The sequence below is a fragment of the Acomys minous genome (genome assembly GCF_964271855.1).
Source record: "Acomys minous genome assembly, chromosome: 19".
In the NCBI taxonomy this organism is placed as follows: domain Eukaryota; kingdom Metazoa; phylum Chordata; class Mammalia; order Rodentia; family Muridae; genus Acomys; species Acomys minous.
Genome location: NC_140499.1, coordinates 52,371,734 through 52,590,422, shown reverse-complemented (window position 1 = coordinate 52,590,422; position 218,689 = coordinate 52,371,734). Strand labels below are relative to the sequence as shown.

Below are 218,689 nucleotides of genomic sequence, written 5' to 3'. Positions count from 1 at the left end.
ACTCACTCTGTAGACCAGGCTGGCCTTGAACTCACATTGATCCATCTACCTCTGCCTCTCTGAGTGCTGGGATTACAGGCCTGTGCCACCACGCCTAGCAAAGAAAAAAAATTTTTTTTCACTTTTGATAACAGGGATAATCTGGAGAATTTTATGCCAAGCCAATAAGTCTGGCACAGATAGACATGTACTCCACGGCCCCACTCATATACAGTCGTAAACATGTCAGACTCATAGAAGCTGAGAGTAAAATGTGGCCACTGGAGGCTGGGGGTTGGGGAATCAAGGGATGGGGAGACTGACCACAGGTCAATTCTCATGTGTCAAAAGTAAATTTTCTGAATGCCATATATTGTTACCATGGTGACATAGCTAATAATAGCGTATATATTTCCAAATTTTGAAAAGAATGGATTTTCAAATGTTCTCTCTACAAAGAGTATATTAACTAATTAAAAAGCTGGGTATAATCATTAAATATTCAGTATACACATCTGTTGGAAGGACCCTGCTATTTGAAGTTGCAGTGCTCCTGGTCCACAGAAGCCACTTCTAGCTTTTGCATTAGGTGCAGTGTGTCTCCCCAGCAGGGCCTCCAGCTCTCTGCCTGACTCCATCTGGAGAGTGTCCTTAGACACAGACGTCCCTAACTACATTTGATATATGGCCCTTGACACAGCTCCCTGCCAGCTCTCCCCTCCCTGCGCCTATAGGATAATTACGTACTGTGTTCCCATTCATATGATAGGAGCATGCTGCCCAATACAAAACAAGCATCCTAAAAGCGCCTGATTCCAACCGATTATGAATGCCTATCCTGGAAGCGCCTCACCCACTCCCCAGGGGGCATATAATGTTTGTTCTCCCTGATTAAAGTTGAACTATCACCTGAAGTGCTTCCTGGAGTGTTCGATCTTTGCCGTGCTTATGGCCTGTCAGGCTCCACGTCTTGTCTTCTGTTCTTCTTGCCTTGGTGGATCAGTGGCCAGCATCCCCCCTCCGCCAGGGAACAGGAGAGCCGCATGTATCAAAAATATTAAACTGTGCTTTGGAAACATTTAAAATGGTTGTTGATTAAAACCACAAATATGAAGGGTGGGTGATGGCTTAGTTAGTAAAGGACCTGAGTTTGGGTTCCGGGCACCTAATCAAAAACTGAGCATGGATGTCTATGTGTATAATCCAAGTGCAAACGGGGCAGAACCAGGAGGGTCTCTGAGGCTTGCTGGCCACCCGGGATGGCAGAGTTGGTAAACCATAGGTACAGTGAGAGAGCTTGTCTCAAAAACTAAGGTGGAGAGGCTCACTAGACAACAGTACTGCTTAAACATGAAGACCATTATCCAAATCCCTGTTGGGGATGGGCCACATGGCCAATGTCCAGCCATCTTGTCAGAGCCTAGGTTCCTATTTCTCCAGCAGTCTGCCATTCACCAGAAACCAGCTGCCCTTTTCGTAGATCGGCAGTTAGACACCTGTTGTGGTTTGTTGTGGGGGCTGGTCGTTCTAGACCCCCGAGCTACTCCTTTTCCGGTGAGACTACTGATAAGATCAGATTAAAGGCCAGCTGCCTTCGAGCAACAGTTCTGGGCACTTTTTCCTGACTAACCAGATCCTGCACAGCTTCTCTAGAATTTCTCTCTTCTGCAATTATAGCAGCTGTAAAGGTGGAGCATTCCAGAGTTAGGTATCCATAGCAACCCTTGCTTACACAAATATCCATGCCTCTGTGCCTATATAAACTCTGTGAAAATTTTCAATAAGCGGGGTTTGATCAGAATGCAGACTTGCCCCCTTCTTCGTGTCTTGTGTTCTGTCCCTATACAGGAAAATTCTCCGACCGAGCGTTAGTTGAACCCAGGCGGGCCGGGGCAAATCCCCAACATTCATGTGAAAATCTGAGTATGGATATCCATACGTCTAAGCCTAGCATTGTGGGAGCACAGGCAGGATGACCAGTGACACAGTAGGCTACATGATGCCTTTTTCTGGTCTGTGTGCATGCCATATACCCATGTACATGCAACACAGACATTCAGACACATACACACACAGACACATACAAAGGTCAGGAGCAACAGAAGAAAAAAAATGGATGTTTTTGGACTCCATATTATACACAACACCCCTCCCTAAGTACACACACAAACGTGCACACACAAAATAAGGAAAACTATGCAGTGTAACATGCTGGTATACAGCTGTAATCCCAGCACTTGGGAGGGGAAGTCGGGAGGATCTTGAATTTTAGACCAGCCTGAGATGCACAGAAGAGCCTGCTTCAAAACAGAAATGAACGCAAGGCAGCGAATAACTCAGTAAGCAAAAGCATTGCTTCATGTACCAGCTCACCCTGACACCCCCTCAGAAAAAAAAAAAGAAACAAAAATGTATTTGTGCTGTGTGTGTGTGTGTGTGTGTGTGTGTGTGTGTGTGCGTGTGTGCGTGTGTGCATAGGTTGGAGGAGAACTTTGTAGAGTTGCTTCTCTCTTCCTCTTTTCTTTTCTTTTTTTGGTTTTTTTGTTTATTGAGACAGGGTTTCTCTGTGTAGCCTTGGCTGTCCTAGACTTACTTTGTAGACCAGGCTGGCCTTGAACTCACAGTGATCTACCTGCCTTTGTCTCCCAAGTGCTGGGATTAAAGGCGTTGCCACCACTGCCCGGGATAGACTGGCCTGGGTAAGCAGCTCAGCTTGTCTAGTTTGCACAAAGCCTAGCATTGGGTAAACCAAGTAAATAGCACATGTCTGTAACCTTAGTACTTTGTTTTGTTTTGTTTTTTGAAACAGGGTTTCTCTGTGTAGCCTTGGCTATCCTAGACTCACTTTGTAGACCAGGCTGGCCTCAAACTCACAGCGGTCTGCCTGCCTCTGCCTCCAGAGTGCTGGGATTAAAGGAGTGCACCACCACGCCTGGCATCCCTGCTCCTCTTGACAGCCACATACAGAGTCACATGCTAGAGTGCTAGAGACTCTAGCAGTGCTAGAGACTGAGACCTTGAGTGTGGCGCCCGAGCCACCTCGGTACCTAGTCGAGGGCAAGGGGCTGCGGATTTAACTCACTCACACACACACTAATACAGCCGGTCCTTTGTGCTAAGAGAGCAGCAACCGCAGCAGCAGCCAGGGCAGTGGTTTACTATTCTCGTTCCCTTCAGAGTTCCAAAGAGCCTTCTTATAGGCAGCAAAACAGGAATCCTCCTCCCAGGTGAAATCCCTCAAGAGGTGATTGCACACAGGAGGAAAAGTCTCAAGGAAGGGAGGGGTGCGTTCTCAGAGCAGTAAACATGACTAGCTAACCAAGATAAGCACAGACATGGAAGCTGCTAGAAACAGGACATGAAATAGCAAGATAGGCAGGCAGCCTAGTCGGGCCTGGTTCCTACACTTGAGCAGGTCAGAGCTATACCTCGTCCCCCTACTTCACGTACTTATATTTGTGAAAGATGGCTGCTTTTTAAAGTCTAAATGTCCTCTCTTTGTTTGTTTGTTTGTTTACTACCTATATTTGTGCATTCGGTGTGTATACGTTTGTGCATCTGAGTGCAGTGCCCTAGGAGGCCAGTAGAGGGAGTAGGATCTTCTTAAGTGGAGTTCCAATTGGTTGTAAACCTTCTGAAGCACTTGTTGGGGCAAGAACTCCAGTCCTTTGCTAGAGCAGCTTGCGTTTGTAAGCCCTGAGTCATGTTTCCAGCCTTAACTTTGCTCTTTTCATCAAGCTTAAGAGAACTTGCTGGGTCATTTGATCACCGTTAACAAATTTGGGGAGCCAGTTGAACTCGCAATAACTCAAGCTCTCCTACACACCACCTGAATCACTTTAGACCTCAACGCTGCAAAAACAGATTAATAAACTGTTTTGAATGTGGTCAGACTCTTCATAACCACAGGTTCTTAAGAGTCTTGCACCACAGCACATTAAATTCTCAAGGGGTCTGAGGTGTGATAGCACAGGCAAATGAATCTAAAAACACACCCTTCTTCCCCAAACAAAAGCATCTTGCTGCCGATTTCTGTCTATGTGCCTTGATGATGTGAACACAAACTTGGACAGCAATCATTTAATAAAAACAAAACAAACAAACAAAAAACCCCTCCAATTTCTAAACCTAGTGAATTCCGTGTGTTTTAAAAAAGGGCTTAGCAACTCCACGTGCAGCTTTTGGTATGACCCAGGTACCAGTGGGGCCCAAGACACCAAACAAAAGTGACCTGACTAAATTGTTTGTAAATTCCATTTTTAGCCTGGAGATTTACTCTGGTCATAGCAGCAGCTTGCAGAGCCCACGAACACAGCGTGATTCCGGGCTAGAATTCCAAGCAGCAACCCCAGGCGCCAACTTGCTCCTCCAGCACACTCTTCCTGCTAAGGAGTCCTGGACCAGACAAGATGAGGACCAAGTTCAAGGGCTTTTTCTCCAAAGAACAAAGACCTCCAGACTCGTGCCCTCGCACTCAGTAGGTCAAGTGTGCGAAGATCCATGCACCCCGCCCCATTCTCCAGCCAGTTACCGCCCCGCGAGTGGTAACTGCGGCCGCGCCCCTAGCGACGTCGGCGAAGGGCGGGCAAAGCAGACCAATGGCGATGCTGGGTCGCCACGCTCCGCCCCCCCCCCTTCGCCCGAGCTCCTCCCCATCCCCATCCCCCCTGGGGTCGTAACTCCCTCCCCCTACAAGCCCGCTAAATGCCCCCCCCCCGCCTCCTTGGCGCTCCTCCCACATCGCCCCTCTTTCCTACTCCCTTGCACTCCTCCCATCACTCCTCCCAACAGGCTCCTCTCCTCATCTCCCAAGCTCCTCCCCTTCCCTCTTGCTCCTCCCCCTCCCTCGTGCTCTCCCCAGCGCTCCTCCCCCTCCCTCGTGCTCTCCCTCCTCTTCTCTCCGTGCTCCTCCCTCTCCCTCGTGCAGCTCTCTCTCCGCGCTCCTCCTCCCGCAGGAGCGAGCTGTCAGCCGGGCGGGCCGGCTCCGTCATATGACCGGCCGGTGGCCCGGGCGCCGCACCTTCCGTCCGCTGCAGCAGTCCCGCGCTCTCGCCTCTCCGGGCGGCCGCGCCCCCGTCGCCATGGCCAAGCCGCGGCCGCCGTGGGCTGCTTGCTGAGCGTCGGGTCCCGTCGGGTCCCGGAGCGTGGCCGCACGGGCCGCCGCGTGCACGCCATGGCTCCGACCCTGCTCCAGAAGCTCTTCAACAAAAGGGGCGGCGTCGCGGCGTCCGCTCAGGCCCGGCAACCCAAGGAGGATCCGGCCTTCAGGTGAGCTCGTGCAAGCCGGAGGGAGGCCGCAGGCGGGCTGCGGGGAGACCGGACCCCCGCGCCGCCAGGTCCCCTCCTCCCGGGTGGGACCCCGCGCCACCCGTCCCTTCTTCCCAGCTCCTCCTTTTCCCCTGTCCCCTCTGCCCAGGTCCTTCTGGGTAGAACCCCACGCCTTTCCGTCACCTCGCTACAGGTTTCTCCAGGTGGGACTCCAGCACCATTCTCCTCCCTCCCTCCTTTCCCGGCCCTTCCAGCTGGCACTCCTGTCTCCACTTCTTTCAAGATCCCACAGCTGCGAACCGCCCTGTGCCCCTCTTTACTGCAACCCTCTGCGTGGAACCCCAGCGCCGTCCTCCTTTCCTGCTTTCCAGGTCTCTCCGGGTGGGAGCCCCATGCCGTCCTCTGTCCTTTTTCCGTAGATGCTTCACAAAATTTCTCCGTATGCTCCCGTGTGTGTCTTTCAGGGTCTCTGGAGGGAAAGTCACTGGCGTTTCTTCCCTTGCTCCAGAGCCTATAAGCTGTCATTTTTGCAGGCAGCTCCAACCTACTGAGTATGTGACAGTATTTTGAAGTTGGAAAGGGTGAAGCCACAGAAAAAGCTTTTTTTTTCTTGCAGTATATGACAAGCTCGCCAGCGGATGAATAAAAGTGTGTAATTTCCTCATCAGTTAGAAGGCTGATGCCGCGTGATGAGTGGAAAGGGAGGGAAATGCTTTTACGAAACGTCTTAGGTTTTAATAAAAAAAAAAAAAAAGCCTAGGCAGATATTTAATAGTTCATCTTCAGAACTCATACCTTTGAATTAGCACGTGTTAAGAAGGCCGGGCGTGGTGGTGCACGCCTTTAATCCCAGCACTGGGGAGGCAGAGGCAGGCGGATCGCTGTGAGTTCGAGGCCAGCCTGGTCTACAAAGTGAATCCAGGACAGCCAAGGCTAACACAGAGAGACCCTGTCTCGAAAAAACAAAAAACAAAGAAAAAGAAGCTTGCTTAAGATCCACAGTTATAAGTGGCTGGTCTTACATTTTGATATAAGCAATTGACTCCCAACTGATCTTTAACATCCTTATACTATTATGCCTTTTAGTGATGTTTCCAAAGATGCTTTCCTGGGTCCTTTGCTTTCTTTGAACAGTTATGTTGAGAAAGTCACTTATTTGCCATTTAAGTTTTCAACATTTAAAAATATTGAACACCCCATACCAATTCCAAAATTTTGGTGCTATTTGTCCAGAATGTCTAAAAGCAGTTTATTGTTAAAGAAGTCTAAAGTCAGTACAGTAAGTATTTAAAAGTTAAAGTAAAACTTTGAGATGATTTTCTTTCTTTTTTAAAGACAAAGGTCTCACCAGTCCAGGCTAGCCTCAAACTCTTGGCAATCTTCCCACGTTTGCTTCCCAAGTGCCGAGATCACTAACAGGAGGCATCACATTTGAAATAAAATTTGGCTGAATTTCACCTTCTATATTGCATAAAAATGCAGTCAAAACACTTACAAATCTTTACTATAGCTATACAAGATAATTTATCTTGTATTTCGAAACAGTCTTATGTAGTCCAGGCTGGCCTTGGTCTCCTAATCCTCCTCATTACTGCCTTTCAACTGTACAATTACAATAACATGTGCTGCCATGCCTAGCTCCAACTGTGTGAGAATGCGACATTAAATAGAGCAGCCCTTGTGTGTGTGAGATGTTTTCAGGTAAAGTGTGAGGATTCCATGTATCCTGGTCAGTGTCCTCACCGTTGGGCAAACTGAAATGATGGTTTAGGTAGGGAATTCTGGCTGCCTGGGACTGCTGTGTAACTTCTCAGACTCGTAGAATTACTCTGGAGTCAGGATGTGTAATCTCTTCTTAGAATCCCAGACTACATCAAGATGCAAGGTCTGGAGAGAAAAGGGCATGTGCGATACAGGTATCTTCGGCGACCCTTACCCAGGACTTTAAAACCAATTTAATGATGGTGGAGACAGTATGGACCTTCTTGAGTTCTCTGCCTACTTGTCTACCACCACTCCCTCCATGGGTAAGGTTAAATTTGGTGTATTTTGAGCCACAATAACAACAGCAACAAATGGGGCTATATTTAGGGCTTGACCATATTAGGAAATTAATTCCCACTTCACACATTAGTACCTTGTTGTGACTTCTCACTGGTGTATGAGGGAGAAAATGCCATGCAATCTTGAAAATTTGTATTGCAGTATTCTTTCATGTGCATGTATGTGCATGTGGGTGTAACATGCATGTGGAGGTTCCGAGACAACTTTCAAAACTCCATTGTCTCCTATCGTGTGTGTCAGAACACACATGGGTCTCTAACTCAGGTGTAAGACCACGAATGCCCTTAGCTGCTGAGCCACCTTGACCGTCTCCATGTAGTATTTCTTGTCGGTTTATTCACCTCAGGGTTTTTTGTTTGTTTGGTTTTGTTTTTCAATAAGCCTTTTGAGGTAGATGTTTTTGAGGAATTTTGAGATTGCCTCTCACCCCTCTTGGAGACGGGCTTATGCAACCCAGGCTGGCCTAGAAGTCAAGATCTCTCTCAGTCCTCATGTGACCAAATGCTGGAGTCATAGACTCACTAACATGCTGGGCACTTGGATGGCCTCTATTCTTTTTTGTTTTGTTTTGAGACAGGGTTTCGCTGAGTAACAGTCTTAGCTGTTCTGGAACTTGCCTTGTAGACCAGGCTGGCCTTAAACTTACAGAGATCCACCTATCTCTGCCTCCCAAGTCCCTGGCTTGACGACTTCTTTTCTTATCTGGGTTTTCCAGTCCTCGCCTCATCCTGTAGTTTCCTTCTTGTGTGTCAGAGACAGTTTGTTGTCTAGGCTCCAGATCGTCACCTGTCAGTCATCCCCTATAGAGCATCATCATAGCCAAGATTCCTTCTTATACACTGTGCTTATGACCTGGAGAAAATGTCCCCTTCCCCGTCCCCCTTTTTATGGCATTGGTAGAAACAGAAAGAAATCAAAAGTGGCTGCATTTACAGTCTTAACCCAAAGCAGTCAGGAACAGGATATAATTGTAATGCTTCTGAAATGTCGACCCCGCTTAAAATTGAGAAAGTTCTGTTTACTGGTCTTCCAAATGTTTTTCACTTTTAACTTAATTGATAAGTACTAATTTGAATAACCCTCAGGCCAAAACTGAATATAATTCAGAAATAGAATTATGGACTTAAGGTCAGCATGCCTACATAGGACTTATTTACTTGTATGTGTGTATGTGTGTATGTATGTATGTATGTATGTGCATGTGTGCCTGGGTCTATGTATGTGCATCAGATGCAAGCAGCAGCTCTCAGAGGTTAGATTTCCTGGAGCTGGAGTTACAGGTGTTTGGGAACCATCGTGTGAATGCTAGGAACCAAACGTGCGTCCTCTGCAAGAGTAGTAGGTGCTCTTAACCACTGAGCCCTCTCTCTAGCACCTACTTAAAACTTTTTAATGGTCAAGGTATATCCAGTGTCTTCTGTGTCTGGCTTGTATTTGAATTATATTATCTTTCCCCCCTTTTTACTGAGGACCAAATCCAAGGTCTCATGCAGGCTAGTTCAAATGTTATTTTATGTTACTGTTGTTGTTCGTTTTGAGACAAAGCCTGATGTAGCCAAGGCTCCTTCTGTCTCCACTTCCCTAATGCAGATGTTACCATGGTGCGACAGTATGCATGGCTCATGGCTTGTGTGTTGTTGTTGTTGTTGTTGGGCTTCAGACTGAATCTAGAGCCTTGCATGTGCTAGAAGTTTTCAGATTTGATCCTTTGGGATTTTTGAGACAGGGTCTCATGTAGCCCAGGCTGGTCTGGAATTTCTGATCCTCATGCTGTACAGTTGAAGGTATTTCAGTTGCAGGCATGCACTATCATGCTTGGTTCTTGGTTGGGTGGTTTCTCTGTGTGTGCGTGTAGGGGGCTGGAGAGGAGGGGGGGGGAGACTGTGAGAGAGAGAGAGAGAGAGAGAGAGAGAGAGAGAGAGAGAGAGAGAGAGAGAGAGTGTGTGTGTGTGTGTGTGTCCCTGTCCCTGCTGCCCTGAAACTCAACTGTACACCAGGCTGGGCTCAAATTCAAAGAGATCCACCTGCCTCTGCCTCCCAAGTGCTGGGACTAAAGGTGTGTGCCACCACTGCCTGGCTTCTTTCTTTGTTTTTAAAAAATATCTCTTATTACATATTGTGCCAGTTTCCACTAATGGGTGGTGAAAAAGATGTGCTGCTAGATGTTTTCTTTCATTCTGTATTGCTTAGATGAAGTGAACATCATGTGGGATACAGGGAGTAGATGAAAGCTTTGCAGCTGCTTGGTAGTTAGCAGAGTAAATGCCACCAAGAGGGAGATCTGTGGTAATTAGCTATGTAAATGCTAACAAGAGGGAGCTCACTTCTTTCCTCCGGTCCCTAATACCTAAGGCCAAATGGCCTAGTTAGTGGTAATCCTCATTTGTTCTGTTAGGACAATTCAAATAATCTGTTACAGGGCTAGGATAAATTTAATTAAATCCACTTATTGCCAAAGAGCAGCTAATGCCCGTTTACAGCTTGGCCTTCCACCTGTACAAAGCCTGTTGGGGCACCCGTGGCTATGTGCCCTAGACTTCAGGTTGTAAAGGACAACATTATATACTAAGATGAGTAAACAGACATACTCTAGAAATGACAAATATATACATAAGCCCAAATCTGATACAGTTTAATACTCAGTTCAGAATTAAGAGCTTGTTCACTGTTCTTGTGGTAGGTGTGACTTGGGCACGACTGTGCTTTCCTCTTAATGCCCCCAGCTCCCAGGGTGTGGCTGTTTCTAATGGGATTGTTCTATTTAGGGTAGAGAATATTCCATGGTTTTGATCCCAGCACTACTCCCCCCCCCCTGTGCGCGTGTGTGTGTGTGTGTTGGGGGCGGGTTATGGGGTATGTAGGTGGGCATGAACGTGCCACAGCATGTTTGTGGTCAGATGACAGCCTCGGGTACAAGTCCTGACTTTTCACCTGGCTTAAGACAGGGTCTCTTTGTTGTCTTTCTTCTGCATTTTCCACTAGTTGACTGCAAGCTTCCGGGGATTCTTTTGGTTCTGCTAGTGGGATTATAGACCTTTGTGCTATGTGCTGGCTTTTACATAGGTTATAGGGATTCAAAGTCTTGCTGTTATGTTTTCATGGTGAGAAGGTTTACTCAGTCCGATACAGTCACATCTTTATGCCCCATAAAATAAGACTATGTAGAGATGCCCCTTCCTGCAAACTTGTGTCTGCTGGCTTACTCTTGATGTGGCTCCTTGGTGTGTGTGACATATCGTCCCATACGGAGATGTTGTTAGTGATGTTAGTTAGCAGAGGAGAATTGGGGAGCTGTGCTACCTAATGCCCTTAGAAGACCCATGCACAGTGGTGCATGCCTTGGATCCTACATAGCTTTGAGAGGCTGAGGCAATAGGGTTAGTGATAATCAAAGGCTAGCCTCAGCTTTGTAAGGAGTCCGAGGCCAGCCTGGGCTACATGAGACCTTGCCGTAACACAACACAACAGAACAAACAGACAAACAACAAAGTGTACCTTGGAAGACAAGATAGGGTAGTCTCACTTCCTGTAACATGTTGACATGAAGCTGGATACCGAGACTTCCCTGCCTGTCTAGTGTTAAGTCATCTGTAAAACAATACAGACCTATGTAAAAGATTTTATTTAGGTGAGGAGGTAAATAAAGTGAGTCAGAAAGAAGAAAATGAAATCCAAAATGATTTTAAATAGTAGCGACTTAAGTGATAAAGTTTAGTATTATTCTAGTGAAACTTTACTAAAAATAGAACTATTTTCAAAGTCCGCTTTCTTCCTGTGCAGACTTCAGGCAATTGAAGTAAGTGGTTCTTCATTTCTTTGGTTTGTTGTTGTTGTTGTAGTTTTGTTTCCACGTTGTTGAATTTTAGCCTTGATGGAGTCAGTGGTGGAACACAGATCTTGTGATTTCAGAGAAGTATTAAAGACAGGATTTCAGATCTGGACACGTGTGACTGCACGTTCAGAAATTCTTTTAGGAACACAATACTTTTTTTCTGAATTATTTTCAAGGTTTTTTTTTCCCCCTACCAAAAACATTTATTTAATGGAACAGATGAAATAAATGCTTTTGCAGAATTTAATCTAAAGCTAAATTGTTCCATTTCCAGTCCTGAATTTGATGGATGTGTCAGAGACAATGCATTCTGAAGCTACAGGGTCTGGCATATTATGTATTTCTTTTTCTTTCTTTTTTGGTTTTTCCAGACAGGGTTTCTTTGTATAGCCTTGGCTGTCCTGGACTCGCTCTGTAGACCTGGCCTTGAACTCACAGCGACCCACCTGGGTCCGCCTCCCTGAGTGTTGGGATTAAAGGCGTGCCACACCACAAGCCTATCTTCAATGGCTTTTAATCACATTTTAAAAAATTTCACTGGCATATGTTACTTATATGAAACAATGGGTTTCATTCTGGTGTTTTCATACATGTATGTAATGTGCTTTGCTTAAAATCATGGGTTTATGGCATTTTCATACATGTATGTAATGTGCAGTTATATTCAGTTCCCTATTGCTGTTCTCTTTATCTCCCTCCCTTCTTCATGGCCCCCTTCTCTTACTTTGAAGTTTTTACTATGAAGAGTGACCTTTTAGTGGTGCTGGAGATACGGCCTGGTTAGTAGACTACTTACCTAGCATTCAGGGAAGTCTGGGTTCGAACCTCAGCACCGCCAGTGGGTGCGGTGATATGTATAATGCTCTGATCCCAGTGCTCAGGAGGTGGAGGCAGAAGGATCTGAAGGTTAAGGCAGTTCTTGGCTACAAAGAAAGTTAAGAGGCCAGCCTGGGGTATGCTGGCCCCTACGTTCTTTAAGATAACTTAAAGTTCCTGTTATTAAAATGATGTGCTTGCTGTGACTTTTATTTTGTTAAATAAAACCCAAATTCAACACAGGTCTTAGGAGGGTGAATTTTGATGCATCACCTGGGTCTGTAAGCCTGGAAATGTCCTTGCTCTAGAATTGGAGCATAATTTTATTGCTGAACGTAAGTTTTCAGTTTCATTAGAGAGGTCTTTAGAGGAGTGAGACAGAATCTTTTGTTTTTCAGAACTTATAGGATTAGTGGGTTTTTTTTGTTTGTTTATCTTTTTCTTTTTTCTGTGAGATAGGATCTATGCAGCCCAGCCTTGTACCTGTTGTCTTTCTGCCCAAGCCTCCTAAGTGCTGGGCTAATAGGCATGGCTACTACACCAGGCTGGGCTAGGTTAGTTGTTTATAAAGCAGAGCTATGTAATTATGTTTCTTTGTTATTGTTTTTCAAGGCAGGGTGTCAGTGTGTAACCTGGGCTGGGCTGGAATTTGATGTGTAAACCAGACAGGCTTCACACTTGTACTGTATCCTGGTGCCATGTGCTGTACTGTGCATAGCTGCTGTAAATAAGTTCTGACAACGTGAGTTTGCCATGTTACACATTACTGTTTGATGAAGTTTGTAGAATTGAAATTTGTATCTGTGCATGTGCAGAACCCATAGCTCCGAGGAGAACATTGTTTTGTTGTTGTAGGTTTTTGTTTCTTATTGTTGCTAGTTTAGGTTGTGTTTCTCATGGTTTGCTTCTAAAGGTCAGTTTAAGGAAGCTACTTTGTTTCTTGGCAAAGGAAGTTGTTAAGGAAAAAAAAAAAGTATCCCTCTTGCCTCCTTGCTTTCTTTCACTGCTTTGGCTGTCAGCCTGGGCTGCAGGGAGGTGAATAGGAGGAAGGAATGGTAATATGTGCTGCTTCTCTAGCTACTGTTTTTCTTGTTGTCTGTGCAAAAAGGGACACATGATTTACAGTGATTACACAGGAGCTTTGCCTAATTTGAATCTTCGGGCTTGGCCTGTGAGGTCATGTTCTTGGCTATAAAAGTAAGTTGGTGAGTTCCTCTCTCCCAAGCACTCTTTATCTCAGGTTTGTAAAAATGATTATTATATAAAAGAGGAAAAACAGGATGGACTTTTCCAGCTCACTGGGCATGTAATAGTGGTTTCCCTCCTCCACCCCACCCCGTCTGCAAATGGAACATCCATGACTCACCATGGCCACACAGGCACTTTTTTGTAACTCTGCTGGAATGGGAGGGTGGGATGGGGATGGAAGGAGATGGGCTGGCATCCCACTTTGTTCGGGCAGAATCTGCCCAGCTGCCATTGTATGGACTTGTGAGGAGGACAGTGTGCCTTCTCATACGTCATACTACAGACCCTTTAAACAGTGCTTTCTGTTTCTACCAAAAGAATGCAGTACACCAGTGCAATAAAAATGCAGCCAGTGAGAATGTAATGTTGTGCGTTTGGGTTGCTCTTCTCCTATATAAGATTCTAGTATTAGGTGCCTGGGAGCTGGTTCAGTGGGTGATGGTACTTGTCATCAGGCCTTGAGGACCTGGTTCCAGCCTCTGAGACCTGCATGGTACAAGGAGAGAACTGACTCATGCAGGTTGTTCTTTGAACTCCACATGTGTTCCATGGCTGGTGTGTCTACATGCATACACATACAAATAAATAAAATATAAAATTTAAAAATGGACAACATCTAAAAAATATTTTAGCACTAGTATCAGTCTGAGTCCCTCACATTTTTCTCTAGGCTATATTCCTTTCATTTTGATTATATTTAGTTATTTTTAAAGGGTGGCTGTGGCTGTGGCTGTGGATTGAACCTAGGGCTCGTTTTTCTTTGCACTTAACTCCGTCCCTAGCTTTTCAATTAAAAGCAATTTTTAAAAAGTTGCCCAGATGGAGCTGGGTGTGGTGGCACAGGCCTTTAATCCCAGCACTGGGAGTGGGGGGCAGAGTCAGGTGGATCGCTGTGAGTTCGAGGCCAGCCTAGTCTACAAAGTGCGTTTGAGACAGCCAGAGCTGTTACACAGAGAAGCCCTGCCTTGAAAAACAAAACAAACCAACCAACCAAAAAGTTGCCCAGATGGGTCTTAAATTCTCTCTGTATAGCATGGGCCTCCTAGAAGCTTTTCTTGTACATTCTCCCTGCCCCCTTCCTTGGAGTGAGAAGTCAGAGGACAACCTGTGGGTGTTGGTTCTCTCCTTCCACCCTGCAGGCCCTGGTGGTGGAACTTGGGTGTCTGTAGGTTGGTGACAAGCACCTTTGCCCCTGAGCCTTCTTACTGGCCCTCTGCCTTAAGCTCTTGATCCTCCTCTTTCAGCCCCACTTACTGGCTGGGATTAGAGATGTGTGCCATCACGCTATACCCATGATTTGCTTAATTTGTAGGTTAAGCTCTGAATTTGTGCCTAGCATACAGCTGTAGAGAGGTGTGTGTGTGTGTATATGTGTATGTGTGAATATATATATATCATACCTAGAATTAAAAAAAATACTATTTTATTCTATTTTTACTTACATGTATGAGAGTTTTGCCTGCATGTATCTATATATTCTATGTGCATGCCTGGTGCTCACAGAGGCCAGAAGAGGGTGTCCCAGTCTTTTGGAACAGGAGGTACAGAATATTTCGAGCCATCATGTGGATTGGTTGAACTGAACCTAGGTCTTTTTGCAAGAACAGCAAGTGCTCTTAACCACTGAGCCATCTTTCCAGCTCTGAATTTTTAAAAATCATAAATAAGAGCATATCTTTACTTGATAAATCTTTAAATTAGTGGTCATTGCTGCTTTGTTCGTTTGTTTGTTTTTGAAAATAGTTTCTCTGTTTAGCCTTAGCTGTCCTGGACTTGCTTTGTAGACTAGGCTGGCCTCAAACTCACAGAGGTCCGCCTGCCTCTGCCTCTCTGAGTGCTGGGATTACAGGCATGGTGGCCAAGTTCATTGCTGCTTTTTAATCTACTGATACCTAATAGAAAATAAAATCCCTTTACTAGGTATCATAGAGGCTGCAGCCATTAGAGCTGTAGAAACATCCTCCCAAGTCCAGGGGGAGCCCGTACACCTGCTGGGACATTGGCCTGATTTTGGTAGACTTAGTTGCCTGTTGTCATGACAACTATTACTTTTTCACAGGTTGGAGATAGGTTAGATGTTAACCTATACATTCCTCAAGAAATGGAACAGTGTTGATTTAGGATGTGTGAAGAAAACACAACAAAATCACTAGTCACTTTAGTCTTTAACACTTAGATGCCAGCTGTCTCCCTGATGTGCCCAGAAAGTTGGGTATTTTCTTTTTCTATTGTGCAATAAAATATTTGGGGATATAAGGCAAAACAAGCATATTTGTTATCATTTAGGCCTGAATTAACTATATATGCTCATTATTTTATATGATTGAGTAGTAACAAGGGTCTCTTTTAAATTTGATATATCAGCTAATTTATGCTTCATTTGAAAGTAATTGCATGAAACAGGAGAATGGGGTTGTGCAGATAAGGCCAAAGCAACAGATTTCTACATCCTTGCCCTGCTACTCTATTGAGGCCTTAATACAGTGGGTGGCAGGAAGTTCTCAGAAAATAAACACTTGGTCAGGGAGTGAACAAATGCTCTGATGGGTTCTGAAAATGGACACTCCCGAGTCAAAAGCTCAGCCGCATACCAGAACTGGACTTTGTTTCTTGTTTTGGTGGCACAAGGGATGTGCCAGGGCCCAGGGCCTCAGAAATGCTAGGCTTATACTCTACCACTGTGTCACATTCCCACCCTAGAATCTTATTTCTTGACATGTTAATTTGGGGGTGGGGCTTACCTTTCTTAGTTCTACTGGCATGTATCATAACATTAGTAAAAGACATCTCCAGCCGGCAGGATTGCCAAGGAGACCAAGGCATTTACCACCAAGCCTGTCTGAGTTCTGTCCTTGGAAGGAGAAAACCGACTCTCAGAAGTTGTTCTCTGACCTACACACTCACACACACACACACATTCACGCACACACACACACACACACAGATATACACAAATAAAAATTTAAAAATGTTAAAAAACAGATGTTTGTCATGGTACTCACCTGAACTGTGATAGGGTGATGCCAAGATGCATTACATAGCAAGTTCCAGGCCAACCGGGTCTACATAAGGAGCCAAAAAAGAAAAAAAAAAAAAAAGAAAAGAAAAGAAAAAAAGAAAAAAAAGGTAGTCTTATTATGGGAAAAATATGCTTTCTTTTTTTTCATTAATACTAGTGATTTATTTTTCTGGCTACAAAAATGATAAGAGTAAGTGTTCAAAAGGACGGATTGTCTACCCCCAAAAACAAAAGCAAAAGTTTTGTTTGAATAATAAATATATCAGACCCGGTCAGAAAATTCCAGCTATGTCATGTCATAAGCGGCCTACTACTAATGTATTTAACTTAAATAGTATGTACGAAACTCTGGCATTCCTACATTTTGATAATAACAAAAATGTAGTCAATTGAATTAATTTGTAGTAAGAGAAATTAGATCTCTCACTTAAGATATAGCCCACCTAGTTATGAAATCTGTATTGGTATTCCAGAGCTTGCAGGCAAGCATTTTATTTGTATGTAGAACGTAATAAGGGCTTTAGAAAAAGATAGAACCATCAATACTTTCCGTGTAGGATTTTCCAGTTGAAGACTATTTTGAAAATGTATTAACAGGAGGAGTACATTGCAGGCTAGCGTGTCATTTATGGTGGCCAGTAGTGATCATGGAAATGAACTACGAGCACACATTTTCCCTAAGCTTATCAGGCAATGGCTGTTTGCTTTAGAATGGTCCATTGAGTAAGTTAGTTGCTAGGGTAGAAGGAGATGGCAGGAGCTACTGGCATCAGCATGCAAAGACGGACCGCTGGTAGCCAGCCTCTTCTACGTGTTCGGGATTTTGTGGAGCATTGACATCTGACTCTTTTTACAGAATGTGCTCTCTCCGCCCCCCATGTTGCTTATCGTGTGTGTTGCTGAACAAGTGTTTATATGGATTTTTTTTTTTTGGTTTAAGATTATTAACTTTCTTTTTGCAGAGTTGGGTCAAATGCTAGTCAAGTGTTATACAACTAAGTTACATCCTGAGCCACAGATTATTAATATCTTAAAAACACTTTTATGTATGTATGTATGTATGTATGTATGTATGTATGTATGTATGTTCCAGAGTATGTGTGTGGAGGTCAGAGGACAACTTTGTGGAGTTGGTTCCCTGTATATGGGTTCAAGGGCTTGAATTTAGGGCATCATGCCCAAGGTAATTAATTTTTAAATGTACCCAGTAAAAACCAAACAAACTTATCCAAGACAGATTGATGTGCAAGTCTTACTTCACATTTATAAATTTCTTTCTTCAGTGGCTGCTATTATTCTATTTCTTCTGTACCCTTCCAGAAATATTCTATGTAAATACGAGAAAAATAGCCTTATTTCATGGCAGGCAGTGAGAGTTGCAGATTTTCTAACTGTCTTTCATATGTGTATGTGTTCGTCCATATGCGTATCGATGCTTACACATGGACAGAGGAGCCTAGCCAGTGCTCTGCCCTATTGCTTTCCTAATTCCTTTCAGCCAGGATCTCGCGTTGAACCTGGAACTTGCCATTTTGGCTAGACTGACAGCCAGCAAGCCCCAGCTTCCTCCTGTCTCTCCAACCCACAACACTGGGGTCAAAAGCACATTCAGCCATGCCTGGCTCTTGTATGTATGTGCTTGGCACCAAATTCATGTCCTGATACTTGAGAGCAAATTCTCTTACCCACTGAGCCACCAATAAATATCTTGATTTCCTCTGAATAAATGTGTGTATACCCTTAACTTAGTTGTTCTCTGGGCTGCTGGACATTGAAGTCAGCTGGCAATCCCAGATTACTCTCTCAGAGACCCTGACTTCGGGTCTGGGATGAGGCTCTCATCCCCAAATCATTTGAGTGCACAGCCAACCATTTTAACCATGAGGGGTTTCTTTAGATTGGAATGATGGAACTCATTCTTTGTTTTTTTCGAGACAGAGCTTCTCTGTGTAGCCTTGACTGTCCTAGACTTGCTTTGTAGACCAGGTTGGCCTTGAACTTACAGTGACCCACCCGCCTCTGCCTCCCGAGTGCTAGTGCTGGGATTAAAGGCGTGCACCACCACGCCCGGCTTCATTCTTTTTTTTTTTTTAAATAAAAAAAATTGTATTTACTTAGCATTCAGAATGTCAACAAAACAGCTGCATTTTTTTTCAATTACAGAGTGGTATTCAGCTAATCGAACAACAATTATCTTCGTATAAGCTGCATCACAGACAACTGAAGATGGAAAAAAAACAAAAACAAACAAACAGGAAAAAAACAAAAAAAGAAAAACAAAACCAAACCTACTGTCCCCATATATAGCTAATTTGTGCTGTGAACCAACAAGAACCTGCTTTAAATTTCCATGCCAATTTACAGCCCCCCATACTGTACCAGGCAAGGTCAGTGGCCATTGAAAATACCACCAGGACAGGGCTACCTAAAGACACATTCGGTAGTGTGTTAACTATACAAAAAAAGACACTGTACAGTTTAAAAACAAATCTTACACAGCCTTACATTTCATTTTTTTTCTTTAAAAGGAGTGAGTTGTGTACAGGGGGATTAAATGGTTTATAGACAAGGAAAAAAAAGTGCGCTAGAACCAACGTATTAATCATCGTCATCTTCTTCTTCCTCCTCCTCCTCATCTTCCTCTTCCTTCTTTTCAGCCTTGACCACGCCCTTTTCCGCTGCATCAGGCTTTCCTTCAGCTCTGTAGGCAGCAGTATCTTTTCGCACTTCTCCTTCAGCGTAGCAGCCTTCTTCTCACAGGGCCGCTTGTCATCCTCAGTGCTGTTGTTCCACATCTCTCCTAGTGTCTTTGTAATGCCACCAATGGATAAGCTAGGGTGCTCTCCCTTGATTCTGAGGCAGTACTCAGAACAGAACAAGAAGAAGGCCGAAGGAGGCCTCTTGGGTGTATTGGGGTCCTTGAACTTCTTTTTGGTCTCCCCTTTGGGGGGATGTAGGTTTTCATTTCTCTTTCATAACGAGCCTTGTCAGCCTTTGCTGTGTCTTCAAGTTTCCTTTTTTCTTTAGCAGACATGGTCTTCCACCTCTCTGAGCACTTCTTGGAGAACTCTTGAGAAGTTGACAGAAGCATCCGGGTGCTTCTTCTTGTCCTCTTCCCAGCAGACTTGCACAAAGAATGCATATGAAGATGGTTTGCCTCTTGGCTTCTTAGGAGCTCCTTCGCCCGTGTTTAGTTGATTTTTGTCCTCGAGGCTCGGAGTTGCCCAGCTCGCGCTTGCCCCGGCGCTGTCTCTGTGGAGCTCTGTACTGCAGTGGCTGTGAGAGCGGGAGCCAGACGCCAATGAAACTCATTCTTAAAGAGTCCTTGTGCATACGGTCAAGTGAAATTTTAGGATAGTTTATGCCAACCTAAGAGTTTCCACCTGTTGATGCTCTTACCAGTGGACATGCTAGAGGCTGCCTTGTGGAGATCACAGTAAAGAAACTCTGGGTGGCTGGACAGTGGTGGCCCACGCCTTTAATCCCAGCACTCGGGAGGCAGAGGCAGGCGGGTGGCTGTGAGTTTGAGGCCAGCCTGGTCTACAAAGTGAGTCCAGGACAGCCAAGACTGACTACACAGAGAAACCCTGTCTCAAAAACAAACAAACTAACTAACTAACCAAAAAACAAACAAACAAAAAAGAAACTCTGGGTGGGGTGATGGTGAATTTGGATACTAGCTCACTCGGTAGTTGCTGATTACTTGTGCAGCTCAATGTTACATCTTTATAAGACTTGCTGTTCACTTTGACAGTGCTGTCTAAATGTAATGTGTGTGTGTACAATGTGTGTGTATGTGTATATGTGTGCATGCAACATTGAGGTAGAGGATGGGTGTTTTCCTCGGTTGCTCTCTCACTGAGTCTGGAGCTCAGTCTGCTTCTGGAGTCACAGACCCACATGCTGTAGCTCCCGGCTTTCATATGGGTATTGGGGAATCTGGGCTCAGGTCCTCATGTTTTGCTGACCTAGCCATCTTTCCAGATCCCATGTTGTTCTTTGACTTGAATAACTTAAGCAGTAATAACTGAAAATAACAAGGAGGAAGCAGTTGGATGTGAAGCTATAAAGAGATATTTCCCGAAGCCTTATACAGCAGTGTGAGACGTCCCGTTCTCACTGCGTGGCTGGTTTGGAGAGTGCGTCATGAAGGGATGTATCTGGCCGGTGCTTACTCCGCTGTTACAGTGCTCTCTAGCTCCAGTTGGTGCACGTTCATGTTCCGTGTTTGTTCATTGTGTCTTCCTTTGCAAAGCCCTCTTCCCTTCAAGTGCGGCTGGCTTGGCTGCTTGTGCTCCTGCCCCACACGTCCTGAGTGCTGGGATTATAGGCAGGCATGGCCGCACTAAGCTTTGTGCTGTATTTTAAATATATTTAGTCATGACTGGGGCCTGCATGTGTGTTGGTGCATGCACGCCATGGTGCAAATACAGAGACTAATGGGCCAACTTTTAGGAGGCCTTCCACCACGTGACTTCTGGGAATCCAACTCAGATCATCAGTTTGATCTCAGTGCCTTTACTCACTGAGACACTTTACTGGACCCCAGGTTTGCAGCCGGGACCCTTAAGTTAATACTGTATTTAGTATATACTAGCAATGTGAAGTAGAGCGAGATTGACTTGACTGACCTTGTATGCTAAACTAGCATGTTGCCGGCCTTTCCTGAGGAGCTGTGAGTAAATAGCTGTCCAGTCCAGATAAGGTGTCAAGGACAGACCAAAGAAATGATTTCACCCTAGCTCCGCGAGGTCAACCAGTGAGTTTCCTGGTGTTACTCACAGAAGCATGAATCATTCAGGGCAGCTGCATCACCAGATGCCAGAAAACTGTCTCCAACTCACAGGCTGCTCCACAGGAGCCCTTTCCCCAGCACTTGCTAGCTGCTTACATGACCTTAGGCAGTGGCCTCGGGGGCCTTCTAAGATTTCTGACCTTCTAGAGCCCTCCAGACCCTTCTGGAGGTATTCCTGAGGGGTAAGCTTCCCTAGTCTCCAGGAGGACATGTTTGAACTCACAGGAAGGAGCTACAGACCATAATGAATGCTGATTGGAGACTTCTGGACAAATAGTGTGAAGGTTAGCACTCATCAAACTCACTGGACTATAGTAGGTGATTTCACTGTGGGTGACATACTGTCCTGATGTATCCTTAAGCTTTAATTGGGGTGCCAGGGGCAGCTTGACCCCTGGGCCTCACACATAAACACCACCTAGCTATATCCTAGCCTCTGATTATTTTAGAAACTTTTATGTGCAGGGTGCTGAGTTTCCAAGCTCACCATTTTCTTTCCTTGTATGTGTATAAGTGTTTCAATGTTTGTGCATGCCGTGTCCATGGAGGGCAGAAGAGGGCATTGGATCTCCTGGGACTGAAGTAACAGATGGTTGTGAGCTGCTGTGTGGGTACTGGGAATCAAACCTGGGTGCTCTGGGAGAGCATCCAGTGTTCTTAGCCACTGAACCACATCTCCAGCCCCCTTACTATTTGCCTTCAGAGCTTTGTCCCAGAGATAATATTAGTGAGGAGTGTACAGCTATCTATGAAGAAAAAAAATTGGTTTTGCCTATTTAAAAAATACCTGGATCTAGGCTGGGTAGATGACTCAGAGGTTAAGAGCATTGGCTGCTCTGCCAGAGGTCCTGAGTTCAATTCCCTGCAACCACATGGGGGCTCATAACCATCTATAGTGAGATCTGATGTCTTCTTCTGGCCTTCAGGCATACGTGTAGGCAGATCATTGTATACATAATAAATAAATAAATAAATAAATAAATAAATCTTTAAAAATATACCTGGAGCAGGTAATCGCAACATTTGGAAAGCTAAGGCAGAAAGGAAGGAGAGTTCAAGGCCAGCCTAGGACACATGAGTTCTAGGACAGCCTAGCTACACTGAATCCCTAAAATAAACAAAACAATCTTGGATGTGGGGCCTTGGTTAACTATGAGCTAAACATTTGGGAAAGTAGATTTGCATATGCGCGCTCTCTCTCTCTCTCTCTCTCTCTCTCTCTCTCTCACACACACACACACACACACACACACACACCCCTCCTCTGCCCTCAGGAATGGGAGGCTGTTCACTTACTGCTTTTGGCTCTGAGTGGCATAAATTCTCATGGCTCATGGCTGGGATTCTTCTGGTCCTGTGTGGTTTGAAAGCTTGGTCCATTTTAAGGCTGAGCTTTGCCTCAGAGTTTAGCATTATTTACAGCTATTGCTGCCTCTTTGGGACAGATGGATGGATGTGTGGGTGCCTCTTCAGGGAAAACTGGACAGAATGGAAATGAGGAAGAGTGAGTTATAAAAATGAGAGATAATAAAACCAAGTAGTAATATTTAAAGTAGCAGCAGATTTTTGAGCCCGAGTAGCATGGGAGAATAATATCATAATAGAAATAGGAACTTAGGAGGTGAAACGGTTTTTAAAATAGAACAAATATATTTGGTTTCACTCGAATTGTTCTGGGGTGATGATGAATACTCCCAAGTAATAATGAGTGAAGTTTGTAAAAGTAACTTTTATTCTCTTGTGTCAATTGTTGTCTGGGAGGCTCACTGCCTCCTTCTGCTAATGTGGACCTAGTCCTGGAAGCTTCTAGCATCCATACAATCTAACCTAGGCCTCTGAGACTTACTGCTTAATAAGCTTGGCCTGGCCTCTTCTTTTTGAGCTCTGGGCTGGCAAGTTCAACTCAGCTGTTCTAGCTCAAACTCTTCTCCCAGTTGACTTACTTATTCTGGCTTCTCTCTTGGCCTGGAATTGCTCTGCTTGGCCTCAAACTAACTCAGCAATCTGCTCAAATCTTCTGGTTTCTTCTCATTTTCTGGCTCATTCTGTCTTCACCTGAATTCTCTGTCTGCAACCCATCTATTACTGTCCTGATAAAACCTGCCTCCTCTCTCTGTAAAACTGCCTCTTAAGTAGCTTCCCTTTCCTCTCCTTTCTCACGAGAGTTGGCCATATCTTATTCTGTCAAATCTCTGATTCGTCACCTTTTCTGGCACTCAAATTAAACACCACTTTCGAACAGGGGTGCTTCCTTCTACTAACTTCACCTTCGTGTGAGATTAAAGGCAATGTACCACCACACCTGGATCTAAGCTTTTCCTTTTCCTTTTTAAAAATATATTTATATATTACATACACAGTGTTCTGCCTCCATATACACCTGCACATCAGAAGAAGGCACCAGATCTCATTATAGATGGTTGTGAGCCACCATGTGGTTGCTGGGAATTGAACTCAGGACCCCTGGAAGATCAGACAGTGCTCTTAACTGCTGAGTCATCTCTCCAGCCCCCTAAGCTTTTCTTTACCTGATTTTTGCTCTATACCAGGCTGCCCTTGAACTCAGATCCCCTTGCCTCTGTCTTCTGGATTAAAGGCATGCTTTTATCCCAACCAGATCACACAGACCTAGGTCTTTGGATGTGATCTCTTGCCTGAACAGCCATGTTCTGAGTTAACATTCTTCTACAGAAATTAGAGTAATCAGAGAGATATTAGCTAACATTTGCCAGAATACCAGAATTCATCTTTAACTCCTTGAAACCTTTCTTTTTCTGTCCCACCCCATCCCCAATAATTTTGTTAAAAATTGTTTTTCCAAACCCAGGTCAACTGCCACCTATGATTGTCTTTGCTGATTACTTCAGAGGGGTACCTGACCCCTCTCAATATGAACATAGTGTTTTACTTCTTTCTATGTGCCTATTAATATGCTCTAAGCCTGTTTTTTTTTTAAAAAAAATTTATATGTATGTACATACTTGGATTTTGAAACATTTGTGAGGATATGAGGAAGACTACAGAAAAAAGTGGAAGCGGGGGGTCTGTGAGTGAGAGGCACAACAGGGAAAGGGGAAGGAAGAGTGGGGAAACCTCCCAAATGCAGTATTATGGACATTGTGGAAACCTGTTACTTTTATAAGCTAATTTTAAAAAACAAAAATATCTTTAAAAGTTGTAAAATTAAAGTTAGCACAAGGACTTCAGATAGCAAAACTCATGGAAGTGTCACTTGTATTCTTTATCAAACTGTTCAGCTCAGTTGCATTTATTGACTAGTGCTTCTGTTTTTTGGGGATTAATTTTTAGAAGTTAATTATATAGTCTAAATATTAACACCACCCCCCATGTAAAGTGTAGCTGATGAAGATTTTCTCCCATTCTGTGGGCTGTCTTGGCTGTTCATGCCATTGGTTACTTCCTTTGCCTGCTGAAGCTTTTTAATTTAGTGTAATTCTGTTGGTCACTCTGGGGGGTTCTTTCCTGTGCTGTTGAGGTCCCATTCACAAATTTCTAGCCTGTACCTATGTCCTCAAATGTTTTCCTTTAGCAGTTTTCCATTTCTGGTTTCTGTGTGGTCCTTTGGTTCGGTGGTTAAGCGTGTTGGGTGCTCTTACAGAGGACCTGGGTTCAATTCCTGACACCTACGTGGTGCCTCAAAACTACCTGTTAACTCCAGGCTTTGGGGATCCAATGCCCTCTTCTGGTCTCTGAGGGCACTGTGTGTGTATGATGCACCAGATATACATGCAAATATTAAAAAACATACAAACAAAGGCTTTTTTTAAAAAAATGACAGAATCAAAAATCGATTCATTGATCCAGTTTGACTCCATGTTTGACAGAGCAGCATCTATATTCATCGTGTGGGACAGGAACCAGGTGGCTATAGCGCCAGCTGGTTCTGTCCTGCATAAGGCAAGATCTGGTACATCTTTTGATTTCTCTATCGTGCCTCTGCTAGTTTGTAGCCTTGTGGGTATGGAAGATGTTCCCTCTGCCTATTCCCTAGCCCCCATTCTGTACATGTTGAAGACTGTGACTTTTGTTCTGTGACGGGATCTTTGTAGCCCAGGCTGGCCTTGAACCCACTAGGTAGCTAAGAATGGTGTTCAACTCCTGATCCTCCTGCTTCCCTGGCTCAAATGCTAGACTACAGGCTGTTAGTCTATGTACGTGTAAGTTGTTCTCGCTTCTTTGGGGGCACTGACGGACTCAGAACAATCAGGTGACTCTTAGAGTCAAGCCCAGCCTCCTTCACTCGCATAGCTGTCTCACTTCCCTCATTCTGTTACAGAGAGCGTATCTCAGTCCTTCGCACAGTGTTGTCCTCTCTTCGAGAAGGTTCTTCGCTTGGGGCTTACCTTCTCCCTCCCTTCCCTACCTTTGTTTCTATAGCTGCAGTGTTCTACGTAGCCTAGGTTGGTCTTGAACTCATGTTCCTCCAGCCTCAGCCTCTAGGGTGCCTGGATTACAAGACAACTCCACCATGCCTACTACCTGTCATTGCTGATCCTACCTTTACCTACTGTGGTGGTTAGGAGTCAGGATCTTTCCCTGAACGTGGATGTCACACTGATTGGCTAGACTGCTGGTTGGCAAGCTGGGGGGAAGCTGCCAGCCCCTTCTTCCAACAGGTCTAGGGTTACAGATGCACAGCACTGTGCCAGGCTTTCCAGCAGGTGCTGGCATCTAAATTCAGGCCCCCATGTTTGCACAACAGGCAGGTTGCCAACTGAGCTCCCCCTGCCCCCCCACCTCAAGCCCATTTGATCTTTTGCTTGGGGCTTTTGGTGGATAACTTTAGTAGAAGATCATCTGTCCTCTAGTTTGGCCTAGGTTTCTTCATAGAAGCTTCTAGAATTGTAACATGATTGTGTAGTACATTTTATCCTTCTCTGGAAGAAGCTGCTGCTTATTTATGGACAGGCCTCTTGAAGAGTTGCTGTATTTATTTATTTTTTTTAAAACTCCAAAGCCAAAATACTATATTTGGGCCAGGTATGGTGGCACATGCACGTAATCCCACTGTGTAAGAGGCAGATGCAGAAGGATTGCTGCAAGTCTGAGGCTCTACATAGTCATTTCTAGGTTAGCCAGGGCTAAGGAACAAGACCTTGTCTCAAAAAGCTAAAATCAAAACCAAACAAGGAGGTGGGGGGGAACCAAACCAACAAACAGGCTGGAAGGATAGCTCAGCTATCTCTTTTGGGTCCAGTTCTAGCACCCACGTGGTCGTGCACAACCACCTGTAATCCCAGTTCCTGGGGAACTGACATCCTATTCTGGCCTCTGAAGGCACCAGGCATGCACACAGTGCACATTTGTGTATGCAAGCAAAACACTCATATATAAACAAATAAAATCTTTTTCAAAAGCCAGAATCCAAAGAACTTATTTAAAATTATAGCATTTATTTATCCTGGTATATGTGCATGTGCACAGACGCACACATACTGAGGTGCACATTGAGGCCAGAGGACAACTTTGATAATTGTTTTTGAACTCATCTGCAACGATGTGGGTTCCCAGGATCAAACTTAGGTCCTCAGGTTTGGCCAAAGGTGGCTTTGTCAGATAAGCCATCCCACTGACACCCCACTGATGCCTCACTCCCAAAGGATAGTTGTTGTTGTTGTTGTTGTTGTTTTTAAGAAGTTGCCACATTAGGTTCTTTTGTGCTACTGTGGCCACTTTCACTCTAGAAACAACTTGAGGTAGGAAAGATTTATTTTGAGAGGATCAGTCCATGGTGATTTGGCCCAAGTACTTGGTAAACATGGTGGTGATGGGAGCATGTGGAGGAGCTTCTTCCGTGGTGAGCAGGAGCAGCCAGAGAGCCATTGCGGCGTTCCTTAAGCCAACACAGTTCCACTGGTGACAGGCAGCACTCGGGAGAACAGTATGCTGGTGCCCACTGTAGTCTGCCACTGATGTGCCCTCCCCGACTCCCACGCCCTGGACCACACTCAGGATTTCCTGGCATTCAGTTTTTGTTAGTAATCAGGTGTGGTGTGGCCACCGTGTAGTGGCCCAAGCCTCTTGGCCTCTTCACCTTAGATACTCATCTTTAGAGTATCTTCACTTCAAGAGTGAAACAATGTGACAGGAAAACCTGCCACAGGTGAATGGCTTTTGACAGGAAGTGGGAAAGTCTGTTTTCCAGCTCCAGGGATGGTGGCAAGCAGATGAAGGTAAGTGCCTTACCTTGGGGGTAGGGGACCTGGTAGAGCTTGCTGTGGACCTGCTGTTGTTCAGTCCGAAGCCATTAAAGGAAGAATGAAAGCAGCCATCAAGTGCTGAAGCGTCAAGCAGACTTTCCCTGGTACAGCAGCCTGATGGCTGATCTTGGTTGTCAGTTTGACACACCTGGGAAGAGGGAGCCTCAACCAACAAATTGCCACACTGGATTGTCCTGCAGGCATGTCTGTGGGGCGTTTCCTTGATCGATAATTGATGTGGGAGGTACCATCCCTAGGCAAGTGCAAGCCTAGGCTGGATAAAAAAGGTTAGCCTAACAAGCCACAGAGCAAGCCAGTAAGGAACACTCCTCTTTGGTCTCTGCTCTGGTTTCTGCTTAGGCATTCCTCAGTGGCTTACTGTAATATGTAAGCCGAACTACCCTTTCTTCCTCCAAGTTGTTTTTTTTGTTGTTGTTGTTGTTGTTGTTCAGTGTTTTATCACAGTAACTGCTATGAAAAGTAGAAACCAACAGATCTGATAGTCACCTTCCCTACCCTCCACCTCCAAGTCCGCACTCTCTAAAAGGAGCAGTGTGTGTGTGCACACGGCAGCTCTGACTTCCTGAGGAATGTCTCCTCGCTTATGAGAATGGTGTTTGTGGTATTAGCTGCGTACTATCACTACCTCTTATTATGGGGCTTCTGATGTGTGCTTTGAGCTAGAAGGCTAAACATAAAAATGAGCTCACCCCACTCCTTTGTTGGGAAAAAAACCATTCATTTTCAAACTCAGTTTCTCCTCTGTTCTCACAACGTAGACATTTTTTCCAGTGTGAGGTTCTTTACCACAAACCAAGCAGGTAAGCAATCAGTTCTGCAGCAGCGGACCTCTCTGAAGTGTTTGGATCCAGTTCAGTTTTGACACTGTCTAGCTGGATATCCATGGGGAGGTAGCAGCATGTCCCTAGGCTGAGGGCTTATCCACAAGACTCCTCCCTGCAGACACCAGTGCGTCTGCCTCTTGACAGCAGCTGTAAACCAGGGTTCCCACAATCCTCTCTGCAGGTTTGATTAATGGGCTTGAGTCATTCCCGAAACTCAGAGAAACAGGCGGTAGCTATGGCGTCCTTTTGGGAAGTGCCATCCTCCAAGAAACTCCAGGAGTTGATCTTCCTGGAAGCTCATTCAGACTGTTCCTCCTGGAAATTTTACTGCATGGGCTTGAAGGAAGCGTAGGCACAGTGTTGCAGTGTGATTGAAAAGGTATGGTCTAAGGCTAGTAGACTGGGTAGGACCCCCAGTGAGGCCTGTCTGTCCAGATTCTTTAGCCGACCTTTCTCCCCAGTGCGGGCCAAGAAAGGCCCAGTCTGCAACGAGGGTTTTACCTCCTCATGGCAGACAGGGCAGGGAACATGGCTTTGGGGAAGAAGTATTCTGGCGCCTGTGACCTGTTGCTCCAGTTCTCTACAGTCATCCCTCATCCAACAGCAGGGGCTGAGGATTCCAGGGCTGGAAGTCAGAGAGCACTGCCCTGCAGGAGTTCAGTCTGAGAAGGCTTACTTCCCATTACTCTGTAACGGGAGCAGAGAGCACACCAAGATGAAAGCACAGGAGCCTTGTGGAAGTGCCCAGCAAAGGACTGCTAAACAGTTTGGGGTCTCTTTGTTCAGCAGAGTCCTTCATTTTACATTTTAAAAAATATAGTTTATTAATTTATTCATATTACATCTAAATTGTTATCCCATCCCTTGTATCCTCCCACTCCTCCCTCCCTCCCATTTTCCCCTTACTCCCCTCCCCTATGACTGTGACTGAGGGGGAACTCTTCCTCCTGTATACGCTCATAGGGTATCAAGTCTCTTCTTGGTAGCCTGCTATCCTTCGAGACTATCTGGAGCACTTGTCCTTGAACTTGCTGTGTACTCAAGAACGGCCTTGAACTCCTCACTCTCCTGCCTCTGAATGCTGAGGTGTCATCATGAGACTTTGTTGCCACTTTCCTGAAAGCTCAAGGGAATGGCGGTTGGGGTGTGGCGAGGAAGGTGGAGGAGAGCTGGGGTTTTGTTTTCTTTTAAAGAGGAGTGGTGCTTTCTCCTAAGCACCAACAGTGTCGTTTCTGTTTTCCTCTGTAATCTTTTTTTTTTTTTTTAATTTTAGTCTCTACAAGCATTCCAAACTGAGAATGTTTTTGTTTTTTTGTTATTTCTACTTAAATTTTGCTTTGTGTGGTGTGTGTGTGTGAATCACAAGATCACTTGTAGAAATTGGTTCTCTGCTTATACCATGCAGGTCCTGGGGAATTCAGGGTACCAGGTGTATAATCATGCCCGATCTCAATCCCCTCCCCCTTTCCGAGACAGGGTCTCTTTGTGTTGGCCTTGGCTGTCCTGTCAATATCAGCCTCTCTCTCTCAGCAGTTTACATGTTGGCATATTTGGAATGCAGAGACTACTTACATTCAACCGCTGTTGAAATACTAGAAATTTTCTCTCTGTTGTTTTTTTGCTCCCCGTATGCTTTCGGATTGTCATGCCTCCTACTTCCGGCTGTCAGTGTGGATTGTCCATGGTTACCAGAACACACGGAAGACTTGAAAATAGGTAAAAGGTGGCAGTGCGGGGCACTGATAGAGCACTGCCTTTGGAGATGGAAACAGTCCAGACCCAGAGATAAGGATGTATCTGGTCGTTTCCTGGAGAGGAGGCAGAGTGACCTGTGGCTATGTTGTTGTTGCTAAGAAGTTTTTATGAGCCCCTCCTGTCCTCCAGGAACTATGCTAGACACTGTCAGCAAGGGGCCGTGGAGTGAAACAAGAGGTGTACTTTCAGGGAGCTACAGTTAGCTCACGCTCCTATCAAGTCCTCACAGCGTAGTCTTGGTCGGTTCACCTGCTCACCACAGTGTGCGTGGAACCCTCAAATCAGCGTTCTGCAGTGTGGCTGTGGAGAGATTCCCCCGCCCTTGCACAGACTGAGATTGATGTTCACTTTATAGGTTCGTCAGCTCGTGCGTGGCTCAATATCACAGTTCCCCTGTCATAGGATTTCATTATTATGGCGTTTAAGTCTGGTGAATGGGAAGATGGCCCCACAAATAGGTAACAGTTCCTCTCGGTTCTGTTTATGTAGGGGTGGGGGGAGGTGGGCAGCTTCCTCCCAGCCGCCACTGGTAACTTTGGATCCTGCATTTGAGCCGTTGAAAGCTTTGCTACTCACCAAGGATTGGACCTTCTGGTTTGTGGGCCCCCCTGCCCCCAATCTCGATGATATAAGCTGGAAGTGGAACAGAGGCAAACCACTTGCCATCCCTGTGGGTTTGAATCTGCACTGCCCAGCTCCGTACAAAGGCCACATGCGGCTGGTGGTGCTCCTAGTGTGTCTAATCTGAGTAGAGATGGCCTCTAATCCATCCAGGAATGGCAACACGCTGTAATCCCTGCACTCAGAGGCTGAGGTGGGAGGATTGTTGAGGACTATCTGCTCTAAGAGCTAATTAATCAATTGCAGATGTAGTCCATGTTCTCTGAAGGTCCTTACCTGGCTCTGGAATTCAGAAGGGCCATCCTAACACTGTGTCACATGGTGAGATGAAAGAGAAATCCATGCTTTATAATGCCAGCCTGGTCAGTCAGTAATGCTGATGGGAAAGCAGAAATCCAAGATTTTCTTTCAGTAGACTCCATTTTCACACACTCTTTTATGGCAGGGGTGCACAGGCCAGATGTTCTTGCCTAAATCATGACCCAGGGCAAGAGAAAACTGAGGCTGTCTTCTAAGGTAGGCCATGGGGGAAGAGCTGAGGCCTGGTGGTAGCCGGGCAGTTGTGAACTCTAAGACGCACCTCCAAGTCTGTTCTGTCTTCCTGTGGAGGATATTGGAGCATTTTTCAGAACAGGGTTTGTTCATGAGTGAGCTTTACAAGGTCTAGCTCGCAAAGTTACATGGAAGGTGTTTTAGAAAGAGAACTTGGTGTGGTTACAGCTGGTGTGGTGGGGTGTAGGAGGTTGGAAGGGGGCTTAGTGGGAGGGACAATTGACTTGGAAGCTAATTATTTCGTAATTATAACTTTCTGGCTCATGTGGACATCTGGTGCAGTTTACTGCCCCTTGCGGACTCTGACGAGTCTATTCTAGATCGTGTAATGTCTTGGAGATTCCAGAGAGCTGGCTGCATGTTGAGATGTTGGGATTGAAGTGAGGAGGTGACTGATTTTTAGTAAGTCATTTGCCTGCCAGATGGTGCTGTAGCCAGCTGTTTCCCTTGGCTTTGTGTTGTGTGAATCCCATGCTGTCATGTCTGAGCTGTCATCACGTGAGGTGGTGAGTACTCTGGGCCTTGTACCCCGAGAATAGGCAGAGCTTCCCATCTGCCTGGAGCTGCACAGTTTGCAGAGGGGCTCTCAGCTGCTCACGTGTAACCTTTTAAACCCTTAGAGATGGGCAGAGTCACAGCCATGGAGACCAAGACTCACTGTCTGGGTAGTTTACCCGAGTCACATGGACAGTGAGTAACTTGCCTTCTAGCCCAGTGCTCTGTTCCTGGTGTGACTAGCAGGGCCCCAGCTGACCGTGACCCGCCTTTCCTGCTCTGATGTCTCCTGGGTTCCTGGTACTCAGGCTTACCATGAGGTACTTACTCAGAGAGATGTGCCTGCTGATTCACAGCTGAACATCCTTTCCCTTCTCATAAAATGATTTCTACATTTTCTTATGCGGCAGATGTAGCCTTTTTTTTTTTTCTATTAGAACTTAGAGAATGTTAACAGTCTTAATTAGTGATGCATTTCTTACACAGGAAGCTTTTAATTTTAGTTGTATTATAATATAAATCATGATTGTTGCCCATCAATCTAAATTGGAAAGAAGACAGGAGTTATCTTTTCACAAGTATTTAGTTAGTTGTTAGTTGGTTTTGAGATAGGGTCTTACGTAGCCAATCTGGACTGGATAGTGAGTCCCTATGTCAAAACTTAATGTGTATTAGTTAGGCATTGTGGCAAACGGCCGCTTAGCACCTGGGAGGTGGATGGTAGGAGGAACAGGAATTCAGGTCAGCCTTGGCTGTATAGCAAGCTCAAGGCCAGCCTGGGATATGTGAGACTTTATCTCCAAAAGCCAGAAGGAAAACAAGCACTAAACAAAACACCCAAACACCCTCAGCATCCCACGGTGGAGCTCTGACCTAGCATTGGCAAGGCCCTGGGTGCCATCCCATGTCCCAAGTTAAAAATGTCAGAGGCCTTTCTTAGGGAGACTCAGAACCAGTCTAATGTGGGACAGGTGTGTGTAGCACGAGGCATATGAGGAAGTGCAGGGGGTTGTGACAAAATAAGGCTTACCGCAGAGGTCCCCCTGCTGACCCAACGTGGCCAGAACTCAGCTGTGGTTGGAGCATGTCAACTGGTGCTTCTCGGCACTGGTGTCATATGACCCTGACCACATATAGAGCTCTGCAGTACATGCTCAGTAATAACGTGCATGTTGCAAAGTATCCATGGAGAAGTTAATTGTGTCATAGCTTTACATCCAAATAAAAGGGAAGTGGGGGTCCTGTAGCATTCTCCTTTGGGTGCGTTTCTTAACATATTTTCCCCAAATGGTAAAATTCTGGTAGGAACTGTCATAGTGTTGACCATGGGGCACATACATGTATTCCCAGTACTTGGGAGGCGGAGGCATAAAAATCAGAAATCCAGAGTCATCCTTGGCTACATAGAACATATAAGGCTAGCCTGGGCTATAGGAGACCCTATCTCACCACCACCACCACTAGCACCAAAAAAAAATTTTTTTTCTACAAATGCTTTCCGCAACACCTCTGCTTGTAACTGTGTGCCCTGCTCACATGGTTTTCAGGAAATGAGAACCCTGTGAATGATTCCAGACATGATGGCATCAACCCAACAATAGCTCAGCCTCCAGCTCTCTAAACAGGACTGGGCTCTGAATGCCTTTGCTAAGGTCCAAATCTCGAGACAACCTGAAGACACCAGAGTTAAACTTTAAAGAGTTAGGTAATATTTGTTGCTAATGTTTTCCAATGGTTGATAATCTTTTTTAATATATTTATTTTACGTGTACGAGCGTTTTGCTCAAATACATGTCTGTATACATACCCACCATGTGTGGGCCTGGTGCCCTCAGGGGTCAGAAGAGGGCACTGAATCCCCTGAAACTGAGTATGGATGGTTGTGAGCCTCAGTGTGGGTCCTTTGCAAGAACCAGTGCTCCTAAACCCTGAGCTGCCGCTTTAGTCACCTGTCGATAATCTTTAAATTCCGTATGGCTGTCATTAATTTTATTCAAACAGGAGGTTGGAAAATTATACAGAAGAAGACTGTAGTTTCCTTCTACAGTTTGAGGTCTCTGATAGGACCTTACAGGAAAACAAAAACAAATTAAAAGTCTATGCTAATGCTTGCAGAGAGGGCTAGTTATTTCTCTCAGTGCCTCTTGAGTTCAGTGATACTGCAGGTTTGGGACAACCTCTTCACAGCCTTCACTTGGTGCCCTTTTTATGTGATAAGGTATGAGAACAAAGTAGTTATGGCCACAGCTTTATCACAGCTCTTATCAGGGTCACTGTTTCACGTGTCAGGCAGGGGACTCTTGCAGCCTTCTCCTCTCCCCTAATCTCAGTGTTGTCAGCCGGCAGGTAATTCCTCATAACCTTTGAGTAGCATTAAAAAATAATAATAATGTGAGTAGTTTAAAAACTTCCCAAGATAGTCAGATGGCGCAGAGGCTGCTTGCCAGTAAGCGTCAGGTCCTGAGTCTGATGCCTGGAAGCCACGTGGTGGAAGGAGAGGACCAGTTCTTGTAAGTTGTTCTCGGACCTCCACACATACTACTCCCCCACACTATAAATAATTACAAATCAACAGTTTTTTCCTTATGCATGTTGCATTGCTGCTTAGTATTAAAGTCTCCAAATGAGAAGAATTCTGGAGTTTTATTTTTAGCTGCGTCTCTACACTGTTTATTGACTTAAATTAATATTAATAGTAATAATTATGATGAAGGGAAAAAATAAAACCCAGCGTGAGCACAATTGTGCCCTTGACAGGGCAAGTGCTTTTTAAACGTTTACTTATTGGTTTTTCTTCTCATCTGTCTGTGCAATTGTATTGTCTCTGGTTACATCCTGTGTAGTACAGAATCAAGAGGTCATTTCTGGGGGGAAATTTTTTTTCAAAATTGTTTTATCCATTTGTAAATAATAAATGCGTGTTACTTGAGAAATAGAGAGTAAGTAAAAAGCAGCCCCAGTCTGGCTCCTGCAAGGCATGCTGACATTTACTACTTTAGTTCTCTGTCTAACAATGCACGCAGTACCAAAGTGTGAACACAACTTTGTGAGTCTTGCTCTTTTTATTTAATGTTGTAGTAGGAAAGCTTTTCTGTGTCCTCGGTTTCTATGAAGACACACTGGTCCTTTAGCTATTGAGTGCCTTTGATGGCTGCTCTTCAGAGTAGGGAGATGAGGACAGAAAATAACTCAGGTCCTAGAGAGGAACAATAGAGCATCTTTCCTGTTTGCTTTAGGAGACAGGGGCTCTCTAGGTAACTGTGTAGCCCAGGCTGGCCCTAAATTCACTGTGTAGCCCAAACTGGCTTTGAGCTCATTATGTAACTCAGGCTGGGCTTGAACTTACAATCTTCTTCCTTAACTCTCAGAACGCTAGAGTTGCAGGAACATACCACCAAGTATAGCTTCAGGAACCATAGACCATCATGAATTTTCATGTAACTTAAAAAAATATTACGATGGAGAATGACCCCAGAGCTTCATAGTGCTAAGCAGGAAGTGTGCTTAAAACTTGAAAAAAAAAAGTCATAAGTGTGCTTCTTTGAAGTTAAAATGACAAAGCCAACTGACTAACTTTGTTTGCAGTGGGGTGGAGAGAGAAAGGGTGGGATGGAGGAAAAGAAGAGAGAATGTGACCAAGAGTGTCCTTGCTGAAGTGCAGGAAAGAGCCTGCACCCTAGCCGCCTAGGCGAATGCCAGGCTGGGCATGTCAAGTGGCGGCAGAGCAGGCATTCCACGGTGTGCTTGGCTTCTGCACAGGGAATGCTTGCAGGTGAGCAGGGCAGGGTTCATGGCAAGTGCCTGCTGAGAGGCTTACTCACCCACAGAGCACATGACTGGGGCCTTGTCCTCAGCTAACTTAGAGCCCAAATGGTCTAAGTGGCAAGGGGTTCAATATGGTAGGAAAAAAGTTATAGCCAGTGGTCACACCCATCTGGGTAGCTCTTGACACAACAGTGTGAGGGTGCTGAGTGAGCCTAATGCTCACCCAGGAGCAAAGGTGCCAGTATTTAAGTCATGGTGGGGCCACTGACAGACCACAAGCTATGGCTCCCTCCTCTTCTCATTCATTTCTTCTCCCTCCCCTTCTTTCCCTTCCACACCTTTCTCTGCTCTTCCTTGTCCCCTGCCAGTTTCTGATCCCCTCGTCCCCTTTCCTCTTGCCACCCTCCATCCTCTGGGCTTCTCATGGTACTGGAAATTGCACATTCCAGGCCAGTTCTCCGCTACATATTTCATACTCATCACATTTTTAATGTTTGAAGAGAGATCTCACTAAGTTGCCTAGGTTGGCTTTGAACTCGGCTATATAGAGCAGGCAGGCATTACGCTTGTCATCCTGCCTTGGTGTCTTGGGTAGCACTGCAGGTGTGCATAACCATGCCCAACTATTCTTTCCTTTTTCTGTGTGTGGTTCTCCCTGTCTGCTAAAAGAGGACATCACTACCACCCACTTCCTGTGATTGAGAGAAACCCAGAGAACAATTCCCGGCGTGCAAAATAAGCAGTCGGTGAGTCTGGCTATTATCTGTATCGTACAACTGCGTGTGTATATGTTGCCAAATTTCCTGACTGCCATGCTTGTCTGGCGAGCTGAGATAGTGTCACGTGTGTTGTGGCACAGCTAGTGGGTGGTGTTATTTATTACACACTGAACTGGCGTTGTGAGGATGGGCTGCTGCTGTTGAGTTGCTAGGTTCTGTGTGCTACCTCCTGTCACATTTCAGACCAACTACGTCACATTCCTGAATCTAACTCCGAAGTCCTTTTCCTAAAGCACACTGTAGCAAAGAGCTACTTCCTTACCTTAGTCCACTTGCTATAGCCTAATGAGAGGTAGGTTTCTTTCTTTCTTTCTTTCTTTCTTTCTTTCTTTCTTTCTTTCTTTCTTTCTTTCTTTCTTTCTTTCTTCAGGGTCTCTTGTAGCCCACACTGGCCTCAAACTCCCTATGTAACTGAGGGTGACCTTGAACTTTTGATCTTCATGCCTCTACGACCTCTGGAGTGCTGGGATTACAGGCCTGGGCCATGAGTGTTGGGTTTTGTTTTTTTCTTGAGAACAGGGTCTTATGTAACTCAGATGCTTGCTGACATCGTACATACTTACTTTGTAGCCAAGGATGACCTTGAGCTGCTGTGTGTGTCTCTACACGTGTGTGTACACATTTTTAGAGGCCAGAAGTCAGCATTAGATGTCTTTCTCAGTCACTTTCTACCTTATTTTTGGGGTGTCTGCCACTGAACACAGAGTTTGTTTATTCAGCTGGACTGTCTGTCAGTCCAGCAAGGCCCAGGCATCTTCCTGTCTCTGCTTCCTCAGTCCTGAGATGACAGACAAGCACTGCAAAGCCTGGCTTTTGTAAGGGGGCTAAGGATGGAGCTTAGGTGCACATGCTTGCCCAGCTAGTACCCTACTGACTGAGCCATCTCTACAGCCTTTGACTTTCTAACTCTCCTGCCTCTCACTTCTCAAGTGCTGGTTTGCAGGTGCTACCACACCTGGCATTCCTTTTTACAATTTCAATACACTTCATTCTGAATTATAATAGATAGAAAGTTACATATTTTATGCATTCAGTGCTTAATCTCCAATATTGAGATCAAGAAACAGCACGTTTTAGTACTCTCATGTCCGCTCTTGAATACCAAATTTCGAAAAATTACAGCTGTTGCCATCAGTTGTCAGGAGATGGGAGGGATGGGATGACACAATGAAAGATTGAATGTGATACTGTGTTTGTTTCTCATAAAGATAATGTGAGTTGGCAGAGAAGGATCATTTAAATAGGTTTACTAGATGTGGGCACTTGGCAGGGCCTGTGCCAGGTTTTAGTTTTTTTCTTCTCTTCTCTAAGGAATTTCTTAGTTGCAGCTTTTGAGTCAGGTTTTAATTATGCATTGTCAGCACTTCTTCGCCTTACAAAGTATGAGGTTAAAGAGATGAAAAAAAAAAAGCACCAGCACTTAACTTGAAACTTCCTGCTTAAAGCTCCTCACTCTACAGCAGGTGTGGAAGCTCACCTTCCCCTGGTGTCCAGTCTTACATGGAGGTGGTCCTGTAGCGATGTACTGAGTGGTCTGTGCACAATGGGAAACAGTGCTGTGGGTGGTCAGAGAGTCTTGTTACAGGCAGCAGGCACGTGAAATACTTTTGCTATCTACGTGATATGCTGCTAACTGATAGAAACTTGCTGTCCTGCAGGACCACTTCAGGGCCCGGGACTTGTAAAGTGGAAATAGTACTACAGCAGCTTAAGCAACCAAGAGGCTGGGACCGTACTCTGGGGTACAATGCATATCTAGCATCTGTGAGGTCCTGGTTTCAGTCCCACTTTTCAGATGCTGCAGGGCTTCATCGGCCCTCCATCCATACTCTCTGGCCCTGCCTCCTAACATCTCCTGAAGTTGGCTGTGCTATGACCCAGCCAGTGGCAGCAGCAGAGCTCCAGGCAGTGTACTGACTGCAGCTGGGCCGTGGGGTCTAACCAGTGACTGGGGACGGTTTCTAAAATAGAGCTTTAGGTGATTCTTTGTTTTCTGTAATGTGTGGATGAACTTTGTAAGGAAAATAGCGAGGTCCACCGTGACGAGGGAAGGCTACAGTGATAATTGAAATATGTGTTCAGTATTTCAGGGTAGGGTACCCAACATGGTTATGTGCCACAGTGTGAGTACCTCTGTATGGGGATGATTCCATTCCAGGAGAAAGATGATTTAAAATAAACAGCAGAGTAGGTCTTAATATACCTGGGTGTTCCCCCCCTCAACCGTGCCACCCCACCCACCCCCCGTCTGTCTACCCTGTATTCGCTCTCATGTCTCAGATACAGTTGCTTTTCATTTATTGCACAAATTTGAAAACTTATTTAAATGTAAAGCAATTGAGAGTAGAAAAGAGGCTTCAAAGTTAAGTATGCGAGCGTGGTTTTGTATTTTATTTTACCAGGCTTTGAACTATAGAATTAAGGCTTAAGGAACACAGTAACAGAAAAAATGTCACTTTCACATTTTTGTAAGTTTCGATGTCCTTTCTCATACAATATGATGTGAGTCACACTGATTGGAGTGACCACAGTATCGCTTAGTCTCTGTGGGAGCTTTGTAACAGGGGGAAGGTGTACAGCTTAACACGCAAGACCCATCTCCTGGGAACGGACATCAGACTGTCACAGAGGCGCACTGCTTGTTGCAGGTAGATTTGTGTCAGAGCTTTAATGCAAACATGGAGCGCTTATTAAGCCAATCAGAAGTGTCAACTGGACACCTACCAGATGTACAATCTGTCTGTGCTACCAAGGAGAATAGCAGTTTTTATATGCTAAGAGTTTATAATCTATTAAATACTGTAAAACACACGTATAGCAGGAAAATAAGCATGTAGTAGGTATTAAAAGTGTGCTTAAAGTTATCATATAGACAGATTCAGAGAACAAAGGCCTGAGTCACCCGGAAGATTCTCATGGCAAAGATGCAGTTTCTGTTTAAGGAAGTGATTCTTAGGTGTGCCGTTCCTTTAGTTTCTGTTTAGGAGGGTCCCACACAGATGCAATCAGTTCCTTATTTCATCCAAATGCCATTTGTAAGCATGTCTTGTTCTTTTTGTCCATTATTCCTGTTTTACAGGCTAAGGGATAAAATGTGTGTATTTATGGCATCTGGAATTACTTTGAAAATACCAATATTGTAGCTACTACTAATTATGTGTATAAGAAGTTTTGAAAAAGAATTTAACGATGTGTGAGGGGTATAGCTCAGTGGTGGAATACTTGACTAGTATGTGTCAAGCCTTGGGCTCTATCTTAGTACCTTTTCATACACACTTTTTAAAAAAAGTGTTTTGTGATCTTTCCCTAGATCCTAGTTAAGAATCTGATACAGATTGAAATTTAATGCCAAAATATCACTTACTTTATTATTTTTAAGACAGAGTCTCCCGTGGTAAGACTGGATGTGCTTACCACTCCCAGTGTATGAGGTGCTGGGGTCTGAATGTCAGGCCTCAGGCATGCTGGACAAACACTCTACCAAATCAGCCCCCAAATTAGTTCTTTATACAAAAAGTGAGGTTCATTCTCCCAGTACTTCTGTGTAGAGTTCAGAATTTGTGCCATTTTTAAAGTACTGTCCCTTCAGTCTTGAACCTGTCCTTCTATTTCAACAATAAGTTTAGTCTGAACATCAAATGACTGGGAGATACTGATTTAGTCCTTAGTAGGCCATTTGTGCCTCCAAGTTGCTTTGTCCCTTAAACTAGAACTATGTTTTTAATAATATTTGAATGTTCTCTGTTTTTAAAAAAAGAAAATAAAGTTATTTTAGACAGCTCAAAGGAAAAAGAACCCATGACCAGATTGTGATGTGTAGTCAAGCTTTAAGTCCCTTCTTGGAAAATGGAATTTCATTCTCTCCTAATCTGGGCCTATCTTGATACCATCAATTTAGCGATTGCCGCAGAGGAGACAAATTGTTGTCATAGGTGTATTGCAATCTTGATTACTTGGGGAAATCTTTCTTTTTTCTTTTTCTTTTTTCCCATTTTAGGGGGCTTCCTGTCTCTTGTACAGTGTGTAAAGCGTCTTAAGGCAACTGAGGTCCATGCCTGGCATCCTTAGTTTTTCTTACATTAGTGGAATGAAATGTAACTGCTTGTATAAAGATACATTGAAGACTAACTAAGGCTAGAGAGCTAGCCAAGGGCTCATCAGGCCTCAGGGGTAGACCCTGTGCTATTTCCTTCAGTCTAATTCTGGGGAAAAGGACTTGGTGCCACCCTGTTGTTTGTTTTTAGACTTGACCTGTGTATCGGGGACCCATAGCTTTTATTCTAAAAGGAAAACATTTTCTCCATGGACCCCAGGCTCAAATTTATGTCATAACATTCTCAAGTCCAGGTGAGCTATGTTGCTGTCCAAAGCCAGGATTGTTCTAGGGTTCCTGTAATTAATGGCTTGAATATGCCCAGGAATTCAGCGCAAGGGTTAGGAGGCCTTTAAATATCATTGGTCTCTCGCCATCACTCCCCGACCCCGACTCACAGGACGGCAAGAATGTGCCCTACCCTGCTTCCCATCCCCCTCATGTCTCCTTCCGTATATTAAGATCTACAGTTGACTATTGCTGGTAGCCACCCTTCACTTGCTATGGATAGAGTTTTGCAAGGTTGTGGAGTAGGAACTGTCAGCTGACACTTACTCACATGAGAACCATTAAGAGAGTGGTGTGGCCAATGTCAGAGCAACCTTGCAGCTGAAGGTTTACCCAGAGCCACATGAGCTGGGCTCGTGACTAGTGAAGGGAGGGCTGCATAAACTCAGCTTGGGATGCAGATGGTGTGAGTCAGTGCAAGCTGCCGGACCTGTTGCGCGCACTAGAGTACAGGCTAGGGAGGGGCTTGTGCTTGTCTGCTTTATTATGGGTTTACTGAGAGTACATCCGCTTCCAGAAACCATCCTGGGTTTCATTTACATGATGAATGAATGCCCCTTTCTTTAAGCTCCTAAAAGAGGAAGTTAGTAGTAGCTTGTCTCACGTGCTGTTCAGGGAGGGAAATGATCTTCAGACTGGAACTGCTGCTTCTGGTCACTGCCGTGGAGTATCTCTCGGATAAGGAAGGAGCTTCCAGAGTGATCTACGCCACACTGGTGGTCAGGATCAACTGAAGAACATCTATGTCCCTCAGAAGATGTGTGGTGGTACAGCAAAAGCTACAAGCTGGCCACTGGGCCAACAGGAGCCAGCCAGATGTGTGATCGATGCCACTTCTGGTGCTGGCAGGATTTTCAAGACACTCGCACGTGCGAAGATTCCCAAACGTGCCAGAGGAGAAAGGGGCACGGATTCTGCAGTGCTCAACCACAGGTTTGGACGTTTAGTTCTGTTTCAGTCTGGGAAGTACGGCCCTCCCTAGACTCTAAGAAGTTGTATTGACTTGAGTTGTGGTTTCAAGAACACACTACATAGGAGAGATGTGGTTATTGGTGGCTTGTGGAAACAAGCCCTTTCCTTTGTAGGAAAGATGTAGGCACGGGTATCCTTAGTGGCTTTCTGTTACTGTCTCACCTTTTTATGTTTTCATTTCTTCTGCCGGTTCCTTGTCTGGAACCTTGTGCAGTACTGTTTGCACTTGTAGGGTAAGAGTAAAAGCTCTGGGTCACAGAGGATGGGGCAAGTACCAGCATTATGTGGGCCAGGTCTGTGAGTGCTGAGGCAGGCTCCTGAGGGAGAACCTGGCTTTACTCTGAAAAATACCTTTCACGAGAAGGATGTATTATGACCAGCTACTTTGAGTAGTAAGCTTAGCTGTCAAGAACACAGTTGGACTTGCTCTATTTGTATTCTTTCTGGTTACTTCACCTACCTTTAAAAAAAAAAAGATTTATTTACTTTATTTTTATCTAAGGGCGTTGTGCCTACATATATGTCTGTGCTTACGTGCCTGATGCCATAGAGGCCAGAAGAAACCGCTGGATCCTCTGGGACCGGAATTGCAGGTGGTTGTGAGCTACTATGGGGGTTCTAGGAACTGAATCCAGGTCGTCTGGAAAAGCCACCAGCGCTCTTAAACACTGAGCCCTCTCTCCAGCTCCTTTATCTACTTTGGAAGAATTAATTTCTCTAGTAGTGGAACTTAACTGAAACATTTTGTAAGATTTTACTGTGTACCAAAAAAAAAAAAAAAAAAAAGAAAGAAAGAAAGAAAGAAAGGAAAATACAAACTCTTTGAAAATTGCATTTCACTCCAAAATCCTTTTCTTAACAAATCCTATTAAACAACCTGGTCTATGGACTGGTCTGGAACTGTAGTTACAGACAGTTGTAAGATGCCATGTGGGTGCTGGGAATTGAACCAGGGTCTTCTGGAAGAGCAGCCAGTGCTCTTACCTCTGAGCCATCTCTCCAGCCCCACCAAAGGTTGAAAGCCAAAAGTGAAGTTCTAATCTCATGATTAATGTAAAAAATAAGTTTCTAAATTGACGGAAAACTTTAATTGAAAATTTCTTGGGTGGGCATGATGGTTAGGTGGTTAATAGCGCTTGCTGCTCTTGCAGAGGACATGGGTTTGGTTCCCAGCATCTACATTGTGGGTCACAACTGTCTTTTAACTTTAGTTCCAGAGGATCCAATGCCTCTGCCTTTTATAGGCTGCTATATATGAACCTGGCACACCTACATACACCCAGCCCCACATACATACATATAAAATAAAACAATAAAATCTTTACAAAAAAAAAAACTTTCTCAAAACCATCAGGTTTCTTTCACAAACTGTTTCTCCAATGAGTATATTTATTGGTTTAGTTAAAAGAAATCGAGACGCATGTTTGGGACAGGTCTCACTGTATGGCCCAGGCCAGGCTTATCCTGCCTCACTTAACTAGAATATAGTTTCTGTCCTGCAAAACCTTTGCCTTAATAAAACGGTAAGTAGCCCGCTACAAGATAAAAGCCCAGTGCAGTGGGGGGTTGGAGCTGTCATTTGACGAGTGTTAGTTCTCATGTTGTTTGTTCAGCAGAAGGGGCCTGTTCATACAGCAAGAGGTAATGAATGACGTGGAACATTAGAAAACTGTAAGGATGTCCCTTCTGTATTGTGTTCTTATCACGAAAGCAGAGTTAAGTGGTAGGGAGGCGGAGCTGTGCCTCTAGGAGCTGGAGCCACAGGCCTGTGGCTTTCTGAATCTGAACTCTTACTGCTAAGCTGTGGGGTAGGCTCAGATTGCTTTAAAAAGTCTTCCCTGGGGGCTCTAAGCTGAAGCAATGGGACATTCTGTCTTGTTCCAGATCCCCAAGTTGTTATTTGGGTTGGCCATCCACACACAATAGTATTTTCCAGCATATAAGACGACTTTTTAATCTCACAAAATCCATGCCAAAGTCTGGGGTCATCTTCTAGGCCGGGTACTTAACCTGCAGCTTGCTTCCCCTTGCTTCATATGTCCGGCTCATATAGTGGGGGGCATCGTGGCATATGCAGGGAGGGACGAGCAAGCTGCACACATCTTCCTGTACCTCGAAGAGGAGAACGCGAGTGTGGATTGCCTCTCCACCAGAACCCACCCGTTAGACCCGTCAGAGGGATGTGCTTCTTTGGTTTGAGTGTGGAGTGTGCCTTAAATGGGCAGTGTAGGCTGGCACTGGCTGTCTATCCCGCATTTAATAAAGTGCCTGTCTGTCTATGCCCTGCCTGCAATTAGATACATGTCTGAGTATGCTGCACAGCCTGAGCGTTGGAAGAGAGGTAGTCTTATACGGCAAGTATATTACAAACTATATTTTAACTGGAAAAATTGGGGTTCATTGTCTTATATTCCCAGATGTCTTATACTCTGGAAAATACGGTAACTTGAATCCTGCCAGTGTCTTTAAAACTTGTAAAAGACAAAAAAACCTTTCAATAAACTTGCTGTTTTGACATGATTTTAATCGTTTTCACCTAGATATTACTTTACATATAATAGAACACTTTGCAACCTGTTTTTCTCCCTTTAACTTAGATTTTCATTCCTAGTGCTAAAACGTCTAAATGTATATTTTCTGTATTTGAGTTTTGAGCAGTGATGACTTTATGATAAAAACATAAATATATTTAAAATGATCTAGCTGGACTCGGTTGATCCCATCTTGTTGGCAACATCCAGAGGAGCATCATGATCAGGAGCCAGTTGAACATATATGTCTTCTCTCCAGCCACTAATCTGACTTTGGTCACATCAGCTTTGAGCTGTTTTGGTTGTTTGGTTTGGCACTTGTTGACGCTGACACCCACAGTAAGTACAAGTGTGTCTTCCGTCTTCATGGCTGACTCAGTTGTCAGGGGAACTTAGTAGCTCAGTGGCCAAGTTTGTTTCTTCCAGGGGCAGTTTGGGCTGCCTCCAGAACACAAGTGTCTTGGCCCTTTGGGAAGATTGTGTTTGGAATTCATTGGAATTCATTTTGGGTCAGACCCGTTGCCTCATCCACTCTCTTCCCCTTCCTACAATCTCAAAAATGTATGTGTGGGCTGATAAGTTGACTCTGCAGATAAAGTTGCTTGCTGTGAATCTTGTCAACCTGAGCTCAGTCTGTAGCCCTCACACAGTGGAGGGGAAGCACTGACTCCCACAGATAGTCCTCTTACCTCCAAATGGGTGCTATGATGTGTGTGTGTGTGTGTGTGTGTGTGTGTGTGTGTGTGTGTGTGTGTGTGTGTGTGTGTGTGATACTTGAGAGCCACACAGACATAAATAAATAAAAATAAATATATTGTGCTGGTTTCCAGAAGTCATTTTAGTGCCCTGGCTAACCCAAGGGTAGTTGTAAATTATTGACAGGAGCTTGCACAGTTGGGATCTGGCCTCCAAGTGCTCGCTGCTTTCTGTTTGCTCAAGTCATGTGGCAGTCAGAGAAGTGTCCAGCTCACTTTTTGCTGTTATGTACTTTAAATCAGTAGTTTCAGGTCCTAGTTGAGCATATTGATAAGCTGAGGCTTTTTATTTACTTATTTTAACCCCATCATGATTATCCAATTATATGAAAAAAAAGAAAAGAAAAATCCAGTAAGTACAATAGTCAGGTGGTGTACATAGGTAGCACTGGGCCAGTGACTGCCAGTACAGAAAACAGCCCAGTGCAAAAAGGTACATTGTGGTATCTCACTGTGGCTCACAGGTAGGAGTTGTCCTCTGTATCTTCACTTCCATATTCCTTTGTTTTTGTAATGACAAATGGTTCATGGAATTCCAGAATCAGTATCAACAAAAGCTGTATCTTAAATGGCTTGCCAATAAAGAATTCCTTTCTAAAACTCCGTTGAAACCTGGCAGATTTACTGCATTCTCTGTGTGTGGTATAGCTTTCTAGTAGTTGTTTCTAACCCCTTTCTTAAAAATGTAGATTGTAGCAAAGCTGCTGATAAATTAGAATTCTTGAAGTTTCAAGAATTGTTCTTGAGGAGTCTTGGGACTGTTTACCAGCTGTATATAAGAAACACTCTCTCAAACGTCAGAGGAAAGTCGGTCTGGCCTTGCCTTGTCATGGGAGGGAAGAGGAACTGAAATAAACGCTTTAGAGCCAATTGTGCGTTGCAGTTTCAGATCTGCAAGTTTGAGTTCAGAAGAAATTGTATCCTACAGGGTGGGGGCTGGGAGGAACTCAGGTGGGGCTGGTGATGTACCTGGGCCACGCCCTGCATCCATCCCCAGCATCAAAGCCAGACTACACTAGGATCAGCAGCGTGGTGGGGATTAGAGTCATTGGGTGAAGACCATTTAAAAGGAAAATCCATAGATTGTCTGAAGTTGCTTAACAAGTTTCCTTTAGTGGACTGTGTCATGGGGATAAGTGGACTATAGTCTGGAGGATTACTGAGTACGGGATGCAAAACCAGTTGCAGATTTAAAGACAGATGCTCAGGTGACAAACTACAGACTTCTGAAAACTTGCAAAAGACCATTAAAAGAAACCGTAAGTGTAGGCTCCAGGCGTGGGAGTATTTTTTCACTGGGTTCTGCACATGGAAACTGTGAAAACCGTTCTACTTAATAGGAAATGTGTTTGTTGGACAGGTTGAATGGAGTGGGTAGAGAAAACAAAACAAAACACAAGCAAACAAATGAGAACCCCAGCCAAAGAGCAGGCCGCTGGCTGTCTGGCATTTATAACAAGTTTTCCAAGCCTGCTGGGTGTGACTATTTTCACTATTTCAATGTTGAACGCGTCACAAGTCCTGCCCTTCCTGCACTCCTTCCTTTCCTGCACTCCTTCCCTTTCCACTGTTTTATACACAATAAGGAATGCTCTCTTTTACCGACTGATGGAGTAAATTCCCGCTGGTCGATGATTCTGAGTTGGGGCTGTCCTCTGAGGCTAAGTGAATACAGAAGGAATGCTGTAGTCATTTGATATTGCAACAGTTTCAGGAAGTTTTCCTCTCTCCCAGGACTCATCCATTGCTAGGAGAGAGTCAGAGCAGTACAGACGCAGGGGATCCTCACAGAAGCAGACAACTGGCGTAAGCTTTGTCTGGGTATTATTTTGATAAGCCTTGATGATAGCTGGGCAAAACACTTGTTAGTCACCGTGTGTAATCCAGTCCCAGGTGACCGTGTCCCTTCATCACCCGTGTCCCTTCATCACCGTGGTCTGCAGGCCAGCCACTGGGCAGCTGCTGAAGCATTTCTGCCTGATTTCGGTGCTGAGCTTGGGTGCCTTGCTGGCCTGCTCCCCAGCCCCTGGCTTTCTGCACTCACCATTCCTTCTGTGAGTCAGGCTCTGGTTTAGCCTGTCTATTGTTTCATTATTAGCAAAAGCTGGCTAAGCGCTGAACAGTGAGCAGCAAGCCCTGGTGGTAACCTGCTTCTGAGTGTAAAGAAACTCCACACCACACTCAACCTCAGGGCAAAACTAGGCAGGACGTAGAGGTCCCGTAATCCCCCTTGCCTCCACACACCAGAACCTTTCTCGACATGCTGTGCATTTGCAAAATGGCACATTATCACCCAGGATCTGTCATTCATATTTGAGTTCGCTCTTCATGCTGTGCCTTGTTAATTCTGACTGACGTTCTAATAGAGGAGTTTCTGTGCCCTAGAACTCAGCTTTATCTGTATATTCTACCTTCTCTCTAAATCAAAACAATCTCTCCCAGAATATCATTTGATTGGAATCTCACAACAGACAACCTCTTAAGGTTGGAGCCCTTCATTTATCAATATTAGCTTGTGGCCTTTGCTGCCGTTTATGTCACTGGTTTGGGATTGGGAATGTACAATGAGCTCAGAGCTACAGCCTCCTTAGCATAAACCTCCAGGTCCGGTAATCATCAAATTGTTCAGCAGTCCTCTATCCTGCATTTCCAAAATCTCAAAATCTCTGAAAATTCTACAAGTGCTCTGAACTGTTATGAAGCTGTGTATAATATTTATATTTAATATTCATCTAATGTTTGTATTTATTTGATACTTATATTCATATAGTCATCACTTGGGCTCTATTGATGCCGCTCATACTCTGAAGAAGGTATTATATAATATATATCCATGTTTCTAAAATCTAAAACAAAAAAAATCTGATTTCTGAAACATCTGGTGCTTAAGAATTCTGTTAAGGGATTGTGTATCTGAATTCTGTTGTGAATCATGCCTCACAGAAGTTACTTTTTTGCCCAAGCTTTCTTTTTCTGACAAACTTGTAAGTCACATAAGGCACCAGGTTGTGGGAAAGCTCAATGCCAGACTGAGTACTAAAGGCAGAGTTCTGGTTAAAAACTGTGGAGGCTGGAGTGATGGCTCAGTGGTTATGAGAGCACACTGTTCTTGCTGAGGACCAGAGTTTGAATCCCAGTACCCATTATAATACTACTTACTAACTCCAGCTACAGTGAATCCAACACCTTTTTTCTGGCTCTTAGGGTTCTCGTATGTATGTATACATGCACATAAATATAAATATAAAATTATACAAAATCGTTTAAGCAAAATGTCCTTGCTCACTACAGTGAACATTAGCATCAGGGCCTCTGTTACTTGTCCTGTGGATCCACAGTGTGAATTCGATCTCTGAGTTAAGACATTTATCTCTAACCTGTCACTGTGGTTAATTAGTTACTTAAGAAGCACAACTAAAGCTGGCCCACACCTGTAATCCCAGCACTTGGGAGGCAGAGGCAGCTGCATCTCTGAGTTCAAGGCCAGCCTGGTCTACAAAGCAAGTTCCAGCACAGCCAAGGTTACACAGAGAAACCCTGTCTCAAAAACCAAACGAAGAAGAAGAAGAAGAAGAAGAAGGAGGAGGAGGAGGAGGAGGAGGAGGAGGAGGAGGAGGAGGAGGAAGGAAGAAGGAAGAAGGAAGAAGGAAGAAGGAAGAAGAAGAAGAAGAAGAAGAAGAAGAAGAAGAAGAAGAAGAAGAAGAAGCCGCCACAACTAGTTGATTTCAGCATTTTTCATGGTTTCATGGTGCTTGCATGAAGAACACATCCTGGTGTGCACTTTCAGATTTCAGTTGTGCTATTGTTTCTATGCCATGCCGCTGTGTGATACTTATTCTTTCATTCCACACTTACTGTTTTCAAGCGGTTCAGAAAGCCTATACATGACATATTCTTAAATGTGGAAAAATTGCCACCAGCTTTTAAATATCTTTGGGTGAGATAGCAGGAGGATCCGTTTAGCAGAGTATTTTGCAAATGAGTTTCTGTAGTTGGCATTGTGTGAGAATGGCAGTCTTGACTCTCAACCGCTCGTGACCACAGACCAGCAAGTTAATGGAGGAATTTCATGCGCTTTCTGTGAACCAAGGTGTCCTCGCACCTTAATGGTATTATAAGGAAAATTAGAAGAGAAAGTCACTAACTTGGAGACTACTTTTCCTATGAACTGTCTTACTGGGGGTATTAATATAGCAAAAGTACATGAATTCCTAATATCTTACTGCCTTCTGTCTGTGTGTGTAATTTTTTTTTTTTTTGAAAAAGATAGCTTACTGCTGGATGGGAAATAGTGAACGCTTTGTGCTAATAAGATGAACTATGAATGCTACTTCAAAAATAGTTTTCCCTTTTCTCCCACACCTACTTTTCCCCTTCCAGTTAGAGTCCTTGTCGCCTTTCTTTTTGTTTGTTTGTTTGTTGTTTTGTTTTGTTTTATTCTGGCTGGAGTGTGTGTGTGTGTGTGTGTGTGTGTGTCTGTCTGTCTGTCTGTCTGTCTGTCTGTCTGTCTCACTATATAGCTCATTTTCTATAAATAACCCTCAATGTCCCTAGTCTTTGTATTGATTTGTGGTGTGTGCTACCATGTTCTCAAGCGAATCTTCTGAGAGATTTCTGTGTTGTAAAGATTTTGTCTGCGTGTACACCTGCAGGCCAGAAGAGGGCATCAGATCCCAGGATAGATGGTTGTGAGCCACCGTGTGGTTGCTGGGAGTTGAACTGAGGACCTCTGGAAGAGCAGATAGTGCTTTTAACCGCAGAGCTACCTCTCCAGCCTAGAAACTGTAATTTTTAAGAGAGAGAGGAGGGAAGCTGTGAGGGTTGTAAATGAACAATGGTATTCACGAGCAGCTGGCCTAGGTCTTTATGATACAGTAAGTTTTATGGCCACAGAGATCTTGATGTGTTTACTACCTTGTTTCTGTGCCTGGGACACTGTTTGGCACACAGCGCACGCAGGCAGGAATTGAGTTTGTTGTTCTTACTGCTATTTTTGAGACAGGGTCTCGCTGTGTTGCTCAAGTTGTCAGGAACTGCTGATCCTCCTGCGTCAGCCTTCCGAGTGTTAGGACTGTGGGCACGGTTGTGGTGTGTACCCCTATCCCTGCTTAGTTTGCTTTATCTGACAGTTTCTTGGATCATTTAAAGTTCCCTATCATATCTGACTCTTTAATATTGACATTGTTGGATCACAAGACTGCCTTAAATTCTTCATATGTGTTTACTTTGACTCTATAGTATTGCTTCCTTCTGTTGAGGCCAAGAAGGGAACTACAGAACGTGGCTTCTGACCTGGGCATACTATGCCACTACTTATGTTAGAATTGTAACAGATTAAACACAAGGAATTGAATTGATCTTGTGGGGACATAGCAGATCATGTGCCACAATGTACATAATGGCCATTCTTTTCCTTGTGAGGGTGATCCTCCTTGAAGTCCCAGATGTCCTAGGGCGGTGGTTCTCACCCTCCCTACTGCTGCGACTCTTTAATACAGTTCCTCATGCTGCAGTGACCCCAACCATAAAATTAATTTCGCTGCTACATGTAATGTTCCCACCATTACGAAACATAATGTAAGTATTTTGAAGATAGGCATTTGCTGAAGGGGTCTTGGCCCACAGTTTCAGGATGGAGACAGTGCTACTTCTGGCCTGACAATGTTTTCCGTGCCTAAGAGCGTGTCGTTCTTCTTGAAAACTTGGAGTCAGCACATCATCACTTAGAAAATGAAATACACATTCTTTGGCAGGGTACGTAAGGTCCATATACGGCATAAACCAGCTTCACCGCCTTATGTGGCGCATGACTCTTCAGTAGAAGACACACCCAATACTCACCAAAATTTGCCAGAGTGCCGTTTGCTTTTCTGCTGTTCGTATTCTGTCTGCAGTGGTGGGACTTTCTTGTACATCATTTTCTGTGCCTGTATCCAGATCTCCTCCTCAAGAGGACTAAGGCATGAGGCTGGCCCCGTTCTAGTTCAGCAGGATTGCACCTTAGCTTGTACAGCTACAAACTCCTTATTCCTAAACAAACAAACTCTGATTCACGGGTCTGACTCATGGGTGCAGGAATTAGGACCCCAGCATATCTTTTTGGGGAGGTGTGGGATGAGGGAACATGGTTCTAGTCATAACATAGTTTTGTTATAATACAGGTGTATATCTTACTTAATCTTTTTGTTGTTACTTTGGTTTGTACTTATTTTTGTAACAGGGTCTTGTTGTATAGCTGAAACTGACCCTGAATTTTCCTGCCTCTGCCTCCTCATATAAATTTCAAAGAGAAGTGTTTTCTGCACCTCGTATCCTTTGCACTATTGGTGTTGTTACCTTTCAGTGAAATAATTCATGCTTTAGTTACTTGCTTTGTGCTCTTGGTGTGCAATTTGAGAAATAAGGCATTCGAAGCAAACAGCATCATGAAGTTAGCTTATTACCTTTTAAACTTGTGCATGTGCGCGCGCGCGTGTACATGTCATGGCATACAGTAGAGGGCAGAGGACAACTTGAGGGAGTGGGTGGGTCTTCTCTTTCCACCATGTGGGAGTTGGCCTTTGTCATCTCTTTTTTGTAGATTATCCCCCTCCCTACAGATGCTGCCTCAGAGACCTACACCAAGCTATGAATCAGGCAGAGCTGAGGTCTGACCCCAGACCTGTCTTATTCCAAAGAATCTTGTTGCCATACTTGGATATAGTTTCCTCCAGGAATATTCCAGATGGCAAACATCAAGATGATGATGATTGGATATTAAACCAGAATAACATTCATATGGGAAAAGAATATAATTTTTCTTCTTTTAATGAAAAAAAAAAGTTGGACATATATATGTTTCTTTTTTTCCTCTATGTTTTATTTCCTTTTTTCCCCTTAAAGTCAGCGTCTTACTCTGCAGTCCAGACAGATCTGGAATTCACTATAGGTCTAAAGCTGGCCTTAAATTTGCAATCCTTCTGCCTCTACAGTGCTGTGATTATAGCTAAATACCATCACACCAAGCTCCTATCCTTTTCAATTGTAAAGGAATATGGGTTTAATAAAATGTTAAGATCAGTATTGAATTTTAATCTTTCTAGAGCTATTGTCTTTAGCCTGACTGAAATTTAAACTGATAGTCCTCAAGGATTGCTTTGTAAACTTTTCCATTTTGGCAGAGTGTAATTTTATGAGCAAAATTGGACTGTACAAGGTACTATAAAGAGACTAAATCTCTTTCTCTCCCTCCTTCTCCCTCCCTTCATCCCTTCCTCTTTCTCTCCCTTCCCCCCCCCTTCCTCTGTCCCATCCCCCCCCCTCCTCTTCTTCTTTTGAGACAGAGTCTCAGTTCGTAGTGGCCTAGAACATTCTGTATAGACGAATCTGGCCTCGACACAGATCTGTCTGGCTCTGCCTCTGCCTCTGCCCCTTCTGGGATTAAAGATATGTGCCACCACACCTTGCGGTAGTTAAATCTTTGTTGATTTTTTTTTCACTTGTAATAACTTCACCCTATATATTGTTTGTTTGTTATATGGTTCTCAGACGGAGCCCAGAGCTTTTGCAATTGCTGCCCCAGCACTTTCTTACTGAGGCGTAGCTCCAGCCCTTGTGTGCTTTAACACACATTTCAGAGAAGGGTAGTTGTTGTTGTTGTTGTTGTGTTTTGGGTTTGTTTGTTTTTGAGACAAGGTCCCTCTATTACATAGTTCTGGCTGTCCTGGAACTTAGTATGTAGACCAGGATGACCTGGAACTAACAGAGATCCTCCTGCCTCTGTGTTAGGATGTACCCCTACCTCCAGCCAGAGAACTTTAATAGCCTTATATATATTAAATTTGGCAGCGAGGGCCATAGTCTCAGACTTCTGGTTTTGACAGAACTCTCCAGCACTCCAGCACTCACAGAGACAGCTGGTCTTGAGAGCCATCCCATTGCTCTTCTGCTTTCCTGTGCCAAACAGGCACTTAGCACGTGATGGTAAATAGCCACCCAGGGTCATGAGGTTGGAGCAGCTTCCACCCTCCACCCGTCAGCTTGGGGTCATGTGGCATGACTCCCTAGTCACACTTTGAACATTGACAGCCTCTGGACTGAAGGCAGAGGAGCAATGGTTTCCAAAATAAATTCTGCTGCCGCGCTCCGTGTCAGAGGGGCAAGGGTTCCAGGCACAACTTAGACAACAGGTTGGTGAAAGAAGAGCCAATCAGAGCACTTTAATTTTTTTTTTTTATTTCAGTTGAGGCTTAAAAAGAACAAATCTGCTTTCCTTAGAGAACGTGGTTGGTATTAACCACCATTGCCTGAAACGGGGAAGGACCAATGCCACGCAGCTTCTCAGAAAAACTGTAGCCTGTCACCCTGAAGAGGAAATGCTTAGTGTTTTAGAGCTTGTTGTGTGTCAAGTGTGTGTGAAGCCCTTTACGTATTTTCTGTAGTCCACACAGCAGGTTTGTAAGGTTAGCAGTTATGCACTGATTACTCCTCCAATGGCAAAATGGAAGGTGAAAGCCTTTGGATTTGAATCCATCAATTTCTAACTATATATACACAGTCTACTACTTGGACAGTTTTCATATGCCACTCCTTTATCTACCTGTCCATTTGTCACCCACTGCTTCAATGCCAGCCCCATATCCTGTAGCAGACTCTGCCTCAGCACCCCTTCTGGATTCTGTGTTAATCTGTCTCCTCCCTACCTGTGCTGCTGGTCACTGCAGCCCACAGCAGGCATTACGAGGGACCTGGCTTCCTGCACCTTCCACTCCTACGTGTCTGCTTTTCCTAGGGCCATCCGCTATCTCATCTTATCAACCATCTGCTTTCCTTGGCTGCTCTTTGTGTTCTGAGCTTATCCTGCCTGGGCCTGCCTGCTTCAGTGCCCCACCCGTTCCGTCCCCCACCTCCTCCAGTTAGGGCAGCTCTCTCTGGCTTCCCGCTCTCCCTTTCTGGTGCTGCACTCTGCTGCTCTGTGGTATTTATTCATGCTAACTGTTCGTTCTTCAGGTCTGCATTTAAATGGAGCTTTAAGTCCCTAGTGACTTTGCTGCCTCTCTCCTTAAATCTTGTCCTTTCTGAGACAAGGTCTTGCCGTGTAACTGTGCAGGTTAGCGCTCCAGCAGTTCTGGCCCAGAGTCCTGAGTGCTGAGCTTATAGACGGGAGTCATTGTCGCCAGGCTCTGAGACTCTTTTGTATCCTTTAGTTTTCCTTTTAAACTTCAGACAGATTGTAGTAATATATTTATATGTAACTATTAAGCTAATAATTGCCCCCCCCCCACTAAGCCTTGAACTTCATGAGGGCAGGCTCCCAGTCAGTTTGATTAGTCATTGATTCCCTGGCACCTTCTACAATGCCTCCAATACAATACAGACAGAATATGTGTTGACTGGATTGCTAACAGTGTGCTGAAAGCACACTCCCTGTAAACAATTCCGTTCTGCAGCTTCTGCTTTCTGAGAGAATTATTACTTCTGCATAAACCTGCATTTCTTCTTGCTTAGGAACAAACTGCGTTTCATTGCTAGTCATCATGGATAGCAAATGCATTTGGTTTCAAAGCCTCTGATCAAGCGAGACATAGCTTAGTATGGCAGGGAAGTAATAACCTTAGGCTGTGTAGTTACGGCCAGTTCCACCTGAGGAGGAGAACACAGGCACGTTGACGGGAATTGTATTTGCCCACGGTTACACCAAGCATTGCAGATAACCCAAGTTTCTCTCTCTCTCTCTCTCTCTCTCTCTCTCTCTCTCTCTCTCTCTCTCTCTCTCTCTCTCTTTTTAATCCACAGTTGGTCCTGTTCGGAATTTGACCTGAGTGACATCCGCCTGCTAGTGTACCAGGACTGTGAGAGGAGAGGCAGGCAAGTCATGTTTGATTCCAGAGCCGTTCAGAAGATGGAAGAGGCGGCAGCTCAGGTGTGACATGTTGATTGCCTTTCAGCCCTCTCTGATCTGTTGGAGCTGTGTTGTACATTGCCTGCAGGGACGCAGAAGGAAAGCCTGCACCCCAACAGGCAGGCATGTGTCCGTGAACACGGGTGACACTTAACAGGCAGTTATAGCAGGCCAACAATGGACCATTGACACCAAGGAGGATGCATCTGCTGGAGATTGGGATCTAGTAGCATCTAGCATAGTCTATAAGCATTAAGCATAGTAAGAAAATGCACTGCTGAGATTCATAAAGTGCTAAGAGTATTTGCCAGAAGAGAAGGGCATTCTGTCCAGATTTTCTCATAGATTGTAAAAGGTGCCAAATGTGGCTCATTCTTATAACCCAGCACTAGATAGGTTGAAGTAGGAAGATGGTGATTTGGGGCTAGCCTGGGCTATGTAGTAAGACCATGATGTAAAAACCAAAATAAATAAAAGGTATCAGGTAGCATAAGGTCAAACAAAATTAAAGGCTTCCTCCCTGAGGACCTTAATATGTTGATGCTCCCTGTCATCTACCCCTCTGACCGGGGAACCGCTCATTAACTTCCCTGTTGTAGCGAAGGGGGTGGTGGGGGTGGAGGACTTGGAATGGGCAATGAAAACAGGAAAGATCTCGACCCCTTTTAGCCAAACAAGGAAAGATAAAAATAATATGAGAAGAACCTAGTCTTTTTGGCTATCAGCCAGGAAATCTCTAATCTGTCACCATAGCTAGACCATTCACTGCAGTTCAGTGTTTTTTTTCAGATGCTTACAGAATAAATAAATCCATTGATGGTTACTCTTGTTTAATTACTTGCTTCCCATACCGACTAAATTCTGGAAGTCTGTAGAGTTTGTGGTTAAGTAAATAGATAGTTATAGCATGGCCTTTGACTCACAAGGGCCAGTGGGCTGTTTTCTAGCTCTATTTTCATTTCTTAAAAATCTATCGTGTGTGTGTGTGTGTGTGTGTGTGTGTGTGTGTGTGTGTGTGTAGGGGGAAGTGCCTGCTACTGCCTGCATGCCTGTACTGCCTGCATGTGTGCCTTCACACCAGAAGAGGGCACCTGATCTTGTTACAGATGGTTGTGAGCCACAGCGTGGTTGCTGGGAATTGAACTCAGGACCTCTAGAAGAACAGCCAGTGCTCTTAACCTGTGAGCCATGTCTCCAGCCCCCACCTTCCACCTTTATGTGGGTTTCAGGGATCAAACTTATTCTCTTGCGGGACAAGTACTTTTATCTCATGAGCCATCTCACTGGCCCTTGTTTTCCAGCTTTTGATAAGAATCTTTGTTGGCAGGAAGGAAATGTTTGGTTGAAGGCAGTTGAGTGGGGTGGATACCACAGTACTTAGAGAGGAATTCTGCCAGCAGGCTAATCATTACACTTGTGGCTAGGCGTGGTAGGTAGGTAGGTGGGTGGGGGAGAAAGCTGAGAAATCTCAGATAATTCCTGTTTACTTTCCTGGTAGTGTGGGACCAGTGGCTTAGGTGAGCCAGCATTGCTTCTTTATTTGCTGGGCAGGAAGGAGATGGCTCTATCCAGAGGCTTCTAGCAGATGCCTTAGATGTGCATCCTCATTACCGCACTGGAGCTGCTGGTGGCAGCAGAGATAGAGGGCTAAATGATTTTACAGGGACCTGCGCATGGATAACTTGCTAATCTCTGACGTGAAGTACTCAATTTATTAAAAAGGTAGCTTAGGCCCAGAAACATTTCTGCAACTTGCCAAGGGCTACAGGAGAATCTCATTGGCAGCCCGCTCACTGTACTGGTTCTGTTCCTAACCACAGGCCATTGCCTTCTACTCCTACAGTCTCTTCAGAGGTGAGACTTCCTGTCACCAGCTTTTAGCCCTCTGGGAGGCTGTTTCTGGCTTAAGTGGTATTAAGTAACAGCTGGAGCTAAAGAGCTCTGTTGAGGGAACGCAGGATGCTCAGGATTAACCCCGTACAAGTTCAGATTCCGTCAGTGCTGGGTTGCCTTCTGTAGACCAGCAAGCACATTTTGTGTTTTGGTTTTGTTTTTTGTTTTTTTTTAAACCTTCCTTTTCCAGTTCAACCACATCCTCTTGATAAGCACAAAGCATCATGAGTTTGAATCAGCCCATGACTGCAAGCATGCGCATCGCACCACCAGTGTGACTATCACACTGAAGGTTAGATAAGTGGCCTTGCACTCATGGGTTCCCTAGCCAAAGCTACATAAGAAAGAAAAGGCAAAGGAGACTCACTAGAAGCCATTTCTCATGAAGGCTGCTTCTGTAGTGAGTGTTCTATTCTGGGGTGAGTGAGGGTATCTTTGTATCTGTATGTCACTGTCATAAAAATTAGCAGTGAATGCTTGAGCGGTTATAAAGTGGATAATCCTCTGTCACCTCTGACCTTTAAAGACCACATTCCCATCATATGCCCTGTGGTTCACAGTAGCTTCCTTTTCAGGGTTTGGCCTTCATCTGTCACAATGTCATCCTGGTGGTTTTCTTTCTTGTCACACCAGGTATGTTAGTAAGAGTATGAGAGATACAAGCCCACCTGCTCTGGCTAGTAGGTTTCTTTTCTTAGTAACATTTAGTTGGTAAAAATTTGAGTGTTAGTGGACATCTTTCCCCTCATCAGCTCCATACTTTATGTGGTACTGAACTCTCCTAAAACCCAGAAGAAGGAGTTTATGACATGTTTAAATATAAATACTAATACTTAAATTGTTTAAGGAGAATAACACGTCTAGCATCTATCTTCTCCTCTCATGGCCTCTCATGTCTTTATCTACTCAAACCATTTTCTGGGTAATATCCCCTTCCCAAATATTCCAGACTCCCACGAGTGTTATTTTTGTCATTATGGAGATAAATGAAACAGAGCTTTTGGTTTTACTGGGATTCAGGCACCTGAGTGTTTTGACAGTTCTGCTTGATAAAGCATGTTGACAGAGCCTGATGCACTTGGTGACGGTACCTTGCCTGCCTCTCTTAACCTAGAAAGCAGAGGATGTCCTTGTTAAGCCGTCAGCCAGGTGCTGTCAGGAGAGCGGCAGTGTCAGCAGCAGCAGCAGCAGCAGCAGCAGCTCGTCCCATGGCTCTGGAGGACCCTTACCGCAGGCTAAGGAGCAGCTCCCGAAGTACCAAGTAAGACATGTCATCTCTAGAGCAGCCATGGGCCTGCAGAATTGATAAGTATCTCAGGAGAGGAGTGTTTTGCCTTGCTTTGTTGTTATTTTGTTGTTGTTGGTTTTTGACACAGGCTGTCAAATATCCTGTCCATGTAGCCAGGGATGGTGACCTTGAACTCCTGACCTTCCTGCCCTCACTTCCCAAGTCTGGGAGCACAGGCATGCATCACATGGGGCTTGTTTTGATTTCTGAGACAGGCTCCCCCTGTAGCGCAAGCAGGCATGGAATGCATCACTTACCCATGCTGATCTCAGATCTTCCTGGCTCAGTCTCCCTAGTGCTGGGATTACAGGCAAGTGCCACAATAACCAGCTTTCCATGATTTTAATTTTTAAACCTGTAACAGAATCTCATCTCTTCTGCTGCTGGTAAAACAAGGTCAGGGTCATTACCAGCCACAGCCTCAAGATGTGTCTGGTAATGTCAAGATTAGTGTGCTGCTGCGTTTGCTCATATTTTACAATGCTCAAAGCTAGTTGAGAATCCCAATTGGCACATGGTCTTTGTACCAAGAAAGGCAGACTATAAATCAGAGAGGGTGGGTAGAATTTATTAGTAGAGAATATGAGAAAATCAGTTGGTTTGTGTCTGAAGTGGGAAGAAGTTGATAGCCAGAGATGAATCAACCCTCTATTACCAGGACCCACAAGTTTATCGTTCTCTTTCCTCTGTTGTCATCATGCAGAAATAGTGTGTGTGTGTGTGTGTGTGTGTGTGTGTGTGTGTGTCTGTGTCGCGCGCGTGCATACTTAAATGTGTATATATTGGAGTTTAAAACACCGGAAAGATTCAAGAAAGCTATTCAGGAAGAGTCCTTTACTTTTCTTTGAGCTGAGGGCACACTTGCAGAGGCTGGCTATGCTTGTGTGCCTGTTGCACACTAGTTTGTTTCATTCTCTTCTTTGTCTTGTCCATAGGGTGTCATCATGGTGTTGTGAACACAATCTCTAAGATGGTGGTTCTCAATCTAAGGGTTGTGACTTCCACCGGGTCCCATATCGGGTATCCTGCACATCAGATATTTATATTACAATTCATAGCAGTAGCAAAATTATGAAGCAGTACCAAAAAGTTATGAAGTAGTATTGAAAATAATTTTATGGCCGAGGGAGCACCACAACATGAGGAACTATACTAAAGGGTCTCAGCATTAGGAAGGTGGAGAACGAGTGCTCTAAGACACTTTATAGCTGAAGAAGAGGTCTTGACCTAGAAATCAGTCATAGGGGATTTTCTTGTATAGATAATGAAACAAAAGGATGGCGGAAATGCTAGTGAGCAGATGTCCTTCAGAGACAGCTATATCCAGTCAGTGATTTGAGAAAGACGCGATCCGAGTAGGAAGGCAATAGTAACACCTAAGCTTGAGAAAGCAGACTAGAATGTGTCTACTGGATTTGAAGGAAGGTGGAACATGGAGGCCATCTTTAGAGCAGGCAGCATCAGTCAGGCAAAGCCAGGCCTCTCTGCGTCAAGGGCTGCCATTTAGCAGCCCATCCTTCAAATAAGAAGGCATGAGAGACCAGTTGGAAGGGTTTCTCAAGTTTGTTTTTTTTAAACTTTAGAGCAGTAAGACCACCTTTATCTCTCAGATCTTCACAAGGCCCTGATTGAACACTAGTGTACCAGTCACTTTGCTGAGACTAAAGCACCACGACCAAGGCAGCTTACAGAAGGAGCTTATTTGGGATTATGGTTCCAGAGGGTCAGAGTTCATGATGGGAGACCAAACACATGCTGACAGGAGCAGGAAGCTGGGTGCTTACATCTTGAACCTCAAGTGTGAAACAGAGAACAAACTGGAAGTGGCAGGAGTCTTTAACAAAATCTCAGAGCCCTCCCCTGTGACATATGATCTTGAGCAAGGACACACCTCCCAAGCCTACCCAACCACCAACTGGTGACCAAGTGTTCAGATATCTGAGCTCATGGGGAGCACTCTCATTCAAATGACCACAACTAGTAATTATTTAGCTTACTAATACTAAACCATGTACCTTTTCAAGATCTACTCAGTACCCAAAGAAGAGGTATTCTGTTCCCTTCACAGTTAGAATTTATAAATTTGAGGTCATAGTCTTTGTTGTTTCAGCATATTATATATATAAAGAAGAAAAAATTTAAAATAGTGATTATTTGTCAATTACAGCCGATGGTCATTGTAAGGTGGTCAGCTGTAGCTTTAAGATGGCATCGTGACAGCCAACTCAACTAGAGACCGAAAGATTCGTAGGCAGTGCTTTCTATTGAACTGCTCCATGTCATGTTTCCCTCTGTGCAGTACACAAGACCAGCATCTGACGTCAACATGCTTGGAGAAATGATGTTCGGCTCTGTGGCAATGAGTTACAAAGGCTCCACCCTGAAGATACACTACATCCGGTGAGGTTGCCCCTGCGCTGGCTGTGAGGACTGGGATGCTGGTGCTGACTTCTTGATTTAAAAAGCAAATTTCTCCCCTCTTGTTTTTGTTTCTGTTTTTTTTTTAGTTCTCCTCCACAACTGATGATTAGTAAAGTCTTTTCTGCTAGAATGGGTAGCTTCTGTGGAAGTACAAATAAGTAAGTGTGGGATTTTGTACCCCTTTCCTGTGGTTTTGTGTATCTGTTCCTAGGTAAATCCTTGAGGGTTGTGAGACATTTTAAATAGGTACAGATTAACAGAGGCATTTGAGTCACTTTCTAATAACAGTAAGTGAAAAACCTTTGGGCTTTCTCAAGTGGCCCTTGAGACAGATGACTTTGTTTGTTTTTGGGAAAAGGGTCTCATTAGCCCAGGCTAGCCTTGAACTCAAGTGGAACCTACTTGTAGCTGAGGATGGCCCTGAACTCCTGATCCTTCTGCCTCTCCCCAAAAGAAGTGGGGTGACAGGTGTGTGCCATCATACCCAATTGAAGGGTGCTGGAGATTGAACCCAGGCTTCATTTGTACCAGGCAAAAGCTGTATGAGTTGCTATATCCCAGTCTGCTAAGTGACTCTTTTATTTTGGATCGTCTTTTGTTCCTACTGCCAGTCACCAAGTTTTAATTCTCAGAAAAATATAAATGAAGGGGAAGAGGACAAGACTGCTTTGGTGTTTTGAGGGGTTGGGGAGTGGGTGGGGATGAGGGAGCAGGGTCTAGCCCAGCCTCTCAGCCTCCTGAGTGCTGATGGCAGTGTGAGCCACTTCTCTTACGTTTATTCTTTTACCTCAGAAAGAGTGAAATAATATGCTTTCTCCAGATGGGAGGGCAGGAAGCCATCTGTCTTAAGCAGTTAGGTTAGCCTTTGTGCTTGATAGGTAGTTGGGCCATGTGGTCTTTTTCATTTTCACACCTGGTCCATCCAGCACCCCACCCCCACCTCCAGTCAGATTCAAAGGAAACTTTATTTCCCCAAATTCCGATGCCATTCTCCTCTACCAAAGGAGCCATCGCTGTCAGACGGGACACATGGCTAATAGGCATATTAGGATACCAACATGTATGCTGGCCTGCAGGCTCCCTCAGTATCACAAGTACCTAGCTCTTCTCACCTACCTTACCCCAAACTTCTCCATCTCAGAAGCTTCTCATTCTTCATATGTCTGTGGTATTTTGGCTGTGCTCTTTCTCCTGTCTTCCTGTCTTGGCCCACTCTCCCTATTCCATGCCCTGGTCTAGTGTGCCGGCCATATTGAATCTCTGCTCTGGACTCCTGCAGATGCCCTGGCTCTACAGCCCCTCATGCCTGCATCAGCAGCCTTCCCCTCAGCTCTACGCTGGGCTAACCAGGTCCTTAGTTTATGCGCACCTCCTCGTTACACTGCTGTATAACTGGAACACTGAGACGTCTAAGCTCTTATCAGGAACATTTCTTTATACATTTTGGAGTTTTAAGCAGAGATGCTTGGTGTACTGTTGGCTTTGTTGTTGATTTTTGAGCCAGAATCTTGCTGCGTTGCTCTGTAGATCAGGAACTTAACAGAGATCTGCCTGCCTCTGCCTCCTGAGTACTGGTATTTAAAAGGTGTGTCCCATCACCACGAGGCGGTTGTTTAGTTTTTGAAACAGGCCTTGAACTCACTAGATAGCTTAAGCTAGCTTGTAACTCTGTGTGGCTCAGAATGGCTAAAACTCACTATCGTACCATGGCCTTGAACTCATGGACCTCTAGCCTCAGCCTTGAGTGCTGGGATTACAGACAGGAGCTACCATGCTCACTTTGCATTTTTAAAATAAAACAAATGACTTGTTACACTTTTACTATAAAACATGAAGGGCATAAATTAAGGGGCGTGCTTAGCAATAAAATGAAAGCAGTTTTTCCTAATTCAGCTGCGTAATTTGGGACCACTAAGCAAATAAGTCTTTGCCTACCTTCCCCAAGATAGCACTTAGGAACTGATGTTGATTTCTTACCTTACTTATTTATTTACTCATATCTTACATTGTGACCACAGTTTCCCCTTCCTCCCTTCCTCCCATTCCTTCTCCCAACCTCCTATCTCCCCTAACCCACTTCTTTATTTCCTTTCAGAAAAGGGCAGGCCTCCCAGGGATATCAGCCAAACATGGCAGATCCGGTTGCAGTAAGACTAGGCACCTCCCCTCATATTAAGGCTGGATGAATCAACCCAGTAGGAGGAAAAGAGTCCCCAAAGCAGGCAAAAGTGTCAGAGAAAGTCCCTGCTCTCACAGTCCCACGAGAACACTAAGCTACATAACCAACCATAACATATTGTAGAGGAGCTAGGTCAGACCTATACAGGCTCCCTAATTGCCAGTCTCTGTGAGCCCATATGAAACCAGATTACTTGATTCTATGTTCTTTTGTTTTTTGTGGTGTCCTCAGTCCTACTTGCTCCTACACTCCTTCCTCCCCCTCCTCCACAGGGTTTCCTCAGTTCAGCCTATGTTTGGCTGTGGGTTTCTGCATCTGTTTCCATCAGTTGATGCATAAAGTCTCTCTCATGACAACTGGGCTAGGGACCAATATATGAGGATAGTAGAATATCACTAGGAATTATTTCATCATTTATTTTTATTTATTTTTTATTTTTTTTTTTTTTTTTGCCAGTCGTGTTTGGTTCTATCCTAGGCCTCGGGGTCCTGGCCCTTCAGGCAGTGTCAGTGGTGGGCTCCCTTAAGCCATCCATGGGGGCCCACTCCCACAGTCTCTAGCCCACCCTGACACATCTTGCAGGCAACACAAATTGTAGGTTGGAGGTTTTCTGGCTAGGTTGCTGTTCCAATCCCTCCACTGGAAGTCTTGTCTAGTTACAGGAGAGGTGTTTAGTTTTTATTTTGGGGTACAGAAGGAGCTGTTCAGACATAGTCTTTGTAACTTTAGCCCAGACAGACATGGAACTCAAGGTTCTTTTTTTGCTTCTACTTCATGAATTCTGGGATTATAGGCATGCACCACCATAACTAAATGCTACTTCATTTTTATGAACTTTTTCATATCTTTGGCAAAACCTAAATGTTTATTTATCCCACTAACTCTCTATAAAAACATATTAAGCTCAGATTTATGTAAAAATTATTTTTTATTGTTCTATGTCATTTTCAGTGACAGTTTTATTTTAGCCAGAAGCTAAAATAAAATATTAAAAAATCCGTTCTGTTTATTTTTATGAGTAGTTCTAATTTTCTTAAAGTGAATCATAATTTTTGATATGTCTTACTCCTGAAACAAGTTGCAAAATTATTAGTAGATATTAGCCGCGACTTAAAATGAATTAGTTTTGTGTGTTTATTGAAAACCCTTGAGATGAGTAGCAACATCTTAGGTGTCAGTTTCTAGAGCAGAATTTAAAAATGAGTAGCAGTATGGGAGGCGTCAGCTCCTGATAACAATTAGAAGTTGGTGTCTCATTTCAGACACTTAAGAATGCAGTTGCGTGGATTGGCCGCTTCCAAAACATTTTCATTTTCTTTCAACATATTGCTCCCAGCCTACCATCCTGACTCCCCTTGGTAGATGTGAAACTATTTATTTATACAGCAAAACTCTGATTGGCTGATCATTTGTTGTCTTTTTAACTCCCCCCCCCCCCTTTCTTGATTAGCCTACAGGACAGCTTCGAATACATCAACCAAGATCCTCAGGTTGGAAAACTGAACTCAAGCCAGAGCAGTTTGGGTCCTTGTCGTACTGGAAGTAATCTAGGTAAAAATGAGGCGCACGAACAGATTCGCTCTCAGCACTACTGCTGGGCACATGTTTTGCTTTATTTGAGTTTGCTGTGTTCAAGTTCAGTCTTGTCGTCATCTTTAACCCCTGTTTATTTGTGTGTGCCCTGCGTCCGTCCTCTGTGTTCTGCTCTAGGTTTGCTCCAGGCGTGCAGCAGCAAACTGCTGCAGGGGCTGTCCGAAGGAGGGCCGCTCCGGCTCACCCGGAGCGCTTCTTTCTTTGCAGGTTTGTGTGGAATGCTGAGCACAGTGTGGCCCACACACCTTAAAACTCCTATACAGGTTCTTAGGGGGAAAAAATCCCATTTATTATTCTCTAGAAACCCAAAGGGCTTTTGTAAGAGATGCTAGTTTCAAATGATGCTGGAGTCACAGGAAACTCTTTTGTGAATGTCTTTGCTAATGGTACAAATGCGAGCTGACTTTAATCTGAAATGGGCCCTTAGTGTTTCTAGGAGAATTAATTTCTTCTGATTTCCCCAGGCTTCCTCTGCTGCTGTGAGCTGTTTCTCTTTGCTGTGGCATCTTTTATCCATTTGTTCACCTGCACCGTTGCTTGCATGGAGCATCTAAGTCACACTTTTAGGAGCATGGAGTGGTCAATTAGTGCGCTCTCTCTCTCTCTCTCTCTCTCTCTCTCTCTCTCTCTCTCTCTCACACACACACACACACACACATACACACACACAGTAACTTTCTCTCACACACATTAACTTACTCAAATCATTTAAATGCAATGTCTAGATTCCTTATAGGTGTAGTAGTCTTGATAATTCTGGATATTTTCTGGGGTCTAACTGGCCTTGCCAGCAGTGGCTGCTCAGTGTTCATTCTAACGTGATTAACAAGCATGGGTAATCTTCATGACTAATATTTGTAGTTATGAGGAAGGCAAATTGGATTTTTTCATCTCTTCCTCTTCATAGCCTGTAATATGCTAAGCATTGTAGTTTTCCGAGGCTCTAATGAAACTGATAGCGCTGTCCCAACCCAAAAGAAGTACAACATGTTCATATGCTCCCCTTAAAACTTGGAAAATAAAGATGTCTCCCCCAAAAAGATGCTAGCAAGTGATATTCATCCACAACAGTGGCTTCGTGTTCATTAGAAAAGTTACTAGAACAGGCTGGAGAGATGGCTCAGAGGTTAAGAGCACTGGCTGCTCTTTCAAAGGTCCTGAGTTCAATTCCCAGCAACCACATGGCGGCTCACAGCCATCTGTAATGAGATCTGGTGCCCTCTTCTGGCCTGCAGGTGCACGTGTAGGCAAAACATTGTATTCATAAGTAAATAAATCTTTAAAAAAAATGTTTTTAGAACAAACTCTCACCTACCTTTTAGCCCAGTCAGTCTGAAGCCTTCTAGGTATATGTGCTACTTAGAGTGTTTTTCTAAATTTATGCCAGGACATGAGTTCTTCCTGAATAATTATGACACCATGTATTGGGAAAAGAACTGGAGAAAAAAAACTGTTAAAAAAATTAATGTTTTCTGTGTCTGCCAAGAAAGGGTGTTATAAATAAACATTTCTAGATTTATGGAATGGCTTTTAGCTGTTTCTGTCCCTAAACTGCCAACAACTATTACTGAAACTAGTTAATTATAAAGCATCATGAGGGAATGGCTGAGGCGGTGTTGGCTGTAGTAACTGCATGGATGGTCTAATGTACATGGCCACTTGTAACAGCAGGCTGTCACTCAGAAGAATCTGTAGTCTCCAGCATGAAGGCAAATGGCTTGGCGGGTTTGTTTCTTCACTTCTTGTCATCTTTTTATTTATTTAATTTGCTATCTTTATTTATTATATATTAGGCCATCCATCAATTGCAGTAGCCTACTTTGAAATCTTAATAATTACTGAAGTCGTGTTTTAAAATGTCTCTGTCTTTGGGAAAGCCTAATAATGTTTTCCTTGTCTCTTTGTCTTAGCGCACAGCACACCAGTTGACATGCCAAGCAGAGGGCAGAATGAAGACAGGGACAGCGGCATTGCTCGGTCAGGTATGGGATCTTACTGGCTTAACTGATAGGGTGGGCTCTCTGTAACCGGAAATAGGAAGTAGAGAGGTAGACCTCGCTCTGTTCTTCCCCTTCCCCCCCACTCCTCACCCCCTTTTTTTCTATTCTCTATATTCTAAGTCTCATGTGTCTGAGGACCTGAAACTTTGATGTCCAGTACCTACGAATGATTGTGTACACTAAACCAGTCTTATCTAATACTCAGATGTACATGAGACTAGTGTATGCCGGTAGCTTTCTTCCAGTGGCAAGCTTTGTTGTGCTTGCTGTGCTCGGGATATGCTTGCTGACTGCTTAGTCAGAGGATGGAGCAGGCTTCTGGCAGTCAGTCTACCTATGACAATGGGAGGCGCGTCCAGCTGACTTGCCTACCCTTTCTATCTTGTGATGCTGATCTAGATTGTTCCTCAGGGACCCTTATCTGCTCACTTGGAGCCCTTGCCTTGCCTAATACTGTCTATAAGGCCTCATGGTTTCTGCTTTTGTGCACAAAGCTGCTTTTGATTTTTAATTTGTAGTTCAGATCTAAGGTCAGTTCTGAGTTTCAAGGACCAGGAGGCGTGTGGAGCTTTCTTTGCCTGATGAATGTGCATCCTACAGGCAGCCTTACAGTGAGAACCAGGGGTGTCCTACTGGTCTATCCTGTGATATGTGACTCCTTTACCAGAGGCCCATCAGTTGAGTGGCACTAGCATGCATCAGGCCTTGCTGTCTTTCCTCTTGTCTTTTCACCCATTCATCCCCTGCTGTTACCCCCAGGTTCTGCCCCCACTGCTTCTGGGCAGTGTCAGAGCCTTTTACTCACCCTGTTCATCTCTTTTCCCAGAGTCACTAAGGAAATGCAATAGTTGCTGAATCTCAACTGTTTCTTTATTATATATGTGTTATTAACCCAAAGTTGTTTTTTTGTTTTGTTTTGTTTTTGTTTTTTTGGGTTAAAATGGATTCGTTTTGGTTTTCTCTGTGAAGTAGGGTTTGGAACCTTCAGTCAGAAGCGTAACTTCCAATTATTAAACCTGTGCCATTTATACTGAGTGCAAGCAAAGTCTGGAAAGGTACAAGATCTTATGTAGCTGAGTGTGGTGGCACACGCGCGCGCGCCCTTAATCCTAGTACTCTGGAAGCAGAAGCAGGCTATCTCTGTGACTTTCAGGCCATCCGAGACTACATACGGAGATCCTGTCTAAAATAAAATGAACGAATGAATAGATGAATAAATGAATGAAAAAAGAAAAGCTAAGTAAGTGAACTGCATGTACTATTGCTCAGGATAGTTTCATCCTTCCCTGTGGTTCCCAGTGTGCTGTACTTTGAGTGAGTTCCGCCGATTACTCAAAGACCCTGAGTACATGAAGAAGTGTAACCAAGCAAAAAAGGGGCTGAGCCCTGCCCTGTTGGTCTGTGTGGGCAGGCCTGGCTGGAGCTGGCCTTGGTGTGACAGCTTCAGAGCAGGAAGGATCCATCATTGGGATGGGAGTGTGGCTGACCCGCTCTGCTGGGTTCCCCAAAGTGCTTAGTTTCTCTCCTGATGCAACTTATTTCTACTTATGGACATTTTTTTGGTCCAAAAAAGAGATTGAAAATTTGAGGGAACTGACATCAGCAGAAACATCAGTAGGATGAAGTTTGGAGTTTCCTAGTTCGTTTGCAAATGTTTGATGTTTCTCAGATTTTAAATTGCTTCAGTAACTGCTTTTCCTTGTTTTTTTGAGAGGCAGGCAACTGAGGGTCCATGTCAGATTAAATTCATGAATCTGTGGCAGCTAGATCCAGCAGTTTTCTCAAAGCCCATGAGAGGAGCTTGTGACTGACAAATGGGAGCTTTGAGAGTTGGAGAAGACTTTCTTTGGGGGTTTGAGGATCTTTACTTTTAGCTTGTGCGTTGGTATGTGTGTATTTGGACCTTTTTGTTTTGTTTTGATTTTTGAGGCAAAGGTCTCTCTACATAGTCCTGGCTATTATGGAATTCACTATGTAGACTAGACTTGCCTTGAACTCACAGGGATCCACCAGCCTTCATGCACCACCACGCCTGCCTCTTCAGACTTTTTCTCTCATACCTTCTTTGCTTTTGATAATCATGATGGTTTTTAGTGTTGGGTCTACTATTTGAATATGTCTGATGGAGTCCTCATGATTAAGCTGTGGTTGTGGGTTTGAGCTGGATAACCACAAAAGTAACACAACGTCCCTGCTCACGTGGTGTCAAGAGTATCAGCTAGCAGTATAATTCAGGAGTAGTTACTGGCCTTGCTTCACAATGAGGTTGTGTTAGCTGGGTTTCCTCACTATGAAGCGGATTCCCCTTAACATATGTACACATTCTTTGCTCCTCACCTGAGATGTGCTCCCTTCCCTTCAGGAGCAAGCGTCTGCACAGCTTTCTAAGATTTTCTGCATGGGAATTGTCTGTTTTTCTTTTTGTAAAATCATTAATCAACTTAAACTTTCTAACTATTTCAAGGACATTCATTTTTCACTTTGGGTCATAACCCAATAGTACTGATGTTTGCCTGAGTTGCCCAGGCCTGGGAGCACCTGGGATGCCAGTGACCATCTTTTCATACATCAGGGGGCAGCAGGAGACGTGAGCTCTGACACCCCTGTTCTGAAACTGAGGACTCCCGAGTTGTCTGATGTCTACTGTCCCAGCCCTAGAGTTGGAACTTTCATGGCTCCCTAGACCGTCTCTGGAGGGCAACATGGCTCTTTTGTGGATATTCTGGAAATGTCTACTCTGTTTCTGTACAAAGTAAATGCCAATTTAGAAAATTATTTTTTAAAACGGGGTCTCATTAATTTGTTGATCTGGTTTGCCCTTTAACTCACTCTATAGCCCAGTCAGGCCTTGAATTTATGATGCTCTTGCCTTAGTCTTGCTCAGGTAATAGGCCCATGCCATCACACCTAGCGAAAAAGATACTTTTGTTGTTGTTTGTCTTAGAGACAGGGTTTTAAGAGCTGATTGCAATTACAAATTTTCAAGTAAGGGGGCTAGAGAGATGGGTTGGTCTATCAAGTGCTTAATGCATAAGCATTGGGGACCTGAGTTCGGCTCTCCATAGTCCACATGAGATTCGCACATGTTGACGCTCATCTAGAGTTTCAGGATTCCTTGATGAGGTGGTCAGTGGAGACAGGAGGGTCCTCAGACACTCATGAGTCAGCTGGCCTGGCATACACAGTGGTAAATACACGAGACCCTGGCTCAAACTCTATGACAAATAAGTACCAACAAACCCTATGACTTCCACGTGTGCTGTGCAACACACACACACACACACACACACACACACACTCACACTCAAGAAAGGCCTTAGAGAGAAGACACTGGCTGCAGGCTTAGAGGAAGTAGCATTCATAAGACGTGTCGACTAATGGCACATGGGTTACAAGGAGGGACATGGGACCATGCACAGCTCTCTGGTTTCTGACCTGAGAAACAAGCAGGGGAAGATATCATTAACCATGTAGGGAAAGCATGAGGCTGTTGAGGGAGACAGAAGTCTGGGGGGGGGGGGGAGGCAGGGGGGGCGGGGCAGGATTATTTTGTTTTTTACTAGAACTGTCTCCAAATTCTCCAATTGTGAACCATCTGGTATATTTAAAACAAGAAGTTGGCTTGACAGGGCTGGGTCAGAGCATGTGAAATCTGGAAGTCTTGAGTACACATGTGGTGAGCAGTGTAAGCCCAGCAGGCTGGGCTTGAGGCCAGTCTCTTCAGGCCAGGTTAGTTGTAGCCTCTCTTCCTCCTCAAAGCGTTCAAATTTAGCCAGAAAGAAAACTTTCCCATCCTCAGTGTAACTGTGTTTCCCTGTCCTTAAAGCACCCAGGAGGAGGACAGCTGTTCCCTCGTTTCTGTTGGAATGTGTGCAAATAAACCTTCAGTGTAAGAGCAGACATTACAGAGGTGCTCAGAGAAAACTGGCTGCAGCTTTGCTGCAGAAGCAGGATGCACTCGCTCTGGACACTCGGTGTTAATTTCAATGAATGACCTCACATGCATATTGCAAAAGAAAAAGGAGGGTTTTCTTCAGGGAGCAAAGTTGGCTTCTCAAGCTGGCCAGATGGCTTGCCAGAAGAGGGAGGAGGGACTGACTAGGGACTAGTGGCAAGCTGGGCTCAGTGCTCCTATGTGGGGTTAGACCCCCCCATTAGCACCGAAGCGAGTCTGCTCTTCCAGGTAAGGAGTAGGAGGGGACAGGAGGTGGGAGTGAGAAACAAGAGGGGACAGTGAGGTGGGTGAGGAGCAGGAAGGGACAGAAGATGGAGCTAAGGCTTTAAGGCTGTCAGCGGCCAAGCATCCAACTGTGTAGTCAGTATGGTTACTACATGGCTACCCTTTGTTTGCCTAAGCCTTTACCCACTTAACCCGTCAGCACACAGAGAGAAGACCTGAGTTGGGCTGGAGGGCCGTGCTGCTTTTTGGTAGTTGGGTATTTATAGTGCTATGGATGGAGCCTAGGGCCTTGCACATGGTCCTCTATCAATCTGCACCCCAGCCCTTGGCACTGTGGGTAATGTCCCCTTTAGGGAGAGGCCATGTCTGTCTCTGTCTGTCTGTCTGTCTGTCTGTCTGTCTGTCTGTCTGTCTCTCTCTCTCTCTCTCTCTCTCTCTCTCTCTCTCTCTCTCATACACACACACAGGAAGGCTTGAGTTGCAGCCTATCTTGAGTTGTGACTGTACAACCTGGGATCCTATTGAGCATGAGAGGAGGGACGGCTTCTGTAGGGCTGTGGTCATCTTCTACACTTCCCTGTCTTCCTGGACAGGCTTTTCTCGGGACCCCACGTGTCTTCTGTGGTGTGTGATAATTATAATATGATGGGTATCTTTGGTTTAGTCTTTCAGCTACTGTATCTGGCAGTATTGTTTCTGGTCATTCCTTGGCCTTGCTGTACCTCCATATCATGTGAGCACAGCAGTCTCTACAGTAACTGTCTCTTCATTTGTTTAAACTTCTTCTAGTTCAAAGTCAGGTGTTTGATATTGGAGCATTCAGTTATTTATTTATTTACTTATTTATTGATTGATGCTAAAGATGAAACCACAGGTCCTCACACATCTAGTGGAGCTACTACTGAGTCATATCCCAAACCTAAGGTTCAGCCCCCTCCTCTTATCTCCTTCCCTCCCCCTCCCTTACCACCCTTCCTCCCCCTTTGGCTTTAGCTAAGGCAAATGGGGAGGGAGAGCCTTAAAACCTTTTTATTTAGGTAGGGGTTTTGTATTTGTAGTTTTTTGCAGGTCTCTCATTTTCCTACGGCTCATGGAATAGGCTAGGTTAACTGGTCGTCAATCCCCACAGACCTGCTTGTGTCCACTTCCCTGTGCTGGAATTGAGGCTACTTCATGGCCTTTTACATTGGGGAGGTGGGGGTGGGGGCTGGAAATAGAACTCAGGTCTTCATGCTTGTGTTAGGGTGAGAAACACTTTACCAATTGAGCTATTCCCCACCCCCCCACCCCCCTTAGCTTTTCCCTTTGTAATCTTGTGTCTTAGATCCTTGTTGTGGTTAATTTACCAGTGTGGCCTAATAATGTTTATTATTAGGCCTATTATTATTATTATGGTAATATTTTCTAACCCGCTAGCAATCAATTAAGACACAGACACCTGTTATATTCTAAAATAGCAGATATTAATCCCCTAAATGACTTCCCATGTGGAGCAGGTATGGAATCCCTTCCCCAATACCATGTCATCTGCTTCTAATAATTTCTATCAGAGCAACCTCCAACAGATCCTTGTTTAAGAAAAAATAGAATTTAAAAAGTAGTATAAGTAGCAATGGAAACTATAAGGGATTTAGAAATATAAGAAAAAGTTATGAAACCTCAGGTTCAGTGAGAGCAAGTCATATGAATCAATCCGTAAACCCAGTATAATTTGAGTTATTGATTGAATTATTGAGCCAGACTCAATCAGCCTTATTTATCTGAAGCTGAAGAAAGGACCAGCTTTAGTCTATTTACAGCTCTCTAAGGGACTCTTCATTCTTCGAGCCCGGACTGTGGATAAAAGATACGCAGTGGCCGAAGAACTTTGTTAGTGGCGACAGGGACAGACACAGCTCCACACTGTAACCCAAATTAGCCTGAGTGAGGAGTTCGCATAATCCTTTAGGGAACTTGACTCAGGCAAGCCCAGAATGTGTGGCTTCAACACTGAAGAGTTACAGAGCAAACCAGTATGAAGCAAGAGATGGGGGCTTCTTAAAAAACATCTTCAGTAGAGAGTTTAGGTACAGGGTTAGAAGAAAGGAGCACAAGAGGAAAGTAAGACCCCCGTGTGAGAGTGACCTTCTCACGGAAGTCACAGGTGAATGTCTTAGCCGTAGCTGCAGGTGGTATTTTGATAGCTATTAGGTCACATCTCTTTCTGACAAGTGAGATCACAAGATGGTTCCAGAGATACTGCAGTAAAAATATAATCTAATGAGGTAGCCAGGGACCACTAGGGTTGCACAAGGAGGTTGGACATAATGTTTTTGCCATCAAGGAACTTTGTGGTGAGACTATAAAATCATAGGTTTTCCACTGGGAAAGGAGAAAGTCGGTAAGCAAATCAACGTTGTGGTTTGGCGATTTGTTGTTGTTGTTCCCTTTGAAATAGTGTCTCTCTACATAACCCTCACTGCCCTGGAATTCACTATTTGGACCAGGCTGGCCTCAAACTCACAGAGATCTGCCAGCCTCTGTCTCCTAAGTGCAGGGAATGTTAAAACTTATATAGCGCTTTTGAAGACTTTCTTGTTTTACCAGTGATGTTAGGGAAGTTTTGTGCTGCTAAACTGTGTCCCTAGCCCTCTTTTTGTCCTTAACTTCACGTCAGGTAGGCCATGAACTCCTCTCTGTAGTAGTCCTGCCTCCTACATAGCTGGAGTTACAGGTCCGTGACAGCTTAGGGACCTTCTAAAGTCTTAAAGTCACTTTGATTTAGGAGCTAAATTGTATTGCCTATAACTTTGTTTATTAAATTAATTTTCTGGATTTGAAAATGAGGTTCAGAGATTGGCCATAGTGGCACATGCTTTTAATTCCAGTATTAGGGAGGCAGAGACATATGGGTCTCTGTGAGTTTGAGGCCAGCCTGGTCTACATAGTGTGTTTCGGGACACCCAGGGCTACACAGATCTTATCTCAAAAAAGCAAAGCAAGGCAAACAAACAAAAAGAATGAAAAAGAGGAGTCAGAGGATCTCATGTGCATGAATTGGTTCCTTTGCCTAAGTTTTACCTCCAAGTAGAGAGTGAACAAATAAGCCAAAGGAAGAAATCCATGTAAGCAAGCTTCGGAATGTGATGCTAGGTTACATGCGTACACTGTGTCCCTAGGAGTCTGCAGTGTGCACTCCAAGGGAAGCAGCGACGGTGCACAGCAAAACCTGACCATGTGCTGACAATGTGCACTGACCCGACCTGCAGGTCGTGGGTTAGGAATCCCTGTGACTAAGAACAGAAGGTGGCTAGGCAGAATGGTGGTGTGCTTCTGTAATCCCAGCACCGGGGAGGTTGAGGCAGGGGGACTGAGCTTTAGATTGCATCAAAATCTACTGTGTGCCTCCCCCCCCCGCCCCCCTTTATCTACAGAAACTTCTGCAAGAGAGAAATTTTAGTCTCCCCCTTCTGGGTATGATTGGTAGAATCCAAAAAATAAGAGAGATGGGAGGGGCAGAGAGAGGGGGGATGGGTGGAGGGAGGGAGGGAGAGAGGGAGAGAACATGTATGTGTGTGTGTGGTGTTGAAATACACATTACATAAAATTTGCCATCTTATACTCTTTCTGGAGGCTGACTGTAGGGAGGCTGTGTAACTCAGGCCAGCCCTGGGACTCGGAACTACATAGCTTAGTTGGCCTAGTACTCAAGATTCCCCTGCCTCTGCATCTTCAGTACTGTATCACCATGCCTGGTATATTATCTATCTATCTATCTATCTATCTATCTATCTATCTATCTATCCATCTATCTATCCATCCATCCATCCATCCATCCATCCATCTATCTGTCATCTGTTAATTCATTCATTTGTGGGGGGAGGGGGTGAGTCAACATGTGTGTGCAGACTTTTAGGCATGTGCAGCGTGAGTGTGTGCCAGTCGTCAACCTTGGATGTCACTTGCTTTCTTAGGTAAGGTCTCTTCCTAGGAGGTGGACTTTTCTTATTTGGCTAGGATGACTGGCCACTGAACCCCAGGGGTTCTCCTGTCTCTTCCTCCCCAGTGCCAGAATTACATGTGGATACTAGCAAGCTTAGGTTTTTCTGTGGGTTCTGAGTATCCCCCAGTGGAATTCATTGTAAATGTATAGCTCAGTGTTATTGAATACATCAGTAATGTGCATTATAGCGTGTGCATTGTAAGGACTCAAACAGGACTTTCACATTTGAAGTTTGCTCCCTTGCAGCTTCGCTGAGCAGCCTTTTGATCACACCCTTCCCGTCTCCGAGCTCCTCTACGTCCTCTTCTAGCAGTTACCAGCGCCGCTGGCTTAGAAGTCAGACAACCAGTTTGGAAAATGGCATCTTTCCAAGGAGGTGAGTTACATGTTTCCTCTGGCTAAGGAAAGTGCTAGTGTAAACAGCCTACGGAACTGCCTGTTGTCAGGGGCAGACAACCTGAAACTCTGTGATTAGCTCCAGCTTAGCCTGAAAGTTTGCACGTTAACTTGTTAGGAGATAGCAAATTAAAACTAGGCAAGCTGGCCTGGGATTCAGTATAGCCCAGATGGCACTGACTCACCATCCTTTGCGTCTGTCTCCTAAGTGACGGGACTGTGAGTATGTTGACATTGTACCCAGCTGAAAACGCATCCTTTTAATTTAGAAGGTACTGGAAATGCCTGGATAGCTGTGCAATGTACATGTTAGATTTGGTGGTAACTTAAAGCAAATATAATCTCTCTTTAAGTCCGATTCCTTACAGACCTAGCTCTAAAAGTAATAAAGGGTAAATCGTAGTAAAGTAATAAAGGCCCCCATCAGGCATGTGCTAGAGCATATTAACTAGGTTCTAAGGGCTTTTCATGTGCATTAGGATAATAACAGGTTCTGCCTTGGTGTTATTAGAAAGGTAAAATAGATTAGCAAGTCAAGTATTCAGATGGGGTTTAGTATATGGCCAAGAAAATATGACAAATAAGACATTGGTGGTGGTGGTGGTGGTGGTGGTGTGTGTGTGTGTGTGTGTGTGTGTGTGTGTGTACATATTTATATTCATTCATTTATTCATTCCCAGCACAAAGGAAATTGACTTAGGACAAGCTTGTGTCCAAGGCCAGCCTGGGCTACACACAGACAGACCCTGTCTCAAGAAACAGAACTTGGGCTTTCAAGATGGCCTCTATATAGCCATGGCGGTCCTAGAACTCACTCTGTAGACCAGGCTGGCCTTGGACTCAACAGAGATCCACTTGCCTCTGCCTCCTGAGTGCTGTGGGATTAAAGGTGTGCACCACCATGTCCAGCATTTTTTTTTTAAATTGCAGATAACACACTGACCAGTGTGACTTATATACTGCTATTATTACTCTCATTATTGGTATCATTATAGCACCTGTCAGCTTCTCGCCATTTCCACCTTCGCTGCTATTCTGCAGCCTCTGCAGTGGGCTATCCCTGGAGGCTTTTATTTGCTACCAAATGCTTTTTCATTCCTTCAGATTTATGTCTGAAGCTGTCTGTAGCATTTCTAGATGTATGCCTCTAAAATCCAGAAAACAAATGGAATGGAGACCTGACACTGGGAACTGTGAATCGTTCCTGAGCTTCTACCTACATAAGTATCTTCAGAAAGTCTGGTCACATAGTCAGGTCTGGCTACATCATTTATGGGACTGCTTAGCACAATGGTTGAGGTCAGATCTGATCTTACATTGAGCTATGAAACAGATAATATGATGGGTCTCAGAACATCCCAATAGCAACTTTGTTCAATTTAATAACCAAAAGGCTTCCAAGGGGCATGTCTCCATGTCTGGCTTCTTTGGGATTTGGTGTTTTCCTCCTAAGAGATGAAATGCCCAGGGTTCCTCTGTCCCCACAGGCAGCAGAGGTATTACTAGCTGCAGGATGCACAACACACTCAACCTACAAGCCCAATACCAAGTCTACCACTTAGCACAAAAGATGGCCTGAAGTGAGAGTAAAGCCAGCCTTAAGGACTATATCATTCCTAACAACCTTAGGAAGAATGGTCTATTTATTTATCTTAAAATTAAATTTTACTGGCTTTAAATGAGATATGGCCTCAACATGTGGCTCTGGCTGGTTTGATATTTGCTACATATACCACACAGGCTGGCCGAAAATGCATAGGAATCTACCTGTCTCTGCCTCTCCAAGAGTTAGAATTGAAGTCGTACACCACCATGTATGAACAAAGTTGCCATTGGGATGTTCTGAGACCCATCATATTATCTGTTTCATTGCTCAATGTAAGATCAGATCTGACCTCAACAATTGTGCTAAGCAGCCCTGTCATCAATTATAGTTTCTCCGTATGTACTAAAATGGTGATAGGTTTTACTTTAAGTGATTATAATTTTGAGGTACTTACAAATATCAGTGTATTCTTAAGTGTAACAAAATACAATTAGATTTTTTTCCTTTCCCTCCCTTCCTTCCTTTCTTTCTTTCTTTCTTCCTTTCTTTCTTTCTTTCTTGATAGTGTCTAGCTCTGTAGCCCTCAATAGCCTTGAACTTTTAGTCCTCCTGCCTTGCTCCCATAGGCCAGGGTTAAAAGTATAAACCACCATGCCTTCTTTATTTGATTTCTCTATGGAAAAGACCGAAGTGTGCAACCATGGTTGGTTTTTGTTTGTTTCAGGTGTGTGTGTGTGTGTGTGTGTGTGTGTGTGTGTGTGTGTGTGTGTGTGTGTCTGAGTGCTACAACATGATCTCGAGATGGCAGGTCAGGCAGGTCACTGCTGATATCCAAGAGCCTTGATTGGCAAAGGCGATATCTTGGGTAATCGCTCTAACATGGGCCTCAGAGAGCTTTCTGTTTTCCAGGCAAGCACTGACTGCTTCGGTTTCTGTACTTACAAAAATGGCTTCTGCAGCTTACGTAGAAACCTGGAGAGAGTATGAAAAAGTATCTCTCTGTATTTGAGCTCTTTGAAGCATCCCCAAGCATCCTTTGTTGTGGAATAATAAAAGATAATTAGGATGCCCTGTGACCTGATTTGTTCCAGTGTGGGTAGTTGGTCCAGGACTGCAGACTGCAGCCCAGCGGCTCTAAGTGTTAGTAGAGATCTGTGGTCAAGACAGTCAGACCTAGTCCCTGTTCAGCTAGGAAAGTTCTACAGCAGTTCAGCAGGTGGCACTCTCTGCTGTGCTAAAACTGGTGGCAGAGTTGACCATTGTTTAGAGGCTAGAGATGGAGATGAATGAAATAGAGCCTAGTGGCGATCGCAGCTTGAATGTAAAAGGTGCCCGTGGCTTGAGGCGGAAGGGAGTGATGTGGGTGCTTTACTTTTGATAAAGAACAGAAAGGACGTTCAGCCGAGAGGCCCATTTTACACTATAGCTCAGAAGAATATTTTGTTGCTAATTTTTTTTTTTTTTTTTTGAAACGAGGTCTCAGTATCCTACCCTGTCCTTGAAGTTGAGTTCAAACCTACCTCCTCTGCCTCTTCCTGAGTGGTGTGGGACTGCAGATGCTCACCACCGCCGCTGGCTAGGATTTCTATATGTAGAACAGAAATAGTAAACAGAAGCAAGCTTTTAATACAGGGACATTGCAACAAAGAGTAGGAACCTTTTTAAATATAAAAAAAGGTCGCCTCCTGTGCAAAAATTTGTGACAGAGTGATTCTCAAGGCCTTTTCTGGTCATTGGGATCTGCTGATTTCTTAGAGAAAAGAGTTGGTGGTGTGTGACACCTGCAGATCAGGAGCTGCCTGTCACTTACACCCTCAAACCAGATCTTGAGGGATGTTAAGGAAAGCCGAATGGTATACCTCACAGCCTGGAGCACGGTGCTCCCCTCCTTTCTTTTAAACATAGCTTTCCTAACCGTGCAGCTTCAGATGCGAGCACATTGGTAAAAATGCAGGTATAGCTTGAAACATACAGGATACTATAGACTTTGAATAGAGCTTTAAAAATGGTATAGTTGGTGAAAAGACTATGTGCTGCTGTGTGGCAGGCTAGTTATACTCATCTGCCCTGGCCCTTAGTTTGGTGTAGAACAAAGCACATTCTTTTATCTTCACTCTTGCCGTTAGTAGCTGTGTAGTAAATGCTTCCTCACAGCATTTAAGTAAGAGTCAGGGTTAAACCATAATTGTATTATCCCAAAGACAAATTGGATATATAGTGAGAGCGTATTGGCTCTGTGGTTGTTTTATTACAGAAGCGGAGTCTCTCAAAAGGATCATAGCTTCTTTGAGAACTTGCCTATAATAGCAGAAGAGAGTTGAGCCTTTCTTCTGCTTAACAGATTTGCCAGCGTGCTCAGTCAGTTAATCGCATGGCTTCATCAGGGCATTTAGAGGAGTAACTTTATCCGTTGGCTCTAATAGCCTTGGGGAAAGTGCCAGGGAGTGCTGAAGCATGGTGTCTGTGTAAACCGAACACTCCACAGGGCCCATCTTCTCAGCCGCCTGTCAGTTATCTGTCAACAAAAAACAAGGGCCTGTTTCATTTGTTTGTTTTACAGTCTAGGGTCAGAGGACAACTTTTAGGAGTCAGTTCTTACCTTCTTCCTTGATGAGGCAGGGTTTCTCTTGTTTTTCCTGTGCGTCATATTCTAGGCTAGCAGGCTTGTGAGGGTCCCGCCAGCAATTCCTCTGTCCCTGCCTCTCACCTTACAGTGGGAATGCTGGGATTGCAGGTGCATGCTGCCACATCCAGCCTTTTCTGGGATGGAAGTCGGGTGCCCAGGCTTGCATAGCAAGAGCTTTTACCCGCTGAGCATCTCTCTAGTTGGAGCCTGTGTTGTGATTGAACCGGTGCCTCTCGCTCCTAAATATAATCAAAAGGGTGAGAATCAAATGTTTACCGTGGGTAAGTGGATCTTCATGATAAAGGGTGGAGAAGAGAATGAGTTTGAGGTAGACAAAAGGCAAGCCGAGTTCTCAGTATTCTGCACTAGCTTCCTTAGTGTCGTCCCATGGTGAGACAGATTTCCTTTGGCGACGTGGCATGGCCACATTTCCAACTTCCTTTCCCGCCAGGTCAACTGATGAGACGTTTAGCTTGGCTGAGGAGACCTGTAGCTCTAATCCAGCCATCGTGAGAAGGAAGAAGATCGCCATCAGCATCATCTTTTCCTTGTGTGAGAGAGAGGCAGCACAGCAGAACTTCCAGGAGTTCTTTTTCTCCCATTTCCCCCTGTTCGAGTCTCACATGAACAGGCTGAAGAGTGCAATTGAGAAGGTAAGGGACGGGGGTGCAGCCCAGTGCTCAAGCACTTACACAGCAGGCGCGAGGCCCCGGGACAGGGGTACAGCCCAGTGCTCAAGCACTTACACAGCAGGCGCGAGGCTCTGGGACCAGGGGTGCAGCCCAGTGCTCAAGCACTTACACAGCAGGCGCGAGGCTCTGGGACCAGGGGTGCAGCCCAGTGCTCAAGCACTTACACAGCCGGGCGCGAGGCCCTGGGACCAGGGGTGCAGCCCAGTGCTCAAGCACTTACACAGCGGGCGCGAGGCCCTGGGATCGATTCCAAGCATAAGAAAATGAAAGGTAATATGATTGCAGCCTGCTGCCAAATAGCGGAGAGATGACACGTCTCTTTATGTGTCCGATAGCCCGCATAAGGAAGTCAGAACCTGCCCTGAACAATGATCCGTAGCCTTTGTAAGGCTAGAGACCAGACACTGGTTGCTGTGGGGAAGGAAGTTAATGCTTTTTGATGAGGCAAAGCGGCATTACCGTGAGCGTGTTAAGTGTATTATAACGTCATGGTTCGTTAGCGAGCCCCAGCAGATCAGTTAGGAGGGAATTTCTTCTTGGAGAGTAATTTGGCTCACTCTCTTCCATGAAGGCCATGATCTCCTGTAGGAAGATCGCAGAATCAAGTCTCCGAGTCCAGTTTTATGTGAGCCGCCTGATGGAAGCACTGGGAGAGTTCAGGTAACCTTCAAGGTTTGAAAATCCAGCGGGATGTTATGAGCAGTCATACGACCGACCGGCTGCCATGGGGCTCTCTCTTAGATGACTGGCAGTTTTCAGTCATCTTATTTAGTGCCCTACCCATGAGAACAGGTTAAGGAAAGCCAGACATTTGAGTAATCAGCACTCTACCTGACACTTCTTAATGGGGTTAGTTTTTTGTTGTGTTATGAGGGCTGGGGGTTGTTCTTTTTTTATTTTTATTTTTTATTTTTTTGTGATTATGTTGAAATGGGTCTTACCATGTGGCCTCGGCTGGCCTGGAACTGCCTATTAGACTGAACTGGCTTCAAACTTATAGAAAGCCACCTGCCTCTGCCTCCTGAGTGCTGGGATTGTGGTGTACACTGCTAATCTTGGCTTAATTGGATTGTTTTATCAGAATGAACTGAAAACTGATTATAAAGGTTTCTTATCAGCAGTCTCATGATGTTATGTCTATTGTCCCATACACTCCACAGGCAAAGCCTTTTTACCTTTTCTACAGATGTCACTTGGGTTTAAGAGTGCTGCTCAATTGCTAGGGCACATCTAGCGCACATGTAGTGCCTGTGGTACATGTGCTGGTCTGGACAGTGAGTTGTCTGATCCCCCTTCTCTGACTCTGTAAGAAGTTTCTAGCTGATCTCAGACTCACCAGTCGTCCCTGGACACAGTGGTTTTCTGTACTCCTTGCCCCTAGAGAGGGGGACCAGCGTGGTCTACTCCAGGGAGCAAATGAGGTTTTTCTCTCACTGTGCTCATTCGGGTGTCTCAGAGCCAGCATATGAACAGGAAATCTTTTTTTTTTAAATTAATTTATTCATATTACATCTCAGTTGTTAGCCCATCCCATGTATCCGCCCATTCCTCCCTTCCTCCCATTTTCCCCCTCCTCCTACTCCCCTCCCCTAAGTCTGTGTCTGAGGGGGACCTCCTCCCCCTGAATATGCTCATACGGTATCAGGTCTCTCCTTGGTGACCTATTATCTTTCCTCTGAGTGCCACCAGGCATCTCCATCCAAGGGACATGTTCAAATATGGGGCACCAGAGTTTGTGTGAAAGTTAGATCTCCTTCTCCACTCAACAGTGGAGAATGTCCATCGGCTAGTCCGGGTAGGGTGAACAGGAAATCTTACTGCAAAGCAGTCATGAGTAACTGAGCCAAATAGCTGGGGGTAACAAAATAAAAAAACAAACAAAATACAGTTCCTAGAATGTTAGAACACTCTTTGCTGGTGAGCTCAATGAAGCAAAATCATCACCATTTCTGAACTCTAGCTGTAGATAAAGAACTGTCTAGATCGTTTCATTTGAGAAATGCCGTGAAGGTGGTGGGCGAGCTGTCCCCTCAGAGGGCAGCCCTGCATTGGCGCGTGTTCTGCCGTGCTCGTACTCAAAGCTGGCTTGTGCTTGAGCATCCAGATGCTAATCTAATCAAATGCTAATCTTCCAGGGCTGAAAACACGAAAATAAAAAACAGAGATTGTATACATAGAAGAGTTTTACAGTTATTTTGATAGTGAGCCCTTCCAGAAACAGACAAAATAATGTACTCACATTTAGAGACATGAATCTCGGTGGCTTTTGCTCTGTTTGGTTGTTTTTGAGACATGTTCTCGCTATATAGCCCTGGCTGTCTTGGAATTCACTATGTAGACGCCTTGGCCTTGAACTCATAGAGTTGCCTCTGCCTCCCTCCCCCCTCCGCCTCCCCCTCCCTATCCCCCTCCCCCTCCCAAATGCTGGGATTGAAAGCGTGTGCCACTGTGCCCAGCTGAGACTTGAATTTTTTAAGTAAATTCTAGACTTTGCTACTATAATCATCTTCACTGCTGCTTTTTTAAAGATATGTTTTTAACTGAAATAGAATTATATCATTTTTGCCCCTCCCAGCTACTTTCCTTAAAGCCCCTCCCATATTTCCTTCACCTCTACACTCTTTAAGTCAGTAGACTGTTACTGTTAGGTACATATATGTATGTAGGTATTTGCACAAGTGTGTAAATACAGCCCGTTGAGTTTGTTTTCAGGGATGAACTCTGCATTGGACAATAAGGAGGCTAATTCTCTTTCTCCCAGAAGTCATTAGTTGCCTGTAGTTCTTAGTTTTAGGGGTGGGACCCCAAGAAGTTCTTTTATCTTCAGTGTTAATATGTCCATATATTTTGCCATTGGTCCGATCTTGGTTATGCAGCCATTTCTAGAAGAGACTGTATTACTGCAGACATCACAGTATTTGGGCTCTTGCACTCTTTCCCCTTAGGAAATGTTTCATCATGTTCCCAGACCCACAGGTAGAGATACATCATGCTCAACTCTGAGGGTTTTTCGTTTTTTTGTTTTTGCCAAGGTAGATTTGTATTCTGTCCTGATCCCCTTAGACACCCGGCTCCATAGTCTAGTCAGAGTTGGCCTGCCCCATCTTGATCTGGGAGAGATCTGTGTTGTTCATTCAGGGCTGTTTCCTTTTTACCCAGTGGAGGGCCTGAGTAAGTTTTTACTCCCTGGAAAAACCCATGTAACTGATAACAGGGCCTGCCATGCCTGAATTCCCGTCCTCACTTTGCCATTTTATGTGTATAGCCTGTGCATGTTACCAGCCCGCTAAGCTTCTGCATTAGAAGCTGGCATGTTAGTGAAGAAGAGCCATCGTGTGCTGCTTTCCCATCTAAAACAATTGGGTGTTTGATTTAGAAAGCCATCACGTTAACTAGAAGACCAGAGTTGAGTCACCTAGCAGTCTCATTTTCAGCATAGCATGTGCTTTCTCTGCCGGCGTACCTTTTTGTGCCCCCACCCTACCTTATATAGACAGTCTTTCTCTGTAGCTGTGGCTGCCTCACACTCACAGTGCTCCTGCTTCTGTCTCTTAAGTGCTGCTGTGCCCAGCTCTTGACCTGTATTTCTTTACCATAAGAATACTATGTGCAGCTGGGACTGTAGCATAATGATAGAGCACTTGTCTTCTATGCAGAAAGACCAGGATTTGGTGTTCAGTACCACAAAAGCAAAACAAATAGCACCCAAAAATGATTGTGTGATGCCCTATAATCCTGCACAGTTCTCTGGTTTTTATGTATAGATTTAAAAGTAAAATTTAAAAATGATTATAAATTCTGAAAAAAAAAGATTTCATTTTTTTTAACCCTTTATATTAATTTTTTGTGTGTGTGGTGCTCATGGTAGGCAGGTACTGTATCACTGAGCTACATCCCCATAAGTTGTCTCTAAATGAGTGTTTTTTTATGTTAGGGATGGTGTGCTTTTTCTCTTAAGGGTTTCCATGCTGCCACCTAACTTTGCCATTGTCAGTGCAGAAGTGCCTGCAGAGGCACTCAGAGATAATGTGTAAATAAATGAACATAACTGTGTTCCAATTAAAACTTTATTTATAAAATAATGGTAACAATACGATTTGTGTGAGCTATAGTTTGCCAACCCGTGTTAATTTTTTTTTTTTAATTCCTTAAGCAGTACATAGATCCAAATTACAGTGTTCGGCTTTGTTCTTCGATATACTAAGATACCCAGAATAACTACTTATGACAGTTTGTCTCCTCTTTCTCCTGTAGGGGGACTATCCGAAGCTTATATTCTGTTCCAAGGATAGCTGAACCAGTATGGCTTACCATGATGTCTAACACCTTGGAAAAAAACCAGCTCTGCCAGCGCTTTCTCAAGGAATTTGTACTTCTGATTGAACAAGTCAACAAAAACCAGTAAGCATGACCTGTGGGCCAATCCTGAGCCAGTATATGTTCTGTGCAGGACATGCCTTGTCCTGTGTTTGACTAATCTGGCTATGCTTTTGTCTGTTTTTCCAAGGTTTTTTGCTGCCTTACTAACTGCGGTGTTGACCTACCACCTGGCCTGGGTGCCTACTGTCATGCCTGTTGACCATCCTCCCATTAAAGCCTTCTCAGAGAAGCGTACCTCACAGTCAGTGAATATGCTGGCCAAAACACATCCGTATAATCCTCTCTGGGCACAGCTGGGTTAGTATATAATTTGACTGTTCGTACAATGTGTCTTACAAAATAGGAAAAAATATACTGGAAATTATATCTTGTACTGGCTTTCCAACCCAGTCATTCAAGGATTGTGTCTTGTAGGAATAAGATTGGCCCACAGGATCGAATTGTCAGAGTGCTACCCTCATCCCTTTCCCCTGCTGGTAGCTTTGTTCTGCTTTTTTGAGACAGTGTAGGTAAACTAAGTTCTCCACTTCACAGAGCTGTTCACCTTAACTACTCACTGTTTGAACCAGATAATTTTTCATGGCCGAGTTGTGATCGGGCAAGGGAGGACTGTCCTATACTTTCTAAGTAGTTTTCGCACTACTCCTGACTTCCGTTCGCTAGATGCTAGTACAGCCCCTCTCTGCCCAAAGTTGCCACCATCAAAATGCCTCTAAACATCGCCAGATTTCCCTTGGAAGAGTAAGAACTGTAGGATGGATGGGCTGGCTGGGCAAAGTGGCACTCTCTACCCTTACCCCCTTTCCCATCGCGTTGTAAATCCGATGTCTGTCGCTGGTCCTTGCAGTTGATGGGAGCATTATTCTTCAACCAATATGTGTAGGCATGGTTTAGAAATCTAACACTATGTGAGACTAAGGCTGCCATGTCTGGATTTATGTTGGCCTCATTCTCAGTAAGCATTAAGAGTGACAAAAATATCGTTACATGACCTTTTGTCCCAACCATGTGCCAGAAACAATGTTGAGTCACAGCTGCTCAGGCCTCAGTAGTCAACTGCCTTGTGGACAAGGTTGATCCGTGACCAGGTCATTTGAGAACACCCTAGTGCTTGGATAAGAGTGTGCAAGGGATGTGGGAGTGAGAGTGTCATGGGGTGAAGAATATGGGTTCTGGAGGCCTATTGCTTGGTTTGTTCCTGAAGGCAGTCACTTAGCTTTCCTGTGCCTCTTCTTTTTGTGTGTTAATGGTAGAACCTGGGACCTTGTATGTGGCTAAGCAAGCCCTCTGCACATGTCAGGTAGGATGGGGTCAGGACTTGTGTTTGCTATGGCACACAGCACTTGTACCAAGCGCCATTGCTCTGGATGCTGTTACTGAAGATACCCTGTGCAGCATTTATTGAGAGAAAAAGAGGATGATGGTGTTTCAAAGAAGGCTTACCTGAGGGACTCTCCGATGGTAATTGCTAGGAAAAACAGCGGGCTGGGGAAAAGCACTCTAGTCCAGAAAACAGTGCTTCAGTGACTGTAACAAAAGCTGACACCACGACACTAGCAGTACCTTACACACGTGCTGATTGATGAGATTCTCACGACACTGACCTGTCCCGACCTGTTACAGCTGTCCTTATTTTATAGCAGTAAAAAAAAAAAAAAACTTTCCTGTCCTTGTGCCCATGAGACACAAAAGAATATACAAGTCTCATAGGGAAAGTAATAGGTATGTTTTGAATGAATTAACCAGTTTGTGGGTAATAAAACCATGTTAGATTGGGAGTGACACCACATGAGTGTAATCCCAGAATTTGAGATGCTGAGGCAGGAGGATTAAGAGTTATCTCGGCTACTTAACCAAGTCTTCATCTCAAAAAAAAAAAAATTTTTATTTTTTTTTTAAATACTTGGTACAGTGTATGGCAGTTCAGAACTTGCCACCTCACTCGGGGTTGAATAGCCCGGAGAACACGTGTTGTTGTTCTCATTTGGGAAAATCATTTTTGCAAAGTATGGTATTTACTGCTGGAGGGGAACAGACTGGTCATTAAAGAAGTACGGCGTGTCCTGCTGCAGAGTCGATTTTCAAGCAGTGGTAATTAAGCAGCATGCATTTAATTAGATGAATGCATTTAGACGGAGGGATGCCCCTCCTGTGGGACTGAGCTAACTGGGAACCACTGACTTCTTATGTTCAGCGTAATAAGGTAAAAATCCCCTCTTGCGGGCTTGTTCGTTGCTTTCGTCGTACATCATATGCCACTGACGGTCCTCAGTTCCCTCTTCCTGAGAAGAGCCCCTCTGAGGGCGGGGCGTTGATCAGCATGGGCTGAGGGTGGAATGAAGCTCTGCGCAGAGATGGCATGTGACAAGTTCGAGCGAGCGAGTCTCCATTATCACAGCGGAGAAAGCGTTTCCATGATTAGTCAGAAGATGTACTTAAGTTACCGTCGTTTTCTTGTGTCATGGTCGGCAGGAAAATGAATGCTCTGAGGACTAAACAGCGATGCAGGGCTGATATTTAATCTAGTTTCCTTAGTATTGTGAATGACTTCACCAGGTTACTGAGAGCTTATCAGGGCAGTCTGCACGTCAGTTCTCAGCCACAGTCTCTCTCTTCCCACTCTAGGACTTGCCCTTTGGAGTGCAGTGATCCAGGGCCTTTGCCTCCATGGGCACCACGCACAAGAATTTCTACATTAGGGATTCTACCCACTAGTGGCCTGTGCGAGCCATTGGTGGGTTGGAAGGGCATTTAAACAGGAAAGTAGGTTAGACCAGAGTTTCTGGAGTGGGGGCTTTAGGGTGTGGCGTCCCTGTGCTGGTGGTGAGTGGGTTTTCTCCTGCTCCCTCCAAAATGCCATTTTGCCTTTGGCTTTTGACAGTTCAGTTACAGCGTGTCTGTTTTTTATCTTTACTTGGGTTCTCCTTGAATTTCTCTACTTGGAGTTCGTTTCCTTTCTTGGATGTACAGACCTATGTCACTCGTGAAGTTTAAGTTTGGGGGGGAGTACTTGTTACTTCCTAGAATCTCTCCTGTGTGCACGCTAACGAGCTTGATAGGGCCACAGACATCAGGGCTATATGTGCTGTTCTTCATCCTTCTCTTCCTCAGAACGAGCAACCCTGTTTAACCTGTTTTTTAAATGCGCCATCTTTGCCTTTACTGGATGAGATCTGCTCTTCATCGGAGTGTGAGGATTAAATAAATGAACATTCGTCGTAAGTGTGTTGTGTCTTTTTGTATTCCAGACACTTGTGAGGTCTCCACTGTGTACAGAAGGAGACTAACTCTTCAGGAGGGTGAGAGTGAGACTTACCTGTGGGTTTCAGAGCACTGTTCTTTGTTTGCAGCAATTAGTTATTTTCTGGCAAAAAAAGGAGAAAAGATAATAAACACTTGTAAATTTAATCCAATAACATGAAAGTATGCATCAGCTGGGTGCAGTGGCACACACCTGTAATCGAAGCAATTGGGGAGGCAGGTGCAGGCAGATCTCTGTGAGTTCAAGGCCAGCCTGGTCTACAAAGCTGGTCCAGGACAGCTGGGGCTACACAGAAACCTTATCGGAAAAGAAGGAAGAGAGGGAGGAAGGAAGGAAGAATACATCTGTTTCTCTTCCTCCCTGTAGAAAATGTTGCCCACCTTGAGTTGACGTCATCTAGTTTAAACCTTGACTTTTACCATACCTTTTCATTCAGTAGTGTGCATGTGTGTGCAACTACATCAGGCATCCCCTCCTGTTGCTTTCTGCCCTGTTTGTTCCCTTGAGAAGGGTTCCCTCACTGAACCTGGAGCTCTCTGTTCCTTAGCAGTTTGGGTACAGGCAAATGTGACTATACCTGGCTTCGTATGTGCACCTTGTGAAATGCACCTAAGTCCTCAGGCTTGTAGGTGCTCTTGCGGAGTTAATCCCCAGCCCTTACCCAGCAGCATCTTTCCTTTTCATTTACAAACATAATCTCGCCTTCTTCAAAAGACTCCCTATTTTTCTTTTTCTTTTTTTTAAATATGGATTTTGAGCCATTCCCCGAAGTAAGGAGCTTCTTGATTCTTTTCTAGTTTTGCTGCTATCACTAGCTACGGGAATAACCCTCCTTTGTGACTCAGAGTTCTTTTTGTGTGCTCGGTTTACATGAAAAGCCACAGACCATACTGCTCCAACACGTAGACAATTCATTTAAAATGTATAAGGTTCAGGCCATCTGGTAAAATTTTTAGAGCTTTTTTTTTTGTGGGGTTTTTTTTGTTTTGTTTTTTTGTTTTTTGTTTGTTTTTAAGAGATAAGAGGCATTGCTTGGTTTCTTTCGTGCTTGAGACAGAGCTACTGTATGTAGCCCAGGCTGGCCTGGAATTTACTATATAGCCTGTGCTAGTCTTGAACTCATGACCCTCTCGCCTCAGCTTCCTTAGTAACTGGGGTCACAGGCCCACAACACCAGGAGCAGCTTGTATGTAGGAACAGCACTGAGGCTGGCCTCTGTCACAGAAACACGTACATTCTGAAGTGACTGATACCCTGAAGCATGAGGAGATGGGATCAGAAAAAGGCATGCTATGGGCTTGTGATCAGGACAGTTTTCTCAGACCAAACCATAGTGTCTCCTCACACCTCTGAGCCCTCACTTTGAAGTCTAGGATGACTTCATAGATGCTAAAGCTAGCTCCGTTAGCCTTCAGTTTTGTTGTTTATTGTTATTTCTGTCCTGCTCTTTAAGTGTTCTTGGAAGCTGTGCCCTAGGGAAGACTCTGAAGGACAAACTTCCTTATGGTTCCCTAGAGAGGAAACTTCCTGCCCGTTCTCACAACGATTCTCTCAGCCTCACTATCCTAATTTTAGTTTTCTCTAACCTGTGGCTTCCTGCCTCTCTACGGATGCATTCCTCAGTTGAGTCCTCAATTCCCACGTTCTTCTTTGTAGTGATGACTGAGTATGGTCTCTCATTTATGTAACACCCTTTCCTGTGTTGGTGACTTTCAGTCATTTCTAACTCTGGCTTGGTTGTATAAGGACACACAATGTTTAAGCTCTTAGTTTATGTAAGTGCCTACCCAGTCAGTAAATGTTGGTTGTCTATCTTATAATCAAATAATCAAGCTTCACGACTTAGTAGTTAAGCAGTGAGTACTTTTTTTTAAAAAATGTGTTCTTTGAGAGTTTTGCATGTTTTGATTATATTCACTTTCCTTCCTCCGGCTCTTCCAGATCTCCTCCTACCCACCTAACCTTGTGCCCTTTTAAATTTTATTTAATTTCATTTTTAAAGCCCATCAAGACCAGTTTGTGTTGCCCAAATTCTTGTCCGGGAGAATGGTCGACTCACCAGGGGCAACACTCTGAGAAAGCTGCCTCTCTTCCTCAGAAGCTAACGATAACCCATAGCTCCACAGCTAGGGGTGGGGTTTTTACGCCCAGCTCCCATCTCCGTGCTGGAATTTGGTTTGTCAAGACTGCTGTGCGTTCATATATGCAGCTGCTTTAGCTCTTATATTCTTTCTGTTCCGTCTTCTGCAGTCATCCTTGAGAAGAGGGGGTACAGCATACGTGTTCTGTTTAGGGCCGAGTGTTTTGCAGTCTCTTATCTCTGTAGCCTGGCCAGTTGTGGGTCTCTATGCCAGTTACCACTTGCTGTAAATCGACACTTCTCAGATGGGGCTTGAAAGCTGCATTGATCTATGGGTGCAGCAGTAAGTTAGAAACAGTAAATTAGAAATACCGTGCCCTTTTAGCAGAACTATAGTTAAGTTCTCTCCCCAGGTCCATGACACAGGTTCTTGGCTCAATAATTGTGCTGGATATGGGTTTCTCTTGTGGAGGAAGACTTAACTCCAAGCAAAAAATGATTAGTTTCTCCCATGATAATTGTGCCACTGTTGCACCAGGGGGCATATCTAACCAGGCCAGTTGTTTTTTGTAGATCACAGGGCTCACAGCTGGGTAGGACTGATGATTGCTTTCCCCTCCTGTAGCATGCGTAGCACCTTCCATTACTATGAAAGCTAGCAGTTAGGGATGCGGCTGCCAGGTGAATGCCAGCTTGGGTTCTCTCTGTGGTGTCTTCAGCAACAGGGTCTTACTCTGAAATTCTGGAGAGCAACTAAGAGCATTGGCAGTAGCCTGTGGGAATCTATAGGATCTCATTAGCCAACAGCTCCCAAGGAAGTGGCCCATTCGTGGCTCTGGGATTTTTATTTGATAGCTTTTGATATCTAGTAGCAATATTGCCCCATTGTAGGTAACTCCATTTCAGTGTGTGTGTGTGCGCGCGTGCGTGCGTGCGTGCGTGCGTGCGTGAACATCTATAGTATTAGGTTTCCATATGACTTTTTTGACGGTCTTTAGATATCTTCCCCATATTCCCTCCACTGTCCTGTCTTTTGTTCCTTCACACCCAACTTAACCCTTCCTGTTCCGTTGTTCCCTTTTAACCCTTTATATCAGTCTGTTCTTTGAGCACTATTGAAGCACTTCTGCCAACTTCCACCTTTTATATTGAACACACAGCTGGCTCATCAGCCTGTTTTAACCAACTTATCCGAATAATAAATAAGATATATTTTGTGTCCTGTAGAGTGTTTTCATATGATAGTAAAGAAAGAAAATTTCCAGATTTATCATTCATGACTAGGTAATTTTTTATTCTTATAAATTAAACTGAGTCTGCTTAGAGTAAATCAGTGTACTAAAAGAACCCTACACACACGACCTCATTAAGTATTTTTAATTGATTTGACTCTTATCAGTTTGGAAACTCTTGAATTTGCATTTTACCCTAAGGCTCACTGTCCTAGGAGTCTTCTTTATTTTTAATTATGTATATGTGTATGCTTGTGTGTGCTTGTGAGTGCAGGTTTCTGGCCAGATGAGATGAAGGCCTATCCAGAGTTACAGACAGTTGTGAGAGTCCTTGCCCAGCAAGGACATGGGTGCTGGGAATTGAACTTGGATCCACGACAGGCACAGCGCATGCTCTGTTGAGCGCTCTCTCCAATCCTCGCATAGTCCCCTGAACGTCCTAAGAAAATTTCCCAATTTCCAAGATATCTCCAAGTTTGTCATATGTCATAGACACAAATGTCGGGTCATTGATGCAAAGCAGCGGCATCAGCCTTCCTTGGGTGAGCTGAAACCACCTGAGCACATGAGGAGCTTGTGTACCCAACAGTACTGCGGCCATGCTCTGCTGTGCTCAGCGAGATGCTGAGCGGCAGCCTGTTCGATCTTCCATACCTGCCCTTTGGTGTCAGGGAACTGGAATGTGGCCATTCCTAGAAATTCTGTATCTGGAATGTCAAAAAGTGACTGGAGGCTGGAAATCAAGTTACCTGTTTTGTTCTTGTAAAGGGCAGATAAATCCATACTTGCTAACACCGGAGGGCTTTGTCTTCTGTCCGTCTTTGCCTACAGGTGACCTTTATGGAGCTATAGGCTCTCCAGTGAGACTGACTCGCACCGTGGTGATTGGGAAGCAGAAGGATTTGGTCCAGCGCATCCTTTATGTTCTGACCTACTTTCTCCGTTGCTCGGAACTGCAAGAGAATCAGCTGACCTGGAGTGGGAATCCTAGTGAGGATGACCAGGTTATAAATGGGAGCAAGATTGTCACAGCCTTGGAAAAAGGAGAGGTGGAGGAGTCTGAGTATGTCGTGGTTACCGTGAGAAATGAGCCTGCTCTTGTGCCGCCAATCCTACCACCAGGGGCAGCTGAGAGGAGCAGCCCTGAGCCTACAGGAGTAGCTGAGATCCCAGAGGGCAGTGGTACTAGTGATCTGGGTCACAGACCTGAGAAAAGCAGATGCAAGAGGCCAGAGCAGGATTCCGAGGCCGGTAGCATGGGGCTCCGGGAGGCAGAACCTGACAGTCTGTGGGCACCTCAAGGCATCTTCTGTGAGGACAAAGAGAATGACCAAGAGGCAGCCCAGGATGGCTCTTCAAGACCTCCCAGCTGTGAGGCTCCCGGAGTAAGAATAAAGGTGGACCAACAAACTGCCCATGAGGAGCCGCATGGGAGGATGCTAAAGAAGCCAGCAGACCGGTCAGCGGCCAGGTCCTGCCCTGACAGGCATTCCCAGGAGGAGCCTCCTGTTGAAAAGGTCACTTTCCATATTGGAAGTTCCGTCTCTCCAGAGTCTGACTTTGAAAGCCGGGCCAAGAAAATGGAGGAACGGTTAAAGTCCCGTGGACAATTTCGTGAGGCCGGTGGCTCTGCCATGTCTTGTGTGAACAGTGGCCTGACTCAAGACCAGCAGGGCTCTACGGGCTCCTTGCAAGCTGACTCTCAGAGGGACATCACCCTCCTGCAGGACCACTCTTCAGGGGGAGAAAGTGTCTCTGAGGACAGAGGCCTCCGAGCCAGCGTTGTGGCACGTGATGTGGGACAACTTAGCCAAGTTGATGGCCCCCTTGCACCTCCCAGCTGTGCAGCAGGCAGTAGCCGGACACCACTGGAACAGACTAGAGATTTGCAATTAAAAGGCAAGACAGGGCCTACATCAAAGCCTGTTCCAAACAGATGTAGACAGCAGGGTGGCCTGCTGGATGCTGCAGATGTCCCCTATGGGGATGCCAGGGATAAGGACAGCTACAGGATAGAAGGAGACATTCCCAGGAATGAGAGCTTGGACAGTGCTCTTGGAGACAGTGATGATGAAGCATGCCTTTTAGCCCTGCTAGAACTAGGTCACAGTTGTGACAGGACTGAAGGGTCCTTGGAAGTGGAGCTGCCTCTGCCAAGGTAACACCTCACAGGAAACTGGAGTCTGTTCCTCACCTGACTTGGGGAGCGTGGTAGCCACTCTTGGCCACTTTATATGTAACACATGTTTTTCTCATAAATATTAGAGGTATCACCAGTTACGTTCAGGGATTTCCAGCCTGTCTGGTCTCCAAGGATGCTCGCCATCTTGGTGCAACTGAGGTCTTGGACAGAGGATGGGTGGTTGTCTTTGCAGCTCTTGAGACATCTTGGGGGCGTGAAGGGCCACAGTGACCGTGATAGCTAGGAGAAGAGAATTCCATCATGGGTGTGCAGTTTGTATGGCTGGCTGGCTTGCTTCTAAGGAGATAGATCACACGCACTGTAAGGCTTCTCCAGCCACCCAGTCCTCTTTATTAGCGTTCCTTCCAGTTGGTTCTTTGGTCCATGATCACTCAAAGTTGCAATTACAAGATTCCTTCTGCTCTTCCTTCCTCGATGTAGTGGGTACCTCCCTCTGCGGAAAGGTCAGGATCATAAAGCCATGCTTTTGGCACCACGATCCCCAGCCTTTTTCTTCATTCTTCTAACACTGACTTTCTGGTGGATGTTCAGTATGAGGTTTAAGAATAGGATCCTTGGTTCTTTAGACAAGGTCTCACTATGTAGCCTAGGCTGGCCTAAAACTGAGGGCAGGCACCTCCTCATCTGGCTTAAGAATGAAGTTTTAGCTAGCTATGGAGATAGTATTATTTTTTCTTTCTTGGTTTCCATCTTAATAAAAATTACTTCCTTTTCTCCCAAATCCCCTCTTTCCTCACATTTATGATCTCCTCACTAGAGAACCCTGATGAGGCAAGAAATACTATATGCTTTCTTATATCATTAGAGGTTTTGTTCCCACAATAATATAAAGTGTATACTTTAAAAAAAAAACTGTGTTTAATATTTCACATGTTGTTTTAGGTCTCAGAGCACCAGCAAGCCAAACATTAGGAATTTTGCCCGCTCGCTTTTGGCGGGCTACTGCGCCACGTATATGCCCGACTTGGTGCTGCACGGAGCCAGCAGCGACGAGAAGCTGAAGCAGTGCCTGGCAGCTGATCTGCTCCACACGGTGCATGTAAGTGACCGCAATTTAGAGCCGCAGAACGGCCAGCAACCACTTCTTCAGCTTATGCTGCTGAGCGCTTGTGAGGACACAGAGCGACATCACAACCCCTGAGACATAATCATGTGTCTAGGGATTCTGTGAGCATACCGGGACCAGAGTCAGCAAGGGCAAAGCAGGTCACTGTAGAGCCCTGGAGCAAGGACTGCCTCTCTGGGGACAGTGAGGAAGGTGGAGCATCTGGGTTCCAGTTCTCTCCTCCATCCTCCCAATTTCTTCTGCAAGGGGTCAGAGGGCAAGGACACAGCTAAGGCCCATTTCCCATAGAGGTCAGCCTCCCGGGGCCAGAACAGGATGAGTAGAGTAGAGTAAAGTGGGGGTGAACAGCTATGGCCAGGCCTGGCTAGCAGATAAATGGCACAGATGGTGAGTGACAATTATATGCCTTCAGAAGGAGGAAGACTGAAGAGATGTTGTGTATGGCTTGCTTTTTATCCAAACCTTGCAAGTTTCTAAAAGCAATTTATTTTAACTGATTTGTCATTGAGCTCACTTTGATAGCTCGGAGGAGATGGCCACAGAAAGATTTACAGGTATTACTGGAAAATTGCCTGGAGCTACTGCTAAGTGCTTTTCTGTTATCTACAGCATGACGGGAGCTGAACACTTACAGAAACTGTCAATCTGATAGACCTGCTTTTAATTGAGCTGCTGTTGGGCAGATGTGCAAGTGTAGATGTTTTGCAATTAGAAACATACGGTATCTTGTGCAATAGGAGGAATGCTGCATTAAGATCATTGGAAAACTAGCTTTGTTATCTCCTTATTTCGCTTTTTTTTTTTTTTTAACTTGGGGGGTGGTTTGCAAAGTGGAAAAGAAAACATTGTATGTTATCTTTGGCCATGAGCATCTGCCCAGACACAGGCTAAACAGGCTAAGGATGTTTGTGTGAATTAGAAAGAAGGCCTCAGGTGGGATGCATGATCCCATGCTCCATAGAAGTAAGGAATTGGAGAGAAAGTCCCTGGGGTCTGGGCATGGCCCACCCAGCTTACATGTGCTCACTCAAATATGCCTAATTCCACACACTTCGTAATCAGACACCATCCCTTGACCAGGACAGTCCTGGGAAAAAAACTATGAAGCGGCGGTTATCTACAAGCAATTCACCATTTTTTTTTTCATTCTTATCAGACACTGCACACTTGCACTATCATTTCAGGCTGTCCTTGCATGGTATTATTTTTCTGAGCTATCTAAAGTGTCTGTACTTCATGTGTTTAGTATGTGTTGGAGCATGAAAGGACCCTGTTTGGTGTCACCACTTCCTGCCTGAATCCAGATACGCAGAGCCCTTGGGAGTTTGCTTTCTACAGAGCTATTGGCTCGATTCCTAAGGATATTGGTTTTGCCTCTTGCACCTTTTCTCCACCAAGCCAGTGTTCTGCTTCTGACAGAGGCTAAAGGACACTATAGAAGGCAGCAGGTTGTTCTCAATGACATTGATCTTACCAGCTGCTGCACAGTTTCCTCAAGTGCCCAGGTTCATTTACTAACCACCATGGAAACGCAATCTCCTGATTGATAACCACCTCCAACTTATCTGTGATGCAACTCATGAAATTTCAGCATTTTTTTAATAGACCACCAATTTCTAATTTCTGAATATTTGATTTTCATTGTGAACATCTGGCTCTGTAATTCCTATATTTGAGAAAATAGCTGTGTTTACACTATCATTCCTCTTAGAGCTTTTCAGTGTTTCATTTTTTTTCCCCTTTTAAAAGTAGTATCTTGACATTGTAGGAGCTCTCATTTCTTTAAACTATATAGTCATCTTGAGAGGTTAAATGCTATTAGGCATAATAATCTGTAGCATGTGATGTGGGTGCTTCCAAAATAGAGCCATGTGTATGGTGTCAGTAGGAAATTGTGAAGGGCTCAAAAAATTTCTTAAGATGTGTCCAGGTACCAATAGTGGATTTCTGATTTCATTTGATACATTCATTATCATGAGTTTGTTTGTTTGTTTGTTTGTTTGTTTGAGACAGGGTCTCACTTGTAGCCTAGGCTGGCTTGGAACTCACTGAAGATCAGGGTTGCCTCAAGCTCTAAGTGATCCATCAGCATCTGCCTCCCAAGTGCTGGGGTCAAAGGCGCACTTTAGAAATACGCATTGTATAACCACAGCAGACTAGTTTTCTTTGCCTCACAAGGAAATTTCTTCCTATAACTCTCAACATCAAGAGTGCCTTTTTATTCTTTTTGTTATCCTAGTCTCTTATGAAAGAGACATTTTTGCCATTTATTCTCATGGCTTTTATTGCCTTTCATATACTAAGACTCAGGTTTTCTCTTCAGTGTTTAACATGCTCCTTTTCAGTCTGACATTTGAACTCTTTGCTTTCTAATATGTGTTACTCAGTGGCTGTAACTTAGTACAAAGTAACTTTTTCTGTTTAATTAATGGTTAGTATTTCTACACCTGCCCTAGTTCCCAAACGGAGACCTGTTTACCTTTATCAATAAGCTTTAAAGCACTATAGCCGGGGCAGATTCTCATGGTCATCTATGCTAGCCTGGTCATCTATGCTAGCCTGGCCTACTTCTCAGCCATATGCAGTTACCTGTCCTTTAGCCTAATTCTGGCCATCTCTGTTTCATCTTTGTCCCCATGGCTACTCCTCCATATTGACCTCCTCCTCATGGCATGGCGACCTCCACCCTCCCCACCTGGGACCCCCAGACTGGGAGCAGAAGTCCCACCTACTGTCTCCTCTGCCCAGTCATAGGTTCTTCAGCCTTTTTATTAACCAATCAGAGATAATTGGGGAATAATTTTTATACAACATGGAGACAGGAGATTCCTCAGTAGCAGTGATAGCACCAGAATCTGTTATAATATAGCTCATTGCCTGATTCAGCAACTAACAGTCAAATATACAGAGACACACCTTAATACGATGTGCATGAAGGTCACCTCTACATCTTCCTATCAACTAAATACACATTTTGCTTTGCCTTCCTTTTCACGGTGACTGGAGAGAGTTCACATTCATGAGTCAGCAACACACTCATCCTGTGTCCCTCAAACAGCCTTGTGTCTATTCTGCATCCTACCTGGCAGCTAGGCCTTGTTGGTGAGCTAAAGGCAGAGGAGGGCGTTAGACAAACACCAGCAGATTGGCGTGGGTCTGAGTCCTACTACTACTTATTGAGACTTTCAAGTAAGTCGGCTCGCATCACTGAACCTAAACATGATTTTAGAGGGCACAGGACGGGGAAAGTATAATGCAGTGGCTACAAGTTTGATTCCAGGCTGGGAGATAGCTCAGTAGGAAAGTGCTTGCCTCATAAACGAGGACATATTCAGGACCCATGTAAAAAAGCTGGGTGTGGTGGCATGCGCTTGTAATAAAGCACTGGGGAGATAGAGGCAGCAGGAAGATCCCTGTAGCTCAGTGCTGTCCTACCGCAGCCTCATTAGTGAGGTCCTCATGAGAGAACATGCCTCAAAAACCAAGATGGCTGTATGCAAGCACCAATGCCTGAGCTTGACCTCTGGCCTACATTCAAGAAGTTGGGCCTCTCAAGAGGCAACCTAGGTTTGAATCACAGCTCAGCTCCCAGTGGCTTTGTAGCCTCTTGGGGGAGTTTTCGCCCTATCACTGCAGTGGTGTCCTTTGAATTTGAGAATTCTATAGTCTACATCAAGTGTTTTGCACAGAGCCTGGGACACTACTAAGTGCCCAGTAACTGTTAGTTATTAAAACAGGAAATGAGAAAGTACCTTGTAAAGTAGTATGAGATGCTATTAACAAATAAATACCATCATTTTAGCTAAAACAAAATTACTCTCAGAGTTAAGGGAGATGTGCAAGAGTTGTAATGCTCTGTTGTCTCATTGTGGGAGTTAGATGCTTAAAGCACCTGCTAGCGATGACTGAGCTGAGCCTGAACATAAACTTGCCCTTTGTCATGGCCAGGCTGGCATCTCTTTCTGTATTAGGTAAGGTCATCAGGACCAAAATTAGCATTATATTTTAGCTTAAAAAAAAAAAAACAACAGTAATCTAGGCTTCAGGCATTTTACAGACTAATCTATAAATAACAGTTGGATATAGCAGCCTGTTCCATTTAATTTTAAGAGTAACAACAGATTGACTCCAGAAATATCACACAGGAATCAGTAGCGCAGATAAGGAGCTTTGCTGAAAGCCTGGCTGTGATACATGTTCATGAATACTAATTAATTCATATGGGCAACCAACCAGCCAGACTACAAAAGAACAGCCTGTCCCATCAGACAAGAAATCATTACTTAAATAGCACATAGTATTAAATGCCTTACTCAGGTCAGCAGCAGCAGCCTTAAACTCAACAGGTTAGAAAGGAAACCATTTTGGATGAGTCCCTTGTTTAGCATGCTGTGGTTGTTTTCATATCTTTAGATTGATAATGAACATGTTAGTGACTGTTAGTGACTTGGGGCCTGCAACTCTGGCTTTTACAGCTGTAGCCCTGAATGCAATCCCACCTGGGACTAAGAGGTGTGTTTAGAGGGCTTTTAAATGAAATGAGTTTGTTCTTTGTTTTTGTTTTGTTTTGTTTCAGGCAGTATCTTACCATGTAGCCCAGGTGGGCCTTGAACTTGCAGTCTCCCTGTTAGCTTCCCAAGTTCTGGGAGTGTAGGCATGGGTCACCACACCCAGCTCACCTGCCTGTCCCCTTTTCAACCTTCTTCCTATATACTAGGCATGTTCTTGATGACTTTTTTTTTTTTTTTTAGTAATAAATCATTACTTAGACCTTTACGTTGTATGTGGTATGTATGTACACACCTTCAGATATATTCATCAGTATGTACACAACACATAACAAGGACATGTCTCAAAAACTGATTAAGCTCCAGGGCATCAGGTATGTGCAGATATGTACTGCTGTAACAATGCTAAACATGGATTCCTGGACTTCTTCAGAGTCTATAAGCTTAGCAGTTGGCTTATAGACCCGAGACATAATGCATTTAAACCATCTCCACTCCAGTCGGGTTGTTTCTGTTTTAACAGGCTATTAGCAGTCTCTAGAATCAATAAAACTTGAATGTCATCTCACTGACCCTATAGAAGTCTGGCCCCTCACAGTACCACTGAAGTGATCTCTGATGTTTTTTAACCATTTCCTAGCTGCTTTCCTGACCCTTGAGAGTCATTTCTTTTTCCTTCTTTTCAGAAGATTCTTGTTTTCCAGAAAATGAGTAAGCAGGTTCCAAGTGATGCTGTAAGGCGGATGTACGTGGCTAAGTCTACAGAGACGCTCAGCGACTACGTGTGAAGTAGTCTGAGAGTACACGGCTCTGGTAGTGTTTTTAAGGCACTCTTCCGACAGTGCTCAACAGTCTTCTCTGGCTGCAGTCTGTGTACTTAGCAGTAAACCCGTGCTGTTAGGGAGAGCAAGATGCCAGGACTCCATCATTTCCCTGTGCACAGCCTTTTATTTTTAAGTCATTCCTCAAGTGCCTGCTCATGTGCTAGGGGGAAAGCTTGAGGACACTGCTGACACACAGATCCTGTGTCTCTGCCCCGTGTTCTTCTTCCTGCTTTTCCCATGTTTGATCTTCCCCTTACCTTAATTCTACATGCGACGCCTCTGCCCTTCTTGACCACGTTGCTACAGCCTTCTGCTGTAACACACGTCGGGAATACTCTTACTCCTTCATTTCTTAAAAACATTCTTCCCATTGGTGGCAGGACTGCACAGCTTATATTATGCAGGCTATTGGGGCAATTAGATTGACACACCTTCCCTCCGTTTTTCTGCAGCAGGGAGATCATATAGGACGCTGGGGTCAGTTGGAACCCGGGACCCACATCACCTGCACATCGGTGTTTTAAAGACTAGATTTTGAAGCTCAGCTGTTGGCACATGCCTATGATGCCCGCATTCAGGAGTGTGAGTTAGGCCTGGACTGCATACGGTAGTAGCCTGTCTCACAGAAATAGTTTTAAAGTTGGTTCTCTAAGAGTGTGATGGGCTTGCCTTCAACTTCTGGTATGCTGGCCTGTGGCCAGAAATGGACGATAGATCCATATTGCATGGCTTGGGTTTAAAATCACACATAACCACGTTTTTGGTGGTTGTGGTGGTGACCAAGCCTGGTGATAGGAAATCATCATCATGCTTTGAAATCTGATACCCCAATTAACAAAACATGGCAGGGCTTGTAAAGGGACGTTTCTGAGGCTATATGTTGCCTGGGAAGGAACTGCAGACCCTCAGGCATACCTAGCCAGATTCGGCACTGAGCTGCCCCCAGTGCAGGTGCTCTTAGCTGTCTGTTGGGGAGAGTGCACTTACACGTGTGAGAAGTGTGAGTGTCAGCAGGGTGTGTAAGAACACCTTGGAACCTTCTGTAAACAAGAGGATACCATGAGAATTGCCTTGGGAAAAGTGACCTCATTCATTCAAAGTACAACTTATCAAATTCTTTTTTGGGTGGGGGAATGGGGTTCAAGACAGATTTTCTCTGTGTAGCCTTGGCTGTCCTAGACTCGCTTTGTAGACCAGGTTGGCTTATCAAATTCTTTCAGTAAATGTTGGACGATTAGATTTTGTTCCGATGCCGACCCTTTCAGTGGCAAATAAATAAACCCTGAAGAGCCTTTGAAATAGTTTTGGAAGAATGTTTGTTCCAGGGCTTTTGCAAAGCCCATCAGATACTTTTCCCCATCTGTGAGAAGGAACTCAGAGCTGCATCCACGATGCGCTAGAGACGTGTATCCTCTGTTACAACTGCACTGTAGCACAGCAGACATTTTGGGTTTTTTTTTTTTTTCAGGCTTCCCACAAGTGGCCACACTGACTGTTGCCCCATGGCTACTGTCTGTTCAGGCTCTTGGTTAGCAGGACCCAGCTGTCATAGCATAAGCAGAAGACACTATTAGGAGGGCATGAGAACTGTGTAGAGACGGCGGGAGCAGCAGAGCTGTGGGCTGGGTGCAGACAGCAGTCAAGGCAACACCAGACCAGGCCGAGGAGCCACAGGCCGAGGAGCCACGCCAGGATTAGTACTGACTGCTCCGTCCTCCCTCCTCAATGTCAAGGAAGGAATATTGGCTCACTTGGCCTTGGCACCTGGATAGAGAGGAGATGGCAGCCTGCTTACAGACCACAGGCCTTACCCAGAAGGAAGTTAGGATGAACTTCTTGGAAGGAAGTTTAGCTAAGCAGCTCAAAGCAACAAATGGCCAGCACCGGGTACCGGATGGGATTAAATAAAGACAGAAGGCAGCCAGTCCTCTTTTTTCTTTAGGAAATGAGTCAGGAAAGTGCGCACAAGCTGCTGCACTGATTCTCTGGAAACTCATCCTCCCTCTCTTGCTTCGGAGGTGAGGAGCGTGGTGCTGGGATAGCTGTGCTGTTGTGAGACCCTCGTGTACATGCAAGGCACAGTGGGGTGTGTCAGAAGGTGCCGCTGCTCAAGCACTTTCTGATCAGTTTTGTTTTTTAAGCCATGGAAGCAAGCACAAAAATACTTTGTTTCATTATTCATTAGGAAAATGCAAATTAAAACTGCACACCCTCTATGACGGCTACAATTAGAAACATTCAGTCTGAGACCAGGGTAGGAATGGAGTAATGGAAATTGTGATGTATGGCTGATGGCGATGGAGCCACTTGGGAAGACCGTTTTTCTTAAAAAGTTAAGCATGTGCTTATCACGTGAACCAGCATCTCCACTCTGTATTTATTCAGAGAAAGAAAAAATCATGTCCACACCAAGATTTGTAAATATGAATACTCACAGCTGTTGTGTTCTTTTTTTTTTTTCATTTATTTATTTAATCTCTTTACAGCCTGATTCCAGACCCCTCCCTCCTCTCCTCCCAGCCCCACCCTCACACCCCCTCCCCCAACCTCCTTTCTTCTCAGAGAAGGGGAGGCCCTCAGAGGGTACCCAACCTACCCTTGGCCCCTCTAGGCAGCAGGACTAAGCACATGCACTCCCACTGGGGCCTGACAAGGGAGTTCAGCTAAGGGAAAGGGATCCAGAGGCAGGCAATAGAGTCAGAGACAGCCCCTGCTCCAGTTGTTAGGAGACCCACATGTAGACCACACTGCACATCTGCTGCACATGTGCAGGGGTCTAGGTCCAGCCCACGCATGCTCGCAGTCTCTGTGAGCCCCCATGGACCCAGGTTACTTTAGTCTGTAGTTCCTGTGTTGTCCTTGACCCTTCCGGCTCCTTCTATCCCCTCCCCCCCCACCCCCACCCCCCGACTCTTCACAGACTCCCAGATCTTGGCTTATTGTTTGGCTGTGGGTCTCTGCATCTGTTTCCATCATCTGCTGGATGAAGCCTCTCAGAAGACAGTTATGTTAGGATCCTGTCTGCAATCATAGCAGAATATCATTAATAGTGTCAGTGGCCAAACATATGAGAATCAATATCCCTCCCTCTCTCCCTCCCTCCCTCCCTTCTCTTCCCTGTTTCTTTCCCTTCCTCCCTCCCTCTCCCCAATTCACCCATCTCTATCCCACTCTCAATTTTTTTTTTATCTTATGTGTATTTTTTATTTTGTAAGTATGAGTGTTAGTTTTCATGCAGGATGTGCACCACATGCCTGCCTGGTATCTGAAAAGCATGTTAGATCCCCTAGAACTGGAGTTACAGACAGTCGCGAGCTGCCACGTGGGTGCTGGGAATTGAACCCAGGTCCTCCACAAGAGCAATACAGCTGTGCCATTTCTGGATAAGCAAATTGTGCTGTACTTTTACAAGAGGATATTCAAAAGTAAAAGTAAGGCACTAAAATGCAATAAACACAGTTTTATCTCAAAAGTACTATTTTTAAAGAAACCAGATGCAAAATACTATGGACCATGTGATCTTATTTATATGAAATTCTACGAAAGCAGGAACAGTAGTTCTAGAAGGCATGTTAGTGGTTGCTGGAGTAGTTACAAGGGACTGACTACAAAGGTACTAGACTTCTGTGGTTCCTCCAAAACTTCAATACATGATTATAGCAGTGGATATACAACTACATACATTTGTTAAAACTCCAATTTACATATATAATTAGTATATTTTAACATGTATAAATTATGTCAATAAACAAGATAAAAAGAGATCCAAAAGAGTATGAAGGACAAAGTTCCAAATAGCACACCAGTACCCTTCCGATATAAAATGATGGACACGTGTCAGTCAGATGATCCACAGGACACTTGCATACGACTAGGAGAGCTCCACACTTATAATCTTTATTTTTTTATGATGTACTTATTTATTATGTATACAATGTTTTGCATGTGTGTGGGGGGGGGGGTGTCTGCAGGCCAGAAGAGGGTACCAGATCTCATTGCAGATGGTTGTAAGACATCATGTGGTTGCTGGGAATTGAACTCAGGACCTTTAGAAGAGCAGCCAGCGCTCTTAACCTCTGAGCCATCTCTCTAGCCCCCATGATTAGTATTTCTAAGAAACAATTTCTTCATGGTAAAAGTAATCATTAATTTGATAAAACTAAATGTATCATTCTATTATAAAGCACCACACCAGCTGGGCGTGGTGGCATATGTCTTTAATCCCAGCACTTAGGAGGCAGAGGCAGGAGGATCACTGAGTTTGAGGCCAGCCAGGTCTACAAAGTGAGTCCAGGACAGTCAAGGCTACACAGAGAAACCCTATCTTAAAAAAATAAATAAATAAAAATCATGCCTGTATATTATTTGTATCTGTACTTCTACATCTTTAGATTAGTTTTTAAATGTAAGGCATTAAAAAAAATAATCAGAAAAAAACCAGCCTTTCAAAAGATGTAAATATAGAATATCAACAATATCAATTATACCCCAGAAATTAGGATAAATAACTCCAGGTGGAAAACAAGTAGCTGACTGGGAAACAGCCTCCATAACATGTGGATACATGATGTTGGAGCTCGTGGGAGCCTGTAAAATGCTGTTGTCAAATACCACCCATGGAGCATGTGCAAGACTTGAGGCTTCTGACTTGGATAAAGGCCATCCTTGGGGAGGCTTTTACCATCAACTCCTACTAATGTGTTACATATATGAAACACTAGCTCGGCTTTTACACCTAGAGGACCATAAAGTTTCCATCTTGGATAGCTTTACCTCTTACGAGGTGCTACAGAAAGGCAGTGAGTTCAGAGCAGCTACCGAAAGAACAAAAAGCCCAGTTTTCAGAGATATTTATGAGGCCGTGTTCTCTGCTGTCTCGGGGTTCTCGAAAGGATCTATTTGGACGTTACAGTCCATCGTTACAGCAAACTCACAGCAGCAGGAGCCTTGGTACAGCTGGCCACATTGCATCTTTGGGCAAGCAGCAGAGAATAATGAAGCTTGTGCTCTCTCTGCTCACTTCCTCCTTTCTATATAGTCCAGGATCCCAGCCTAGGGAATGGTGCCGCCCATCATGGGCTAGTCTTCCCACCTACGATACCCCAGCCAAGACAGTCCCTGACAAGCATGCTCTAAATCTCATCATGCTGACTGCTGATTATTAATCATTACAGATGTTTCTACCTTATGATGGTTTAATATAAAGTATTTTGCATTTTAAGTATACATCTCAGTAGCTAGACCTGTCAGACTCACCTGGATAAATAAGTCCTCAGCCCAATTATAGTTGATTAATAGAAATGATTGGTGTATATAATCACAGTTGCTAAAGAAACCTTGCTTAATGATTAAATCTATAGCCTTGGGGTTGGTGGTGGTGGTGATATATGCACATGTCTGTACATATATGCCCATGTATGTGGGGGTCAGAGGCCACACTTGGGTGTGTTGCTCCTCAGGATAGCTGCCCACCTTGTCATGTTTTCTTTTTAAGATGTATTTTTATCCTCTGTGTGTGTGTGTGTGTGTGTGTGTGTGTGTGCGCGCGCGCGCGCGCAAAAGCCTGCTACACATGTGCAGGTACCAATAGTGGCCAGAAGAGGGCATCAGATCCCCTAGAGGATATTACTGGCTGCTGTGTGCTACCTGACAGGTATTGATAACCAAACTCCAGCCTTTTGGAAGAGCAGGAAGTTCTCTTTTTTTTTTTTTTTTTTTTTTTGTGAGACAGGTCTCTTACTAATTAGGCTAGGCTGATTGCCCAGCAAGCCCCAAGGATACTTCTTTTTCCTTTTCCCCAGGGCTGGGATTATAAGTGCATGCCACCATACCTACTCTTTAAAAAAGCAAACAAACAAAAAGCATAGGTTCTGTTCCGCCCCTGTAGAATATAATGTTATCCTGATAAATCTCTTTATTGGAGAAATGGGAATGGGATCACCTACTTTCCTGTGATTTTCCTTATTCTAAATGGGAATACAGTCTTTCATAAAGACAGGAATTTTAATATAGTAAGTGTGGGGAAAGCATACCCTTTGTATAGCTGCAAACTCTTTTAACACCTCCTGATTTTCATGAAAATGATTTTAAGGAAATTCTATTTTAACCAATTTTTTAAAGTTTTTATTAACATACAGGGTAGGGGGGATTGCACACATGTGTCTCTACAGGTATATCACAGGACATATGGAGGTCAGAGGATAACTTGAAAGTGTCTCTCGGTCCCAGGGACTGACCTTGGGTCCTCAGTCTTGTGAAGAAGATACTCTACCCTCCGAGCCATCCCACAGCTCCTAGCTAATTAATTTTAAATGCTGCTTCAGTGGCACACCTCTTTGGGTACCTGTGGAGGTCCACGCTTCAGCAGTGTGCACTCTCACTCTCTGATGGAGCACAAAGCATGCTGTCCATTCTGAGCTGCAGAATGCTGACCCACTGCATCTCTCTTTCAGCATCCAGTGCTTGATGAGCCCATAGCCGAAGCTGTCTGTATCATTGCAGACACGGACAAATGGACTGTCCAGGTGGCCACGAGTCAGAGGAAAGTGATGGACACCATGAAGCTGGGCCAGGATGTCTTGGTCTCTAATCAGGTGTCTAGTTTACTTCAGTCCATCTTGCAGCTCTATAAGCTTCAACTCCCTGCCGATTTTGTAAGTATTTGGTCTTCTATCATCAAAAATCATATAATTAAAAAATGATTATTTATTTAACATTTTAATTATAACAATCACAATTTTGACATTTTTTTTTAATATATTGAAGGTTATCATTAAAGAAAAATGGAACATGCACCATCAGACCTGCAGACGGGGTAGAGCTTTTGATGGTGCAGAGGACAATGTCATCTGTGCAAAGCAGGCAGTAAAGTAGATAAAGGGGAGCTGCGCCTAAAAGGAAACTTAAAATCCTCCATTAGAGAGCTTCTAGATAGATCCGGGGCTGGCCTGTTTCTGAAGGGATCCTAGCTTCTTCTGTTCTGTCCTCACAGTTCATTACAGGTGAATAGGAGCACTTCAGATTTGGAAGTTCTGTGCAAGGACTTAGAACATGGCATCAGTTCCTTTCCTGGGGGGAGTTGATGGTCACTATTGTAACATTTTAAATAGAAACCAAGAGTAGCCTAGAAAGTCCTAGAAAATCATCGCCAGCTCTCCTCTAGTCAGTGGGAAATGCTTAACACGTTTCTTTTGATATGTGGTATGTGTAGAGAGAAGTCGAAAGAGGAAATAGACACACAGAGTAAGAGAGGAAAGTTTGACATGGAGAGGGATGACAGGCATGTAGCTCGGCAGCCTAGTGTGCTGGCCTTAGGGACAAACACTGCTTGGAAGGTGCCAGCATTTTTCTGCTTCCTTCCATTCTACGCAGGGTTGTTCTTTATAGCAAAGGCTGAGTTCAGAGCTTCTGTCTCCCTCCTGGCCACAGGAAATGGCACAGAACTGTTTAACAGTAGAACAGGCAGCTGAGTATCAGTTATCTATGACTGCCAGCTCACTGGTCACCTCTCCATTCTTATGGCCGAGTCCTCAGTTGCACCACTTCCACACACAGTCAAGGCTGTGGTGCTGGGGTTCTGAAGGATGGCGTGAAAGCCACGGCAGCGAAGCAGGGCAGGAAAACCTTACAACATCCCTAGGTTCGCTTGGCCATTACTACTTGTGTGATGGACAATTCTGAGGGTCTTTGAAGGTCAGGTTTCTTGTCTGCAACATAAAGACAGTACAAGTATGTTGTAAGGATGCTCTGGAAACCAGAGAGAAGGTGCTGCTTCTCAAAGTCTCAAAGAGCTGCACCGGCATAGGTAGCTTTAACAGCCACTTTGCACATTTACTTATGTGTGGCACAAGGGCCAAGGCCGAGTTCTACTTCTGAGCTGTGTAACCTCTCAGATCCTGGGTTTCCTTATCTGGACATCTGGGGGAATAATAGAGTCTGCCTCATACACTTAGGAAAGCTAGTTAATTCATGTGAAGCACTTGGAATAGTGGTAGATGCTACAAACCATCAGTAAATAAGTATTATTGGTATGTCTCTGTGACAAGCAAGGTTGATGGTGTAAAAACTGGCAACGCCTTCCGTAAACTCTTTATTTGGCCCTGAGCCGAGGTGTGCTCTGCAGGACGCCTGCCCCAGGGAGAAGCACTCGGACTGCTTTTTTTCTCCTAGAAGCAGTCTTGTTGGTCCTGACTGGGAACCGTGACTTTCCTCTTCTGTAAGGGAAGGAGGAGAGATTAGACCCTGTGATGGTGTCTTTACAGATGCTGGCGCTGGAGCCTCTCAGATGTGGTTCTTACCATCTGACATACTAACTATCATAGCAATAAATTATAGAACATTCTTTTTGCTTCTTCTGGTAGAAGGATACATAACCACTTAGTAACACATGAATGGCTTCCTTAACCTGGCAAAACCAAGATCCAGGAGAATTCCGTCTAAGCATTGCTTTCATTAAAATACACAAGGGCCTTCCATATGAAAGGAGAAAGTATCTAAAATCTTACACATTGAAATTGGCATTCCATCTCAGGAGTAAAATCCTACAAAGACGGGAAGAGCACTATGGACTGAAAACATGATACACAAACCACTTTAAGACTTAAAGAATTCAATACAATTTGATTGTCTTCTGGTATCTTATAACCCTTATTAGTAGCTTTGTATTTCACTCCAAAATGAACCAAAACTTGGTAGGAAATCCCTTTACCACTTACCTCTGTTTACTTAGGGGACCATGGTGGCATCCCCATGCCATGAGTGGTACTTCCAGGCCGCTGGGTTCATCCCCAGCACACTGCACCGGAGATGCTAACTAGTGAGAAGCTGAAAAGCACCCAAATCTCACAGACACTTTTCCCCTGTCGTTGATCAGCCCAGATGGTCAGGATCAACATTCTAAAATGCATCTGTTAATCTTTTTACCTTGAAAATAAGAGGCTTAATGGTCTAGAAGGAAATTATGCATGATGGAATTATACTGCCAGAGCCATCAGGTGTCTCCCAGAGACACTTGGGCGAGAGCCTGCCAAATGCAAAAGCATTTGCCTCTGGTAAGAGACGCAGATGGCTGCAGCTCTCTAACCACCAACTCCGTTCCAAGGGCAAAGATGCTCCAAAATCATTGTCTCCCTCTCTCTCTCCTCTCTCTCTCTCTCTCTCTCTCTCTCTCTCTCTCTCTCTCTCTCTCTCTCTCTCTCTCTCCCTGCCTCCCTCCCTCCCTCCCTCTCCCTCTCCCTCTCCCTCTCCCTCTCCCTCTCCCTCCCTCTCTCTCTCTCTCTCTCTCTGTCTAAATTAAAGACCTAGTTAAAGGATACTCTCAAAAGCAAAATAAAAGTCTGAAGTGACCTTGTTCCAAACGTTCTGCTTCTGGGAATGTATTTTGCCAGAACAATCTGAGGTATAGGAAGAAAACAAGAACCAAAACCTTCTTCACGAAGTTACAGCCCAAATGTAGATTGCCCTATAGTTAAGTAAACAAAGGTACGCTAACATTCTCTAGCGCATTCGCCATAAAGAGGACATAGTAAGGAATTCTTACATATAAGATTTTGTGAACAAAAAACATAAAGACAAATACAAAACAATTCCACGTTTGCAACCCAGAACTCACTGTTCAGTAGGGCTTTGATAGACATAAGGAGGAGGAATACAGTGCTCCAGGCAGCAGAGTGGTGATGGTATTGACTCTGAGATTGGTTCCAAGAATAAAGAGTTGACGGCTTAAAAGCCAAAAGACAGGGGATGCTCATGCTTGTGGAGTGATTTCAACTCTGTCAAACATTGTTTTTAAGATACTAGAATGATACATAAGTGTTAGTAGCCATTGTGTGAAAAACTTAACCTGGTAGTTTGTGGGGTATGTTTGAAAAGGGGGCAATTATAGCTCTCTCTATAGAAATAGCTAAGGAGAAGCCCAACTGTTAAATAAAGATCCTGGCAGGTGCTGAAACTGTAGTCCTCATTGTGAATGCTGTTGGTTTTGCAGTGCATCATGCATCTGGAAGACAGACTACAGGAGATGTACCTTAAAAGTAAAATGCTCGCAGAGTATCTTCGGGGACACACACGTGTGCACGTGAAAGAACTGAGTGTGGTGCTGGGGTGAGTTCTGTGAAAGACTGACCTTTCTCCCAGGTTTACTGGCCATGGTCTGGCAAACACACAGACACACACACACACACACACACACACACACACACACACAGACTTATTGGGCCCCTGTCATTTGTCATTCTATACCTACAGGTTCAGTAACTGTCAGTGTGCCCAGGCTCGCTAAAAGGTGTGCCCATGCCACTCCCGATTGAGTTGCAGGCTGTAAGCTGGAGCAGCATTTGATCTCTCTCTGCCTCTTCAACTCTAGTGACAGAGTCATGATGCAAAAGTCACAAGCTGTTGAGGGTAGTGGCAGCTTGTCGCATATGGTGGAGGAGCTGGGCGGCGGCACTTCCTGTGGACATCCTGGGCTCACCTCACCCAGGAGACTGGCTTATTACTAAGGATACACACCATCTTTTGAGGGCATTTGTCACACTTTGTCTAAAAATATTGTGACTCGCTTCATTTTCATTTCCAGTATGTACAACCAAAAGGACCATGCCTATGAGGAATTTCCCCTCATATCCCTGATGGTGATTCTGATAACCTGGAATAAGAGAATACTGTCTCTATAATGTCAACCTTAAATGTTCTACTAAGCCTGATAAAGTTTTGTTTTGTTTAGTTAGCTTCGTTTTGCTTTTTGAATGAGTTGTTTGCTATTGAGATGGGGTTTCATTATATAGTCTAGGCTGTCTTTAAATTCAGAATCTTCCGGTTTTAGCCTCTCCCCTATTAGGATTACAAGTATGTGCCACCATGCTTGCCTCTCAAACTAAAAAAAAATTTATACAGAGAGAGAGAGAGAGAGAGAGAGAGAGAGAGAGAGAGAGAGAGAGAGAGAGAGATGCAGAGATATATTTATGAAATATTTTATTCTTGTCATACCACATGTATGTAGATATACTTGGAGGTCAGTAGAGGGCTATCTGATCCCCTAAAGCTGGAGTTACAGGCTGCCAGACATGGGTGCTGGAACGGAACCCCAGTCTTTTGCAGAGCAGTTTGTGCTCTTAACTTCTGAGCCATCTCTTCAGCTCTTACAGTACTGGTTAATGGTTAGGCCTTGAATGCTTGTCAGGTTTTCCATCTTTTATTAGCTAGAAGTCACAGCTTTTCCCTGTTGTCCTACTTACTGTTCTATTGCCGTGCAGAGATAGCATGACCGAGGCAGTGCTTACAAAGGAAAGCATTTAATTGTGGCTTACAGTTTGAGATGTTAGTTTATTATTGTGGCAGGGAGCACGGTGGCACACATGCAGGCATGGTGCTAGAGAAGGAGCTGAGAGGCTCACATCCTGATTCGGAGAGAGAGAGAGGGGGGGGGGGGGAGGGAGGGGCTGGGCCTGTTTGGTATGGGCTTTTGAAACCTCAAAGCCTACCTACGTTGACACACTTCTTCCTAATCCCTTCAAATAGCGCCACTTCCTGATGACTAAGCATTCAAATATATGAGCCTATGGGGACTGTTCTTATTCACAGAACACCTGGTTTGAACACATTCTTTCTAGGTGATCCGTTTAAAAGTATCTTCCTCTTTGGAGGCACTGAGCTTTTGCAGTTAACTTGTAAGTTACTCCTGCTATTTTCCCTTCTTTGGCCATGCACTGTTTTAGAACAAAATGAATTTTGAGAGAAACAATTAGGATATATTCCACAAATTGAAACCCTCTGGTTTTTCCCTCTCACAACACCTGACAGCACTTTGCCAGAGACTGTACTGTACCCAGTGTGCTTGCTGTAAGGGACAGCCTCCGCCACGTCCATCTGAGGTGGTGGCACCTCTTTCTAGTTTCCTTTTCCTCAGAACACTGTGGCTAAGTTGCAGAACCTGTTGCTTCAAGAACTTGCCTTGCCATTTTGTAAGGCTGATTTAAGCATAGGCACAAAAGCGGTATGCCTTCAAGAGGGAGATGCTGAGGAGCCCACAGAGCACAGTGTAACATGGCCATGTGAGAAACCGGAACTCACCAGCTTCCAGCTGGCTGTCCCTGCTGCAGGAAAAGCTGCCTTGTACCCACTGTTCTCTAGGGTGAACCTTCTGAAGCAATGTCTATGGGAAGGGCTTTTTATTTTCTCTTTCCTTACATGTAGTTTATCTATTTGGTGTATCTGTATAGGAGCATGTGTGTGTCAGGGTGTGTGTGGGGGTGTCAGGACAACTGTGGAAGTCAGTTCTGTCCATCATGTGGGTCCCAGGGATGGAACTCAGTTCAGCAGCCTTGGCAGCCAGTGCCTGTACCAGTTGAGCCATCTTGCTGTCCCTGTTTTGTGTTTGCATTACTTTTAATAAAATGAGCTGGTGCCTAGAAATAGTACTTTCTTATGAAATAATGCAATTTTGAAATACCATCCTTGATTTTTTTTCCCAACACTTAGGATTGAATCCAACGACCTGCCTCTGCTGACCGCGATTGCCAGTACTCATTCTCCTTATGTGGCACAAATCCTCTTATAACCGGCTGTAGGGCAGTTCTCACTGGAAGATGAAACACAGAGGAGGACGCTCTCAGTGACAGTGAAGGCATGAGAACTTGGAGCGCTCACCCACGTTGTTTGTGTGGCTGCTGCCTAGTGACTGTTCCATTGGAAGGCTTGTGTTTACCCAATACAATTTGTGATTGATCAGGAACACTCTGAGCCTTTGTTTCCCAGGAATCAAAAGGAAGTGACCTTTCTGGCGGGAGGGAAACGTAAGCACTACAGTCACACCAAGCAGATGCCCTCATACTGTTGGGCAGAATATTGAGGGCTGACCAATGTATAGAACATTCCAGTAAGAGAGTGTGTTTGTTTGTTTGTTTGTTTGTTTGTTTGTTTGAGCATGAGAGAGCATGAAGTGCTACTCTACAAATGAGCTGTGGATTCTAGGTCAGAGCTTTCTTTACAAACATTGGCCTGAAGAAAGCCACGTTGTGTCACTGCCAGCTCCATGGCTGTTGCAGCTCCTGTTTGACATAGGATGGGGGTGAGGATTGCTTTTGGAGAAGAAGGTACTTAGGAGTTCCACCACAGTTGACTCTTCTCTGAGCTTGCTGTGGTCCCAGCATAGCCATGGGCTGGTCTGAGAGCTATTGGCAGTGCAATAAGCCAAGATTACATGCGGCACCCTGTCCCGTCAGGTGCTGTGGACAGCTTTGGAGTGTGTGGTCTGACACTGGGTACTCAATCCGGCTTAAGTGTCTGAAGCCGTCTCCAGAAAGATCTTATACCAAAGTTGTTTCCATGAGCTCAGGCAAGCTTCTGTGGCTGAGCTCTCCCATCCGGGGCCTCTTTTCTGCCTAGCTGTCCATGTGGATGCCTGTCTATGCTGTAAGGTGCAGCTGCCGGTTGGGAAGTTAACCTTGCAAGCCGCTCTGGCGAAGAAAGTGGGTAGCTCAGACATTTAGAAGCAATCCATGTGCAACCTCAGTCTTTACACGGTCGGCTCAGCACTTTTTAACCCCTTTAATATTCTCTTAAAAACATCTTTCCAGAAATTAACTTGAGCATTTATAAAACTTACCAAGGTAAAGAACTGTAAAACCCCCATTGGCCATTAAGCCTAAGGAACCTTAGTTTACTGACCATAAAACAGTTTGCGTTAAAAGACTTTAAAATCAAAAATCCGATGTTTAAAAGACAGGAGCGTGTCTCTAGTGCCTGGGAATGGGGGATAACTTCTAGGGCTCACGTGACTTCGTGGTTTATGTCTGGTAAAAGCCTGAGCCATGTGACATGTTGAGACCATGTGCTTCCTACGATACTGAAGCAAATGCCCACATTATTTCTCAGTCGTGGGCCGGGATGTGGCCTCTCCTTCCCTTCCCCCTTTCTTCAAGCCCCACCCCCACCCCTCTTGCCCCGCCCCTCTCACTCTCTCTTTTTATGATATGTAAAAAAGATGGTGCTTCAAGGCGCTTAAGATCTTTAATTTGCATTTTATGTATTTCACAAAAATGAAGTGTCCCGTTCTTTTAAATATCATTCCATTTTCTATTATCTGACATCCATTTGCTGTTTCCAGTTTCCTGACTCCACAGTGTCATCATTTGCCAGGGAACCCCGCCTGTGGCTCAGCTTTCTGGGCCCCTGTTTTTCCTTGGTGTGGATGAGCCGTCAAAGCAGATGTCATAGGCCTCCACCCTTGCCAGCGTAGCACTCTCCCCTTCCTTCTCCTGGCTTCTCTCGTTTCCATGTGAACTCTGCCTCACTCACCATCTTCTGAGGTTATGGGGAAAATAACTCAATACAAAGCCACTCGGGTTCTGGAGTAGTTGTAGTAATGCGCTGACAGCCAGACTCGGGGAATTGGGCTGTCAACAGGTTGATTCTCAGCCTCATGCGTAAAGACTTAGCCAGCCCTCCAAAGCTTGAAGAAACTTATAATTCCTGCCTCATAATCTAATGCTCCAAATGTCAGAAGGACAGCTGGTGGGAAACTCCAGGCAGGTCCCGTGGGTCATCTCAGGTCCCACCCTCACTGCTGTGGCAAGAAAAGCATGGCTGCTCTTCTCCTGGCTCCTAACATGTGGACTGTTCACATTGTCTTTGTCATAAATTCAGCTTCTTCTCAGAAGCAAAAAAACAACAAACAAAGCATCTCATGGACTTGTGTTGAGAGACCCACACCCTGTACCCACGGATGGCTTCATTTTGTCATAGCCGAAGAGTCCAAAAAGGGATCCACCTTCTTTTAGGCCCAACTCAAGGGAAAAAAAAATTTAATGTTTAAATAAAGAAATCTACCTCAGTTGACAGGATTCCACCTACCCTTAGGGTTTCTTCAGCTCTTATGTCTTACCTGTTGAGTGTCACTTTGCAGCACCCTGCTTGTTTGACTAAGCAGGCTAGTGAGGCACGACAGAGCGGAAGTGTGTAAGTGTTCCTGTGATGACCTCTTTATAGCATGTTGCAGTTTTATATTTGATAAGTTGATATGAATGTATAGGTAGTTGTGTATGTTTAAAAATTAAAGACAATGAAAATTTAAAATGTAGCTTCCATACTTGTGCATAATCCCAAAGCATCTTACTTTACCAGTGTTAAGTAGCTTTTGTACCGCTTCAGCCCGTTTTCCACAAGTGTGCTGTTTTATACGAAGAGTAACACATCTTCTCATGTCTCATGGAGCTGCCGTTTACACATTGCAACTTTTTAACTTACGGCATTTTCAGAATTAACTTTTTTGGAGGGAGGAAATTACCCAGTTCCTAAATGAAACTAAACTGTTGTCTGGACTCTTAAATCTTAAATTTTGGGTTTTATAAACTGGCCTGTAGCTTTTTAGGTTCTCCGTTAGTTGGATGTACATAAAAGAACATAAAACGACCCTGAAATTCTCCTAGCTGTCTGGACTTTTCCACTGATGCACACTTGGTATTATGTTCACTCATACCTTCATCATTAAATTGAAAAGGTCCACAGTGTCTTTAGTTAATGTGAACCCTTTGTTTTTATTGGCCTGATGGAGAAGACATTTTAATACAGTTTTTGCTTAAATCAAGCAGCCCCTTTGGATGTTAATTTTTTTTTTTTAATGTTAAAATTTGGTGAACATCTGGAACATGAGTTTGCATTATGTTTAAATCTCAGTGTTTTAAACAGGAGAAAATTCTGGGATATGTTATTATTGCTCTTTCATTAAGAGAAATTGATAAGACTGTGTTTTTGTTTTTTAATCAGTTGAATGGATACCAATGTCAGTATGTGGAAGTTTTTTTCTTAAAGCATCATTCATGTATTGTTTTGATCCATTTTTCTGTGACACTTGGTGCAATAAACTTTTTGAATTTATCTTGCACATTTTCCTGGTGCTGCGTGATTTGTTTGTTGCATTTAGTCAAATAAGGAGTCTTTCAGTGACATGTGGGGAGCCGAGGTCATTATGTATGTCGTAGTTTGGAAGCACAGGGAGATTTTGGTTAGCACCCTGCTAGGTGAGAACACTGGCCTCAGCACACTGTTAGGATTTGGGCCAGAGATATCAGGAGACACATCCTGGGGCCTGTGGAAATGAATGCCCCAGAGCCAGGCTGCGTGCCCTGTAATTGCCCTACCTGACATTCACAGAATGATAAACCTCTTTTTAATGATCTAACCTGAGAGTTTGTGGTTTCTACATGACGTTAGCGTATGGTGAATTTTCCAGGAATGTAACTGTTGACTTCCCTGGGGTTGTGGATTTACTTTGTAAGGATTTTAACAAGTGGTCACTTGATCTTTACCCAGAACTGGTGGACTTTTGGAAATTTCATCGTCAATAGCTGTGGCTCTCGTAAGATCAGGAACATGAGTACAGTGCACACCTGCCAGGGTGCAGTTGTAGCCCCTGCCTGCGTGCAGCACTGTGTATACACACAGGCATCGCTCCACCTCTTTAAACCTAAGCTCCTGGCCCAAGATGTGCATGTTTTAGTACTATATCCAAGGGCCAGGGAGATGGCTCAACAGGTAAAGCAGGGTGCTTGCCACCAAGCCTTATGATGTGAGTTAGAGCCCCAGAACCTGTGGTAGAATGGGGGAACAGCTCCCACAGGACCAGCAAAGCAACTTCCTCACATGCCGATGGAGGGATTTTTGTAAGATCCACAGCTCCATGGCACATGTTCAGAAGGACAAAACCCAGGCAATTGTATGTACCTAGCCACCTGGACACCAACATGCTTGTCACCTTCAGCTAGTTTTGTGACAGGAAAAAGAACCAAGTTCCTTTTTTTCCTCTTTCTCTCTTCCTTCTTTCCTTCTTTCTCCCTTCCTTTCTTTCTTCCTGTCCTGAGTTCCGCAGCTGACACTTCCTCTCACACAGAGCAGATTAGGAGCATCTGCCGGTTCCTTCCAGCAACACAGGGTTTAGACTCTGGCGGGGGGGGGGGGGGGGGGGGGGGCTTCCCCTCTGCTGTAGCTGTCCCTGGGACACCAGCCTCCTGCCTGTAGTGACTTCTTCAGTGTCTCACTTCTCAGGTTTCTCACCCTCAGTCTACCTTTCAAGATGGAAAAGAGAACAGGAGTTCCCAGCTCCTGTTTATAAGTGACCCTGAAGCCACTTAAAGTCATGCCATTCTGCAAAGGCTTGCATACACACAGCACAGCCTATATTCCCCTGTGGTTTTCTACTGCTTTCTAGACACTTCTGTCATGAGACTTATTGTTTTGTATCGCTGAGTCCCCACAGCTGTGTGAGGTGGGTATTGAGATGGTGAAATTTGGTGTGTCACTTGGCTAGGCCATAGTACACAGATACTTGGTCAAACGCCAATATAGGTCATGTTGTGGAGTTTTTTGGTTGTGTGTGTGTGTGTGTGTTTTTTTTCAAGATGAGATTATATTTAAATCTGTAGATTGAGTAAAGGAGCTTACCCACTCTGAGTTGGTGGGCCTTAGTCAATCAGTTGAAGGCTTCAACTTCAAAAGACAGATTCTTCCCTCAACCCTACTCTGAGCACGCCCAACCCCATTATCCCCTGGGAGGAGGAGAGTATACATCCAAATGGCCTCCAAACCCAAACTACAGCATCAGTCTTTTTCTGGTCCCAGATTGCCTGCCAGGCCTATAAATTAGGGATTGTCTGGCTCCTACAATTACATGAGCCAGTTCCTTATAAAGAGTACTCCTGTATCTCCTCTGCAAGTGTGCACATAGGTCCCCCCATTGATGCAGGTACTGAAGAGATCGGTCCAGTGGTACTTACAGCTAGGCAGCAGTTGGGTGGGAGCCAGATCATTGTAATGCCAGTTTATAGGAGATAGCCTCTCTTCCCCTGTTTCTTTTGATGACCTCACTGTGTGGTCCCTGCTGGACTAGCACTAGCTGTGCAGACCAGGCTAGCATTGAACTCGTGACTACCCTCCTCCCTCTGACCTCCCAAGTGCTTGAATGACAAGCATGGATCACAAGGCCTGGCTATTTACACATAACAAATAGTATAATTAACCCGTACCATGGGCTCCTCTGCTCTGCTGCCAGGCTCCGCCAAACCTCTCTCACTGAGCTCTGAGGGTACACTCTCCTCATTCCTCTTAACAGCCTGGAAATTTCCCCATACCTGGAGCACGTTGGTCCGATTCTGTCTCACCTCATCATCCTTTCTTTCTGCCTTCCTTCAACCCTGCCCTGTTTTTATCCCAGTTGTTGTAATGCCCCCAAACTCAGCTCCATTTCATACCACAGAGTTCTAACCAAGCCTCCATGCTGATTCTCAGACCTTTCTAACATGATTTGATCTGATCTGTCCCTCTCTGTTTAGACAGCCGACCAATAAGCCCCAAGGCCTGTAGGGTTAGGGTTAGGGTTAGGGTTAGGGTTAGGGTTAGGGTTAGGGTTAAATGAGTTGGCTGGCCATTTTAGCAGAAGCACCAGGTACTCTTTGGTCCATGAACAAGCACATCCTGGTACTGAGGACTGACCCTAGGTCATCAAGCATGGTAGGCACCACTAAACTATATCTCCAGCCTCGGGTTTTTGTTGTTGTTGTTCTTTTGTTTGTTTTTATATAGGGTTTTCCTAAGTTTCCCAGGCTGGCCTTGAACTCAGTGTAATCCAGGCAGGCTCCTGCCTCAGACTCCTGAGTAGCTGAGATTACCTCCACCACAGGCTCCCTTTCTTCATTCTTAAGAAGTGGGATCTCACTGTGTAGCCAAAGCTGACCTAAGTTTCCTGGCTCAGGCTGTCATCATGTCTCCCCCACCCCACCCCCTCACCCCCACTCAGCCTCCTGAGTAGCTGAGGCACTCCACAGTGGGCGGCGGCTTCTCACTCCTAATATGCAGCCACACTGAAGCACTTATCCTCTCCTGAAGGCAGTTGTCGCCTTCCTCTCCTAGTCTCCTCCTTCCCCTGGTCCTACCAATTCCCCCTCTGTTCCGCCTCCAAATTCAATTCATGGTCAAGTCCTCTGGCACCATGGTATTCAAGGTCCCCAGACCATCAACAACCACAGTGTTGCCTGGAAACTGGACAAAAATGCAGAATAGCAAACCCGCTGGCTGCAGACCTACTGACCCACAATCTGCATTTGAATTCAGTAACCGAGGGGTTTGTGTGCACATTAACATCTGAGAACCTCTTCCTGGGCTCAAAGGCAGCGACAGAAAGAATGCATCCAGTAAAAGAATTTTTTTTTTTTTTTTTTTTTTTTAGAAAAAAGAATGCATTTGCCACTAAGGTTACATTGGTACACTGGAATTTAGAAGGCCTTGAGAATATACTGGAAAAGCCAAGAATGAAGTAGAAATGAATGGTGTGAAGTACGTTCTATGCTGTGAGTTTTACAATTTCTAGGTCACTACCGCTTACTGAGAAGAAAAAGAACCAAGACAGAAAGAATAACAGAAGAGAAGATAGAATTTGAGAGATGTTCATGTTTTAAAAAGAAAGGAATTTAACACAAGAAACACATTTGCCCAATTGAGTTCTGAAAAATATTTGTTAATGTATTCTTGGTAAACGTGTGTAAGAATTCTTTGTGCTGTTAGATACCTGAAATTGCACTTTTCCAAGTACTGTAATAAGCTCTTCAAGTTCGTAAGTAGAGAAATACATCCAATAGCACAAATAATCAAACATCCCATTCCCAACCCTGGGCAGGTGAGAAGGCATGCTAATGCTGTGACAAGGGCGGTTCTTTGCTTCTTGGTGGCTTGGTACAATTACTGTTCCTACAGCCTAAGAATTGAGAGCTATGGCAGCAGGCTGGTACGTGCAGCGATTCCATCACTCTGGAGGTGATGGCCAGAGAATCTTGAGGAGTTCAAGGTCATCTTCAACGGTGGTGAGTTTGAGGTCATCCTGGAATGTATGGCACCTTGTCTCAAAACAAAGAACGGCAGCCTCTCCGCCTCTCTCGGTGGTAACAGCAATGGCTGCTAGCACTGACTGTTGCCCGAGAGGGAGGCAGAGTGTGCATGCTTCCCACATGCTGTGTTCGCTATTGGCTTTTGAATATGTAAGAACCGTTGCTCGGCATTATGTCCATGAAGAGGGTTACACCAAAGGATGTGGGAGTTTGCTCAACTATCCACAACTCTAAGATTACCCCCCCAAAAAAAAACATACATGGATAATAAGTTTCTAACATATTCTGAAATTTTAAGAGAAAGCCTGCCTGATGAAAAGTTTATTTTTAAATACAATACAATACAATAATATAATATAATATAATATAATATAATATAATATAATACAATACAATATATATTAAAGAGGGGCCATGACTGTGCTCACTGAGGATGGCTTAAACCTACATCTGGTGCTACACCATGTGTCAGGGTTTCCTATAATAGCACTCAATCTTGAGTCAGCCTACATAGAGACAGCAGACAACCCCACCTGGAGAAAACATTCTGAGGAGTTTTCCCACAGCCTTCAAACATATGGGTACCACAAAAGATGAAGACTGAGACACAGATGCAGAGGAACTTAGCAGATAGCTAAATATGATGCATGACCCTAGCATAAATCTTGGGTCAGTAAGATTGGATGATGAATTATAGACCTAAATCTTAAAACTGTAACCATGGTTATATGAGAGAACATCTTTGTTTTTAGGAAATACAACCTGAAGTGTCTAGAAATAAAGGGGCATTGTGTTTGCAGTTGCCTCCAAATAGTGCATGCGGCGGGGTATATATACATCAAGAAGAAAATACATCAAGTAAAATTAATTGATGAGTCTCAGGGAGGAATGTATAGGAGATCTTTATGCTGTTCTCACAGTTTCCTCTTGTTATTTTTTAAAATCATTTAAAAGTAAAGAAAAATCTTTAAAGCAAAACTTTAATGCAGCTGGGCATGGTGGTGTATGCCTTTAATCCCAGCACTCAGGAGGCAGAGGCAGGCGGATCACTGTGAGTTCAAGGCCAGCCTGATCTACAAAGTGAGTCCAGGACAGCCAAGGCTACACAGAAACCCTGTCTCAAAAAACCAAAAACACAAAACAAAACAAAAACTTTAATGCAAAACATAAAGGCTTCCTTTAGATTTAGTGTCTGATAGAAGGCATCTGGAACTAATGTGTGATCATTTGCGAAACGTGTTCAATAATATAACTTAGCCCAGCTCTCCTTTACATGGATGTCAATCATTGCCTTCCCAGAAGTCAGCCCATGGGGGTGGGGCGGGGGTGGGGAGGGGGAGGTTAGCACCTGAACGCCTCCCATTTTCAACACAAAGTGTCCCTGGGGGCCAGGAGCTTCCCAGGAGGAAAGTTCAGTTCTGTCACAGAATGCTTCAATGGGGTGATAGGGCGAGCGGGATGCCTAAGCAAGTCCTGTGGTATCGAGCTCCAATGCAAGAAGCAAGATGACACTGCGTGTACAGGACAGGAATCTGCACAGATGTCAGCTGTTTCTCTTCCGTCATAGACGGGCTATGATAAAGTACGCTGTGCTGTGGGATTCTGCAGAAGGCCAAGATAGGAGACTGCTTTGTACACAGACTTCTGGACATGACCATGGAACGTGTACGCTTACACACCCCTTCCTTGATTCTCATGTTCGCTCTCTGTCTTGTCTCGTGTTCGCCCATCTTATTTATTCTTAAAAGCCCCTGTAAGGAAATCACACAGCTTGCTCAGATTCCCTAGGTACTAAGGGCGAGTCAGGAGAGTGAGCCGCTGCGTTCTGAGTGTTCTGAGCATGTGCAGCGTTTGCAGGGGAGTTACAGGTTCGCTTCCGTTGTCGTTCAGACTGTTTTCTCAGCTTGGGGAAATTAGGGCCTGACCATTCTCGCTAGGTCAAGCAGTGCGGTGGATAAACATTTAGAGGGACAGGACCACACACCCTCTTGTTTTCTTACGCTATAAAATGAGGCTCACACCCATCTTCCGAACTCAGTGGACACTTACAGAGGAAACTTAACCTGGATTACAGTCTTGCTTGATAGGTAGAAAGGAGCTGTGAAACTATTAGAGCAAATGCCCTGCTCTAGTCTGCAGTGTGACTTTTCTAGGGATGATTCAGAAAGATGGCAGCTTACCTTCTCTTCTTTCCTCGGCAGCTTGGGCAGCCTGGCGGGCAGGGTGGTCCTTAGTAACTTACTCTGTTTAATGAGAATAGCCCGCTTGGAGTTTCTCTCATGGATGTCTTCGTAATCACTCATATTCCAGGCAAGGAAACCACGACTATATCTTCCCTGCTTATCCAGGACAAAAGGCTTCGGTTGCCTGCAAGAGCAACACGTCAGTTGAGTCAGATGGAAAAGGGCTAGAAGCAGCGGCCTGCCAGTGTGCAGGTGGGGGAGATCAGTTTGTGTCTCCCTGTTGGAGGAACTTTCTGGCTGCCAGGGCCAAGGGGATCTGAAAACCTGGCCTGTTGCCTCCTGCTGACGAGGTTCCCCGATGCCTCCCCACTCCACATCTCCCGATACCCAACTCCTGGACGGTCCCGCCCCATGGACACCTGACAGAAGCCATGACCACTCCCATCTCCCCATCACCACGCCCAGAGCCCAGTCAGAGCCACGTGTGGAAGATGCTGTGACACAGAAGGAAGCCAAGCCCCAGTGAGACTGTTGGGTGTGTAACTGCTGATTCTAACGTCCCATGCAGCTCTATAGTTCCAAAGTCCAGCTTTAGATGAAGAAAAATCTCTCGACCACGGCTTTTGGGCCAGGTTCACAGTATCAGCTTTGAATTCTTCCTGTGGAGCTGACGTCAGTCCAATCAGGAGACTCTTGGTGAGCTCCATTGACGGTCATACTTTGGTGCCAGTGGCATGTCTTGCCTGGCAGGCTGGTAGTGTAGCTTGTAGGTTCCACAGCGACACTACCTCTTCCCCCCAGCATCTCACAGAGCACCTTCCAGTACTTGAAACCTAGCCAGCAGGTTACAGCAGGTATGGCCCGATTTCTCTATGTCCTGCAACCAAACTACATGGTATCTTCAGAAATAGGGTCGTAGCCGAGCGGTGGTGGTGCACACACCTTTAATCCCAGCACTTGGGAGGCAGAGGCAGGCAGATTTCTGTGAGTTCAAGGCCAGCCTGGTCTACAGAGTAAGTCCAGGACAGCCAGAGCTATTACACAGAGAAACCCTGTCTCGAAAAAACAAAGACAAAAAACAAACAAATAAAAAAAGAAATACGGTCTTATCGTCTGTTTCTGGTGGACAACTAAGAGCATTGGCCTGTGGCCTGTACAGTGTTGGGTGCCTCTGGGACACCCCCCCTCCAAGACTCCTAACCTCCCTGCCACATTGGTCTCCACAGTTTGTGCTGAGAAGTCAGTTCCATGTCAGCTTCCTTTAGCTGTTTTCCATACAGTGTCTTGTTTACTATCATTCAAGTTTGACCTGGTGTGTAAAGCTACGGATGTGTATCATTCCGGATTCTGTTGAGCTTTCTGAACCTTCACTCTACTGTTTTGGCAGTGGTGATAACTGTTGTCCAGTGATGATCCTGGTTGTAGTAAAAGTGCCGTCTCTACCCGCTGAAGTTTCTGCTTGGTTAGTTCAATGGTGAGCTCCTGAAATGCCTCGAATCACTGTGGCTTTTGCTCTTCTTACATGTTGACGTCTATGTCTGTGTCCTGGCAGGCAGGTTAAATGAAAGCTAGCCATCACTTGCTGTTTACATAATGCTTCAAGATCAGCCAAGCTGAGAGCTCCTGATGATCTCAGGCCTTCTTGACATATAGTGTCCATCACCACCATCTGGCCTTCTCGAATCCTAGAGATGGACTGACACTTCTCACACACCCTCCATGCACACCCACTCTCTGGTTTTTCCTTTAAAGATTTTTTAGTCAGCTGCCATTTGCCCCAACTTGTTATCCTACTGATAGCCGTGATGTTGGATTAACTGCTGCTAATTTATTTTTTGACAAATGCCACTAGACAGAACTGTTTACACACAAAATCAGTTCAAATAACTAATAATTCTGAGAAGGGAGCTTTTCCTGGGCTTTACAACAGGTTAGCTATGACATTCCTCTGTGTGTGGCTTCCCAAAGGTCTTCAAGCCCATGAGCTACCTCAAGTGATGGGTAGGCACCTGTTTCTCATGGGTGTGATCTTTTAAGGCAATTGGTTTCCAAGCCTGCCCTGGAGTTACGAAGCAAAGAGGAGCAAGCAGCTTAGCCTCACACCCGAGCATCATAGGTGCCAAGAATGGCTGGGATGCTTCATTTTTTTAAAATTTTGTTTTGTTTTGTTTCTTTGGTTTTTCAAGACAGGGTTTCTCTGTGTAGCCTTGGCTGTCCTGAACTCACTTTGTAGCCCAGGCTGGCCTGGAATTCATAGTGATCCGCATGCCTCTGCCTCCTGAGTGCTGGGATTAAAGGCGTGCTTTTTATGGGTTGATTTCATTTGTGTTGGGTGGTTGGTTTTTGGTTTTGTCTTGCTTTTTTGTTTGTTTATGGTGTTTTTGTCTTTTGCCAGTGCTATTTTTGTTTGATTTGTTTTGCACAAGTGTATTTTAAAAAAAGACTTGTTTATTTATTATTTATACAGTATTATACCTGCATTGTGAGCCTGCACACCAGAAGAGGGCACCAGATCTCAGTATAAGTGGTTGTGAGCCACCATGTGGTTGCTGGGAATTGAACTCAGGACCTTTGGAAGAGCAGACAGGGCTCTTAACCTCTGAGCCATCTCTCCAGCCCCCCACAAGTGTATTTTTGAAGGTTCTTTTTCTACCATTTCCAAACTGTCTCCCGAGTTGAATCACTATAAAACGAAATGGAGACTCATTTAAAGGGGATTAGCTGTTCTTCTCTACCTCTCATCCACATAGTGCACTTGGCCCTGGGCTCCCATTAATGTACCCTGCTGCCTTTTAGCATCACCTTCCTGTGTGCAGAACTGATTCCTCTCCACACTTGTGCTCTGCTAGCCCAGCAACACTATGGTGATGTGCCTCATCCTCCTCAAGGAGTCCTTGCACTTTGTCCCCAAATCTCTTCTCTCTAGCAGGTCTAACTTCTCAGGTTATTTCATTTACATTTTTTTTAAGTACACATATTTCTTTGTGTGCACATGTGTGCCACAGTGCATGTGTGGTGGCCAAAGGACAACTTGGATTCTGCCCTGTTACTGTTGGCACTACTTTAAATTTTACCTAATTCTTATTTTTTTCTTTTTATTATTTATTTTTGATTTAAAATTTTGTGCGTAAAAAAAATTCTGCATGAATGTTTTACCTGTATGTGTGTGCAGTGCCTGCAGAAGCCAGGAGAGGGCATAAGATCCTCTGGGACTGGAGTTAGAGATGGTTGTGAGCCATCCTGTGGGTACTGGGAACCAAACCCAGGTCCTCTGCAAAAGCACCAAGTGCTCTGAACTGCTGAGCCAGGCTGAGAGGTGAGCACCTCGACCTGCTGAGCCATCTCACTGGCCCTTATGTCTTTACTTTACAATTTTAAAACAGGAGTTTATTGTGTACTGAAACTAAGCCCAAAGTTCTCATTATGGAAGACTAGCCATCCTGGGAGCTAGCCACAAGGCTTTCCTCCCTCCACCCCTTTTCTTACATGATCCCTATGACGAGGATCCGCTTCTCTCCACTTGCATGGTCTCCTTCTGGTTTCCCATGGAGCTTTGCGGAGGCAGTGAAGTACCGTTTTTTCTAGAAAGCATCTCTCTGTGTCTTCCCATAGCTGTCTCTTCTCCTTTCACCCACAGAACACTGTGAACACCTATAGGCCCATTACCCCGGGTTCTGTCACAAGGTTGCTGTTTATTACTGTGTCTGCGTGTGTCTCTCTGTGTGTATATCTGTCTCTTCCCCCTTCCCTACTCCCAGTCTTTTCCTCCCCCTCCTCTCTCCCCCCCCCTCTCTCTCTCCTCTCTCTCTCTCTTCCCTCTTTCCCTCCCTCCCTCACTTCCTCCTACCCCCGTGTGTGTGTGTGTGTGTGTGTGTGTGTGTGTGTGTGTGTGTGTATGTGTGTGTGTGTGTGCATGTGTGTGTGTGTATGTGTGTGTGTATATGTGTGTGTGTGTATGTGTGTGTGTGTGTGTGTATGTGTGTGTATATGTGTGTGTGTGTATGTGTGTGCGTGTATGTGTGTGTATATGTGTGTGTGTGTATGTGTGTGTGTCTGTGTATGTTGTGTGTGTGTGTGAGTGTGTGTGTGTGTGCGTTGAGCAAGAGATTCACCCCTGTTAATGCAAGTTCTTTTCAACTAAGCCACAGACCCAGGCCACTTCTTATGCTTCTGTGTCTTAAGTATCTTTATAGTTATTTGACTTTTCAGTGGTTTCTGACATAGGACACATTTACAGTTTATTTTGCTTGCATCAATAAAAATTTAAATAGATATGTATATGTATATATATTTTCTGTATCCAGTAAGAGAGCCTGTGAGAGGATTGGCAGACAGTGGAACTGCTCCTAAATTGACTCTTTCTTTTAATATTTAAATTATTTTTATTACGCAACAACGTTTAAAGTTTCCTCTTACAACTGCCAGCTTGGAGATGACTGAATTTTTCCTAGCAGCCTGAACATCAAGAAATGGGCTGAGGAGAGGGAATAGGCTTCTGCACTCAGGAAAGACTGGCTGGCCCTTGCTTAGATGATTATCTAAACCTGACAGGCCAAGCTTGGGTTTCATGTGGACACTTGTGTCAGAGAAAATTCTCCGGGTGCTGGAGAGGGGCTTTGAGGATGGGCAGTGCTTGGTCCAGGTGTCTAGCCTTCTGCAATGGATGGGGATCACTGTGGACTTCATGGCTCCTTTGATTCATGCCCAAACAATCCACTGACCTCTTGGCGTGCTTGTAAAATACCTGGCCTGAATGAGTGCTTTCATAATCACTAGCTTTTGATTAAAATAGCTAGTTATTCTGGAACACTGAACACCTAGCACCCACAGTGCCTGAAGCCACCTTTTCTTTCTCTTCTGTCTGGTGTGCTGACCTACATCTTGTGAATTCTGTCTGGTGAACTAAAAATACTCCTAATAAGTGGTTACATGGCTGTCTTTTGGATTCTGAGGTTAAATTTTAGAAGTGACTGTGTTAAGTTCCAGTGAGTCAGCCTTCCACCTACTCCACAGTGAAGTAAGTTACTCACTTGGGTTTCAAATAGTGAAGCTCCACTTTGGGGCTCTGCGTTCTCCACACCCACCGTGAAGTGATGTAATTGTGTACCCTTCTATTTCTAGCTTTTGCTGAGGACCTACGGACCTGTTCTCTTAAATTGCTGGCTCTTTCGGTGTTGCTTCCTCAATGAGGCATTGATGTTTGGTCTTTCTACTTCTGGAAGTAATAAAAAATGCCCCATATGGCAAGTGGGGAGTTTTGAGATACACATGCAGAGACATTTTGGCATGTCCTACATCACCTGAGGGGTGGGGCTCTCCCTCTATTGTCTCCTTGGAACACTCAGAGGGGACCATTATTTCCCAGGATCTTTTTGACTTTATGGTGTACCCCACAACTACCATCAGCTCTCCTCAGAGAGGGCTCTAAGATGAGTTTCTTCAGGTTTTCCTTCCACAACCCAGCCTTCTGCATAGGTGGATAGGGCAGGGGGTTGCTGATGATGAATTGCAACCGCTGGCCTAAGATTTCAGAGGTGCTGGCTGCTTGAGAAGATCCTTCCTGCCCTTAGCATGGGTGCTGGGGTCGAATGCAGCCAGGCATCACCACACAGCCCTTCTTGAGAGCAGGGTGGGGTGGGGTGGAGTGGGGATGGGGGTGGCTTGTTTGAAGGGCGGGGCAGGATGTCAGGATGTTCCAGATTAGTGCCACACATGTTGTAAGAGGGTTGGGTTCAACTTTGTTTCTTTTAGTTGACTCTCCACCTTGACCCACCACCCTGGAATCATTTACAATTATGCTGTACACCGCTCCCTAAACATTTCAACTTTTCCCCCTGGGATGAGACTTATTTGATCCTGGGTCAACACTCTATCATAGACAACATTAAAACAACAACAACAACAACAACAACAACAACAACAACAAAAAGTATATACATAACCAGACAAACAAAAAATTGTATATATATATATATATATATTTTTTTTTAACTGTGTGTGCATGTATCACATGCATACCATTTACCCAGGGAGCCAGAAGAGGGTGTCAGACGCCCTGAAACTGAAGCTAAAGATGGTCTTAAGAGCATCCATATAGGTGCTGGGAACTGGACCCAGGTCTCCTGCTGGAGCAGCAAAGCTCTTAACTGCTGAGCCATATTTCCATCTCTCCCCTCCCCTCATGCCAAGGCACTATGCTTACTGGGTAAAATCCTAAGTGGCTTATAGAATTCTCTAGAAGGCATGTGCCATGCTTGTTTTATGTTTGGGCTTCAGAATTCTGGAAAAACCAAGGATCTATCTTTGAGTTTAACAAATTTAAACTAAGGCCAAAAAATAATATTGAACCAAAGATTATGATAAATGAGACAAATGATGGCCCCAAGGACCCAGGAAATATTTACTTGTGTATTTGGGACTTCTGCAAAGTATGACATGCATCTATACTGTGACTCTTGGGTGTGATGACCTGCTTTCTTAGCAAGCTGTTCCCTCCGTTTTTTTTTTTTTTCTTACAGTGTCAGCAGTGTTTTGTTGTTACTGTCTTTAAATAATAGATGCCTTAGGCAGATTTTACAGTATAAGCATACATCCAGTATGTGTTCAGGGACTTGCCAGATGTCCACGTCATGTAGACAGAGACACACACAGGGACGTGGATAAGCATTATTTTTTTAACTGCTGTACCTAGAAACAAATGAAATGGGCACCAAGGAATTGTAGGAAAGCTAAGCTTTCCAGAACAATCATTCACGATGAAGCGTCGAAGATCTGTGCTGGTGTTATGCGCATGTACATGTTAGTGTGTAAGTGTGTGTTGTGTGGAGACCAGAGATCAGCTTGGACTGTTTTCCTCAGCTGATCTACACCTTACTTTTTTTTTTTTTTTAAGACAGGGTCTCTGAACTTGGAAACTAGTTGGCTAGTGAGTCCTGGGGATCCTACTGTGTCTCGCTCCACACCCAACCTCCCCTACCCCACCTCCACTCAGTTCAGCATTTTATTTACTGAACCATCTTCTCAGCCTGGAGGATCTTTTCTTTCTTTCTTTCTTTCTTTCTTTTTTTTAACTTATTTATTTTTATTTTGTATGCACTGGTGCTTTGTCAGGTCCCCTGGAACTGGAGTTACAGGCAGTTTCTGAGCTGTCATGTGGGTGCTGGGAATTGAACCCCAGTGCCTCTGGAAGAGCAGCCAGTGCTCTGAACCACTAAGCCATCATTTTTAGAACTTGCTGGAATCTCTTGTTCTTACTTAGAAGTTTTCCCCCCCATCTCACATAAAGAAAATGTCTAGAGTTTTCATATCATTAATAGTTCAAAAAACAAATTTATAAAATGGCTCATATGTGGCAGAAATGATTTTGACAAGGTAGGTAGCGTAGAGATCATTTAAATGTAAACAAAGGTGTGTGAATCTACGTAGCATGAAATCTATCCTGTTGAAAGGATAAAAATCAAATCATTTCCCCAAGGGATGCACTTCAGAAAGTACAAGAGGGTTCCCCAAGTTGCCAGTCTGACTGCTGTGGACATCCAAATGTTACTGATGAGAGACAGAAAGGGGCGATGGGTGTGCAGGGTTCATTTTCTCTCCTGGAACAAAGCACTCGCTGAGAGATTTTTTTTTTCTTCAGCCCTGTGCATGACATGCACGTAATGCTTCAAACCTACTGTTGTGATCGCTTGACACATTGCTTTTATTTCCCAGGAAACATGACCACTTTATTTGTGAGGGCTTTTAAAACATTCTATCACTAGACTGACTGAGTTAAAGAAACAAGAATAGTCTCTGCGCCCCGGGTGAACACATCTTCGTTAATTTACCAGATTGGCTTCCTTCCCTGAGCTCCAGAACGTGCCTAATGATGTCACCAGCACATTGCTGGTTGCCCTTCTGGACTTCCAGCTGGCCTTCCCCTACGCAGGCTATGCAGGCTATGCAGTCTAGCTCAGCCAGTCCTCTAGCACAGAACAACAACATACTGCAAAAAAAAAAAAAAAAAAAAAAAAAAAAAAAAACTACCGTTGCCAAGAACTTGCAAAGTAAGAAATATGCAGAGGTGTCGGTTGCCTCTCCCTCAGTGACTTTTAAAGTGACATGTATGAAGTGACCATTGCATCAAGCATTCTCATGCACGTGGTCTCAGAAGCGGGTGTGCAAATGCCTAAGAGATTGTCTGAGGGCCCCAATTAGGAAAGTAATGTCAGTCCTGACATTGGCACATAAGACGTCCAGTAGCTTCTGCCAGCTTCAGCAGCCCAGGCTTCTCTTATTTATGCTGGTGCCTCCTGGACCACCCCTTGCTTCTTTGTGCTTGGCAAAGGAAGAAAGGAAAAACATGTTCGCTGTAGCTGCTTGGTGTCAGTTTGGAGCATGCGTCTCTCTCCAGATAGGAAATCCGCACCTATTTTTTTTTTCAATTGCAGCAAGTAGTGGTGCAATTTGTTTTTACTTGTTTGCAAAACTGAAGCACACACAGTGGACAAAAAGACTGTACCCACTATGCATCACTCAATGGACAATATGACGGTACCCACTATGTGTCACTCAATGGACAATACGACGGTACCCACTATGTGTCACTCAATGGACAATACGACGGTACCCACTATGTGTCACTCAATGGACAATACGACGGTACCCACTATGTGTCACTCAATGGACAATACCACGGTACCCACTATGTGTCACTCAATGGACAATACGACGGTACCCACTATGTGTCACTCAATGGACAATACGACGGTACCCACTATGTGTCATTCAATGGACAATACGACGGTACCCACTATGCGTCGCTCAGCTCAACAAGCTTCAATTTCCTCTCTTTTACTAGTCCCCACCCCCAGGACACCCTATGACTCTGGTATAAAATACATGACGTCTTTTTCTTATCAGAACCCCTTACCCAGTCTTTCCCCTTAATAATTTGATGAAATAATCACCATCCAAATGTCTAGCTGCCTCCTAACTTTTAAACTCTTGGAAAATCCAAATTAGTTTCACACCTTTGACTGATGAATCTTTGAAGCTTTAAAAATATTATTATTGTTGTTGTTGTTGTTGTTATTTTGGAGACAGGGTTTCTCTGTGTAGTCACAGCTGTCCTGGACTTGCTTTGTAGACCAGGCTGGGCTCGAAGTCCCAGAGATCTACCTGCCTCTGCCTCCCCAAGTGCTGGGTTTACAAGCACATGCTACGCGCCCAGCTTGAAGCTTTTTGTTGTTGTTGTTGTTTTGTTTTAATTTTTAACTTCTTATTGGTTAAAAAAAAAACTGGGTAGTTTGTCCTACCGAGCTTCCATACTGCGTCTGCTAATCCCCTTCTGAGGCTGTTTGGCGTTTCCCAACTTCGTCGTCAGTGGGAGTCGGCGCCTGATTGGAGTTATGCAAGGCGAGGGCTGCCCTAGCAAACCACTACAAGCTGGTCGTTTAAACAGTGGCACTGTAGGTATGTCTTCCCGTGCATCCCGTAGGGTCCTTCTTCTGTACTTATGTCCCAACTACCTCTTTTTATAAAGAGGACCCTCATGTTTCCTTTTCCGCTTACTTTTGTTTTGTGGGGCTAGAAACGGAGCCCATAGCTTCCTGCACGCTAGGCAAGGGCTTAAACACTGAGCAACACCCTAACCCTGATTTCTTCTTAAAATCTCATCGTTCGAGGTTCGAGGTTCAGCATGGGTAAAAGTGCTGCGCAGGCTTGAGCACCTGAGTTCACGTGCCCAACATGTACATCGACGTGACACATGGTTGTACATGTCTGCAATCCCAGTGCTAAGAAGGAAGAATGCAGACAGAGATCCCGACCAAAACAGTTAAGATTCATGGGAAATAACTTTATTTATTATTATTGTTGTTGTTGTTGTTGTTGTTTTCGAGACAGGGTTTCTTTGTGTAGCCTTGGCCATCCTGGACTCACTTTGTAGACCAGGCTGGCCTCAAACTCACAGCAATCCGCCTGCCTCTGCCTCCCGAGTGTGTGATTAAAGGCGTGCGCCACCACGCCTGGCTTGGAAATAACTTTAAAAACCCACAATGGGGTGGGCTTAGGGCTCTCTCGATGGCATCATTTGAATGTGTACCTCCATATATAGTCACATTCTGGGGCACAGAGTTAGATTTACTGAATAAATTCGGACAGGGGAACGGGGAGGCCTGCCGCGGTGGAGCACACACTTAGCTTGCATGAGAGTCTGGGGCCCATCCCCTAGAGCCGTGAAAAGATGTCTAGGGAGGGACTAGCTTCTTCCATCACAAGGCACATACTGTAAGATGCACATGCAGTGTATTCATCCTGCCTGCCATGCTCCTGGTGGCCTCTAAGCACCAGTTCAGAGATGCAGCAACTTTTTACACCTTACATGGCGGAGGTAACCTTTGTTTCTGCGGCTCCTTTGTTACTCACTAGCTGGATAACATAGATTTCCTTTTTCAAAGTCAACTCATTTTCTATGTGGCTACATGGTGGTGTGTTTTCTATTACAAAAGTGAAATTCATATTGCGTTATTTCCTCCTATTTTCTATTTTCAAAGTTGGTTCACTGGAATGCTCCAGCGGGGCCTCTAGACTGTTTCATTTATTGGTTATGGTGTTGGGGATGGAACCCAAGGCCTCCGGGTTGCTAGGCAAGTGCTCCATCTCTGGCCCATAACAACTTCTTCAAGTATGACTCTTCCGGTTCCTTGGGACTTCAGAGCTTTCTGTTGCTGTCATTGGGGTGGGGTGGGGACAGGGTGATGTGTAGGTGTGAATGCACATTTTTGCAGGGGGTGATATGTAGACGTTGGTGTACATTTTCAGACGTCAGGGGTAGCAGCTTTGTGAAATCCAGTCTCTCCTTCCATTTCACATGGGCTCGGGGATCAAAGTGGGGTAATCAAGTTTACTAGGCAATCACTGTTACCTGCCGAGCCAGCCCTCCAGCCCTCCAGTGGGTTTTGACAACTCTCTTGCTGTCTGGTCTTGCCGCATGGACTGTTGAGATGCTCCAGGCTCATGTATTCCATTTCCTTCTCCCAAATGCCCTTTTTCCTTTTGATGTGAAGGTATTTTTTTTTTTTAATCTGACTACTCGGGCAGGTGTAGGATGCATGCTTGTTATTTCAGCATCCAGGAGACTGACTGACACAAGAACATACCAAGTTTGAGGCCAACTGGGGGTGCTTAGTGAGTTCAAGGCCAGCCTGAGCTATAGAGTATGAGCTAATCCTCCAAACAAACTACAAGAAACTAAGTCCTAAAGGAGCTCACAGAGACTGAACTGACCTCTGTGTCTAGGTCTTCACCGTAGAGAGAGTATGGGGGAATCTAAGCACACACAGTCCGTGTAGTAGTAGGGGGGAGTGTATATGTTCATGGGTGTGTGCATATACTCGCACACAATGAACATTGACTTAATAAAATTCAGGAATTTTCATCTCTTTTACCATCTGTAATGTCCCCCTCCTCCAAGAATCCTAGTACTCGTTCAAAACAGGAATGGATGAATGAGAATCTCACACTGTCTTTCATTCGTTCCACATCCACAACAACATCAGAGGGAAAGTGCCATGATTTCCACCAAGTTTTGTCATGTTCTTTTTGCCCCAATAGTATATAACCCACTAGAGATTATCCATCTGGAGTCCACTCCAGATGTCCAGTGCCCTGGGGGCGCTTTAAATGCCTCGGAGGAATTGGGAGCGTTTACCTAGAACACAAGAGGCCTTGGGTTGATCCTCAGCACTGAAAATACAATCCCTTGGAATAATTCTTGCATTTGGATCAAGCCATGGCAATACACTCAGGTTTAAAAAAATTTTTTTTTATATTTAAAATGATTTCTTTTGGAATAAGGGATGATATAACCATGGCCTCAAGCCATGACGACTTCCTGTTTTTGTTCTTGATGTTGCCATGGCCATATGTGAGGAGGTGGGTCTGAGGAGGAGGTACCACCTCGGTGGTGTCTTACTGAGCAGCTGCAAAGAGCAACTGAGCTTCTGGGAGAAATGTCTTGAAGGCCTCAGCTCTGCTCCGTGAAGAAGACATTTGTTCAGCCACCCACCATGTAATCTGTCCTTGAATTTTAATGAGTTAGCCTTTAGGCTGCTAGACAGAAAACAAGCCACACATTCTGCATCAACTCTGCTGGCTTCGCACACTGCCTCTGCGACTAGAAATGAACTGTTTTTATTGTCAAATACATGATAATTGTGTTCAAGGGGGATTTGTCTGAACATGCAAATCGCCTCTGTAAATAGCAGCACTTCGGACTCTAAATCCAGCTACTCTCAAGGCTCTTCCTACCTACCCTTCCACTGTGGGAGCCTTATCTAGGTTCCCTGAGTCCTGCCTGGAATGAAACTTTCAGCTGTGGGCTTTGCTTCCACTGCGTCTTTAAGACCCGTCATCACTGATACTAAAACTGCTAGACTCTTAAGTATCTGAACCAGCACCAAGTGCACTATCTGCCTACAAATACTAGTTGATCCAATATTCCTAATGCTGCATGCTACCACCAACTGTCGTGTCATTTCATATGTGTCTGTTTCCCTGCCTTTAAATGGTCCCCTGCCAGGTGATAAGCTCATTGAAGGCAACATTCATCTTATTATCTTGGTATTCTGTGTGTTCATATTTGGGATGGAATAAAACAGCAGAAGTGATGCTGGACAAAATTGAATCTGGATTACAGTGGATGAACACAAGATGCTGTTGACAATCATACGTGCCCAAGAGCCGACAGGTAAAGACAAGGTGCTGAATGCCAGGCAAAACCCCTTACCTAATACTACAGGCTCACTGTCACCTCCTTGGGCTCTATAAACACTTGTGTGTATATGTTATTATTTTATTTTGAAAGCTGTTTGCTGTTCACACCAGCTGGGGTTTATCTGACTCTATGCTGTGAGGAGGAGCTGTAATATATAACGTTTGCTAAAAGATCACACCCCATGGCTCCCAGCTAGTTTCTCTTGGATCCTCGGTCAAGGCAGAGGATCTTTTCTTAGAACAGTAGAACAGCTTGTTCCTGTGAACACAGGATCTCCAGCTTTCCGCCTCCAGTGGGTCTTTGGGAGAAGACAACAGAGGGCCACTAGCTGGTCAAACTCTATTAGCTGTCTCAGACTTTTCTTGAATCCTCAAGCCCCCTCCTCACTTCAGATTGTCATTACTGTCATCAGTCCTTGATAGGACAGTCTGGATGAGACTTCACTTACTGCTGCATTGTACTCTTTTTTTCTTTTATTCTTTATTTTTTATTAATTTATTCAGATTACATCTCAATTGCTATCCCATCGCTTGTATCCTCCTGTCCCTCTCTTTACTCTTAAGAATTATTCAAAGACTGGATTTGTGGAAGTTTGAACGACAACGGCCCCACAGGCTCATTAGAGAGTACCATTATTTGAAAGGACTAGGACCTGTGGCCTTGTTGGAGGAGTAGGTGTGGCCTTGTTGGAGGAGTAGGCGTGGCCTTGTTGCAAGAGTGGGTGTGGCCTTGTGGGAGGAGTAGGTGTGGCCTTGTTGGAGGAAGTGTTTCGCTGGGAGTGGGCTTTGAGGTTTCAAAAGCTCAAGCAAGGCCTAGTCCCTCCCTGTCTCTTTCCGCTGCCAGCCCTTCCAGACAGACTTCTCAGCTCCTCCTCCAGCACCATGTCTGCCTGCACACTGCCATGTTTCCAACATGACAACAATGAACTAAACCCTCAAACTGTAAGCCAGCCCCAAATAAGTGTTTTTCCTTATAAGAGCTGCCATGGTCATGGCGTCTCTTCACAGCAATAAAAACCCTAAGACTGAAGAACTTCCTGTGTATCCATTTTACCACCAAACTTAAAAAAAAAAAAAAATTACATGCTCACAAACACAAGGCTTCACGGAGAACACCAAGGGCCCCACCTGACACGTGTGCTATCAACCCCCACCTCACACATGTGCCAGCACGGTGGTTTGTTTCAGTTTGAGAATGAGGGCGCTTCCTTCTATCCAAGGCCACTATTACCTGGATTCTTGAATCTGAAAACACATTCCTCCCTCTCTCAAAGAAAGGCGCCTCAGCCTTCATCTTCTGAGAAGAGCCTCACATCCCAAATCTCTGTGGTCCTTCAGCAGCCTCTAGTTGCTATTTCCATGTTCTTCCTTCTCTCATCCAGGGTTTAAAAAAAAATAAATCAGTGTGTGTGTGTGTGTGTGTGTGTGTGTGTGTGTGTGTGTGTGTGTTTATTCCACTTAACTGCCAGTGGCCCACAACTCTTTGTGCTTCTGTCCTTCCAGATCTTCTCTCTTCCCCAAATTGTTCTAGTCTTCCTTTGGCCACTTTCAACTGCCCTTCTACTTTTCTACGGTATCTACTTTTCAGCCGATACTGTTCATTTCATAGTTTAGTTTTGGTCTCCCAGATTTCTGTTTCTGTTTTTGTTGTTTGTTTTTTTTTTTTTTTTCTTTTTTGAGATTGGGTTTCTCTGTGTAGTCCTGGTTGAGACCTGCCTACCTCTGTCTCCCAAGTGCTGAGCTTAAAGGCTTGGGCCACCACCACCTGGCTTTGATTTCTCTTTATAAATCAGAGTTTTAATTTCCTACAAACATGCTTGCTTTCTCTCTGATCTCATGGCGTATCGTCAAGCTTAATTCAGTATGACAAGGACAGAGCTTCACACCACCTGGATGCACCATGGATGCTTCAGACACACCTGGTCTCATCACCTAGCCCTTCCCCCCAGGAAAGCAGATGTTCCTGTACTCAGTCTCGGTTGATGCACTGTCCAGTCACTCAAGCTAGAAGCAGGGTTTTCATTGCTTGACTTTTGCCTTTCTTTCTCACATTTAATACTGAGCTCTTGCTAGTTTTATCTTGCTGCTTTTAATTGTTTTATTTTGTGTGTACATACTTGTGTGTAGTATTCTACATGTAGGTAGTGCACACGGAGACCAGGAAGAGGTGTTAGATTCCCTGGAACCCAATGTTGGTGAGCCACCCAATGTTGGTGGATCTAAGAATGTCTAAAACATAGTCATGGTGTGTGTCTGGCTTTACAAAATTGAATAGATGATAAAGAAATACAGATGTGAGCACCCTGTCCTAATTAGCTTTAAGTGACATCTCAACCTAGAGGCACCTGAAAAAGGAGTCTCAACGGAGGGGTTCCACAGGTTAAATTGGCCTTGGGGAAGACTGTCTGGACTGCTGGCTGATAGAGAAGGGTCCAGTTGCCAGGTGGTGGTGGCGGCGCACCCCTTTAATCCCAGCACTCGGGAGGCAGAGGCAGGTGAATAGCTGTGAGTTTGAGGCCAACCTACTCTACAAAGTGAGTCCAAGACAGCCAAGGCTACACAGAGAAACCCTGTCTTGAAAAACCAAAACCAAAAGAAGAAGAAGAAGAAGAAGAAGAAGAAAAGAAGAAGAAGAAGAAGAAGAAGAAGAAGAAGAAGAAGAAGAAGAAGAAGGCGGCTCCAGTTCACTGTGGGCAGCACTATTTCCTGGGTAGGTGGTCCAGGGCTATCTAAGAAAGCTATCTAAGGACAAACATGAGTGAGCGAGGCAGCAACGACCATTGCTTCATGGTTTCTGCTTCAGGCTTTTGCCGTGGGATTTCTGCCTGACTTCCTTTAATGATGCCTGGGAATGGAAGCCAGGTTAATCCTTTTTTCTCCTGAGATGCTTTTGGCCAGTGCTAGACCAAAAATTAGTTCAGAAATTACACTGCACCCATACCACACCCTTCTCTCCTCTCCTCTCCTCTCTCCCTCTACCCTTTTCTCTCTCTCTCCCCCCTCTCTCCTCTCTCTCTCTCTCTCTCTCTCTCAGCTCTTTTCGCCCATAAGCTGTTTGGCTGAGACTAACACTGTAGGTCACCTGTTTATTTGTAGATTGCCACGAACCATTTTGTAAGGTCCAGCAGCTGCTCCCTGGGCAGTCCTGCAAACGCTCTAAGCGCAACAGCTGTTGTCTGAGATGCTGAAGGAAGCAGATGACAGGCGGGGGAACAGACAGTCCCTTTCTTAGCACCTAGAACAGATAGACAGGTTTAACTCCCACTGTCTATGTTACCAGGAATTGGCAAGGAAAGGCCATGTTCTGAAATGAACTGGATTTTTCCTCATTTAGACAACCACTAATAGAGTAGTAAGTTTTCTTTCTTTCTTTTCTTTTTGGCAGTTCTGCACCTTTATTTGACATTCAGCAGGTTAGTTCCCATCTACATTAACCGTCTGTAGAGTTTTGAGTGCGTTAACAGGAACGTACGTAAGTTACTAATGCGTAGAACTTGTTTGGTGAATCCTCATCTTCATTACGTTTTCTGGACAAACGTAATCGGATGCGATATGGAGCATTCCTTATTCCTTTGGGCCAGACAGCTTTGTTGAGCCTGGTGTCTATGCGCACATCTGGAGTCCCCATCTCCTTCACCGCAAACTTCTGAACTTCTTTGAGTGCCCGAGGAGTATGCGTCTTGAAGCTCACTCCATGGATTCACTTGTGAATGCTGATGGTGTATTCTCGAGTCACCATCTCCTTGATGGCAAAATGGCCCTTCTTCTTGCCACCGTTCTTTGCGGGAGCCATTCTGCCCCGCCCAAGCTGGAAAGGACGGGCGTGAGGGATTGTGGGAAGGAAAGCCGCGCACGGCCGTATAACTTCCGGGTCACCATAAGTTTTCTTCTTAAAAGCAACGTCAGCCTCATCCTGCCCTTTTGCTCTAAACGATCTTTATGGTGGGGCATTCATTCATTCAACACATGCACACGCACACGCACACGCACACACACACACACACACACACACACTCATCCTGCATTTATTCCTCATGGCACGATGGCACGCACTGGGACAGCTCCAGCCTTGTCTCTCCTGGTGGAATATGAGAAGATGGAAGCTTTATCTTGTGAGTCCTCAGGCCCAGCAGGTACTCAGTACTTGGCTATTTTTTTTTAATTCTAAAGTTTTGTTTTAGAATTATTATATTTAAGTGTGTGTGTGTGCGTGTAAAATATGTGTGTGAGAATACATGACATGCTCATATGTGGAGATCAGAGAACACCATGGGAAGATATTCACATGCTATGTGAATCCCAGGGATTAACGTCAATTCCTGAGGGCTGAGCCTTCCCGCTGGCCCTTTGGCCAGTTTTGTTTTGTTTTGTTTTAATTTTTAAATTCATTGGCCAATTTTTGAATGTGTAAATCAACATCAACAATCGGTGTGGCACTACAACAAGAGCTTCCTTCCACAGGAGACTGGGATGGGCCTGATGAGCTCCCACGGAACCCTTTCCCCCACTTACCTGGAGTGGGGCAAGGATGGGAGGAGGAGGCACAGAAGACCAGGAAGAAAGTTGTGAGGTAAGAGACCAAAAGGTCAAAGTAAGAATGGATGAGGATGATGTCCTCAAAAAATTGCAGAACGTTTAGTAACTTGGCATGCTGTCCAAGTGCCTCGTAGATGTACACACCTATACCCATAGGCCTGGACTGTTCTCGGCATGGGTCAGAGAAGTTTCTTCTTAACGGTGGACAGCAGTCAATGGGGAGCTGCAGAAGTGCTCAAAGCTCAGCCCCAAAAGAGACATCTGTATGTCAACCCCTCCACCACTACCAAGGCTCATGTGACATCATGGAGGGGGAGGTAGAAAGAACGTGAGAGCTGGAGGCTGGGGAGGGATGGTGGGAGAAGTCTTCTGAACACGGCGTGGCTATTGCAATCACGAACTCACAGACCGCTGTGCTTGCCCACACAGGTCTTGCACACGACTGGGCCAGCCAGTCGATGGGGGTAAATGATCTCCAGGCCCCACCCCCTTGCTGAGGAGCTACTAGCAGCTGACAGGCACTAGAGAAGGGAGACTCATTCTTTTAGGGGGGTATTCCCACTGGTAGGATTCCCATGTTATGGTGGATGGTCCCAACACCCATGCTCATATGAGTCGCACTTTTACTTAAGTTTGAAAAAAAAAAAGACCTAAGTTAAGAGGGGGTGAGGTGGAGAGGCTATAGGAGGAGATGGAGCATGATATGGTCATATTTCATTGTATGGCATTCTCAAAAAGAAATGAACAAATTGTTTTAAAGGAAATTATTCATTGTATAAGAAAAAAATGGGCACAAGCTGGTAGAAGCTCTACAAGCCAAAGGCTGGTGGGCGCCACTCTGATAGATGAATATACAATGGAGACGGGGAGAAAGATAGAAGGGCAGAGCAGAGCATATGCTGGGCAGAGAGGCAGAACTTGTCCTTGATGCCATTGAGGACCATGTGTGGGTCAGTGGTCCTGATGCAGCCAGGGGCCAGGTTGATGTCCGTGGCCCTTGTTAGCACCTAAGTCCATGCGGCTTTCCTCGGTCTCTGCTGTGGCCTGAAGCCACGTTGATGACCTTGGGCTGTGCTGCCCCTGCGGTCATATTGATGTGAGTGGCCTGATCTACCAGCTGAGGCCATGATATAGTCCAGGTCTGTGCGGCTGCCACCAGAGGCCATGACTGGGTCCAAGACACTACTGCATCTGTGTTGATGTCTGCGGCCAGTGTTACCACTTAATGCCGTGATGCTCTCGGTTGTCTGTGCTGCCTCCTCAAGCCATGTTGATGTCTGTGGGCTGTGCTGCCCCTGGGGGCCATACCAGTCTGAGTGGCCCGAGCTTCCACCTGAAGCCATGTCGATATCCAGGCCTGTGCTGCCACTGACAGCCATGGCTGGGTCTGTGGTCTTTCTGCGGCTGGGGTCTGTGTTGATGTCTGTGGCCCGTGTTAACCACCAAAGGCCATGTGAATGTCCATGGTCTGTGCTGCCACCACCCAAAGCCATGTTCAAGTCCTTGGGTCGTGCTGCCTCCTGAGGCCGTTTTCCTATGAGCGGCCTGCACTGCCATCCAAGGCCATATTGATGATGCCCATGGTCCAAGCTGCCTCCGAGGGCCTTGTCTTGGTCCATGGTCCTGATGCTGCTGGAGGCTGTGTTCGTGGTCTCTGCTGTATCCAAAAGCCATGAGGGGGTGCATGATCCAAACTCCAGCTGACTGTAAAGAGCAAGGAAGCTGCTTTGGCAGTGCCACTGATAACTGCAAGTGCACAACTGAGAAACAGGGAAATAGAAGGCTTCTGTGACAACCCTTATGATCCCTCCCTCTTCAGTCTCACCCTCTAAAAAGTAACAGGAAGCCATCAAAGAGCACTCTTAGAAATTGTAATAAGGATGCTGAAGTTCTGGCAGGTGGACTCAATTTTCTTTAGGGCCTGGCCACTGGGAGTTTGACCATTCTCTAGTAAGTATAATGGCAATAGAAATTGGACTTGTTGTTGTTGTTGTTGTTGCTGCTGCTGCTGCTGCTGCTGCTGCTGCTGGGGGGTGGGACATGTGGTGTCACGTGGGGTGGAGAGCAGACATGGAAGGAGTGGCTAGTGAGTGTGATCTGGGTGTATGATGTGAAATTTCCAAAGAATCAATAGAAATGTTATTTTGAAAAAAAAAAAAAGAAAAGGAAAAATGGCCAGATTTTACTGCTTTCTGCTTCTGGAATTCTCTTCAATGCTCCAGACACTGACAGGCTTAAAAATAGAAAGCTGTCAAAATTTATGGATGTTTTGGGGAAAATAAATCCAAGAAACAAGCACACGTTTATCTACCAATACATTTTTAAATAGTGGCTGTCATTAAGTCTGCCAGCTTAACAGCTGGTTTTGGCAGGATTTCTTAAGAATAACAGGCACTTTTCTCCATGGCACCCAGCTAATGCTAAATAAAGGAATGCCATACACCTGTCTGAAGATACAGAAAGCTTTGCTTATTCAGGTCTGAGAATATTTCCTTGGCACCAAAAGTGCTGCTTTTAACTGGAGCTTTTCTTCAGTTTAGGAGTCTCAGTGACTACAATTCTAACTATTGCTGTTTTTCCATACTATAATTATTATTTTTGCCAAGCAAAATATTTGTACATGTACTTAAGATGGTGCTTTTCATTTTTTTCCCCCATAAAGGAACTTAAATACAGACTTATTAAAGTACTAAACCCACCTTTCCTTCTTTGCTACCCTTCCCAGCATTCTTCCTTCCGAAGCTGCTTTGAGCCTCTTGTCTACAGAATCCAGTTCACCTGCTCTGTCTACATGGATGCTTCTCTAGGCCCTGGGCTGCCCGAGTTCCTGGCTCTCTTTCTAACACCATCTGAGTAAACACTTTGTCTGCCATGTTTGGTGGTACCTTGTCTCCCAGCTGAAGTCCTTTCTTTATCCTTGGGTTTCTCTCTTCTTTGACTGGATATCATTCTCCCCTCACTTTCTCAGGGAAAATCTTTGGTGGTGTAACTTTTAGTTTTACAATTTTGAAAATGCCTACTTTGTCTCTTCTGATCACTGGCTGACCGTGGAATTCTATACCCAGGGCAATGTCTACTTCTAGAGGCTGTACTGTAACAGGCGGGCTGGTTAGAGTCCTGCTCTAAGAGCTCCTGGTCTCCTGGATGTACCCCGCCCTCCTCTGGCTCTTTCCAGAACTCACTTCATGCTCATAAAGTTTCTTGGTGACCCCTCAGCACAGTTTGCCTTTTTAGTCACATTTGATGAATGATTTCAATCTGGACATCATTCCAATCCCTTGTGGGACATTTTCTTGAATTACGATTTTTCTCATTTCTATCTCCCCTTGTCTCTTTCTAGACCTTTTATTCATCAAGTATTAGAAAATTTAATTTCTATATGTTTTCCTCATATGTTTTTCATCTGTTGGAGTTTTTTGTACTTTTGGGGGGAGGAATCAACTCAGCTACATAGTGTGAATTGTTATACTATATCTAATATTTATACTGATTGTTTTCATCAATAAGGATTTAAAAAATATCTTTCATATATTCTTTAACAATTTCATAATGCACACAGTGTGTTTTGATTCCATTGCCCTCATTTTCCCCATCCCACTTCCTCAAGACTCCCAAATGCATCTCCTTCCCATCCACTTTTATGTCTTCTCTTTTTGGTAATTCACCACATCCAGTTTGTGCTGCCTGCTAAAATGTTGAGCTATCTTGTTGGCTGGCTCCTGTGCAGAGAACCACACTTTTAGTAAGTTCATGAGTTCAACAGCTATGTCATGTCTAGAAGAAGGCATTTCATAGTACCTCTCCCCATCTTCCTACTCTTGAATTCTTTCTGTTCCTTCTTCATTGAAATTCCCTGGGCCTTGGAGAAGGGTTGATACAGATGTTCTATGTAGGGCTGAGGGCCTTCAACAGTCACGTATGAACCCTTTGGCCAGCTATGAGTTGCAGAAAGGAGTTATCTGGCCAAGGTTGACAGTAGCACTAATCTGCGAGTAATAATATTTAGAAGGCGTTTTAGCAGCCATAGTAGGTTTGCCTCACGCCAAGTTTAGCTTGGCTAAAGTCTTTTAGACAGGTTTATAGTACCAGGTATGAATTCCTTCCTAAGGAATAAGCCTCAAATCCAATGAGAAAGTGGGTGAATGCCCCTATACACTTCATGTCACTATTGCACCAGTGTGCAAATCTTGCCTGGCAGGTCAGTATGATAATATGCAGCGTTCACTGCTGGGGAGACTCATGACTTTTCTCCCCCATAGCCTGTATGATACTTTCTAGCACTACAGAACTAGCCAGCAAGCAGGAACTTTCAAGGTCAGTTGCAGCTTGATTTCTCTATGTCTTGCAATGAACATGTATTGTGTCTTTAGCCGTGAAATATTAGCATCTAACTATTTAGTAATGGTGTACAAAGAAGAGCAATGGCAATCACCTGTATTGTTTGGGGGGCTTCTGGGGCCAGTATACCACACTGAGGACTTTCCTAGATGCACTTGATTATTTCAAAGCAGTTCATTAACAGAAATATTTATAGCTCTAGTGCCTGATTTACTAATTGTAGTTTCAGTTTATCCAATTCTCCTAGAGACCCGTTCATTGGCTTCCTCTTATATACCATCGAGACTGTTTGGGGTGACAAATTTTTGGTTATGCTACCCATTGAGTCCTTAATGTACACCACTTTCCTAAGTGCTGTTTGTGAACCAAGGTTATCTATACCATTACCCTGCATAGGAAATCGTGTTAGCATCACTCTAAAGATTGGGAACATGAGGGCACCCTTAAATAACTTATCTGAAGTGTAACAGCCAATAGGTGGTGTAGACCAAGAACCGGATTAAATGTAAGGAAACTAATGAAAAATCAAAGTACTTCTATGTCTCACAGTCTCACAGGGAGGGTGAACATGCAACAAAGCTGGGACCATCTTTAAAAGTGGAGCTAAGAGGGATGGCCAAGGGGACTGCTACAGGATCTGCAAAGGACAAAACATGTTGATGCTGCCTTTGAAAGCATGGATCAGAGGCTTTCAGAGACCAGGAGGCACTCCCCACTGTTGTCATATGTTGCTTCTCATATAGCCTTTTCCTTCTTGATTAAGCTGTCATGGTTGTATTCCATTTTTATTTCCTGTTACTGTGAAGGCAGGGGCCACATTTGTACTCAGCTTTGTTCTGCTAAGTGGTAAAAATGCAGGTGAGTTCCTAATCATAGGACTAAATTGAAGACATGTGGAAGGTGTTTTCTGAGATGGTTTTTAAAATCATTCTATGCAGGTGAAAGAGCATATACTAAAAATGCTTCTAGAGAGAAGTACAGAAGGAAGACTTGCAGAACTGATATCACATGGTGTCTGGGAGCCCAGTGTCCCTGAGTGGAGCAGTTCTCAGTCTTGGTGACAGGGATGGATAAAAGTTGGATTCCACAGTGATTCCATTATCTTTAATTGTTTCCTAGATTCTCACTACAGGTGTGGGGACCATGACATAGGAGAAGAGTTAAAACCATTGTTTCACCAACTTTCTGTTTGTGACTTGTGAAAATGACAGGGAACTCCAGAATCAGTTTGCTTTGTATGGCAGACATGGTATTTCTCTGCAAGGCATTTTGAATATGGGGGTTATTGAGATGACAAGTTGGCTATTTTTTAACTCTGAAGATTGCATCTGTATGTGAGTGTTTCGTGTTTGCTGTTGATTGCTTGGGTACTGAAGATCACATTATGGACATGTAAATTTTATCAATTAAGCAGCACTCTTTGCTTTTGATTTGAAAGACACATCCTGAAGTGCTTGTATTGAGTTCAGATTGTTTTGAGAAAGAACCCCAGGGACACTGTCCTTTCCCAAACTCGCTTTCTAAATCCATGGAGCTCTGGGGAATCCACAGCCTTTCAAATGACTCACAGCCAGCTAACAGCACAGCACAAGTAATGCCAGTCACCAAGACAAGTGGGTGTATTCCAGATAACTACAAGCATTATTCCCCAAGGAATATTGAATTTTCTACAGTTCAATCACTCCAGAACCTTACTATAGTTTGAATCTGTGTGTGTGCGCATGCGTGTGTGTGTGTGTGTGTGTGTGTGTGTGTGTGTGTGTGTGTGTGTGTGTGTGTGTGTTGACAGGCTCTCTCACTGGCCTGGAGTTTTCCAATAGGCTAGACTAGGCTGGCTAGCTGGCCAGTAAGCCTCAGTGATCTGCTTGTCTCTGCTTCCTTTAGTGCTACGAGGAGTACAAGTATATGCCACTACACCTGGCCTTTTAAATGTGAATTCTGGGGATCAAACTCAGGTCTTCATGCTTCTGAAGAGAGAACTTTACCCTTAAATGACTCTCAAGTTCCATGTTTTAAAGGCTTGATGGAACCGTTAGGACCATAGCTCCTCCTTGTCTCTCTTTGTTGTCTAGGTGCCATAAGGTAGCAGTGTTCATCTCTCCTCCCCTCTACTCTCCTCCCCCCCCATCTCCCTTCCTCTCCCACTCACCCATCATGCTGTACTGGGTCAGCATCCAAAGCGACAGGCCCAAGCACTCATAGACTGAAACCCTTGAAACCGTAAGCCACAGCAAACTTTTTCCCTTTGAGTTGACTCTCTCGAGGGATTTTGCCACAGCAAGAGAAAGCTGACAAATGCAAGCCTATTATTCAAGAGATCGTTGTTAAGAGTCTACTGTCATAGGCCAACAAGAGAAGGAAGGTATTCCTAAAGTCAGCCTTCCCTGATTTGTTAAAAAAACCTGTAGGGTGGGATATGTACCTCTGCAGAATTCGCCTGCAGAATTCACTTGCCCGCTTAAAACACAGAGCCCTGCCAGTTCTTTGTTTACCAGTCCTGTCTCTTATGGCCTCTCTAAGTGGAACATAAACTGTTCCTGTGTTTCCAGTCTTGTGCCTTTTATTCCTGTTGACATTAGAAGTGCTGTGTTTATATGCTGGAAATACCTAGCTGTAAGCAGAGGAGACGGTATGAGAAGGAGTGGAGCATCCAGTGGCCTGTCTAAGGGAAATCTGGACTCTTTAAAACAGGAGTATGCTTACTTTAATTTAGAAGAAAAAAAATAAAGAGCTAACTCACGCCCCATGACAGGATGCCCAGGATGCTGAGGTCCGCTGCTTACGTCTGACTGTCATGGGAAACTGCAGAGTGAAAACCCTGATGACAAGTCTTAAATTCCAAGCACCTGGCACAGATCAGGCCATCAGTTCATGTTTGCTGAAATACACAGTCGCTGTTCTGTAGGACTCAACAACTGATTGTATAACCTGGCACACCATTGATTTGCTACAGCTTTTCCTTCTCAAGAAAAAGAGGCAGAATGTTTGGATGCTACATTGTAAGCAACTATTCTAAGACACAGCCTGACTTCAAGAGCCTACTCTTAAAAGTATGCCTTTGGATGGGTGGGCTTCTGCACTGTTCTCTGCTGAGTAGCTAAATCTCAGAAGCAGAGTGGGCTCTTGCCACCATTATACCAATGGGCAAACATTATTCAGCGCTTGTGACACTGACTCAGATCATCCGCTTACCCAAGCTGTGTTTTCTGAGGCCACTGATAACTCCAAATGTTTGTTTGCTATTGTTTGCCTTGCATTCTCTGTTCACTCGTGTTGAATGTTCCTCTGAGATTTTTCACTCACTGCTCTCATCCTCTGTCATCTCAAGGGACCTGATGTAAGGCTCCCTTGCCTGCTTCACGTCCTTGGTGTATCCAGCCCTTGAGTGAGAAACCCTGCTCACAAGGCACCGCCCCTTCTCTGCCCCCATTGAATCTTGTGGTTCTTAGTGCTGGCTAGGCAGGAAGGGAGATCTATTTAAAACACCCAAGCCCAGGTCCCAGCCTAGATCAAGGGAGTCACTCAATTTAGGCTGAAATATTAGCTTGATGATTCAATGTCTTCACCAGCAACTTTCTGGTAACATTAACTATGCTTTATAAAATTATGACATGCATGTGCTTAGCCATTTTTTGGTCAGGCACTGTCTCCTCTCTTGTTTATCTACAATCTACTTTCTCTAAAAGCTCAATTGAGCCCGAGCCTTCTGTGATCTCACTTTCTTTTGGCTTGTCAGTACAGATGAAACGCCTCCTAGCTGATCTTGTCATAACTGTCCTCGTCACCTCCCACCCATTCTCCACTCAGCATTCCAACTTTCTAAGAGGGACCTCAGCAAAAGGACATGGAGCATGTTCCTTCTGACTCAAAGCCTTCCAGTGAGCTCTCTTTGTTCTCAAAATTCTCCAGACAGGTCCACCACTTGCCATCATGTCTAGCTCCTGCCTTCCCACTATCCTAGGATTTGCTGTAGTCCAGGCGTGGATCCTAGTCTGCTGCTGATTCTGCCTGGCTCAAGAAGCTCCTGGTGCCAGGATGAACTCATACTCACCTTTTCAGTATCACTTTGATAACAGACTAAATTCATATTTGTACGTAAACTTATGAAAGAGAGGAGACAAACTGTAGCAAGGTGCTATATCACAGACATGCACTGATGCGTCTGACCCAGGATGGTAACTTTTCTGCCCCTCCCCCAAAAGCACATGGCTTTAAAAAAAAAAACAGCCTTGGTTGTCTTGGTACTCAATAGCTAGCTCAAGCTGACCTTTCACTTACAATGGTCTGGGACTGGGGTGATGGATCAGTGGTTAAGAGCACTGGCTGCTCCTACAGAGGGACCCAGATTCAATTCTCAGCACCCAGATAGCTCAGTAACTCCAGTTCTGTACCAGGGGCCCTGTTCTGGCCTCGTTAGGTACCAGGCATGCACATGGTGCGCAGACACATGCGGGTAGAGCACCCATATACATAAAATAAAGATTAAGGTTAAAAAGTGTTTTAAGAAAACTAAGACATATGTTTGTTCCCCAGTGCCACACATACACACATATACCCCAAAAGGCATGAGTGTTGCATTAAAAAACCAAACAAATAGTTGTTTTCATTCTCTAGAATACAAGTTACAGGGAAAGTGTGCACGGAGCCTGGCTTGTTTGCTGTTGTGAACTAGCTGGATTTTCAGCTGCAGAAGTGCTAAATGTGAGTCCTACTGCTGCTACTTGAGAGAAGAAGAACATAGGAGCTGCCTGGGAGGCCGAATACTACCTTACCCAGAAAAGAGGGGTCCTCAATCTAGTGCCCTCCCCCAAAACACCCCAAAAATACCATGGGGGTTGGACACCTCCACACCCATTGTGGTTTAGTACCCCAACAGAAAGGTTTCTAAGCAGCACAAGTGTTTAGTCATAGACATAAGCATCTTCCAAGGCGCTCGTGTCTGCCCTGTTAGAATTTGGACCTCCATCCCAGAGGCCATAGAAGAATCTAGAAACTACCAACATTTAAAGACGTTTCAACTTCTCTAACTATAATTTTTCTGGCTATGATCCTATTTATTAATCTGCCCTTGCTATGGTTTAAGTGTTCCCCGAAGGCCCGTATGTTAAAGGTTTGGTCCCCAGTGTGTGGCTTGGCTGGGCAAAAAGGCTGGGAGTATATATAGCTCAGTGGTATAAAGTGTGGTCATGGTTAAGCCCCTGGACTTGGTCCATAGGGAGAGGAAGAGAGAGAAGAGAGGAAAAAGGAGGAAAAAAGAGAAGAGGCAGGGAGAAGGAGGATGAGAAAAGAAGAAATAATAGTACCTAGAACCCCGTGATTGGTCTTGTGATCATGGAGGTATGCCCTAAGCTGGATCTTGGGACCCTAGTTCTTTCTTCTGTCTTTTGTGGGGCAAACGACTTTGCTCTACCATGAGATTTTCACCATGATATACAGTTTTGTTAGAGACAGTGAGTCTAACTGATCATGTCAAGAACCTTTAAAACTGTGAGCCAGAGCAAGTCTTTTATCTCAGTATGTTGATTACCTCTTGGGTATTTGTCATAACCGAACACTGGCTAATTCAGTATTCACACAGACAAACTGATTTTGGTGTTTTCCTTACTAAATTAATGCTCAATTTCCAAACTTAATTTGCAATCCTCTAAATATGAGGATTTTTTATAAACCTTTTGCATTTTTATGACTTGGTACAATCCATAGAATAGTCCCTGGAAATAAAGGTAACGTTTTCTCTCTAGGAAAAATGTTCACAGCTTCAGTGTTTCTCAGCTACTTTCCAAGAAGGTATTTTAAAGAGTGTAGCACATTCACACTTTGTCACCAGCAGTTGTTAAAGGTGTCCTTAATTTCCAATAGCCTCTCTCTGGTAGTTTCTTTGCTGAGAAATAGTTGATAAAGCATTTACAATAGATGTAAGCAATGCTATTTAAACAAAGGGGGTGGTGTTTTTCACATCGAATACATACTTTTTAGTAACGCGGTGTAACTCTACGTGGCTTTCCATAAGAACAGTGGCTATCACTGGACAGTACCTGATAGGCTTTTTAAATATTTATTTGATTCTATTTTATGTATGTGAGTGTTTTGCCTGCATGTATGTATGGGTACCACATGTGTGATTGTTGCCCACAAAGATCAAAAGAAGTCAACAGATCTTCTGGAACTGGAGTAGATGGTTGTGAGCCACAGTGCAGGTGTGGGGGAACCGAACCCAGGTTCTCGACAAGAGCAGGAAGTACTCCTAACTCCTGAGCCATCTTTTCACCTCCCAAGGGACTTGATGTCTCTTTCTATGTGGTCTACTTTATGTTAGCAGAAGAGATAAAATGGAGTAATTTTGTGCACGCCAACATCAATATCCTTCAAGAATGAAAACTGGAGACAAGCAGTGCCCCTCCCCCACCCCCACCCCCACCTCCGCAAATCTATACAGACGACACTATTATGTCTCTAGACTTGGCTGACCTTCTTCTTCAGACATCTGGATTGTGTTCCATTTAGACAGGAGCTCAGTATTTGTTCTTCCCCAGTAATTTAACACACTTGGAGCTACACATGTTTAATTTTTGTTAGCGGCTACCTTAAGACAACATGAATTCAAGCCATTATGTGACTTCAGTAAGATTATGTTTATTAATCCAGCCTACCTGTGATTGCTGTTTCTAGGCCAACAGCATGAAATGAGGTCTTTTTAACTAAAAAAATAAATGATACTTACAAGGTTCAAACTTATCTGCTCTTCAGTGTCCGTCCTTTACAGCTACAGGCTGGCATGTCTCTTTCCCTCACTGTAGCCTAGCACTTTCTTTTCTATGCTACTTTGTTCTGTCCCTTTCTCCAGTTAGACTAACAGAAGATGAAATTTATTCTGTTTGTTAAAAAGAAAAATGTGTGATTTTACCTCCCACACAAATCTCTATGAGACAATAAAAACAAAATGATAGTGTGCTTTTCAAATCTAGAAAATAAGCTGTCCCTAACTTGGGAAGGGAACCCATTAGCTATTTTAAAATGTGTTTACACGTACTTACCAAGGGTTTTGGTAACGGTGGGTTAGTTTATCAATTGCACAATGACTTATTTCGCCATACTGTAAAAAGAGAAAAAGTAACTGTCATTCCTTGGTAAACAGGGACCCACATGTCTAAAGTCTAAGCATCTACATCCCCTCAGAAAGGGAGTCAGGTTGGAAAATGGAGTAGGAATGCTAAAATCAGCTAAAAGAAAATCAGAGGAGATGGTTGCTTCCTGAACAGAAAAGACGCTCTGACTGTGAGCTCCACTCCCTCGGTGCGAAGAGAGAGAGAGCTGGGGGACCAGGTGGTCTAGCCCAGAGTCCCTGGAGTGTCCCCATGTCTTCTGACTCTGTAAGGAAGCAGCACTGTGGACTATCAGCCATCACTTAGGTGAGCAGCCAAGAGCTCTTGAGAGTTAGCAAACATGGCAGCTGAGTAGGGAAGCACGGGGTTAGACTCCTGTAGCAGATCTGAAAACTCTCAGACAGTTGTGAAACTATTTGGCAGCTAAATATCAGTTTTACATTTTTTAAAAAAGGCATGAAATCCAACACCATCCTGTGTACACTTGAATGATGTGTGATTCCTAACGAATGATCTCTAAGTGCCGGCATCTTTCCCCATCTTACAAGTGAGCCAGGAAACAAGAGTGTCATGGCTATATTCGAAAGGGTTTGGGTTTACAGCCACTTCTCAGTTTTCCATACGATGATTGAAAAAACAACAGCCTGAAATATCAAAAAGGATTTCACTTCTGCTCTGGAATACACTTTTAAATCTTATATTGATAGGAGATGGCAGATTCATAACAACTCAAAAAGGAACGATAACCGTGAAACCTCAGCAGCGGCTGGTACCCCGGATGTTCTCCTTCTGCCCTCCTCTTGCCCAAGCTTTGGCTTCAAACGGCTTTGCAGCCTGCCTGCCTAGTTGTTGTTTGTGCTCTATTCCTTATGCTACCTGCTCTCTCAGGTGACCCAAAATGACAGCCTCCCCTTCCCATCCACCAGAAAGCAAATGTACAAAGGAAGGGGCCAGAAAGAGTTGAATGCAGAGTTGCCCATTAGTCAACAGAAAATGTGTTAAGTAGTAATCTGCAAACAATGGGAAGGTCATGGTATCAGTTGATTCCTAGCAAGAAATTAATTCTATGAAACCTCAATTCATAAATAATTTTATCATCTTCTTTGGACAAATATACTGGGTCTTGGGTGATCTTGGATTTTTTTTTTCTTTTTTTTTTTGGTTTTTTGAGACAAGGTCTCTCTGTGTAGCCTTGGCCGTCCTGGACTCACTTTGTAGACCAGGCTGGCCTCAAACTCACAGCGATCCGCCTACCTCTGCCTCCCGAGTGCTGAGATTAAAGGCGTGCGCCACCACGAACGGCTGATCTTGGATCTTTTACTACTGATTTTTAGTAAGAAAAATATGACATCTGCTTAGGAAATACTGAGACTATATGTTTATCTTACTAAGCTTACCCTTTTGTATTTTAATTTATTATACACCATGATTTATTTGAGTGGCCAAGCTCACTGAGGTAGGTGTTAAACATAATGAACTCAGAATCATGTACAACACTTATGTTGTCCATTATCCATAATAAGGAAAATATTGATCTATAGATTAATTCAGCTGGGGATGTAACTCAGGGGTAGAGCACAAGCTCCTGCATTTCATCCCAGAACTACAAATAAATAAACAAGTATCTAAAAGTTTTTATATGATCCACCAATAAATATTTTTAAGAAATGAGTGAAAGGAACTTTTATGTATTCTCTGAACATTTTCAATTACCAAGTATAATTATAGGTCCAAATTAGACCTTTACTACGAAGCCGTGCTTAAATAAGTCTAGGTATTAGTACAATGCCTCCTAATTACATCTAGCAACTGGGAGCCAGACACGTTTTCTAAAAGAGCAAAATCTGCTAAATTTGATTGAAATGAAATGTATACATCTGCAGCTAGTTCTGTTGGTCAGCCGTTGCTTAGGACGTTCTCTTTTTTCTCAAGTCACCTCTAGAATAGCCCTGCCATGCTCGGAAGATCTTGGGATTGTTTTTAGGGGCACCCTTGCTTTTGAGAGGGTGTCTGATTTAGCTTTCCTCCCTGGAAAGGACCACATTATCCTTTCTGCAACTATGGGCTTTTTCATCAGCAGAACAGACACAATGCGATGTATTTCGAGAATGTGTACACACTGAGGTTTTCTCCTCTAGCCTCCTCCCTTGGTGACACTAGGCTCTCAGTACCAAACAGTGGAGTGGAAAAAAAATCCCCTCCAGCTACCTTTTGTTATGCTAATGGGTTTGTTCTCCACTTGCCTCAATTTGCAAAATATTACTGTTAACCCCTTAGGTGTCTGTCTTCCCACAGCCATGATGAGCACCCTCATTGTTGTGACTTGGCCACTAAAGTGCATAATGTTGCCTCTTTTAGACTGGAATTACTGAATCAAGAAAGGCATAAAGGTCTTTGCAAGAATGGGGCATCTGAAGTATTCATTTTATATTCAGAGCTAGGGTTGAAACATAACAATTCTTTCTGAAAAATGTCAGTGTTTAAGGCTTGAATCCTGCTGTGCATTTTCTTGGAGAGAGAGAGAGAGAGAGAGAGAGAGAGAGAGAGAGAGAGAGAGAGACCCACACTTCATTTTACGTCCTGTTACAGATAAGTTTGAAGTCTGATGTGAACGTTTTTTGTCATTGTTGTTTGACAATACTTTGTTGTTTTAAATAATTTGAACTAATTAGTCAACTTTGAGCAAGCAGTTACCACTGAGTTTTCTGAGTTTGTTAACTATAGAGGCAGAATCACTACTTTTTGTGTATTCAGGTAGTGTGCAAATTCTATCATGGTTCTACAGTGCTTATAACACTATAGTTTTAAAATGTAGGCAGATAGAAACGTGACTGCCCCTAGGTGCCATTTGTTAAGCCCAGCTGCATGAAACACTATGCCAGCACGGTGCTCACACTACCTCACTCAATCCAGAGAACAGTGCTCCAAGGGGGTGCTATTAACCCTGTGGTAGGCAGAGTTCCAATAGTACCCAGAATTCTCATTTAGTGATAAACATACTTTTTTCCAGATATCCAATCCAATACCAGGGTGAGGGATTTTTAAGTATAATCAAGACTGTAAATCCTTTGAAATTAAAAAAAAAAAAAAAAAAAAAAAAAAAAAAAGACCTGCAGTGGGGTGGCATGAGCTTGTAATTCCAGTTATTTGGGAAGCTGAGGCAGGAGAATCATAATTTCTACTTCTGTCTAGGCTACAGAGTGAGTTCAAGGCCAGCCTGAACAACTTGTTGAGACCCTGTCCCCAAACGAAAAGTTGAAAACAGACTGGAATGTAGCTGTGTTAAGGAGCACTTGACTGGTATCATACTTAGAGAGAGAGGGGGTGGGGAGGGAGGGAGCGAATTGGCCTCAATGAGCCTAACCTAATCAACTGATATCTTAGAAGACCCTAAACTTCTTGACAAAGGGCTATAACGCTGAGAGGTGTGAGACCTGAGGAGATTTCCCTGGTTGCTTTGAATGTGGCTATGGATAGGCGTTTGGGCCTTGTCCTGCTGAAGATGGCTTCTGGCTAACACTCATCCCTGTAACCACAAGGAAGTAGAGGCTGCCACAACCACATGAACTTGAAAGAGATGGTACTGATCCTCTGTCAGCGTTGAGAGACATGAGCAGCCAGACAGCCATGCCAGCCTCAGACTTCAGACCTATAGATCTATAAGCAGATACATCAAATTTCTGGATTTGTGAACATTTGCTATGTAGCAATAGAAAACCAATATAATCTCTATAATATAATATAGAGACCAATATAATAAATATAGAATATAAAATAATATAGAATAAATATAGAAACCAATATAATAAAACCAAAGTGTTATTAAAATACTAGTCAACACACATGACCGAAAAGGGAGAAGATAAAACTCCCTCAATTGCGTCCATTTAACAGAACAATAGTAGTAGGTTCTCCCCTAGGGCCCACGACATGTCCAGACATGTCTGGTCTCAACAACAAGGCCACACATTAGTTCCTCTTGTGTAGCAGACCTTAAGTCTAATTTAAAAAAAAAACAGTGGTTGGGTACTCTTATAACATGGTGCCACTGTTGCACTAGCAGCGGATCTTCTAGCTGTAAGCCATAGTTGTTACTATGGCTTGCAGGGTTTACAATTGGGTAAGACTGGTGATTACTTTTCTCTTCCAGCAGCATACACTGCCTCTGCCACAAACAAATATGACTCAAAAGCGTATGTATAAGACTGGCCTGGCCTCATTGCCAGGCGCGGCGGTGCACGGTGTAGTCCCAGCATTCTGGGAGGCAGAGGCAGTCGAATCTCTGTGACTTTGAGACCATCCTGGTCCTCAAAGTGAGTCCAGAACAGCCAAGGTGACACACAGAAACCCTGTCTTGGAAAAAAAAAAAAAAAGAATTGTCTCATTAATTATCAGAGGGAAGCCATACATAGTGGTACATACCTTTAAGCCCAGCACTCAGGAAACTGAGGCAGTTATAGCCCAAGTTTAAGTCAAGCCATAGTTATATGGAAAGTTAGAGATCAACGTGCATCACATAGCCAGAGCCTGTCTCAAAACACACACACACACACACACACACACACACACAACAACAACAACAACAACAACAACAACAAAGCAAAAGTAGGCAAAGCAAATTCTCAGGTAGAAGGCAGAATTGTGTTATCTCCTCCTTGTGCTCTTCCAGGGAAATAAATGACTTCCTCATCCATTCTGTCCCCCAAAACTCACTAGGACTTTTGTTTAGAGAAAGACCAGACCCGTCTTTGCCGGAGTGGTTCTGCGTTACAGTGGACGAGTGGCCTTCCTGTAGCCTAGCCCTCTGGTGATTCCCATCGGGGCCTGAACCCAAGGAAACTCTGCTCTTGGAGCTGCTGGGAGCTTCCCGAATCTCCATGGCCCATCACTGTAGTCCCTGAAATATAGCCAGTGCCTCATTTGCTCGTGGTGTTTGGTACTGCTGTTGATGATGAAGTTAGAAAGCGAGTTCCTCCCATTTAATTGTCCAGTTAGTGCTACCACTAGCGGTGGATGGTCCCTCATTGAGAAAAGTAGTTTTCAAGTTAAGGTGAGGGGGAAAGGGTAAGTTGTTTTCAAGCAGTTGTATTGAACTCACTGGGAGTGGAATGATTACAATCTAATGCACATGTACATTTTTTTTTTCTGTGCACGATTAACAGAGACTCTGCCTGAGACAAAAGCAACCTCAGTGTTCACATCTCATCACTTCTGGGTCAGTATCGACCCCGTGCTAAGCTAAGGATGGAGAAGTGAGTGGTACCGGTATTGTCACTCGACTGTCAAATCCACATAAGCTACTGAAGGCCCCGTGGAGTGTGGCTGGGAACCACAGTATTGTCGATGACCACTTTATAAACAACAACAACAACAAGAAGAAAAACAAAACAACATTTAAGCCTCAGATTCACAAGCATAAGACCAGTTCCACAATTTTTGAGCCAAATTTGAAGCAAGCTTTAATTAAATACTGGCCAAGATGCTGGCCTCCGGCCAGGACCATGCCAGGGCTCCCAGGAAATGGTGATGGGACACATTTTGCAGAGACTTGTAAAGGCACACCCATAAGGCCTCCACATTTCCCATCGGTCCAATCAGCAACAAGAATATATCCTGGTGGACTTCCGGCCTGGGAGCTGCTGTGTGGTCACGCATACCAGGTGCAATTGGGTCAAATAAACTTGTTTAGGGAGTGAAGACATCAACAGCCTCCAGCAGTTCAGGAAGTATCTGTCCTTGGGGAAGGGGCTTCAGGCTAGAGGCATTTTTGTTTCATGGATCTCCTAGGCACGGTAACTAAAACTTAAAACATAACTTTTGCTCTCCCAAATACCACAAAGCAAAGCCACCTTCCCTCCGCCCCCCACCTCCCCAGCCTGATGAATTCTTCCCCACTTGAGAGAGGTCCTGAAGCAATCATTTGCAGTGTGTGTGTGTGTGTGTGTGTGTGTGTGTGTGTGTGTGTGTGTGTACACACCCAAACACAGAGCTGGGATCACATGCATAAGGCCCTCTACACTTCAAGAAGAATTCTTTCTAGCCTGCTTGGCTGAGGGTCCTTGGCTTGCAAGATTCAACTGGACAGCATAGAGAATGCCACATGTCTGGTCTCATTTGCTCCACATTCTATGCATTTTTGTCAGCATAGCTGAGGTACTGTGCAAGTGTTATATATGAATAATAGAGGAAACGATCATTGCAACGTTATCATGCTTTAAGGATTTCCCTCCAGTGACCTTAAGAAGGGAGGATCAAGGCCAGATTTAGAAAACAGATGTCCTGGTATTTTGTCTGTCTGTGCTTGTGATATTAGATCATGTACAAATGGTGGAATTCTTCAACAATAACTTTGAAAGCTTATCTGTGTAATCAGACCAGTTTCACTGGAGTATATTCTAAGTTCGTCCATCTTTTCTTAGCTTCCTGTGCTGTTGTCATTACCAGTAATATTTGCTGAAAGTTTGTAGAATGTGCTTAATTTCTGTCTTTAAGAAGCTTAATTTTATTGATTGGTGGAAGAGCCGATGCTTACATTAGAAATATACCCAAGATGTTATGTCAAGCCCTGCATAGTACTTTAAGCTGCCCTTACAACTAAGGGATAAAATTCCCTTTCCAGGTTCATAGGACATAGCGCTCTTTTCCTTTCCTTTTTTCTTCTCATAGTTCTACATCATAATAAAAAAATTATAGAGAGCAAGAATGTATTTATTTTCCAAGTCACCAATGACCGCCTGCCAAGTCAATTCAGTAAGTGAGGAAAGGTGCAAGTTTATCTGAGAGGCAGGTCACTGGCTACTATGACACACTTGTTTCCAAATGTACTACATTTAAAATGTTTGTTTTAACTTATATTTTAAAATGTGCATGTATATATTACATAGAAGAATTAAGTTAGTTTGAACCATCCTAGCTCTTCAAACCTCTCTTTCCTCTCCTCTCTCTCTCTCTCTCTCTCTCTCTCTCTCTCTCTCTCTCTCTCTCCTTCTTCTCTTCTCTTCTTCTTACCTCCCCTCCCTTTTTTGGTTTTTTGAGACAGGGTTTCTCTATGTAACCTTGGATGTCCTGTCATTTTTTTTTCTACCAGGCTGGACTCGAACTCACAGCTATCCTCCTGCCTCTGTCTCTCTGAGTGCTGGGATTAAAGGCTACCACACCCAGCTGCTCAGAAACACTTGGGGGATTCTGAATGTGAGCGAGATCTGTTTCTTTCTATGCCAGGTTGACACCGACATGCTTTTCTTCACAAACCTGCCTTGAACACCAGCCACACATGTTGTTATTAATGTATTTGTATGGTCTAATAATGTTTATTATCAAGCCTATAATTATTATTATTTCAGTACAACCTGCTAGCAATCAATCAAGACACAGACACTTGTTATATTTTAAAATAGTCTTAGTTAACCTGGGGTAGGGCAGATATTAATCCTGTAAACTACTTCCCGAAGTGGGGCATATATTCCACACCCTGCCCCAATCCCATGCCATCTGCTTCTAGTAACTTCTATCAAGCTACCTCCCATCCATAATCCCAAATACTTGCTAATATTCTTCATCTGGGCCAAATCTTCCATCCATGCCGGCCATGTGCTTTTCTTCCACCTAACCCATGGTGGCCTTCCTCTCTTTTTTCTTTTTCTCCTCGGGTCTTTCTTCTTCTCTGGATCCTCTCTGTCTCTCTAAGCCCGGGGAACCTTAACTCCTTTGCCCTGCCCAGGCGTGTGGCCTTTCATTGGTCAAAAGGTGGGTCACAGAGACAGCAAGCAGTAATTAGCATCAAAATACATCAGACCATCCTCCAACACACACAGGATCAAACACACAATTCTTTTTCTGGAGGTTCATATCCAAGTAAGACTTTATAAGAAAATTACTTTCTTCAATTTGTTTCAGGAATCCTGTAAGTGCAAACTTTGTAAAATAGCAGAAAAGAAAACAAAACAAAAACAAACAAACAAACAAAAAAATCAAGGTTTAAGGAGTTAAGTGGTGTTACTATATTATTTTCAAGGAAAACAGAGAGTTTCTTCGCCCTCACTGGCTGTCAGCATGTGACATGCACACTGAGAGCATCCCACGATACCTCGAAAGTGTGTTGCTGTTTCCAGCACACAGGGGTGAAAGGTCGTTTTTATAGTAAACCACAAACTATTAGGTGCAAATAAATGTTCGAAGTAAAGTTGAGAACTAAGCACTAACATATCTGTCTCAGAACAAAGTACTCCAAAAACGTAGCTGTTCTACGATTTATTTTTTTATTGCTTATAACTGTGTGTGTGAGAGAGTGCATGTGGCCATGGAGACTGGAGGGTCAGATGCCCGGAGCTGGGGTACAGACAGTTGTCAGCTGTCTTGTGTGGGTGTTGGGATCTGCAATAGCTGTCTTAACTGCTGAGCCACCTCTTCAGCCCATGCATAGCTGTTTTAGAAGAACCATTTTTTAATTTTTCTTTTATAACTGGGCTGAAGGGGGAAGCCTAATTATGCTTTTAAAATATCTCTGCCTGTGGTTGTGCACTTGCATAGAACTCATGAAGCCCTAGTTTCAATTTCCAGTCCCACCAAATGGGACTTAAGACTGGTGGCTGCTTTTCTGATTACTCTAAATAAACCCAAAGAAATATTAGAAATTTTGGAGTGAGGAAGAAAATGCCCACTAGTTCTGAAATATATATATATTTAGCAGCTCCGCACCGACTTTGGCTTTTTTCTTCTTTTTTTGTAGTTACAGTTGAGAAAGGGGAGAATGCTATTTTACTGCAGAGGGACAATGAAAGACCGTGTCATCTGCTGAGAGTGCCATAATACTTCTAGCTGCCATAATACTTCTGATATTTGATTTGTTTTGAAGGGCGTTAAAATGCTTCTTAGATTAAAATTTCAAAAGCATGACCGGATTCCTCTTCCATCCGCTATGTGGCTGGTACCTATGGACAACTTTATATTACAGGTGAGGTGCATTGTGTGTCAATGCTGCTGAGTGCAGAGCTGGGGCAACACTGAGAGAATTATGAAGAAAAGGCTATATGCTTTAGTCAAGGAGGCAACTAGAACGGACCCATCAGGACGCTGGCCACAGGGATGTGCATGTGACAAGGCAGCTGAAGCCCAGCCTTCCATTTCCTGCATCATATTCGCTCACTATATGCTTGCCATGCCTGGGCTGAAATCCTGGCTCTATCAGTTACTAGCTGTGGCCTTAGGCAAAGCGCTCACCTGTCCATACCGCAGTCTGAGCTGTGGCTAAATTTTAATGGAGAGGATCACAGCGTGTTCTCATTAAACATCCATTGTACAAATTCTCTTATTTATCTTCCCTAAAGTATTCACTAGTAATGAAAATGTCCAACAAGCCAACCAGTTTAGGGTAAACTGAATCCATCAGCCATGAAGGACTTCAGGATCTTATCAGAAATCTGTTCAAATGTCATCTAAAGCACGCTGATAGAATTATGGCAGTTAACACTGTGGCAGAACTATCAAAACCTAGAAAAATTGTATTAACCACATCACATGTGAGTATACAGGTAGATTTCTATGTTGTAAAACACAGTGGTTGTAATACACATTGCAATGACTTGATTTACTGTTGGCTTGGGGATCATACCCATGAGGAATGGCTGACCAAGTCCAATATGACATCATTTCTGTGGTGAAAGCAACTGACTTAAATCAGTTTGTCATGAGGTCAGAGGGCAGGAGCAGAAAACGGGCATCAGGAAGCCAGCTGACCTTACTGAGGTTTGGGTTAAAGCAAGGCCAGGGGTGAGGAGGCAGACCACCAGAGAGACAGTTAGAATGCCACAGGCATTGTTTCAACTGGCTCCTTATATTCTTGTAGAAATGAAATATATAGTTTGGCAGAGACCAAATCCACTTAAACAAGATGAATGCATTGTTCTTAAACCCGAGATAATAGCAAAAAGTGATGGCCTTTCCTGGTTGATATATGTATGTATGCATTATTATGATACTGTAACACACATTAGGCAAGGTAACACACACACACACACACACACACACACACACACACACACGAGAGAGAGAGAGAGAGAGAGAGAGAGAGAGAGAGAGAGACAGAGAGAGAGAGACAGAGAGAGAGAGAGAGAGAGAGAGAGAGAGAGAGAAGGAGAGGGAGAGGGAGAGAGGGAGAGAGAGAGAGTGTGTGTGGGAGTGTGTGTGTCTCATGGTTTTCAGTGTCCTCTGCAGTGTGGAGGGTATTCAGGTGTCACTCCCATGGAAGTTATTATCTGCTCAAGCCAGATTATTTATCACATGATCCATGGAGCCCTCCTTTTGTCCCAATAAGAGCCCTGGTTCCAGGTGCGGGTAGGAGGCAGCTGCCCCAGGCACTGTTTGCAGAGACCCTTGGAGGTGCCTGAGCATTCTGGCTCCAGGTTTCAGACAGACCAGGAGCTTAAATGAGGAGGCACAGCTGCGGGAGCTGTAAACCTCCAGCAAGGGTCTGTGTTAAAACTGCAGTTCGGAGCTATTGCATCCAATGCGCTGAGGAACGTCTGCAGTCAGAAATGAAAAGTAGCCATTTTGATGCGCAATAGGATGGGAACGGAAGGGCTACAGATGTGGAAGAAGTCGCAGAGAAACAAGGCATTGGAAAAATAACAGCAGATGGGCACATGGCCTAAGTGACACCTTCTGTTCTCTATAAGGTCACCTTAGCTGACATCACCACTCTCCTCTCTCATCATTTCCTGTCCCTCCAATCTCTCTGCCCCACCCCTCTATCCTGTCTCTCTTTCTCCTTTCTCTCCTCTCTCATCTGTTTATCCTGCCTTTCTCTCATCTTCTCCCCTTCTCTCCCCCCCCCCCTTTCTGCCTCTCCCTCTCTCAATTTCCTCTCTATCTGGCCCAGGTTGACCTTGAACTTGTGAGCCCCCTGCCCCAGCCTCCCAAACAATGAGATTATAGGGCCTGCAACATTAGATCTGATTCCTTATACTTCGTGTATAGGTTAGTATAAGAGGAACTGGCGTGTATATCTCCAAATGAAAATTCATAAGCTAGATCTGGGTGGGTGAAAGTAAATGGGTTAACAAGAAATTGAAATCTGAGTCTCGACTTATAATTGTTACCTTTCGTGCACAGGAAACCAGGCCTGGGATTTGGAGGGGATGGTTAGGAGCCCTGGTAACACACAGGTCTTAATGTGTAGGAGAGTTGCAGGTGGTTTTTTGCTTATATGTGCAATCTTTTTCAGCTCCCATATGCTACCAGTCCCAGAATCTTTTACTATAAAGCTCCAAGTCCAGTGATTCCCTTAAGCAAGTGTCTAAGGTTAAAGGAAAGAGGCCAGGAATTGAGAGCGAGGTGAGGGCACATGGGAGGAGTTGGAGGAAAGGAAAGGAAGCGAGGAACCTGATCTAACCCTATCGTAATTAAAAGAAAAGAAAAAATTGACAGAAACCATGTAAAAATAAGTCACTTTAAAATTATTATTGTTTTCTAGTTAGCAGTTCTAGAGAATCTGTGGGGAAAATCTTGCTACTCAATGTTTATTTTTATAATTGTTATCCATTTCCTATATAAAGTTAGGTCTTGAACTTTTTCACTTAAGAGTTATCATTGTACTGCGGAGCACAGAGTAAGAAGAGAAAAGGCAAGAAAGAAAATGGACCTCAGCATTGAGACTGTTTATGAGCACAGCAGTGAGGGGCGTGGTCTGTTTTTCCTTATCTCCCATGCACTGCTGGGTTGTTGATACCTTGCCTCTCATTTCACTTGCTTGGGAATTATGCTAACTAGTGGTTTCCTGGCAGTTTTGTTTTGTTTTTAGAGACAGGGTTTCTCTATCGTGGACTCACTTTGTAGACCTGGCTGGCCTCAAACTCATACAGATCCACCTGTCTCTGCCTCCTCAGGTGTTGGGATTAAAGGCCTGTGCCACCACGCCTGGCTGCCTTTTTTTTTTAAGACAAAACATGAAAAGGAAAAAAAAGGGATCTAAAATTGTTTTGAGAGATAGGTAGATATGTGAAAGAAATTACTGTTAAGATGGCAGGACAAAGAAAGTACACAGAAAGCACCATAGCTTAAAGCCTCTGCTGAGGAAGACCAGTCTCTCTGCAGCGCGCACACACACACACACACACACACACAACAAACACGTACACACAACATACACATAACATACATACACACACACAAAACACTCACATACCACCCGTACCCCTACTACACACACCACATACATACACAGAAACACACATATGCACATAACACATACACACATGCACACTATATATACAACACAACACACACGCACACACACATACACACACTATACAGTATACACCACATACACACACACACACACACACACACACACACACACACACACAAATTTCAAACAACAATTTGAGGATATTTGGAAATTCCGCCATTGTGTAATATATCATGAGTGTATAGGAGGAGGTGCTAACGCCTGTCTGTAAATACACTCAAATCCTCAGACACTGCTTCTAAAAATCACTTTCGCTTTTTTCCCTGTGATGACTGTGTGGGCACCTGCCTTGGTTCCACACTCTCCAAAAGAAACCAGGCAGGAGTTCTAGACTATACAACCCTGCTCACCGACACTGCATGTTCAACACAGTCAACATTCAGGATCTGACGCTCGGTACTTTTTGCTTTGCAGAATAATGAAATTCAGTACCATCTTCATCCCAGCAGCCCACTCAGAGAGCAGTGCTAGCACGGAGGACGTGTGCAAATGCCCCCGCGTTCATGCGGCTCTGGGTATATGTTCCCTAACCCAGCACAGAGCTTCACACTGTTGGTTGCACTTTGTACCTCTCGTCTGTTAAAGGGGCTAAAAGGGTGTGTTGCTAGTAAGTACGTTTATGCCCAATACTTACCTTCCTGCCAAACTTAAATGTCATGACTTCTCAGTGTGTCTAAGGGGCTGTCACAGTCTGTGATGCAGACTCACAGTGAACACTAAGTCAGAGCACAAGAAGCCTAAGACTAAGAACAGTACCTTGATTTGAAAGCCGCTCTCCATTCTGGATCTGTTGATGAAATTGTACTCTGGTATCCCCCAACCAATTCCACCAGTGTACTCATGTTTATATTTTGCTGGCAGGCTTCGGCTTGAGGCAGACCTGCACAAATATCTGAGATCTCCAGTTTTCTCTAATGCTGGCCGCTTTTCTCCTATGTAGGCGGTATGCTGGTGAACTTTAGGCAAGTGATCTTTTATGTAGTCTGGGCCTTAAAGAGACAGAAAGAAAAGCATGTTTAAAGCCTTTCTATATTCTTCTCGCTCCTTTCTTTCTCCCCAACCCCCATCATGTGTGTGTGTGTCTCTCTCTCTCTTTGTGTGTGTGTGTGTGTGTGTGTGTGTGTGTGTGTGTGTGTGTGTGATGATCTCAGGTATCTCAGCCCAGTTTACAAGGTACTGGGGATTGAACCCATTCACTTTTTTTTTTTTCAGTGTTTTGAGACAGGGTTTCTCTGTGTAGCCCTGGCTGTCTTGGACTAACTTTGCAGACCAAGCTGGCCTTGAACTCACAGAGATCTGCCTACCTCTGCCTCCTGAGTGCTGGGATTAAAGGTGTGCACCACCACACCCAGCTCTTCACATTGTTTTCTAAAATGTCTTTATTTCAATTGTGGAACCAGTGGAAATATTGGCCCTTCTTACTGTTCCTAGTAAGGAACTATAAGCCTTTGACATGTTAATTCAACCAACAACTGGAGAACACTCTGACCCCCACTCCAGTTTAAGATGCATAAAGGGAGGCACATAAAGACTGCTTCTTTGTTCAGCATCAAATCAAACCAGCTCTCCTCATTGGCCAGACTGCCTTCAAAGCTGGTTTCTTAATTACCCCACTAAACTGTTTTGTTAGTAATTAATTGTAGACATGTTTCAATTCTAAAATTCCTCATACATTGGCAGGGGCTAGCCTTCAGACCCTGTGGTGTTTGCTCTAGACATATGACTCTCTCTTTCTTTCTTTCTTTCTTCTTCTTCTTCTTCTTCTTCTTCTTCTTCTTCTTCTTCTTCTTCTTCTTCTTCTTTCTTCCTCCTCCTCCTCCTCCTCCTCCTCCTCCTTTTATTTCTTCAATTTTTTTTTGTAGACCAGCCTGGTTTCGAACTCACAGCGATCCGCCCGCCTCTGCCTCACGAGTGCTGGGATTAAAGGCATGCGCCACCATGCCTGACGATATATTACTTCTTAAACAAGAATGGAAACTCCCAAATGTGTTAGAAACAATTAGGAAGTTGAGAACATGGCTAGATAGGACAGGTCTCCATGACGACTCCAGGCAGGGGTAGTTCACATTAGCATTTTAAATGTAAAACAATAAAGCTAATCAATGAAATGAGAGACACAAACAAAAATCCCAGGTCCAGGCAAAGATCTCGCAGGTCTGCACTTTGAAGCTGAGGATGTGAAGGTGACAAAGGAGGAGAAGTCTTTCTGGAAGGATGCCATCCGCAGCTTGCAGGAGAACAATGGCCTCCTCCCTGGGGAGGAGCTTTAAAGTTCCAGAGCTAAAAATGGGTGTAAGATTGAGGGTGTATTTGGAGACACAAAGAACTTCCTTTCTGTAGGCACTGCAGCCGAAGGCTGTGTCTCTGTTCACCGAGGCTTGAGGCTTGATATTTGCAGAGTGTGAGGAAGCTAAGGCCTTGGGCCAGGTGCCCCTATTATAGTGGTTTCAATATGGAACACTGCCCCCTGTCCCCCCCCCCCCCACTCCCCCATCCACAGGCTCAGGTGTTTAAACACTTGGTCCTTTGGTAGTGAGGCTGTTTTGGAAGGCTTCAGAACTCTGAGGAGGTGGAAGCTCACTGGAGGAAGTGGTTGAATTTCAGACTGGACTGCTGAGAACACACTTTAACCAGCTTTGGCAGCTGTGCCTTCCCTGCCAAGATGGATGGTGTCTCTTATTTGTTTGTTTCTTATTTATTTATTTATTTATTCACTTTACATCCCAATCGGAGCCCCCTCCCTCCTCTCCTGGTCCCACCCTCCCTCCCTCTTTCCCCCATCCCCCTCCCTTACTCCACCAACCCATCCCAGCACATCAAGTCCCATCAGGACAGAGTTCATCCTCTTCCCCTGTGGCCTAGCGAGGCAGTGTCTCTTCTTAAACTTAAAGGAGAAACCCCTCCTCTCTTAAGTCATTTTTATCAAGTGTTAGGTCACAGCAATGTGAAACATAGTAATCAACGAAAGGCTTCGGTTTTCAGGAGTCTCTGGAGGAGTTCCCATGTCCTCAGGGTCTGCTGAGAGCTCGTCAAAGGCGCAGTTAGGCAGGTGTCTTCAGTTTCCTCATCACCGTAACTTTCTGTGAGACACTCAGTCACCCAAGAATTAATTTCCCCAGTGAGTACGGTGTAGCCTCCATCTTCTTTCCTTTAGGATTTCACTGGCAAAATCTAGACCCACCAGAGCCTAAGGAGCTGTTTCCATCTTCCATCTGACAGCTGCTGAGGTCTTCTCTCTGTGTCATAAAGAAGCGTTTGCCAACGTTTCTGAAGAGGATCAAATACTGAAGAGCTGAGTCTGTCTTGCTGGATTTTAGGCCAGTCTCTCCCAAATGTCTTATTAAATGCTGTTTCCATGGCTGGACTATGAAGGTGTGTTGGCCAGACCAAAGCTGGGGTCGAGTGCACTTGGGAACACCGCCTGCAACATTTACTTTGTAGATAGACAACAAAAAACAGACTGGGCATTCTGGGTAGCTCATGGCAAGCAAATATGCTTGTAATTATGGAATCAGAGTTGGTTACTTGTCGATTTTTGTTGTTGGCCTGTCTGTTTTGTAGAGGTTACTTTTATGCATCCCACAGCCACTGAGAAGTTTAGGGAAACTTCCCTAAACAACCATGAGTTTAAGTTATGGTTAATAAAGTGGGGCCTCAGGTGTAGCTGAGTGGAAGAGCACATGCCTACCATGGGCAAGACCCAGTGTTCATTCCCAGTGCCATAGAAAAAAGACTATGTTTGTGAAGGTTGTTGTTGTTGTTGTTGTTTTGCTTTGGTCTCTGGTGCTTGAGATGCACACACTCTATCACGAAGCCACACCCAGTTGAGAATATAGTGTTGAACTTCACTGCAGTAGGTAGAGACCCTGGCTTTGTCCAGAGCTGGCTGTGTGACCCAGGGAGAGTGATCCAGTTTGTGCAGTCTCTGGCTTCTAGGAGTGTTGCCACCTCCAAGGACAGGGAGAATGAGTTTTTACCTAACACAGGGGTTAAGCTGAGAATCTGGTACATATGTGCCTAATATTCTCTCTGATTTGTGGGCCTTTTAATTTGAGGCTTTGTCTTACCTATTGCAGTTCTTTGCTTGTATCTAGGGAACTGATGGACTTACTAACGGATGGTGCCCTTTTCTTGTGAACAAATTTCAAATCCTTAAGAACTCCTAGAGATTAAAGATTGTCAAGAATTTTCTGGAAAGGACTCAAAGGAGATTGTTTTGGTTTCTCTGGCTATTAGATCTCTCTCACCAACTCAATTCTGCCCTTGCAGGTCAAGAGCAGCCATGGGAAAACAGGTAAACAATAGCTATTCATGTGTTCCAGTGAGACGTGATGAGAGGGGCTGGAGAGAGCCCACTTGGGAGAGTGTTGGTCTATCTTGTGTGCTTCTGAGTTCCACACTCAGCATTGAAACACCTGGGCGGGGTGGGAAATGCACATAAAATCCCAGGTACCAGAGGTGCAGCTGGAGGAACAGCAGCTCAAAGTCAGCCTTGGCTAAATAGGAAATTGAGGGTTAGCTTGGGCTATATGAAAAAAGATGTATAAACACACACACACACACACACACACACACACACACACACACTGCACTCGTGTACATACCATACACACTTTATGGTGCTCTCAGGTTTCGAAGTAGATTCTGGAGGTGAGCAAGGCTACACAGTACACCACTTGTTCATTCATCCATGCCAAATGGATCATGAAGAAGTGGTTGGGACAGCAATGCAAAACAAATTGCTAAAAGAGGAGCAGCCTGGCCGGCTCTGGATTCCCACTCATGACAGTATTTTAATAAGAAAGACCCTGCTTTGCTCGTGACACCCTTCAGTGCCTCATGCACCCGCAGGGAGGCTTTGCATCTTGCAAGTTGCACATTCCACCAGCAAGCATGTGAAATAGGAACAGCTGAAGCCAGTTCACAGTAGCACAGTCACAGAGCTAGTGACAGAACAGTTCCTCTTACCTGGAGAGTCCAATCAGAGTCCACTCACCCAACCCAAATTCCACCACAGGTCAACAGAGGAAGAAGGGTTAGAAGAGGGACCAAAAGGAAATACTTTTTAGAACTTATTTTTCTTATCTTTATGTCTTTAATACATTTGAATCTATTCTGAATTATAACAATGATATTGTGTTATATATTGTTACTATTTTAGTGTGTGTATGTGTGTGTGTGTGCCATCCATGTGCAGGTGCCATCCATGTGAAGGTGCCATTCATGCACAGGTGTCTGCCATCCATGCGCAGGTGCCATCCATGCGCAAGTGCCATCCACGTGCAGGTGCCATCCACGTGCAGGTGCCATCCACGTGCAGGTGCCATCCATGCACAGGTGCCATCCATGTGCAGGTGCTCATGGAGTCCAGAAGACAGCGCTGGATATCTTAGAGCTGGAGATACAAGGGTGCATGCCTGGAACCAAACTCAGGTCCCCTGGGAGAGTAGCAAACACTCTTTAAAAAAAAAACCAAACTTTATTTATTTATTACATATACATGGCAGAAGAGGGCATCAGATCTCATTATAGATGGTTGTGAGCCACCATGTGGGTGCTGGGAATTGAACTCAGGACCTCTGGAAGAACAGACAGTGCTCTCAATCTCTGAGCCATCTCTCCAGCCCAGAGTAGCAAACACTCTTAACAACCGAGCCAGTCATACTCTTGTTTCCTTTTTAAAAATGTGTCTTTGCAGCATCTAATTTCTATTGTGACATTTATGAAATAGCTAAAAGTAAAGTAAAGGGATTGTTGCAGCATTTTATAGGAATTATCATGTTTCTGAGTTTCTTCTCAGTGAACGTACATTTATATTACACACTGACCCACCTTGCACTCTTCTGCATTCATTTTTAAACCACTTTAGAAGGTATATTGTTTTATATCTTTTTATTTAAATGAATCTTATATTTATTTAGGACCTTTAATTTTGGAGAGTGAAGCTTTTTCTTTTTCTTTTCTAAAGTTGTACTTATTTTTATGTGCATGACAGTCCTTCCTGCCTGTGTGTATGTGCATCATGTGTGCGCTTGATGCTCTGGCAGAGCAGGAGGAGGATGCCCTGGAACTGGAGTTACAGAGATGACTGTGAGTCATCATGTGGGTGCTGGGACCTGAACCCAGGTCTTCTGTAAGGGCAACAAGTGCCTTTGTCTGCTGAGCCATCTCTCCAGAAGAAACATTTTGCTATAAAAAGCACACTCAGTAAGTGGCTTTGGTGAAATATTAATTTTTTCCTTCTGATTTCACCAGCTTCCTAAGGAAATAATCAACATGACTGCGGTCAAATTTTATCAGATTCAGCTGTTGTAAAAAGCGTGTTGGCATGCAGAAATGTAAATAAATTAACTCGCTGTCATTTTTATCCTAGGATAGATTAAAAAGCCATAGCATCTAAAAAAATTTTAGAGTAACAAGATTGTAGTTGTATATAAATTTCATTTGCTATGAAATATTATATTTTTTCTCTCTCACACAACCATTTAAAAGAAAGCAAAGGCATTTTTGGTTTCTGGGTAAGTTTTGGCCCCTTGACTTGGTGAAAGAAGAGCGTCAAGTTAAATAAAAATAGACACTGTATCAGAGAAAGAGAATAGCTTTGGAAATCCCCAAAAGGAGGTAATAGGACAGCTGGACATTGCAAAGAACCAGAAGGATGCTGCATAGAAAGAAAACAAAGCTAGCCAATAGGCGGGGCAGGGCAAGGACAGGGGGAAGGGAAACAGAAGCTTAGGCAAAAGATAAGCCAGGTCACCCTTGTGAAAAGCCTCGAAGTCCTGTCAGAAGAATGAGTTCATAGCTTCCCCCAGCCTCAATTCCAATTATAAATCTTGCAGAAGCAGTGACTTCCGCTGTTGGAGGGGGTCAGCAGCAGAGAAGTTCCACAGGTTCAATGGCTGTGGCCAGGTGTCATCTTTAGAAGGAACCTGGACTATTCTGAAGACCTGAGAGCAGGGAGCAGTCACAACTCGGGGAGCCCGTGTTTAACCTATCACAGCTGCAGGATAGAAGCCAGTCCTAGGGAAGGAGTTATGCAGGGTGAGGAAGACCCAATGCTGCTGAGCTCCAGAGTGCAGGCAGAAGGAAGCTTGGTGCAGACACTGAATTGCATAGGAGCTGGTAGCCTTCCCTTGGTGGCCTGGGATAGATGTCATCAACTGAGAACAAGTCTTCCGTATGATAGCTCTGAGCCTGAGGTCAGCTAGTGGACGACCTCTGCAGCTTTCTTTCTGCCTCCAGTCTAGCCTGACACCTGCTGACCCACCAGTGGCTGTGTCTGATGCTTAGGCTCTGAAGACATTAAGACAGGTGTACCTGTATAAACCACGGCATGATGGCTGCTTCCCTCACTTGCATGCCACTTGGAAGACATCCTCTTGCTGGACCATTTACTACTCCAGAGGCTTCACTGGGGAGTCTCAGGAGGGTGGGAGAGCCTGCCGAGCCCAAGACTACAGAAATAACTGGTCAACAGGGACTCCTGATACACAAAGCAGGGAGACAGTGAAGTCAAGACAGCACGGACAGACACTTGTCCTGTACAAGGTCAGCATCAATCACAGGCAAGACAGATGCCGTCAGTTTAAATGACTGCCACCTACACACCTGGAAGTTTCCAAATTTCAAGTTTCAGAAAGAAATTTCTTCTTTAGTACTGCATCTATTTGTTCTTTTCTTTTTTCCCCTTTTGAAGCCCCCCCCATGCACCTTTGCTACATTTCAGAAGTATTTTTACTTTAAAGATGCCTTAATCTCAGCACTTGGAAGGCAGAGGCAGGTGGATCTCTGAGTTTGAGGCCAGCTTGGTCTACAAAGCAAGTTCCAGGTCAGTTAGGGCTACACAGAGAAGCCATCTGGGAGCAGGGAAGATAAAATAAAAGAAGGAAGGAGGGAAGGAAGGGAGGAGGGAGGAAGGAAGAAAGAAGCATTTTATCTACACTCCCAGTGGACTACCCATGTCCAGGACATAATATATTTCTTCTAAGAAGCTTGCCTGTCCTTGAGCCATGTTCACTACCCGCCTCTCTCTCCTTTTTCTTTCTCTCCTCTTTCCCTTCCTCCTCTCCTCTCTCCTCCCCTCCCTGAGATTCTGGGAGTAGTTTTAGTAGTTCCACACTGCACCTCCATGAGAGGTCTATGAGAAGATGCTGTACTTTCCTGCATGAAGAAACAAGCCAGGACTTTTTCTGTAATAGTCTCTTTTTCAGTTGTTAACTAGATTGACTTGAAATCCTTCTCCTTACCTGAGCTACACTTAGAGAGGCAGGCAGTGACCCTAGTGGGCTCAGGATTGTATTCAGGGACTCCCTGCAGAGGACAGGCGTGCTATGTTCTAGTTCTGTTTCATTTAAGTGAGGAACTTCTGTTCAAATGACAAGATCCTCATCTGCAACCACAAGCTACAAGGAAGTGGAGCAACTGTTTATATTTATTCTCTTAAGAAAAGAACTATTCTATACCCAGCTATACTGCTTTTTTTTTGAAAGATTAAAGAAAATAAAAGGTATTTTCAGGATAAAAATAAAACTAGATGAAAGTGTTTAGATGAAAGTAGTAGCCACCTTCCTAAATACTAGTGATTCTAAACCCTGAAATAGAAAGGAAATGCTCCAAAGAAAATCTACAGCATTGAAGATGATTTTTAGTCTTAAAAGAAAAGGGAAGAACAAGAGATTGTGAGAAGATACTGTCATTGTAACATACAAGAAGCTAGTCTTTTACTTCAGAACCAAAATGAAACACGACCAGATTCTAGAAATGTAGAAATAAGAGTTCTAATAAGTTTTATGATAATCAGATGACAATGTGGGCATAATTTGTCGTTTCAGATGTGTATCCAGCCAAAGCAAGGGTCAGAAGGTGGTAGTTGAATGTGAAATAAACTCCAATGGACACAATGGTGCATGTATGTTAACAGTGCTACCAGTGTGCTACCAGCAACCAAACCATCCAGGCAAACACCAGGCAGGAGCCTTTTGCTGTGCACTAGAGTTCTCTCAAATGATGAACCTTCTTGAGGATCTTTAGGCTCAGCAGCTACTAGTCAAATGACTCCAGTAACCTCAGGTGCCACAGGAGAGCCACTGCGATAAGTGTGTTCAGAGTTATGCATAGGAACTCTGAGTACAAAGAGTCAAAGATGCCACCAGACACTTTCAAGCCTCTTTCAAACAGCACAGAGAACACTTTACTATGTGCCTGGTCTGGGTCAGTGTGAACAAAATTTTACATGGTATGACTTCTGTTTTTCTGGGTTTCCATGAAAAAGGCCACGTTATGTCCTATTGGACAGGTTTTTTGCTCGCCAGAACAGACAAAAGTGGCTTTGCTCCTAGCCTGTACTCAGGGTCCTTCCCCATCACAAGGGCATTATGTACTATTGTTAATCTCAAAGATGGAAGGAGAAAGACCACTGACCCAAATCATCATAGCCAAATTAAGGAAAGCAAGCAACAGATTAAAGCAAGCTCTTTTATTTGTATACACAGGCTGCCTCCTGGTAAGGTGGGGTTTGAGAAGTCATCATTGGATGTGAGAAAGACAAGGGATTTGGCCAAATAGGCACAGTTTCATGAGCTGAACAAACAAATTAGTACTAGTGACATCTTGAAACAAAGACATGGTTGCAAGGTGGGCATAACAATGTAGTCATAGGTGGTCATATAACCTTTTGAAATGAAAGTTGAGTTGCAAGATGGTTATAAATAACTTTTTGAAACAAAGCCATCACCACCATTCCTGGAACAGGCAGCTCAGAAGCATGTGTAGTTAAGGTTACAGGTGGGGCATAGCCCAATTCCTGAGAAACAGAGGTTTAATCACAGATAAGAATGAACCTAGTTTGTCTTTACTATAAGATGGGTTTCAAGCCTAAGATGGAGGCAGGCTGGTTCTTTATTATGCAAGAGCTCTCTCCTTGGGCCACACCCTAGTCCTACGGGTCTGTTTTTAATCAGCAAGGGCGTCCTTTCTAGAAAATTCCACGCATGTTCCTCTCTATTGTCTTCTTCACGCTTGAGTTATTCATCTTTCTAAAATCCAGCACAGACAGGAATAAGAGAATCTTGATGACAGGCCGGGTGTGAATCAGGATTAAGCCTGAGGCCTGTGAGGTAAAGGCAGACACCCAACTGCAATGAGGCTATCCAACAGTGGGGAAGAGGGTGCTGGCCTCCAGTTAGCTACAAGATGTAGAGGAAAATGCTCCTGACGCACACAGTCAGAATTTGCCGCCTCCTTTCCATCATCTTCTACAAATGCGCACAGTTAATGACGTCAGGACCTTTCCCCTCTGGTTCTTTGTTGGTATCTTATAATTAGGTCACTGTTGTACTGTTATACTTGAGGACATCACTTTATAACAAAATAATATGAAGGAACCCTTCTCATAAAATACGAGAGAGAGAGAGAGAGAGAGAGAGAGAGAGAGAGAGAGAGAGAGAGAGAGAAGAGGAGAGGAGAGAGAGACAGAGGGAGGGAGAGGGAGAGAGAGAGAGCAATCACTGGTGTTCCTCAGTGCTCACACTGTGTCTCAAGCAGAGATCCACGCTCTGCTGTAAGGCACAGAGAGCAACCATTTCAGGCCTGCAGGCCAGACCATTCCTATGCAGCTATAGCTCCAGAGTAGTTTTGCGCAATGACTAGGTCATTTGGAGCTAAGCAGGGCTGGCTTCCAGGCAAACCTAACTTACACATGCTGACGTCAGAACCCTTGCTTTTGTGTTGGAGGAAGAACCCAGGACTTTATATATTCATGTCAGGCGCAGGCTCTGCTACTGAGCCACACCCTGGCCCTGGTGTCAGAATGTATCACAGATCTGTTATGTATCACCAAATATTATTCCTTTGTTTCTCGAATCACTTGCGAAGTGAGAGCACTCTTTGGCAATTGCATTCATGTACTTAATATATTTGATTATAACCCCCCTCGTCACTTTCCGTTGTCTCTAATCCCTTTTCACGTAACCTCTTCTTTTCCCAACTCCTTTCCTGTCGTGTGTGTGTGTGTGTGTGTGTGTGTGTGTGTGTGTGTGTGTGTGTGTGTGACTTGCTGCTCACATGAGCATAGGTGTGGGGTGATTTACTGCAGCATGGACAATTTACTCATCGATACACAACTGAAAACACTGTCCTCCCTTGCCTAACAGTCCACTACCAGTAGCTCCTCAGGGAGAGGTGGGGCCCCACAAGCCCCTCTCCCATCCATGATGGAATGATGAGCCCAATCTCATGCAGGCCATGAGGTAGTCAGAGTTTCTGTGAGTCATGCATGCAGTATCAGTGTCACGTCTTCCCCAGCATTCAATCTTACACTGTTTGTGTCACCTCTTCCCCAGTTTTTCCCGAGCCTTAGAGAAGGATGGTGTATATTCCTCATTTAGTGCTAAGCACTCAACCATTGCTTATTTCCAGGAGTTTCTATGGCTTGTCTGACCAAGGCTGGGGTCTGCATAAGCAGCCAAAGGTGCCATGGGGAGGGGGGAACATGGTCTCCTCAGACTAACATTAAAACATTGGTTGGTATACAGCAATTATACACCACTGTGTTGGCTAGTTTTATGTCAACTCGACACAAGCTAAAATCATTTGAGAGGAGAGAGCTTCAATTAAGAAAATGGCTCCATAAGATTGGGCTGTAGGTACCCTGGAAGGCATTTTCTTAATCAGTGACTGATGGGGGAGGCCCAGCCCACTGTGTGTGGGACCATCCCTGGGCTGATAGACCTGGGTTTTATAAGAAAGGAGGCTGAGAAAGCCATGGGGAGCAAGCCAGTAAGCAGCACCCCTCCATGGCATCTGTATCAGCTCCTGCCCTGTTTGAGTTCTTTGTGAGGACTCCTTTGATGATAAACAGTGCTATGGAAGTGTAAGCCAAATAAACCCTTTCTTCCCCAAGTTGCTTTGGTCATGATGTCTCACCATAGCAGTAGTGACGCAAACTAAGACAATCAGAATGGGTCTCATTGTGTCATCTTATATATACATAATGAGTTTGGATCATATTCATTTTCCCCACTCCTCGTCTCTCTCCCACTCCTGCTCATCCCTTTCTTTTGAGCTGGCCTCCTTCCTTTCCGTCTCTCTGCTCTCTCCTTTCCTCCTCCTCCTCCTCCTTCTTCTTTGTCTTCTTCCTTCTTTTCTTCTCCTTCTCCTTCATCTTCATCTTCTTCTCCTTCTCCTCCTTCTTTTTCTTCTCTCTTCTCCTCCCCCCTCCCCTCCCTCCTTCTCTCTCCTCTCCCCTCCTCTCTCTCTCTCATGACCAAGTGGGCTCTGCTAGGATGCTTATTAGGAATATGTGGGGGGAGCTGTTTAAGGACTCAGTGGCTGCACCACTAGAGACAATGTTGCATACAGATCTTCAGGGAGGGTTGGAGCTGCTTAGTTCCTCATCTCCATGACTGGATGTTGGGGGACCCAATATTATTCAGGTCTTGTACAGGTAACCACAGCTGTTCTAGAGTGCAGTGGCCATCTGATGCCTGGATGCCAGATTTCCATACCACACCTTGTCTTCCTCTGGTTCTTACTTTCTTTCTGCTACATTATTAAAATAGCTGAAAGATCAACCCTAACTGTACAAAACCAAATAGCAAGTGAGATCTGGCCCACAAGCCACCACTTACTAACCTCTGATCTAAAGGGTTCACTGTGTTTTCTTTCATTTCCTGCCTCTTCTGTGCGTATTTTAGTTAGTGAGATTTTTACATTAGTCAGTTCTAACACTGCAATAATAGATATTTCACTTAAATGAAGAGTTTTGCAGTCTGACAGAGGAGTATGTTTTTTACCAATCTGTATTTTTAAATCATTTTTATGTTGGTTGTTACAAAGATTAAACCTCAGATATACACTAAGAACTTATTCTACCATGGAGCTGCATATGTACCTGAAGATGACACTTTTCACTTAAACAAAGAATACTGAGTACTATTTCAAGTTAGGACCCATCGCATTTGACTTTGATTTTTTTTTTTTTAGATATATTATCTTTGTGTTTATTTGATTGTATTTGGTTTTTCTTGAGACTGGATCTCTCTATAAAGTCCTGACTGTCCTAGAACTCACTATTTAGATCAGGCTAGCCTTGAACTCTGCCTTCTGCGTGCTGGGATTAAAGACATGTGCCGCAGTGCCCAGCAGATATTTTTATTTTTATTTATGTGTATATGTGTATGGGTACATTCATGTGAGTGCTTGTGCCCTTGGAGGACAGAAGAAGGCAGCAGATCCCTTGGAGTTTGAGTTACAGTTGATCATGAGCCAGCTGACATGGGTGCTGGCAACTGAGCTAGGGGGTCCTCTGCAGGAGCAGTCCATGCTCTTAACCCCAGAGCCATTGCTCCAGCCTTCATTTGGCTCTGATAATTGGTTCCAATTTTATTAGAGTTGGGTATATGACCAATAAGAACATGCAAATTTAAAATAAAATTTCCAGTGGGGGAAAAAAAAAGAAAAATAAGAGGGTATATGTAGCAAATTGCCCATTAGATATAATCCCATCAGGTAAGAACTGGGAACCGTAGAGGCAGTGGGTGTGTGCCAGCTCCTTCCCACTCTAAGTAAGGCCTGCAATTACTGCCCAGTCAAGAGAAGACAGCTCAGGCTGTGCCCCTGCACAAGGCTTTTCAAGCTCTCCCTCTGTGCTACTGGAGCAGTGAGCCTATAAATATAAGCTTGGCTTCAACAAGAAAAAAGAAATCTACCACTGTAAACATAGGCCTTGACCTAAAGAGGATCGCTGGCAAGCTGAAAGTATAATTTATTAAAATGGCACTAATTAGTCTGAAAAAAAAAATACAGCAATTCTTTCCTTGAGTCCCCAGGATAAACAATGCCTGTAGAAAGAAAGGCTCAACAGTTTCTAAATGGTGGTGAGTGACTTCAATCATGGAGGGTAATTTAGACAGTAAGTGGCATTTCTCAGTCTTTTGAATTCTGGAATAAACAAAATAAATGGCTGAAAGTGCCCTATAAGAAAAACAGGGGGACCTGCATTACTGAGAAGCAGCTAAAACAGTAGAAAGCCAGTGAGCGGTGCCTTCCCAGAGCTGATCTTTGTATTGTCACCTTTTGCTCATGCACTAGACGGAGGCTGGCTGGGGCTTCCATGGCAGTAAGACAGCTGAGGTGGCAGGGACCCCTATGTTTGTTCCAAGGTGGATTCCACTATGTTACAGCATGTTGACCAAGAGATTTTCGAGATCCTTGTAGACCTGGAATTCTGGTCTTTCAGGGAGTACTTTGAAAGTAGTTTCTTCTATTCTGTACTTTTATTTTTTTTTCCCTCTTAATTCTGTCTTATAAAGAAAAGGCATTTTCACTTTTGCAAGTCCAATGGATAATAGTTATTTAATGAGTTATATTAGCTGCTACATTTTAGAAACCTTTGCGTGACCCAAGGTTGCCAAGATTTATTCATAGAAATTTCATAGTTTTGGAGTTTAATTTTTTTTTTATTGGTGGTGGTTTTTGATTTTTTGAGACAAATGTGTAGCCCCGGCTAGCCTCCAATATACAATTCTCTTGCCTCAGCTTCCAGAGTGCTGGTTTTGCAGGCACATGTCACCATACCTGGCTTTAGTTGTAAGTTTCATTATATAAATAATAAATACACAAATCAGTTTTTTGCATATGACACATTCCGAGTCAGTGGTTTTACATATAGTGGAAAACAGATTTAAACTTTTTATTTATATGTAGGTATAGTGTCATTTGCCAAAGATTCTATTTTCTCCACAGAACATTGTATATATATTTGCTTCCACAATATGTATTAGTGTGTATACACACACACACACACACACTGTTAGCTGCTTGGATCCCTGTATAAAGTGTGTTTCTGATGGTGGGCTGCATCCCTCCCCTAATGGCCACCTGCGTTCCTGTAACTTCCCTCTCCTCTCTTCTCCTAATCGTTCTAGTCTGTCACATCTACGCATTTGCTCTTTCACACTTTGTCAATTTCCACTCCTCCTTTAAAATTTCACCTTCTGCAGAAGTGCATATTTATGGTCACTGCAGGGAACCATTGCTTCTGACAGTTGTTCAATTTTCCTCTCATCTCTGCTGGAGGAGGAGATTGTGAGGCATTTTCTTTCTGCCTGCATTTATTTTCTATCACCCTCAATGTGTAATTCACACTCTGCCCTTTCACCCAGGGTTTCTCAGGGTTTGCAGCAAACCATTTCCCTTTTCATTTGTTTTGGTTCATTGATGGCATCATGATGTGGAAAAAAGCAAGCCATAGCTCATCTGAACTCTGCCTCACAAATGCAGTCCCTGGGGCTTGGTCTCTTCATCGGAAAAAACAAAACGATAATAACAACTCTCCATGTTCGTTGTCAACATTAAGCAAGATATCATTGTTAGTATATGTTCTTCATGTATACGCCCCACCCCCGACACCCCCAGCATATAGCAGATGCCTAGTGCCACTGATGTCCTATTATGTATCTCCCAGCCATTCCAAATAGAGTGCAGCTATTAAAAACTCTAGCCACTCAGCCTGAACAGTCAGAGATGTAGTGTAACCCACCATTCCCCAGGACCTGCTGGCCAAAAGCTAACATTCTAAGACCACTGGTAGTGCAGGAACATTTTAACTTGGAGCAAAATAAAAGATGGTGGGTACCAAAAAGAGATTCAGAGACTATCTGAATACACTCTAGATTTTTCTTGCTTTTAATTCATTAAATATTAAAATAACCAAGAGCTTTATTCTGAATCCCAAGATCCGTAGCCCAGCAGACACTGCCAAAATTTAGGCCATTGAAGTTCTAGCCCCTAATTAGATGCTAATGTTTTGTAGCTATATCACAACTTTGCTTTTACAGTCCTGTGGATTGGGCTTTGTACTAGCTACATAAGTGCTTTACCACTGATATATGGAGATCTGTGTATATACATATACGTATACGTATACAAACATATCCACATACATACATATACATATTTATGCCTAGATTTTTTTATTTTTATTTTTTTATGCCTAGATTTATTTTTAATCTATGCACAGCAAACTTCTAAGATGGGCCTAGTGGGTCCCAGATACTCAGATACCCAGATACTTGGAAGGAAGACCAAGTTCTAAGTCTGACAACAGTTCAGAGCGCATTTAAGACTAGCCTGGGACACCAGCCAAGGACAATATGTGCAGTATACTTCGAATCCCAAACCAGATCTAACCAATGGACAAGACAGTCTCCACAGTTGAGTGGAGATTGGAGAGTGGGGACTGACTTTCATACAAACTTGGGTGCACCATATTTGACCACGTCCCCTTGATGGGTAGACCTGGTGGCCCTCCAAGGAAGGATTACAGGCTACCAAGAAGAGCCTTGATACCCTATGAGCATATACAGGGGGAAGAGGTTCCCCTCAGTCTCAGTCATAGGGGAGAGGAGTAGGGGGTAAGCAGGAGGGAGAGAGGAATGGGAGGATACAAGGGATGGGATAACAATTGAGATGTAATATGAATGAATTAATAAAGAAAAAGATATTAATAAAAATTAGCCCGGGAAATGTAGTGAGACTTTGTCTCAAGATAAAATTGGAAAAGAGGGCTGGAAAAATACTTTAATGAGAGAGTTCTTTTCTAGTGTGCACAAGGGCCTAAATTTACACCCTGTATGGCAAAAAGAAAAAAAAAATCAGAACACTTCCAGGCACTTTGTCATAGCTAATTGAAGCTACTAGGTCAAGAATGTTTAATTAATGCTGCTAGAAACTTACTTAAAAACCCATCAACTGGGTTGTTTGGATATTTGGCTGCTCCAAGCTAACAGTAACCCAAACCTTATTCAACAAATGTTTAGATGCACATGCGACTAGCCCTGTGTGACTTACTGTGTGTGACAGAGAAGCTGTAAGCAAATGGGGTACAAAACTGTACCCCATTTTAAAGAGTTCCAAAGAAAGACTATAAAGTGCCTGTTACTAGATTCACAATTAGTGAAATGATAACATTTTAGAAATCGTGGATTAAACACATTACTATAGTTATTCTTAAGTGCTTCTTAAAATGTGTGTGTGTGTGTGTGTGTGTGTGTGTGTGTGTGTGTGTGTGTGTGTCTGTGTGATGAACTGAGAGAGATAGTTTGGTGGCTAAAAACACTGCCTGTTTCATTCCCAGAAGACTAGAGTTTGATTCCCAGCATCAACATGGTGGCACACACCATCTTTGGCTCCACTCCCAGAGGATCCAAGTGCTTCTTCTGGCCTTCATGTGCACCAGACATGCATGCAGGCACACACCCAGACACATAAACTTATATAAATAACTTTGAAAATGTGGTTTATTAATTTTTTTTTATCATCTGTGTGTGGCTCTCGCTGCCTTTCTATTGAACGGTGCTAGTCTACAGTTTAGAAATGTGTGAAATATTGTGATACATAAAGCTGGTGGTTATTTATAGCTGTGGCTCATTAGGACTTAGCAGACGTGTTGTAACGCTGTCAGTGAGATGGAGGTGTTTGGTGCCTAGGCAGTCTGAAGAGTGCTACAGAAGGTTTGTTCACAAGACACAAAAAAGAGGAATGTGAGCCCCACATTTCTGCCTAGGAAAAGATGGTGGTTTCAGCTGTGGACACATGTGCTGCACTGTGCCAACACAGCATCATAGCATCACATTCAGCTTGTTGCTTTTCCCTGAAACCTGTCCCCCCACCCCCAAGGCTCTGCCACTAATTGCTCACAGTCGGATCCCTTTAAAGTCAGATCACACTCCCTCCAGGATATGTTGCACATGCTGACATCTTGAGAGTTTCTAGTTCCTCACTCAACCTGATACTCATTTTTACCCCTGCCTTGGCTTTGAGCAAAACACTGGGCATGAGAATGCTATGAGGTGATCGGTAGAATTGTCAGGGTTTGTTTTCGTTATGAAAAGATATAACAAATAAACTCTCATCCGACCTCCATAAAGAGAGCAGAACACCCAGAGGTACCATTCCTAGAAATGAATCGCACACCTGGAGGCGGCCAAGTCCTCACAGCACAGGGATGCTCACACATCCAGCTTTTCTGCAGCTCCATCCATGAGAGTCAAGTTACAGAATCAGCTAGAGTGCACATCAACAAAGCTGGACAAAAAAAAAAAACGTGGGGCATATATAGAATGGCATTTTCTTCAGCTGTGAGTAAAAATGAAATGACGTCATCTGCAGGAAGATGGATGGAGGTCATCATGCTAGATGAAATAGCAAGACTCAGAAAGATAAATGTCGCATTTTCTCTCATACACGAAATCTAGATTCAAATATATATATATATATATATATATATATATATATATATACATATATGTATGTATATATGTGTGTATATCATATATATGTGCTACAAAAGCAGAGGGGGATTTTTTTATTTGAGGGAGAGGAAGGCAGAAGTTGGGTCAATGAGATTGAAATGGAGGGGACAAATATGAGCAATGTACAATGATGTGCGTATGTATGTAAAATACAGTAATGGAGCCCATCATTTTCTATGCTAATTAGGAAAAAGGAAAATTTTAACCGCAGATCCATCATGCTGACAACATAATAGCAGATAAATGAAAAATGTGTCAAACATAGGGAGGCAGACCTCGGGGAAGTTTAGAATCTAGAGGTCAGAGGCAAGTCCTGGCAGTATCCACCTACCCTGAAAGAGGGCCAAGTTTCACCCAGTGTGTGAATGGGGGCTGCAGCTCAAAAGACAGTGTTAACCCTGGTCAGCTCAGCATTGCTTACTGCAGCTGAGCCCACGTTTAATGTTATTCCAAATGCCAGTGTTGACCTGGTACCAGTCCAGGAGGCTGCTGATCCCAGCAGGGTTTTCCCTAATAGTTACTTAAAATATATTTAAACATATCTATGGATATAGTAATTTTATAGTAATAGTGCAGGTGTTGTCAGTTTTTTTGAAATTTCAAGACTTACGTGAGGCCCTCCTGCACACAACCCCCTCGTGCTCCAGACTCAACATTGGTATTTAAGATCAGATAACTGTTACTGTGACTCAGGATTTTTATCTATAAAATAGAGACTTAAAATGTCTTTCTTGCAGGGTGGTGGTGGCACACGCCTTTAATCCCAACACTTGGGAGGCAGAAGCAGGTGGATCACTGTGAGTTTGAGGCTTGCCTGGTCTACAAAGTGAGTCCAGGACAGTCAAGGCTACACAGAGAAACCCTGTCTTGAAAAACAAACAACAACAAAAAAAAACCCCAAAAACCAAAAACCAAAAAACAAAAAAAAACAAAAAAAAGAAAGAAAGAAAAAAAAAAGAAAAGAAAAAATGTCTATCTTACAGAATTTTGTAGGATCTAAATGAAATAACTCATGGGAAGAATTAAGAGTCGTGCATATTATAAGCAGCCAATGATGCTACACAGTGATAAGGTGAAGGTGAGCTGGGACACACATTGAGGACTCACTGCCCTATGCTCATTTTCATGTATAATTTTAATACAGATTTGTAAAATGTTGGCTACTTCTTAGTTCAGACATTTAGTGTGTGAAATCAGAGTCCATTGTCTCCTTTAATCCAAGAATATACTTTATTCCCCAAACCTCATTCTTTTCAACACATTGCAATTGAAAACATATTGCTGGGGCCTGGAGAGATGGCTCAGCAGTTAAGAGCACTGACTGCTCTTCCAGAGGTCCTGAGTTCAATTCCCAGCAACCACATGGTGGCTCACAACCATCTATAATGTGATCTGATGCATACTGTATACATAATAAATAAATCTTAAAAAAAAAAGAAAACATATTGCTATGCTTATGCAGCCACAGCTTAAGATGTACCTTTTATAACATGAATGAAGCGAGTTAAAGAACCCTTATGTTAGACATCAGATCATCTAGAATGTTCTTTCTGTTCTGAGTCTACAGCAATGGTTTACTGGTAAATGTTCAAAACCAGCTCTCAAGGGGAAGGCTGTGGCTTCAATTTTTAACCCTTGAGAGAAGTAAAGGGGCTGTGGGAGTCTGGGGGGACAAGAGTGGGGGATGGGGTGAATAAGATCAAACAAAATTATATACATTTATAAAATATCCTAACTAAACCTATTAATTTTTGCAATCAACATACATTGATAAAAAAAATAGGGAACAAAATATAGTACCCCATACCTGATGGAGCCTTTGTAGCAGTTATAAAGAAAGTCCCCATGGATAGCATAGGAAAGTGTCCACAGGCATGCTTTTTGGGGGGGAAAACACACTATAGACAAAGTTTTCCATCAGATTATACTATTGTTTTGGGTTTTTTTTTAGGGTGGTTGTTTGTTTATTTTAGACAGGATTTCAGTATGGAGCTGCGGCTAGCCTGGAACTCACTATGTAGACCAGGCTTGCCTTAAACTCACAAAGATCTGCCTATCTTTACCTCTTGAGTACTGGCATTAAAGGAGCACGCCACCATAATCTTTTATACTCCTGGCTCAGAATGCCACTTTTAGAAAAACAAAGCCAAACTAAAACAAGTGTATTAAGCACCCTCAAAAAAATGTCTAATTTTGGTCCATTTCAAACTGCCAATGTGATATCACTAAATACAAGCTTAGAAAGAGATACTGTTGATAATGAGCTCCCCGTAGCAGACACGAGCTGCCTCTCGCACACTGCTCGTGTCAGTACTCTGCAGTGTTCCGGTTATAACATGGCATCTTATGTGGTACCATACTGGCTCTTCACTTCACCAATGGGTCCCAAATTGTGGTCTGACAACCAGTAGCATAGGCATCATCTAAGAACTTAGGACAAGGGCAAGATCTTAGGCTCCACCCCATGTTTGTCAGGCAGTCTGAGACTCACTACCCACAAAGGGTTACCGATGCCATCAGTGTTTGAGACTCACTACTGGCCACCATTGCAGCTATTTCTGAGGGAACAGAAGCCCCCCTGGAGCTTTTACAGTGTTAGTTAGAACATCAGTACTAGTGTTGTTTTCCCGATTCAGATCTCTAATTATAGATTCAAAACTGTAGCTCATACAGTCCCGGAATCAAAGAGATGACTGTGCTCCCAGGTTCACGTTAGCACAAGGTGCCATAGCCAAGCAATGAAAACAAAGGGAGTGTCCATCATGTGATGAATGAAGGAAATGTGGTACATGTGTACTATTCTGCTACAAAAAGATGGACTCTTGTCAGGTGCAACATCGGAGATGAAACTGGACTTGATTTTACTACATGGCAGAAGAACAAGATACCATGATGTCACTCCTGTGTAGAATCCAAAATGTTTGATCTCATGGAAGCTCGTCATCTCTTGGTTACCACAGGCTGGAGAGTGGGGGCAGAGGGATGGGGAGGGCTTATCCACTGGCACAACTGCCAGTTAGCAGCAAGAGGGTGACTGCACATGTTAATGCTGCACATCTCAAAAAGCTTAAAAGAAAGAATTCTTAATTATTTTTTTTACTACAAAGAAACAATAGACAGGTAAACAGGTGTGTTTAACCTGATTTAAGTACTATACAATGTGTACATGTGTTGAAATGTCAGACTTCACACATTACCAGGTAGAGTTTTATGTTTCTGTGTCTCTGTTAAAAATAAATTTAATTGACAGACAAGAGTTCCCAAGAAGGTAAGATGGCAGACATCCATCCTCACGGGGCCAGGAAAATCTTGCCATGGATAAGGATGAGAGTGAAATATACACAAACTGAAAGAAAAGGAAACTGAAGGTGCAGGGTTTGACTCTTTAGAGAGGTACCAACGTAGGATTCAGAAGGATTACGGTAGTGTAGAATAGGTTGTCGTGAACCTGGGCCACGAGACTCTGTAGAAAGCTGGATTCTCTTTGTCACTGGAATTCACAAGGAAGCCAGTGAAGAAGATACTTATGACAAATTCAACTAACACGGAGAAATTATATTTAAAAAACCATCCACAGGCATACAGTATACGTGAAGGGGTGTACTCAATGATCAGTATCTGCTAGGACTGTCAGGCAGTGTGGACAGTTTGTTCTATGTCCACCCGGTGGCAAGAGGACATGTGGCAGAAGGCTCAACAGAAGTCCAGATCAGAGACGGTGCTGGCAGTTTGTTGTCCACGTGGTTTTTCCACAATTCCATTTGGTCCTGCAGCCTTGGAGAAACAGGGATTGGGTGGGACTTGCACTTAGGTTCATCTCTTACCCTAGCTGATTGCTATTTCTTTTGGGTTACAAATAAACATTCCATCTTTAAGTTTTTCTCAGTTTAAAAATTCCTTTCTGTTCTAAACTCTCTACAGAACTCTTTACATTAAGGGATTATGGATTTCTGGAAAGTTATTCTACCAGGGATGGAATTCTGAATTTCAGTCGAGGTTAGAGATGAAAAGACAAGAAAGCAGAGGTGACAGATTTTCTCAGTTTCAGACAGTAATTATTTTGTTCCTACATCCTCTGTTATGAACAATTGGATGTTATATTAGCGTCAAAAATAAACTGAATTTAAAGAGGAAAGGATACCAAGTCACTGCTCTTAGGGGTAGGAAGGTAATAGTCCTACTAGTGTCTCCATGATTTAGTTGCTGTGAGAAGTTCTGGGAAGGCAGAGTTGGGAGCTACTAATTATGGTTTTATTTTTACTTCTGGAGTAAACACCATGGGTAAAATTCCTGTGTTAAAACCAACAGATACCCACTGTTTTGATGGCCTTATGAATCTTCTTGGAGTGTTGTTTGTTTGCTTGGAAAGCATATCAGTGTAGCCCTAAACTCAATGATACCATAGAACTATTGGCAGAAGTGTACATTTTTTCAGAATGCTGTGAGCACATGAGGGCTGTAGAGGTCAGAAGGTACAGCCTTACATCCACATAGTGGTCTCGATTCCAGCACATATTCATCCAACTGTAAAATAATCTTTCAGTATCAGAAGCATTTTCTGTTTGGGGAACTTTCAAGTCTTCTTCAATGCATTGGGCTAAGTGAGAGCTGCCTTCCTACCGCAGCCTCAGTCTGTCCTGAGTCCTAGTGAGAACTCCTTCTCCTCCCTGATTCTTCTGTCTCTTTTTCCTCCCCATCCCTTCTGATTCTGTCTCTCTTTCTGTATTTCTGACTCAGATATTGGGAAGGCTCACAGGACACTTTCTCAAATCAGACTTCTCTATTCCTTTCATATGTTCTTCATACAATATGGTTCTTGGGCTTGGTACCATGTTGTCATTTGCTTGTTTACTTAATGATGCAGTGTCAGCTCTGTAGTCCAGGCCATCATTAAACTGTTATTCTTCTGCCTCACCTTCCAAAGCACCAGGGCTACATATGTGCTCCACCATGCCTGGTCCACCCTGTGGTCTCTTAAGGCTACTCAATTTATTAATGTCTCCCTCCAAGTATAATCATGCAGGGCCAGGGAGATAGCACAGGGTGAAATGTCTTCAATCCCCAGAATCCACAGGGTAGAAGGAAAGAGCTGACTCCCTCAAGTTGTCCTCTTACCCACACACCCCCACATTAAATAAGCTGGGGTCCAGTCTGGATGGTCTCTTGATTTTTTGACTCTGTCACAAGCATGCTACTCTCTGCACTTCTTGAGTTTATAGTGATCCACTGTCTTTACCCCAACCAATTACATCATCCTTACCTACCTTCCATTTGGATTGATAATTAGCTTTATGTGCAAAGTTCATATTTATTCCTCTTACAATTTCTCTTGTAACTTGTCATTTAGCGTCACACGTTTTCTTGCTCCTGGCTTTGTGCCTTCTGTAGCTCTAACGGCATCTCTTGTCTCTCTGTATAAAGTCACTGAAAACACAGTTGAACAAGACAAAGCTAACTCTTTCCTTTCTCCTCTAGTCAATTATTGAAGATCAAGGCTTTTAAAAAGAACTCTCAGTGTGTCCAGGTGGAGCTCCAGTTACAACATTGACTTCCACATGCCATTTCTCCACTGTGGCTTTGTGCTGGGAAACAGGGGATGCCACAGTGACTGTAAATTCTTTTAGGAAATGCTTAGAATGCTTAACGGGAACCAAGTATTTGAAATATAGATTCCCATGCTTCGATGCATATAGAAATGGGAATTTAAGAGCAGTTCAATTTAGAGCCTTTAGTATGATTCTGAACTAACTGAATTTTGAAATTTACAGTGTATCAAAAAATCAGTGTTAGAAAATTTGCTTTACAGTTTTCACTGAGATATTTTATGATTATCAAACATCTTCATATGGTTTCTTAAACATACAAAAAATTAAAAGATAAAAGGAACACTTTTAGAAGACATCTAAGCACAGAGCACCAGCAGAGTTTCACACTGTGAAGACACCTCCTCATGAGGCCACTTGTGAGCTGTGTAGCTGTGTGGCTATGTCAGCTCTAGGGCTGAAGGAAATACCACACACTCACAAATACCACAGTTCAGTTCAGGAAGTACAGCTGAGGGCACATCTGACCAGGAACATGCAGGAAGCCACATGAGAGAAGATTAGAAGTGTTTGCGCATTGGGAAAATGGCTCAGTCAGTAAGCACTCATTGTGCAAGTGCAAAAACACGAGTGCAGATCCCGCAGAGCCACACAAACCCAGACACAGTTGCATGCATCTATAATCCTGGTACTCTCATGGTGACAGACGCAGAGAAAAGACAGTGCCTGAGAGGTCTAGGGCCAGCTAGCTTGCATGCACAGTGTCACACAAGAGAGTGGTCTTACCTCTGACTTCCATATATGCACAGTGGTAAGCAAATACCAGCACTCACCCACAGGGACACAGGGACACACAAACACACAGAGACAGAGGAGAGAGAGAGAGAGAGAGAGAGAGAGAGAGAGAGAGAGAGAGAGAGGAGAGAGGAGAGAGGAGAGAGAGATCTTAAAAAAGAAAATGTATTCTCAGCTGGATTCTACTTGTAGAATGAAATTAAAATTGTGTCTCTCTCCCTGCACAAAAATCAATTCAAAGTGCATTAAAGACTTTCATGTAGACCTGAAAAAGACTCCACTAGCACAAGAATTAACAAATTGAATTACATGAAATTAAGATGCTTCCACACAACAAAGGAAATAATCACCAGAATGAAGAAGCAGTGAAAAGAAACAGAAAAACAAAATAAAACAACAAAAAAAGAATCTTTGCTAACTACACCTTAGACACCTGTATGTATTAATTTCTAGAGTACATACAGAACTGTACAAGCTAATTCCAATAGAAAAAAAGGAAGAAAATCCAATCAATAAATGTGCTAATAGACAGAACAAACAGTTGTTAAGAGAAAAATATACAAATGACCAATACTACTTGAAAGGTGTTTAATGTCCTTATCCTTCAGGGCAACACCAATGAGGGCGACTTTGAGATGCCATCTAATCCCAGTCTGAATGGCTGACATAAGGAAACAGCTGACCACAGATGCTGGTGAGGTTGCTGGTGAGAATGTAAACTTGGACAACCACAATAAAGCACTTTGCTGTACTCTTCAGTCACATCATATACCCTCCCTCTTCTTAAAGTTTTTCTCTTTCTCTCATCCTTAGCCCCTCTTCTTTCCAACTTAATCATAACCTTCCATAGATTTAGCACCCTCTACAGTCTAATATCACTCTCTAACATCATCCCAGCTTTCCCTTCCTAGATATTTTATCCACCTTTAAAAAATTTCAATGTTGATCTAATAGTTCATCTTTATCCTCATCTACCCTACTGCCCTCCTATCCTTTTGTTTGTGTGTGTGTGTGTGTGTGTGTGCGCGTGCGTGTGTGTGTGTGTGTGTGTGTGTGTGTGTGTGTGTGTGTGTGTGTGTGTGTGTGTTTTGAGACAGGGTTTCTATGTGTAGCCTTGGCTGTCCTAGACTCACTTTGTAGACCAGGCTAGGCTTGAACTCACAGCGATCTGCCTGCCTCTGCCTCCTGAGTGCTGGGATTAAAGGCGAATGCCACCACACCCGGCCCCTATCCCCAATCTTAACTAAAATATAAGTCTATGCCATACTATCCTTGGTTGTTTACCCTCCTACAGTTGGTGGAGTCAAAGGGCGCTGTCATCAATTGGTTAGTCTGCCATTTGCACAAGCAGCAGTGGTTGCTCTCTTGTCTACTATGCGGCTCAGGGAACAATAGAGAGCTTATACCAAGGACCGTAAGCTCCTGAGCTGTTTCAGAGCTGGAGGTGGAATCCCTGGTCTCATGTGTGCTAGGTAAGGGCTCTGCGGCTGAACTATGTCCCCAGACACTGAAATAAGTTTCAACAATGAAAGTATTCTAAAAGCAGCAAGATAGAAACACCAAGTAACTTACAAAAATGGATCCATTAGAATAACAGCTGATTTGTCAGCTAAAAGTTCAAAATCTAGGAGGGCCTTTGGAAAATAACTGCCAGCCTAGAATTTCTGTACACAGGAAAGTAATCTGTCATAACTGAAGGAAGAAAATGTTCATGATAAAATAGATTAAAGGGCATTTATGACCACTAAACCAACTCTACAGAAAAACAGCTGGAAAAAAAAAACATTTAGACTGAAGAGAAAAACAAATACATCTATAAGGCCCCTGACATGAATAAACCACACTAGAACAATAATTAAACAACAAAAAAGGGGGAAAACCAAATACTGCAAAATTAACAGAAAGGCAAAAATCAGTATACACCTTTCAATAATAACTCTGACTATTAATGGTCTCAATTCTCCAATCAAAAGGCACAGACTAGGAGAGTGTATTAAAGGCAGGCAGCATCTATATGCCATTTCTGTGAAGCTTAGCTCACCACAAAAGACAGGCATTACCTTAAGGTAAAAGGTTGGCAAAGAGTGTTCCAAATAAATGGATTTAGAAAGCAAATAGGTGCCACTGTTCTAATATCTAAAAAGATAGGTTTCAAACTAAAAGCAGCTCAAACAGATAAAGAAGGTCGTTTCCTACTGATTAAGGTAGCAACCCACAAAGAGGATGTTAGAACATATATGCTTTGATCACAGTAGCATCTGATTTAATAAAACAAATTTAGAGGCAAAGTCACAGGCTCTCCCTAACACAATAGTAGTGAATGACTTTAATACCCTGCTTTCTCTAATGGCAGGGTATCCTAAACAAAAAGCAAAAAACAAAGAAACAGAAAAACCTCAAAGCTTTTAATTCACTGACATAAATAAAATTAACCTAACGGAACAATTCATCCAAAGACTGCAGAATATACATTCTTCTCAGCAGCCCACGAACCTCTCTCTTAAGTAGACCATGTGTAGGACACAAAGCAAACTAATAACAATGAAATAAGAATAAAAGTTAACAAAAGAACCCCTAGAGCAGACACAAATGCAAGCTTATTTAATAAAAACACACTATTGAACAAGGAATGAGTCTGTGGAGACGTCAAGGAGAAAATAAAAACATCCCTGGAACCAAATGAAAATGAAGGCGCATATACCGAATCCTTGGGATGTAATGAGGGCAGTCCTAGGAGGGATGTTTATAGCTCCAAGTACCTGCTTAACCCAGAGAGCTCCCAAATAAATAAAGTCATGATACACCTTATAGATCTGGAAAGGGAGCTGGCCAAGTCCCAAATCAGCACAGGAAAGAAATCATGAAGATCAGGGAAGAAATTAGTGAAACAAAACAAAAAAACTGCAACACAAAAATTAATAAAACAAGGTTGGTTCTTTGCAAAGATAAATGTGATAGAAAAACCCTTAACCAAACTAACAAACAGAAGAGAAGACCCAGCTTAATAAAATCACAGGCAAAAGGCAGCCATTACAGTAGATGCCAATGAAAATCAAAAAGTTAGAGCTTACATAAAAATATATTTTACTAGATTAGAAAATCTAAAAGAAAATCATTTGTAAACACATACGACCTACTGAAATAATACCAGCATAAGATTAACTATTGTTGGTTACCTAAATGGGCACAGTGGCAAATTGCTTTCTAAACACATTTTTAATAGCCATAGATCTTTGTTGCTCTCACCATTGGTCAAGGGAGAGTCTTGTTGCAGAAGACAGTGATTAATGAAGCAACACAATACAACTGCTCAAAGTGCTTAGAATAAATGGCTGTGGGTGCTCAGCCCTAAATGGGACATTATCCTAGTTATATTTTTATTGCTATGATAAAATACCCTTACAAAAAAGCCTTTTAGGAAGAACATGATTGTTTTAGTTGACAATTCCATACCACAAGGTGGCAGGCCTCGGTTGGTCCCTATGACCTTGTCAGTCTTGCACTCTTCCTGTCTTCAAAACAAGTACCGCTTAGATGACTTGTCACCTTTTCAAGCTCTGCTGAGACGTAGCCTGCCCCCTTGGGCACAGCTAGAGCAGCTTCTGTGTGCCTGCACCAAGGAAACTTTCCCTTGTCTGGATGGATCACAGAGGCTTAATTTCAGTGATGTTGATCTCTCTGACAATCACCTCCAGCGTAATAAGCACAGAACAGAACTCTAAGCCAAAACACCACATGAATAGTCCCTAGTCCAGTTGACAACAAAGCCCTTGTTCTCTTCTGAAACTCGATCTGGTTCTCCACTCTCAGCATTTCCCATCTTCTAAGCATCTATAAGAACAGGTCATTATGCGTCGCCCACAGCATTCAATGGCTTTTCCAGCCCTAAGTTCCAAAAGCTTTCCATGTTCTTCCCCAAAATAACACGGCTAAATTCATCACAGCAACAATCCCGCTTTCCTGGTACCTATCTCAGTTCTAGTTTAATTCCATTGCTGTGATAAAATTCCATGACCAAAAACAATAACAACAACAACAACAAATTTAGGGAAGAAAGGGTTTACAATTCTAGGTTACAAGTTACTTTAGGAAGTCAAGGCAGGAACTCAAGCAGCTATTCATATCACATCCATAGTTAAGAGCAAAGAGAACAAATGCATCCTTCTTTGCTCTCTTGGTGCTTATACTCAACTTTCTTGACTCATTTTTAAAAAAGATTTATTTATTATTATGTATACAGTGCTCTACCTGCACATACACCTGCTCACCAGAAGAGGGCATTAGATCACATTATAGATGATTATGAGCCACCAAGTGGTTGCCAGGAATTGAAGTCAGGATCTCTGTAAGAGCAACCAATACTCTTAACCTCTGAACCATTTCTCCAGCCTGCTTTCTCGACTCTTACAATTAAGGGCCCAGCCCATGAAATGGTGCCTTTCTTATGGTGATCTTCCCCTCTTCAATTAGCAATCAACACAGGCTAACCCGATCTAGGCAATTCCTTCAGTGAGACTTTCTTTGGTGATTCTAAGTTTTGGCAAATTCAGAACTATCCACGACAGATATGCCAACCTCCCCTACAAAGGAAGAGGGGTGAAAATAACCTAAAAGCTAGAGGACGCAGAGGAGTGCCGTGAAATGCTGTCTTCTGGATTTGACATGGCTAAAGGACTCAAGAACCCACAGTAGGTATGATTACCTGAACAGGATCAAGCCAGTCAACATCCCAACCTGAGGAGGAGAGGGGCTCATGACTCCACCCCCAGCTGATGAGCAATAGGCAATTGATGTGTTCTGAGGGGCAGAGAGGCATTTATCTCTGAGGCGTGTGGCCACTAAGAAACAACCTATGCTCAGGTAGATGCCCTCATACCCATGCACATATGGGCAGTACTAACAGGACACCGTGGGTTATAAAAAGGAGGAGGAAGAGGAGGAAGACATGGAGTTGGGAAGAGAATTGCAGAGGAGGGATATTGTGGAGAGGTAGAGGTGGTGGGTAGACATATGAGCAAACCTGCAACCTAGGGCATTGCTGATGAGGTGTAAGAATGGTAAGCTGCTGTGGAAAGTGGAATGCAATGCCTTAGAAAAACTCCGTACAATCCAGTAATTTCACTTGTGGATGGTTGCCCAAAGGAAGTAAAAGCAAGGACATAAATAGACATTTGGGTGCCCAAGAACAGAAAGCATTATTCATAATAGCCAAAATGTGTAGAATCAACTTTTGTCCACTGATGGATGGATAATGAGGATTATGTACTAGTCTGTGACAGATGCCATAAAAAACACCACAGACTGAGTAGCTTTACAAGACACTAAGTGTGTTTCTCACACTTTGGAGTACAGGGTTGATGTCTGGTAAGGCCCTCTTCCTGGTTTATAGATGACACCTTCTTGCTGTGTGTTCATGTAACCTTCCCTCTGTGCTTGTGTAAAGAGACAAAGCCTGGGTCCATCCGTCGTCTACTGGACACCAGTTCTGTCAGATTAGGACCTGTCATTACCACCTCAGTTATCTGCACGAAGCCTCCAACATGGACATCTCAGTTGTGGTATGAATAGAAGACTCTGAGAGGGGGAAGGTTGAACAGTTCAGTCCCTAACAACATGCATCTGCCTTAGAAAGGTAGATAAGTTCTGTTCTGGTGAGAAGGTTCAGTTGGTAAAGTGCTTGTTGTTCAAGCAAGAAGGCCTGTGTTTTAATCTCCAGCAACCATGTAAAAGGTCAAGCATGAAAGTATGTACCCCACTCCCATGGAAGTACAGACAGAAGGGCCCCTGGGGCTTACTGGCCAACCTAGCCAAACCCATGAGCTCCATGCTCAGTGACAGATCTTATCTCAGAAAACAACGTGGAATAGAGGAAGACGCCCCACTGTTGACCTCTGTCTCCACACAGACCCACACACTCACAAACACAAGTACACACATGCACAGGTATGCGCACATACATACACCACCACCATCACACACAAGAAAATGTCGACACATGCTTTAATGATATGGATGACCTTTGAGGACACGCACTAAGTAAAATAAGCTGGTTCACGAAGAGGCACTCAGGCAGGGTTTCAGTTACATGCAGTTCTTAGGGTAACCAAATTCACTGAAACAGAAAGTAAAGAGCCTTTGCCAGAGCTGGCGGAGATGGATGATGAAGGGGGACAGAGTTTCAGTTTTTCACAGTGAAAACATTCCGGAGACGGACGGATGGTGATGACAGTTGCACAACAGTGTGAAATGTGCTTAATGCTGGGACGGCGAGCATAAAAATGGTAGGAATTGTAAACCTCGTGCTGTTTACCACAATTCTGTAAACAAAAGGATGCAACTGGGCGAAGCACTCTCAGATGAAAGCATGCGAGCTTCAGTCTGATATTTGTAAAGGGCACTCACTCTTGCTAAAACCGCTGCTCTGAACAAAGGAGAGTATGTTCACTTTTCCTGTCGCTGCAATGTGCTTCTACCCTGTCACCTACCTGTTTATGAGAGAGAGAGAGAGAGAGAGAGAGAGAGAGAGAGAGAGAGAGAGAGAGAGTGTGTGTGTGTGTGTGTGTGTGTGCGCGTGTGTGTGTGTGGTGTTTCCAAATGTATCAGGGTATTCTATTATTTATCTTTCTATAAAATCTAAATTTTAAGTGTGGAGTGTAGCTTAATATTCCCCATGTACCATCATCACAATGATGATCATTCAATTATATATTTACTGGATTATGGGAAAAAATCAGTCTGGGGACTTCCAAATCTTGCAAGAATGTAAATAATTGAACAATATTGTCAAATGTGAACTGACAATAAAATAACAGAACAGGAAAGTCCCAGAGTGTGCTTCCTGTTTCTTTGTCTTCCCTAGATGATATCAAATGCGGCAAATGCCTTGGCCCTAGCGTAGTAAATATTTGCGAATAAATGAATCCATGTGCATATCACAGAAAGATTTGCCATAGTGAAAGACCAGAGGAACCCAGAGCCTCAGCAAACCATTGCCAGGCAGAACTGTAGGCAACATATTTTTTGAGAGCACGACATTATTGAAGGGATAATTCTCTTTTAAAATTCAGCTTAATGCATTTTCATTTAGACAGCATTATTTTTCAAGTGTAGCACATCTGTCTGAATGCATTTGCACGGACAAATGTCAAACCTGCCAAATGAAGTCGGTTTAATCTGGTTAGAAAGAAGAGAATTGGAACAGAGAAATTGAGCTTTTTCTGTGCTTTGAGTTGTAGCTTATACATAAATAGGAATAATGTATAAAAAAAATCTGACAGAAGAATAAAAACTTAGAATTCTGAACAGGTAGTATTTAAATCAAACAGCTAATAAATAAAAGCTGGGTATAGTTGTTTTACCTGCTGAAGGTGGAGGCAGGAGGATCACAAGTTCAAGTCCAGGCTGAGTTATTATATAGCAAGTTCAAAGCTAGCGTGGTGGGCTACCAGAGATTACCTCTGGATGTTTAGGTTTTAGATTTGTTTATTATATATACAACGTTACATTGATGGGGAGAAGAGAGTCAGACATGGCCCATCTCCCAGGAGGCACATAACAACCAGAAATGAAAACAACAGAGGAAACCAAAGGCAGTCCATGTTAAGATACAGGCAGGCAAAGACTTTCTGAAAGGATTCTACCGGGAATTGAAAAACGAGATTATATGAAATTGTAAAAACCTCTCTACACAGCAGAAGAAATAATTATCAGAGCGAAGAGACAAAATGGAAAATTGGAGAAAATCTTTTCCAACTTTACACCAAGGGATTCATATTCACAACTCAGAAACAAAAAATTTAAATACCCTCCAATCACCTAATCAATAGATAGGCGGAGAAACTGAACAGATACTTCTTAAAAGAAGAAATACAAAGAGCGAATAAGTGTATGGTGGAGCATCCTTGGCACGAGGAAAATGTACCTTCTAACTACATCAAGATTCCAGTCCAATCAGAATGTCTTACATTAAAGGAGTGGAGGGCAAGCTCTGGCAAGGATGGGGAAAGGCCAGGCCTTACAAGTGCTGGTGCCAATGCAGCCTGGTGCACTCACTGTGGAAATCAGTACAGAAGTTCTTCAGAAACAAACACTAGAACCACCACTTGACCTAGCTGTACCACTCTCAAGATAATACCAACAGGAATCTGAGTTAGCATCCGCGGAGACACCTGAGTGCCCGGCTTCCTGCTGCATTGAGCACAATAGCCACAGTATGGCTGTGCTCATCAGCACGAGGACAATTAAAGAAAACGTGGTAATACACAAAATGGAATTGTAGTGTCATTAAAAAACAAAAACCACGAGCTCCTGTCATTTGTAGGAGAATTAATGGAATGGAGATCACACTGCAGAGCAAAATAAGCTAGACTCAAGAAGATGAATATGTAGCATCTCATACTCAGAATCTAGGGGTGTAAGTGCATGTTGTACCAGAAACAAGAACTCACAGGGCAGCCGGACCAATGTACGTTTCTTATATGCCGAGCCTTCAGATTTGATGACTTGGGAGGCCTGAGTGTTGAGTAACTTCCTGGCTGGAAGTCCATGAGGCTGGGGCAGCAAACAGGGTCAGGAGGAGAGCAGAGTACAGGGACAGCATGGGCTAGTCTGCTCAACCCTCTCAACATATGCTGCTCCATGCTTCAGATCCCATGAAATGTCTCACGTCCGACTCACCAACACTATTCAGAGAAGGGGACGCTGACAAAATGTCATCCTAACCCATACCACAGGCCAAGCCTCCCAGACATAGGTCATGGTGAGGCGTTCTCCTGTGACACGTTATGCCTCTTAGCTAAACATTCAGAATCTGACATTATTTTTATGTGTTATATGCATTAATGATAGAAATTGGACAGACGCATGACAGAAAAAATTAAAGCAAAATACAATTTGGGGGTTTTGTCCCTGAGCAAGTTTGAGAGCTCATGATGTCTCCTTGGAAACACTGATGCTATCTATCCCTGAACTGCTGGACATAATTTGGGGGTAACTTCAGTCTCTTTTCTTTGGGGTTACAGTGGAAAGAGTAGATAGGCTGATATACATTGTCTTCATTCAAGAGGGCTAGCAAAGAGTGTGATGTCTGTAACCAGGCAAGATTTCACCAGGGATGTTCTGTGTAGCCGGGAGGCTGAGATGAGAGGATGTCATGAGTATACAGGTGTGAAGATATGAGTATACAGGTGTGAAGACATGAATATACAGGTGTGAAGACATGAGTATACAGGTGTGAAGACATGAGTATACAGGTGCGAAGACATGAGTATACAGATGTGAAGACATGAGTATACAGGTGTGAAGACATGAGTATGCAGGTGTGAAGACATGAGTATACAGGTGTGAAGACATGAGTATGGAGGTGTGAAGACATGAGTATGCAGGTGTGAAGACATGAGTATACAGGTGTGAAGACATGAGTATACAGGTGTGAAGACATGAATATGCAGGTGTGAAGACATGAATATGCAGGTGTGAAGACATGAGTATGCGGGTGTGAAGACATGAGTATGCGGGTGTGAAGACAAACTGAACAAATAATCACAAAACTATATAGTGAAAGAAGAGGAAGGAGTGGGGAATGGGAAGGGAGAAGAAAAATGCTTTTCCTTATGGGAAATGCTTATCTGCATGTATCTATGAATAGCCTGATGCCTTTCACCCTTTTCATATTATAGGGAAGACATATCGGTGGCCTATATAGGAGAAAGCCTTGCCCAGGACTCTGATAGTTATCAGCACTCCTGCCTCAGTCACAGTTCTCTAGAGAAACAGAACTGATAGAATAAATGTACATATATGTACATGTATGAACATGTGGTATAGAAGGGGTAGCTTACAAGCTGTGGGCCAGTTAACCCAACAGTGACTGTCTACCAATAGAAAGCCCAGGAATCCAGTGGTCCTTCAGTACACAAGGCTGTCAGTTTTCAGTGTACACTGGAATCTGGAGGAAGCAGGCACCAATGTCAGTGACTTGAGAACAATGGCAAACAGGCAAAGCCCAAACTCCCCTTCCTTCCTTGTCCCTTATATATGGCGCCATGAGAGGATGTGGCCCACTTCAACTGATCCTGCTTTAAACTTGGTCTTATCATCTCAGGTGGTCTGGATTGGTGGTGGGCTTTCCTACCTCAGAAGATCCAGTTAACAAAAGACCCCTCACAGGTGTGTGGTCCCTGACCTGGGTGTTTAGTTAGTTCTGGATTAGTCAAGTTGAACAACTGAAAAAAGACTATCCTGAAGGTTGTGTGTAAGCATCTTAGTCTCTGGAGTTGTCCTCTGAGATAATTAAAAGTTTACGACAAGGGAGCAAAGCAGAAAGCCTTCCACATGAAAATGTGTGGGCCAGGACATCTGAGGCCCTGAGCACTACACCAGAAGGGCAGAGGCGCACTTCCTGGGGCTGATTTGTGGGCCACAGCTTCTCAAAGCCAGGCCTCAGTTCTCACAAGGTTAGCAGATGCATGTGGCAGAAACTCATGGGGCCTCCTGAACAAGTTATACATTAGCACTGACAGCTTTTTGCCTTTCTTCACATAAAGCAACACACGTTATAGACTGCAGTTCCGCCCGAAGAGGAGATGGAATTCACAAATCTTCTCAAAGTTTCCCACCAAGTTATTCCAATCTTTATCTTAAAGTGGTTGAGTGCAGTGATAAGCTATGATTTATTTTGGGTCCACCCCAGGGAGTCTAGGATACTCCCCTGTTCAGAGTAAAGGCGAAAAGGCAATCTCGGCATTTTGCATGGCAGCCGTTTGTTTTGTATCCAGGCAAACAAGATACGGCCGCTATCCACTAGACACATGGACCTCTCAAAGTGCGTGTTCCCAGGACCCACATGCTAGTGAGAGGATGGAACGGCTGGATGTGGCTCAGTGGTGGAGCCTGTGTTCGATGTGGTTGCCAGCTCCTCTGAAATAACATAAATGAAATGGACTCCATCAGGCCTAAAGATGTGAGATCACCTGTTGGGGGCTTTGAGGGGTTTGTTTGGTTGTTTTTCTTTTTAAAATTTAATCCACACAGCTAGCATATCTACTTTGTTCTAGTTCCTTTGTGTATGTGTGTGTGTGTGCGCGCGCGTGTGTGCGTGTGCACTCACAAAGTGGCATTGATAGCTACTTAGCTTGTAAGCTGAACGCTTGAGAATCTAGAAATCTCAACAAAGAGAGATGTGGGCGGAATCATTTCCTTTCCAGGAACAAAGACTCCGCAGTGCGGGAATGCCATCAGCAGTTATTCACTAATCTCCCTTCCTTTACTTAGCTTTGTTTGCCTCAGTTTTGACAACGTAGATTCCTATTTACCCTGTCTTTGGCGTCATCTTTCATTGGGCTGAGAAGTAGATTACGTTTTTATGTAATCATTTCCACAATAGTCTAATGAACACTAATTTGAATTACCCAAAATGTTTCCATTTCTTTCTTTGTAAAAGATCATGGGGTGTTATTTTTTTTTTAAAGATGTAGTTATTATTTATATAGTATCCCACCTGCATGTATGGCTACAGGCTAGAAGAGGCCACCATATCTCAGTATCGGCACCATGGGGTTGGGGGGAATTGAACTCAAGACCTTTGGAATAAAAGCCAATAAAGCAGAGGTTGATTTTAACCTCTGAGCCATCTCTCCAGCCCATAGGATTTTCAATCACTTTTCAAATCAATAACTGAAAGCCAATACAGTGGAGACCTGTCTGTAGTTCCAACAGTTCAGGAAGCTAAGATGATTGAATCACATAAGCCCAGGGAGGCAAAACCTTATCTCCCTCCAAAAAGAATTGTAGGTCAGTCAAGCCTTGCAGTGTTCTGAAGGCTTGAAGTCTCCTAAAGTCAGACTTCAGGAGCTGTCACATGTCCACACTTCAAGGAGCGGAGTGTGGAGCATCCCTGTTGCTCTTGGGGCAACTCTGTCTCTCACCATGTGCAAACATAGGACAATAGAATGCCTCTAATATGCAGGTCCCAAGAACCCCAGGAAAGTGAGCTCAGAATCTGAGTAGTAGAGTCTGAGACTCGGCATTCTTCAGCTTCCTGAAGTAGTTCTTACGCATGTTACAGCTGTGGGATACAGTTAGCTGAGTCCCCTTCAGAGAGACTTCTCTTGCCTGGGGGAAAGGATGTTGCAATTGCTGGTTATCATTGCTCCTTGGCTTGCCTGAGAATATGCCTGCAGAAGAGACTAGCATTTGACTGAATGAAGAAGAGAGCCCTCCAGTAGGCATTGCCCAATCTGTTGAGGGCCCCAGTATTCCCAAAGTTGTGCACAGGAGCATTTGCTCTCTGCTAGAGCCCCACTCCCACACCTCTCCCCCTCCCCCCCTCCCCCAGGAGCTGCATTCCTGCTTTAGTCATGAGCACTCTTTTTCCTGGTTCTTCTGCTTACAGGTCACAAGACTTCTCAGCTTCTGCCATCACATGAACCAGCTCCTCTCAATGAACTTCTTTATCTACACATATATCCTGTTTGTCGACAGGAGTGGAAGCAGCCCCACACTGCAGCCTGAGCGTCCAGAGACAGACACTCGGGAGATTTTCCTGCACCCACAAAAAGGCGTTTCAGGATGACTCACGGTAGAACAGAGTAGAGTTTAGCAACAGGAATGGAGAGAGTGGCCCTTAGGAAAAGGGTCATCCACGTGCAGGTGTGGGTCTGACCCTCCTGAAGATAGTCATATTTGTTTTGTTTTGTTTTTTGTTTGTTTTTTTTATTTTTCGAGACAGAGTCTCTCTGTGTTAGCCTTGGCTGTCCTGGACTCACTTTGTAGACCAAGCTGGCCTCAAACTCACAGTGATCCTCCTGCCTCTGCCTCCCGAGTGCTGGGATTAAAGGCGTGCACCACCACGCCCGGCTAAGATAGTCATATTTAAGTGGCTTATGATAGCCAAATATACAACTTCAGTATATACCTAAAAATATGCAGTATTTATACTTATGGTTGTGAGCCTAGCCTTTAATGGTTGAGCCATCTCTCCAGCCCAAAAATATGCCATATTTAAATGATTCATTTATTTTTATTTTATGTATGAATGTTTCACGTGTATGTACATATGTGTGCTGTGTGTGTGTGCCTGGTGCCCATGAAATCTAGAAAAGGGCTCCAGATCTCCTGGAACTGGAGTTACAGATAGTTGTAAACCTCCATGTGGATGCTGGGAACTAAATCTTGGTCCTCTGTGCCAGCAGCAAGCATTCTTGGCTGCTGACCCATCTCTCCAGCCTCCAATTTTGATGGCTTTAGAACACATGTGCATGCTCTCTTTTCTGTCTCTGTCTCTTTCTCCTCTCCCCCCCACCCCCGCACCTCCACCCTCCCACCCAAGTACAGTTTTATCTTTTAATAAATGAAATGATTAACTGTTCCTAGGGTGAGTTGGACAGTATTACAGGCTAATAAAGTAAAACGATAGGCTACAAGAATCAAATAATCTTTTCTATACCAATTCACCAGGACTCAGTACCTCTTGTTCTTACTTTATTACACTTGTTTATTCATATGTGTGCATGCTTGTGCTTGGAGATCAGAGGATGGGAATGGGGTCTCTGCTTCCATCCCCTGCATCCCCAGGTTGAAATCAAGTCTGAGCTGCCCCACTTGGTCAATATCTGTATTGTGATTTTAAAATAAAGTTTATAATTGCATTTAAAAGACTGACAGGAAATTGCAAAGTTACACTGAGAAAATAATAACGGCCATATACCCTTGGTCCTCAAGCATGGTGCATTGCTGTTTTACCTTCTACGATTGTGTACTTTCTCCCAAATTATCTTCTTTTGGAAAGTGTTACTCCAAATAAATGATCTAACCAACCTGCTGATCCAACATCTCCTTCAGTGCCAGTATTCTTGAAAATGCTGGCAATCTATCCGTTACAGATGCTCCCTGGGGTTTATTTAGTTAGAAAACATTTTCCTAAAAGGCAATAACTGTGGTCAGTGAGGTATTTGTTGGATACTTTTAATGGGTGTTGGGAAAGGATCTGCCTTTCTTGAGATAATTACTGGTAACTTGGCCTAACCAGACAGGGAACCATCTTATTCCTTATCTCCAGGTGAGAAGGCAATTGACTGGGATTACAGGCAGCACATGGGGCAGGGCAGGGGGTGTCCTGTATGTGCTGTTTTCCCACCTGGAAGAAAAGAAGGAAAGGGAAGGGAAGTGGATCCCTAGCAGTAGATAAGATGCTGCCTGGGAGATGTCTCACCCTGAACACCCTAATGACATCGTTGTATTCTTCCCAACTAGAGGATGGTGGGATTTCCATCAACCAAGATTTAAAAACCTGCCTTTCTCTCCTAAGGTATTCTACTGGACCCTGTTTTCCTTCAGTCTTCTTGTGACTGTACAGTAAAGAATGGGTTTGTGGAGTACCTAACAGCATCATACGTCACTTCATCTTGAGGCCTGCTGGCCAGGAGCTTACTTGAATCAGTAGTAGATGTCAGATGACAAGTCAACACATGCCCAGAGCTCAGCTGCTGCCCCTGTGCTTAGCTCGTTCTCTCATTGTAGTCACTCAGAACAGATAATAACAGGAGCTCGAAGGCATGACACCATGTCCAAGGTATACAGTAGGCATACAGTGAGCTGGGGTTGATAAAGTCCCCAGTACTCTGCTCTGTGTGGATCCTGAGACAAACACAGAGGCACCACTAGAATCCTGACTAGACTTGTAGGCCCAGGGGAACCAAAGTCACATGAGCCAAGTGACTTCAGTTGCTTAGATGATCTCAGGGTTTTTTCCCCTAGCTTTGCCTTTTAAAAATACTTAGGAAGAATCCTAGCACTCAGGGAGGCACAGACAGGTGGATCTGTGTGAGTTCGAGGCCAGCCTGGTCGACAAAGCCATTCCAGGACAGTCAAGGCTACACAGAGAAAACCCTGTCTTGAAAAACAAAAAACAACCAAAACCCAAAGAACTTAAGAAGGCTGAGTGAGTGTGGTGGTGTGGTGTACACTTTTAATCCCAGCACTTGGGAGGCAGAGGCAGAGCTCTAAGACATCCAGGGTGACATAGATTGTCTCAAAACAAACAAAAGAAACTTGAGACTTCAGACTTTGGAAGAGAAAGTGAGCCTGGTTGGCTGTTAAAAGAAAAGGAGGTCCTGGATGTTGTCTGTGTTGGCAGAGTGCCTGTCCAGCATGTACAGAGAAGCTACTTAAATTTTAACCCAACATACAGGCAAGGCATGGTAGAGAGTACCTGTTCTGCAAGTGCCCAGGAAGACCACAAGTTCAAGTTCATTCACAGCTACATAGTGAGTTCAAGGCTATACATGAGACCTTGTTTCAAAAAATAAAGAGGAAAAAAACACTAAAAACAAAAACAAAAACAAAAACAAAAAACCTAGGATTTGTGTGTCTTCACCTCAGCATCTTCCTTACCTAGATAATTATTTTCTTTAGGTGAATTTTTTTTTCAGTGACTGAATACATATTAAGTAAGTACTATCATTTCAAAACTGTAATTGATAAGAACATTGTATTCAGGAAGGTTAGGAGGAAAGGCCCAAATCAGTATCTGATTTTTAGTTTTTACTTCTTTCAGTAGAAACTGTTTAGCTGTATTTCCTAGCTGTCGTTTCCAGCAGTAGTGATCATCCCAGGAATGCTTGATTCTTTTAAATTAATCACAAACATTTCTCCATGAGTTTAGACAGTGTTTTTATAAAGCCGAGAAGATAAGGAGGAGTGAGGAGATGGCTCGGCAGTTAAGAGTCCTTGTCCTTGCAGAGGACCTCGGTGTGTCCCCAGCACCTACATGGCAGCTCCATGGAGTTACCTACATGGTAACTCCAGTTCCAGGAACTCCAATGGCTTCCTCTGGCTTTCACAAGTACCAGGCACACACACAGTGAACAGCCATAAGCACAGGCAAAACATTCACACATAGAATAAATAGATCTTAAAAACAGCAAACAACAACAACAACAACAACAACAACAAACCTACAATGTTTCTATGTCCACGTGGGAAAATTAAGACAAGGCCACAAAAGGCAGATGAGTTCTCTTCCATTCTTGTAGATTGCATAATAAGGGTGTTTATTCTTTAAAAACAAACAAACAAAAGCAAACAAGCTTGTCCTTAGATGTTCTCTCCTAAGAGTTGGGTCAATGCTTCTCAACTCCACGGCAACGCATCACATTAGCGATGGTTAGGTCAACAATTTAAGATGTAATGATTGATTTAGAATTGCAGGCACCCACAGATAAGGTCTTTCAATGTGTCATGTAGGCTTTTATGAAAACATAATAATGTGTCTTATAAAAAGAAAAATGTTTGGAGGGAAATAGTAAATGCGTAAGTTCAACACTCTTGGTCTCACAGTACGTGTCCTCGGGAGTAAATAAATAGCTCAGCGGGTGTTGTAAGAGTAGCCAGACGCTTGTTTGAAACAAATGGCTTTTGTATCCCATCAGAAAATAATTTTCAACCATGTTATTAATTTTTGTCCCCTCCTCCTCTGCCTCCTGCTCTTCCTCCTTCTGTTTCTGGGCTGGATCTGAGATTATGGATGATGCCAGGTACACATTCTCCCGCTGAGCTCCAGCCCCAGCCTCTGAAGTGTCTATTGTTATTTTATCTAGTTGTCCCAGGTCAAAGATTTGTGGTGCAAAGTCGAATACTGTGCACAAACTCCAGTGGCAGAGCCAATGATGACTCAAGGCAAATTACACCCTATGGTAACGGGATGAGTGCAGCATGAAATAAATAAAATATCAACACATGAAATGCAGCTTCACCAGTCTGGCGTCTCAGCAGCATTAATGTGTGTGTGAGCTTGTGCCCTGAATCCCTTTTTGGAATTCTGAGCTATTTCCTTCGTGGACTGGAGTTGCGAGACTTAAGTCGAATGTGCAGCAGGAGAGCCGTCTCGTTCTTTCCTCAAACAGGAAACCACCGGCAATTCGGTGTGAAGTCATGTTCTATTTTTAAAATAATTGGATTTAAGACATAACCATTAGTGTGACAGTTTCGCAGGGCAAAGGAGATGAATAAATAGGTTTGAAACCCAGGCTAATGGAGCAGTGCTTTTGAAAATTACCCATGCGTTTGGGTTCTGCCACTTCCGGTTTCATCCATCATACTGGCTTCTACCCTTTTCCTAGAGGCTGCTTATAGTTATTTGCTTCTAAAACAAAAGTCATGTGCAACGATCACCCCTTCGGAAGAGGGAACACTGTAACAGTCCTGGCTTCCGTGCAGTGATCTGTAGTACAAAGACAATGGCTGAGTAAACGGGCTTTCTTTTTTTACTATGCCTGTAATCTGAACAGCATACATACACACAGCTCAGATGCACAGAGGCCAGGCAGAGGCCGCCAGTCCCTCTGAGCCATGCTGGGTAAACAATTCAGCAGTTCTGAACTCTGGATACTAGAGGCTTCATGAAAAATCTTAAGCTAGATAATCTGTTATTTTGCTTCTGTATTTTATTAGTTGCTCATTGATTTTTTTTTTTCCTGAATGGGTCTTTCCACGTTGCCCATGCTGGTTTTGATACCCTGGGCTCTCTGTTTCTGCAGTCTCTGGTAGAGTTGAATCTATGGCTACAACCACAACACACTGATGTGCTTTTTCAATGTCCTATATTCACTGTTTTAACAACTCGCTTTATTTTGGGCCAAGGGAGACATGCCTGTGGTTCCAGCATAGGATGCTTGCTGGGGCAGGAAGTGTCAGTGATGGAGCACAGGAAGTTTGCAAAGTGAAGGCCAGCTAGATCCTGTTTCAATAATCAAAAACTTGGGTGAGTAGGACGGCTCAGGGGGTAAAGGTACTTGCTGCCAAGCCTAATGGCCTGAATTCAATTCCTGGGACACCCATGGAGAAAGGAGAAAAACAGCTTTTCCAGGTTGTCCTCTGAGCTCCACGTTCATGCATTAGTGTCCCTGTGTGTTCCCCCACACCAACAAAGAATATGGTATTTTGAGATTTCCTGATGGCTAAGGATGTTGAATACTTCTCAAGTATTTATTAGCCATTTGCATCTCTTCTAAGATCTGTCCATTCAGCAGTTCTTTTGGCTATTTATTGATCAAATGATTTTGATTTTGAGTGCTTAAAATTTGCAGTTCATATATGTATGTACATATATACATATACATATATATAATGCTCATTACTTCTCCTTCCTATTATTTTTAAATTACCAGTATTAGTAGTATTATCAGTATTATTATTAGTATTATCAGTATGCCCGGCTAGCAATCAATTAAGATACAGACACTTGCTATATTTAAAATAGCCTTAGTTAACCCAGGGCAGGGCAGACATTAATCCTCTAAACTACTTCCCACAGTGGTGCAGGTATGGGATCCCTGCCCCAACCCCATGCCATCTACTTCTAATTATTTCCATCAAGCTATCTCCCATCCATAATCCCAAGTACTTGCTAATGTTCTTCATCTGGGCCAAATCTCCATCCACACCAGTCATGTGCTTTCCTTCCATTTAACCCATGGTGGCCTTCTTTCTATCTTCCTCGGGTCTCTGTCTTCTCTGGATCCTCTGGTCTCTCCTCCTCCTCCTTTCTTCCTTTCTTCTTCCCAGGATTCCTCTCCTCTCTTCTCTCTCTCATCTCTCTCTCTCTCTCTTTCTCTCTCTCTCTCTCTCTCTCTCTCTCTCTGCCCCCCCCCTCCCCAGGTACCTTAGCCACACCTCTATCTCATCTGCCCTGCCCAGGTGGGATGGCTTTTTGTTAATTAGCATCAAAATACATCATCCCCCCCCCCCAACACTCTCCCTCTGGTCTGATGACAGATCCTCCCCCACCCCATTCTGAAGGCTGTTTCTCTCTTTCTCTGTTGATTATTTCTGTCAGTGTACAGAAGCTTTTCAACTTTGTGTGATCCTATTTCTCAATTCTTAGGATTATTTTCCTGTGCTAATGGAGTTCTTTCCAGAAACGTCTTTCCTGTATTTTTACCTATGTTCTAGAAGTTTCAAAATTTAATCGAAGTCTTGGGTCTCTTTTTGATTGATTTTGCATACTGTGAATACAATTTTATTCCTCTACCTCTAAATATCCAGTTTTCCCAGCATCGCTGTTGAAGACGCTGTCTTTTCTGCAATGTATGTTTTTTTTTTTAACAGTCTTTGCCAAAGCTTGCACAGCTGAAGTTGTGTGAGCTTACTTCTAGGGTTTTTATTTTTATTCTGTTCCATTGATCTGTCAAAAATTCTGTTACTAATGCTCTGATCTGAAATTTGATATGGGCTATTTAAGCCCTACCCCTTAAAAGTCCCACAGCTGCCCAATGGCACCACCCTGCCAAATGGATCTTTCATTTGGACATTTGGAGGACATTCAAATTTTAAATGACAGGATAACATTAATACCCCTCAAGAGCAGAAGCTGGTTGTAATTGGGGTTCTAGAGGCAAACTCTGTTTACATAGGATAAGGTGTCAAGTTAAATGACATATCAAGGAAGCAGCTGACAAGCCTAGAATGTAAGGTGTTTGTAATGAACACCCGTGCCAGTTTCTGCAACAATTAAGTAGTAGGAAAAAGGACAGAAGCCTGCAAGCACTGAAAAGACATGGCAGAAGTGACGTGAGTGAGTTGTGTACCATGTGCATGCTTTCTTTGGATCCTTATTCTGACTGTCAGTTTTGAAAATATGTATGTGTCGTGTGTTGTGTTTTGGGGTGTGAACATGTATGTGGCATGCATGTGAAGATCAGAGATCTATATTGGGTGCCCTAACTCTCCCTCCTTTCCTCCCTCCCTCCACCCACCCACCCATGTATTCAAGTGTGTGAATGTGGGTACATACATTCACACACACAAAAAAAACTTCTTCCTCATTTTGTTTTTCTATTTGTTTGTTTGTTTTGTTTTGTTGCTGTTTTTTTTCCCCCTGAGACAGGGTTTCTCTGTGTAGCTTTGGCTATCCTGAACTTGATTTGTAGACCAGGCTGGCCCCAGACTCACAGAGATCTGCCTGCCTCTGCTTCCTTGAGTGCTTGTGCCACCACACAGCAGCTGTCTTCCCCTTTATGGAGCCTTGGATAGGACAGTTGGTCCATGTTAGCTGGCCTTCCAGCTTTCAGACTTTGCCTAGCTTCATCCTCTATTACCCCATAAGGGTTACAGAAGCTCAAGGAATATATTCAGATTTTGCATGGGTTCTGGGGATTTGAACTCAGGTCCTCACACTTGCACACTTGCACTTTTACCCACTAAGCCATCTCTCCAGACCCACCTTTTTACTTATTTATTTATTTATTGAGACAGAGTCTCTCATTGAAACTGGAGCTCACTTATTGGGTTAACTAGCTGCCCAAAGAACTCCAAAGATCTACGTGTCTCTACCCACCCCCTCTCCGTTAATGCTGTGGTCATATATAGCCACCCTGAGCCTGGGTGCAGGGGATCTGAACTCAGGTCTTCATGCTTGCCCAGCAAGCACTGTACCCACTGAGCCATCTCCTCAGCCCCTAAAACTACAGTTAGTGACAACCAGAAAAACTTAGTTATGGAGTAGTTATGATATAGTGTCAGAGGATAGTTGTTAATTGTATTAGCCGATATCATGGCACTGTGCTTACGCAAGAATAATGTGATAGTTTTTAGAGAGGCAAAAAGGATATATGTAAATTATATATATATATATATATATATATATACATACATTTTGCTTTAGAATACTTTGGTAGAAGAAGCCAATGCATTTATTAAGTGTGCCAAACTTTTGATAGTCATTGAATATGGGTGATTGGTAGGAGATCACTGGCATATGTTTTATTCATAATACAATTTTCAAAAGCTAACATGAAAAGATTTATACATCTTTTCAAAATAACTAAAATTGATCTTTAACATTGGTGAGCTTAAAAACATTATTCATCATATTAGACATATATCCTAAAGCTCATGTCATTAATAAAAAGTATGTATCCATTTGAATCTCATCTGCTAATTCTGTTCTTCATAAATATAAGAAAATATTAGAAGGAAGGGTTTAGGAGCTGGCTCAGTCAGTAAAGTGATTGCTGTACAAGCTTGAGAGCCTGAGTTTCATTCCCCAGAGCGCAAGTAAAATGTGCCTGTGTCCCAGGGCCGAGCAGAGAAGGGAGAGATGGAAGGACCCCTGGAGCCCACTGGCCAGGCCGCCTAGCTGAATCCACACGCCTCAGATCAGTGAGAAATCCTGCCTCACAAAGAAGGGTGGGAAGAATCAAGGAGGATACTGCATGTCAACCTCTGGCCTACACACACACACACACACACACACACACACACACACACACAGACACGTGCTCATGCATGCATATGTACCTACATATTTATATGTCCACACTGTGTACATGCACATATGTACACATACACACGTGCTCATGCATGCATATGTACCTACATATTTATATGTCCACACTTGTATACATACACATATGTACACATACACACACACACACTGACACATGCTCATGCATGCATATGTACCTACATATTTATTGGACATGTACATATGTACACACACACAGACACGTGCTCATGCATGCATATGTACCTACATATTTATATGTCCACACTTGTATACATGCACATATGTACACACACACACACACACACATGCACAAGCATTGACATACATATAAGAGAAAAATAGTGACGCAAAGTGTTCAAGGGAGCTGGGACTGTATCCCGATGGTAGAGCACTTGCCTAGCGTGTGTGAGGCCCTGGGTTCAATCCCCACCCCACCAAACTTGGAAACAAAACCATTCACATAATTTTAAAAGAGTGAACATTTCTAAAGTAAATATAAAATATAGGCAAATATGAAGATAATATTTCAATGTGCTGTGAACCCATGAAGCTCATCAATGGTGATGAGAAGCTGAAATATATAAATGTATGAACCTGAGTATAGACTGGTAAATTCGAAGAGATTTTATGTGTCCAAGATTCGTACAGTTGGCAGCAACAGCGGCTAACATTGGCTTAAGGAAGGGAAGGACCGGCCTTGGTGACGGAAATGCAAAGTGTAATAGGCACAAAAATGGCTTCAAAAGCAGTCACAGACTGGAAATATAAAATTATAAATCTAGAAAACACAGCGATCCTTTTATTTAAAAAAAAAAGATTTATTTCTGCTTTTATGTTCACATGTATTTTGCCTGTGTGTATATGTCTGTGTACCATACATATGCCCAGTGTCCCCAGCGGCTGAAAGAGGGCATCAGATGACCTGGTATTGGAGTTACAATGTCTGTAAGCCTCCATGAGGATGCTGAGAATTGAACCTGGGTCTTCTGCAAGAGCAGGCAGTGTTTTTAACCACTGAGCCATTTCTCCAGTCCCAAAGATTATTTAAATATATTTTAAGCATATGAGTGTTTTGCTTGCATATTAGTGTGTGCACCAAATGCATGCCGTGCCTGCAGAGGTAGAAGAGGATGTCAGAACTGGAGTTATAGATGCTTGTGAGGTGCCACGTGCATGCTGGGAAAAGAATCTAGGTTCACTTTAAGAATAGCAATTATTTTTTGTTTGTTTGTTTACCTACGGGCTCAGCTTCTTTGAGCTAAAAAGGGTGTTTATTTTACAATTTTAATGTTTTAATTTCGACACAGGTTGGTTTTTTTGTTTTGTTTTGTTTTTTGTTTGTTTGTTTGTTTTTTTACTATACATTACACTAACAAAGAGTGCTGACACTTTGAGATTAAGAGATTTCAACAGAAAAATCAAAGGATAATTACAGGTGCCACCACTGAAGAGCTGCTGGGTCAGCTCTCCTGGGTCTTAAAGACTAAAGAGCTGATGGCTTCTTTTCCAGAACACTTTTTCCTATTTGACAATTGCCCTCCCTTTAGATAAGAATAACTCATGTCTGTGCCTTTAAATATACTATATATATGTATACATAAATATAGACATAAATTTTAAAAGGATTTGAAACTACAGTGTTTTTACAAAGAAACGAAAGGGTTTTTAAAGATTCATCAAAGGGCTTCCACCCTATCGTCTATATTTAAGAACTGCTATCTTCTTACCTTCAACTATGCCCACCTAAACAATCACAATTAAATGTTAAGCAATTAAATGTTATTACTCCTGCATAAAGAGATAAGCAGACCATTCCAGTCAAGTTTATATTAAATTTTTTTTTCTAAAGGCAGTCTTTCTATATGACTGTAAAATCTCATGGTATTAAAAATAAAGGTTATAAAAAATAAAAGATAAACATTATTCATAAAGATTAAGACTCAGCAATAAGAAACCAAAGCTACCCAACTCACTATAAAGTGGGTAAACTTAAATCTATGACACCAACAAAGAAAGAGACAGCAAGAACGTATATGCAAATACATGAAGAATTGCTGACTGGTAGAGAGTTATGAATTCACACAGCAACTGCACATCTATTAGGATAGTTAAAAGTAAAAATAGCTGAGTCCTACGTGCTGACCACGATATAGAGTGGCATGGATTTTGGCTTCCTGCTAATGGACACACAAAATGGTAGTTAGTTTAGAAGACAGTTAGGAAGCTTCCTATGAAGCTGTACTGGTTGGATCTTTGTTGTTTTCTGTTGGTGTTATCTGCTTCATCAGATTGCCCTGTAGGCAAGACTGTAGGGCATTTTCTTGATGTGGGAGGGTCCAGTTCACAGTGGGTGGTGCCACCATTGGGCAGATGGCTTTCAGGCTGAGCAAGCCATGGGGAGCAAGTCAGTAAGCAGCATTCCTCCATAGTCTCTGCTTCTGTTCCTGCATTCAGGTTCCTGCCTTGAATTCCTGCCCTCTCTTCCCTCAGTGAGGGACTATAACCATGGATGTGTAAGCCACATAAACCATTTCCTCCCCCCAAGGTGCTTTTAATGGTCATGGTGTTTTTCACAGCAATTCAAAGCAAATCAGAATAGGAACAAAGCAGCTGATCCACCAAGCACCCACCTAGGTGTTTATCACATTGATTTGAAAATAAGTCTATCCAAAAGCATGAATACAAATGTTTACAGAGGTTCCTTTCACAAGTGCCCTAATCTGGGAGAGAGCCTTCAAAAGGTACATGGATTAGCAAAAGGAGGAATTGTTACACAATGTGATAACACTCGGGATAAAAATCAGCCATTCATCCATGAAAACCATTTTATTTGTGTATTAAATAGAAAGACACCAATCTAACAGGCACACATAATGGTATGGTTCCAGCCCCGGGTGCTGTAGACTGGGCAATGCTTCTGAGTGTGGTGGTTGGCTTGCTTATTTTACATTTTGGTTGATGTTCAGGTGGGGGCTCTCATATTTTGTCCATTAACCATGTAAATGGATAGGGTGGTCTCACACCCATGGGATAGGGGGATCCCTCTAGCTAACTCTGGTTTAATGGCAGGACTATAGTGTAAACATATCAGTGGTTGCCAGGAATGCAAGGGAAGGAAAGAGAAGAAATGAGTAAATGAGGCAAGGGGAATTTTTAGAGGGTTGGAACTGTTCCATATGATTCTACGCAGTGCATATGTATCCTTAAGAATTTGTTTTTAAAAAATAACTCCTAAAACTTACAACATAAGGGGATAACTTAATGTATAACAATAAGAAAAAAATTACTTAGGCGGTTTGAGGAGGAAGATACTAGGTAGTACTCAGACCAACAAACACAAACCAACAACAAAACCTGTACTACAAATGTGGGGACGGATTTCAGCAAAGGGCGTGGAGAAGAAAGGGTGCTGACCTGAGGAGCTAGGAGTGAGGAGTCTGCAAGAACAGAGGCTTACAGAGGAGCTGCAAGGACCCACAGTGAAGTGGTTGGTGGATTTTTGCCAACAGGGCCCATGCATAACAGATTCTGGAACCTGGGCTCAAATAAAATGGCAGTGGAGAGGGAAACACTTTTCTCTCACTGGAGTTGGGACAAGGAGATAAGAAAAAAGGAAGTGGTTGGAGTGACCCCAGCGCAAAGGGCTACAGTTAGACCCAAGACTAAAACTCAGCTTGAGGATGAGACGCGGCCCCTGTGTGACTTGGTGAAGGAGAGTCAGGATAAGAAAATAGAGGCTGATTTTAGGGCTGAGCTCTCCACAGTCTCTTACTGTCTTCACACGAGCCAGTTATAAGGGTTTCAAGTTAATTACCCAGCACAGAGGAAGGCAGGCAGGCAGGCAGGCAGAAACCCCTCCGATAGCTGAGGAGCCATTGACATTTGTGACAGCTGCTGGGAGAGGATTTTTTTTTTTAAGTGATGTGACCCCTGGTAGGTCAACTGCATGCCAGGACAGAACCCACTCCTAAAACTAGCTGCGCAACACAAACTAGACTTGTTGGGGGGGGGGGCACTGAAACACAAAAGAAGAAATGTCAAAGATGAACGGAGAACGGAATGGCTGGGGAGGTGAATATCCTCAAAATGCGTTGTCTAAAGTTCTCAAAGAATTAATAAAAGCAGTATTAAGAAAAGAAAATAGAGGCTTTATTACAAAGAGAGAAAGGAAGGAAGAGCTCCAAAACCTCACAAAGTAGTGACAGGACCATAGGAAGGGGCAGAAAATAATGGAGCCGCAGAAGAAGCCAGCAGCCCACCTCAGTGCCTAAAGGGGACAGGCAGGAGACTTATGAAAAAGGGAAGCCCACGCCGGGCATGGTGGCGCCCGCCTTCAATCACAGCAACTAGGAGGCAGAGGCAGGTGGATCGCTGTGAGTTCCAGGCCACCCTGGTCTACAAATTGAGTCTAGGACAGCCAAGGCTACACAGAGAAACACTGTTTCGAAAAACAAACAAACAAACAAACAAGAAAAAAAAAAAAGAAAGAAAAGGGAAGCCTACCTGGCAGTGGTGGTACACCCCTTTAATCCCAGCATTTGGGAAGCAGAGTCAAGAGGATCTCTGTGAGTTCAAGGCCAGCTTGGTCTATAAATCGAGTCCAGGACAGACAGGGCTGTTACACGGAGAAACTCTGTCTCAGGGGGGGAAGAGTGTGGGGGTGGGGAAACCTGGTGGCCCTGGTAGAGAGAGATTGGCAGTTCTTTGCCTCACAGGCAGCAAAGCCTCACAGGCAGTGAGGCTTTGCTAAGACAGTGACTCCCCTGATGTGAGTCGTCAGTGGGGAGGAGTCCCATTGCCCCTCTGTAGAAATCCGAGAGCACTGGACGAACACCATGTTAGAAGGGAACAGTGTTTAGAACTGAGCTGACTTGGGGACCTGAGAACAAAGAATAGTGAGGCAGTTACGGAAATACAAGAAGGCGAAGTGAGTTAGGATTGTGAGTTCAAGGCCAGCCTGGACTGTATAATGAGAGTCTGTCTCACACACTCTCACTCATCTTGAGCTTAACGTAGACACAGATGGTTGGCTGCACACAGGACTATCTATAGATACATGCTTATGCAAGTTAGCAAACACACACCTATTTCCTTGTTCTGGCAGTCTAAATTGTCTGACAGAAGCTGCTCTCCAACAGCTATGATCACACCTGGCACCTGATAAAAGAAACCAAGGCTCCTTAGAGAACAGTTGGTTCTAGGAGTGGAGCCAGAGGGAAAGAAGGCGTAATACAAGTCAGCCGACCGCATCCACGGTGATGTATGCCAAGGTGGGCCCAGCAGACAGCAGGAAGCGCACAGTGGCCAAAGCTGGAACACCACCAACTATTAGCATCAGAGCACAGCCCAAAATTTGAAATAAATATTCATGAGTTCATACTAATATAAATGAGCTCATCAGTGAAAAGAGACAACTCTCTTGTGCAGAGGTGTTTCGGAGGAAGCATGCAGAGACTTTAGCCTCAAGGAAAAGCAGAGGCTGCACAGCAGTGGAAGGGGAGGGAAAGATGACACCACAGTGGAGAGACACCTGCCCACTTGCACTTCAGCCTGGTACTTAGGATCAGTAGCCACAGTATAAGTCATGTTGATAGTTTATGTGTTTGCACAAAGTGATGCAAATGTCACTTTACCTCTGTGATTTCTCTCCCGAATACTGCAACCCTAATTTAACACCCCTCACAAGGCCCTGGATCCAACCATCAACACCAGATAATAAAATTGAAGCTGTCGTGGGGATATGAAAATTCCCTGTACTTCATAAATGTCCTGTAAAACAGAGACACCACTATCACCCCTCTTTTAAAAGACTAATTAAGAAGTCTCCAGAGTAGGAGAGATTCCAGATGCAGGATGGAGCACCCAGAACCACTCCTCGCCCACTCCTTTCCCATTGGTTTTAACTTGGGCTCCATATGCCCCCCAGCCCCGTGTGGCCCATGGCTACTGCAGATTCACGCCCACTCTGCCACTTTGTTTCTACAACATGTGGGGGTTGTGCCCATCCTGAACACCACCTGTTCTGTGGTGGGTGAAGTGTTACCACCTTAGTCTGATCACTGTGCTCCCACCTCCCACCTGTTGCAAAGCAAGCCAGGAGTGAAGGAAATCTTCTTTTACACAAACTCTAAGACTGGAAAAGTTGGTTTTGTTGGCTCCAAAAGACTTACAAGACAGAAATGGATGAGGCCAATGATAAAAGACTTACAAGTGCCCACACTAAATGGGCCGTGAATTGTTCTCTGCAAGTGCAAGGTTGTTTGACATGCTCAGAATTTTAAAGGTTTTTTTTTTTATACAGTATTCTGCCCACATGTGTGCCTGCCTAGCATAAGAAGGCACCAGATCTCATTACAGGTGGTTGTGAGCCACCATGTGGTTGCTGGGATTTGAACTCAAGACCTTTGGAAGAGCAGACGGTGATCTTAACCTCTGAGCCATCTCTCCAGCCCCTCAGAATTTTAAAAAGAAAAAAAATAAGATCAACATTTGCTTTATGTCTTTAGGACTTAACACAATTCATCATGTCTTATTCTTATTTTTTAGATTTGATTATAACTGCGCGCGCACACACACACACACACACACACACACACACGCACACGCACACGCACACACACACACTGCCCAAGTCACTGGAAGTGTAAGTTGAAAGAATAAAGCACAATCTAACAAGTTTGTGACGTTTATATTTTTAAAAATCTTTTTTTTTTCCTTAGTATGGTATGCATATCTTTAATCCTAGCACTCAAGAAGCAGACCAAAGTGGATCTCTATGACTTCAAGTTCAACCTGGTCTACACAGACAGTTGTAGGCAAGCCAAGACTTCAGAGTGAGACTCTCTCAAAAGACAAAACAACAGAAACATAGAATAGTGCTGAGAATTTTTAAGCCATTTATTTACTATTCAATTTTGCACAAGTGCTTTTCCATAATACATGTCTAGTTGTAAAAGCTGCAAGAAATCTAAATCACTAATAGTGGAAAATGTGACCAAGATAACTTTTTAAATTAATGTCAAGCAGTTTTCCTTACACTAACCATGAATATATGCTATTGGAAATCTTCCTTTGTCAAAGTTAGCTTTGGTCGACTGATAGCAGCTATAATAAATAGCCTGTTGATAGCATCAAGGTGTCTATGACAAGCCCAGAGTATAAGACAATAGTCCTGTGATTGCTTCACTGTCTCACCCTTTATGTGAGGATGGATATGGCTTAGATATGAGAAAATGAACACATGCTCTGCTCACCTGTGACGACCATGCGCTTCCCCACTGTCTCAAAGAGAGGCTCCCGGTATGCTACAGCCATGGCTGAGGTTTAAACCTCTTTGCTGCAACTGCTGCCTGAAGGTCCTCACAACAGTGAGTGAATCAGTAAGCGTCAAGGGTGGCGTCTCTGCTCTCCCTGTCTGTGACCTAGGTTGGGTGGTCACCAAGGATGCTTTATGACAGAAGGGGCATATATGTTCCTTCTGCCAAAGTTCTGTATTCCAGTGTCCAAGAGCAGACAGAACCGGAGTATGCCCTAGAACTGCATGCCAACACTCCTGTCCCTTGTCTGCCTGGAGCCCAACAGAAGAAGCCTGTCCAGGAAGTCCTGGAACAGCCTAGTGGGCTCTATCTCCAGTGTCTTCCAGCATTGCTGAAGAATGTCCTACAGGGACAAGTTGTGATGTAAAAGAAACAAAAAGACAAAGCGTGGTTAAACATGTTTGAAAAAACACTCACCAGAAAAGGTACTGTGTGCCTGCCCTGAGGCAACTAGACTACACAGACATACATGCACAGGATGGTCACACAGGAGTGCTTGCAGTTTTACCATTCTGTGCTTCCAAACAGAGCTGATTTCTGTTTCTCAGTGTGGACAACTGGAATCAAATCTTTCCTGCATTCCTGGCTTTCTGTGTGGTTCCCTTTGACTCAGGCCTGCATCATACTATTCTTTGCCTATACACTGGTTCACTGTTGTTGCGGGATCTTTTCTGCTCTTGGATGAGGCTACCCACTCCTGATGACTGCGTTCAATGTCACTGGATCATAATGAAGCATCCCTTTTTGAAAATACTCTGTCCTCAAAAAACAAAACAAAAACACAACAGACAAAAAACCCAAGCCATTGTTCCAGATATCCAGGCCAGAAATTTCTTCTTCTTCTTCTTCTTCTTCTTCTTCTTCTTCTTCTTCTTCTTCTTCTTCTTCTTCTTCTTCTTCTTCTTCTTCTTCTTCTTCTTCTTCTTCTTCTTCTTCTTCTTCTTCTTCTTCTTCTTCTTCCTCCCCCTCCTCCTCCTCCTCCTCTTCTTCTTCTTTCTTCTCCTCCTCCCCCCTCCTCCTCCTCCCCCCTCCTCCTCCCCCTCCTCCTCCTTCTTCTTCCTTCTTCTTCGAATTCTTCTTTGAATTCTTCTTCAAATTCTTCTTTTTCTTCTGAGACACGGTTACTCTGTGTAGCCTTGGCTGTCACTTTGTAAACTAGGCTGGCCTTGAACTCACAAAGATCCACCTGTCTCTGCCTCCTGAGTGCTGGGATTAAAGGCATGAGCCACCACACCTGGCTGGAAATTTCTTAGTTTAAGACAGATTTTAGAGGAGAGTGGGACCTGGGACAATGAAGCTGACAAATGAGGTGAACTAAAGTCTCTTGGGGTAGCCAACTTTATTCAAAGCATCAAACAAGTTATACTCTGCGGGTTAAGCAGGGTCTGCTGAGAAAAGAGTGCCATCACAAGGAGAAGCCACACTTGGAAAAAAACATGTTTCCTGAAAGAGGCCCATAAACAAGGAACAATAACCAGCTGTAATGAGTAATCTGAGGTAGACTCGCTGCTGCTCACTAACCCTGAAAGGAGCACACAAACACATGCCAAGAACAGCCCAAGTTCTAAAGAAACCAAGGTCATAAGATCTTGTCCTGTTCTCTTGGGGTTTTCTCACAAGCACTCAGAATTCTTATACTACTCCATTCTTGGACCTTGTCTGAAAGACAGGGACTTAAAACCCATGTGTGGTGACACACGTCTGTTACCACTACACTCAGGAAATGGAAAGAGGAGGATGAGATGTCCATGGTCTTTTTGGGCTGCATAGAAAAAAAAGTTCAAGGCTGGCCTAGGATAGGACCCTGTCTCAAAGGAAAACACTGGGGTTGGAGGGAGGGCATGGGAACCTGCCCATTTGGATGTGTCCTTGTATTGTGTTGCTATATTGACCAGGCTAGCCTTGAACTCCTGGCCTCAAGGGCTTCTGCAGCCTTAGCCTCTGAAGTCACTAGAACTACAGATGCATTACTACACATGGCTCGCCTGCAGCTTTTTTGTTTTGCTTTGTTTCGAGACAGGGTTTCTTTATGTAGCTCTGGCTGTCCTGGACTTGCTTTGTAGACCACGCTGGCCTCAAACTTCCAGAGATCTACCTGCCTCTGCCCCTGAGTACTGGGATTACAGGCATGCGCCACCATGCCCAGTTTGCTTGCATCTTTAGTAATGCTGCAAAGAGAAAAGGATGGAGAAAAACCAAAATTAACAAAAGTAATTATGGATCTGGAGAGATGGCTCAGAGGCCAAGAGCATTGGCTGCTCTTCCAGGGGACCCAGGTTCAATTACCAGCACCCACCTAGCAGCTCGTGAGTGTCTGTAACTCCAGTCCCAGGTGATCTGATGCTCTTCTCTGCCTCTTGGACACAAGACATGCACTTTGTGCACAGGCTTACACGCAGAGCAAATACCCATACATATACAATAAGTAATGTTTTAAAGCAATTGTTTGTAACTTAAACAGAAAAAAATAAAAATAAAAAGATCTTGGCTTTCTACTGAGACCTCCCATTAAGTCATCACAGGGAAGGAAGCCCCTGCACTGACTCCAAGACTTATGGATTTTCAGAGATTTAGGGTTAGCAACAATGACGCCCACATGCTTAAGGGCGGGAAATAGAAGAGAGGATGGAGTTCATACATACACCAGGTCCACACATGTTGAGGTTCATTTGTGTGTTATTTCAGTTTTCAATGGATTTTTCAGAGGTTTTAGTTAAGAGAAAATCTTTACATGGTTCAGAAGAACAATTCTTTTAAATAAGGAATATTTTTAAAAGTCCTCCACAATTATCCTTGTTAATTCCATAATCTCTTCCTTTTCAGGAGCATTTCTAAAATTGCAACCCCCCCCCCAATGTATAGACCTATTTAAAATTATATCCTCCTCCCATGGAGAGGAGCAGTGATGAGCTGAACACACTCTTCTTGCCTTCCTTCACATTCCGTGTGCGTCTGGGGAGCAGTCTACTCACACAGCATCAGGTAAACTCAGCTTTCATTCGTGGGTATAGTTGAAAATATGCAGTTGAACGGATTTGTCATAAGTCTTTCCACCAGTGATTACTAATGATCATTTGAACTACTCCCATTTTTTGTTTCTCTTACACAAAGTGCTATAAAATATAATTTCTGCATACATCTGTGGCTATTTCGCCAACATCATTGGGCTAGACTCTTGGAAGTGATATCGTTCATCTAAGGGGAAAGACATACAGACCTTTCTTGTCCCACCCCATAATAGTTGTATCATTTTGGATCCCTGCCCACAGCTTCTGAGAATGCCTGTTTGGCTGCCCATATCACCTGGTCACTGGATATGTTGTTCAGCTCCGGGTTTTGTCCATGTGACAGATGATAAGCCATAGGAACAGTAAGTTGTGTTTCTCTTGTTGCTAGCATGGTTAAATATCCTTTCAAATGCAGGCTGGAAACTGAGCCCAGGGACTGGCACATGGCAGCTAAGTGCTCTGCTACTGAGCTACACCT

At 43.9% G+C, this 218,689-nt stretch overlaps 2 protein-coding genes and 2 pseudogenes across 13 annotated transcripts; 1 reads left to right on the top strand and 3 right to left on the bottom strand.

The window, feature by feature from the left end:
* Window positions 1-4,858: 4,858 nt before the first annotated feature.
* On the top strand, window positions 4,859-114,804 carry FNIP2 (folliculin interacting protein 2). 7 transcript variants are annotated; one of them, XM_084769678.1, is made up of 18 exons: window positions 4,859-5,247; window positions 54,468-54,594; window positions 57,581-57,727; window positions 60,054-60,154; window positions 60,262-60,333; window positions 63,805-63,905; window positions 64,065-64,154; window positions 65,858-65,929; window positions 74,356-74,485; window positions 79,129-79,330; window positions 79,941-80,029; window positions 83,624-83,770; window positions 83,877-84,046; window positions 91,155-92,481; window positions 93,409-93,565; window positions 105,377-105,577; window positions 108,910-109,025; window positions 111,402-114,804. In XM_084769678.1, exons 1-18 carry the CDS (start codon window positions 5,153-5,155, stop codon window positions 111,478-111,480), a joined length of 3,423 nt encoding a protein of 1,140 aa, XP_084625804.1. In that variant the 5' UTR covers window positions 4,859-5,152; the 3' UTR covers window positions 111,481-114,804. The 7 variants fall into 7 exon arrangements, with proteins under 7 accessions (XP_084625804.1, XP_084625808.1, XP_084625803.1 ...); XM_084769676.1 differs by lacking the exon at window positions 4,859-5,247 and adding an exon at window positions 40,723-41,368; XM_084769682.1 differs by lacking the exon at window positions 64,065-64,154 and having other exon boundaries at window positions 4,860-5,247.
* On the bottom strand, window positions 18,743-19,635 carry LOC311590202 (high mobility group protein B1-like; annotated as a pseudogene). Its single transcript has 2 exons — window positions 19,626-19,635; window positions 18,743-19,533 (listed from the first exon to the last, which is right to left on the bottom strand). The product of its transcript is annotated as a high mobility group protein B1-like (transcript).
* On the bottom strand, window positions 105,588-215,314 carry SPMIP2 (sperm microtubule inner protein 2). 4 transcript variants are annotated; one of them, XM_084769700.1, is made up of 5 exons: window positions 215,141-215,314; window positions 162,712-162,944; window positions 149,643-149,701; window positions 120,976-121,162; window positions 105,588-107,137 (listed from the first exon to the last, which is right to left on the bottom strand). In XM_084769700.1, exons 1-5 carry the CDS (start codon window positions 215,199-215,201, stop codon window positions 107,090-107,092), a joined length of 588 nt encoding a protein of 195 aa, XP_084625826.1. In that variant the 5' UTR covers window positions 215,202-215,314; the 3' UTR covers window positions 105,588-107,089. The 4 variants fall into 4 exon arrangements, with proteins under 4 accessions (XP_084625826.1, XP_084625825.1, XP_084625824.1 ...); XM_084769699.1 differs by lacking the exon at window positions 105,588-107,137 and adding an exon at window positions 117,734-118,788; XM_084769698.1 differs by lacking the exon at window positions 105,588-107,137 and having other exon boundaries at window positions 120,421-121,162.
* On the bottom strand, window positions 136,836-137,615 carry LOC311590573 (large ribosomal subunit protein eL31-like; annotated as a pseudogene). Its single transcript has one exon. The product of its transcript is annotated as a large ribosomal subunit protein eL31-like (transcript).
* Window positions 215,315-218,689: the final 3,375 nt, after the last annotated feature.

Excerpts from the sequence above, each read along its gene's own strand:
- FNIP2 (XM_084769676.1), top strand. The coding sequence starts at position 41,193 with ATGTGTGGTGGTACAGCAAAAGCTACAAGCTGGCCACTGGGCCAACAG. Across the intron at positions 74,486-79,128 it reads AATGGCATCTTTCCAAGGAG|GTCAACTGATGAGACGTTTA; the intron begins GTGAGTTACATG and ends CTTTCCCGCCAG. Across the intron at positions 84,047-91,154 it reads TCCTCTCTGGGCACAGCTGG|GTGACCTTTATGGAGCTATA; the intron begins GTTAGTATATAA and ends CTTTGCCTACAG.
- SPMIP2 (XM_084769697.1), bottom strand. The coding sequence starts at position 215,201 with ATGGCTGTAGCATACCGGGAGCCTCTCTTTGAGACAGTGGGGAAGCGC. Across the intron at positions 149,702-162,711 it reads AGAGCGGCTTTCAAATCAAG|TATGGCGAAATAAGTCATTG; the intron begins GTACTGTTCTTA and ends CTCTTTTTACAG. Across the intron at positions 139,975-149,642 it reads CACCGTTACCAAAACCCTTG|TCAGCTGGAGTTTGGATCAT; the intron begins GTAAGTACGTGT and ends TGCTCTTTACAG.